This window comes from Lathamus discolor, chromosome 9 (assembly GCF_037157495.1).
Source record: "Lathamus discolor isolate bLatDis1 chromosome 9, bLatDis1.hap1, whole genome shotgun sequence".
In the NCBI taxonomy this organism is placed as follows: Eukaryota; Metazoa; Chordata; class Aves; order Psittaciformes; family Psittacidae; genus Lathamus; species Lathamus discolor.
In genome coordinates, this window is record NC_088892.1 from 2,280,257 (window position 1) to 2,523,271 (window position 243,015).

At 55.0% G+C, this 243,015-nt stretch overlaps 18 protein-coding genes and 4 long non-coding RNA genes across 45 annotated transcripts; 15 read left to right on the forward strand and 7 right to left on the reverse strand.

The window, feature by feature from the left end:
* Window positions 1-1,945: 1,945 nt before the first annotated feature.
* On the forward strand, window positions 1,946-8,045 carry XPNPEP2 (X-prolyl aminopeptidase 2). 5 transcript variants are annotated; one of them, XM_065689898.1, is made up of 21 exons: window positions 1,947-2,100; window positions 2,848-2,921; window positions 3,009-3,119; window positions 3,211-3,274; window positions 3,879-3,983; window positions 4,070-4,156; window positions 4,238-4,384; window positions 4,467-4,568; window positions 4,859-4,940; window positions 5,257-5,452; window positions 5,619-5,708; window positions 5,788-5,897; window positions 5,979-6,056; window positions 6,129-6,200; window positions 6,319-6,379; window positions 6,496-6,565; window positions 6,684-6,788; window positions 7,018-7,077; window positions 7,205-7,281; window positions 7,369-7,515; window positions 7,734-8,045. In XM_065689898.1, exons 1-21 carry the CDS (start codon window positions 2,055-2,057, stop codon window positions 7,938-7,940), a joined length of 2,091 nt encoding a protein of 696 aa, XP_065545970.1. In that variant the 5' UTR covers window positions 1,947-2,054; the 3' UTR covers window positions 7,941-8,045. The 5 variants fall into 5 exon arrangements, with proteins under 5 accessions (XP_065545975.1, XP_065545970.1, XP_065545973.1 ...); XM_065689901.1 differs by having other exon boundaries at window positions 7,463-7,515; window positions 7,734-7,843; XM_065689899.1 differs by having other exon boundaries at window positions 1,949-2,100; window positions 7,369-7,467.
* Window positions 8,046-8,440: 395 nt separating this feature from the next.
* SASH3 (SAM and SH3 domain containing 3) lies at window positions 8,441-13,353 on the forward strand. 3 transcript variants are annotated; one of them, XM_065689906.1, is made up of 7 exons: window positions 8,441-8,736; window positions 10,646-10,741; window positions 10,965-11,114; window positions 11,179-11,511; window positions 11,626-11,832; window positions 12,129-12,279; window positions 12,372-13,353. In XM_065689906.1, exons 1-7 carry the CDS (start codon window positions 8,683-8,685, stop codon window positions 12,557-12,559), a joined length of 1,179 nt encoding a protein of 392 aa, XP_065545978.1. In that variant the 5' UTR covers window positions 8,441-8,682; the 3' UTR covers window positions 12,560-13,353. The 3 variants fall into 3 exon arrangements, with proteins under 3 accessions (XP_065545978.1, XP_065545976.1, XP_065545977.1); XM_065689904.1 differs by having other exon boundaries at window positions 8,606-8,736; window positions 12,375-13,353; XM_065689905.1 differs by having other exon boundaries at window positions 8,606-8,736; window positions 11,182-11,511.
* A 1,500-nt stretch (window positions 13,354-14,853) lies between these two features.
* Window positions 14,854-27,705, reverse strand: ZDHHC9 (zinc finger DHHC-type palmitoyltransferase 9). Of its 3 annotated transcripts, none has more exons than XM_065689907.1 (10): window positions 27,616-27,705; window positions 26,981-27,260; window positions 19,441-19,601; window positions 18,799-18,957; window positions 17,746-17,883; window positions 17,557-17,605; window positions 17,159-17,261; window positions 16,886-16,989; window positions 16,195-16,372; window positions 14,854-15,449 (listed from the first exon to the last, which is right to left on the reverse strand). In XM_065689907.1, the coding sequence occupies exons 2-10, from the start codon at window positions 27,145-27,147 to the stop codon at window positions 15,345-15,347; spliced, it is 1,164 nt and encodes a 387-aa protein (XP_065545979.1). In that variant the 5' UTR covers window positions 27,148-27,260; window positions 27,616-27,705; the 3' UTR covers window positions 14,854-15,344. The 3 variants fall into 3 exon arrangements, with proteins under 3 accessions (XP_065545979.1, XP_065545980.1, XP_065545981.1); XM_065689908.1 differs by lacking the exon at window positions 27,616-27,705 and adding an exon at window positions 27,533-27,551; XM_065689909.1 differs by lacking the exon at window positions 26,981-27,260 and having other exon boundaries at window positions 27,616-27,677.
* Window positions 27,706-27,959: 254 nt separating this feature from the next.
* Window positions 27,960-33,775, forward strand: UTP14A (UTP14A small subunit processome component). Of its 2 annotated transcripts, none has more exons than XM_065689912.1 (14): window positions 27,960-28,388; window positions 28,605-28,669; window positions 28,860-28,924; window positions 29,042-29,184; window positions 29,292-29,447; window positions 30,306-30,425; window positions 30,504-30,598; window positions 30,711-30,834; window positions 30,926-31,003; window positions 31,446-31,809; window positions 31,965-32,524; window positions 32,595-32,782; window positions 32,885-32,984; window positions 33,309-33,775. In XM_065689912.1, the coding sequence occupies exons 1-14, from the start codon at window positions 28,329-28,331 to the stop codon at window positions 33,558-33,560; spliced, it is 2,370 nt and encodes a 789-aa protein (XP_065545984.1). In that variant the 5' UTR covers window positions 27,960-28,328; the 3' UTR covers window positions 33,561-33,775. The 2 variants fall into 2 exon arrangements, with proteins under 2 accessions (XP_065545984.1, XP_065545983.1); XM_065689911.1 differs by having other exon boundaries at window positions 27,961-28,388; window positions 28,599-28,669.
* Window positions 33,776-35,697: 1,922 nt separating this feature from the next.
* LOC136019566 (collagen alpha-1(I) chain-like) lies at window positions 35,698-42,319 on the reverse strand. The gene is made up of 4 exons (XM_065689885.1): window positions 41,780-42,319; window positions 40,512-41,702; window positions 36,606-36,798; window positions 35,698-35,864 (listed from the first exon to the last, which is right to left on the reverse strand). The coding sequence occupies exons 1-4, from the start codon at window positions 42,317-42,319 to the stop codon at window positions 35,698-35,700; spliced, it is 2,091 nt and encodes a 696-aa protein (XP_065545957.1).
* On the forward strand, window positions 41,950-65,577 carry BCORL1 (BCL6 corepressor like 1). 2 transcript variants are annotated; one of them, XM_065689529.1, is made up of 14 exons: window positions 41,950-42,148; window positions 49,111-49,248; window positions 51,708-51,798; window positions 52,045-54,633; window positions 54,889-55,102; window positions 55,293-55,373; window positions 55,533-55,979; window positions 57,861-58,087; window positions 58,184-58,390; window positions 58,474-58,640; window positions 58,814-58,959; window positions 59,831-59,908; window positions 62,796-62,949; window positions 64,063-65,577. In XM_065689529.1, the coding sequence occupies exons 2-14, from the start codon at window positions 49,163-49,165 to the stop codon at window positions 64,337-64,339; spliced, it is 4,764 nt and encodes a 1,587-aa protein (XP_065545601.1). In that variant the 5' UTR covers window positions 41,950-42,148; window positions 49,111-49,162; the 3' UTR covers window positions 64,340-65,577. The 2 variants fall into 2 exon arrangements, with proteins under 2 accessions (XP_065545601.1, XP_065545602.1); XM_065689530.1 differs by having other exon boundaries at window positions 41,951-42,148; window positions 54,937-55,102.
* Window positions 65,578-65,811: 234 nt separating this feature from the next.
* On the reverse strand, window positions 65,812-70,354 carry LOC136019567 (uncharacterized). Its single transcript, XM_065689887.1, has 6 exons — window positions 70,269-70,354; window positions 69,185-69,359; window positions 67,559-68,854; window positions 66,748-67,437; window positions 66,239-66,626; window positions 65,812-66,030 (listed from the first exon to the last, which is right to left on the reverse strand). Exons 1-6 carry the CDS (start codon window positions 70,352-70,354, stop codon window positions 65,909-65,911), a joined length of 2,757 nt encoding a protein of 918 aa, XP_065545959.1. The 3' UTR covers window positions 65,812-65,908.
* A 1,503-nt stretch (window positions 70,355-71,857) lies between these two features.
* Window positions 71,858-89,407, reverse strand: AIFM1 (apoptosis inducing factor mitochondria associated 1). Of its 2 annotated transcripts, none has more exons than XM_065689333.1 (17): window positions 89,304-89,407; window positions 87,624-87,766; window positions 84,568-84,661; window positions 83,591-83,620; window positions 82,413-82,525; window positions 82,157-82,287; window positions 81,386-81,476; window positions 80,597-80,681; window positions 79,960-80,036; window positions 78,654-78,762; window positions 77,883-77,990; window positions 76,768-76,856; window positions 76,547-76,687; window positions 75,865-76,007; window positions 73,983-74,107; window positions 73,244-73,440; window positions 71,858-72,097 (listed from the first exon to the last, which is right to left on the reverse strand). In XM_065689333.1, exons 1-17 carry the CDS (start codon window positions 89,380-89,382, stop codon window positions 72,026-72,028), a joined length of 1,827 nt encoding a protein of 608 aa, XP_065545405.1. In that variant the 5' UTR covers window positions 89,383-89,407; the 3' UTR covers window positions 71,858-72,025. The 2 variants fall into 2 exon arrangements, with proteins under 2 accessions (XP_065545405.1, XP_065545406.1); XM_065689334.1 differs by lacking the exons at window positions 87,624-87,766; window positions 89,304-89,407 and adding exons at window positions 84,817-84,956; window positions 86,629-86,682.
* Window positions 89,408-89,460: 53 nt separating this feature from the next.
* MARS2 (methionyl-tRNA synthetase 2, mitochondrial) lies at window positions 89,461-92,752 on the forward strand. The gene is made up of 3 exons (XM_065689313.1): window positions 89,461-89,711; window positions 89,844-90,178; window positions 91,507-92,752. Exons 1-3 carry the CDS (start codon window positions 89,507-89,509, stop codon window positions 92,683-92,685), a joined length of 1,719 nt encoding a protein of 572 aa, XP_065545385.1. The 5' UTR covers window positions 89,461-89,506; the 3' UTR covers window positions 92,686-92,752.
* Window positions 92,753-93,083: 331 nt separating this feature from the next.
* On the forward strand, window positions 93,084-95,794 carry RAB33A (RAB33A, member RAS oncogene family). The gene is made up of 2 exons (XM_065689648.1): window positions 93,084-93,474; window positions 95,271-95,794. The coding sequence occupies exons 1-2, from the start codon at window positions 93,253-93,255 to the stop codon at window positions 95,724-95,726; spliced, it is 678 nt and encodes a 225-aa protein (XP_065545720.1). The 5' UTR covers window positions 93,084-93,252; the 3' UTR covers window positions 95,727-95,794.
* Window positions 95,795-95,815: 21 nt separating this feature from the next.
* RBMX2 (RNA binding motif protein X-linked 2) lies at window positions 95,816-98,603 on the forward strand. The gene is made up of 6 exons (XM_065689647.1): window positions 95,816-95,918; window positions 96,063-96,178; window positions 96,264-96,315; window positions 96,385-96,514; window positions 96,665-96,845; window positions 97,740-98,603. Exons 1-6 carry the CDS (start codon window positions 95,914-95,916, stop codon window positions 98,162-98,164), a joined length of 909 nt encoding a protein of 302 aa, XP_065545719.1. The 5' UTR covers window positions 95,816-95,913; the 3' UTR covers window positions 98,165-98,603.
* Window positions 98,604-99,193: 590 nt separating this feature from the next.
* SLC25A14 (solute carrier family 25 member 14) lies at window positions 99,194-109,115 on the forward strand. Its single transcript, XM_065689467.1, has 9 exons — window positions 99,194-99,312; window positions 99,389-99,536; window positions 100,080-100,174; window positions 103,032-103,117; window positions 103,385-103,480; window positions 104,973-105,097; window positions 106,168-106,303; window positions 107,073-107,153; window positions 107,869-109,115. The coding sequence occupies exons 1-9, from the start codon at window positions 99,249-99,251 to the stop codon at window positions 107,908-107,910; spliced, it is 873 nt and encodes a 290-aa protein (XP_065545539.1). The 5' UTR covers window positions 99,194-99,248; the 3' UTR covers window positions 107,911-109,115.
* A 79-nt stretch (window positions 109,116-109,194) lies between these two features.
* Window positions 109,195-114,010, forward strand: GPR119 (G protein-coupled receptor 119). The gene is made up of 2 exons (XM_065689466.1): window positions 109,195-112,876; window positions 113,783-114,010. Exon 1 carries the CDS (start codon window positions 111,304-111,306, stop codon window positions 112,870-112,872), a length of 1,569 nt encoding a protein of 522 aa, XP_065545538.1. The 5' UTR covers window positions 109,195-111,303; the 3' UTR covers window positions 112,873-112,876; window positions 113,783-114,010.
* A 1,283-nt stretch (window positions 114,011-115,293) lies between these two features.
* On the forward strand, window positions 115,294-142,180 carry ENOX2 (ecto-NOX disulfide-thiol exchanger 2). Of its 2 annotated transcripts, none has more exons than XM_065689408.1 (15): window positions 115,294-115,387; window positions 122,435-122,578; window positions 123,146-123,277; window positions 124,206-124,361; window positions 125,786-125,992; window positions 127,408-127,641; window positions 128,446-128,658; window positions 130,217-130,323; window positions 132,580-132,694; window positions 133,708-133,889; window positions 134,714-134,821; window positions 135,672-135,728; window positions 136,936-137,044; window positions 137,787-137,872; window positions 139,842-142,180. In XM_065689408.1, the coding sequence occupies exons 1-15, from the start codon at window positions 115,294-115,296 to the stop codon at window positions 139,971-139,973; spliced, it is 2,076 nt and encodes a 691-aa protein (XP_065545480.1). In that variant the 3' UTR covers window positions 139,974-142,180. The 2 variants fall into 2 exon arrangements, with proteins under 2 accessions (XP_065545480.1, XP_065545481.1); XM_065689409.1 differs by having other exon boundaries at window positions 123,149-123,277.
* A 696-nt stretch (window positions 142,181-142,876) lies between these two features.
* On the forward strand, window positions 142,877-156,125 carry ARHGAP36 (Rho GTPase activating protein 36). Of its 4 annotated transcripts, none has more exons than XM_065689660.1 (12): window positions 142,896-143,180; window positions 143,796-144,085; window positions 145,342-145,496; window positions 147,796-147,858; window positions 148,925-149,169; window positions 149,768-149,963; window positions 150,437-150,492; window positions 150,945-151,095; window positions 152,215-152,363; window positions 152,959-153,129; window positions 153,990-154,087; window positions 155,381-156,125. In XM_065689660.1, exons 3-12 carry the CDS (start codon window positions 145,382-145,384, stop codon window positions 155,517-155,519), a joined length of 1,383 nt encoding a protein of 460 aa, XP_065545732.1. In that variant the 5' UTR covers window positions 142,896-143,180; window positions 143,796-144,085; window positions 145,342-145,381; the 3' UTR covers window positions 155,520-156,125. The 4 variants fall into 4 exon arrangements, with proteins under 4 accessions (XP_065545733.1, XP_065545732.1, XP_065545730.1 ...); XM_065689658.1 differs by having other exon boundaries at window positions 143,818-144,085; XM_065689659.1 differs by having other exon boundaries at window positions 143,818-143,931.
* A 2,116-nt stretch (window positions 156,126-158,241) lies between these two features.
* Window positions 158,242-161,985, forward strand: LOC136019456 (regulator of cell cycle RGCC-like). Of its 3 annotated transcripts, XM_065689656.1 has the most exons (5): window positions 158,242-158,343; window positions 158,622-158,777; window positions 159,257-159,337; window positions 159,812-159,874; window positions 160,938-161,985. In XM_065689656.1, exons 2-5 carry the CDS (start codon window positions 158,624-158,626, stop codon window positions 160,943-160,945), a joined length of 306 nt encoding a protein of 101 aa, XP_065545728.1. In that variant the 5' UTR covers window positions 158,242-158,343; window positions 158,622-158,623; the 3' UTR covers window positions 160,946-161,985. The 3 variants fall into 3 exon arrangements, with proteins under 3 accessions (XP_065545728.1, XP_065545726.1, XP_065545727.1); XM_065689654.1 differs by lacking the exon at window positions 158,242-158,343 and having other exon boundaries at window positions 158,350-158,777; XM_065689655.1 differs by lacking the exons at window positions 158,242-158,343; window positions 159,812-159,874 and having other exon boundaries at window positions 158,350-158,777.
* A 7,181-nt stretch (window positions 161,986-169,166) lies between these two features.
* On the forward strand, window positions 169,167-197,827 carry LOC136019238 (H(+)/Cl(-) exchange transporter 5). 7 transcript variants are annotated; one of them, XM_065689180.1, is made up of 14 exons: window positions 169,167-169,246; window positions 169,403-169,451; window positions 175,318-175,467; window positions 183,146-183,297; window positions 185,217-185,316; window positions 187,225-187,409; window positions 187,958-188,080; window positions 188,529-188,735; window positions 189,652-189,732; window positions 190,862-191,404; window positions 191,979-192,165; window positions 193,221-193,619; window positions 195,447-195,663; window positions 196,706-197,827. In XM_065689180.1, the coding sequence occupies exons 3-14, from the start codon at window positions 175,335-175,337 to the stop codon at window positions 196,794-196,796; spliced, it is 2,418 nt and encodes an 805-aa protein (XP_065545252.1). In that variant the 5' UTR covers window positions 169,167-169,246; window positions 169,403-169,451; window positions 175,318-175,334; the 3' UTR covers window positions 196,797-197,827. The 7 variants fall into 7 exon arrangements, with proteins under 7 accessions (XP_065545252.1, XP_065545255.1, XP_065545251.1 ...); XM_065689179.1 differs by having other exon boundaries at window positions 169,171-169,246; window positions 169,400-169,451; XM_065689183.1 differs by lacking the exon at window positions 175,318-175,467.
* Window positions 174,939-181,416, reverse strand: LOC136019239 (uncharacterized). The gene is made up of 3 exons (XR_010614786.1): window positions 181,263-181,416; window positions 176,124-176,285; window positions 174,939-175,723 (listed from the first exon to the last, which is right to left on the reverse strand). It is a non-coding gene; the product is annotated as an uncharacterized LOC136019239 (long non-coding RNA).
* A 6,748-nt stretch (window positions 197,828-204,575) lies between the features above and the next one.
* LOC136019471 (tumor necrosis factor ligand superfamily member 10-like) lies at window positions 204,576-210,374 on the reverse strand. Its single transcript, XM_065689690.1, has 5 exons — window positions 210,064-210,374; window positions 207,118-207,264; window positions 206,809-206,845; window positions 206,330-206,437; window positions 204,576-206,077 (listed from the first exon to the last, which is right to left on the reverse strand). Exons 1-5 carry the CDS (start codon window positions 210,301-210,303, stop codon window positions 205,635-205,637), a joined length of 975 nt encoding a protein of 324 aa, XP_065545762.1. The 5' UTR covers window positions 210,304-210,374; the 3' UTR covers window positions 204,576-205,634.
* An 80-nt stretch (window positions 210,375-210,454) lies between these two features.
* Window positions 210,455-214,331, forward strand: LOC136019301 (uncharacterized). The gene is made up of 3 exons (XR_010614808.1): window positions 210,455-210,611; window positions 212,890-212,947; window positions 214,129-214,331. It is a non-coding gene; the product is annotated as an uncharacterized LOC136019301 (long non-coding RNA).
* LOC136019300 (uncharacterized) lies at window positions 214,304-219,969 on the reverse strand. Its single transcript, XR_010614807.1, has 2 exons — window positions 219,134-219,969; window positions 214,304-217,403 (listed from the first exon to the last, which is right to left on the reverse strand). It is a non-coding gene; the product is annotated as an uncharacterized LOC136019300 (long non-coding RNA).
* A 1,658-nt stretch (window positions 219,970-221,627) lies between these two features.
* LOC136019299 (uncharacterized) lies at window positions 221,628-226,098 on the forward strand. Its single transcript, XR_010614806.1, has 3 exons — window positions 221,628-222,695; window positions 223,564-223,613; window positions 224,656-226,098. It is a non-coding gene; the product is annotated as an uncharacterized LOC136019299 (long non-coding RNA).
* The last annotated feature ends 16,917 nt before the right edge of the window (window positions 226,099-243,015 follow it).

The window sequence follows — 243,015 nt, forward strand, 5'->3', positions numbered from 1 at the left end:
AGGGGGGTTGTAAGAGGAGCTACAGTGGGAGGTGTGGGGACCATGCTGAGACCCTGCACGTCTCTGCAGGGAGGAGGATGTCCTCTCTGCCTGTCCCAGTCCTGCTTGGTGGCACCCCCACCACTGCAGCCCGGCCAAGGCACTGGTGCGTTGATGGTCCCCACCACCACCCCAGAGGGGGGTGCTCCCTCAGCAGGGGCCCAGCTCACGGGGTCAGGGACCCCCACCCTGCAGGTCAGCTGCCAGGCCCTGGGTGCAGCGGGGACCCTCTGGCCACACCCCATCCCCAGGGCGGGCAGGGGCAGGATCGTCACCGCATCCCGGTGCTGATGCCACCGCTGCTTCCGCATTCCTGCTCTGGCACCCTCCTCCTCCACCACGTCCTGTTTGCCAGGCACGTCACCCCGGCCTGAGTCACCCCGTGGCCGTGCAGGTGACGGAAGGCCAACAATAGCCCACAAAGGGAGGATGTCCCCCAAAGCCTTCCTCCCGCTCGTCTTCGAGGAAACCTCCCGCGGGAGGGAAGAGCCCCACCGGACGCGCGGCGCTGATGAGATGAGCCTCGTCCTGTTGACGCTGCCCCGCCTGGGGCGGCCCTGGAAGGCCAGGATGGCCCGTGACACCCCCGAGAGATGAGGGGAGAGGAGGAGGAGGAGGAAGAAAAGGAAGAAGAGGAGGAAGAAGAAGGATGTGCAGCTGCAGGTCTCACACTGACACTGTACCCATGGGGATGGACACACCAGCCCCAGCCCCATCCCTTGGATGTGGGAGGAGATGGTATCAAGCTCAGCAACTGGGAATAAAGGGGTGTGGGGACACCCCTGTCCCCATGCAGAGCCATGGCCCAGTGCAGCACGCATGGCAGCAGAGCCAGGAAGGACCATGCATGGACACGTCATTAACACATCACACTAATTAGCAGGATGCGGCAAAGCACTGCCTGACCATCACCACAGCAACCGCATCACAGAGGCAGTTTGGTGTCACCCTGCATGTCCCCAGGTGGGCCAATGGAACAGGGGATCCCCTTGACCCCTCCTGGGGTCCTCTAAGCAGGGACAGGAGAACGATGCCAGGCTCAGGTGGATTGAGAGCATCTGTGACATGAGCATGCCAGGCCCCAGCAGGAACAAGATGGCCGAGGGATCACCAGGATTTGCTGTCACTGGCGCCCGCACTGCACCGGAGCTGTGGTGGGACAGGGAGGGTGGGCACGGGAGAGGGACAGGGGACAGGACAGAGCGACAGAAGGACAGGACAGGGCACAGGGGTCTGTGAGCTCCGCAGCGCAGTCCTGGTGCCACCTCGTGGTGAGTGGGACAGCGGTGACACTCGCTGTGGTGACACACCGGTCACCACACGGTCACCGCACAGTCACCGCATGGAGCCGAGCCCCCCGCCATGGCACAGCATTCAGCAATTGCTGTGGGGTTCCCCCTGCACCCTCCCGTCTGTGGCAGCTCCAGCCTTGGGCTGCCACTCACTGGGCGCTGGGCTGGGGACCACCATAGCATGACCAGAGGATGCTCTGCACCCCTCAGTGACCTGGCAGAGAAGGAGGACAATGGAGGATGCTCTACACTGCTCCATGCTATAGAATCATAGGAGGGCAGACTGGTTTGGGTTGGAAGGGACCTTAAAGCTCATCCAGTTCCAACTCCCTGCTACAGGCAGGGACACCTTGCACTAGAGCAGGAGGAGATAAGGAGGAAGGCAAGCCTGGGGACCCATATGCCCCTATCCAGGGACCTCCGTCAGCTCTCAGTGGCTCCAGGGGACAGAGGTTTCTGAGGACACGGGAGAAGAGTTCCCCACAGGCAGCTGAGCTGGCACAGCCCCACCTCTGCTCCAGGAGGATCTTTGGACTTTGTGCTGATTTTGCTGTTTGCTTTTATTTAGCAGCAGAATTCACTGTCAATGCCCAGGACAACAACCTCCCATTTCCCAGGCCTTGTTCCTCCCATCCAGCATCCTTCACCCTGGGGGCAAAGGCACAGGAGGAAGGACCTGTCACCCAGAGCACTGCACTGGGGATTCGTTCCCTTCCCGCAGCCATGCACCCCCCGCAGTGGATCCCAGCCTTTCTGCTCCTGCTCCACGGTACCGCGGGGGGCTGGGAGCTGGGGGGGCTCACCCGGGGCTGACACATCCTAGAACCAGTCTGTGAAGGGTGTTGTGTGCTCTGCAGCAGTTGCAGCCACACCTGGGTGAGGGAAGAGAGGGTTTGTCCTTAGGGAGCCTTTGGGCAGGGGGCTTCGGAGAGGGGCTAAACCTGCCTGACCCCAGGGATGAGTTCTGGGGAGGTGACAGGTAAAAGAACAGCTCCCAGGGGATGGAGACCAGGTGCCCAAGGCCACACGGTGCTAAGGGCAACCCACTACCCCTTGACACTGGCCTGAGATGGAGAACAAGGTCCCTGCCCGCGGCTGCAGCGGTGACAGAGATGGAGAGCTCAGGGCAAGGCGATGCTGCTGATGGCACCGGCCGCCCAGCAGCACCGGGGAGAGGCCAGGTCCTGCTGGGGCATGTCCAGGGCTGCCGGGCAGCTCCTCCAGCAACCCCAGCACCGGGACCCTCAGGGCTGGTTCCTGCCAACCCCCTCCCCAGCTCCGGGGCACAATAGGCACTGTCCACTCCTCGTGACGATCCCATCACCCCCAGCCCACCCCCAGCCCATCCCCAGGCTCTGCGTGCCCCAGGAGTATCTACTTGCTCTTGAGCTGGATGACAGCTCTGGTTTCACCCACCGTCCCCGGGGCTGGAGCCGCTGGTTTCTGCGGATGCCAGCTGGGTCCTCGGGCTGGGGACGAGGGTGATGGCTGCAGCACGGGTGTTCCCGTGTCCCAGGCTGTGCCACAGCCCGGCTGCCAAAGGCTGCCAACGCCAGGACCGACATCCGTGACTGCTCCACGGACCCTCCGGTGAGCCCAGCCTGCCCTGTCCCTGGGACACGCAGCATGGGGCACCCCGGCCCCAACGCCGCAGCTCACGTCCCCTTGTGCCACCAGTACCTGCCCCCGACGGCCACTGACACCACGGCGAGGGTGGCGGCTCTGCGGGGCTCCATGCGAGCCCTCGGCGTGCAGGCTTACGTGGTGCCCGCCACGGACGCGCACATGGTAAGGCAGGAGCAGGCTGGGAAACGGGCACCGGGTCTGCCACTGCTGCTGGTGCCTGCGGCCGCCTCTCACGGCTCCGCTCCTGGCTCAGAGCGAGTACATCTCGGCGCGGGACGCCCGGCTGGGCTGGCTGACCGGCTTCACCGGCTCCGCAGGTGAGAGCAGCCCCACCACCGCGGCTGCTCCTCTTCCATGGGGATCCCCGGGGAGGCTACAGGAGTGCTGCGAGGGCTGGAGCAGCTCTGCTCTGGAGACAGGCTGAGAGAGCTGGGCTGGGGCAGCCTGGACAAGAGAAGGCTCCTGAAGGGGAGACCTGAGAGCAGCTCCAGTGCCTGAAGGGGCTGCAGGAAACCTGGAGAAGGGCTTTGGACAAGGGCCTGTAGGGACAGGACAAGGGGAATGGCTTGAACCTGCCCGAGGGGAGACTGAGATGAGCTCTTAGGCAGAAGCTCTTCCCTGTGAGGGTGCTGAGGCGCTGGCACAGGGTGCCCAGAGAAGCTGTGGCTGCCCCATCCCTGGCAGTGCTCAAGGCCAGGTTGGACACAGGGGCTTGGAGCAAGCTGCTCCAGTGGAAGGGGTCCCTGCCCATGGCAGGGGGTTGGAATTGAATAAGCTTTAAGTTCCCTTCCAACCCAACCCACTCTGTGGTTCTGTGACGATCCCGCTCCACACCAGAGGTTGGGCAGGGGATCCTTGGGGGTCCCAACATCTGCCTGTAGAGGGGGCGCAGGTGACGGCTCAGCCCCGCTGCTGTTGCAGGCACTGGCGTGGTGACACAGGACAAGGCTGCGCTGTGGACCGACAGCCGGTACTGGACGCAGGCAGAGAGGCAGCTGGACTGCAACTGGGAGCTGCAGAGGACAAGTCAGTGGGGGCAGGCTGGGGCTGCTGCTTCCCCGAGCCCCAGGAATCCTCAGCCTCGTCTGGTGTTACCCGCCTCTCTCCTGCAGCCTGGATTGAGTCTATCGGGATGTGGATCCTAGAAGCGGTTCCTGTTGGGGGGAACATCAGCTTGGACCCCTTCCTCTTCTCCATCGGTAGGGTTGGGGTGACCCTGCCCACATTCGGGCAGCTCTCGGGTGTGGATTTGAGCCCACCACGGGCTGCTCCCCCCTCAGACACCTGGAACAGCTACAGACAAGCCCTGCAAGGCTCTGGCAGGATCCTGCTCCCCATCGAGACCAACCTGGTGGACCAAGTGTGGGGTGACCAGAGACCCGCAGCAGCTTCCAGTGAGATCTACAGCCTCCCGGAGGAGTTCACAGGTAGGAGCACCGGTGCTGCTGGGCTGTGCTGGGCCACCGGGCTATGGGTATCCCTGCGCTGGGACACTCCCTCCCGTCCCAGGGAGCAGCTGGCAGGAGAAGGTGGCCCTGATCCGGCAGGAGATGGAGCAGCACGTCCGGCACCCCACAGCCGTGCTGCTGTCGGGGCTGGAGGAGACGGCCTGTGAGTAGCCTCAGTGCCATGGTGGGATGCTGTGGTGGGTTCTGTGGTGGGTGCCGTGGTGGGTGCCGTGGTAGGTGCTTGGTGAGTGCCATGGTGGGTGCTGTTGTGAGTGCTCTGTGGGTGCTGTGGTGGGTGCCGTGGTGGGTGCCGTGGTGGGTGCTGTGATGGGTGCCGTGATGGGTGCCGTGGTGGGTGCCATGATGGGTGCTGTGATGGGTGCTATGGGCTCTGAGCCCTGGGGGTGGGAGGGCAGCCAGCAGGTGGGGGCTTGTAGGTCTTGTTCCCATCAGGGCTCTTCAACCTCCGTGGTAATGACATCCCCTACAACCCTGTCTTCTACTCCTACACCCTGCTGACCAACACGAGCATAAGGTGGGCAGCATCTCCCTGCAGGCACAGGGCATGGACAGGGCTCAGCACCCACCCCTTCTCCCTTGCAGCACCCATGGGACCCTCCCCTCAGACCAGCTCTGCTTTCCCCAGAGCCCACCACATCCTGCAGCCCCCAGACCCACTGACTGTCCCCTCGAAGCCCCAGGTCAAGGCCCCCATCCCAGCCCCCTCTGGGGTGCAGCACCCCCCTTCCCGGCCCAGCGTCCCCTATGAGCCCCCCAGCGTGTCCCACACGGCCAGTTCCGGGGGGACCAGGGTGTCCCCTCGGTTGTTCCCCCTATCCACCCATCACCAGCCTGTTCGTGGGGGAGCAGCGGCTGGCAGCGGCTGCGCGGAGCTCCCTGCGGGCCGGCTGCCCGGGGCCGCTCTGCGTGGAGCTGCAGGAGTACGGGCAGGCTCCGGATCACCTCCGCCAGTACGTGCAGGGCAACGTCACCGTGTGGCTGGGCACCGAGTACACCACGTACGGCCTCTACAGCCTCATCCCTCAGGTGGGTCACGGCCGTGTGCCCGCGGTGACAGCGCCAGTGAGTCCGGCCGTGGGTGATGCAGGTGCTGCCGGGCTCAAGGGTGGTCCCGTGCCACCGAGCCATGGGGATGAACCGCTGCCGTCCCTGGGGTACGGGGAGCTGGTGCCACCCCAGCCTGCTCTTGCAGGAGAAGCTGCTGGAGGACAGCTACTCCCCCGTCATGTTGGCCAAGGCTGTGAAAAACACCAGGGAGCAGGAGCTGCTGCGAGCCGCTCATGTAAGGGCTGTCCCCGTCCCCACAGCCCCGAGAAAAGCTGGGGGCAAGCGGGAGCCAATGTCCCCTCACTGATGCCCAGGTCCGGGACGCGGTGGCTGTGATCCAGTACCTGCTGTGGCTGGAGAAGACGGTCCCACGGGGGGAGGTGGACGAGTTCTCGGGGGCTCAGCGCATAGACGCGCTCCGACAGTCAGTGGTGCTGCCCCGGCCCCCCCGCCCGGTGTGAGGCACCGGGGGACCTGCAGCACCACCCTCCCTGCCACCTTCCAGAGCACAGGAACACAGCTGTGGGCCCAGCTTCCAGTCCATCTCCGCCAGCGGGCTCAACGCTGCCCTGGCACACTACAGGTACCAGGGCTGGCAGCAGCAGCGTGGTGGGGGCAGCTGGAACAGAGCGCTCTAATCCCCTTCCCTTCACAGCCCCTCCAACGGGAGCAGCCGGCAGCTCTCTGTGGATGAGATGTACCTCGCGGACACGGGAGGGCAATACCTGTACGTGTTTCAGCTCTGCATCCCCATCCCTTCCCATGCCCCCAGCGCAGGGTGGTGCCAGGGAGCCCAAAGCCAGAGCAGGGACTGCATCACCCCCATCACATCCACGCCCTTGCAGGGACGGGACAACAGACATCACACGGACAGTGCACTGGGGGACGCCGACCCCACTCCAGAAGGTACCAGAAAGGACCCCTCCCTGGTGCCCAGCACCGATGGTCCCAGCCAGGGCTGGATGTGCCTGCAGGGAGGGTCTGGGCACTGTGATGCTCAGCCCTCACTGTGCACCCCGCAGGAAGCCTACACCCGGGTGCTGATGGGCAACATCGACCTGTCCCGCCTCGTCTTCCCACCCAACACAGCCGGTAGGTGCTGAGCCAGAAGCTGGGCAGCCCGGCCATGCCCAGGCCCTCTGGACATGAGGACAATGAGAATGGAGGAGTCCCCATCAGCACACGCCCCCATTCCACATTGTCATTCCAGGGAGAGTCATAGAGTCCTTCGCCCGCCGGCCGCTCTGGGACGTGGGGCTCAACTACGGCCATGGGACTGGCCATGGCATTGGCAACTTCCTCTCGGTCCACGAATGTAGGTACTGGAGCCTCAGCACCAGTGCTAGGGACATGGGGGGAGCAGGGATGAGGAGAGGGGCTTATCTGGGGCTGCTCACAGCCTCAGACATCCTTGCAGGCTGGCCCCATGGTCCTTGTGGTGGCAGCCACGTTGTCCTCACCAGTGTGACACCTTGGTCCTTGCCAGGGTGTCTCCACCGCACACCCTGTCCCCGGGAGCTGTAACCACCCCATGTCCCCTGCAGGGCCTGTGGGTTTCCAATCCAACAACGTGCCTCTGACGGCCGGGATGTTCACCTCCATCGGTACGTGCCCCATGCCCAAAGGTGCTTCAGGCTTTGCAGAGGAGGTGTCTGCACTCAGACCCGCTCAGGGTTGGACTGGGGGAGCTTCCAGGGCTCAGCTCTCACCAGGCCCCCTTCTGGCCCCCAGAGCCTGGGTACTACCAGGATGGCGAGTTCGGAATCCGGATTGAGGACATTGCCCTTGTGGTGGAGGCACAGACTGAGGTGTCGCAGTGGGGCGGCCTGGGGGTGGCACAGTGCTGGGGGCACCAAGGCAGGGCTGGGGGCACTGAACACCACCACTCTGCACAGCACCAGAGTGGGGATAAGCCCTTCCTGACCTTTGAGGTGGTGTCCCTGGTGCCCTACGACCGCAACCTAATCGACATCAGCCTCCTGTCTCCAGAGCAGGTACCGGGTGTTTGTGGCAGGAGGGCAGAACAGGAACATGGGGCTGAGGTATGGCATGGGTAAAGGGGACTGCAGGATGGATGTAGTGGGAAATGGGGAGATTGAGGTGGGTAAATGGGGCTGTGGCAGGGATGGATGCATGGATGGAGGGGGTAAAAGGGCCTGCAGGAGGGGCTGGTGCTGCAGATGGGATGTGGGGTATCCAGACGCAGTGTGGGGCAGTTGGCCTGGGCAGCCGTTGCAGCCCCCGCGGTGTCTGGCTGCAGGTCCGTTACCTGAACACCTACTATGAGAGCATCCGGGCACGGGTGGGGCAGGAGCTGCAGCGGCAGCAGCTGCAGGAGGAGTACGACTGGCTGCACCGGAGCACCGAGCCCTTCCCACTGGGCGGAGCCACTACCACCGCTGCCACCAGCACCATGGGCATGCTGACCCTCACCATGCTCCTGTCTGCTCTGCTCCCAGGGCTGTAGGCCTGAGGCCGCTTTGATGGCCCCGCACCAGCCCCCTCCTGCAGCAGCTCACTTCACTTTCTCCTGTTTTCTCTTGCGCGGTGGTGATTAAACACGAGCAATGTTGGTGGGTGCCTGTGCACTGCTGTGCTCTGGTCCATGCTGACAGCCTGTGTGACCACTGTCATGAGGCTGGGGCCAGCCCCACTCCTGTGACCCTGCCATGCTGGCTGCCCCTGCCATGGGAGGCAGGATCAGGGCAGGTTCTAACTCCTGGAACAGGAGATGGAGGGAGTGGAGCAAGAAGGTGCTGAGGGAGCCCACTGCCCTGCAGGTGCCAGCAGCACGCTGCTGATGTCACATTCCATCTGGGACTGGTTCCCGTCTGGGAGGACCTGTGGATGCAGGGAACAGCCCAGACCAAGTGCCACACGTCAGGCTTGGCCATGGTGTGGCCCAAGTAGGCATGGTGAAGAGGTTTGGGGACCTTCACCATTTGCATGTGGGATGCAGAGCCCACCAGCAGCACCGCCGGGGGTGGCAGGGAACAGGCCCTGCCCCACACTGGGGCCCCGGCCAGGGCAGCAGCTCCGTGCAGGGTTTCCTTCCTCCTGCACACCCTGCCCGCGCACCCACTGCGCAGCGAGCACCTCTCATGTGATCGGCAGTTTCCTGTGTGCCTCCAGGCTCCGGTGCCGGTGCTTCGGGCTGTCCTGTGCCAGGCGCTGCCCGAGAGCTGTGCCCTTGCCCCCGGGACAGAACCATGCTGCGCCGCAAGCCCTCCAGCGCTGGTGACAAGGAGCCAGGACACAGGAAGGTGAGTGCCAGCAGTGTGGCTGCCATTGGCACCCACAGGTGTTCCTGCATGCCCTGAGCCAGCAGAGCCTGGGCTGCCCATGGGATGCTGGGCAGGGAGTGCTGGTGCCGTGGGGCTGGGACAGCCGTGGGGCAGAGCCAGACCTCAGTGACAGCCACTGCAGCCTCACTGGTGCGTGGTCCTGGACTTGGCCAGTGCCCTGCTCCCACTTGCAGCATGGTGCGATGCGCAGCCAGGATGCACAGACCCTTCGTGTTGGCATGGGAGCAATGGGGGGTGCCGGTGGGACCCATGGGGTGCTGCTGGGGGGCAGAGCCCCCCATGCCTGCAGCATGGGCAGCATTTCCTGTGGGGATGGCTGCGGTGCCAGCCCCCGAGGTGTCTGCAGGGGAGGCAGCACGATGCTGCAGCTCGTCATGTGCATTGGCCACTGCCCCTGGCAGCACTGCACTGAGCACCAAGACCACTAGCAGCACCGGCACCAGCACCGCGGCCTCTCACATCCCCAGCACAGCAGGACCATGTGTCACCCTGCACCACTCCACTTGGAGCCATGGGTGGGAGTCATGGCCGGCCCCTCGGGTCTGGCACCAGCCGGTGCTTCAGCTCTCACCGGGCTGTGGTGGGCTGGTGTCGGCAACAGCAAGTTCCAGAGGAGAGTGGGGGAGAGCAGCTGGTGCTGTGGTCCTGCCCATGGGATGCTGCTGGTGGGCAGCATCCATCGCACTCGATGGTGGCTCCTCCATGCTGGGAAGCTCCCTGGGGATATCTGGGTGAAGGTCTCATCCGGGTGCTGGGGTGGCCCCGCGGGCATCCCCTGCCCTTGCCCAGTCGCAGCCACTGCTCTCACTCCTCCCTCGCTGCCATGCCGCAGCTTCACGGCCCAGCTGTCGGGCTCCCCACAGCTGCTCCTGCTCCCCCGGTCCAGGCCCAGGGCTGGGGGGGACACAGGGCAAGGAGCTGTGTTATCTGAAGGGCGCGGGGAGAGACCCAAGGGGTTCAGTTTGCCTCAGGGTGCTGGGGGGAGCGGGGCAAACCAGCACCATCTCCTGCGCATGATGCACAGGCTGGGCTGGTTCTGCAGCCACGGCGGGGCTGCAGCCGGGTCTCGCTCTTCCGACCCAGCCCCCTAAAAGAAAACGACAAAAAGAAGTAACAAAGGATGCTCGGCGGAGCTGACAAAAAGGGGGAGGAGGAGGAGGAGGGGCTGTGCCTGGGCAGGGACTGAGCGGGGCCTCCGGCGCAGGCAGAGCGAGCGACCCAGAAAGGAAATTGCTGCGCTTGCGGTCGAGCCGAGAGCAGCTCTGCGGTGCGCGCTCCGAGGGGAGCGCAGCCTGCTCCGCTGGCTGGCAGCCGGTGCTGGGCCCCCGGGGATGAGGGGACCCGGCCCCGGCACTGCTGTCGGCACAGGGAACCCCTTCCCACATGGGGCAGGCACCCGGAGACATGGAGGGGAGCAGAGCCAAGGCTGGGCGGAAGAGGCAGTGAGGGAGGGTTGCACCAGGGCTGAGATCTAAATCCCACTTTGGCACAAAGGCAGGACTGAGGGTGGTGGCAATGCTGGCAGGGAGTGGGATGATGCTCACAGGCAGAAAGCATAGGCAGCTTTTGGGGATAAAGCTGGAGATGAGGGCATGGGCACGGCAGCACCGATGCCCTCAGGAGCTGAGAACAGCCTTTAGCTGTGCCAAGCGGCCACACAGACACCGTGAGCAGTGCCGGGCACTGCATCCCGCATCTCAGGGGCTCAAAACCACCAGCAGCTCTTGGGGCACAGCAGGAAGTTGTGCCAGCCAAAACCCCTTCAAGCACCAGCAGTGCCCTGGGCACAGCCAGGGCCCGGCTGCAGAGGGGAGAGTGGGAGCTGGCCAGGGGGATCCCTCACTCCTCCCGTCCCTGTCCCCCCCAGCTCTCCCTCCAGCGCTCCAGCAGCTTCAAGGACTTTGCCAAGGCCAAAGTCAGCTCTCCTGTGCTGAGCGAAAACGAGTTCAACCTGGAGGAGAAGGTGAGTCCCTTGCCACGTTCCATTCCCGCTGGGCATAGCCCTGCTCACAGCATCCTACCCCAAAATCCTGGTCCTGCCAGTGACCCCCATGCTGTGCAGCAGCCCCAGGGCTTCCAGCACTGGCAGGATTTGGGGTGTTGCAACCCTGTGTGACCCATCTGAATTTCACCTGGGGCGGGGATGAGGGTCAAGGGCTCTACCATCACCCTCCATCCCTCTGCAGATCCCAAGGGATGAGTCCAGCAGTTCCAGCCCCGATGATGCTGCACGGAGCAGCGGGATGAAGCTGAGCAAGAAGTGGCGAGCCGTCATCTCCCGCACCATGAACCGCAAGATGGGCAGGATGGCCGTGAAGGCACTGGCTGAGGGGAAGGTGAGCGGGGCCCCGGGCAGGGGTGCAGCTCCCCCTGCCTTGGCCTGAGACTGGTCCTCCCCAGCAGGGAGATGTGGAGGAGGAGGAGGAGGGGCCCCTCTGTCCCCTGTCCCCAGCCGGAAGCACAGAGGAGCCAAGCCATGACAAGGTGCCGGTGCCATACCTGGAGATGGAGGAGGATGAGCAGCTGCCCCTCAGCAGTGAGCCTGGCTCTAGTGCAGCACTGGCTGGGCACAGCCTTGGCCCTGGCCACTCCACAGGCAGCGAGCGGTCCGGCCCCAGGAGCCAGCAGCAGGACAGCCCTGGCACAGCCTACACCGGCCCCTTCTGCGGCCGGGCCCGAGTCCACACTGACTTCACACCCAGCCCCTACGACAGGGACTCGCTCAAGCTGCAGGTGAGCGGCCCCAGGGTGGGAGCTGGAGGGCAGGGGTAGGGACCCCCTTAGGAAGGATGCTCTCCAGCCATCCCCGATCTGCGCCCACCCTCACCCCCACTTCCCCCTGCACAGAAAGGGGACATCATCGGCATCATCGAGAAGCCACCTGTGGGCACCTGGACCGGGCTGCTCAACAACAGGGTGGGCTCCTTCAAGTTCATCTATGTGGACATCATCCCCGAGGAGGCAGCTCCTGCCCGCAAGAGTCGGAGCCCCGGCCAGAGAAAGCGGCTCAAGCCCAAGACGCTACATGAGCTGCTGGAGCGCATCAACCTGCAGGTAAGGGGTGGGGGCCGCAGGGCTGCAGCAGGATCATGCTCCCCTCTGCTCCCGAAAAGCCCTTCACTGTCCCCACATCCCCACGGGTCCCTGCCCCTGTGCCCGAGCACCACTGGGGCACACACACAGGGATCCTCTGGCCAGTGCTCGGGCAAGTGCTGCAGTGGTCCTGTGCCAAGGCAGGAGTGGTGTGGGCAGCACCAAGGGCCAGGCAGAGAGAGCTGTGAACCAGAGTGAGCTGAGAGCTGTGCCACACTCAGCCCATGGCACACTCAGCCCATGCTGTGCTGCCGCAGGAGCACACCTCCACCCTGCTGCTGAACGGGTACCAGACCCTGGAGGACTTCAAGGAGCTGCGGGAGACCCACCTCAATGAGCTGAACATCACAGACCCCCAGCACCGCACCAAACTGCTCACGGCTGCGGACCTCCTCCTGGATTACGACAGTAAGAGCCGAGGGAAAGGGCAGAAGCCACCCCGGTGCCAGGCAGCCGCAGCAGCACCGGCCCTGCCCTAATACTGTGTCCCATCTCCCTAGCAGCCAGTGAGTCAGAGGAAGGCAACAGCTCCGAGGCCCAGTCATCACCCTCGGAGCCCAGAGGGGACATTCCCCGGGACTCAGGCTGCTTCGAGGGATCCGAGACCCTGGACGGGAGCCGGGACGAGGCTGAGCTGGGGGGTCCCAAGGGGCAGCTGCAGGCTCTGTCCCTGGCAAAGTCCCCCTGAGCCCAAGGCACAGCCACGGCTGCTCAAGGGGGGAGCAATGGGACCCCATGGCAGGGCTGCAGTCAGCTCAGCCCTTGGCCCCGAGGCTGCCCCATTCGCTGCCCCCAGGACATTCTGCCCTGCTCTGCTGCCCCCACATGTTGCCCCACCGCTCCTGGAGCTGAATGAGCCTGCAGGGGCCTGCGAGGGCAGGGGAGTCCCACGGCAGCAACCCCAGCACTGAGCAGCCACATGTGAGGGCACAGGGGTCCCACTGAGTCTGGCTCTATCCCGGCAGCTCCATGCCCCCCCCCAGCAGGCTCCTCGCACAGCCAGGGCAGGGTTTGCTGGGAAGTCTGGGCTGCAGGGAGAGTTTCAGCAGAGCTGAAAGCAGCCCAGCAAGGGCAGTGCACCCCCTCCATCAGCTCCAGTGGAGCCCTGATCACAGCTTGCAACCCCAGCCCTCCGACCAGGGCCAGGGGAGGTACAGGAGGGAGCTGGAGTGACCATGAGCACTCTGCTGTCATCAGCAGGATAGCCCCTTCCAGAGTGCCAGATCCCCCAGGCAGCCCCGGGCAGGGGCAGGGGAGCTGCAGCCCAGCCAGGGCCCCCATGCACAGGCAGGAGCGGGTAAGGGCAGCAGGAGCAGGCAGGGGCTGGCATCCATACAGGAGCATGGGGCAGCCTGCAGCAATCACCAGGCTGTGCCCAGCTCAGGGGCCAACGCCAGGCCTCTCAGCCCAGCTCTTGCTGCTGCACGCAAGAAACTCCAGCTCCAGAGCTTTATCCCAATAAAAGCGTGCAAGTCCCTTTTACTCCAGCCTTCAGCTTCCTAGCAGGCAGGAAGGCTGGGGCTGGGGAATGGGGCAGTGTCTGCAGGTAACACAGAGCTGGCCAGGATGCTCCCTGGGCTGTGTCACTGCTTGGCCTGGGCTGCGTCACCTGTGCCCTGAGACCCCTCACCTGCCATGGGGGACAGCAGGATGCAAACAAGGCAACATGGATAAAACACCCTGGAAGTGCAAGATGTAGAGGCTGGAAAGCCACAGGGAAGGGGGAAGCAGCAGGCTCAGGGAGGCACAAAGAGGCAGAGGCTGCAGCTTGGCCAGTTTTCAAACCAGTTAGTTTCTCTTAATTGTTTTAAAATTAAAAAAAGAAGAAACCAAACCAGAGCAAGCCCAGCCCTCACCCAGCCCCGTGCCCTTCCCAACTGGAGCGGGCACAACCCCGCGTGCAGGCAGTGCCAGCACCCCACCTTTCAAACCCAACCCTGCACCTCTCCACAGCGAGCTCGGGGCTGGGGCGGTAGCATGGGAGAGGAGGGGGCAGCTCCCATGGCTGGGGTGTGCAGGGGGCAGCAGCTGCGAGCGGGGACCCAGCAGCGGGGAGCTGCTGAATGAAGGAGCTGCCGAACCGACCACCAGAGCCCCTGGCAGCAGCTCTGCCCTCACCAGAGACAGGAGGCCCTGGTATGAAGGGAGAGCGGGCAGCACCAGTCACTCCATTCACACTTCATCTGCTGCCAGGCACGGCCAGGTCAGCACTGTGAGGGGTGGGAGTCACACAGAACGCTCCGGAGGGACCCAGCTCCCCACGTCACCTGCTGCCACTGCTGAAAGCAGGTCAGAATATAAGGGCAGTAAAGGAGGAGCAGCAGCTTCATGCTGCCAGGCAGGAGCATCCCAGAGGCTCAGCACATGCCCGCAGGAGGCACAGACGTACCCAGCACTCATGGTACAGGCTGCAGAGCTGCCAGAGCACCAACGGCACTCCCTCTGTCACCATGCACCCCACAGCCCTGAGGCGCTTCCCAGCCCGGCTGCCCAGCACAGAACAGGATTGTCGGGTGGAAGAGGAGCCCTGGCAGGGCACAGAGACCTCCTACTCCTGCCCAGCCTCGGCCTCTGCTCTCTCCTGTGCCAAACACCAGTCGAAGAAAGCTGAGGAACACAGGGCAGGGCGGTGAGGACACAGGGACACAATGACATGACACAGAATCAGGGCTGAGGTTCTGCAGAGCAGCAGCTACAGACTGGCCTGCAAGGGGAGGGCACTCTGCACCCGGCAGCAATGGCAGCCCCGGCACCAGGCAGGGAGCCAGTGACCAGGCAGAGCCTCCTGCAGCGGGAGTCACCAACCACTCTGTGGCCAGACACGCGCAGGAAGACGGGGCTGCCCCACTCATCCTGCAAGCCTCTGGTTGGGGGTGATCCACAGGGAAGGACAGGAAGGGGGCCCCAGCCTGCTACCACCACTCTCACACCAGCTTAAGTCACACGGAAAGGAGCACGGGAAGGAAGCTACTTCAAAATCACTGCCAGCAGAACACCTTCCCTGTTACCTTGGCCCTTTTGGCACCAAACTGTCTTCTGATACGTTAACCAACAAAACAATGCCACAGAATAGAGGAAGAAGGGAGGAGGGGAGAGAGGATGCTACTGCCATGTCTTGCTTTCCCCTTCCCACCAGGATTCCTCAGCAGTAGGGAGCAGGCCGACCCTAACGTCGCTTCCGAGCTGCTTGACCACGAGCCGTCTCATCAGGTGGAGGGACAGCTGGTATTTAGCCTCAGGACAACCTGCAGAGCAAGAGGTCCTGCCCCAGCCTGCGGCTGCCTGGCCCTGCGGGGACTGAGACTCCTGCTCTGGATCCTTTGCCACCGCGCGAGGCCAGAGCCATGAATAAAGACTACAGCAAAGCGGCCATGAGGAATTGTTTGCCTGGCATCCAGCCCATCTCCTCCTCTCCTCCATCACCTCCAGCTTCGATTAGACAAAACAAGAAAGTTCTCCCCTTCAAGCAGATGCTAGTGCTCTGCTTGCCCAGCGTCCTGGGGTGGGACTGGGAGCTCCCCAGAAGTTAGCTGCTTCTCCTCTGGCATCTCAGCATGGCTCAGGGGTGGCGCAGGGACCTGAAGAGAGAAGACAGCAGTGACTTGCATGAACACGCCCCCATGCAGAGCATCTGTCTGTGCACACAGACAGGGCCCCGCTGCCTCTGCTCCACCAGGCCGAGGTCTCAGCTGTGCTTAGGGAAAGGAGAAACCAGGGGTCACCAAACAGGCAAAACAGCAGCTTCATGGAGATCTGGGGCACTAGAATGCTCTACCAGAAGTGGTCCAGGCTGCTTCTACCAGAGAAACAGCAGCTCATGCCCAAGCAGGAGTAGGCCCAGTCATTTCCCATTGTGTTCATGGAATAATTAGAGTGGGAAGGGCGCTCTGGAGGTCTCCTGTCCAGCCCTACCCTTAAAGCAGGGCTAATGTCAAAGAGCAGGCTGCTCAGGGCCACAGCCTGTGGGGCAGCAGTTTTCTCCAAGGATGGAGATCCCAGACCTGTCAGGGCCCTTCCCAGGGACAGCCCTTCAGCTTCCACTCAGTGCCAAAACAAGATGCCTGCAGCCTCCCAGCCCTGCTCAACACTGGCCAGGCTCCATAGGTGCCAGCTCCCGGATGCTTTCACGGCAGGATTGACGTCTCCAAAACCACAGCCAGTGATTTCCTTTGAGTAAATCAAGAGCAGCTGCTTTCCCGCCCAGAGCACAGCAGCTTTTCGTGGGCAGCCTCCCCACAATGCCCCAAGTGTTGCTTTGCTCCTGCCGAGTCACACCATCAGCTTCTCCCTGCTGGCCCACAGCAGCAGCAGCAGCCCACTTACCCTGCGCACAGAGGCCTCGCTCCCAGCATTGGCGTGTGGAAGACTCCCATCCTCCTGCGGCACCCCGCTCCCCTCTGTCTGTTCCTCAGTGCCCAGAGCAGCACTGGGCACCCGTAGGCACAACTCCGCCTGTGCCGTGCTCTCCTCCTGCTGCAAGATGCCTCGTCTGTCCAGGACGCTGCAAGGACACAAACACCCCATCAGACCCGCGCCTGCCCTGAAGCAGACTTCTGCAGGAGAAGTGCTGGTGGAAGACAAACGTCAGGGGAAGGGACCCTCTCCAAAACAGGCTTTGCACAAACTAGGCTTGGGCTATGTTCCTCCCATGAAAACCAAGCCCCCTGGAGAGCAGCCCAGCTCTGAGTGTGGGACCACCAAAATGAGTGCCCTGGAAAGAGCCTCCGCTTCACATGCTGCCCCAGCGAAGGGCAGCCACTCCTCCACGGGCTTCCCAAGCACATGGTGATTTGAAGCACATCGCAAGCTTGAATCATGGAAGATATGCAAGGAAGGTAACACAAGACCTTCCTCCCCAGAGCATCCAGCCATGTCCTAGCAGACCTCTAGAAGCTCACAACACACAGAGTGCTGGCAGAAGAGCCAAGTCTTGTACCCCAGCAAAGAGAGCTCCTCACAGTCCCACACAGGGCTCTGGGGGTAAAAATGGCAGGGCTGACCTTTGAGAGCTTACCTGGGGGGCAGGGGCCCACAGAGCACCTCACAGCAGTTCTTCACTATGTTGCCATGGCTGTAGGGATTCTGCACACGGTTCTTCCCAGTCCAGGACCCCTTAATCTGCAACAGTCAGGGCACAAGCTCAGGTTCGCTCCACCAGCACCAGCCCCCAGCCATGGAGCCTGGCCTCAGGCTGTGGGGCACGTCAGCAAAGTGGGCACAGGCATGACACGCCAAGGAAGTGATGAGAGACAGAGATGGCTCAGAGGAACAGGCAGATTCTACTTACGTCTTCATTGGTTGTCTGATTCAGTGCCACCAGGAAGGTATGGAATCCAGTTAACCCCACCACCGACCACAGGGTGAAGAAACAGATGAGCACCTCCAGTACAGTAAGGATAGTTAAGGACTGGGAACAGCCTGGGAACAGTCCTGGCCCTAGCCCAGCTGTGTCACTACCCCCGATGAACACTACCCTAACTCTCCTTTTCTTCTCCTAGACGTGGTTTTCTGTTTTACCCTCCTCCCAAGAGCCATGAAATTGCTCCTCACCTTGTACTCATGGGGGAAAATGCCCTGAAAGACTCCTTAGAGAAACATGGGCATTGAGGCTCCAAGCCCTCCATAACACAGGTCCCACTAACCCCAGCTCTGGGGGAACCAACCCTCCATGCTCTGGAAGGATATGTCCCTGGGGTTTCCTTCAATGTGTTCAGAAACCCAATCTTCAGAGATTCTGGCAACACAAAGACAGAGATGTTTTCTCAGAACATCACATGGAGTCCAGTTCCCTTTCCCACTCCACCACTTCAGGATTCCCACCACCCCCCATATCCCCCCTCCCTGAGCCAGCCACCTCTCCGCAGCCAGACTCACTCAATGCTACGTAGACTATGTTGAAGGTGAAGATGTAGATGGTGAGGAGTGAGAGCGAGAGGATGAAGAGGTAGAAGTAGCGGTAGTTCCTCTTCCCCACGCAGTTGCCCACCCAGGGGCAGTGATGGTCGAAGCGCTCTGTGAAAGCCAAGACGGGATCAGCAGGGCCCTGCCTGACCCCAGCTACACTGCCCCAAGCCACACTGTCCCGAACTCAAATACATCCGAGCCTAACAGGACTCCCTGGGCATAGAGTGCAGCCCTCTGCTAACTCAGGGCCTGTATCATGGCCTCCTTCCAGCAGGGGAAGGTAAGAAAGGGCAAAATTGCTTACTAATGAGTGGTTTTGCATATTATGGTTGAGTTTAAGAGCCTGGCCCTATGTATGTCTTCTCTTGCAGAGACCTGAGGTGTAACAGCTTTTACTAAAGCAGCACACAGGTTAGGTGAAGGCCTGGGGGTTCAGAAGTTCTTGTCTAACCCGTAAGCCACTTTACTTCTTCAAGAATAATTAGAAACGGGTTGAAGGAACTGCATAAACTCTCACAGGGCTGGGAACCTGCAGAGCAGGAAAGGGATGTAACAAGGGATTTCTTCCTCAAGAAGGGATGCTGAACACCAGACAATCATGGTAGCAAAGGGCTGAGAGAGCATCTGCTCTGCAGCTAGGGGAACAAAGCCCAGGGGCACTCCACGTAATAGTGGAATCTCCATGCTGACGCGAGGAGCTGCTTTCACACAAGACACAGCTCTGCTAGAACCCTCCAGCCCAGCAAGGGCAGAGAAACTCAGCAATGGACTGCACCTGCAAACTTCTGCGCAAGTTTGGCTTATGTTAGACCAGGTATTGCCAAAGTAGTACTGGAAAAGATAAACCATCTGGCTTCAGGCTCTGAGCAAACCTTGAGCTCCTTGTGCCGCAGATGAGGCAGCCTGTCCCGCTTTGTTCACACTCCACCGCCCTGGACTTGCTGAGCAGGAGCAGAGGTGGGTGCAGACATTCACCTCCCTGCTCCACGGGCTGTCCCTGTCCCCTCTAAGGCCTCTACTCACCCACACAGTTGTCGCAGATGCTGCAGTGCGAGGCTCGGGGCGGACGGAAGATCTTACACGTGTAGCAGTACTTCAGCTTCACAATCTGGTTGTTGATCTGGAAGTTCTTAATGCGCGGGGGTGGGCGCTGGCCCTGCGGCACTGTCCCGTTGGTGGCCTCTGAGGGAAGATGGAGCAGAGATCAGACCTGCTGCCACGACACGACAGGCCAAGGACAACAGCTCACCTCCTGCTTCTCCTACCAGTGGGATCAGAGCCTGCTGGGTCTGGAGCCAGTGGCTGCAGCTCTGCTCACACAGTCCAGAGCCAAACTGCAGGAAAAGTGATGCCAAAGCTTTCATGGGCATATTTAGGGGGCCTGGGACGGTGTTGCCTGCATCCACCAAACCTCCTCTCTACCCGAAGGATCAAGGGGCCCACACTGAGCTCCTGCACCCCTTCCCAAGCAAACTGAGCTCATGTGTAGGAGAGAAAACAGCAGTGAAGATGTCCCCGGAGAGGGAAGCGGGTACATTGCACCATCCTTCTGAGCCTCAGCCAAGCAGACCCAGCCACAGGCGCACCCCTTACTTCCAGACTGCCAGCCAGGAAGAAGGGCTCTGCAGAGAGCAGGGTCCCGGAGGCTGCCCCAGCCACACTCACCAATCTCCATCTCGATGAAGGCTGCCTCGTCCGGCAGCGCCCTGGGGATCACGCCAGGGTCGCTGAAGCTGGTCCTCAGGAGCGTGGCCATGGCGAACAGGAAGAGAACTGCTGCAAACACGGGGATGGCCGGGGACAGCTGCACTGCCAGGTACCGGCACCTGCGGAGACATGTGGCGGCAGGAGCCACACTGTGACCAGCTCTGCCAGAGCTGGGCCTGGGGCTGGCACCGAGTCCGAGCCCAGGCTTTCCCACATGATGTTACCAAGGGGAAGCTGTCCAGCACTTCCTTCTGGTCCCACCACCACAGGAAATCGCCCCTGGAGTGGCTCCAACAGCCAGCCACAATCTAAGTGCCACCGTGCCCTTAGCCAGCCAGGCCCAAAACTCTTCCTAGCATTTTGGTTTGTTCCCAGCTCCCATTTTGCTCAATCATGGATGATGGCAGGAACACAACCAGCCGGCGAGAGGGATCTTGCCTGGAGGACACTAGCTGAGGGATGGACCTTTCCTTCCCCTAGGAGAAGCACCCAAGGCCTGGTTCGAGAGCACACCACTGGAGAAAGCAAAAGGCACGGAAGCACACTGGAATAGTAGGAATCTCTGGCTGTCCCCTACACAGGCAGCAGACTCCAGTACCACAGAGATTACTTGCTGGGGATTAACCGTGTCCTGTGCTTCCCAGGAACGGATTTCCCTGAAAGCACAACATTCCCCTGCAACATGAGGTCTGCCTTCCTCTGACTTCCCTGAGGCAAAGGACTTGAGAGCTCCACGTAAAGTAGGCAGGCTCCTGCCCCAGGGCAGCCCCAGCTCAGGAGAGGACACATAGCCTAAGGTTTACCAGCACAGAGAGGTCCTGTGAGGAGTTCCCAGTGCTAATCCCACTGATGGGCAGTGCAAAGGGAGCAGGAGACCTATCTCCCTGTGGCCCCTGTCCCTTCTGCACACTACAGGCACACATCCTGGGCACAGTAGCATAGGCTGTGCTGAAGCCATGGTTTACAGGGATGAAAGGAAACACGTTTTTGCCACTATTCCTTCAGAAAACCCCATTTATGTGTGAGTGAAGTTCCTACAGAGCTTTCCTATGGAAAGCCTGCCCAAATCTCAGCACAGAGCACAACCTCCCTTCTCCCTGCACTGTGCTTTCCCAGGCTTCTCATGGAGCTGGGCACCCAGGCTTTCTAGTAAGCCCTGGCACCACAGGAGTGGATCCAACCAAGGCTCCTGGTCTCCAAGAAAGCAGGAGTAAGACTCCTGTGATGAAAGGCCTGGGATTATCCCCCCCAGAGGGTCTGTCATCCTGAGCAAGGCAATCCACAACATCTACAGCGTTAACTGCTGAGTTCTGCTTAGCCTTCCCACCCACAGCTGCTCCAAACACAACACGTTTTCCAGCTCCCCTGGTTCCTTTGGAAGCCCACCACGCTCCGGGGAGCCAACCAGGCTCTCGTTTACCATTCCTTGGGTGCAGCAACCATCCCCCGGCATGAGGAGGGGCAGAGGGGGCTGTGTACTGGAGCCACAGGATGCTCTGGCCACAGCCACAGCACGGAACGGCCACAGCCATGTGCGGGGCCTGGCCCCTAAACCAGCAGGGTTAACTTCAGGCACCGCAACCTCTGCAGCTACTGGCAGCAACACAACCCTCAGAGGTGTCCCTGTGCACAGTCCTGCCTTCAGGTGCATGGGCAGCAGGAAGGCTGAGCACAGCGTCCAGAGGCAGCCTGAGATCACTTTGCTTTCCCTCTGCAAGGGCAAAGTCTAAGAAGAGCTGCAAGTCAGGCAGCGATTACACAGAAACCCTGGATCCCATCTCAGGAAGGAATACGGGATTATTCCCCAGAAGGCTGCAGCCTGACCATTGTCCAGCTGACATGAAAGCTTTTGTCGCTGTCGTCACAACATGAACAACGTGTTATGGTCTTAAAACCTGGATCTATGAGCTGTGAGAGCTGCACCAGAGCTCCCAGCCCTGGCTGCTCACTGACACCTTTTAAGTTTCTTCAGTGAACTGTCAGCAAGGAGATTTATTACCTGCAGCACGTGCTATGCAGAGGCACTCACGATAAACGGGATCAGCCCCTGCAGCAACCCTGCTCAGCCTGGGTGTGAGCAGCAGTGTGGGACGTGAGTCACTCCCACTGACTGGAAACCTGCCCTTCGGGAATGCAGCAGGTCCTGCTGTCCCTGAGGAGCAGCAAGAGCGGCCTCAGGATTGATGTTACCACATAGCAGAGCATGAGGTGGCAGTGGGAAGCATTCAGATGAGATGAGTGCTCCCCGCTGTGGCTCAGGAAGCGGCACCAGCCAGCCAGGAGAGCAGGAATGTGATAGGGAAAAGATACCCCGAAACTCACACAGGAGGTAATGATGCCAGCTCCTTCAGCTGCCATTCACTGAAGAGCATGAGATGTCTACTCAAGGAACCCACTCTTGTCCTATTGCCATCCTCCCTCCAGCATCAAGCAAAAATCCAGACGCTGTGCTGGATGCTCAGCCCATCACTCAGCAGTGCCATGGCATGGCAGAGCTGAGCAGGGCCCTCCTGCTTCCCTGGCTAGTAGGGCTGGCAGCACTGCTGCATCCTCTGCACAGGAACACAGCCTGGAGGTGAGGGCGAGACAAACACTCACCGCACCAACACTGCACCTCGAGCTCCAGCCCCAGCCTTCCATCCTTCCCTGTGCCAACAGAGCCTTGCTTTTAGGAAGATGTTGTTCAGGGGATGTGCCTGGTCTGTCTGCCAGGCAGAGAAAGCCAAGTGCTGTCCTGAACAGCTGAGCAACAGGTAAGGCCACCACGTGAGGTTGTCACTTGGCACTGACTGCTGCTGGGGGATCATCACCCTGTGTCTCGTCTACAGCATGATTACACTCAGCAATTCATTCCCAGTGCTGACAGCCATGTTAGAGATCCCTTGTTTGGGAAAGCTGAGGGCCAACACAGGCATACTGTTGCATGTAAGGCTCTTGCTGCTGCTCCGCTCCCAGTGTGGTGTCTGTGCTCCTGAGCATTCTGTCATCTCCAAGCAGACAATAACAGCACTATCACACTGCCCATCACGGGGGCCTGGGGGTGAGAAAGGCTTAAACAGAGAGAGCATTAGAATGAGAGGGGGGAGCAGCAGCAGTAGCTGGGGGGTGCCACGAGTTCAAGGACTGCGTGACTGAGCTCTTTGCCATTGCTCGGGAAGCTCTATTGTAACCAGCCTATCAACAAAGCTCTGGAGGAAGGGGAAACAAACACAGCAGCCCCGGTGGACATGGACATCAGCCGTGGCCACAGGACAGCACATTTCAGGCCAGGTCCCCCTGGGGCTCAGCACAAGCTCTCCTGTATAACTCATCCACATCTCACTTGCAATCACCTACTGAACCACCACACTGTGCACTCACCACGAACACTAGTGAAGTACAGGAGTATCTGTTGCAAACATTTGACCCTCACCAGAGCACTCGCAGTCATCTGTACCTCCCAGGCCTGGGATGATTTCCAGGAGCTGATGTATTTGCAGTAAGCCTGGAAACCATTGCTCCAAAAGACAGGGAAGTGCTGCACTGCAATGCTGAAGCCCAGGGACCTGCCCCAAGCAGCACCGGTGTTGGCTAGAGCAACACTCTTGGCTGGAACAGCAACACAGAAAACCCTCACCTCAGACCCTCTTCAAGGGCAGTTCCACCGGGAGCATGTGCCATCAACGCAGCAACTATCTTGAGGCAGGAGATGGAAAAGTTCTGCTAATGTCACTGCTCTTTTTCTGGCTGCAGGTGAGGGCACACCCGAAGATCACATCAGCAATGAGAGGTGGTGCTCCAGAGGACGTGCACACCACAGGGAGAGGTAAGTTGTTCTTCTGGAAAGGAGCCCTTGTATGAGAAACAGGGCATGCCATTCTAAACACACCTCAAGCAGAACCATGCCTTCAGGAGCAAAGCAAGCTGAACTCTGAGGTTCACCTCTACCAAGAGGCTACAACTGCTAAAAAGCACAGACTGAGTTGGGTGCAAGCTTTGACAGTGCTTGACATTGACCTAACCAGAGGTAAAAGCCATTTTGAAAGCATCTTTATCAGTGTAAAATGTGGGGTCTTTGCTGTTTGAAGGGAGAAACCCAAGAATTAAGTCACGTAACAGGTCAGCACAGGTTATTTCAACTTGTCAGAAACCAAAGAAATTCTAATCTCTAAGTAGCTAAGAAAGTAGAAAACAATAGCATGATACAGAGGCTGTTACCGGAGAGCGAAGAGCCCCTTCCCCTCCCTGCAGGAGCCTGGTGCTGCCAGCGCCGGAGCGTTTACCAGCAGCAGCGTCCTGCTGCCGAGCAGGAAACAAAAGAAACGCCGTTGTTCTGCAGCTGCTGCTGCGCTGAGCAAGAACTTCGGGAAGGCCCTTCCAGCCATGCTGGCAAACTGCAGAGAGGAGATCCCAGCAGCCAGAGAGAGGCTGCACATCCCATCATCCCAGTTCCCAAAGGGACTTCACGAGCACTTTACCTGGGCTTCTCCTCATGCTCCAATACCACAAGCAGAGTTAGACAACTACGCGCCCTGTTGCAAAGGCTGACGTGCCCATTAAGAGTCTGAAAGAGTGCCAAGAGGATATTAAACGAGTTTTATGTGACACGTTACGGATATGGAGCAGACCCAATTAAACACAGGGCTCGGACACTGCAGGGACCAGCCTCAGCCCTGGAGCAGGAGGAGCTGCTTTCTGCCAAGGTGCTAGTGAGAGGTGCCCTTGGGCAGAGGACTCCAGTCGCTGCAGAGCACTTCCCGGGAGCCAGCACAGCTCCACAGCCCTCTGCTTTATCCGGGAGGGCGGGAGGGAGGAGCCAAAGCTCCAGGTACAGCACTGATAGTGCAGGCAGCCCTCTGGGTCTTTTTGCTCCCAGCTGGAAACTTTCCCCATTCTAGCCCACAGCTCTGGAGTCTAGGGGATAAAAACACACAAACTCCTGCCCACGGGGCTGAGGTGGCTTCAGACCGCTTGATTGGAGACACGGCAGAGGAACGGATGCGCAGGGGACACAAAATACAAACACCGTGAGCCCAGCTCAAACAGTGGCTGCCGCGGGCTCAGCTTATCTCATCACGTGTGGTGCTGGTCACCGCCAGCTCTCCTGCACCAGGCACTGCACTCTGCACCTCTCACCACACACTGCACCACACACCAGGGTCAGCAGAGCAGCCTGGAGGGCTCCACTCTCAGCCAGAGGCACTTGCTGGCTTCAGGCATCCTCGGCCCTGCTCAGACAAGGTGCGACTGCGCAAGTGATTCAGCTGAATGAAACGGGTGACCACAGCACAGGCTCCCTGCAGCGAGCACACAGGACACCAGCAAGTCTGCTGCTCTCCACAGAGCCCAACAGTTCGATTGTTCCTCTGCAGCACAGACTTTAAGGGGAAAAGCATGAAATTCCATGCAAACACCAAAGAACCTGCCAAAAGCTGAAATGAATGGACAACACAGACAGAAGGTCGAGGCCAAGCAATCTGGTGCACACAGAAGGGCAGCTGCTCATCACCTCAGCTGGGTCTGTGAAACAGAACAGGGCTTCTGGCTGGCAACGTAATGTTTTGTTCCTATCCCAAATTCAGAAATCCCCAACAAACAGTTTCAAAACAAACCCAACTCTTTCAGACAGAAAACATTAAAGTGTTGAGCGATGAGAGAATCAAATGGATATTTTGGATTTTCCCAACCTTTTAGTAATTGAAAGACACTAAGCCAATTTAACCACAATTCAGAGGGAATTCTGCTCCCAGCAAAACTGCCTCCGGGCTGGTGACCCCGCAGAGACCATCCCCCTGGCTTGACACAGAGGCACATCCCGGAGGTCTCACTGTGAGTAAGGACATGAGTGACCCCTCCATGGGCCTCTGCCTCCAGAGCAGCATGGGAAGAGGCTTCCCAAGGAATTCCCAGTCATGTACCTGCAGTACCCACAGCACCGCTGGCTCTGCCAGCACAGCCTGGGACTGTAAAGGCAGCAGAGAGTGTGCTGTGGCTTCTCTCTTCTGCTCAGGACAGGCTCCACAGGGAGCAAGAGCAATTATCCCTCATGGTAAGCGTTTCTGGAGCAGAGACACGTATTTCTGGAGCAGAGACATTACCAGCCCTCCCTGAAGGCAGCAAGTCTGAGCCTCATTTTTGAGATGAGGAAAAAATAAACAACAAAACAAGCAGCAGTGTCATTTCATACCTTTGGCTTCAGACTGAGTCAAGGATAATTTGAGCTTCCTGTGCTCGAGAACCACAACACCTCGTGTTACAGTTGTGCAGCACCTGCCTCCATTCCTGCACGACCACCAAGCAGAGAAATAAGCCCTGTAGCTGACCTGGGCATGGTGTTTGCTGCTGCACTGCTGCCGTTGGGACACGGCAAACCTCAGCAGACTGTTCCAGAAAGCCCTTTCCAAGGATGGTGGCAATATCCACTAAGGAGAGGAGTGAGGGAGGGCAATGTCAGGCCAGAGGGAGCTGGGACAAAGTCCCTGCTCTGGGGAAGATGCCCAGGACGCCAGTGCCTGGGTCCAGAGCTTTATGTATGTGGAGCAATAGACAGGACTTAATCAGTGGGAGCAGTTTCTTCCGCTTGCTTGTCCTAGCTTAACTGGCTTTTGTTACCCAATACCAGTCAAGACCTTTACCTCTCTAAGAACAACATAAACATGCTGATGGAGACAGAGAAAGGAACATTTCACAGTTGTGTGGCTGATCCAAGCTCACCCTCAACCCAGGCAAACAGAGCAGTCCTGCTGCCCCCCCACCTCCAGAGCTCAGGCAAATGTGAGTGAGCTTTTCCTCCCTTCCTGCTTGTTGTTTTGGGAGAACTAGTCTGAGGCCAGGTCACTCCCAGCTGGGCTCACAGGGCTGAGCTGTGAGACCAGGCCAGTCCCTGCTCTTTGGCAGGACACACAACTTGCTGCAGGCCTTTAGGCTGCTGTGCTGATCTAAGAGGGTGGCCAGATCCCCTCCAGGGCTTCGGCTCACGGAGGGTCTGCTGTAGTGCAGCACCACACCACAACACAGACAGCTGAAGGGTGAGCTGGATCTGTGATAGGGACCAGTGTCACCAGGCTCATGCACTTCTGGTTAGCTCTCCAGCCAGGTCACCTCCCTTACCGGCTAAGCAGGGCTGTACACAGGCCCAGGGTGCACGAGCACAGGCTCTGCCACACCACCAGCTCACGCTGGCCTCTGGTGCTGCAGCAGCAATGCCCTTACACCCCAGGCGAGGAGCACGCACCAAAATCCCCATCCCCGTTGGCCGTGCTCTGGACATGGGATGACAAGTCCCAAAGCATAGGGAAGCACAGGCAGGGCGGTGAAGGGCCAGTGTCACGCTGCAGGGCAAGCTCTGCCAGGGCCCAGCGTCTCCAGACCTCGAGGTCACTGTGTGAGAGGCAGATCCCGCCGGGGATAGCCGCACCGCGCTGGGCTCTGCGCCTCCTCGCTCTACCCCACCCCTGCTCCCGGGGCCACCGAACCCATCCTGACCCGGGGAGCTACCGGGCGGCTGCGGGGAACTCACTCAAAGGCGAAGAAGAGGGCGCAGGTGCCAAGAATGAGGAAGAGCGTCAGGTAGAAGATGCCCTTCTGCCGGGCCATCATGATGCGGCCGTCGCAGCAGAAGGTGTTCCTGCCCGGCAGCTTCTCCCATTTCCGAACCACCTTCTTCCTCGCCACCATCACCGACATGGCGGGGCCGTCACTGGGGCGGCGGCGGCCGCCACAACTCCGAGTCCGGGCGCTGCTGCTCCGCCGCCCGCGCCCCCGGCATTATCGGGGGCCCTGCGGGGCTGCGCTGGGCGCTGCGGGGAAGGGAAAACGCCTCAGCACCGGGGCGGCGGCGGGGCTCCGGCGCGGGGGGCGGCGGCCGTCACTATGGAAACCCCCGCGCCCCGGGAGGGGCGTCGCCATGGAAACCCACCGGGAAGGGAGGGGGGAGCGGACAGGGCGCGGCCGCGGAAGGCCTCGGCCCCGAGGGAAGCGCCCGGTACGGGGGAGCGGCGGGGCAGCCCCGCACCAGCCGCACCGGCCCCACGGGGAGGGGACGGGGCTGGGCTGGGCAAGCAGCGCTTACCCCGCAGCGGCGCCGGAGGCCGGGCTTGTGGGGGAATAGGAAGGGAGGAGGGGAGGGGAAGAGAGGACCCCGTCGCCGCTCACCCTGTGCCGGTGCGGGCAGCGCCGCGCGGGCCGGGCCGGGCCGGGCCGGGCAGTTCGCTCCCTCAGCGCCGCGGGAGGGGCCGCCACGCCTCGCGCCGCTGCGGGGGCGGGGCCGCGCCGCCCATTGGCTTGTCCACCCAATCCGTCCCGCCCCTTCACTCCCATTGGCTCTGCCGCACGTCACTCTGCGGCAGCACCCCCCCCAGCCCCGCCCCGGTGCGGACAAGGGGAGGCGGGGCCGGGGGCGGGGCCCGGCACGTGGCCGGGGGCGGGGCCTGCGGCAGCGGGCGCGGCGGGGCGGCACCGGGGGGGGTGGGCGTGTCGTGTCGCGTAGCGCCCGGGCCCCCCCGCATGTCGTTGCCGCGGCTCGTTTTTCCGCCGTGCTGCCCGGGGGTTTGCCGGTGACGGCAGGGAACGGCGCCCCGAACCGGGAGGCATGGTCCTCCCGCGGCCGTTACCGTGAAGACAGGACCTGCCCGTCTCGGTGATGAGCCCGGGCCCGACCCGCACCCCGAGAACCGCGGAGCCGGCCCGTCACCCCCACCCTCGGCCCCGCTGCCACGGCAACCGTGACGTCAGAGCCGTCCGGCGGGCGGAAGCGCGGCGGGTTGCGGCAGGCCGGGCGGAAGTGGTGCGCTTTCCGGCAGGTCGTGCGGGGAGTAGTACTACGCGGCGCGGTGCTTTGCGGCTAGCGTGGCGGGGCGTGCGGTGCGATGTCGGAGGAGTGGCTGGGGACGGAGGCGGCCGTGAGCGAGAATGAAGATGAGGATGAGGTGAGGGCAGGGCAGGGCGAAGCCCGGGTGAGGCTGGGTCCCCCCGCTGCGGCAAAGGGCGGCCCGGCCTGGCCCTGCCGGGAGGGCGCAGGCCGGAGCTCGGGGCTCGGCCGGGCGGTGGCGGGGCACCAGGGAGTGGGCGCCGCTCCTGGAGCGGGGCCTCTGGGTCGAGCTGCGCCGCGGTCTGTAACTGTGTCTGCCTCGTGGCAGTGGCAGGAGGACGGCGAGCGGCGGCACCGGCAGCTCCTGGAGGCGGTCAGCTCCCTGTCCGGACGGAAGCGGTGAGTGGTGGGGTCCGGGGCGCTGCTGTGGCTTGGCCCTCGGGCTCTGGCAGCAGCCCCGTTCCCTCGCCGTGGGCCCTGCAGGGCTGTGTCGGGAAGCTCTGGAGAAGAGGCTCAACGCCTGTGGGAGGGACAAGCAGTCGGGGGGACTTGGGGAGCTCTTTGGTTGATTTGTTTTCCCGTGTCGCAGCCGGAGGCTGGCAGAGCGCACGGAGGCCAGTGTGCAGGTGTCCGAGTTCAACGTCAGCACCAAAGGTGAGACCCGTGGGGGCCGAGGTTGCCTGCAGCCACCCTGGCTTTCTGGCTGAATGCAGCTGCAGCCCCTCGAGTCAGCAGTGCTGTACCCGAGCTGACATGTGGGACCTCATGCAGGGGCTGGGGAGAAGCTGGTTCTGTCGGAGCTCCTGCAGCCCATCCGCCCCAAATCTGCCCTGAGCAGCGTGAAGAATGAGCTGACCCAAGTGAAGCAGAAGGCAGCGGTAGAGCTGCCGCTCAGCAAGGAGGAGGCCAAGCGGGTAAGTGGGCCCTTAGGTGCCCTCTGCTACTCTCTGATGCCAGCAGGCTCTTATTCTTTGCCTCAGCCCTCCTTTGCTCACCTGCTTCCCTTCCCACCCGTCTGCAGGTCGTGAGGGAAGCTGCCTACCTCACAACTTCCAAAGATGTGGGCAAGTGGCAGCAGATTGTGCTGCAGAACCGGCGTGCTGAGCAGCTGGTGTTCCCACTCAAGCAGGACATTGCCGCAGTCGTACCTCTGGAGCAGGTGACTTCAGCCTGGAAGGTGGGTGCTGCCATGTGTCATGCAGCTCCTGGGCTCGGTGAGGAGGAGTGAGGCAGGCATGGGGAAGGCCCAGCCTGTCGCTGAGGCTCTGGGCAGGCACGGGCTGAGCTGGGAAAGATTCACATGGAAGTATTCCACCTTCCTCATGCACAGCCAAGCCTCTGGGAGGGGCTGGCTAAGACACAAGCAGAAGGTTTCAAGCGTGCTCTGTCCCCTCTCTTCTTAGCCTTTCAGCTTGAGTCACGCTTGCTGAGTGTGCAGGTTTTTGGTCCCTGTGCCTGCTTGTAGCCCTTGGCCTTGTATGCTGTGGTAGATGGGGTCCAGTCTGGCAAACCCTGGACCTCATTGTTGTAAATCCTATAAAATTACAAAACAATGCTGGTTTTGATTTTGAACACAAATTCCCATGAGGGCTGTGCTGCTGGCAGGTCACTGCCCTCCCCGAGAGCTCTCCCAGCTGTACAGATGCTCTGGTGAGGGGCAGCTGCTGCCGAGCTCCCAGCCAACTCGCCTCAACCTGCCCAAAGGTCCCTTTCTGTTTTGGCAGGACATGATGTCGTGTGGCCAGGGAAACTGCTCTGTGCTTCGTGCCCAGAGCTACCTGGCCAGTGCTACCTGCCTATTGTGAGCCTCCTCCTCTCCCTGGGAGGAATTCTGCCCTCCTAGGAGCAAGCCAGGGGCTGCTGCCTGTGACCCTGGTCAGGGCCGTGACCTCAGCCCCAGGAGGAGGGGCCACACTTCTGTGAGCCTTCCTATGGACCTTCTTAGGGGCACCGGGACAGGAACATCTAGAGGAGCATTGCCTCTCATGATTCTTCTCATAGCCGTCATCTTGCTGGGTCTACTCTGTTTGAACAGGCCCGAACTCCCCTGGAGCAGGAGATCTTTGGGCTGCTCCACAAGACGAAGCAGCCTATCACTGATCCACTCCTGACACCAGAGGAGGCAGCCTCGCTGCAGGCAATGGGCTTGGAGGAGGTGGGTGCCCCCCCGGCCATACCCTGGCTCTTGAGGCCTCTTCCTTGGTGACTGCCCTCACTCTGTGCTCTCTGGCAGGCCCGGCAGCGGCGGGCAGAGCTGCAGAAGGCTCGGGTCGTGCAGTCCTACTATGAAGCCAAGGCTCGGCGAGAGAAGAAGATCAAGAGCAAGAAGTAAGATCCCTTGGAGAGGGCTGAGTCTGCCTGGTTTGGGGGTATGGTCAAAACACGGGGTCCCCAGGGCCTCCCTGGCACCCGAGGCTTCACTCGCTGCCTCTGTGCTCAGGTACCATCGCATACTGAAGAAAAGCAAGAGGCGCAAGGCCTTAAAGGACTTTGAGCTGCTGCAGAAGTCAGACCCTGAGGCCGCCTTGGCAAGGCTGGAGGAGCTGGAGCAGCTCAGGATGCAGGTGCTGCTTTTGTGCTTATCCCCCACTGCATGGGACCTCCCCTCTCATGAGGGTGCTTGTTCTGATGCTTCTCTCTTGTTTGTCCCCCCAGGAGCGAATGAGCCTTAAGCACCAGAACAAGGGAAAGTGGGCCCGCTCCAGGGCCATTATAGCCAAGTATGACCTAGAGGTGAGATTGCAGAACCACAGAAGGGTTTGGGTTGGAAGGGACCTTAAAGCTCATCCAGTTCCAAGCCCCTGCCAGACACCTTCCACTGGAGCAGCTTGCTCCAAGCCCTGTCCAACCTGGCCTTGAGCACTGCCGGGGATGAGGCAGCCACAGCTTCTCTGGGCACCCTGTGCCAGCACCTCACCACCCTCATCATACAACTTGTTTCTCCTTTCTTCTTTGTATCTAACCTAAATCTGGCCTCTTCTAGTTTAAAGCAGTTGCCCCTTGTCCTGTCACTATGGACTTTGATATAAAGTCTCTCTCTTCCTTAAAAACCACCATTATACGTTGAAAGGCCACAGCAACGTCTCCAGTGCTGGTTGGGGAAGGGGGAGGCAGCTGAGGTGGGGCAGGTGTGTTGTTTCTGGCCTGCTTCAGAAACCTCTCAATCCCCTCCCAGGCTCGCAAGGCCATACAGGAGCAGCTGGCCAAGAACAAGGAGTTGATGCAGAAGGTGCGTGTGGAGCTGCCTGAGGAGAAGCCAGACGATGTGCCTGAGGAGGACCTCCCGTCGGTGACCGTTCCCACCATCCCCACGGATGCCAGCAGAGCAAATCCCTGGCTGTTGGGCAAACCCAGCAGCCCAGCCAAGGAGCCAGAGGCACAGGAGAGTCAGGGAGATGTATTAGAGCCTGGTGCTGCGGAGAGCAAGGAGGAGATGGAGGAGGAGGAAGAGGAGATGTCAGAGGAAGAAGCTCTACTACAGGACTTCGTGCAGAAGCGGCACATGCGGCAGCAGCGGGCAGGGAGCCCTGCAGGACAAGGTGAGGAGCTTGCCACCCCAGGCAGGGAGGGACTGGTGTGCTGCTTCAGGGCTGGGCAAGGGAAAGAGGGGTGTGAGGGGTGTATTCTGCATGGCTTCACCCTTCTGTTTCCTCCTCGTGGGTGACTCTTTCTCACCTGTTGCCTCAATGTGCAGATGCTGATGTGACAGAGGCAGTTTCTGAACCTCCAGGGGACATCCCCATCCCCCTCATCTGTGCAGAGGCAGAGGTGAGTGCAGGGATCGAGCTACCCACTGGTGCCCAGGAGGAGGTTCTGCTCTCACAGCAGCTGGGCCGAGCACGAACAATGGAGGACGTTGAGGCTCTGGCCTCAGAGGAGCATGTGGAGGAGCCAGAGGAGCCAGTGGCTGGAGGAGAGATAGGAGTGCAGCAGCCGGTGGTCGCAGGAGCAAAGGCGAGAGTGCGGCAGCAAGCGGCTGCAGGAGCAAGGACAGGAGCACAGCAGCCGGTGGCTGCAGCAGCAGAGGCAAGAGAACGGCAGCCAGTGGCCACAGGAGCAAGGGCAGGAGCGCGGCAGCCAGCAGCCACAGGAGCAGAGATGGGAGCGCAGTGGCAGCCAGAGGAAGGCAGAGCTGGGGCCAGGCCTGCCAGGAAGCCAGCGTCCCAGAAGCAGCTGATCAGCCTGCAGGCAGTGCTGGAGGGGCGGTCGCAGGAGGTTCAGTGCCCCAGCCTGCCTGTGCTGCTGGAGGAGGAGGTGAGCTGAACACACCAGGCCCTCATCCCGCAGCTAGGCTAGCTGCAGGGGCTGACCCTGCTCTCTACAGGAGGGAGGCATCGACCAGCGCGGGGTGATCACGGAGGCCTTTGCTGGGGATGATGTGGTCGCTGACTTCCGCCGGGAGAAGCACAAGGCGGAGCAGGATGCAAAGCCACAGCCGGTGAACCTGGTGCTGCCGGGCTGGGGCGAGTGGGGGGGCTCAGGCCTGAAGCCCAGCACCAGGAAGATAAAGCGGTGAGTGTGAAGAGCTGCGGCAGCGTGCCCCGGGCCACCCTGGGGCTGACCCTGCGTGTTCCCCAGCCTGACCCCAGGGCTGAACACGTGTGTGCCCTGTAGGTTCCTGCTCAAGCCGCCGCCGGCGCCTCCCAGGAAGGACCAGCACTTGCCCCACGTCATCATGAGTGAAAAGCGCAACATCTACGCAGCAGCACATCAGGTGGGTGATGTGCAGCCTCTATGAGCACTCCGGAGCCTTCCTGTGACCCATTCCCAAAACATCCCCCATTCCTGCCTGTACTTCCTGCCCAGGCACTGAGCCTCCAGCTTTGGTGGCCCAGAAGCCAGCAGGATGATGGAGGGAAGAGAAATTCCCAGGACTGCTTTTGGCTGTGCCTGCCCTTGGAATCTGCTGGCATATAAGGGATGGAACCAGGGGTCAGCGGGGCAAGGGGTGGTGTGAGCGGGAGCCAGCAGCAGCGTGGGGTGGGAGCAGCCCCCGGGGTGCTGGCAGGGGGTGACCCCGCTGTGCCACTCCTCACAGGTCAGCGAGCTGCCCTTCCCCTTTGAGAGGCACCAGCAGTTTGAGCAGAGCATCCGAGCGCCCGTGGGAGCCACGTGGAACACGCAGCGTGCCTTCCAGAAGCTGACAGCGCCCCGTGTCATCACCCGCAGCGGCCACATCATCCAGCCCATCTCTGCTGAGGACGTTCCTGCCGCAGCCAGGCCCGCACTGGAGCTGGTGCCGGAGCTGAGGGTGCAGCCAGGCCGGCGCCGCGGCAGGACAGGGCTGTAGCTGCATGCAGGCTGTGGCAGGGCCAGGCCTGCGCCTGTTCTGTGCCCTCCTGCATGGCACGTGCTCTTGAATGGTGCCTGGAGCTGCTGCCCTGGGCTGGGAGCAGGAGCGGAGGTGAGCTCAGTGCTGGGGCTCACCTGCCCTGGAGCTTCTGTCTTTCATACGCCCATTTTTTTATATATATAAATATGACATTATATATATATATAACGATACTTTTTGATCTCAGCTAAAGGGGTTTTCTCCCCACCTGGCTGTGCTGAGCCCAGCTATGAGGCACTGCTCCTTGTGTCCACCAGCAGTCCTGAAGTAACTTCTGCCATACTCTGGTGAATCCTATGAGCTGGAATACAGGGTGCTGAGGTGGTTTTGCCTAGTCACCCTGCCCTCTTCTTCTGCTAAGCCAGGCTTCCTGGCCCACTGCACCCTGCAAAGGGTGACTGTGGGGTGCTTGGTTTGTCCAGTGCTGGAGCCTTATGATGGGACAGGGATCCCCTCAGTCCTCTCCTCCCTCTTATCATCTGCGCTGTGCTCATGCCAGTCAGGGGAGTGCCTCCCAGCCTGAGCAAAGAAGCTGAAGGGGCTGGTGTTCCCAGGAATTAGGAATTAGTGTTCCTCGTCCCAGGGGTGCTGCCATAGCCTTCCCTTGGGGTTCAGCCAGGTGGGGTCCCTCGGCTGCTCCCTGTCCCCTGGGGCTGGGGCAGAGCTGCTGCACTCAACCTTCTCCCTGCAGCCAGGGCACCTGGGTGCCATCCAGTGGGGCTGGGGCACAGGTGTCCACAGTATTGAGGGTGGGTGCCCCATAACTCCTGTATTCTAACCCCGAAAGAGTGCAGGCCTCCTGCTCTGGGTGCTGGCACCCTTCCTGGGGTGGTGGCTGCTGTGGTGTCAGCTCCGCTGGAGCTGTGCCCTTGCCAGGGACTCGGCCTAGGTGTCACCAGCCCCACAGCATCCTCGGGGCTCCCAGAGAGCGTAGGGTTGCGGTGAGGCTGCACAGTGTCAATGTAGGCTGGGCTGGAGAGAAAAAAGGAGAGGAAGCACAGAGCATTTCCATGTGACACTGGAGAATCCTTACATATGTCACACACGGGTAGGGTCGCAGCTTGGAGCCTGGATTCCCTCTGCCCTGCCTGCACCAACAGCCATGGGAACCCTTTGCCCCAGCCCCTTGGGCTCTCAGAGGTGCAAGGATGGGTCTGTTTGGTTTAGTAAAAGCTGAAGTGCACCAGAGCCAGGGCAAGAGTGGGTCTGGCCTGGGGTGAGCACAGCCCCTCTGCCTCCGCCTCCACCTCCTCACAGCTCCCTGTGGCCCTGGTTTGCCAGAACCCTGTAGCAGTGCTTTCACTGTCCCTCTCTGGATGTCTCCCTCGTCTGCCCAGCCCTTCTTGCTTCCCAGCCCTGAATTGTGCCTGCTGGGTATGATGGGCTACCCAACTCCCAGCCATGGATGCCCAGCACTGGGCTAGATTTGGCTTGAACTGGGGCTTCCAGTATCATAGAATCACAGAACCACAGAGCGGGAAGGAGCTTAAAGCTCAAGGCAGTTCCAACCCCTGCCACAGGCAGGGACACCTTCCCCTAGAGCAGCTTGCTCCAAGCCCTGTCCAGCCTTGCCTTGAACACTGCCAGGGGCAGTGCTTCTTCCCGAGATCTACCATCTACCCAGAGATGCTTCAAAAATAAGTGCAGTTACTGGGGGTGGGTTAAAGGCACATGGGTACAGCAGAGGCACCCTCTGGGCAGAGGAATATCGATGCTGTGGGTTTAATGAAGACGCAGTTCCAGCTCTGCGGATGGCTGGAGGAAGGAGGGTGCTGGGAATGCCGATGGAGAGCCCCAGGGCTGCGGGGAGGGGAGCCGGGGCTGTGGCGTCCCCCGCAGGCGTGGAACCGGCTGGGGGCTCCGCGGGGCGCTGTCACGGGGCAGCCGCAGGCCCGATCCTTGTCCCTCGTGGCGTGCTCCAGCCGGGCTTCCTCCGGCACGAGCCGGTGGGTACCGGGGGCCGCGGGCAGGCCCTCCCCGCGCCGCTGCCGGTGTCCCCGGGGCCCGTGGTGCGGGTGCGGCCCCTGGGAGCCGCGCGCGCCGCGGTCCGCTCTCCCTGCCCTACTTTCGGGGCTGCGTCAAAGCCGGAGCGGGGCTAATCCCGGCCCGGCCGCACGCGCAGCAGCGGGAGCGAGGCCCGGCCTCTCCCGGCGCGCGCTGCCCCGGGGGTCCCCCCCGCGCCGCCCCGTGCGGGGTCCCCGCCGGGCAGAGCCGGTGCCCGCTTCCGCGGGAGTTCCGAACCCCCGCCGGGGGTGGCGGGAGCTGAATGACAGCAAAAGGCACGTTTGAAATCAACAACTGAAGGGGTTTAGGTGGCCGGCTCCTCGCGCTGGCGCTGGGGTTTAGGTTTTTAGCGCAGGCTATAAATAACCTGTGAAATATTTCACCTGGGCCAGTTCTGAGCATGAAATCTCTTCCCGTGCCGCGGGACGGGGGTGCGAGCTCCAGGGCCATCACCGGGCGACCCCGGGATCAGGGGTTCCTCCCTCCTTCCTGTCCGGGAGCAGGGGGTTCCGTGTCCCTGATCACTCCCATCTCCTGTAGCGCAGGGAATGGTCCTCCCCAGAACGGGCCTGGCTGAGCTCCGGGGTGGGAGAGAAGAGAGGAGAGGAGGTGACACACGCCCCCCAGAAGAAACCCACAACAGTGGAGGGAGGCTCTGCTTGACACAGCACGAGAGTGGGGCAGGGCAGGCAGGACTGCGCTGGTGTTTTAGGCGTGGGACCGCCCCATTCCCAATTTCCCGGCGCCTCCTTCCCCCTGTGCCGGGACAAGGGTGGTCTGTGCTCCGGCCCTGCTCTGCCGGACCCCCTTCACCCTCTTCCGTGGGCCCGGCCAGGGGTGCCCGGACACCCCTGACTCTCCTTGCGGTGGCACCCGGTGCCCGGGCAGCGCATCCCGGCGTCCGCCGCAGCCGCGTTTCCGTGGAGATGGCATCTCCCGAGCCCGCACCGCCGGAGCGGGAGGGTTTCCATGGAGATGCCGTATCCAGCACGGCACAACCTGAGCGAGAGATTTCCGCCGAGATGCTGTAGCGGGACCTAGCACCCGCAGAGGTGCGGTGCCCGCGGTGGCACCGGCTGCCCACCCTTAGTGATGAGTGCTTGGAGCAGCCGCCAGCCCCATTTTCACCCGCCCGGAGCGTGTCGCGCTGCAGTGCCACATTCAGGGTCTTCTGGAGGTGGTGGGTCCCTGCCTGGGGAAGGGAAGTCCCTGTACCCCCCTGATGTCTTTGTCCCTGCTGCCACACTGCAGTTCCTATAGCGATGTGTCGGGCACATCGGGGCCAGGGAGGAATGTCAGGGCCACCAGAGATAGTGGAGGAGCAGGGGGGTGCCCAGAGCGAAGCTACCCAAAGCCTAAAGACACGAAACCCCCTCCTCAGTGCAGAGGTGGAGTCACTTTGGCCTCAGTGCGGGGTTCAAAACATCAACCTTCAAGTTCCTTCAGGGAGCTGGGAACTGCTCTGGGCCCCAAACCCCGGGGAAACCAGGGAACTGAGCCCCAAACCAGCAGCCCCAGAGCTGGGGGGTGCCTGGCGGGGCTCTGGCAGAGCCACAGCCCCAAAAACCTCCGGCGAGGTGGGGCGGGAATTAAGGGTCCTAAACTGGCAGGTTTGAGGCAGAGCGGGGGGTGAGCGGAGGCTTTTCACACAGATGTCCTCACGGCAGGCAATGGCACGGGGACGGGTGCCCTGGCCAGTGCTAGGGAAGCAGCTTTCATTTGAATGCAGCCACCGCAGAGGTCACAGTCGGTTGTTCTGCACACAGAAAATCCCCGAGCGCAGAGAGCCTGCAAGCACGAAGCAGGGCTGGGACACCCTGCCTGGGACACCCTCCTTGGAACACCCTCGTGCCTGTGCTGTGCCCACAGGAGATGTGCGGTTGACTCAGCTGCCCTGCCACCCCCCCACCCTCCGCCTGCATCCTGTCCTGGGTCCCTGTGAGGGCTTCTCTGCTCTGCTCATCCCTCCCTACATCCCCATGGAGCATGTCAGCCCTCACCCTCTGGAGCTGCAGCTGGGAGCTGGGGTGATGCCTGTGGCTGGGCGTTGGTAGCTGTTCCAGCCCCTGGCTCCCAGGGATCCCAGGACCCTGTAAGCACAGTCATCCCAGTGCAGCTCCTGCATCTGCAGTCACGGGCTGCCGGAGCAGCATGTTGTGCACAAACACTGGCTCTCTTTGTCTCTGGTTACAATTAGGATCCTCAGTGCCTCCCAAAGCTGAACCTGGGGGCTTGGGGCTGGAAGATGGACAATAAAGGAGCTGGGGGCTGAAGCAGGAGCTGGGAGCAGGGGAAGGCCCAGACCTGCCCACAGCAAACTGCCCTCCAGAGCCTCCAGCCATACAGTCCTTGGAGAGGGGCTGGAGCTGAGCCAGGGCTCCCCATGAGCACCCATCCAGCCCCACGGGGCTCCTCACCTGTTTTCTGGGGCTCCCCAGGCATTCCCAGCTCTGCTCACCCACTGCATCCATCCCCTCTCCATCACTTTGCCCTGCCTGTTCCTGCTGGAGCTGCCAGCTCTTCCCTCAGCCCCCAGGCACAGCGCTGTTCCTCCCAATCTCATCCCAAACTCTCACCCAGCCCAGCGCTTCTCCCAAGGATGCAGAGGAGGATGGCATCAGAGGCAGCAGTGCATGGCCTTCTGCCTGCCCCACTCACCACAGGTGATGCCTCAGTCCTCCACGCAACTTCATGCAGCACGGAGGCTGGTCCCGAAGAGCCCTCCGGAGCACGCGTGGAGGAAGAGGCCAGCCCCAGGCTCCCTGTGAAAGGTTCAAGGTGAAGATACCAAAGCATCAAGCCACCAGTGCAGAAGAGGCATCATTTTGGACCCAGGGCTGGGTTCAAATATCAGCCTCCTAGCTCTTGATGAAGAGATTCAGTTTGTCACATGGGAGGTGGGACTCGGTCACACATCCCCCCACAGGCCCCACTGCAAGCCCCTTTGGAGCAGGGGGGAGAGCAGCTGCAGAGCTCGTCCTGCTGCTCCTCCCCATCCACCAGGTGTGAGCAGGCAGGAGAAGGTGCTGCTCCAGTGAGGGGGGCACCTTCTAGATGCACCTTCTAATGTGCAGCAGAAGGGTTTGTCATTGGAGTGGGGATGGCAGGTAGGAAGCAGGAACACAAGGTCTGCAGGTGGAGCTGATGCTCCTCATGGGGTTACTGCAAGGTGTCTGCCCACCATAAATGGAGCAGTGCACAGGATCCTGCTTCAGTGCAGAAGGAAAACCCCAGGAAACCCAGAGACTGAGTACCAGATGCTGTGGCAATGGACACCCCATCCATCCTAATGGGAAGCCCCTGGCCTTAAAACTGGCACAACTCTATCCGCCTCATGATGTTGAAGCTCTGGAGCAGGGAGGTCCAGTGCAGGACCGGCCAGGGACAAGGGGTTTGTGGGGTGAACACATCACACGAGGTGTCACACTATCACTCCTATCCTGGCGCCAGGAGCTACACATCACTCCCGCCAGAGGGGGAGGAGGCTCCGAGGTGCCCCCTGAGCTCAGACACCCGTTTGGACCTCCTGGCCTCCCAGCCCAGCTGGCGAGTGGCCCTGGGACCAGCAGAGACCAAAAACGTCCTGAGCAGGGTGTGAGGTCCCCATGCATGGCCTGGCAGTGAGCAGAGTGTGCAGTCTGCCAGGGCTGTTCCTGCCGCCAGTGCTTAGCTGGGTTGTGCAAGTCAACGTGTTCCTATTCCTGGTGAGGGGAGGAGGCAGTGATACAGATCCTACCCAAATCCAGAGGGAAGGGGGGAAACAATTAAATAAACCCCAAACCAAAATGTATTTTTGCAGTGCATATTAACATATAATTCATGTTGGCCCTCCTGCACATCAGCCCATGACTGGTGTCCAATGAACAATGCTCCCAAGGAGGGATGCTCCTCATTCTCCGTACTTTCCCTGGAACACCAGCAGGAGAGACCACAGTTTTTCAGGACCGTGTTCTAAAGCTCGGGGGTGCAAATTATCCCAGCCTGAAGATGGTGAATTGCTGGTAGGTTCTGACTCAAGCAGGAAGGAGCAGTGTTGGAAGACGTGGTGATGGGATGCAGACCCCACTCAGCTGGCACCACACATCCCTGCATGCAATTCCTGCAGGGATGGGGCGAGGAGAGCTGCAGGGTGGGGCCATTGCTCAAACTGCCTGGTTCTAATTGCAGCAGGATGCAAACAAGGCAGGTCCTTGTCAACCCAGGGCTGGTTGAGGGCTGCACCAGCTTCCACTCATCCTCCCAGGCTCCAAAACACCTCTTGGAGCATCTTCCCTGCCCGCAGCACAGCTGGAGGCAGCAGGTAGGGGAAGGGAGGGACAAACCAGGGGCAAGATAGAGTGATTCCCCTCTGCAGGAAGTGCGTCCTTGCTCCTGGCCTTCCTCTGCTCAGCCAGGGCTCTCTGCCTTGCCCTGGTGCTGTCACTCCTCGCGTGTCACCCTGCCATCCCTCATGTCACCCTGCCACACCTCACCGGACACTCTGCTGCCCCCAAACCTCACCCCAACCCGGGTGCCTGCCCTGCCCACTCAGCATCGTCCCGCCCTCAGACCCCAAACCGCAACCCCAAAGGGACAATGGGCCGTGTCTTGCCCAAGGTGACCGAGGCCTTTCTGGCAAAGGAAAGGAGCTCAATGCCTTTGCAAGGGATTTTTCCCCTTGGACAGAGGGAAGGCTGGTGCCGAGGCTGCAGAGGTTGCTGCCTTCAGTGGCAGGCGACACCAGGGTGCAGGTGCCAGCCTATGTGTGCCAACCAGGGGTACCCACCACAGAGTGTGCCCTGTGGAGTGACCCCATGTCCCAGCAGATGTCACGCATGCTGGGATGGGGCGAGACATGACCACTGGACAGGCTAAATCCGGGACTGAAGACAGGCACCGCAGCAAAAAGGCAGGTCCTGGACACACCTTGGGGTGGCACCATACTGCGAGGGGCAGCAGCAGCACGGACCCCCCGGCAGCCCCTCCGGATTCGGGTGACCCCCAGCCCAAATCCACGACCATCCTGCATCCCCAGCGCAGCCTCCGGGCCCTCGCCCACTGCCGGTGCCAGTCCCCGCCCGAGCCCTGTGAGGCACCCGGCTGAACGCTGTTCCCCGGTGGGACGGGTGTTTCCTGCGCGTCCCCGGCAGACCCTCGAGGGCAGGACTGGGTCACTGCCCGCCGATTCTGTGCAGAAACGGGGAAATGGAGGATCCCCCCACCCTCCGCGGGGTGGGCGGCAGCGAGAGGCGGCGGAGGCAGCCGGTGCGCGGGGACCGGGGAGGGAGCTGCCAGGCCGGAGGCGTCGGATGGGGCGGGCGGGCTGCGGAACGGGGGCCGGCCCGGGGGTAGGCAGGGGCGAGAGGCCGGCCCGGGGGAGGCCGGTCTGCCCGGGGCAGGGGAGGGGGCGGCGGGGCGGTGCCTGCGCCGGGGCCGGGCAGCGTGGCAGGGCCGGGGCGGACGGTGCCCGCACAGCGCGGCCGCGCCAGGGCGCTGCGGGGCCGCCCGTCCCGAGGCCCGTACGAGGCTGTCAGCCGCCGGGTCGCTGCGGGGCGGGCCCGGTAAGGCGACCGGAACGGAGCAGGCCAGGGCGCGGCCGGGCACCGCGGGGGCCGACCCGTGCCGGGCATCGCAGGGGCTCTGTGTGTGTGTGTGTGCGGCGGTCGCCGGGCCTGCGGGCCCCGGTGCCGCCGGCGGGGGCCGGTGAAAAACTTCGATCCACCGCGCCGCGCAGCGCAGCCCCGTGCCCCGCATGGTGAGGCGGAGGCGACTCACCCCCCGCCCGGGGCCGCTCCTGCCCCGCAGCGCTGCCCGCCCGGCGAAGCACCGGGCCGGGGGCGGGGGGAACACCCAGCGCCATCGCCGGCCCCGCGCCCACCTCGGCCGGGCAGGCGGCTCCTCGCCCGCTCCACCGGCCCCGCTCGGGGGGGCTGCGCCCGGGGACATCCCCCGCTGCCGCACCCGGCGGCGGGGACCGGGGGCTGCGGGAGCCGCGCTCTCCGCCGGCGCTGCCCGTCCAGCTCTGCTCGGGCGTGGAGCGAGCGCCCGCCCCGCCGCCTCCTCCTTCTCCATCCTCCTCCCCCCGGTGCGGAGCGAGCGCCGCTCCCGGTGCGGGCGCTGGTGCCCCAGCGCGGGGTCGGGTGTGCGTGCGTGTGCGCGAGGCTCCCCCCGCACCGCGCCGTACCTCCCCGTACCGCCCCGTGCCGCCCGGTGGTACCGGCCCCTCCCGGTCGGTTCCCCCCCCCCCCCTTGCCCGTTCCCCCTCCGGACTCGGCCGGCTCCGCGCAGCCCCCCCGCGCGGGCAGGGCTGGCGCGCGGCACGCCGGGAGCCGCAGTCCCCGGGGCGCGGGGCGGGCGGGCGGCAGCGGCCACCGGACTACAGCTCCCGGCAGCCGCCGCGGCCGCAGCTCGCTCTCGCCCTCACACTCCGGCTGCCGCTGCCAGTGTCTCCGCCGCCGCCGAACCGCCGCTCGCAGCGCCCAGTGTCCGACCCACCGCCTCCGGGCAGGGGCCCGCCTCGGCCCGCCGCCGCCCCCCCGCAGCCCGCCCGGCTCGGGAAGCAGGTGCGTGCCCGACACCCCCCCCGCGCCGCGCCGCCCCGCACCGGACGCCCCGGGCCCCTCTGCCCGAGCACCCCGGGCCCCCGCACCCACCGCCGAGGGGGTGAGGGGGGGGTGGACGGGAGCGGGCGGCCCGAACCATCCTCTCCCCGCCCGGTTGGACGGGGTCTCCATGGAAACGGTCCCGGGACACCCCCGGGGGGGGCGGGGGGGGGGTGGGGGGTGGAGTTGACGATGGTGGCGGTGGGGACAACGTCCTGCGGCGGGACAGCGGCGGGGACGGCGGGTGCTGACAGCGCCGGGCCGGGGGCAGCGGGCGTTGTACTCCGCTCTCTGCCCCGCGACGGCGCGGCGCGCTGCTGCCCTGCTTCGCGCGGCGGCACCGGCACTGGCGACACCTGCCGCTCCCGGGGCGGCGCGGGGGTCCCGGGGCGGCAGGGCGGGGCGGCCGCCGGGGCGCAGCGCTCCCGGGGCGGCGGTCGACAGCGGCGGGACGGCGGCGCCGGGCGCTCGCGGAGTTTAGCGGCGTGGCCCGAGCCCGTCGCCGGCGGCCGCCCTGCCCGGGGCCGCGCCGCCCCGGCAGCAGCGCCGGGAGCCGGCCGGGCGGGCGCCGGGCAATGGCGGAAGAGCCCTCCCTGGGGGCAGCGCGGCCGCCGCCACCTCCATGTTCGGGGCTGCCCCGGTGCGGCAGCGCGGGGAGGTGGGGCCCGGCCGCGGGTACCGGGGCCGCGGGGCGAGACGCGGCCTCGCGCTCACGTGTGGAGCGGCCCCGGGGGCTGCCGTTGAGCCGGAGCGGACACCGGGGGCTGCGGGGGCCGTCACGGGGCAGTGCCGCGGGGCCTGGCCCCCGGCGCGGCCGTGGGGTCCGGCGTGTCGCGGGGCGGGGCGGGGGGGGGCCTCCGTTAGCGGCGCGGGCTGTGCCGCGGCCTCGCGGGGCTCGGGAGGGACCGCGGCCTCGCGCAGGGCTTGGGCCGGCCCGGCGCCGCCGCCCCCCGAGCCCGCGGCGGCCGTACGGGCCCCCGTAGTGCCCGTGGTGATGGCCGGGCAGCGGCGGGACCGGGCAGGAGGAGGCGCTTCCTGCCGCCCGTACCGGAGAGGAAACCAAAACTCCTTCGACGGAGTGTCGGTGCTCAGCAGGGTCGGTGCAGCTTCTCGGCGAGCAGCGTCGCTCCCTTCCCCCTGCGCGGGTTCTGCCAGCTCAGAACAGCTCCCTGAGAAGCTCTTCCAGGCTGACATAGCGATGGAGAAAGTCTCTCCTCCCGGCAGAGCATCTGCTCCCCAGCATCCTCATCGTCACCAGCCGAGTCAGGGGGGATCACTGCGAGGAAGGGCTGGTGCACCCTGCACCCTTTGCTGCTTGTCATGTCTTTTTTGACCATGTCCGCACCAGCCTTCCCTTCCCCGTTGCATTCCTCATTGCCATCACCAGCCTTTGGGTCCCACCGGTTGGGTGCCTGCTGCTGGCCGGTGCTGGTGTCTGCCAAGGCACCACTTCATCGCCATCGCCTGGGTCTGGAGCTGTGCCCTGGGGTGGGCTCTGAAGACTGGCTCTGGCACGGTTCGGCCTCCAGAACGGAGCTGCCTCTGGCAGTGCTGCGCTCTGGCATGCTGGCCCAGCACCGGGGACAGGCGGCTGCTCTCCCGTCGCGGTATTTCTGGTGACACGTGCCGTGTCAGACACATTTTTTACACTGTCCTCCCTCAGTGGCTCTTTTTTCCAGTCCTTAAATGCACAGCAGTGGCCTTCTGTGAGGACAGCCCCGGTGCTGTGAGTGAGGGAGTGCTCCTGGCCAGCAGCAGGGATGAGTGACCAAAGGACTAGCAAATGAGTGGCAAACTTTTCTTTGTTTCGTTTCAAATGGGGATGGATTTTCTCTTTTTTATTTCCAATTTGTCACGCCGAGTACCTATAATTACTTGCAGTGTTGCTGTGTCTTTAAATGAGCTTAAGCAAATGCGTGGAGGCAAAGACTGGCTCAGCTTGGCAGTGGTCGGGGCTGCTGGGGGGACCCACCTGAGCTGGGGTGACCCAAATTGAGATGGGGTGGTCGTGGGAGACTCGGTTGGACCCAGCACCTCCCTGCTGACACAGGCCATGGTGGTGGCCTGGCCAGGCCCTGCAGGGATTTGTGCCACCCTGGTTGTTCCTGGTCGGTACCGGTGCTGCCGTTGACCCCTGCATGAGCGGTAACGTGATGCAAGATAGGTAAAACTGTTCCCTTTTTATTTCAGTTTTCTTGCTCTGATTTTTCCCTGGCGGTGCATTGTGCCCACTGTGAGTCCTGTGAGGGGACAGTCACCATGTTTTAGTATATTTTTTTATTTAATTCAAATATTTTTGCCAGCACTTTGCTCTGAAGGGTTTCCCAAAGTGATGCTCAGAGCTGAAAAGGTGTCTGGGGCGACTCTGGGGGCTGGCGCTTGCTCTGGACCTCTGGACCTTAAACGGGCACCCGACAATCACACATAAAACCAACTATAATTTCTTGCCTGTGTTACTAATGGCAACGAAGGCTGCCAAAGAGAGCGGAGCGCTGTGGGTGACGGCCCGTCCCTGGCGGTGCAGCCGGTTCCTCCTGCAGCCCTGCGCTGCTGCACTGAACGATGCGCTCTGAGCTCCAAGTCCCGCTTGGAGTTCCCAGCAGTGAAACCCCGTTTGATATTCCATTGCTATCTGGGGGAAAATCAAACGCAAGCCAACAGCCTTCGAGGCTTCAGTGCTGTCTGGGCACGAATGTGGCAAAGGTGTCTGCCGCGGGTGTGTTTTCAGGGTCAAAATGCATCCGTTCCTCCCCAGCCTTCACTTGCACAGTGGGAGGGGACCCTCTGCAGCCTCCCCATCTGCTGCTGCGTAGGGTCCGTTGGGCTTTCTCCTTCTCCAAGCCCTAAGGTGGAAATCCTCCTCCTCCCTCTGTGCTGCTGTCACGCTTAACCGCCAGTGTCCATAAAGGCCTTGGAGCTCTGTTGAGCTGCACTGAGTTCCTACCAGTGCTCTTGGGGTGATATTCCTGCCTGGAGCCCAGGCGTGCGCAAGGCTTGTGCTGGGGGGTTATAGGAGACTGGCTGCTGGCATTTCAGCACCTGGTGTCTTGTGCCTGCCCAGGCAGGGTGCAGCTGAAATAGTGGCAACCACTCGGTGCGTTACTCATGTGCCAGTGCTGGGATGGGGAGAGGAAGGTAAGTAGCTTGAAATCTATGTCATTTTAGTACAGAGCAGGGAAATACATGAAAAGCTTCTTGGGGGTGGGGGTGTGTGTCAAGGCAGTGTGGTCCTAAACACAAGAAGAAGAGGGAAAAGGCCCCTTTCTGTACCATGGGTTCACCCCAGCTGCCCTGGAGGTGGACGGCTGCAGGAGATCATGGCTCTGTTTGACCTGATCAGAACAGTATGAGTGAGGGTTAGACCAGGTGGCAACAGAGATGTGACATCTGTGATGCAAACATGACAGCACCAAACCCTCTGGTGAAGACCAACTCTTTGCTGCCTATGGATGGAAGTTTGGAGGCAGCCCAGAGAAGCTGCTGGTGCAAGCACTTGAGAAGCTGAGTGTCGAGTTTGCTCAGGGAGCTGATCTGGCTGAGGGACTGCTGTTATTTGTGGGGGGGAGTAGTTTGCAAAATCCACTTTGCAGTTCCTGCTGCGTTAATGCTGGGGTGGGAGATGGAGAGCAAGGGGCAGCATGGCAATGGAAAACTTGCTTTGGAAGCCTCGCTTTGGGCAGCTCCAGTTCTGATCACTGAGAAGGGGTCAGCACAGAGATTGTGTGGGCTTGGTTCTCTTCAGCAGTGTGGGAGTGGGTGAGTGAAGGCAGCAGCAGCCTGCCCTGCCACTCTCAGCCTGGGCTGAAGCGATGGTTGTTCTTGATGCTGTTGGGATTTTGGTGAAAGGGGGATTTGTGTGGTGATAACTATTAGAAAATACCCATGCCTGAAGAGCTTTGTCTCAGGAAACTCACTTCTATTGGCTGCACAACGGTATTTCAGAAGGAATAGTAATTGCTTGACTCAATTCCACATGTAGCTAAGTCATGGCTAACCTGAGTACAAGCATGCTTTTACTACAAGGACAACATCTGCTTTTTCTGGAGCCTGGAAGAGGCCGGTTTGCAAAGGAGCAGCCTCTCCTTTTGCAAAATGATGAGAGGTTTTGATGAACATGGGATGTTCATTGAACAAATGAACAAATCCCCCTTGGTTTTAATTCCGGGGGGGGATTTGTTTCACTGAACACCCCTCTGAGGGCTTGCTGTTGGAGGTGGACGCATTCAGCACCTTTCTGTCTGCAGTTCTTGGAGCACCTTTTGTTTTGGGGGGTGAAGGTGCTTTACTATCCCACCATGAGCCCAAAATGCAGCGCTCATCTTCTGACTTCATTCTAAATCAGTTTTCTTCAGAGTTACTTAGAATTGGCTAGGCACCTATTTAGCTAAATCAAAATAAGACTGTGGTTTCATGTACACTTCCTTTGCCAGATGTGATGGGTTAAGCAGGTTCTGTGCCAGGCTGTGCCCTCTCTCCCTCTTGGTGAACCTGATCTAGGAGCTAGTAGGGGTTAGAGCCAGGCCAGGGGGAGCCCACAAAGGTTTTAAACCGAGATCAACACCCTGGTCAAGTTTACCAGGACACTGCACAGTTTCAGTGACATGATTGAAGGGGTGAAGGGAGAGAAGGGCTTCAACAGCTCCTTCTGCTCAAAGACAGGCATGTGAAGCCAAGCTCTAGCTGTGTTCTCCAAGGGGTTCCTACTCGTTTCATTACATCTGTTTAAAGTCGCTTCAAGCAGCACAAGTGTAGACAGGAGATGTGCTCTGTTTCCTCATGTCGACTTGACAGAAAGCGTGTTCTGACCCGGGGAGGCTGCAGTTGTTCTTTCTGGTTCGGCGTTGCATTGGGAGGCAGCTGCTCATCCCATGTTTCTCAATAAACCTTCTGGCCTACCTCCTTAAGGATGCTGTTCTTTCAGTCTTTGTTCAGGTTTGTGCTCGAGACCACATCTGTGGTTTTGCCCCCGTTTTATTCCTTCTTGTAGTTGAAATCTTGATTCTTTTTCTCTTCTGTTCTTCGTTCCCTGTGAAGTGCCTGTCTTTGGCACATGTCCCATATCGTCCGTAGCGGACAGAGGCCAAGAATTCATGAAACGGTGTCTATCTCTGTTGCTGTGTCCTCCCGGCTCCCTTCTCATGGCCATCATGCCTTCTCTGTTGACCAACTTTTACTCAAGTACTCTAAACATGCTGCTTCTCCCAGCTTCTCGTACCACCCTCTTATCACTTTTCCCTCACCAGACCTATTCTCGGGTCACGCCTGGTCTGTTCAAGGCTTCAGCTCGTCTCCAACTCCCGTTCCACATGGCGCAGCCGTATGTGTCCCCTTCCCCGTTGCACAGAAGGTCCGTTTTGGTTTCCCCCCAAACATCTGTCCTATCACTGTGCTCGGGGGCAGGACCTTTCTCCTCCCTTTCTTTCAGTTTAGCCTAAGATGGTGAAATCCCCGCAGATTGTTTGTTCCCCTATTTCCTTTATGTTGCATTTCTCTCCAAGCATCGCAAGACTCCTCCCCTTCCTGCTCCAAGCCACCTCGCATTCTCTTTGGGTATGACCCTGCTCTCTGTCTCACCGTCTGCCCGGCTCTCCCTTCACTGCAGAGCATTGCTTCCAAACCCGTGTCCTTTAGCAGGTTTCCCCCGCTTCTCCTCACCTCTGGTTGCCGTGCTCTGTTTGCTAACTTGTGCCCTCATAAGTGCAGATGGCTCTGTCACTGCTTTTTTGCGAACAGGCTGCCTCACCCCGGTTTTTCCTACGTGCCCGGCACTTCTTTCTGCCTGAGGATCCTCACAGGCACGTTTGGGCTGAGGTGAGGGCACCCGGCAGTGGCTGCATGCAGTTCCACGGCTGGACCCCTTGAGCTGCTGGCCGGTGGTTCCCTGCGTGGCTCGTTTCAGCATAAACGGAGGGTGCAAGCTGCTTCTTGTCCCGTTCAGAGCTCATGTTGCCAGGAGTTTGTCAGGGAACAGACAGCCGATGGAGATTTGGGATCACGTGTCACTTTCAGCTTCTTCCCATTCTCGCCTGCTGCACTGAGCAGTGCCGTGGCTCTGTGCCTGCTTTACCTTCAGGTGCTCCGTGCTTCCCTGAACCGAGAGCCTCTTTGGCAGCATCTCTCTGCCGTCTGCAGTCAGCGCCGCTCGGTTCAACTGGGTCCACTTGTTAGCGCAGAGGATCCTCTCTTCCTCCGCTGCCTTTTCCCTGACAGGAGTGGAGCAGCAAAGCTGCCTTACTGCTGGGAACACCCAGCGCGGCAGGATTGGCTGCAGCGCTCCCTCAAAAGCTCCACCCAGCCGACGGTGCGTCTTGGATGCTTGCAAATCCCTGGGTTTCCTCATGTTTTCCATCCGTAACTCTGCTGAATACCAGCACCTTCCTGGCCGAGGGAGGGGGTAATCCCCTGTCCGCACTGTCTGAGGGCACTGCTGGCAAACCTCTGCTCCCCTCCAGGGTCCCCTTATGTGAGTTGCCTCCTTATGTGAGGTTTTTCCTCCTTGAACCTGCCATGTGCTGACTTGTGAAAGTCGTATGGGGCCTTGGGGGCTGGCAGCGTTTTAACAGACCCTCTTCTTGGGTAAAAGTCTGACTTGTGGCTTGTTCCCCAGTGCTGGGTGTTCCTCTGGAGGGAGAAGAATGGCGGAGGAGTCTTGGTGAGGGATGCGCGTGTGTGTGAAGACATCGGTGTGAAACTCTCAGGGTAGCCAGAGGCTTTTTGGCAGTAATGCTGTTTAGCACAAGTGGGCTGCGGATGCTGCCCAGGGCACTGCTGTTTGCTTCTAGCCCTCTTCCTAGACAGAAGCGTAGCATCTCGGGCACTGCAGCTGTCTGCCCGGCAGTGGAGCTGGGGATGCTTCTCTCTGAAGTGCGGTTGAACAGGAGCATCCCTGGGAGAGTTACCAACCCTCTGGTTTTCTTTTGCAGGCAGAGTGGCTTCTCGAGCCCCAGCAGCCCTGGTCAGTGACGAGCAGCTGTCATGATCTCTACAGCACCTCTCTATAGTGGGGTGCACAACTGGACCAGCACAGAGCGGATTCGCATGTGTGGCCTCAACGAGGAGAGGTGAGGTGCGTCGGCAGCGTAGTGGGGAAGGAGGAAGGGAGCTGGTGCTGGCTCAGCATGTGCTTCTTGGGGTGTAACACAGACTGAGGTGTGCAAGAGCACAGGGAGGGGATGGGTCCATGATCAGATGGTATGTGATGGTCCCCAAACCCCATTGTGCTCCACTGAGGAAGGCCCACAAGCAGAGTGTGTAGCTGTATTGCCCCTGCTGTGTGGCTTGAGGATGAGCCTGCACGTGCTATTGGCTTCACCACATCTGTGCTCTGAACTGCCGGGGCAGGGGGGGAAAAGCTTGACCCACTGCAAACCAAGCCACTCAGAAGAGGTTTTGGTGACCCAGGAAGGTTAGTGCAGACCAAATGATCAGATGAGAGAGTTGTGACATGCCACTAAATATGAGACTGGGGAGGATTAGTGACTGGGAAGCAGAATCGACCAAGGCGGGTTCCTGGCCTGCCCTGTGGCTTTGCATCCCCTGATAACTCTGGGGTTGTCAGTTCTCAAAACTGATCAGTCTGGGGCTTCCTTGGGGCTATTTCATGTGTTCAGTGCGTTTGCCAGAGCCAGGAAAGCTTTACAGGCTCAGAGGCAGTGTGTGCCTGCCACTGCTGGCTGCAGGCGTTGTGGGCTCTGCGGATGAGCGCTGCGAGGGCCGGCCAGTGGAGCCATGGGACAGGCGAGCTCAGCCCCGCTGGAGGCAGGGACATGGCAGAGATCATCTGCAGCGCTCAGCAGCGCCTGGCCCACCGTGTGTCCCTCAGATAAGAGCTGGCAATGGTGCTGCCCTCCTCCGCCTCTCCTGAGCCGCTCGCAGCTACTGCTAGTTTGCAATAAACATGAAAGTTTGGGGCGTCTGCGCAAGAAGAGAGGGCAGCCGGGCTGGCTGCAGCCGGGCGCTCTCCCTCGGCTGGCACCGGGTGGCTGTGGAGGATCCCCTGCGGGGACCGGGCCAGACGCTGACAGGGCCTGGGGCCAGGTCCGGCAGGGCAGGTCCGGCCCCGGCGGCCTTGGAGGTAGCGGAGGGCGGGAGGAGGTGGGGCAGTGCCCGGCGCTGTGCCTGGGGCCGTGCCGTGCCCGTTCCGGTCCGTGCCGGGGCTGTGCCTGGGGCCGTTCCCGTGCCGTGCCCGTTCCGGTCCGTGCCGGGGCCGTGCCCGGGGCCGTTCCCGTGCCGTGCCCGTGCCGTGCCCGTTCCGGCCCGTGCCGGGCCGTGCCCCGCTGTCCAGCTCCTGCCGTTCGCCGCTAGAGCCGCGGCAGCCAGCTGCGCTTGGGCGCCCCCTGGCGTCCCGCCGCCGCGCTGCCCGCCTCCGTGGGCTCGGCCCCGGCCCCGCTCGGCCCGCGCCGCTGCTCCGGCCCCGGGCTCCGGCCCCGGGCGGGCTGCGGGACCCCGCTCCCCGCGCCCCCTCTTCCCCCCAGGCCCCTCTCGCTCCGGCGGGGTCGCCCCTGTCCCGGCTTAGGGCTGGGCCCTGGGGTCTGCCGCGGCCAAGAGCGCGGCTCCCCGCGCGCCGCCGGCTGCGCTGAGGCGGCCGGGCCCGGGCATGTCCATCCCCGCGGCGGCCGGACCTGGCCGGGCTGACGGCAGCCCCCCGGCTGGGGCCGCCTGACCGCGGCCGGCCTCGAGGGCTCGGCGGGAGCGGGGCTGCGAGGCCCGGTGCCGGGGTGCGGCAGCCCGGGGCCGCCCCTGTGCGTGGTACTTCGCTGTGAGAGCCGGGCAGGGCTGGGAATAGGTCGTGTCCTCGGCAGGAGCTGAACTCGAGCTGTTCTACCCCGGCCTCAGCAGCTTGCCCGGATGACCCTTAAAGCACAGCGAACCGCCGTTGGGTAAATAGTGCTGGGGCAGGCACGGAGCGCCCCATCCCCTGTCCACACGGATCCTGAGCTGTGTGCTCAGTGCGCCCTGCTTCAGTGGGGTTCACATCCCTGAACCCGAATCCAGTCTTTCCACTCGGGAACAGCTTTCCAAAGAGAAAGGGTCAAACGCGCAGGGCATGGAGCTGGGGGCGGGGATGAGGAGCTGCCTGTGGAAGAAGAGACAAGCAGGATGGGGCTCAGGAGCATGGGACTGGAAACGTGGTGGAGCAGAAGGGGAGGCGGAGGGTGGGGAGTAGGCTCAGGCTGTGAGGCAGCGTATTGAGGAGGGCCGGAGGGGAAAAATGCTGTGGCTGAGGAAGATGTGCAGAGCTGCTGGGCCATGGAGAAAGGCTTGTCCAGGCTGCAGGAGCCACAGGATGAGCCGTTATCTGTGAGGAGGTGTGCTCCAGCCGGCAGAGCTCCGGGAGCAGGAGGACACAGCAGTACTCCTCACCCCCTTGGTCTGCAGTGGCTGGTACCCGCTGTGTCTTGTGTGGTGAGGAGGAGCTACTTGGAAAAGCCACGCTCCCTTAGGCTGCCAGCTCTGCTGCTGTCCCGTGCTGGGGTGCTGGGAGGGTATTTTGTAATCCTCTGTCTTGTTCCTTGGCCAGGAGAGCCCCCCTTTCTGATGAGGAGTCTAAAACAAGCAGCTCCCAGCACTTGAGATCTCAGGAGTTTTGTGTCAGCAGCAGCCTTTCCGAGGTGAGCTCCTTGTGTGCATGTGTGGGGCTGAGAAGGCCTTTCCCTGATGGAACAGGCCAAGAAAGAGCATCTACCCTAACGGGTCCCATGGCCTCCCCCTCAAGAGGGGTGCAGCAAGGGGAAGCAAACAAACCTGTTTGCCACTTCTGCCTTCGTGTCTGGGTGGGGGTTAGGGAGAAGGTCCTGCCTGCTTCACTAGGATTCACTTGCACAGCCCTACAGACACCTTCTCCCTTCTCGTTGCAGGTGGAGCTCACGGCAGTCAGTGGTGGTGGCAGCAGTGCCCAGGGCCTGGACGCTGATGGCAAGGTGGAGGAAAAGCTTGGGCCCAAACTGGAAGAGCAGCCACCTGATCCCAACCCAAACCCAGAGGGAGTGGAAAAGACTCTAAAAGATGATGCCCTGGGCCCTCTGGCAAGCCAGGGGAATGGCAGAGGGCAGGAGCCTGCAATCCCCAGGGCTGCAGAGCAGGAGAGTAGTGGTGCTGATGCTGCCTGGACACCTGCCGATCCTCACAGCGACAAGCAGGCTGATGCTGCTCCAGCCTGCTCCGTGGCACCAGAGAGTGAGCCTTCTGGGAAGGAGAAAACCACCCCAAGCAATGGAGCACAAGAGCCAGGTGTGCTGGCAGAAGGGACATTTCCTGTGGTTGTCTCCAGCTGCAACACCTCTGCCTCCACTCCTACAACTTTTACTTTGAACAGAGTGTGCTTTCCCACATCTCAGGCCCCTGCTATGCAAAAGCTGCCCCTGTCCTTTCAGGCTGGGGCAGTTCTGAGCCCAAGCCAGTCACTGGTGTACATCCCACCTCCTAGCTGTGGGCAGCCGCTTAGCGTGGCCACGCTTCCAGCCACCTTGGGGGTCTCCTCCACACTCACCCTCCCTGTCCTGCCTTCCTACATACACGATCGCTGCCTGCCGGGCATTATCGCTTCCCCAGAGCTGCGCTCCTACCCCTACACGTTCTCCGTCACCAGACCCTTGGCTTCAGATGCAAAAGTGGTATCTGTGGAGGTGAATCAGCTGAGCTGCCCATTGCCCTCAGGCGGAAGTGGTGCCCAGGCTGCTTCTGAGGGCGCTCCCCCGTTCACCACTGGCCCTTCGCCCTCTTCCAGCCAGCCCCCACCAGCAGCCCCGTGCACGAGCGCTGCTCCGTCTTCCGGCACTGGTGCACACACCAGGGCCCCAGCAGCTCCCGAGCCGCCTGCACCGGGGGCTGCCACATCACTCTCTCCTCTGAAGTCCCCTCCGCAGCTGGAGCGTGAGATGGTCTCGTCTCCGGAGTGCAGTGAGATGCCTCTTGATCTCTCCTCCAAGTCCAATCGTCAGAAGCTGCCTCCACCCAGCCAACGCAAAACACCTCCTATGCCCATCCTCACACCTGTGCACACCAGCGGCAAAGCCCTTCTCACCACGGTCCTGTCCAAGTCCCAGCGTGCGGCCCAGAGCACGGGCAGCAGCGTCACCTCGTGTCTCGGCACCACCCCTCCCTTAGTCATCTTCCCCGAGTTCTTGCGCAACGGTGAGCAGGGCTCCTGGGTGAAGAACACTGCACTCATCAGCGCCATTCCAGGCACCTATGTTGGCGTTGCCAGCCCGGTGCCTGCCTCACTGCTGCTCAGCAAGGACCCCGCTGTGAGCTTCAGCAGGGACCCACGCCATCTCCCCAAGCAGGAGCCTATTTCCGTCATCGATCAGGGAGAGCCTCGCAGTGCTGGGATTCCCTGTGGAAAGAAAGCCAATCAGACCAGCACAGAAGGACAGCAGGATCCTGCCAGGAGAGTTCTTCATGGTAGAGTTACGCCAGGAGCTCCTTTGTGTCAGTCCAAGGACATCTCCAATTGGAATCCTGGCCAGGGAAGTGTGTACCCACGATGCCCCATGAATGGAAAACCTTCCAATCCTCAGCTTCTGCCCCTTGGCTTGTCTCCTTATCATCAAACCCCTCTGCTTTCCATTGGCATCTCCACAGCCGGGCAGCTGCCCCCAGGCCAGAATAGCTCTTGCAAGCCAGCAGGTGCAGGTGAGCTCCCAGCATTCCCGAGCGTGCAGCCCACAGAGTCCAGTGCAGCCTCCCAGAGCCTGCCAGAGGGACTGCCCAGGCTCCCACCTCAGGAACGGGAAGCTGCAGCCAAAAGCAAGAGCTGCCGGTCCTTGCCCAAGCTCTACGAGCAGCCAGTTAACCCAGCCTTGTTGGATGCAGGTCCATCTCCTCAGACCAGTGCTTTGGATGTGAAAGGGGAGAAGGGGAAGCTGGACAACCCTCAGAAGAGTCAGGAGAGTGATCCACCAAAGCCTGACTCCAGTAAGGAGGGCAATGTACAGAACGTAGAGACTGAGGCTCCTCCCCAGGGGAGCTGTAGCCTCAAGCAGGTGGATGGAAAACCTAAAGCCCAAGTGTTAGCAGCATATTTATCGCATGAGGTGCCGACAGCGGAGCAGCAGAGCCTGCGAGTGAGCTCAGAGGTGCCTTCTGTGCCCACAGAAAGTCAGTGCAAGGAGCTGGGCTGCAAAGGTTCCCAGGAGCCCCCCGCTGCAGAGCCCCCCCAGTGTGTGCGTCAGATGGATCTGTGCAAGATTAAGAAGGAGCGAGGGGAGTGTGACCTGTCATTCACTCCGGTGACTTGCCTGCGAGCTGGGACTGCTCCCCAGGCCTTTGCCGAGGTCAAACTCAAAGAAGCAGGCCAAATCAAGCAAGAGGGCAGCGTGCGCTGCAAGTCCAAGCGGCAGCATGATGGGGACACCAGGCAGGCCCACAAGAGGCTAAAGTGCCAAGGCCAGGAGAGCGAGGAGGCCCCTGGGAAGCTGGGGAGCTGGAGCGTGCATGGCCGGAAGGTGCGTGGATGGGCCGGGGCTGTTGGGTTATGGCAGAGGTTGGCAGGTGGGGCTGGGGACAAGGAGGGAGCTCTCGCGGGGAAGGGCTAGTTGAGTGCACAATGCTTTCCCCCCATGCTCTTTGGAGTTATGTGGCAGTGGATTAGTGCAGGTTATCTAGAGCAAAAATGGATCTGGGGTGTCAAAGATGCTGGAGGGCACCAGCATGATGAGTGGAGGGGACAGCATTTTGTCCCTTCTCCTTTGCTGCTCCAGCTCGGTCAGTCACCAGCTCAAGCTTCAGTCTGTGTCCTCCACACACAGTGGCGAAAACACCACGACAATCCACATGAACTTGGCAGGCAAGAAGCCCAGCCCTGCCTGGGGTCGGTGAAGGACCACAACAGCTTCAGGGTAAAGCGCAAGCGGCGGAGGCCAGCGAAGACGGAGCTGCCATCACCGGTGCAGTGTGGAGACAGCCGTGAGGAAGGTACTCGGGGCACAGCACCGTGTTCTTGCGGGGTCAGGCTGCAGCAGCTCCTCACGCAGTGGCTTCCTGCAGCGGGTTGGGATCCAAACCAGAGCTACAGTGCAGTGCTGGCCTGCCCTTGCCAGGTCAGCAGACGCGTGTGTGCACAGATCTGTGGCCTGTTTCCTCAAGGCTCATATTTTTCTCACAGGTTACCTTGAGAAGAAACCCAAGAACAGCTTTCGGGATTTCATTCCAGTGGTGCTGAGCAGCCGGACGCGCAGCCAGTCGGGTGAGTCAGTGCCAGGGGACCCAGGTGGGAGGCTTGTGTGGACTGTGAGTGTTTCCCTTTTCACGTGGTCTTGGCTCTGTCTTTTGTCCTGCCTTGCCAGGTTGTTCTTGTAGATACTCTTGGTTTCTTTGTCAGCTAGAAATCCCCCATTTTTTGCAGGAAGCAATGCTGGCTCTTATGCTGGTGTGACAGGAGAGTGTGATGTGACTGGTCAGGAGATTCTACCGTTGCTGGAGGAGGATCAGGAAGACGAAGAGGAGGAGGAGGAAGAGGAGGAGGAAGAGGAGGAGGAGACATCTTTGAAACGTCGCAAGCTGCGAAAATCCCACAGGACAGCTGGCTACCACAGCCGCAGAGACAGGGACAGGTCTGTGTCCCGGAGGAGCAGCTGTCACACAAGGAGGACCCGGGACCTGCCATGGAGAGTGGAATCCCCCAGGCAGCTGTGGGAGCCCAACGAGGAGGAGGAGGAGGACGATGACAGCCACCTCAAAAGGAAGAAAAGGAGACGACAGAAAAGTCGGAAGTACCAGACGGGGGAATATCTGACGGAGCGAGAGGAGGAGCGGGTGGGCTACCCCCACAGGAGGCGGAAATCCAAAGCAGGTACAGTCTGGGGAGGGGTTTCTTGTACCAGGCTGGGGACAAACAGGGATTTCTCATTCAGTTGGGATTTGGGGTTTTGGGGTGTTTTTTATTGTGTGTGAGATTTTTTTGATGGTTTTGGTGTTTTTTGGTGTTTTGGTTTATTCCTGTAATGATGAAACTCCGTTGTTATTAGTGGCTTGATGTCCACAGCATGGGCAGCAGGCTTCAACTGACCAGCTCTTCTTTCCAAAATATTTACAGTAAACTTTGGAGTAGGAAAGAGCAGCTTTATGTGACTAATTAGATACTGGTCTTACCCTTAGATAAAGACAGAGGGCGTGGGAAAATGAGAATCAGATGAGGGAGTGCAGAGAAGTATTTCTGGACAAGCACGGGCCCCTGGGAGCAGTGTTCAGCTGGCTATAGGAGAAGGACATGGAGCCACTACAATTCAACTGGGCATTTTTATGCTCTGTGTCCCTTTATTAAGGCAACTTGCAAGCTTGCACCAGGGAGCACAAGGGCGAGAGGATTAACAAAGCTGGAGTGTCTGCAGGTGACAGAGACACCCCTCCGCCCACCCCCACTGTGGTTCGTGTCTTCAGCTTTGCTGGGAGGAGGATGCGGTGCCCCTGCCAGCATCCTGCTCGCTACTCTACCAGCCCATGCAGTCACACCAAGCCTGTGACCTGCGTTTCCCTGAGGTTTAGCAGTCTCTGCAGTCCCTCCTCTCCATCCGGATGAGAATTTCAGGCAGGAGCAGGTTTGAGGCTGTAGGATGTAAGGCTGGGGCTCATCCAGCAGCGCACAGTGTCTCAGGGTGTGCTGATGGCTGCTAGCTTGTAGCTGTGTCCAGGGGTCCCACAGGTAACTTCTGCCAGGATTGCAGGAGAGTGTGCTTGAGCCACGGGCTTGAGGGAAGCAGTTCTGCCAGCTCTCCATAGGCTTGGGCCTTTCTCTTGGAGGTGCTGTATAGAACAGGTATGAACCTGTTGCCTTCTGCCACACCAGTGGTCAGATTGACAGTCCTCAGGAGATGCTGAGATGCTCTGAGGTGCTGTGAGAAGTCATACAGATGCACTCCTACCAGCTGATGGCTCAAGCTCTGCTTCTGCTCTGGCACAGTTTTACACTGTTGCTGCAGTATGTTGTGTCTGGGTGCCCCTGTGAGACCAGGAGTAAAGTTTCTGATGGGCTTCCTGGCATCTTTGCAATTCATGGGTGCTCTCAGACTGGCCTCTGCTGGCATCTGTTCCAAACAGAGCCTGAGAAGGAGGTTTGAGTGCAGCAGCACTGAGGAGGTTTTTCCTCAGTAGCTTTACCACACATCTTAAGAGTGTCTGTCTTCTGTCCAGAAGCCAGTTTTCCTCAGGGACTGCTTGCTTGCCCCTCAGATGGGTAAGTTTCTGTATTTTGGATTCAGAAGTTGTGGCCTAAAGCCATCGCTGGCTTTGGAGATGAGGACCTGGGCACTGTGAGTGGGCTGGCAGCCAGAGGAGGGACGGGTCCAGCCCATATGTTTGCAAAGTGCTGTGTCCTGTGCTAGCTGAAGAATCTGCATCATCTTTGGGTACAAGCTGCAGCGATCTGCTGGATAGTTTCATACTGGGTTCCCAGTCAGACCTAGCTGTGGTCTGTTGTGTGTGAGCCTCAGCTCTAGGTAGGCTTGACCTTTTTGAGACCAGGACACCATCTCCCATTGGGTGTATTGTGTCCATGCGAAGTCCATCATCCCTGGTGGAGAGAACCTGTGTGTTCACTCTGCTTCTACTTACTGCAGTGCCTCTGCTGTGGGTCTGGGCCTCTGGATGTGCAGCCATCCAAGATCAGCAGTTTGTTCTGCCTGGCAGCCTTTGGTGCTGCACCTCCAGAAGCTCCTCATTCCTATTTCTCCTCTAGAGTTTAGGTACCAGAAGCAGAAGGAGTCTGTAAAGGGTAAAGGCACAGAGCTACGGCTGAGGAGCAGGCTTTCCCCATCACCCCGAAGATCTCAAGGATGCCCAGACTTTCGGAATGGCTTCTTCCTGGAGCACTCCGACAGCTCTCCTGCCCAAGAACTGGAGAAACCATCAGGAAAACGCAAATGTAAAACTAAACACCTGGCAGGGATCTGTGATGAGGGGAAGGTATGGCTGGGACTGATGAGGGGAACACACATGGGGAGAAGAGAGATAAGGGACTCCTGTTAGTAAGCCAAGGAGTCGCATTCCTTTCTTTTCCAGGGGAAAGGCTCTTGGAATCAGCCCAAAGTGCACTCTCTGAAGAAGTCCCAGGACTTGTGGACACTTTGCAAGTCCCGTCGGGTCAGCCCAGGGAGTTCCCCCGAACTGCCCCCAGTCCAGAACATTCCTCCTGGAGCTCGGCGGCTGATTGTGAACAAAAATGCAGGGGAGACCCTTCTGCAGCGAGCAGCTCGCCTGGGCTACAAGGTGAATTTTGGTGCCCTCTGTCCCCTGTGCTGCCCTGTCTGGGTTCGTGTGTAACCAGGCCCCCAACACTCTTGCTCCTGTAGGACGTGGTGCTGTATTGCCTGCAGAAGAAGAGCAGCGACGTGAACCATCGTGACAATGCTGGCTACACAGCGCTGCACGAAGCCTGTGCGCGAGGCTGGATTGATATCCTCCACATCCTGCTCGAGCACGGCGCCAATGTGAACTGCAGTGCACAGGATGGCACCAGGCAAGGCACTGAGAGGGGAGCACCTGGGGAAGCCCTGGGGAAGTCAGGGCAGGGAGCAGGTCATGTTTTCAGGATGAGCTGTTGGTCATCACTAGATTCGTGTAAACCCAAAACAGCATTTGCTTTGCAAACTCCGCCTTTCTCTTTTCCTATCAATGCTTCTGTCCTTGCAGGCCTGTCCACGATGCAGTAGCAAATGACAACCTGGAAACCATGTGGCTTCTACTCTCCTATGGTGCTGATCCCACTCTGGCCACTTACTCTGGGCAGACAGCTGTGAAGCTTGCCACCAGCGAGGTGATGAAGCGCTTCCTCTGCGGTAGGTGGCAGGCCCGGTGGTGGTAATGCTTCCACCCTTCCTGTGTGGCAGTACATGGGACCAGTTGTGGGTGTCAGAGGGTTTAGAAGCGCTTGAGCAGCAAGTGACTGAATAATTTGAGCTCTGTCCTGTCATGTGTGCTTGTGTTTTTGCCACCCAAACTTTAATTACACGATTGTGTACTGTTTTCCAAGTGAGGTAAAAGTCACTTTTCGGTCTTCAGTGTGCAAGGAGATGGCAATTCTGTGGTCACACAACTAAAGACAGTGCTGTGCATGAGGCTTGGAGACACTGTTCCACAGTTCCTGATTCTATTGCATAACCTAAGTAACAGGGTTTTGCTGCCAAGTAACAGTGCCTTCTACTCAGACAGCTCTGCCCAAGTGCTGCCTACCTTCCCTTGTCAGAAGGGACCACTTGGAATCCCTGTGGCAGAGGGTGAGACCTACCTGTTTGCTGCGCTCTTTTGCGTAGAGGCAAGATGAGTGTTGGCTTCTACACAACAGCCAGGAAAAATCTTGTTTCCAGCTGTCTGTCTGAGCTCCTTCAAGCTTAACTACATGCGCAGGTGTTGGAGATGTCATTTTGAACTCAAGGCCACCCTAAGAACCTTTCTTTCCAACACATTGGGTGTTGTCAGTTGTTTTCCCTTTTCAGCTTCTATTTCATGTTCTCAGGCTGGGGTGACATTGTCCTCTCCTAAGTGAGGGTACTCTTCCTGCAAGTTGTGGTTCAGCTTTTGCCATAATCCCGAACTGCAGACTAGGGAAAAGCAGCAGAGGTGAAGGGTGTAACCCACGATCAATGGATGTGCATACCAGTCTCATGCTTTGTCCAGTAGATAAGCATTAACCCTCTCAATCTTCTCTAGATTACCTTTTGGATCTCCAGGGGCGCACGGATGGGGATCCTCGCACAGCGTGGGACTTCTACAGCAGCTCTGTACTAGGTGAGTTCAGTCTGTGTCATTTCATGTACAGCAGCAGAGCAGAGAGATGTAATGCCAGGTAGTGACCCCTCATTCCCTCGAGTATGCCTGTGTCCCTCTCAGCTCACAGCCTTGACAGAGATCTTGCCATAATGTTACATGTTGGGTGTTGCTCCTGAAAGGGACTTTTTCTTTGGGAAGCTGCATGCGTGGTTCCCTCCTGTGGGCTGAGCATGGTGTGCAACTTGTAGCACTTCTTGTTGCTCCCCTGCTAACCGGTCATAAAAGATAAATCCAATGCACACACAGGATATACTTATTCCTTTGAGGTGTTAGAAGTCTTGAACTTCTTCCAGGTTCCCTCTCCTCTGCTCTGGAGGGATGGCATTTGGCTGGTCTAGGTCCTCTGCTTACAGTGCCAGGCATTTCCCAGGGAAGACAAGACCTGTGCCTTCTGCTGTCACTTCCTGAAAGTTGTGGTTACCAGCTTAGAAGTTCTCTCAGAACAACACAGGCAGAAGGTCCGCAGATCTCTCATGGTGTTGCTCCAGTTCCCCCAGGGCCCATGAATGAAGGTGTTCTGGATGTAGCTGTGGGGCTGTGACAGACTGCAGAGTCCCTCCTAACCACTTCAGAGGCTGTAGGTCAGCACTCTCAGGCCCTTTGTAAAGACTTGGGTTATTTACCCTGGCAAGCTAGAAGGCGCTTGGTTTTAGCTGCTCACCTGTGTCATTTCCAACATCCTTCTAGAAATGCAGAAAAATCAGATACCTCTGGAAGGGTGTCCTTGCTTCTTCTTGGAGGACCCTGATGTCTCTTCCTTTCAGAACAGAAGGAAGTCTATACTACTTTTGTTCATAGGCTTTTGCACCTCAGGTGTGCCAGGGAAACAGTTCAAGCTGCAGCCTCCTTCCTCTGAATTTCTCACTCTCGAAGCTATCTCAGTTCTTTCAGAAGAAGCCTCTTCACCACAAGAAAAAACAGCTGTTCTGTGACTATAATATTTTAGGAGTAAAGATACTACCGTTTTTGATTGATCACTGATTCCCACTTGAATTTCTCTGATAAACAAGGAAGGATAATTGTGTGTGGTTTTGTGGGCAGGAGAGTTTGGCTCCCTTTGGTTACCACAACATGCTGAGTTCTTGGTCACCCAGAGAGTTTATGTGCTTGAGTTCTAGCATCTGCTTATCTCCCACTCATCAGTGCCTTTTCCTCTTGAAGATCCTAGTATGGGGTTGCAGAGACTGCATACCCTTTAGGAGACCCACTGCTGCATGCGAGTGATTTAGAAATGTGTCATCTTGGTTTTTGTATACCCTGATGCCTGAAGTGAAACGGGTGGATCTTGGAAGGGCAAGTTCAAATTAGCTGCTTCTTTCAGTTCTTTCATTTCCATATCCCTTGGCTTGTGTTGAAAAATCTTGTCTTCTGTCTTGTCTTTCCACATTTCTGTCCTCCACCCCTGGAAGCAAAAAGAAAGTTTACTCTTCAGTAAGCAAACTGTCACCTCTTGGTGTTTCTTGGGGGATGGATCCCTTTCCACCAGATGAAGCACAAAGCATTGCATGTCCCTTCATGTGGAGGAGAACTCCCAGGCTGCAGCTCCAATCCGTTGCTATCCTTTGAGGCAGGAATGTTGTCTACATGTTCCTTTAGATCTGCAAATCTCTGGGGCCAAGAGGGAAGTCAGGGTGTGGGATATCTGAGGTCTGTGTGTGCTAAAGTCATCAGTGTTTTGCACTTGGTGATGCTTTAGCTCCAGACACCAAGCCCTGCTCCAGGGTTTTGTTCTACACCTGGGGCTAGCATTGTTGTGCCTGATTGTCTCTCTGCTCCTGGCAGTGGTACAGGATGTCCCTGTTCTTTTCCCAGCCTTCTAAGAGAGAGGACTGAGTGGGGAGAGTGTTCAGGGTAGGCACTGAACGGCACTGTTACCACATCGTTGCATTTATATTCTTTCTTCCTGTGTTGCTCAAGAGATGTGAGGCTTTTCAAGTGATGGCCTCTGAGCTTTGCCAGCAGTGACATGGCACCAAGATTCCTGTCACTCAGTTTTGGCCTGGTCTACAGGAAGCTTTGACAATTCGAGCACCTTTTTTTTTCCTGTTTCGTAGGGATTTTTTTTTGTTTTCTCCTGGGCAGACTAAGAAATAAGTATTTTTTTTTTTCCTGAGACCCTGTTGGAGCCTGTCTCCTTTTTCTGAGTAAAATGACATTCTTTCTGGGGGCTGCATTTGTTCATAGAGTGTGAGGTGTGGAGCCTTCTCATGTGTGGTGTTGAACTATGGCATGATTGGGTTATTTGCTGGTTATTACCAGCACATTTGGTCTGCCTTCTCTGTGTAGAACCTAACCTCTATTTAGTGGGAAGTTTTTTGAGTTATCCTGTATTATCTCAGCAGGACAAAACCACTCTGCAAACCCATGACTATTCATACCTCATAATAAAATCCAGGCAGTAAGCTATTTTTCGACAGATGCTTTTCAGATTGATGAATAGTAAATTTAACTGTCTTCAAATGGTTTATGGATCAAGTGTGCAGTTCTCCATCTCCTATGAAGCAAATCCTGCTGGAGCTCACATGCCTACTGGGACAGCCAGCTTTAAGCCAGAAATCTGTGGGGCCGAGTCTCTGAAGTCATGCTTATTGATGTTGGGTTGTGTTGGTCTCTAGGTTTGTGCATGGTTTGGTGGCACAGCCTTGCTGTCTGTATTTAGGCACCGCTGCTGACACACTGCTCTAGAGGAGCCCCTGGGACTTTGCTCTTAGAGCTGCTGGGATGTTGTGGACATGGGACAGTGGTGGTAGCCAGTGCAGCTGTGCAGAGCTGTTCCCTAGGGAGTGATGAGCACTGGCTGGTGTGAAACTGTGAGAGATGCTGATGTCTATTTTGCTTGTTGCAGAGGGGAAGGATAGCATTGGATGTGATCTTCTGCTCAACCCTCCGGGAAGTTCAGACCAGGAGGAAGAAGACCAAGATGCAGACAACTTCCTCTTTGAGTTCTCAGACAAGCCACTGCTTCCCAGCTATAACCTCCAAGTGTCGGTCTCTCGGGGGTGAGTATCTTCCTGGAGCAGAGCAGTGGGTGACATTAATGCTGGGGTGGAGTCGGAGCTCACAGAACAGAGCCCTTGAGCTTGAGAAGATAGTGGCAATACAAGGAAGCCTTAGGCTGTCTTTCAGGTGGGGATGACTTGAGTTACTCATATATGGAAAATTCACACCTACCTGAGAAGCTTTGGGAGCCCAAGCTGACTGCATGCTAAGGAGACAGGCCTGATAGAGCACACTTGTGTCCTGTAGATCTCAAAGCACCCCTCCAAAGGAGGACATGATTTATCCCTGTTTTGCAGGTAGAAACACGGAGGGATGAAGCTATTGCAGCTTCCCCAGGAGGAGAAAATTGCTGCTGCTGCTGGGGCAGAAACCCAGTTGTGGCATGACAGCTCCTTGTCATGAGACATCTCAAAATGAAGTATTGCATTTGTTCAGAAAGTATTTCTTTGTTCAGAAAAATGTGAAGGTAGAATTCGCACTTTATAAGCTCCAAATCAGAGAAGCAAGTGCAAGATGTAGGGTAAGATGGAATTTGTTAAGCAAATTCTGAGAGGTCCACCTCTGAGGAGGTCACCTTGGCCTCCTTGCAGTCAGCAAAGACCTCATAGCAGGATTTATCCAGATGAGGGCAGGAGCGAGCGTCAGGCTGAGATGAACGGCTGGCTGTGACTGATGAGCTCCCCAGTGGCTGTGGAGGAGCCTGGCGGGAGGAGACTCACTTGGGTGGGCACTCCTGCAAGTGTGGATGTGCTGAGAGAAAAACGTCTTCCCCCAGAGGGTGCTCAGGCATTCGAACAGGCTGCCCAGGGCATTGCTGGAGTCACCGTCACTGCAAGTGTTCACACACTGTGGAGACGAGGCCCTCAGTGACATGGGATAGTGGTGGCTTTCGCAGTGCTGGGCAACGGTTGGACCTGATGATCTTAGAGGTCTTTTCCGACCCGGCTGACTCTGTGGTTATATGGTTCTGTGAGGTGTGACCTGCAAAGCAGCGCTCAAAGCCGGGCGTGTGGAGGGGAGGGCCAGCGTGCTGCAGGTGGGCGGGAGTGCAGTGGGCAGCGTGCCCGCAGACCCGGGTGGCCCTAACCTGCCATCCTCTCACCATCCTCCAGGCCCTGCAACTGGTTCCTCTTCTCCGACGTGCTCAAGCGGCTGAAGCTGTCCTCCCGCATATTCCAGGCCCGCTTCCCGCACTTTGAGATCGCCACGCTGCCCAAGGCTGAGTTCCAGCAGCAGGTCTCTCTCAGTCAGGTGCTGGTGCAGGAGGAGGTGCAGGAGAGCCCTGAGCTGGTGCAGGGCTCTGCAGAGACAGTGGAGCTGGTGCACTATGAGCCCGAGCTACTGCAGCTCCTGGGTTCAGTGGTGGAGTACCAGGCCTGGAGCAGCTGACGGAAACAGCTCACTCCCTGCATCATGAGGCAATAAGGACCAACGGGAAGCAGCCCTTTCAGTGCCAGCAGCAGGGACCTGGGTCTTGGGCCAGCCAGTCCTTCTCTCCTCGGGGGTCTCCTCCAACTGGGGAGACAGGACCCTTGCCTCCAAGGACTTGCCCAGATCCCTTCGTCAGAGCAGCAGTGGTTGCAGCTGTCAGCCCCGTCCTGCTGCGGTGGGCAATGAAGCCCTCTTCGCGGGGCCACGTGAGCCAGAGCTCTTAGGGCAGCAACAGCTCTGGCTCCCCCAACACAAGAGGCAGAGGGTGCCCTACCTGACCCCGTGGAACAGGGCCTCTCTGTTTGACCTCCCCCTCCCAGCGTCTTCCATAGTATTTATTTAATTAGTATTTAATTTGTAAATGTTTCCTTTGTTTTCTGCTGAGTCTGTATCACTGTGATAGTGAGCTCTGAGCTAGGGGTGAGGGCTTCCTCCAGCCTCTGTCTGGCACACTCTGAGGCCAGCGCTCCCCTGGACCAGCCATGTCCTGAGCTGCAGGCCCGGGGTGTCATGGCCCACCAGGGACGGGCTCCTTGATCCCTGGCCGAGAGCCTGGGAACAGTCACTGCCCTTAGCTTTGGAGCCAGCCCTTCTGCTCCATCCTCTCACCAGGCTCCTTCCTCCATCTCATTTGTTTTGTGCTGCTGCTCCCGCTCCCTGGCAGCCGTCACACCCACACTCCCCGGCAGCTTCTTGCCATGGGGGCTCTGGCCACTGCAGAAGCCCCCTCGGTGCCCGCTGCGGTGCCTGCTCAGCCTCAGCCCGCTCCATGCTCCCCTCCAGTGTCACCACGAGCAGTTCTCTGGGAGAGAGCGGGCAAGGTGCTGCGCCGCTCCCAGGAGATGGTACAGTTTTATTGTACAGGTGCTAACAGGACTGAGGATGAGACAATCGTGCTTTCTCTGGCTCTCCCCTGCTCTGCAGTGAGAGCATTGGGTGGGTTTTTTCTGCTGGTTCATTTTTCCTTTGTGTTGTGTTTGTTCCCGGCCAGGGCAGGTGTTACCCCTTCTTTCCCCTTGGAATCCAGCTGCCAGCCTCCCCTCCTGGTGGCCTGGCAGCACCTTGTGTAAGCCAAGGGTTCTTTTGCCTTTGGGTGTGTAATCTGGTTGCTCTTTCTGATTTCTGTTTTATTATAAACAGCAACAGGCTGTGTTGTCAAAAACACTGATGTACAGAAAAAAAAACCTGCATCAGGACACCGGCTCCTGTCTTTTCTTCCTTTTTCCCTGTTCCATGCCTACTGTAGGCAGCTTTCCCTGCAGAATGGCGTGGGTCAATGCGGCAGTGAGGGAGGATGGGAATGCTGCCAGCCCAGAGCAGCCACAGGCCGTGGCAGGGCAAAAGCAGCATGGAAATAGGGTGTACCCTGCCTACACCCAGCTTTCTCCTGAGAGGGACCATGCAGAGGCGAGCACGCTGGGGATGGGGATCTGGTTTATTGGCCCGAGAAAGTGTGCAGAGCGAGCGCAGGCTGCAGCACGATGTCCTCAGTGCAGCTCCCTCGGGCCTGGAGCTGGCAGTGGGGCTCTACTCCACTTTCGGGCTGATGCAGGAGAAGCAGAAAGCCCTGCGCAGAGCCTTCAGCGCCCTTCTGAAGCGGGATGGTCGTTGCTGTTGGGCTGCTCCTATGTCCGGGAGGGTGGCGATGCCTGTGGGGAAAGGAGAGCTGTAGGCGTGGGGCTGGGCGGGCACCAGGCAAGCTCCTGCTGCCACCCACCCACCACCGAGGGCTTCCCCCAGGGACTTTCCACTGGAGGCTTTCAGCCCTGGCTCAGGGAAGGGAGGCAGGGGCACGGCCGAACTTGGGCGCATGCTGCTGCCGGCCTAGCCTTGGTGCCACTTGACTCAGGGACGTACCTGGCTCCTCTTTGGTGTCCTGAACACTGGCAGGCGACCCTGCCAGTTCGTCCTGCTGCTCTTCCTCAGCAGCTCCAGCCGGGGTAGGAGCTCCCAGCCTGGTGTGCGTAGGACCGGGCAGGGCAGAAGACACACTCTGCAGGTGTCTGGCTGCCCTTCCTGCCACATCCGTGCCCACGCTGCCAGGGCAGATGGGGGCCTGGAAGAGCTCTGGCACCAGTGGGTTGGCCCTGATGTCCTGTATGGTGGAAACGTCCCCTTCCGGGACCAAGGCATTGATGCAGATATTACAGACAAAGATGTGCACCAACTGGGATAGCCCTTTTTTGCTGTCCCCTTCCAATTCTTGGTCCTTCTCCTCCTTCTCCTTCTCAGTCCCCACTTCCTCCTGTAATGACACAATTGGGATGCAGGGGATGAGTGTGCTGCAGCTCAGCAGCACAGTGGCTGGACCCAGGCAGACGGAGGCTCATCCCCCTGTGCTGTCCCATCCTGTCCTTAGCACTCACCTCCTCCTTCAGGGGCTCGGTCATGGGGAGCACCATGAATCTCCCTGCCACACTCAGCCCGAGGGAGGCACCTGCCTCCTGCACCTCAGGATCGCTGGTGCCAGCCACATGTGCCTTGATCACTGGCTGCTGAGAGACCTGAGCTGGGGGAGAAGCGGCGGCATTTCCTTCTTTGTCTGGTCCTGGGGCAAGTTCCGGTGTCGCAGCCTCTGCCCCAGGGATCTCCGTCAGTGAAGCTGCCACTTCACCCTTGTCTGCTGCTGGGAAGAGAACAGCATTGGTGGCCTCTTCTTGATGGTCTTTCAGCACAGGAGCAGAAGATGTGAGGTGCTGCTCTGCCTCAGCAGCCGTAGCCGGGATAAGAGCTGCCAGCTCGGTGTCTGTGGGACTGGCCGGGGCAGGAGACACGCTCTCCTGGTCTCTGGCTGCCTCTCCTGCCGCATCCGTGCCCATGCTGCCGGGGCAGTTGGATGCCTCCTGGGAACCCATGTTGGGAGCCTGGAAGAGCTCTGGCACCAATGTGTTGACCCTGATGTCCTGCATGGTGCAAAAGTCCTCTTCCCGGACCAAGGCTTTGACGCAGACGTTACAGTCGGAGACCTCCTCCGACTGGGATAGCTCTTTCTTTCTGTCCCCTTCCAATTCTTGGTCCTTCTCCTCCTTCTTCTCCTTCTCAGTCCCCACCTCCTCCTGTAATGACACAATTGGGATGCAGGGGATGAGTGTGCTGCAGCTCAGCAGTGCAGTGGCTGGACCCAGGCAGACGGAGGCTCATCCCCCTGTGCTGTCCCATCCTGTCCTTAGCACTCACCTCCTCCTTCAGGGGCTCGGTCATGGGGAGCACCACGAAGCTCCCTGCCACACTCAGCCCGAGGGAGGCACCTGCCTCCTGCACCTCAGGATCCCTGGTGCCAGCCACATGTGCCTTGGTTATTGGGTGCTGTGAGACCTGAGCTGGGGGAGAAGCGGCGGCATCTCCTTGTTTGTCTGGTCCTGGGGCAAGTTCTGGTGTCTCAGCCTCTGCCCCAGGGATCTCTGTGTGTGAAGCTCCATCTTCCCCTTCGTGCACTGCTGGGGAGGCAATGGTTCTGTTGTGCTCTCCCTGAGGATTTGCAGTCACAGGAGACTCAGCTGCTGCAGGTGGCATTGCCCCGATCGCCAGATGCAGGCTTTTGGTTGTGTCCTTCCGCTCCCCTGGCCTCTGCTTGGTTTCCTGGACTGCAGCCTCAGGTAGAGCCAGAGAATTCCTCTCTTTGCTCATGGCTGTGGCCTCCAAAGCTGCACCCATTGCTTTGGTGGTCTGTGGGGCAGGCGCCTGTCTCTGTCCCTGTGCTGCTGCCTCCTGCTTGCCAGAGTGGTGGGAACCTCGTGCCGGTGCAATAGGAGGGAGAGGTGCCCTGTGCATCTCAGGAGCTCCAGGCAGGCAGCTGCTCTTTGGCTCCTCTGAAGACTTGATGTGGGGTAGTGGGGGCAGATGCTGAGGAAACACCTTCTTGTGCAGCCCCTGCAATTTGCTTTTGAGGCTGCCCTTGCTGCCTGCTGCCAGCGCTGCTGGCAGGTGCTCTGGCGCTCGCCCAGCGCTCCTCAGTGTGGGCTGAGTGGCTGGGGCCTTGCTGCTGTTGGCTGCACGGACGGTGTCTGTTCTTGCTTGTGTCCTTGCAGCCCTGCTGTGTGCTGGGTCCTGCCGTGCCACTGGCTGCTGGCGGGATCCCTGGCTCCCAGTGCTGTACCTGTGCAGCGCTGTGCTCGTGCTGCCTGAGCTCTTAGCTGTGGGAGCAGAGGCTCTGGACCTGTGTAGAGCAGGCTGACTGGTCTCTGGCCGTGCATCTCTGCTGCCGTAACTGGGGGCACGGTGCAGCTGGGCAGCAGTTTTGGGAAGCTGCCGTTGGTTGCTGCTTGCGCTGCCAACAGACCAGTTGCTGCTACGGCGAGAAGCTGCAGATGCTGCTGGTGTTGCAGGTGGCAGCCTGCAGCTGCTGCTGACTGCTGTCCCTGAGCGAGGTGGCAGCCGGGGTGCCATTGTCTGCAATGGTGACGGATGGAGTGTCTGCTCCTGTCTCGACCTGCTGGTGCTGGGCAGCACCACGCGGTGCCCCAGGCTGCCCATCTGCAAAAGAAGCCGAGCAGAGAGGCTGTGTGACGGTGTCCCTTGTGCCCACGACCCAGCTGGCTGAGCTCAGGCCGTTGGGCTCCCCTGCCAGCCCCAGGGCAGGGCTCAGCCCCGCAGGCGGCTGCCGCCTGCTCCCAGAGCCAGCTGGGGACAGGGCTGGCCACCCGCAGCCCACGGCCACTGCCCAGAGCACCCCCGGCCTGCCCGGGCGGCCTGCGGGGCACGGCACGGGGGGCTCAGCTTGCTCCCTGCTGCACCTCCCGCCCGCCCGTCAGCGTCTCCCGGGGTCGGGAAGACGTTTGGCCCCGTCTCCCTCGGGCTCCCTACCTGTGCCTGCTGGCTGGCGACAGGCCGAAACCTCTCTGGGTAGGGCACCCGTGGCAGCGTGATCCCATGGTGGGACGACGCCTGGCTCGGGCTGCCCTGCGGCGCTTCCTCGGGCTGCCTGTGGGCCACCTGCGGGCAGGAGGAGGAGGAAAAGGTGTGTGATGGAGGCGGCTGCCTTGGCACAGCGGCCCGCACAGTGCGGGCAAGCCTGGCCCTGTCACCGAGGCAGCTCCGAGTGGCCCCGTCCCACCACCGGCCTCTCCCTCCTGCCCCGGCCCTCACCTGGCGCCTTCTCTGCTCGCTTGGCCTGCCCTCAGCGGGCTGGGAACGGGCGTTCGCCTCTTTACCCACGGGCATCTTCCACGTCCTGGGACGCTGAACTGCCGTGGGCTTCCAGGGGATGGCTGCCTCCTCAGGGAGGCTGCCTCTCTGGACTGAGGTACTCCAGGGCTCTGGCTCCTTATGTACCCCACAGTCAACACCGTGTCAATGGGTCACAATGGCCTCAGCCTATGAGGAGCCTCCCCTACATCACAAAGCCCTGGCGGTTCCAAGGAGATGCCCACGCCCCTGACTGTTTCCACCGAGTCCCAGCGGGTGACGCGAATCTCCACAGTGACCAGCGAGGCTTTGTGATGCTGGCGCCCTCGCGGCAATGACCACTGGGCACACCGGGGCTGCTCCAGGCACTCAGAGAGTCAACCAGGTTGGAAAAGACCTTTCAGATCATCAAGTCCAAATGCTCCCCAGCACTGCCAAGGCCACCACTGACCCATGGCGCTGAGGGCGTCGTCTGCACAGCATGTGAACACTTCCAGGAAGGGCGACTCCAGCACTGCCCTGGACAGCCTGTTCCAATGCCTGACTACACCTGAAGTCATCTCCTAATCTCCAGTCTAAACCTCCCCTCCTCACCTTGAGGCCATTTCTTCTTCTTCTATGCCTTGTTCCTTGGGAGAGGAGAGCAGGCACCTCCTGGCTCCAGCCTCCTCTCAGGTAGCTGTAGAGGGTGATAAGGTCCCCCTTGAGCCTTCTCTTCTCCAGACTAAACCTCCTCTGGTCCTTCGGCCTTTCCACGTCCCACTTGTGCTCCAGGCCCTTCACCAGCTCCGTTGCCCTTCTCTGGCCCCGCTCCAGCACCTCAACGACTCTCCTGTAGCAGGAGCCCATGTCTAAACACAGGGCTCGAGGGGCGGCCCAGTACAGGGGGGCAATCATTGCTCTGGTCCTGCCAGCCAAACCAGTGCTGATACAGGCCAGGATGCTCCCAACCAAATTCAGGACCCAACACTTTGCCTTGTTGAACATCATACCCCTGGCCACAGCCCATTGATCCAGCCTGTCCAGATCCCTCTGCAGAGATTCCTGCCCTACAGCAGATCAACACTCCCACTGGCCTCTGCTTGGTTTCCTGGACTGCAGCCTCAGGTAGAGCCAGAGACTTCCTCTCTTTGCTCATGGCTGTGGCCTCCAAAGCTGTGCCCATTGCTTTGGTGGTCTGTGGGGCAGGCACCTGTCTCTGTCCCTGTGCTGCTGCCTCCTGCTTGCCAGAGTGGTGGGAACCTCGTGCCGGTGCAATAGGAGGGAGAGGTGCCCTGTGCATCTCAGGAGCTCCAGGCAGGCAGCTGCTCTTTGGCTCCTCTGAAGACTTGATGTGGGGTAGTGGGGGCAGATGCTGAGGAAACACCTTCTTGTGCAGCCCCTGCAATTTGCTTTTGAGGCTGCCCTTGCTGCCTGCTGCCAGCACTGCTGGCAGGTGCTCTGGCGCTCGCTCAGCGCTCCTCAGTGTGTGCTGAGTGGCTGGGGCCTTGCTGCTGTTGGCTGCACGGACGGTGTCTGTTCTTGCTTGTGTCCCTGCAGCCCTGCTGTGTGCTGGGTCCTGCCGTGCTGCTCACTGCTGGTGGGGTCCCTGGCTCCCCATCACAGGTCTGCAGCACCTGCTGACAGCTGTCTCTGACTGAAGTGGTGGCTGGGATGCCATTGTCACCAGTGGTGGCAGACGGAGTGTCTGCTCCTGTGTTGTCACGCTGTTTTGGGACCCAAGCCCACATCTCCTACAGCCCAGTGCTGGCGGGAGCAGGGGCAGGGTAGGGGCTGGCAGGTGGAACATGACCTGCCACAGCACCTGCTGGATTGGCGTGCACAGCCAATCTGAGATAGCAGATCCCAAGTTCCTACATGGAGGCTGGAGTGCCGATAACATGCTCCTGACATCATTATACTTCTGGGTCCAGCACCTCCCATGACTGGCTCTCTCCACTCAGTTCAGCCTGTGCTTTCCAAACACACACAAGTGCACCTCCTCCATTGCTCCCATAGTTTAGTTCCTTATCTCTGGCCTTAGCAACTCCAAGCCTCACTCCTAATTCTCAAATCCCTTCTGCATCCCTCTCATTCCGGTCACCGGGCTGCCACATGCACTGGGCTTCAAAAGCCAGCTGACGTGGGAGCCACTGCATCACACGCTGTTTCATCCCATCGGGATGCACTTTTCCTTCTTGTCTGACATATGCTGCCAACAGCCAGCAGGACTGCAAGCTCAGCAGCTGGGAAATGCTGCAAGGAAAGAGGTTGCTCCACAGGCTTCTCCGCTACCGCCATGAGGGAAAACCTGGCAACGGCATGCAGCATACTCCCCTTTCACAGCCCGCAATGCACAGCTACAGGACAAAGTTATTTAACTTAGAACAGTCTGACTTTATTGGTGCAAAGATCAGAACTGTAGGTGACTGGAAATATTCTCATGTACTCAGAGGACGGTGTCTGAGGTGAAGGGATGCACGCAGACAGTGGCCCCCCCCTTCCCTACTGACACCTATTGTGGTGTTTCTTTTCCAGAGTTTAGTCTTCGTGGATGTTGAAAAGCTTTGCTACTTCGTTGAGATCATCATGCTCCTCCCCATCTTTGATGATCTGATGGAAGGAAGAACACATTAAAACCTGCACATACTTTAAAGTACCAGTGCTGCAAGGCTGTACCTGTCACCCATCAACACAATGAATTCCTTAGATCTCTGAAGCTCTGCTGATGACAACTTAGGCAGCCCACAACACAACAGTACTTACTACAGCCAAATTTATATGGGAGTCTTAAACACATTGTTTCAACTCCAGCCTGTAGGCAGATAATAATCTCACTACCCCTGTAGGATTTCTTTCTGATGCCTAGGTTTCCCTTTACAGATTTGAAGAACAAGTACCTTCAAACAAGTGATTCACAGCTCTGAGAGGATGAGCCAGCTGGGCTTTTTGCATAACTTAGAGGAGCCCATGTAAGTGGCTTAAACTTGCAAACCTACCTTTTAGATGATGAGATGAAGAGGGCAAGGTACACACTTGGCCCTCTGATTTAGAGGAATGGCTGCTACAAGAAGGAAGGAAATGATCTCTTTCATGGGGATGGAAGTAGTAATAGGTTTGAAGTGCATCCTGAAAGCTTCCGATTAGGTACCAATGGAAACTTCCACAACTAAGAATAGCTCATTTTGGGACAGATCACCTGGAGATGGTATGGAATATCTCTCAAACTACTGAAATTCTCCAGGTGTTAACAAGTGACCTAAGTATAGCTGATCTTACCTTGGAGGATGGAGACTGACTATGGGGGATGGAGACAGGCTAAGCAACTACTCAAGGCTGCTCCTAACCTGACTTTTTATGGCAGGGTATTTAGGATGAGAGTTTAAGATTGTTTTAGACACTTGTAAATCATAAAAAGTAACACAAATACAGGACATTTCATGCTGATGCTCAGCCCATTGTGATTCTTGCCTGTACTTACTGCAGGCCTGAAAATTCAGCCCTGCAGAGGCAAGGTTTGAAACATAAACCTGACTCAAGTTGTTTTTTGTAAGACTTTTGAACAAACATGCAGAAAAGCACAAGGACATCTCCCATAATTCACCTGAGGCAGGGCTACGATTGGATGTTGCACAGCGCCGTTCCAGACACAGCATCTGCATTTATTCATCCTAATTTTCAATTGTAGATTGATTTTTCCACATGAAAATCCCTGACCTAAGCAAGCCTTCCTGTTCAGCACACTCGTCCTGTACTGACCTTTCGAGCAATAGGCATCCTGTTGAAGATGTTCCACAATACGATTCCAACCACAACTTTATCCCTGAGGTAGAAAATGACACCTTTGCCATAGTCTTCTCCCTGCTTTGGAACTTGAGGCGCTGGTGAAGAGCTTGGAGAAACGTGAACTTCTGAGGCTTCTGCTTCTGTCTCACTTTCTGATCGAATACCCGTCCCTAACGCAAAGATACGAGACAGCGAACATCCAGTGCGGAAAAAAGCAGCAGCTTTTTGCTGTGATTGTGAAAGCAGACTAAAGAGTGAGGCTCTGTAACAGCCTGAGGCATTCTCCTTTGAGTTGCATACAGCAAAAGTTAGGTTTCTATAACAGGAGAATGAAGCAATCCTAACGCGAAGCACATCCCTGACAATTCCCAACTTCTTTCACTAAATGGAAAAGACAGTCTATCTCTTTGGGCAGCATATGCAAAATAAAGATGCTTAGAGCCACACAATCTCTTTTGTCCAAAACCTGATTATTTTATGGAGATAGAGGAAACCAAGCTTCCCTGAGAAAAAATGTTGGTAACTGAGATGGTAAGTGTCTTCTTGGAGACAATTTAATATCAAAACCAGCCTTTAAAGCTTGGTCTAGAAAAGAAACAGATTGATGTTTCTTAGTGCTCCACAGTATGATCAGCCTGACTCTGCAGCCACTACAGAGACCCAAAACCTTCCACCCCCTGCCAACAGCTCCCAAGCACAACTACAGCCCTACCTGACTGCTCTGTTGCACTTTTTGGTGTGTCTTTCGCTGTTGCTTTAGCAAAGACTCCTACTGTTGGCAAACTACTGTCAACAAGGCCAATGGCTTCGTACCCCACATTAGGGCCCAGATCACTCCTAGGAATGAAGGAGGGGAAAAAAATTAATAAATCATTTGAAGCATTAGTGAGACAAACACAAGGCAAATCCATCCAGCCCCAAAGCCTTAGTGACAGCACTGGGTGGGAGGGTGGGGGTGTGCAGGCTGACTGACACTGTCTCTTCTGTATACGCTAGGGTGAAACAAGCAGTGAAGATACAGCAAGTCTGAGGCCATCACTTTCTGATTCAACAAACAAGAACCTCAAATACTTAAGGGATGGCTTCCAGGAGCTGCATAGATCTTGGCCCTTTAGGAAGTCAGGCATCTGACCTCAGTACTCAAACGTGGGCACTGGGATGCAGCTCATAGGTACTTGCTAAAACTTCTGTGTTGCTTGCATAGTACCACTGTAACATGGAGCTGGGGCAGAAGCAAGTACTCCTCGAGGTCCTAGTAAGATCATTTGATCCAACTTCTGGCCATGCTGAGTTACAAGCCCCAGATTTTGCAGTACAGACAATTATTGAGTGTGTATTTCAGAGAAAGCATTTAGAGAAGATTAACAACAACATGCGGCTGTCACTCCTCCTTGAATGGGGCACCTGCTGAACATGCACTGGGATGCTTGCAGGAGTCAAAGCAGCTCTGGTTTGGGGCCCAGTAAGTACACTTACTGTGTAAGCGTCAGAAGTGTTCCCAACTATGCTGAGGAAATAGATGCATTACACAAAACAACACGGGTCTCTTATATGTGCATCACGAACTTTCTGGCCAGAGTCCTCCAGCACAGACTGGGCTTACAGAAAGGAATCTCAGTAATGTGCCAGCTAACCAGACCTGGCTCCCAGCAGTAGGTAAGTCAGAACTCAAAAAGGATCCTGAACAAATGTACAAGGATTTCCTGCCACATGCCATGTTTTGAGCCCAGGAGCAGGAAGTGTCACTTGGTGGGGGCTGGCAAGCCCCCAGGGTAACCCCTGCCAACAGAACACACTAGTGCAACTCACGATCCCCCATCACCTACATCTGTGTCATGGGCAAGAGTGTCCTGAAGAAAACCACCCAGCTGAAATGGATGCTTCTGCGGCTGCGCTGAAAAGAGAAGTGGGAAACTCCTCCAGAGTCCGTGCAGGACTCTGGAACCAAGTGGTCAGGTAAATGATGGCAAGTCATAAATAACTATTTTTGAGGGGATTTCTCCAAGTAAAACTTTCCCCCATATTTAAACTCCTGCTAAACTTACATTTCTGATCTTCAGCTCTGGGATTCTTTTTGTGTGTAGTTTTTTGTTTGTTTGTTTTAAAAGGAATGTGTGTTCCAAATCATACAGCAGAACAGCCTATTTTCTCCATACCTCTGGAAAATAATAACCACAAATGCTCCTGGATGCAGCTGCACATCGCTACTAAAGCATCAGTTCAGGTAATCAGCAGAGGTGCAAAACAGCCAACACCAACACACTGTGCTGAGGAACTTGAGATCATTTTAACAGAAAAGCTGCTACTAAGTTCAACCTGCAAATCAGCCTGCTCTGCAGGAAGAGGCTGCTCTTTATGGCTGCTGGCAGAAATGGGGATCTGCAGGAAGGAAAACCATTCTGGAGAGGTCAAGGCAGAGCAGCAAATGTTCAATCCCTTCCCATTCCCTGTGCTTCTGAGAACAATCAGCTGTACAAGCTATTTGCTGAAGCAGCTTTGCTGCACCCAAGAAGCAGAAACCTTTACAAGGTGTATCTTGTCACAGCTCCTCAATGTGGCCAAACACGAAATACCAAAAGAAGAAATCACATTACCAGAACATGGACTGATGCCAATAGGGCTTTGCAGCTCCTGTCATGTTTTCTCCAGCCAGTCTTCCACTCACAACAGCATGATCGTGGTGCTCTACACGTCTCCTACCTAGTTTGATATCATAGAAGCAGGCAGCATCCCCTGCCTTAAAAAGAATCATTCAGTGAGGGTTGAACATTGACACTGAAAGCTTAAACTAATCACAACCAAAAATGGCACTGGGAAGAGAACAAAGTGGAAATATGAACCAGGAGTCTCTAACAAATCCCAACCACCACTGCTGCTGCATCCCACTCCCCAGGCCACACAAGTCCTGGTTTGTCAGCATTTTTCGAAATGCTTTCGAAAAATAAAGACTTTATCAGGTACATTTTTCCAGAAGAACTGAAGTCTTAACTCCCACCCCTCTTACACAGTAGAATAACCCATGCTATCTTTAGGTTACCCCAACTCCTCTTACACAGCATAACTTAGAACACTCGCACCGCTGTTCCCACAGCACAAAGCATGCTGTGGTGCACAAACAGCCTCCATGGCTGCCAGCAGGGTTTATGGTATAAGTGGTCTCAATACTTGTGATTTTTTGCCCCATTCACCTAACCTGGATACACCAACCCCCATAACTCTGTGTGTTCCAACTGCATCAACAGGACCAGCAGACAAATCTCCTCTGCACATACTCACCACCCAGATATTGGAGCGTGCCTGCAGCTCTGCATTCACCCTGAACCCCCCGAAGTCAGAGTCCACCTCCAGCCCAGCTGACTTGGCCAGCTCCACATTAGGCTCCAGCCCTACTGCAGCCACAATGTGATCTGTCTCCACCTGTTTGGGGATTCGTAATTAGAATCTCAATTCTCTCAGTGCTCCTGCAAATTTGTCCCTCTCCCTGCTTTTAAATTTACCTTTCGTCCATCTTTCAGTTTAATCACCAGCCGCTTGCCAGAGACAGAGACAGACTTGACCACGGCGTTGGGCATGACATTAACACCCTCTGGAAGCAAACACAGGGAATGTGACTGCTCACTCAGGGGGAGAATGGTTTCAGCTGAAGGAAGGTCCTCAGTGAAAACACAGGCAGAACAGGGGCTGGGCTAGGCACCAAGAGAGGCCGCCTTCTCTCTGTGGCCTGTGCCACTCCAGTTTGGAGCAAAGCATGATGAGAAAGAAAGCCAGCTGAAAAGTTTGAAAGAGCTACTTAAATGGCAATCAAAAGTACATGTCTCATACGATGACAAGGTGACACCCAAAAGAACTCCCCAAGACAGCCTTTCAGGCACTAAGGACATTCAATTACCTATTGCTCTGCCACAAGCCAGACCAACGGGTCTATCAAGGCAGCTTCCACAAAGTAACCCAGACCTGTGGCTTACCGGGGCCTGCAACCCACAGCCCAGCTACATCCCTTCTCCCTTGATCTCCACTCCACCTACCAATGCACAGGAATATTTTCTGCATTTCATATAGCAAATGGGGAAAAGGTATCTCAGTGGCATTCTGAGCTAACACCAGAGCAGCTGGGCTTACAAAGCTACACATGCATGGGGCTACACAACCCTGCTCTCAAAGTGGCTCTAAGATGACTGCACTAGGCTGTACGAAGTGGAATGATTCGAGGCTAGAGCAACTCAGAAGAGAACAAGGCAGTTACTGTAAGACAACTTTGGTTCCAGATCACAGGAGCTGTTAAAGTAACTCGCAAGTATGTAGTAGGGATCATTCTGTGCAGGAGCAGCCAGAGGGAAAACCTCACCAGCATCAGCACACATATGTGCTTGGTGTTCCCAGAGGAACATCTAAGAGGCCAGAGATTCATGGCAGGTCTGCATTACCCAAGCTGCCTGAACTGCAGCTTGTTCTGTTCTGCACCTGAGCCACCTTAGGGACCTGGTCTTCCTGAGGCTGCACCAGCAGACAAACAGAGAGCTGTATCTCACAGGGAACAGCTAAACAACACCCACTGGCCTAAACACCACAGCTCTGCCACTCTCTGAGGAGGAACCCTGAAGTTCAGCTTCACCTCTTCTGACTTTCTCTGTGGTCCAGTTGCTCAGATATTCTGGCAAGACTTTGCCCATGTTGCCATTCTCTGGAAACAGCTGAATCACCTCCAGGCCTCTGCTTCGTGCTGAAAGGAATGCAAAGAGCTTTACAACCTATGGCTAAAGAGCAGCAGTACAGACTTCAGGACTTGACTTTATGCAAAGAGCTTAACAGAAGTTTCTGAAACGGGGAGTTCTGGCTCCCAGATTTCCCACGGTAGTCACAAAGTGACTGACCATTGTTTCCCATACACCTGCAAACTCCAGGGTAACAGACAGCAGACTTCTACGTCAAACGCATATTGTGCTGGAGAAAACTTCCTGTATCAGAAAACTCCCATAAAGACACTACTCAAAGCTGCACACGCTTGACAGTGAGAGTCCAGCTGCTCATGGCCTCTCTGAAATGCCAGGTTTAAGGTGGCTTTTAGCATTGAGAGAATAAATACAACTTTTTACAGGGTGGAACGACTTTGCAGCACGTGCAGAGCTTACAGGGAGCCCGACTGACAAACCCCTTTGTGGCCACGGGCTGCTTGACAGCTAATGGGAGAGAAAATGGAAAACTAGGTCAGGCCATACAGCCAACACCACACATGTGCAACACGGTTGTTTCAAGCAGACCATGAGTCTGTGCAAAAAATCAGCAGCTGGAGAATGAAGGAGTTTACAACGTTAGGCTGCTTACACGCTTGTCACTTCTGTCAAGGTGACAGCTGAAGCCACACTGCCCGCAGCAGCACACTTACCTCTTCTTCCGAGCGCACAGGCCAGCTCACTGCCAAGAAAGCCACCACCAATGATTGTGATGGACTTGACCTCTCTTGAAATCTTTTCCAGCTTTTTATAGTCCTCAATCTGAAACAAGACATTTCAAATATCCTCAAACAGGAATGGCAGCAGAAGATATTGTTCTCCAATTTCTCCTTCTGTAATAAGAGCAACTCTCTCCCCAGATTAGAAAGGGAGACGTGCTTCTTCTTCATCCTCTTTGTTTACTGCACATGAAGAAACCTCTCTGGCTTCCTAATGTTTGTGCTACCTTTTCCCTGTCCAGGTAATCTCAGATTCCTGCATTTTCCCCTAACTTCCAATAGCAATTACAATTAAATTTCTAGATGAAAATGTACTACAGCACAAACAGTACTACAAGGATGCCACAGCTCACGTCATACGCCTTTCCCTTCCCACGCTGAGCAGATCAGACCTTAGGGTAAGTCCAGCAAAGAGCAGAAAGTTCCCAGATGGCTTCTTATTCCCGATTCATTCCCTGAACTAGACCAAGGAGAATGCTGCATACCTGTCCCCAGTACCATGTTTTCAAGAAAAGCAGAGTTTGTCAGCAAAAACCAACTCTACAGCAAAAACCAGGAGAACACTGACTAAATTCCATGTCTTTTATTCACTTTGTCCCAGGGCATGGGATGAAGGTGAAGAAATACCACAAAGCAGACAGGGATATCGGTTTATCGGCTCATTGGAAAACCATGTAACTCAGTTCAAGAGCTAAGACAGATGCTCAACTTCACACTTAGCTTAACTACAGAGCATGAGAGCAGCCTCTGTCATGTCCCAGGCCAAAGGCCAACCTCTTGCCTCCATGCTGCAGAATCATGGCATGCACTTATTCCGGAGGGGTGGCAGGCTGAGCACTGAGCCAGCTTCCTATGTCTCCCCACAGTCCTGAAGGCACTGGCTGCTCACAGGCCAGACTGCCCTGCAGAGCGTACATTGCTCGTGGTTTTAAAGGGCCTGGAAGGTGCTAAGTCATACAGGAGGGAAACTAAAAAACCAAAAACCAAAACCCAGCCACCAGACAAAAAAAAACCAAACAATCATATCATTGCAGCTCTCAGGCCTGAGGCAAGCAGGGGAGTGCTCAGGTAGACTCTACCCATTTAGCGGCCTTGGGAAAAGAAATAAATAGCAAACAGACTCTTGGTTACCAGCCCAGGGAAGCAGCAGCCAAGGCACAGCTGTCCTGGACCCCGAGCAGGAGCATCCATGGCTCTGTTGTTTCAACCTCACCCCAGGACAGCAGCTGCTGGACATTACCTTTCGGAACAGCGTCAGCCTTTGCTGTACATCTTTTCCTGCTCTTTCAATGGCAGGAAGATTCCTTGGAGAACCACCTGAGGACAAGGAGAAAGAGACTAGTGACACCATGGCCATGTCACTGGCTATCCAGACAATGCAGAGCTATATTTAATCATGACAGTGCTTTCCACGCTGCTACAACATGCTCTGTTCCCTGTTGCCATCTGGGTTTTTAACACAAAAGACCTTCTGTGTGAGCAGTAGGTGACACAGCAGTCACCCACAGAAAAAGATGGGATGCTGTACACCTTGCTCTGCTAACTGGGGACAGCCAGTGCCACTTGAACCACACAAGACCATAGGCAGGACTTGAAGCTGGCCTGTACAGGAGTTCCTTTACTGAGCTGCTACGGAAGTCACCTTTTCCTCCTTTCCTGCTGCTTTTCACAGGGCAAAGCTTTTAACATCCCAGAGCAGCTGGTTTTTGTGAGAGAGGTGAAAAACCCAAAGCATGGGTGTCTATGACTGTCCTTCACATGACTGCTCTGCCAAATGTTCGACATACTGCAGAAATTTCCTTGTCAGATAAATGCCACTGAACTAAAAAGCCTGGCACAAGACAAAGAACAAAAAGTGAAAAACCCCAGCAACTTACCAGTAGCAATTAGACATTTGTCATAGGATATCTGGGTACCATCGCTGAGTTTCACTGTGTTGCCTCTAACATCCATATGTACAACCTGCAAAATTAAACACCCATGCACTGCAGGGAGTTAAACTGCACACACTATTGATTAGAAAAGCAAACTTGGAAGTTACATTCTCACACCTTTAGGTTTAGGGCAGGGGGGAGGAGGGAAGGAAGAAGACCAGAAGTAGGAATTCTTTGACAGCCATCATAGATCAAGCTGATCTTCCCAGGCTCTAAGAAATGGACTTGGACACCTGAGGTAACAGTAACAGGACTTGCTGAAGCCTTATTCTAGCAAGATATAAAAAACTGAGGGCACAAATTAGAAGCCTCACCATAAACTCTTCCACCTTCCTACTGCTTTTGTACAATGTCCTTGCCCACATTATAACCCACTGCTCTGATCACTCTGCTCTCCTTACCTCACCCCTGACTGATATGTAGCCTAGCTCACATTTTATTACACCCTGCTCTAGGCTCTACATATTGTCCTATGCTCAAACCTTAGACTTATCCTTCCCTCTTCCTCATCTTCCCGCAGCCCACTACTCCTCCTCATAGCTTATTCTGCTTTCAAACCATGTCCTTAAGATTAACACAGTCCTTGCTTTATTGTGTACACTTCCCCCAAACTTGTACAATTTCTCCTCAGCCAACCCTCCACACCACCACCTGCACTTGTTTAGCTTCAAGCAGAAGCTCTGCTTGGGAAGAGCTGCATGATGCTGGAACAGCAGTTTGTGTTGTACCCACCTTCTTGCCACAGAGAACTGCTACTCCACCATTTTCTACGTAAGGCAGGTCACGGACAGGCACATAGAATGACGGTGGCTGGAAATAGATACTGAAACAAGCTCCGTTATCAAATGGGTTCCACTTTGGGATACCAGCAATTACCAATAATACCAACACACCTCTGAGCATCTATAACAAGCACCAGAATTCTTTTTTATCTATTTTTAAGAATTAGGGTCTTCACATTGTTGGAGTTCAAGGGTTTACTCAGTAAGGCTTTATCACAAAAATCAAATGCAATCCAGGGTCCCTGGAGCTCTGCTCTGCACTGTGAGCCTATACCCTCACTTTATTAACTTATTTCACAGGATTTCTGCCAGGGGTGGTGTGTGTCTCAGGGAATCCCAGCAAGATTCAAGAAGTGCTAAGTTCTGAGCTAACTCTCATGTGCAGCAGCACTGGCTGCACCTTTCAGTCTGCTCCTGACTTGTCTGTAACATCTCAGCATCACTGGGAAGCCACATGGCATCTCAAGGGCTCTCCAAGCAGTCAGCCAGCTACTCCAGTGCAAAATAACACACATGCTGTGCACGCAGGATGCAGTGCCCTGTCTTGCCTTTGATCAGCCTAGTGACATTGTAGAGAGCAGACAAACAAGAAATCTACCCAGTGATTTGTCCACACAGCACTCTGGGGTCCAACGTGGCCCTCTCACAAAACCAGCTTGATCATTGTCAGCTTTTCCTTAAGCACTCTCGTTCATCCTTGCTACCCGCCAGGGACACGTACCTCCTCTCCTTGCCATTCCACTGTCTGAATCGCAGAGTCTCTGTCACATTTGGATCATCTGAAAACCACAGTTCTTTGGAGAGAGGAGGGCGCATATAGGGCAGGGCAGGATCTTCAGACACAATCAGCACCTTTAATTGGTCATTAAACACAGCAGTTGTACAGATGCCAGGCAAATGGCAAAACACACAACAGAAGCTCTGAAGCAAGCACAGTATTCAGTCATCCACACAAGTCTGCTCTGGGTATCTCTTACCCGGGCACCAGGGTCACGAGCCCGAATGGATCTGGCAGCAGCAAAAGCAGCAGTTCCTCCACCAATCAGCAGGAAAGGAACGTGAGATGGGACCTCAGGCTGAGCCCCAGGAGCTGTAGGTGACAGATTGGACAGCTTACTGCAAGTTCAGCAGGGAAAATGGCACAGCCCAGCCCTAAAGAACTGTATGCCACCAGATGCCTCTCCCATACAGCCTTCCTTTGGCAAACTGCCCCTCAAATACCCCCCACCCCAAATACTTCCCAAGAACCATGCTGCTGCTTCAAAGCTGGCTCCCTGCACAAACCAAAATGTCAGCTTTCAACAAACTACCTTTTCTAAGCCAGATCTGCACAGCCCAGCAGCAGTCGCAGAGTTTTGGAACAGTCTTGTAGCACAGCTTTCATCGCAGGGCTTTAGCTCCTCTCTTACAGATCTACTTTTCTCTGGTTTAGGATGCTAAGAAGAATGATCTATGCAACAGCTTGAAACATCACTATTTGGAGAGCCTGTTAACAGGTTTGAAGCCTCACGGTGAACCTGTGCTACTTGTTCAGCAGATTCTCAGAGAGCTTTCTGTTATGAATGCATCAATTTAAGAATGCTGCTTACATGTGCAGAGCTGGGAGAAGTGGTTGCAAAGTCAAAGACCCACAAAGTCTTCATGAATTTCCAGCATTCAATACACAATTTCAGAAGCTTCATGTAAGATCAGGACATTCTCTGCACAGTAGATCCACGACAGCAAAAACATGCTTGAGCTCTATTCTGGCCAAACAATGTGCCAGAGAGCCAACGGTGCCTTTTTGAGCAGGACAAAGCTCAAAAATAAGTCAAAACACTGGGAAAGGAGACATGGCCCAGGTGTTATTCAAACCAGAAAACGATTTTTGAAGTTCTTTGGAAAACAGGAGCTGAAAAGTGTCTGATCCAGCTGCACGTCTTCCTTAACCACAAACCAACTGCGAGCAAGAACAAAACTCTGCACTGGCCGTTCAGGGAACGGTTTGTAAGAAAGGAAAGTTCCCTAAAACACCATGAGAATTCTGAAAGGAGACCAGGTTTTGAGTTCCTACCAGGATGCGTTTCCTCCCACATGCAGGTCCTGTCTCTAAGCAACACACAGTTAAACCATACGCAGGTATAAAAGTTAGTTAAATATTACCATCGAGACTCACCTGCTCTGCCCTGAGCAGCAACATCTGTATCTGAAAGAGAAGACAGCAGCTGAATTCAGCAAAGAACAGGGACACTGCAGGGAAGAAGCTGCAGGTCAGGGCTGACCCAAGGACACCAAAGGATTCACCAGCTCTCCACTACAAAGGGACAGAGCCTCCACAAACATAGACTTACCAAGACCTCTGCTTCAGCATTTAGGCTGTGTCTGTCCCCCAGCCTCAACCCTAATAAAAACATTCCATCCTTCAAACCAAAGCAGTCAGTTTTCTGTCCTGCCTACAGGATATTCTTTATGTGGGTTTCCTAGTAAAGTGACATACCAGCTCTCTGCTCTATGGCCTAAAGCCACTGTTATTACTAAATATACAATCCTCTGGCTCAGTGGTTCAGACAGATCTCATAAATTAAGAGAGAACTTCCATGAGCAACCTGTGCTCCACATAAAGCCTGCAAAGCATCAAGAGCCTCACTAATTGCCCCAATTCCTCCCTCTACATGCAGCCCAAGCAGGCTGCTTCTCACATGCCCAGCCCACTCTACATGGGACAGGAATGTAGCACAGCACGAGGACTTTGTGCTGGCAGACCACATTATCCCTGTGGAATCACAGTGTCTTTGCCAGGCTGCGAAAGGGTAGAAGCTAAAAGCAAGGATAGCTCTTTCCTCCTTTTATCACAGAAGGCACAAACAGCTGGAAGGAGCCCTGAGAGACATCCTACTTTAACCTCATGATTAACTGTAAAGCAAAGCCTTGTTCTGGGCCATGGAAAGCTAGCACCATCTTCTGTGCTGGGAAAACATGGGAATCACAAACAGCAGTGTACACACTGAGAATGACAATGCTGTGAAGGCGTAAGCATGCAGCTTACATTAATCTGTGTTTTCAGAAGGGATCTGTTCCATTTGTTTTAGAGGTCTCAAGTTAGCAGCTTATGACAAACAGACCCAAACACAGAACCATCAGGCTCGTACCCACCAGGAGGAGACGATGCCTTTTCCTGAGACCGCGTAGTTATCGTTGTCACCCGGCTGGTGAATCGCTCTTTGTTTTCTCGCAATGTTTTATATACCTGGAGACAGACAAGGAGATATTTACCTTATGCACCTCACAGCAACAAAGCACCATGCTGCTTCTGCCCCTCCTCCCCCCTGACAGGCTTTTGTCCATCCTGCTTGCTCAGAAAAGGCATCTGCTGTCTATTAAAGCACATGGACCAAAATATACCTCACTGAAAGGAGTGCCCATAAAGGTACGTGTGTATAGCTGCGAGAGGAATGTGCTCAGCAGACAATTTGCTCTGCGTATGGTGTGATGAATCTCAATTGTATGGTTGTTTTCCTTAAGCAATCGACCTTGCTGCAGACCTGTTTTGAAAGGGACCAGATACCACAATGGCAATGCAGTCAAACCAACTCCAAGGCTATTTGCAAGCCAGGCCATGGCACAGCAGGAAGACAAATTCAAGGCAAAAAGCAGCCCCCAGCTTCAAAAGCAGCTGGGCAGAACAAGCAAACAACCTCACTGGCCTTCTTTAGGCCAGATGTTACAGCAGTAACATCACCGAGGTTGGCAGTGCCCTTCAGACACAGAGCGTGGCTGCTCTAGGCAACAGCCTCTGGCTGGAAATGCTTCCCAGGTCTGCTGACCTGCTGCCTGTGTGTCTGCTGAACCAGGACACAGTGTGAGCATCATCTGCATGCCTGGAGACACAATTTAGTGGCACAGACAAGTAAGGAATGCCCTTTTTTTGCTGACTTCCAAAAACTATTGCTAATCTAGAAAAGCAAAGAACAATGCGACCGCTGGAAGCAGGTCAAAGCATATTTGCCCCCACAGTTAACAAATTAGAAGGAAGCAAACAATTTTAAGGCAAAATCTAGCCTTGCTAATAATGCATAAGTGCGGGATGTTAACTTTCATTTTACAGTGTTCATAAAAGAGAAAAATACCTTATCCAGACAGTCTGAAACACAACCACCTATCCACTTACTGTATTCTGAACTGTGACAGAACATCAAAACTGGGACATTTCCAGCAGCAATAAAAGCCTCCTAAATGTGAAGGCACGACTGGTAATGCTGCAGCTGGTGCCATCGACTTAGTGCTTGCTAAACCAGGGTCCTGACATCCAAACTGCATTTGAGCAAAAGTTAATTCCTTCAGGGAACTGAAATCTTTGACTCCCCAGACATTTTGCATCTTGCCCATCTCCACAATTAGGTGTTCTATACCACACCAAGGAGTCTCAAACAGGATGAGGAATCTAATGCCAGGCACGAAAAAGATCACAGGCAGACAAAAGCATATCCAAGGAATGGAAACATGGTCAAAAACATCAGAAAACAAGAACGTGGTGTTGGTAGAATCAAGATATTTTAAAGCCTTTTGCTTAAGCAGATAAAATTCAACATTAACAAAACTACCTCTGCCTCTGCAAGCAGAACCATGAAGTTCTAAGCAAGGTGAAGAGCAGCACACAGCAAATGAAGTCTGATCCCTTTGAAAAACCTGACTATTGTACTCATGCAAAATGTCACATCAGGTCTTCAGGATACCTGTTTCCAAAGGGACAATGCCAAGCTCCTTCTAGCCAGAAACAGCTATGTGCTGTAATGGAACAATAGTTCTGTGCTCTGCTCTGAAGACATCACCCAGTTGGACAAGTTTTGTTTCCTCTCCTCCAGCATGCTCATATTTAGGTGACTGTTTCCTTTTTTGTAGGCCAACGTTACTGGTATCAGAATAGATGTGTTAATTTGTGCCTTTCTGTTGGTTACAAATCAAAGGCAGCAGGTTTGGGGTTTAGATTTATTCGATAGGGAGAAATTAATTCTAAGGCAATTTCTCCAACTAAGAACTACAATTTTGAGACTACCAAGTTTGTAAGCCTAAGCTACTTGACAATGCCCCTTGAAATTAAGTATCTGAAGCCCCAAAGCACACAGTAAAAGGCTAAGCTGGAATGCCACACAGAAAGGTGCCCTCCCTCCCTCCCCCCTCTCACCCCATTAAACCATATTTATTTCAGTGTCTTACATAAGCTCCTGTCCCAGTGACTGTTCCTCCTACAATTAAGTATAACAAAAGGTTGCTGCCAGCTTTGCCAGGAACACCTGAAGACGTCAGTGATCTAGAAGGGCATCTTAGATGATGACATTGCAAAACTGTAGGCGAAGACAGGCAATGAGAGAGAAGAGAGGGAAAGAGCTGAGTGTTAAGGACTCTTGATTAAACAGAACTTGGGAACAGCAGAATGTGGTTTGTAATTTCAGTTATCCCGTTTGTCAAACAGGGCAGCAAGGCACAGCAAGGAAGACTGAAAAGGAACAGGAAAAGACCTTTCCTGCATGCAGTACAGTGCTGTGAATTGTTTCATTTCCCAGAAGCCTTCTGCATGTGAAGAGTTTCATTAGAAGAAATGAAGACTCAGGACTTTTACCAAATATGATCCTTTACGAGAAGGAATTTTGAAACAAAGATTTGTATGACATGAACTTTGGACCATCCACCCCTTGGTAAGGCTGCTAGGCTTCGGCTTCCTGGGAATGTGTTTTACTCTCCAAGTAAAGTTTTACCCTTCTGAATCTTTTGATCAGGACACAAGTGTGTGGCCACCAACTTCGGGTTGATTTGGTGCACTTTCACAAACTAACCACTGATGTTCTGAATTGAGATTTCGCAAAGAATGGTTTACTTTGGTATTAAAAACATCTACCATCCAACTCTCCCTGAACTACATGCTAAGAGCACATACAACAAGGAGAGCTTTGGTTTGTCACAGTATGTTAAAAAAAAGAAAAAAAGAGTGCCTTCACAGCAAAGAAACCTAAAAGGTAACTGAAATTACAGTTAAAAACCAATTCTCATCAGAAGTTAATCTCCAGCCAGCTTAGTTGGCTCCCCTAGATGTTTTTCTGAAGGAAGATATAGCAGCAGAGATAAAAAGCTCAGTAAAGGTATCTGAAATAGAGCAAACGGTTGACAGGAGAGATGTATGTCAGCTTCTTTCCATGAACTACCTTTCTACTTACATAGGCACCCGCTCCTAATGTTGACAAGCCCAAAATAACGGCAAAACCCGAACTAGCGCCGCTGCCCCTGGGCGCGCTGGAGCCAGCCCCGTGCATGCTCTGCTGCCGCTCCACCGGAGCGCTCCAGCGCTGCAGCAACTTGCCTGAGGAACACAGTTCATTAGAGAAAAACACAGAGACCATCAATACAAGGGCATGGGTTGAAACTGAGAGACCAAGTCGTTTCTGAAACCAAAGCAAAGAAGGTGCTGCTTTAAAAAGCCTAGCACCACATGTGAGTGACTGCACTCAGTTATTCCCTGCCACAACAAACGGCTCCAGGCAGCTGTGGATGCCAAAACCACCTGCAAGATCAAAGGGTCACTGAGCAAATTAATAGCAGGAACATCTACTAGGAAGCTAGAAGGAGTATCTCCAGCTGAAGAAGCCTTCAGGCTACGCATTACTGGGAGAAGACATCAGAGATACCCAGGTACTGCACGTCTGCTGCTCTCACATGCTCCTCCAGGCCCCAGACTCAAGATGCACTTAACATCATACAGAACCATAGAACGGTTTGGGTTGGAAAGGGCCTTAAGACCACGAAGTTCCAACCACCTGCCATAGGCAGGGACGCCTCATACCAGATCATGTCGCCCGAGCCCTGTCCAACCTGGCCTTGAACACTGCCAGGGATGGGGCAGCCACAGCTTCTCCGGGCACCCTGTGGCAGCACCTCAGCACTCTCACAGGGAAGAGCTTCTGCTTTATATCTCACCTGAACTTCCCCTGTTTGAGTTTGCTCCACCACATGCAAGCAGAGACGAACATAACCTTGCCAGAATAAGCCGTAGCTACAGTTATCCCAGCAAAAAAATCCCTTTGCCAGCACAGCTCATTCCCCTGAGATGAGCCTCCAGCAGAGAGGGGCTTCTGCTGAGAAAAGGGCCTTCCAAATGAAAAGAAGGAGCAAGGCTTCTGCGTCCAGGCGAAGGCAGCCACCGGCACTCAAGACACAGAGTGTGCCTACACAGCTCTGACTTTGGATTTCACTGTAACTCAGTCACAGACCCACTTGTCCCAACGAGATCTTTAAGCAGAGCCATCACGGGGGTGGCTGGGAGCACTGTGCTGCAGAGCAGCTGAAGCTGGCCTAAGCGGCCGGGCTCTTCTGCAGAACGTGCTTCTGCCTCATGCAGAAAACACCTTCCTCCTGCTCCTGCTCTGCCGCCTGCTCCTCGCCCAAGCGCACAGCTCCGCGCTGTAACCCCGCAGCGAAACCGCAGGCGCTCGAACGGCTCCACCGGGCTCAGCGTTTCCCTTCCCGCACCTAGAGCGCCCGCACCGCACCAGCCGCTGCCGCGACCGAAGCGGACCGAGGCCCCGCCGCCAACGGCGCTGCTGACGAACCCGCTCCACACCGGCGGTGCCCGGGTGCCCTCTGCCCGGGTAACGGGCGCCCAGAGCTCCCCCGGCCGAGCTGCGGCCCTGGACGCCGCCGTTCTACAGCGCGCTGCCCGCGGGCGGAGCGGACCGGACAGCCCCGCCGCGAAAGGGAAGCCCCGGCCCGCGTGGAGGCGGCAGCCAGCGGCAGGGCCTCCCGCCTACGCCGCTCACAGCCCCCGCCCGCCCCCCCCCCCCGAAGGCCGCGCCCCGGGCACGGTCCCCCAGGTCCCCCAGGCCCCCCCGGCTCCGGCTCACCTGCGGCGGCGCGGCCCCGCGGTGCGGGGCTGAGGGGCCGCAGGGCCCGCGCCAGCCCGGCAGCGCCGCAGCGGAACATGTCTGCGGCGGCCTCGCGCCTGCCCCTGCGCGCGTGCGCCGCCGCCCACTCGCTATTGGCTGCCGCCGCCGCGCCCCCGCCGGCTCTGCCGAGAGACCCCCTCCGCGCCGCTGGTGGCGCCGCCATGCTGCGCGCGCCCTGCCGCCGCCTCCCGCGAGCCCCCCGCCGCGCTGCCTGCACCGGACCCGGCCGCCGCCTCCTGCTCTCCACACCCATCTTCTACGTTAACGGGCCGCCGCACATCGGGCACCTCTACTCCGCACTGCTCGCCGACGCACTGCATCGACACCGCGGCCTCCGCGGCGCCGGCCCGGGCCGCCTCTCCACAGGTGAGTGTGCGCCCGCCGGGCGCCGCTGCTGCCCCGCCTCCCGCGGGGCTGTTCCCGTGCCCCGAGGCCCGTGGGGGGTGGTTGGTCCCGCTCCCGCTCTGCAGCCCCCCCCCCCGCTCGCTGCCGTTGCAGGGACCGACGAGCACGGGCTGAAGATCCAGCAGGCTGCGGCCGCCGCAGGGACATCACCCCCGGAGTTCTGCGAGCGCGTCTCGGGCCTCTTCCGCCGGGCCTTGGCCCAGGCCGGCGTCTCCTTCACCGACTTCACCCGCACCAGCCAGCCCCGGCACCAGCGAGCTGTGCAGCGCTTCTGGGGAGCCCTCCGGGACGGCGGCGCCCTCTACAAAGGCTCCTACGAGGGCTGGTACTGCACCCCCGAGGAGTGCTTCCTGCCCGAGAGCCAGCTGGCCGACAGCAGGGACGCGCAGGGGCGGCCCTGCAAGGTGTCCCTGGAGAGCGGCCACCAGGTACGGGCGCCGTCCCTCTCCCACGGACGCAGCGCTCGGTGCGTTGCTGTGGCTAAATCTGGGGGTGTTTAATGCTTCCTGCGGCCTTTTGTGCTTCATGTCAGGCGAGGCTTGCCCGTGTCTCGCGGAATGCCTCCTCCGTGTCTGTAGTGGTGTGTGGTGAGCAGGGGAGCACTGCCAAAGCCCCACGTTGCAGCCGTGGGAAGGATTCAGCTGGGACTGGCTCTGCAGTCTGCTGGCCTGGAAATGGGGCTTGTAAGTGGTAATGGGGGAAGTTTGCTGTGCAGAAGGGTGAAGGTGTTCTGGGGAAGGGGGAGGTTCACATCTGTTTTGTGAGGCGATTCCATTTGGCTTCTGGACAGCTTCTGTCAGTCTTGTTATGTGGGTTTCAGCCCTCCATAAACCATTGTAACACTACAGGCCTGTGCTCTGGCCTGATGATTGCACAGTGATGGAGCCAGGAGTGTGGTGCCTAACCTAGAGTCTCTGCCACTGCATTTTCTGGGGTGTCAGGACTTACGTGGTTTAATCCAGCAGTTGTAGATAATTGTGCTTCAGAGGTAGGCAGAGGTTATGCTGCTGTGATATTTGTATGAGCCTGGGACACAGGAGTGTTGGTTCACGCAGAAAGGGGTGTGCAGCACCTAATGTAGTTATGAAAGGGATAATTTTTCAGCCCAAGAAATCATTCTTTATATCTGAAATAGTCAGCAGGATTCAGAGGCAAACTGAGGACGATTACCTGCCTTAGCTGCCTGGCAAACTGTCCAAGAGAAACAGTGTGGATGGAGGAGAGAAGGTCTTGCAAGGTGGTGTGAGAGGAGTGCTGCCAGTGCTGTAACATGGTGACAGGCTAAGGAGGTTAGCAGCTGAGATGCACAAATGCTTAAACTGGGGGAAAGGAGGAAAGTAGTGCCCAGGAGGAGGGCAAAGCATGTGCCAGGGGTGTTCCTGAGCAGTAATTAACTGGTTTTAGCAGTAATTGTGTTGCCTTCTTGTGATTTCTATTGCATAACTATGCTTGTAATTCTTGCCTGTTGGAGGCAGAATACCTTCCTGGCAGGCAGGAAGGTATTCAGGTATTCCTTCCCTGGGGGCACGAGCACCTTCAAAAGTTGCTGCTGAGCCATCCCAAGTGCCTGAGGCCTCAGGGGAGAGCAGGTTCTTGCTGGTCGTAGAAAGCTGCTGGGGGTTCACACGTGTATTGGGGAGCACACCCAAAAGCAGAGGAAACATGGGACAGCCGCTTGCTGAGAACACTGCCTGCAAATTGGGAAGCTGTTTGTGGCATGTTTCCACTGTCATTCCTTCTGCTCCTGCCTTCCCAGGTGCACTGGACCAAAGAGGAGAATTACATGTTCAGGCTGTCAGCGTTCCGGGATCCTCTATGGAAGTGGCTCCGGGAGAACCCACACGCCATCTCCCCTGACCCTTTCTACCAACGCGTGCTGCACTGGCTGGAAGAGGACTTGCCAGACTTGTCGGTCTCTCGGGAGAGCAGCCGGCTGCAGTGGGGTATCCCTGTCCCCGGTGACCCAACACAAACTATTTACGTGTGGGTAGATGCCCTGGTGAACTACCTGAGTGTGGTGGGCTACCCCACGGCACACGGGGAGTGGTGGCCAGCTGCACACCACGTTGTGGGCAAGGACATTCTCAAGTTCCATGCTGTTTACTGGCCAGCTCTGCTGATGGCAGTGGGGCTGCAGCCCCCTGAGCAAATCCTTGTGCACTCCCACTGGACTGTCCGCGGGCAGAAGATGTCCAAAAGCCTGGGCAATGTGGTTGACCCCTTCTCCTGTATGGAGCAGTACACTGTGGATGGGTTTCGGTACTTCCTGCTAAGGCAGGGCGTGCCTGAGCGGGACTGTGACTACTACCATGAGAAGGTACTTAAGGTGGTGAATTCAGAACTGGCAGATGCACTTGGGGGGCTTCTGAATCGGTCCACAGCCCTCAGCATTAACCCCAGCAACACCTACCCTTGTTTCTCAGAGTCTTGTTTTCCAAAGGTCTCAGATTCCAGGGAGGCAACAGGCATGGGCAGAGCTTCTGCTGAAGACTATGAGCTCCTGACATCTGTGGCTTCTCTGCCTCTGCAGGTGGCTGGTTACTTTGAGGGTTTCCAGATCTACAAGGCTTTAGAATGTATCACCCTGTGTGTAAGGCAGACCAACAGTTTCTTCCAGAGGCACAGGCCGTGGAAACTTGATCGGAAAGACCCTGCTGAGCAGCTCTGGCTTGACACCATCATCCATGTCACTCTGGAATGCCTGCGCATCTTTGGGACTCTGCTGCAGCCCGTGATCCCACACACTGCGGACAAGCTGCTGTCCAGGCTGGCTGTCGAGCCGCAAGAGAGAGCTCTCTCCAGTTTGACATTTCTACCTCGCTACAGTGGGAAGCCATGTCCCTTTGAGGGGAGGCAGCTTGGACCAGATACTGGTGTCTTATTTCACAGACTAGAGAAGTCAAGGGAGCATCAGAGAGAAACCAAGAGGCCGTAGTCCCTGGCACAGAGCTCCTGCAAATAAAAGCCTCCGGGAATTCCGGAGAATGTTGTCTTTCTTAAAAGCACGTTCCTCCCATCTCTTGGAGGGGTATTAAGTGGATGAGGGGAAACCAGGACGGTGCTGGGCTGTGCTGCGCTGCCCAGGCGACCGGCTCAGGCCTCTGCCCACCACGGGGGGGCGGGTGGTAGGTAGTGTGAGCAGCTCAGGGCTAGAGGAGGACCGCTCGGGAGCGAGCACCGGCCCGGCCCCGCCCCGCGCCGGGCCTGGTGCGGTTGTGGTGTGCCAGATATGGCATGGGGGTGGAGCCCTGCCATACACGGTGCGAGGGGGCGGGATAGCGGTGTGCCGTATATGGTGTGGGGGCGGGGCCGTGCTGTGCCGTGGCCGGTACGCGGGGCGGGGCCTTGCTGGTGCCGTAGCCGGTGCGTCGGGCCGTGCCGGGCCGTAGCCGGTGCGTGGGGCGGGGCAGCGCCGTGCCGTGCCGGTGCGTGGGGCCGAGCTGTGCCGCAGCCGGTGCGTGGGGCGGCACGGCCCCATGAGACGGTGAAGTGGAGGCGCGGAATGGCGGCGGGGGTCGGCGGGCGGCCGCCGGGCCCCGACTCCTCTCTGGAGCCGTACGTGCAGACCCGCATCTTCAAGATCATTGTGATCGGAGACTCGAACGTGGGCAAGACGTGCCTGACCTTCCGGTTCTGCGGGGGCACCTTCCCCGGGCAGACCGAGGCCACCATCGGTGTGGACTTCCGTGAGAAGACGGTGGAGATCGAGGGGGAGCGCATCAAGGTGGGCACGGCAGCGCCGGCCGGTCCCTACCCCATCCCCTGCCCCATCACTTGCCCCATCCCCTGTCCTGGTCCCTGCCCCAGGTTCTGAACGCCTCCTGGGGGCTTTTTCATCCCCAGCCCAGCTCGAGGGAGTGGAGCAGGGATGGTTTCTCCTCCCCGTGCTGCAGAGATGCTTTCCGAGCCCATCTCTGTTGCCTTGTCGCTGCCTGTGGGGTTTGCTTGAGCTGGCAGCCCAAGATGATGGCTCAGGGTGCAGCACGTCCATCTTGCCCCCTGGCCTCAGAGTGCCCTGAGAGCTCTGGTGCCATGGGAGAGGTGGGGCCGAGGATGAGCTCTGCAGAAACCAGTGTGGTTTCAGAAGCAGATGGCTGTGGGCTGCCAGGCCAGGAGCATGCAGGAGCTGGGTGCAGTGGGCTCCGCAGCTGCGGTGTTAATGCTGAAGGCGGCTCTTGGCGAGTACAGGGAGGGTGTCATCTCAGCAGCATTAGAATAGACTGAATTCATGGAATCCCAGCCTGGTTTGATTGGCAGGGACCTTAAAGCTCATCCAGCCCCAGCCGCGGGCAGCGATACCTTCCACTAGACCAGATTGCTCCAAGCCCCATCCAACCTGGAAGTGCATTGTTCACCTGCTGGTGATACTTTGTGTAGTTCAGCCAAGTGTACCACTCACTGCCTTCATTGCTAGGGCACGCTGCTGGCTCATGTCCAACCTGGTGTCCATCAGGACCCCCAGGTCCTGTCCTGCAAAGCCACTTCCAAGCTGGGTGCTCCCCAGCATGTCCTGGGGCCCGGAGTTGTTCTTCCCCAGGACAGGACTTGGCACTTCTCTGTTGAACTTCATGAGGGTGCTATTAGTGCATTTCTCCAGGCTGTTGAGGTCCCTCTAGACAGCAGCATGACCATCTCTCCTCTTAGCCATGCAGAGCTCCGTGCCCTGCTGCTGGTCTCACACAAAAGGTGGTTCCCATCTTCATCTTTGCCCTAACTCCTCTGTACAGACCTCTTTGTAATTGTTGGGGTTCTCTTTAATGACATAGGATTAGGTAGAAGAATGTCCTGATTTGGCACAAGAATGTGAGGTGAGAAGTACTTTGTGCAATTTTTCTGTGGTGGGGATGGTGGCCAAGTGTATCGGGAAAAGGCTGAGAAGCAGGGAGCAGTGCTTCCTGAATCATAGAATCCCAGCCTGGTTTGGTTGGCAGGGACCTTAAAGCTCATCCAGTTCCCACCCGCTGCCACAGGCAGGGACCCCTTCCACTGGAGCAGCTTGCTCCAAGCCCCTGTGTCCAACCTGGCCTTGAGCACTGCCAGGGATGGGGCAGCCACAGCTTCTCTGGGCACCCTGTGCCAGCGCCTCAGCACCCTCACAGGGAAGAGCTTCTGCCTAAGAGCTCAGCTCAGTCTCCCCTCTGGCAGGTTCAAGCCATTCCCCTTGGCCTGTCCCTACAGGCCCTTGTAAATGCAGGTGCTAAGGGATCTCTCTCTTACTAGATGAGCTGTGCTTTCTTGGTGGAATTACATAAGCATGTTCCCTGTCACATACAGCCTTGGGCACTGTCAGCGTAGGACAAAAGCTTGTGTAACTGATCCTCTGATCCTGGTTCATGTAGTAAGACACTGCCTCTCCCTGCAAGGCTCATTGCCTGTGCTTCCTCAGGCTGAGGTGCTGTGGTTGGAAGGGCCGGTGGGAAGCAGTCCCACATCTTCCTGCAGGGAGCTTGGTGAGCAGCCTGCCTCAGGGCGACACGCAGCGCTCCCGCAGCCTTCCTTCTCTTCTGCTTTGCTTCCCAGGTGCAAGTGTGGGACACAGCTGGCCAGGAGAGGTTTCGGAAGAGCATGGTGGAGCACTACTACCGCAACGTGCATGCTGTCGTTTTTGTTTATGATGTCACGAAGATGTCGTCCTTCACCAACCTCAAGACATGGATTGAGGAGTGCAATGGGCATGCGGTGTCCCCCACTGTCCCTAGAGTGCTCGTTGGCAACAAGTGTGACTTGAAAGACCTGATCCAAGTGCCATCCAGCATGGCCCTCAAGTTCGCCGATGCTCACAATATGCTTTTGTTTGAGACCTCGGCCAAGGACCCTAAGGAGAGCCAGAACGTGGATGCGATCTTCATGTGCCTGGCCTGCCGGCTGAAGGCGCAGCGCTCGCTGCCCTGCCGGGACCTGGGGGGCTGGTCGGGCCAGGCCCGGAGGCTGGAGGCAGCGCACACCACCAGCAGTAAAACCTCCTGCCCGTGCTGAGCGGGACCGGCGGCACGGCCCCGGTCCCGGCCCCGTTCGTCCCAATAAAGTCTCTGCGGCTCCAGACAGCTCTGGGTCTTGCTTTGCGCGGCTCGGCAGCGATCGGGCTCGGCTGAGCTCGGCTCCGCTCGGGCTCTGCTCGGCTCCGGCTCGGCTGCGCGCATGCGCAGTCTGCGGCGCCGCCGCCATGAAGTAGGTGTGCGGGGCGCGGAGGAGGGGAGGGAGGGAAAGGTGTGTGTCCCGTCCTCCGTCCTCCGTCCCCCGTCCCCGGTTCCCCGTCCCCCGTCCCCGGTCCCCGGTCCCCGTGCTGGAGCTGAATGTGCCCCCCGCCCTCAGCCCCCTCACGAAGGTGAAGCTGATCAACGAGCTGAACGCGCGGGAGGCGGAGCTGGGCGTGCAGGAGGCGGTCTCGTGGCACGCGGAGTACAAGGACAGCGCCTGGATCTTCATCGGTACGGCCGGGGAGGGCCGGGGGCGCCGGGCCGGGGCCTGCGCGGTGCCCGTGCCCCGTTCCTCCCTGCCGCTCTCTCCCCGCAGGCGGGCTGCACTACGAGCTGACCGAGGGCGATGTCATCTGCGTGTTCTCGCAGTAAGTGCCGCAGCCCCCGGGCCTGCCGCGGCCCTGCCGCTGCCTCGGGTGCTCAGGAGTGTGTTGCAGGTACGGGGAGGTCGTCAACATCAACCTGGTGAGGGACAAGAAGACCGGAAAGTCCAAAGGCTTCTGCTTTCTCTGCTATGAGGACCAGAGGAGCACCATCCTCGCTGTTGATAATTTCAATGGGATCAAGGTGAGGGAGCAGCCTGGGAGGCAGGTCTTTCTGTCTGTCACCCTCATGTGGCTCCTATAAAGCTGCCTCACATCAGCCGGGAGCCCTGGCCACCCACAGTGTGCGGGGAGCTGGGGTGTGCCCTCGCTAACAGCAGGCCTCCCCTCATAGATCAAAGGAAGGACAATTCGAGTGGACCATGTGGCCAACTATCGGCCTCCCCAGGACTCTGATGACTTGGATGATGTTACAAAAACCCTCCATGCAAAGGGTTGTGGAGTTAAAACGCCGCCTCATACGTCATCTGATTCCCTGTCAGAAGATGATGATGTGCCTGTAAAAAAGCCAAAAGGTGAGGGGTGCTTCTGCAGCCCTGACCCCCAGTGGGCGCCTCTGCACAGAGCCCTTGGCCTTGAGGGGGCCCTTTCCTCAGGGAAGCACCAAGGGTGTGTGGCTCTTGGAAAGAGCAGGGTGGGAGTTGTGCTTTGGGAAGCATGGAGAGGGAAGGCTTAGGAAGAGCACCACTTCACACCTGGATGTTGCTGCTGTATGACTGGAGTGCTGCAGGTGTATGGGATGGCCATTGTGGCCTGTGTGAGACAACGAAATTGAACAGAACATAAAGCAGCAGATCTGGAGCAGCTTCTGTGGCTGGAAGCTGAAGCCAAAGAAGGTGGGGGGAGTGTGGACTGGGTGGACTTTAAAGGTTCTTTCTAGCCCCGAGTACACCTAAAAATGCAGCACAAGGTAAACCCAACTGAGTGCCTGAATACCTCCTGTTCTCAGGGGCTGCAGCAGGATTTGTTGTGAGATGTAGAATGCATCCACAGTGACTTGAATGAATGTGAAGGACCAGCCCATGCAGCTGCAGTGATGGATTTTTAGCAGCTGTTGGGTTTATTTTTGATCCATGCAGCAGAGATCTTGGAAAAGTTACCCTAGGTAGAGCAAGTGGGGTGCCAGAAGCAGGGACTTGTAGTAGGAGCTGCTTAATGTGGCTTGCTAATGACTGTTGGGCAGCATGCACCTGCGATTACAGCAAGGACACAGCCTGGTGAGCACTAAAGAAGGAATTAGGATGGCTGAGGCTGGAGGAGAGAAGCATCAAGGTTGGAAGTGGAATGGGATCACTAAGGGGGATGCAGGCTGTGTAGCTTGGAGGAGGAGAACTTAAATGGGAGGGAGCTGGAGAGTCGGGGTGGTGCCTGTGGGACTGTCCATCCCAGACACAAACCGTGTATTGCAGAGAGGAGCAGAGAAGAGCGGCCACAGGCGAGCTCCCAGTCTGGGAAGAGAGCGGTGTCCGTGGAGGAGGCACATCCCAGGATCAAGATTAAGAAGGAGAAGGAGGACCCGGCCTACGAGCGTTACGCCAGTGGGAGCCAGCAGCCCGGGAGGGGCTCGGAGAGGAAGCCTACAGGCAGGACACAGCGGGAAGAGGAGGAGCGGAGGCACCAGAGGCCCCTGGAGAGGAGAGGGGAGAGGAGCTGCCAGGAGCAGCGGGGCCAGGGCGGGTTGCGGGAAGGCAGGTGGGAGGAGGCCGGCAGGAGGGGTGAGTGTCCTGGCAGCCGCCGGGGAGAGTGTCCCGAGGGTGGCTGGGCCCGGGAGCGCAGCCCCCAGGAGCTCTGCCACCGCGAGCGCGGTTCTTCCAGGGGCTCCAGCCGCTGCTGACACCCCAGAACCTGCGCGGAGCCTCCCTAGGGACCTCCAGCCACTTCCACTTGGGTCCTTGTTCCCTTCTGGGCCAGGGCTCTCCTCACCACTGTGGTGTGGACCAGGACATTCCTTAGCTGCTGTCTTTGGCCCTTCCTGCAGCCATGGACTCTCATCAGGATGCTGCACTGCATTGTGGAGGTGGTCACTGGGAGCAGCAGGATTCTCCCATTCCCAAAATACCTGGGTCCATAGGGGTGTCCCCCCTGTGCACTGTTGGGAGAGACTGGCTGGTACCTTGTTGGCCTCATATGCCGGGACTGGGTCCAGCATTGCCCAGCACCATGCCTGGATCCTGTGCTGCATCCCCAGGGCTGCACTGCTGCAGTGGGGCTGTTTACTGTTGGTTTTCATTTTGGTTTAAATTACTTTTATTAAAATGTTACCTGTTAACTCAGCGGTCACTTTGGAGCAGCATTTGTCCCCTGGTGTCATGGGTGGGAGATGCTGACATGGTGTGCAGTGACAGGGGGATGTTCATAAAATCACAGTGTGGTTTGGGTTAAACGGACCTTAAAGCTCCTCCAGCTCCAACCCCTGCCACGGGCAGGGACCCCTTCCACGGGAGCAGCTTGCTCCAAGCCCCTGTGTCCAACCTGGCCTTGAGCACTGCCAGGGATGGGGCAGCCACAGCTTCTCTGGGCACCCTGTGCCAGCGCCTCAGCACCCTCACAGGGAAGAGCTTCTGCCTAAGAGCTCAGCTCAGTCTCCCCTCTGGCAGGTTCAAGCCATTCCCCTTGGCCTGTCCCTACAGGCCCTTGTCCCAAGCCCCTCTCCAGGTTCCCTGCAGCCCCTTCAGGCACTGGAGCTGCTCTCAGGTCTCCCCTTCAGGAGCCTTCTCTTGTCCAGGCTGCCCCAGCGCAGCTCTCTCAGCCTGGCTTCGGAGCGGGGGGTTTGTACCCGTAATTGGTTGGTAGCAGAAAAAACCGCTCCGACCGCGTGGCTGCGCGCCGGGGAGCGGGGCGGATGGAGCTTCGGGTCGCCCAAGCTTCCGGATCCGGTGGCTCCGGGCTCCGCCCGCGCCGCCGCGCTGCGCCATGCCATGTCCGCGCTGAGCTGGAAACCCTTCGTGTACGGCGGGCTCGCCTCTATCGTGGCCGAGTTCGGTGAGGCGGGGGCCGGGCCGGGGAGGGCCGGGGCCGGCGGGGGGGCCGCGGCCGCTGACAGACGCTGTCCCCGCAGGCACGTTCCCTGTGGACCTCACCAAGACGCGCCTGCAGGTGCAGGGCCAGAGCGCCGATGCGCGGTTCCGCGAGGTCCGGTACCGCGGCATGTTCCACGCTCTCTTCCGCATCTGCCGGGAGGAGGGCGGCCGCGCTCTCTACTCAGGGTGAGCACCGGGGGGCAGGACCCACCATACCGGGAAGCCCTCACCCGTCCGGGTCCATCCCGGCCCAACCCTGTGCCTATTCTGCCTCTCCCGCTCTGGGACCCTCGCCTGCCCCGCCCCCCCATCCCACTTCGGGAATCCCCTTTCATCCCGGTTTGGGCCCCCCCTGCCCGTTCCGGGGCCAGGCAGCGGTGCTGCTGTGCATCCTGGAGATTCCCCGTCTTCCCGAGGTACAGAGCAGGGAACTGTATGCCAGAGCTCCTGTGGGTGCTGGGCTCCCGTGCTGTACGTATGGGCGGGGGGGGGGGAGCATCTGAGATGCTTCCAGGTCAGCCAGAGTTATCCTGTGCTCCCGGGGTTGTTATCCTGTGCTCCCTGTTCCGATGCACTGCTGGGGGAGGGGGTGGTGTGTGGTGTCAGACCCGTGTCAAGGCTGTGTTTGGCCTAGGCTGTGCCCCTCGGTGGTGATGGGGAGTGCTCCATGCTGGGCCTGCAGGGAGATCCAGCCCATGGCAGGGCTCAGTGTGTTGTCTGTCCCCCCAGGATCGCCCCTGCCCTGCTAAGACAGGCATCCTACGGCACCATTAAGATCGGCATCTACCAGAGCTTGAAGCGGCTCTTTGTGGATCGCATGGAAGGTTGGTGTGGGTGAGCGTGGCACCTCCGGCCTCCCCAAGGTGCCCTGCGAGGTCTTGTACTCTCTGTCCGGTCCAGTTTTCCTCATTCCTTTCCCAGCTACGATTCCCACAGGAACAGAGTTGTTGCTACTGTGTTGTTACTCTGTGCTGTGGTTCTGTTTGTGGGGTAATAGCCAGGATGTGCTTCCACACAGGCGGGAATCTGGGTGTGCTTGGTGCTGCCCACAGCCGCAGCCAGCTCTTTCCCTAGCCTTTATTTCTGCTTTGCAGTGCCAAACCCAAAGGTATTGTGGCCCCAGGCTCATCTCTTTTAGGATTAGTCTTGAGGAAGGCATCCAGCCATCTGTACATCAGGTTGTTACGTGGGTTGAAAGCTCCAGCAGCGAGTCCCTGCGATTTTCCTGCTGGAGCCTTTGAGCCCATGTGCCTGAATGCGGCACATCCAGATAGAAGTTGTACTGTCCAGCTCTGTAGCCATGGCTCCATCTGGGATACAGCCAATGCTCCTGACCTGTGCACCTCTGGGAATGGGGCCTTGGCTCCCACCAAGAGCAGAGCAGCAGGAGCCTGGTACATGTTCACTGAAGGAGCACCACGATGTGCATGTGCCGTTTTAATCCCTGGTGTGACACGGGTGAATCCTGCCATAGAATCATAGAATAGTTAGGGTTGGAAAGGACCTCAAGATCATCCAGTTCCAAACCGCGTCCTATGGGCAGGGACACCTCACACTAAACCATGTCACCCGAGGCTCTGTCCAACCTGGCCTTGAACACCGTGGGGATGGAGCACTCACAACCTCCCTGGGCAACCCATTCCAGTGTCCCACCACCCTAACAGGAAAGAATTTCCTCCTTATATCCAATCTAAACTTCCCCTGTTTAAGTTTTAACCCATTACCCCTTGTCCTGTCACTACAGTCCCTGATGAAGAGTCCCTCCCCAGCATCCCTATAGGCCCCCTTCAGATACTGGAAGGCTGCTATGAGGTCTCTACTCAGCCTTCTCTTCTCCAGGCTGAACAGCCCCAACTTCCTCAGCCTGTCTTCGTATGGGAGGTGCTCCAGTCCCTGATCATCCTCGTGGCCTCCTCTGGACTTGTTCCAGCAGTTCCATGTCCTTTTTATGTTGAGGACACCAGAACTGCACACAATGCTCCAGGTGAGGTCTCACAAGGGCAGAGTAGAGGGGCAGGATCACCTCCTTCGACCTGCTGGTCACACTCCTTTAGATGCAGCCCAGGATACGGTTGGCTTTCTGGGCTGCAAGCGCACACTGAAGCCGGATCCTGTTCATTTTCTCATCGACCAGCACACCCAAGTCCTTCTCTGCAGGGCCGCTCTGAATCTCTTCTTTGCCCAGTCTGTAGCTGTGCCTGGGATTGCTCCGACCCAGGTGTAGGACGTTGCACTTGTCATGTTTGAACTTCATAAGGCTGGCATCAGCCCACCTCACAAGCGTGTCAAGGTCCCTCTGGATGGCATCCCTTCCCTCCAGCATATCAACTGAACCACACAGCTTGGTGTCATCGGCAAACTTGCTGAGGGTGCACTCAATCCCACTGTCCATGCCAGCGACAAAGATGTTGACCAAGACCTGTCCCAGCACTGATCCCTGAGGGACACCACTCTCCCGCTGGACACTGAGCCATTGACCACAACTCTTTGTGTGCAGCCATCCAGCCAGTTCTTTATCCACCGAGTGCTCCACCTATCAAATTGATATCTCTCCAATTTAGAGACAAGGATGTCGTGTGGGACAGTGTCAAACTCTTTGCACAAGTCCAGGTAGATGACACCAACTGCTCTACCCCTGTCCATCAGTTCCGTAGCCCCATCATAGAAAGCCACCAAACTGGTCAGGCAGGATTTCCCCTTAGTGAAGCCATGCTGGCTGTCACCAAGCACCTTGTTGTTTTTCATGTGCCTTAGCATGCCATCCAGGAGAATCTGCTCCAAAATTTTGCTAGGCATGGAGGTGAGACTGACTGGGCTGTAGTTCCCCTGTCACACCATTCCAGCCCAGGAAGGGGTGGCCGGGCTGGTTGGCAGCACAGTGAGGACCAGGAGCACGTGGGAGCCTCTTTCCAAGGCTGCTCTGCTCTGCAGTGCCGCCTCCCCGGTGCGTGGTGCTGTGCCTGTGCAGCACCACGTGCCTCCTCACTGCCTGTGGCAGCAGTTTCGCCTGTGAGTACCCTTCTCTGAATGTTTGTCTCCCTGCAGGCCTGGGGCAGACAGTGGCCTGGTCTCCTTTGGGAAGTGCAGTGGTCAGTACCAGCCAAGGGTTGTTCCTTTTCTTGACATAACCAACACCCTAATACTGGGCCTGGAAGTCTTGGATTATTCCCCCTGGAACTAATCACATCTAACTCTCCGCCTGGGTGCCTGCTCTCGGTTCTCTTGAGGTGGCTGCATAGTCTGAGCGTGGCCAGCTAGGGCTCCAGATCAAACCAGTTGGCATCAGGTTGCCTTGAGAAGCATTGGGCTGCCCCTCTCTGTCTCCCTCTGCCTTGGCTTGAATCCATCATGATGCCATCACTGGACACTGAAATCTCAGATAATTGTCCAAAATGTCCATGTCCTTCAGACTGTTCTTTGTCTGATGAGCTGGATCCACCAGTAAGACCCGCTTCTCTCTGAGTGTGTTGCTGAGTGTTCCAGCTGCTCTTTCCAGCTCTGGCAGGTGTGGGGACAGATCTGCTGTGAGCTGGTGGCACTGGTCAGCCTCTGCTCGTGCACCTTCACCATGTGGTTTGTGAGCTGAGCTCCTCTGCTGTTCCCAGTTTCTTGCTTGCTCAATGCAATCCATGCACCTTCCCTTCAGCTCTTCAGGATCTGACTTTCTTTTCTTGGTTGCAGATGAAACGTTGCTGATCAATGTCATCTGTGGGGTGGTTTCAGGGGTGATCTCCTCTGCACTTGCCAACCCGACAGATGTGCTAAAGGTAGGAACGTGTCTGGAGAGAGCTCCTGCTGGGCTGTGGTTTGACATGTGGAAGGTGCTACTCTCTGGTGCAGGGAGGTGCTGTCTGCTGGCAGCAGCTCTGCTCATCTGGGGCCTTATTGATGGGGGCAGAAGCAATAAGAAGAATGGTGATGAGGTGGAGGCTGTTGCTATCCCCGTGCCCTGCAGGTGGGGACATGTGGGGAGTGGTGTCTGCTCTGAGCTGTTCTTCCCATCACTGACCTGGTGTATCTCATGTTTCTTTCAGATCCGAATGCAGGCTCAAGGCAGTTTATTCCAGGGGGGCATGATTGGCAGCTTCATTGACATCTACCAGCAGGAGGGTACCCGAGGCCTCTGGAGGGTGAGTGCTGGCTGTGGAACCCCCTCCACTAGTAGCAGAGCTAGCAGCTTCCTCAGCTCACTACTCTTGGCTGCAGCTGTCGAGGAGAACTGTGAACCAAGGGGAGTAGCAGAGTTACAAGCAGAAGCACAGCTGCAGTGGGGATGGGGCCTGTGCCACAGCAGCCCCAGTGCTGGGCCAGGCAGACCTGGTTTCCAGGGCTGAAATGTGTCTGTGAAGTTTCAGGTACAGGCAGCAGTCAAATTTCTCCCTCTTACGGTCCCTGATGTCCTTTACAGAAGGTACCTGTGTGGGAAGGGGAGGAGGAATCCGTCATCTGCCAGTGTTGACTCAGTATTTACTTCGAGATTATTTCTCCTCTCTAGACACAGACACTGGAGAGGGGAAGAGAGACTAGAAAAGATATGAGACCCTCAGTGTTGCTGATGTGTGCTGCAGAAAGGACACGGTGCAGAGACAGATCAGTCTTGAGGTGGATTCCAGTGATGAAGCTAGTCATGCTGCAGTCTGGTGTGGGACAGCCACTGTCTCCTCTCTCCAGTCTCCTCTCAGGCTGAGGCAGAAATGTTTGTGCTCACCAGCTCTGGCATCACCATGTGGGGAGTTTTGAGCTGGCTGTGCCAGGCCTGGGTTAGGCAGGAGCCTAGGAGGAGACTGTCAGGCGCTGCATTAGCACAGCAGGAGCCAGACACCTGGCAAGTACTTTTCCTTCTTGCAGCAGCTTTGGGTTTGTGTGGTGAGAAAGCTGCCTGTCCTGATAGCTCATACACAGCTCAGCCACATGGGAGGGTTCCTCCAGTCCCAGTGACCAGGAGCTTTCTCATGGGTCTCTGGATTACTTGGATGGCATTAGTGCCTGTGAAATGGCCCAACTCCACACTGGTGCCATGTTCTCCGTGTTCTGCAAGCTCATAGACATTTGCACATCTCGTTCCTGGTGAGGGGTTGCTGGGCTGGCTCTCTTATAGAAGGTGGCTGGTTCCTCTTGACTAAGCTCATAGTTGTTGCAGTAATTGTCTTGCCAGTTCCAGATCAATGTCCTGCTGGCAGCAATTCTTCGTACATGAAAACCTCCTAAGTCAGAAGCTTTCACAAAGCTGTTCTGTAGCAAGGAGGAGCTGGAGCTCCACCTGCCTCGTTAAAGAGCTGCTCCTCTTGGGGTGCAGGATGTTTCCTGGTGTTAAAATGGGTGGGTGCTGTTCGGTGGGGAAAGATGAGTGGATTTTAGCCCGATTCCTGCATGCTCGTGGCTGGGAGGAGGGCAGCAGTGAGTTCGTCTGCCCGGAGGAACGCTGCCAGGGGCAAGGAGTCCTCCTGAGCTCGGGAGTAAAGCTGGGAGGCGGCGTGCTTGACCTCAGAGCTCCAGCTGCAAGGCAGGGCAGGGAGGTATGGAGCGGATTGTCAGCAAAAGGTCCCTGAGAGGAAGGAGGGGGATTTGTTAGAGTAGCTGCAGCCCCCAGCTCTGTCTGTAACTGCTGCTTGTGCTCTGCAGGGTGTTGTCCCAACAGCTCAGAGAGCTGCCATTGTGGTCGGCGTGGAGCTGCCAGTCTACGACATCACCAAGAAGCACTTAATCCTGTCAGGCTTGATGGGTGACACCATCTTTGCCCACTTCATGTGAGTATTTTCTACTTCACTCTCCAGGCTTGGCAGGGGTGTGGGAAGCAGAGGAGCAAGGTGGGATTAGGGCTGAGACCTGTTCCCAAAGCCAGTGCTCTGAGCTGCAGAGAACAGGCTTGGTGCTTCAGAGGGATCGAGTGTGTTGACTGTAGCAGCTCAGCGAGTACCAGCAGGTATTCCCAGGGAGACCTCCCTGGAGAAGGAGCCAGGCAGAAATCATGGAATGTCAGGGTGATGTCAGCTCACTGATGTCAGCCACAAACGCCGTTGCTCCGTGTGCGTGCCCTGGTATGAGCAAGGCAGGAGTTGCAGATGTGTGACTGTGTGTAGCAGTCACCTGAAACAACTGCTCTAGCCTGAGGTCCTCGCCTGAACCAGGGCTGTCAGCTTGCAGGCGTTGCTCTAAAAGCAACGAGGTAAAGAGAGACTTGCAAAGTTGATGAGGCCCTGAGCTTGAGCCAGGTTTGAAGTCAGCCTGCTCTGAGCAGGGCGTGGGTTACAGACCTCCTGGAGGCTTTTTTCCAGCAACATTTTCCTGTTCTTCTGGCAGACACTTTAGTTGAGGTGCTGCAGTGCTCCTGTTGGGTTTGTGTTCCAGTGGGCTGAAGGTAATGAGCACTGCACCATATGTGGAGGGAGGGGACTTGCAGCTGCATGCTCCCTCTTGCTGCTGCCTTTGGCCTTCCTCCCTCCTTCCCCACCCCGAAGAAGTATTTGCTGTGGTGAGCAGGATGTGTGCTTCTGAGAGGCCGCCTTCAGGTCTATGTTGCCTTGATGGCACCCGGAGGCACTTGCTGGGCTGCAGTCTGCCCTCTGGAGACCAGCAATGGGCTCTGACAAGGGTCTACGTAAGACAAAGCTGAGCATTTCCCTTCCCCTGGAGTGTCTCTCTGGGCTCCTGAGGTTATCTGCGTGCTTCCTGGGTGGGAACAGGTAGTGCAGTTAATGTCTATTGCAAAGTGCCTGTCATAAAATGCAGTGAAAGGTGTTCTCTTGTGCTGCTGTCCTGGGGGAGCCAGAGCACTGTGCTCAGAGCTGTTCCTGTCTCTCTTCTGCTGTGTGTACAGTTCCAGTTTCACCTGTGGGCTGGCTGGTGCCATCGCCTCCAACCCTGTGGACGTGGTGCGGACACGGATGATGAACCAGCGGGCGATTGTGGGCAACACAGAGCTCTATAAGGGTACCCTGGATGGCCTGGTGAAGGTATGGAGGTGCATGACTGTGGGAATCGCCGGGAGACGAGCTCATCAGATGATGACCAACAAGTCTCGTTTATTGCTAAGCAGATGGATACTTATATACCTTGCTTGCATGTTTATAGTTTGGTTACAGAGAGATTATTGGCTTATAGCTTTTACATGTTACAAGATCATTGGTTTATAGCTTCTACATTTTTGCAGCTACACCGTGCATCCCCCCACCATCCTCCTTCTCATGCACTTATCACTTAGTGGCCTTGGCTGTGATTGGTCATAGTATGTTGCTGTTTGCCGGTGTCCTTCATTTCCTCATTATCTGGCCTGAGAGGTTTGCACCATGTTCTACACAGATGTCTTGTTTCAGCTCGTTGATGGGAATGTGACCATTTGACCTTTTTCGACAAGCCAATCCTCCACACATGACGTGGGCAGATCCTGTCCTCAGGAGCCTGGGCAGCTCCCAGTGCCACTCACACTGGTGGAAGCAGTTAGATTTGCCAGAGACAGGATGTGCTCAGTAGTGAGCGCTTTGGACAAACCAGGCCCAGAGTCACCTCCCTGAGGTCCCTTGAGCCTCTCCCAACCTCCTGGGACAGAACTCTGTCAGTGATGCAGTTTAATTAGGTTCATATGCTGACACAACAGCATCCCCACTGTTGTCTGCTTACTGCAGCATTTGTAAGGGTCCATTGTATGCCACGTGGCATTAGGGAGGTGGGCAGAGCATCGATCTGGTGTGTCTCATAACTCGTCTGTCTCTTTTCTCCTCCTAGACATGGAAGAGCGAGGGCTTCTTTGCACTCTACAAAGGTTTCTGGCCCAACTGGCTTCGGCTTGGTCCCTGGAACATCATTGTATCCTTGAGCGTGCTGCTGGGAGGTTGTGGTACAGACAGGGAGGGGAGAACTGAGCTGTCAAGGGGAATGTAGAGCGAACACCCCAATGGGGCAGTTTGTTGTCTTCCTTGTAGCAGCCCAGGGTGACCTCCCTGTCCCCTTTGACAGACATAAGCTGTGATGTGGCTGCTGCTGGTTCAAGTGCCAGAGTGCCCCTGGTGTGACTGCGGATGCTGTGGCCAGTGCAGGGACTTGAGGGCAGTAGCACAGGGGTTCCCTCTGGACTGGGTGCTCATGAGTGTGTGGCTCGAGACTCCCTTTGCCTGAGCTCCTGAAGATGCTGTAGCTGCTGGATCAGCTTCTGTTCATGAGGAAAGCTTGGGAATGTTCTGCTGCTCCTAGACGGGTGCTGCTGTGCTGCAGAACCAGCACGAGCTCAGGAGCTCCTCTTGCCCTTTGAAATTGTGTGTGTCATTTAAAGAAGCCTGGGGTTAGAGCCCCCTCCCTTTCTCCATGGTCTGGGCAAGCCTGGCCCAGTTTGCTTCTGGGTCAGTTTTCTCTCTCCCAGTAGCTCCTATTCCTCAGCTCTCTCCCACCTCTGCAGATGAGTTGATGGTGTCTGGAAGAGGCCTCCCCATGCTGTGCTGATGCTCTGCCATCAGCCTGGTCATGCCAGGAGACCCTGGGGCTGCTGCCTTGTGCATCTGCCTTAATTCCTTGACATTCCCTTCAGTTTTTTATCACATACGAGCAGCTGAAGCGGCTTCCGTTCTGACAGCTGGCTTCAGCCCCCGAGTCCTCTCCAGGACATGCAGCAGAGCTTCGCTGCAGCCTTCCTTCATCTCACCATCCTGTGTCTTGCTGTGTTGGTAACTGTGGGTCTGGGCCCTCCCCTCCCCAAGCGCACGGTCCCTGGAGCATGCTCTGGCTGAGGAGTACCTGGGGGGCTGGAGGCGGGTGCTGTGTGAGTCTTTGTGTCAGGGCAAGTGTTAAGGGTGTCTGAGCGGGCTTGAGCGGTATCTTCTGTGAAGATCTGGGTGTTCCCGTGGCCTTTGGCTGCTGCCATGGGGGTGGTTTGGCTCGTGTGTGCTGCTCGGCCGTGGTGGAGGCTGGGCTGGATGGGGGCTGGCGTGTGTCCTACCTGAACCTCATTAAATTATTTATTGACTGGTGGCTGAGCCTGTGTTTGGGTGGGTTTGCTGCAGGGACCCAGAGCGCCTGCTCCAGCTGCCCTGGGAGGGAGCAGCAGCTATTCCTAATGTTCAGCACACTCCATGGATCTTTCTCCAAACTGATGTATGTAAAAGCAGTCTTTAGGGTTCATTACAATAGAAATGTTTCTGAATGAAAGTAATTGTTAGTGATGAAACCAAGTTGCAAAGTCTCAGCCTCTTACTGCTTACATTGGGTTTGCTTTTATTGTTTTTAAATCAGGTTAAATGTGATTTCAAGCTGAATTCAGACATCCCACTACTTTAAGATGGTGGCTCTAACGTTGCTAGTGCTGAGTAGAACATCAAGCAAGATATTTTGGTCTCTTATTTAATGTGTATGTTTGTGAAAGCCAACAGCTCTTGTGGTCCTACTCCCTGTCCTCGTTGTGGGGTGGCTTCAGGTTGGATGAAGGTCTGTGGTGAATTTCCTCCATGCAAACTGCACGAGGGATGTTCAGACAAAGCCAGCCTGGACAATGAGAGCCGTGCTGTGAAGGTGTCGCTGCCGTGTGCGAGCACGTGCATGAGGAAGGGCATTCCAAGAAGCTCCTGGACTTAAGTCATGCCCTGAACAGAGGTGGTACCCCAGGGCTATGGCTTAGCAGGCTGTGAGGACTCTCCTCACAGTTAAACTGCACTTGCAAGCTGTCAAAAATGGGGAGCAGTGGATTCGGTGTGGACAAGGTCCGTACGCGTCACCTGGCCTCCCTCATGGAGAGGGTTTCTAAACCTGACAAAGTAAATCAATACTGATGTGGTGGATGAATATGAGTCTATTTCGAGATGGATTTTAACTGCAGTTCATGACATTCTTTGGGTGTTCTTTTGTGTTCCTGTACCTTCAGTCCTGGGGCCATTTTTTCTGTGCATCATTCCCATGGGATGTCGCTGTTGATTGTTGGACCGATCCCCCAACAGCTCTTTAGCATGTGCAGTTGCTGTCCTGGGCATGTTTCTCAGGCATTGCTCAGGGGCTCCTCGTAGCAGCCTCACGTGTGTCCCCACGGCCCCTTGGCTGTTTGCATTTCTCAACTGCAGGGTGCTGGTGAGAGGCTCTTCCTTCCCCTCTTCTTCCTCCCATCGGATCAGCTTGTCAGGATGGCTTTGTAGATTTCCTTCTGCCTTGCCCGCGTGGTCCCAGCCCCTGGAGATGGCCCTTATCAGAGCTGTGATTGAGCTGGCTGTCATAAATGCTGCCCCATGTCCCTCTGCCTCACTCTGTCAATAGTAACGGAGGTAAACGTGTGGTGGTGGTGGTGATCCCTGTGGGTGTGGGCGCACCTCAGCCCTTTGCCAGGCGCTGCCGGAAGGTGGTCAGAGAGCCCTTCATCCCCAGAGCATCCCACCTTGGCTGCCGGCAGGGAGGAAAAGCTGAGTCCTCTCAAGGATACTCCATTGGTAGCTCAGTGTGCTGCTGAGTGGTTTGAAAACCAACATCCCAGCCCTTACATGGATGGTAACTTCTGCTCCGAGGGGCAGAGCTGTTGATGTCTAGCATTTTCTAAGGAGGTTCTTTGCCTCAGGACATTGTAGTCACAGAATTCCAGACTCGGGGGTTTGGGTTGAAGGTCATCCAGTCCTGACCCCCTGCCACAGGCAGGGACCCCTTCCACTGGAGCAGCTTGCTCCAAGCCCCTGTGTCCAACCTGGCCTTGAGCACTGCCAGGGATGGGGCAGCCACAGCTTCTCTGGGCACCCTGTGCCAGCGCCTCAGCACCCTCACAGGGAAGAGCTTCTGCCTAAGAGCTCATCTCAGTCTCCCCTCTGGCAGGTTAAAGCCATTCCCCCTGTCCTGTCCCTACAGGCCCTTGTCCCAAGCCCCTCTCCAGGTTTCCTGCAGCCCCTTTAGGCACTGGAGCTGCTCTAAGGTCTCCCCTTCAGGAGCCTTCTCTTCTCCAGGCTGAGCCAGCCCAGCTGTCCCAGCCTGGCTTTGGAGCAGAGCTGCTCCAGGCCTTGCAGCATCTCTGTGGCTTCCTCTGGACTCATCCCTGACGTCTCCCTAGGCAAATACAAGAGGAGGTTTAGGGGTGTGAGGCCACCAAAGCCCTTCCCATGCCCACCTGCAGAGCAGACCCAGGGTGCTCCCTGCTCTGCAGCTCCAACCACAGTGGCCACAGTTCATGTTTCTGCAGCATCTCCCCATCGCAGTGCCAGGTCCTGCCCTGTGCCTTGATCCCAGCCTCTCCCCAGCCTCTGGTTACTGTTTGACAGAGAGAGGTTTAAACCTGCCTGTTTCCTGGCAGCTCCAATTTTTTCCAGCTCATGAGACAGGAGAAGTGACTTCTTGCGTTTGGTTTAAAGGGATGGAGCAATCGCAGTCCTGGCCTTTGTGGGTCACCCACTCTGTGGGAATGTGAGGGACGTGCACTGGGTTCATAGGACTCTAATACAGAAGGACACAGAAGCTTTATTTCCATGAATCTCTCTGTTACAAGTTACTATGAGTAAGGTAAATACACTTGTAATTAGTAAAATGAGTGTGCGAGGTGTCCCTGCCCGTGCGGGGGGTTAGAATTAGATGATCTTTAAAGTCCCTCCCAACCCAAACCGTGAAACAGAATATATAATTTTATTTTTGTACTGTTTGTAGCAAGTCTGTGTATTCCATTCCAAAGTGTTGCATTATTATGGTGCTCTCGGGGTGAGGTCCATCATGGGTGAAGTCTCTCTTTGGAGATTATTCGTGTCCCAGAGCCTGGAGTCACCCCGAGCATCCCCAGAGGGTGAAGGACTATATGGAGAAGTTCACATACCTGGGGAGAGGGATACTTGGTTTGGGTGGGAAGCCAGTTACATGGATCCGTAAGTGGGCAGAGGACACTAGCTGCTGACTTCTGCTTGTTAGGAGGCCCCTTTGAAGGTTATGGCAGGTTCCTGCTCTGCAGGTTAGGGCAGGTTCTTTGTTCTGGGCTTACCAAAGGCACTGTAGTGTCCCAGGTGTGCCTGCTGAGGACATGCCATGTTCCCAGGCTCATGGACAACTTTACCTGTGCTTTAGCTGGTATCTCTTGTCAGTTCTTTTCCCCTCTACAACCACATCACCTTTATGGCTGCTGTGCCAAGGGATCAGTGGTGTTCCCTTGGTCCCTGCAGGAAGAGGCTGCCCTGGCTCTGCCAGGGACCCCACTAGCTGTGTGACCCACATGGACAGGTGGGGCTGGGTGCTGGGACATCCCTCTGCTTGTTCCCTGATGCCAGCATCATCTCTGCTCAGGTCCTTGGTGCTTGGTGGCGGCACAGACACCACCCCCTGTGCCATCGTGGCAGCTTCCTGCCCAGGCACTCACAGCTCACCTCCTGCTCCAGGGTTGTCTGGAAACGTGGCTGGAGGGAGGGACCTCTGTGGGCACAGCAGGTGCTGGGAGTGCTCTGGTCCCTTCCGCAGGCAGGGGCTCAGCAGAGATCTGCTCCAGCCCAGAGACGCCACCGGCTGCTGCAGCACCACCGGAGCGAGGAGCTGCTCTTGTGAGTCCGCAGTGAGGGATGCCCTAGAACCGTGTTGGGGACGCACTGTCCTGGGGCTGTGCCCCTTGGGGACAGTCATGGCTGGCTCAGCCCTCGGAGCCATCCTCGCTGTGCTGGCCTCACTCATCATCACTGCCAATGCGCTGGTGGTCATCGCTCTCCTCTGCCTCATCCAGAAGAGCGGCTCCAAGGGGCTCTATTTTGTCCTCAATCTCGCTGTTGCGGATGCTATGGTTGGCTTCACGGTCACAGGGCTGGTCACGGATGAGTTTTCCCAGCCCTTTTATCCTCCCCAGATCTTCTGCGTCCTGAGAATGTCTTTTGTGACCTCCTCTTCTGCTGCCTCTATCCTATCCCTGACCCTGATCGCATGTGATAGGCACCTGGCCATCAGGAAGCCTTTCCACTACTTCCAGCTGATGACAGGTCTGCGGGTTGGGGTGCACCTGGCAGGGCTCTGGCTGGTGGCTGCCATCATCGGCTTCCTCCCAGTCCTCACCCCAGGCTTTCAGAAGGTCACCCATCATGAGAAGTGCTCCATCTTCGGGGTCTTCCACCCCACCTACATGCTCACTGTCTTCTGCGTCGGCTTCTTCCCAGCGCTCTTCCTCTTTATTTATCTCTACTGTGACATGCTGAAAATCGCCTCCGTACACGTGCAGCACATTCAGGAGGTGGAGCAGGCAGGGCTGGCGGGTGCTGCCTGTCCCCCGGCCCGCACCACCAGTGACATGAAGGCCATGCGCACTGTGGCTGTGCTCATCGGGTGCTTCACGCTGTCCTGGCTGCCATTCTTCGTTGCCAGCATCGTGCAGACTGTCTGTTCTGAGTGCTTCCCCACCAGGGTCATCGAGAACTACCTCTGGCTGCTGGGGCTGGGCAACTCCCTCCTCAACCCGCTGCTCTACTCTTTCTGTCAGAGGGACGTGCGGCTGCAGCTCTCCCAGCTGGCTGCAGGTGTGAAGAGGATCCTCCTTCACTCGAGTGACGGCCGCCGCTTCTCCAGCAGAGGCACCAAGTCTGTCCCCACTGTGTCCTGCCTGCAGCTCCAGCACTGACATGGTAAGGAGCAGCTGTCACCAGCTTTCCAGCTCATCTCCTGCATCGTGACCATGAACTTTTGGGGCCTGCTGGCTCTAGAGGAGGTCATGGACCAGGGTGGGACCAATCTGGATGCTAATTCCACATTGGCATGGCCAAATTCCAGCCTCCCGTAGCACAGCCTGGTCGGCACCAGCCCCAGGCACCCCACATGTTAGGTTTTGCCTGGAAAGCTCAGCAAGAGCAGCCTGGTGTCTCCCAGGTCCAAGCCCTAAGTGCTCATTCTGCAAGCCAACATCCTTTGCCCGTTGCTGCCCAGAACTGGCTCCTCCTGCCCTGCCCTCTGCCTGCAGCACCAGCTCTCTGGCAGCAGAGTCTGGGAGGTGTGTTCATGTCCTTAAGTCTGTCCTGGACCACAAGCGCTGCCAGTTGCTGCCCATCCTAACCCAAACTCGGGATCCTACAGCTGCAGCCTGGGCCATTGCCCAGGCCTGTCCCCTGCAGCGGTGAGGGGTGTGAGTCTGGGCTCTGCCGTGGCACTGGGACCCCGAGGAGGCTCCTGCTGTTCCCCAGCAGCAGCAGTATCCACATGGAAGCTGGCAGGGTGAGCAGGGCAGCACAGATGTGCGGCAGCACAGGCTATGCCATTGCTGCTTGGCCTGGGCTCTTAAGGGAGTTAATGAGTAACTGGCTGAAGGAGCAGGAGGACCAGCTGCCTCCAAGCCTGGGAAGTCCCAGGCAGGAGCGGTGTTCTATCCCACCAGGGCTGTGGGCTGGATTTGGGACTGCAGGGGTCCCTATGCACTGACTCATCCCATGGGAGTGTTTCCACGTGCCCTGCTGTGCTGGCCAGCCTGTTGGCCCTGCCAGAGACTATAACCAGATTTCATTGATTCTCATTAAATCATGTCTGTTTAATCCATACAGCATGAAAATTTCTGTCAGAAGACGTTTCTTAGCTCAGAACGTTCCCTGATCTGAAATGAGGGTGCTATGCTCACAGGAGCAGTTTTTTCCACCTCTGCCATCTGCCCCACTGGTGGACACGACTGTTCAAGGCTATATCCAGTCCTCATCCAGAAGCTGCCTTGGTCCTGAGGCCTCCCCACCCTAGAGTGAGCAGCAAAAATAAAAGTGCCATTAAAAAAACCCAAATTCAAGGTGATCTGTGGCATTCACCTTGCATGGGAAAGGCCTGAGACTGGCCATCACACGGCTGATGCTGTTCCTAAACTGTGCAACACGGAATAATCCCAAGGGAAGGTGTCTGTGGAGCAATCCTGGCGCTGCGGGTGGGTTGGTGTCTCGTAGGTGGATCCAGCCTGAATCAGTGCTGGGACCGCCCTATCATCTGCCTGCAGGGTGTTTGCTGCCTGTTCTCATGGAGCCCGAGTTCTGCCGGCTGTTGCTTTGCAAAGCCGTCCGCCCACCCTCACCGGTACCGCCGGAGCAGTCCCCGCAGCGGCCGGCCGTGGGTGTGCTGGGGGAAGTGAGACAGCTTACACGTGGTCTCTCGCTGCTTCCCCAGCTCGCCCGCTGCTGCCTCTCTGCGGCGCTGCGCTGCCCGCAGCGCGGAGCAGGGCCGGAGCAGCGCTTGTGCCCGGGCATGGAACCAGGCAGGACGGCAGAGCCGGAGCCGCGGCCGTGCAGCCTGCAGCGACCACAGCTGCTGCACCCCGCAGCGGCGATCCCGCTCCGCAGCGCCCTCAGTGCCAGAGACACGGGGCAGTGGCTGGGGGGAAGGTGCCGCTGCTGCTGGGCTCTGGAGCTGGGGCGGTCACGGCACGGCGGAGGCAGAGCATCCCCCGCAGCGGAGGGAGCTGAGCTGTGCCTCCTCCCTCCCAGCCCTGTGCTGGAGGGGGCGCTCCGTTCCTGGAGACACCTCCAGGTCACGCTGGGAGCAAAGGGACCATTGGACAAGGGCCTGTAGGGACAGGCCAAGGGGAATGGCTTTAACCTGCCCGAGGGGAGACTGAGCTGAGCTCTTAGGCAGAAGCTCTTCCCTGTGAGGGTGCTGAGGCGCTGGCACAGGGTGCCCAGAGAAGCTGTGGCTGCCCCATCCCTGGCAGTGCTCAAGGCCAGGTTGGACACAGGGGCTTGGAGCAAGCTGCTCCAGTGGAAGGGGTCCCTGCCCGTGGCAGGGGGCTGGGACTGGATGAGATTCAAGGCCCCTTCAACCCAACCAGACCCCAGAGTCTGGGATTCTGTGGGCGCGGGGGGTGCATCGGGATAAGGGGGCAGGAGGGGTGGGTCGGCCCTGCCCCAGGAGAGCAGCAGAGCTGCTGCCGCCGCTGTACTCCAGCCCGAGGAACCCCGCTGCCGCCAGCCCTGTTCCTGTTAATGGCAGGCTCCCCCGGCACCAGCCGCACAGGCGCAGTCCGCCACCGTCCCGGGGTGCCCTGCGCGCTGCGCCCCGGCTCTGAGAGGCGTGACAGCCAATGGGCGGCCGCGGCGGGGGCGCGCGGAGGGACCGGTGCGGATGTTCGCGGAGGGCGGATGGGGAGGCGCTGGGTGCGGGACCGGGAGCTGGCGGTGAGTGCGGGGCTAGGGCTGGGGGAGCCGGTGCTCGGGGGTCTCGGTGTCCGGGCGGCAGGGCTCAGCCCCCTCGGGAGACCTCCAGGGGGAGCGGCCGCCTGGGCCTGCTGCGTCCGCGGCCCGGTGCTGCTCGCCGGGGGAGGCGGTGGTGTGGGCCTGGAGCGCTCGGGCCTGCTGTGCGCTCCGCTTCCGTGGGTGCTGCAGCTCCTCAGGCCGAGCCCGGCTCGCTGGACCTAACCTGGGCCCCCATGTCCGAGGCGGCCGAGGGTTGGCTTCCGGCCGGTGCAGGCGGCTCGGTGCGGCTCCCGCCGGCCGTCGCCGTCACTGGGGTCCCGAGAGCTCCGGGGGCTGCTGCTGCTGGTGACACCTCGAGAGCTCCGGTGTCGCTCGGCTGACGGGGGGGCTGCTCCTAGGGGTTTAAGTTGGGGTGGCAGGCTGCCTTTTGCTGGTGATCAGACTGTCCCCGGGCGGTGGGTTTGAGGGGTCAGCGAAGTGAGGTGTGCTTAAAGAAGTGATTGCGGAGCTGACCGGCTGCCACACGGGGCACTTGTGGTGCTGCGGGAGGCTTGGGTTGCAAAGAAGGGGGGGAAAGTGGGAGCAGCTTCTCACCAGCTGGGTGTAGCTGTCACGGTGTTAATGGTTGGGTGTAGCTGGCTGGGTTCTCAGCCATGCCCAACTCAGCTTGTGCTGGATCCACTCATGACAGCCAGACTGCACGTAGGAAGCACTGTCAGGTTCCGGCATGCTTGTACCGGTAACCACAGATACCGATGGGCTGTAGCTCTCCCACAGCCCTGCTCCATAAATATCTTTTGCCTACCACCCATATGTATGCGCATGCATGCGTTTATTTCCTTCCTTAAGCGTTACCCTCAGGCTTCTTTATGTGTTTCTTACTGTCAGTTATTTTACCCTCATTTTGGCTGTGTGTGCAAAGTCCAGGTGTTAACACCAGTGTAGATTCACATCTTACTGCATAGAAGCGCTTTTGTTTTCAGTGCCAGGTGTGTTAGTTCTTGTATAGGTTACCTGTTAATCCACACACTTTCTAGCTCCCCGTACTTCACTTGCACAGCTACAATAATCATTAGACATTTTTTCCAGCCTGCAGAACGTGGCAGTGGAGCGGTGAGACAATAGTAAGTGTTGAGGCAGCCTGGGCAGGAGTTTGTCTCGCAGACTTGCATCCTTCTCACTCCAGCCTCTTGCGTCATTCCCACTCTGGAAGCTGACTGGTTGGCTTTTGTCTCTTGGTGTTTCATGGATGGATTTGATAACGTCTCATTAAGAAGCCCTCTGTCTCAAGCTGTTGAAAGCTCTGCCTGAGCTGCCGCAGGGTCAGGTTTCTTAGTTTAAGGTCATGTTTTTGGTACGGGTGACTTGAGCCCCTAGAAGGGGTGAAGTTCTATCTCCGGGTGATTTCAGAGATAAGGTGTTGCTGGAGAGGCATTCTGTGCACCTTCCGAAGATGGTGTGAGATTTCTGCCCTAATCCCCAACTTTTCTGCTGACATTCCTCCAGTGTCATGCTGCATCCCGCTGCTCTGATCCCGTCCAGGTCCTCGTGCTAGTGCTGCTCCTCTGAGGCTCTTGGCTGGGCAGCCCCACTCACCCCCTGGTCCAGGACTTTTCCAGTGATCCTGATTGCTGCCTCTGCTGGAGTTCTCTTTGGGACTTCCCTCTTTTTTCCTCTCCTTTTCATTTCTCCTATCCCCCTGCAGTAGGTGTGTGCAGTTAGTCCTGCCTGCTGCCTCACTTTGCCTGACAGCTTTTTGCTCCTCACCTTTCAAAATGTATTTCTGAAAAGGTGAGCTTTTGAGCATTTGTTAGGAAGTGGTGGGTGTTGCCCTGGAATGTGCTGGGAGTAGAGCTGGCAGGATGGGGAGGATTGAACTGCAGAGCTGTCCGGGGCTGGGCACGAACCCTCTGCACCCAGGGAATGGAGGATGAGCTGCTCGCTCCCCAGAAATCCCAGTGCTACTACAATGGAATTCCTGGATGCTGTGTTGGGAGGGAAGGTGGTTTGACAGAGCATTCCAAAAACACTCCATGGTGCCTTGGTGTGGGGGCTGTGCACACGCACCTATGTGTGTGCAGCACACATAGCATGCATATATGCATATGCATACTGACAAAGAATGTTTCCCTTTGTTTTGGGTTACAACAGGAAGTAAAGGGCACAGCTCAGCAATTTGGTAACTCTCCATGGTTTTGCTGCTATGGCTATGTATTTGGTTTTAGGGCCCAAGAAGAAAGGGGCTCTGTGTCTCAGTGCATTGCTGGAACAATTAACTTGTCTGACAGTAATATTTCTTGAGTTCAAGCTTCCCGATCCAAGGGGGTTGAGCAGTGTGCCTCTTGCCACTGAGGATTACCAGAACATTACCCTGCGCAGCGCAGCTAATCTCAGGCATGCAAACGGGGTTTATTTAACTGCATGCTGGCACTTGAAAGTGCTGCTGTGTGAAACCCCTTCCATGGTGAGACGGACGCACAGCGCTCCTCCACCTGCTTTCTACCTCCCCCCAGCCCAGAATACATTACTGGTGCCAGGCCCTGGAGACTGATGGTGACACATGGAGCTGCCATGTGCCAGCTCCAGTCCCAACCTGTGCTCTCAGTGCCCAGGGGAGTGCAGGGTCAGTTCATCTCTCATTAGGACCTGAGCTCCCCTCTGTGCTTGAGGCTTGTGTGGGAGCTCAACATTGGGCTCCATCCTTTCCACAGAAAAGCAAGGTGGGAGCAGCAGAACTGGCTGAAATCCTGGAATATGACCAGCATCTTGCCATGTTTCTCGTGCAGTTCGCAGGTGAAGTTGTGCTTTGTATGCTTGTCCTGACAGCGTGCTTCCCTCAGTGTCTGGTCAGTGTTGGTAGCACACAGAAATGTATGGAGTGGACAGAAGTAACTTTCGGAAGTCTGCTGGCTTCCCCAGTGTGCGTAGCCAGCTTTGCGATCAAACTTATGATTATAGAGCTCTAGCCATGGCACTTAAGCTGAGACTACAGTAGGAAAGACTGCACAAGTCCAACAGCGGGTTTTGAACCTGGGAATGAATCTGGGAAAGCAGATGTTTGGTGTCAAAACGTAACTTCAGAGCCTTGGCATCTCCTTTCCCTTCCTTGTTTTCTTTCCTCTGTGTTTTCTAACTGATTGCTGCAGATTGTGTGCTTTGATTTCTTCTAATGTGCATTTCTGTAGCACTTACAACAAGTGCTGTGTCATCAGGTGGCAGATTGTATTCTGGGATCTACTTTATTCTATGCAGAAAAGGACCTCTGTTCAGGCTGAGTAACACTTATGTCGTATATTTACCAGTGTTGGCAAAGGTAAATCCATATTTATAGTAAAGCCTGTGTCAGCCCATTTCTGAAGTTCCTTGTGATGGTGGGTAAGAGCAGTTTGATGGGTACAGTCTGCACTGGCTTTTTAAGTGTACCATTAAAATGTTTTTGGGTATGTGACAGTGTCAGAGTACCTGTTACTAAGCTTTTTCTTTGAGTTGCAGGGCAGAGGTTTGTATATCTGGTTCTTACTAGCTGAAGGTCAGGAAAGCCACTGGAGCATGAGTGGCAGCGGTGGGAGGTTGCTGTCAGCATGTGTTATCTTCAGGGTGAGGTGCTCTGCATCCTACATAGCAGCACGAAGCTTGTGCTCAGAGCTCCTGCTCTTGTTCGATTCAACATTAGTAAACCCAGCAGGGAGGACTTGCAAAGGTCCTGTGGGATTCACTCATCCCTGTGGGGAGCTGTTGTCCTGTACAGCCACGGGCGCCCTGCTCGGTGAGCTCAGTGTTGTCAGCTCCTGGTGAAGGGTTGACCTGTTAACCAGTTAACCAGTGCTTTCCATATTGGTCATATTGACCATTTCTGATGTTGCTTTCACTGGTCATGAAGACAAATGGCCAAGCTCTGTTAGCAGGAACTAGTAGTTGGAAAAGTCCTGCCCAGGATCTGGCATGGGACCCAGTGAGGGCAGATACTTCCTTTGATTTATGCCTGGAACATTTTGATCTTCCCTGTCTCTCTCAAGGCCCTTTCAAAACGTGTGCTGTGAAAGCTGGAGCTGTATATAGCAGCAGCACAGCCCAGGATCAATGTCTGCCAGGGCCAGGCAGGGCTAGGTGGTGGCAGTGCTCTTTGGGACAGTGGGAAGCTGCTGCCTGTCCTCCCATCAGAAACAACTCTGCTTCCAGAGGTGAAGACCACTTACAGCAACATGCTGCTGCCATGTGAGAGGACTCGCTGGCAGTCATCTTGTGCTCATCTTTAAGCGGCCTTGCTTGTTCCTCCTGATCTGTTTTGCTAGGGAGGAATCTTCCAGTAGAAACGGATTTTATATATTTTTAAATTGATTTTAAAATTTTTCAGGCCCTGCATTATGTCTGCGCCTGATCTTGGGCTCCTCAAAATTCACTCTTGGGAAAATCTCTAGAGATACACACTGGATGTGCTTGGAGGTAAAGGACATGCCAGTGCTCCTGCCATGTATTGCTCTAGAAATGCTGACACTGATCACACACTGAAACCCCTAATTTTTCTCCTCCCTGCTTACCTTCCACATAGCACTTCACTGCAAACAGAAATCTGCTGCTTTCTCCCTTTCCTGGCCAGCTCTGCAGAGCCTCAGTAAACCTTGGTAAAACCTTGAGGCTTGCTCCCGTGCCTGGTCCCTTTTCTCCTGTGCTAACCAGCCCAGCACAGCCAGGGATGCTTTGGTAAGGTCAGCATGAAGAGAAAGGGCTTGTGCTGGTGCCTCAGAGTCGCACTGGCTGATTCTGTTCGCTTTTATCCTGCTCTGTGCCCAGGAGAGATGCTTTTCTGCAGCTTCAGCTTTCTTCTGTGCGTGTTCTTTGTATCCAGCAGGATGTGGTTGGAGCTGCAGCTGAATGGCAGTTTGCTGAAATGGTAGAAGAGGCATTTGGGTCTGAAGGTGGCTGCTATCATGGCATGTACCAATTGTAGGGTAGAAAACCTGACTCAGTGACCAGCAGCAGCTCCTGGCTTTCTCTGCTCACACAGCCTGGAGCAAAACAAGGCAAAGTGCCTGTGGGAGTTGTCTTGGGCTCCTGGAAGTCCTCATTGGTCTCATGCTGGACTTCACCTGACTTTCCCCAAAACCCATTCCACAAAACTTGTACTTATGTTACTGTCACCTTTAGGCAGTTCCTATGACGTTAGTCCCCCACCTGGGGGAGGAATGACGGGCTGCACCAGTACATGCTGGGACAAGCTTCTGGAAAACAGCTTTGTGAAAAAGGTCTTAAGTGACTTGACCTGTTCTGGGTCTCCTCTCGTTGATCTGCATGCTGGAAGCAGGACACACATTGCTGGTCTGTAGCAAGCTGCACTGAAGTGTGTTGGTTAACACCAGGCAGCTCTGTGTGTGTCACCTACAACTGGAGCAGGGTGTCTGTCCATTTCAGCCTAGCAGCACAAATGTCCGGCTGTATCCCTGCTCAGCTGCATCCTTCCCCACACCCAAGCACAGGAAAACACACAAGTTTCATGTTGCCTGTCCCTTCAGGTAGATAACAACAGAGGTAAATCTTACAGCGGCTCCTTTTCAGTTGTCCTGTTCCTGTGCTGTGGCCTGTCTATTTTTAACCTGGACTGGAGATTTGTTCCCCTGGTCCTCATGACTTTGTTGACATTCTGCCTTTGGGGTGTTGCAGCAGCAGCATTGTGGGCATCTTCCAGAGCCAGGCATGACTATTGTTGTTGCCAGCAGAATGCAACTTCTTTTTTGGCGGCTTCTTGCATTCTCCCCTTTCAGTGGCTGAGAGAGGAGGCCCTTCAGGCTCCCTGTGTCCACTCCCTTGTCTATTTACAGCCGTACAAGTTCTTGGAAGTGGAATCCACTGGAATAGAAATCCCAATGCTACAGTGTCTGGAGGAAAGTTTGGGACAAACACCCTGGGCCATCAGTGCATTGAGATGTTGCCTTTTGTCCTCTGTAGTTCTGCTTTTCTGCCCAGAATACAGGCACACCTTAGCAGAGATGTAGTTGGGTTTATCACTTCATAGAGGATTTGGTTGGTGTTTTTTCCATTGGCTGTTCAGAGGGAATTTGCAGACAAAAAGATAAATCCAACTGGATATTTTCATGTCCCTTCAGTCTCACATCCCTGTGAGTGCCGAGCATGGCAGCAGGTGGAATAATGAACTCAGTGCTCAGTTAAGGGCAATAAGTTTAGCGCAGAATTGGTCTGCAGTGGATGGAATTCCTTGAATTAGGAAATACACAGGAAGCTACAGAACAATTTTTCTTCATTCCTCTTTGATTCAAGTCTGCATGATTGGCTTTTCTTACTCTATACAGTGGTTGGTTGGTTAAGGATGCGTTTGCCTTTGCTCTGTTTCATTATACCCGAGACCCTCAGTCTTGCTCAATTTTGTGAATTGTTCATCAAAGCCTCTTGAGCCCTATGTGATTGAGTGGGAGAAGACCTAAAGTTGTGATGGATGCAGTGGGCAGGTTTTGCTCAGGTTTTGTTGGGCCTTACAGTTGGGCTTCTATAATACCAGTTTTATTTCCCCTTAGAAATGCTCTCCTGTGGGAGAGAGCTGTCTGCCAGACTCTGAATAAAAACTGCAATAGCACATCATGTCTTTGAAGATCATCCAAGATGTGCCTTGGCTTTTGCTAGTAAATAATTCCAAGTGACTTCCCAACTGGTGACAGATGAGGTGGAAATGTTAAGTAACTATTAAAAATGTATTCCTGGAAGAACTAGAAAAATCATCTGTCCTCTGAGTTTCCAGACCTGACGTCCTGCATAGTGCAGGGAAGATGCACCCGGGTTTATGCTGGTGAACAGTTTGACTTGTGTAGGACTGTTGGGATTAATGGTAGTGAGCAATGTTTTAAAGTGGTGTCAGTGTGAGATTAGATGAGGTGTAGTTGGGGACAGTAAATGGGAGGTACAGCTCCCGCTGGGACCTGCAGGGCTGCTTGTGCCTGGGACTGGCACTTCTCTCCTTACTGTGATGCTGAAGCATCGCAAACCCATGTAAAAAAAAGTGTCTGTATTTTTCTCTTTCAGGCTTAAACCCTCTGTCCTTTGATGCTGCCAGCAGCAGCAAGGCTCTGCAGCTCAGCAGCGCTGTGCCACCACGGGAGTTGGAAAGCTCAGCTGAGAATGGAAGTGATTTGGGCAAGAAGAGGAAGAGAGCAAATGTTCCTGCGGGTGAGCAGGGGAGTGGGAGGGGGGAGGTGGCCATGGAAGCTGAGATTGAGCAGCCACGTCTGTGTAATGTCTGTGGCTCCACCTGGGTTGCCAGATCACTCTGCCAGATTCTGAGGAGGTAGCACTGGTGCTGCTGCTGTCTCTGCTTCATCTCCCCTTCCAGCATTGAGGAGAAACACCTTCAGATGGCAGTGGGAGTGCTCTGTGCTGGAACAAACTGCCCTCGCTGACAAATCCAGTGCAATTATGACAGTTTGTGAGGAATCAAAGCACACCCCTTGCCTTTAATCGGTGTTCCTTTAAAGCCCCTTAGAGCTATTGATTCTAATGGATAAACTGTAATTCAGATGCACTTGGTGGTGTTTTCATAGACACTGCCTCTGTACAATGTCCTCTGCTCGAGAGGGACAGCACTGGTTTTGGTTTATTCTTTCATTTAGCTCTTCCCTATGTGTCAGGTTCAAATCTGATTTTGCATGCTGCTAGTGCAGAGCCTGGCTGGGCAGCATGTGCCCTGCAGAGGAGTTAAGAATGCACTAAGCTCTTAATCACTTTCCTTGCTCTCAGCAGATGGTGGCAGAAATCTAAACCTCGACATTCCGATGGGATTGCCAATGTCAGACCCGACTGCCTGGGCCACTGCAATGAACAACCTGGGGATGGCTCCGCTAGGGATGACAGGACAGCCGCTGCTGCCAGGTACAAGGCTCACCCAGGCTGCGGCCACCTCTCCTTTCAGACATGGCTTTGGGAAGAGCCTATTTCAGTTATTAGGTAAATTCTTACCATGGACTAACCCCATGAATAGGCAGCAAGCGGCTCTTGCTGACATCTCCCCCTCACAGCGCCAGCGGACCCTGCTGGTAGCGGCTGTCCTTACAGCTCAGCTCCTGATGTTCTCAGACTCATGAGCCATCTCCACAAGACATCCAGGTGCACTGCGTCTCCTGTGGCTGCTCACAGGCATTGCTTCCCCAGGGTTCGCAGCTGCTGACCAAATAAAATACCCTTCTTCGACAGCTGTGTTTAGTTTTATATGGCATTGGAGACAAATGTAGGAGCAAAATCAAGGTAAAATACTATTTAGATGTAGTCAGAGGGCTGACTGAAGCCTTAGAAACAAGTCAAGCAGGTTAAGGAAATCAATGAGGTGTTTCCTTAAATGCCTCTGTGTATTTTACCCAGAATTACTGCATGTTCTTATCTGCTGGAGCTGGTACACTTCTCTGGCTTGCCAGGTGATGCCTTAACCCCATGTCACAAGCTGTCCATACTGCTGAACCACTTAATGAAACTGAGCTGGGTTAAGTTTTACACTCTTTCTGGATTTCTTTATGTGGATAAACCTTACTGGGGAAGGTTTTGGCAGTAGGAGATGATGTCTGTGGAGTGGAAAAGGAAGTAGTTTATTTGAACAGAGAAAATTTATTTGGCTGAGGCAATCAACAAGGAAATAGTGCTAAAAAATTAAGGGCACAAATCTAAAGTTCTTGTGTTTTGATGCTCCCTCTGGATTGTTTATTCAGTTCATTTTCACTGGGGAGACTTCTCTAATTGCTGTCTGAGGAATCAGTTGCTGCATGAGTCCAGACCATGACCTGACTCCCTTATTCTCTCCCTCATTTAGATTTTGATCCTGCTCTTGGGATGATGACTGGAATCCCTCCCATCAACCCAATGATGCCAGGCTTGGGAATAGTGCCACCTCCAATCCCTCCAGACATGCCTGCTGTGAAGGAGATCATTCACTGCAAAACCTGCACTCTCTTCCCACCTAACCCACGTAATTGTCTGTTTTGTCCTGTTTCTGTCTGTCTATATAGGAATATGTGTATATATGTTAAAAAGTGTGTGAGAGAACAGCTGTGACACTGCTTGGACATAGCTGCTCAGGGTGAGTGGCTGTGACTAGGTGCTGGCAGGCAGCGATGGAGCAATAGGAAAAGCCTGTTCTTGTCCCACCCCAGAAAGCAGTAACAATAAGTCCTCAAGTATAGAGGAGGCAGAGGTTCCAAACCATGGAAGGCAGGTGTAGGACAGGCTTCTCCCTGCAGGACTTGCACAGCCCAGCAGTGGCTCTGCAGGAGTCTGTGGGCTGTGCCAGCTCAGGACAGGCTTGACATTATCAATAGAAACCAAGGACTTGACAGGTTTTTTTTAGCAGCAGTGCTCTCTATGGGAACGAAGACATTTTCCTTACACAGAGAAGCTGTGAGAGGTGTTTGTAGCTGTGTCTGTCTAGTTCCTGACCAGGTGCCAGCAGATGGCACCCAAGCCTGATGGGCTCCCAGCACTGGGAGTCTGCGCTCCCAGGTCCAGTAATTTAAATAAAGCTCCATCAGTGCCCAGCCTGATGATTTACCTCTTTGTTCACCATCCCCAGAAGCAAACCTGTCTTGCTGTCCTGGAAACAGTTGACAAGCCAGTTCATGTGCTGAGCTGGGGTAGGGGATCTTCCTGCACTTGCCAGGTGGGCACCTGAGCATGGGAATGGGTTTGGTGCTGGAAAACCTCTGACCCAAGTCTCCGCAGTCTCGTGCAGTTTCTTATGTTTGCTGCAGCAATGCAGGTGGGTGAGTGTACTTGGCAGGCTGCTTCTGGCAGACTCAACTTAACTGTCAGCCTGCTTTTATGTTCTGTGGTTCATTTTAACCATAAAAGTAAAAAACGCCAACATTAATTCCTGCTGCACCTCTTGGCTGTACCCATTTCCTTCATCTCTTCCTTTCATAATATCTTTTTAGTTTCAGTTTGGTTCATGACCTTCCCTTAACGTTAATACTTTTGTCCTTTAGGATCCTCTGTCTACATTTTCTATGTATTCTTTCTGTTAGGACAGTCCTTTAAGCTGTGATTTCATAGCACCTCCCATGATGAAGTTTTGAGGTCCTGGTGCTGCTCGTGTTCTATGACTGGAGCTCAGGGAGCCTTTGCTTGTGCCAGGGAGAATGTTTGGAGAGCTGCAGTCTCTTGAGCTCTTTGTTTGGAAGCATGCTGGTAAAGGTACTTATCGTCATGCAGCACCTCAGCAGTACTGTAGATCTGCTTGCTAAGGTTGTGTGCAGTGGAACTGGGTCTGTGTTTGAAGGAAGTCAGGAAAGTGTGGTTGTGTCTCAGCCATACCTGGGGAGATGACCATGGGAAAGGAATATGTGCTGACAACCCCACAACTAACCTGCTCTGCTTTCTGTCTCTTGCTCTCCTCAGATCTTCCCCCTCCAGCAACAAGGGAGAGGCCCCCTGGGTGTAAGACGGTGTTTGTTGGAGGGCTGCCAGAGAACAGCACCGAGCAGATCATCATGGAAGTGTTTGAGCAGTGTGGGGAAGTCATCGCCATTCGAAAGAGCAAGAAGAACTTCTGCCACATCCGCTTTGCTGAGGAGTTCATGGTGGACAAGGCTCTTTATCTCTCTGGTAGGTGCATTTCTGTCCTGGATGGCAGGTTACAGTTCTGGGACAGCAATGTGATCTCTTTCTCATGACAGGCTGTGTTGCAGTTGCAAGGTTTCTCTAATGTGTCAGTTCACCTCTTTTCTGCTGCTCTTGCTTTTCTGCTTAAACACATGGAAAGAGCTGCTAATAGGAAAGCTGGCAATGTTTTATTACCTTGGGCACTGCAAACCCTTGTAAAATACTGGGTACAGTCTGAGGCCATCCCCATCTTTCCTGGATAAATGTCCAGCTAATGCTAAGACAGTATTATCTTCCCTGGAACACATGGGCTCATTTTGCCTGGGGTTTGTTTCATGGAGGCAGAGGCCTCATGGCTGGTGTTCACAGACTGTGGCAGCAGATTTTGCCTTTCCAGCCAAGCCTGCATCTGCTGTGCTGGTCACATCAGCCCTGAGCAGCCTATGCTCCCCACCTGACCCTTCACCATGCTAGAAAAATACAGTAGTACTTTGTTCGCATGCTGAAATCCCTTCCAAATGGATTCTTTCAGTGTATTAACAAACCCAGGTTCTGTCTCCAAAGCCACACTCTTTCCAGAGAGATGAGATTATCAGGATAAGGCAGGGGAATGCTCTTTACTGCTTAAAATAGTGGAAACTTCCCTGTAGCCTGTTTGAGCTGGCTGTAAGTGTTATGTCTCGTTCCAGAGACTGTTGAATCAAGTTAGACTTGCAGTGCCCTCTTAGTAAGAGCTGTGTGTCTGTGGTTATGGCTTCTATGTAGCTAATACAGCTTCTGTAGTCTCTGCTTATAGTTCCTCCTGCTGAAAGCCATGGTCATATGCACAGTCATCAGTGTCCTCCACACGCAAGTGTTGGTTTTGGATTTGTTCTTTGTCCAAAGTCTCTCTGGAGCTCAGATTTTCTTCCATAGATCCCATGTGTCCTTTTCTTAACTACAGAGCAGAGTCTTCTGGCATGTCTGATGTGAAACTCCAGAACAGGAGTCCTGCAAACCATGCTGGCCTTCTTTGCTGTGTCTCACTTCTCAGTCTTCCTTTCCCACCTCCAACTTCAGGAGTTTGTGAAAGTGTGGAATAATCCAAGGCAGTTCTGCCTTCTCCGTGTGAAGATCTGGGCTTAGTCCCGAGAGGTCTAGTTGTAGCCTAAAAGCTTACCTGCCATTAAGCAGTTGCTGTTCAAGCCCAAGTACCTGCTAGTGTGGAGTGTGCCCCTGTAAGGTGTTGCCTTGCACACGCAAAGCACAAGCAAATCCCAAAGTTTCCTTTTCCAGCATCGCTCCCTGTACACTAAACTCTTCAGGAAACTCCTGTGGTGAGGGGCTTTCTGGCTCTCTAGGAATGGGAGATGGGCACTGGTGGGTGGTTGGAGCCTAAGTCACTGATCCTGTGTGAACCCTGTTGTCATCACTGCCAGGCTATCGCATCAGGCTGGGCTCCAGCACAGACAAGAAGGACACTGGGCGCCTGCATGTGGACTTTGCTCAGGCCCGGGACGACCTGTATGAGTGGGAGTGCAAGCAGCGGATGCTGGCACGCGAGGAGCGGCATCGCAGGCGACTGGAAGAGGAGCGCTTCCGCCCGCCCTCCCCACCACCCGTTGTGCATTACTCTGATCATGAGTGCAGCATTGTCGCTGAGAAACTGAAAGGTGAGTGAGTGGTTCTGTGGCTGTGGCCACCCCTTTGTGCAGGTGCTGGGACAGGTTTGTGCTCTCTGGTGGCTGTCTTGCTGAACTGAAATGAGCATGGGCAGATGGAGCCTTCGGTGCTGCTCACCGTCTCTGTTTCAGAATTGTTCTTCTTTCAAAACAACCCTTACTTTACTGCAGTAGTTTTTCCAAACCACTTTTGTTCATGTTACAAGAGCTAATGTAAGTCCTAAGACCTTCTTTGAAGACTAAGAGCTGTGTGTGGCCTGGTTATTTTGGAACTGGAGGGTATTTTTTTCGTGAAAGTGTACGTCTGAATAGACACATGAAATTTTCCAGTAGGTTTCTAGCAGTTGGTCCTCCTCTTGTTTCACCTCAACGAATGGTTTGCTCCATCAGCTTGGTCTTAGCCTTGCCTTCCTTTGTATAGTCTTATATAATCATAAAATCAGGTTTGGGTGAGAAGGGACTTTAAAGTTCCTCCAGCTCCAACCCCTGGCCATGGTCAGAGACACCCTCCACTAGAGCAGGTTGCTCCAAGCCCCTGTGTCCAACCTGGCCTTGAACATTGCCAGGAATGGGGCAGCCACAGCTTCTCTGGGCACCCTGTGCCAGCGCCTCAACACCCTCACAGGGAAGAACTTCTGCCTAATGTCTAATCTAAATCTACTGCTGTGCTCTAAAGAATTGTGGTTATCCACGTGGAGGAAGCTGAAAAAGCAGTACAGCAGTGCTGGTGAAAGGATCTGAAAGCTACCCAGGTGCCCCTATCCCATGGTGTAAAAGTGTCCCTCCTTGCTGCAGATGACACGAAGTTCTTGGAAGCCATCCAGACCTTGCTGACCTGGATAGAGCGTGGCGAAGTGAACAGGAGGACTGCCAACAACTTCTACTCCATGATCCAGTCGGCCAACAGCCACGTTCGCAGGCTGGTGAATGAGAAAGCAGCTCATGAGAAAGAGATGGAAGAAGCTAAAGAGAAATTCAAACTTGCTCTCTCAGGGATTCTGGTGCAGTGTGAGTAGTGTTTCCACACTGACTCTTGGTTGTCTGTTGTAGAAAAGATGCTTAATTTCTAAAGTCTGGAGAGGCCACACTAAAAGGGCTCCAGAAGAGAAGCAGCATCACTCTGTGCAGCTACAATTAATTTGTCAGCATGTATCAGTAACTTGGCAAAACTCTCTTGTGATTCTTTTTGTTGGAGTAAAAGTCCATATGTGGGGGGAGGAGAGAATGAGTTCTTAATTTTTTTCCTCTTCTAATTATAGTCTGTTAGTAGTTCTGTCATCTTTTCAACTTCACTTCAGTGCACAGACAAGGTAAGTCCCTGGTAATCTGGTGCCTCAGCGAAGTGTGCAGGATTTGTTCACCAAAGGTAGGATGCAGCAGAGTGTTCCCAAAACACTGTTCTCAGGTGCAACTGAAAGCCTGTGGCAGAACAGCATTTCCAACCTGAGTCTTCCAAATCCCAGTACTTACTAAACCATGAAGAGGCATGGCTATATTTAGTTCCAGGGTGGGATTTATAACAGTTCCTCAAACTATTCATTGCCTCTCACACATCCTTTCCTTAGTAAGTCTGAATAGTTTTTTCACTTGTTACCTTCTAGAGCACCTTCTTCCCATTGTACCAAGTCTCCTTGAGCCCCTGGGCTAGATTGTGAGCAATCTTAACTTCTGGTTTTCTACTCAGCAATTCTGACTGTTACTTGTTTGACACTTGATTTATTTGAAAACTCTTGAATCCTGTTCATGGTTAGAAACATGGGCACATGGTCCAGAGGGAAGCACAGTAAGCACTGCAGAGTAAGTAGCAGTAGACAGCAGCATGTCACTGTGAGCTGTAAAGCTCACCCTGATAGCTCAGCCATTCTTCAGCTTTTTGCTGCTTAGCTAAAGCTATTTTGTGTTTTTAAGAATTACACCTGCTACAACATCACAAGCATAAAAATATATAAATTGGGTAGATTTGGATGTGCTCTCTGCTGTTGGGTGAGCTGTCATCCAAGGAGAGGTACTTTGGATTGCCAAAACCTGCTGCACATTTTCTAGAGAAATAGAAGGAATAAACCTTGGGAGCAAAGAAGGTCAGTGGCTGGTGCCAGAATCCCTTTTCCATAGTGGGCACAGGTGGGATGTGGTGCTCAGGCTGTGGTGCTGCTCTGTGGGGCTGCACCCGCTGGGCAGGAGACCGCTTAATGCCCCAGCTTTCACAGTTGTATTGAACCTCCTGTTGTAGAGAGCCAGTGCTACCCATGAGCACTGTTACACTCACAGGCAGTGCTGAGCAGTGTTTTCCAGTGCATTGACCTCCTGCCTGCTTTCCACTGACAGCAGCCTCTTTTCTCAGTAGATCCTTACTCTGGGAGTGTTTGACACTGGCCTGGTGAAGTCCACACTTTTCTTTCCAGGCCCCGAGTCCCTTCCCTGAGAATAGCTTCAGCACAGTACAGTGTTATAAGAGAAGGTTAGCCAAACCACCTGCCTGATTCCACTTTTTTACTCCTTTACTCCTCTTGTTCGCCCTCTCTGGATGATATTCTGGCCTGATTTGACTGCTGATTTGATACTACAGTCGAGCAGATAGTGGCCGTGTACCATTCTGCCTCCAAACAAAAGGCTTGGGACCATTTCACGAAAGCTCAGCGTAAGAACATCAGCGTGTGGTGCAAACAAGCAGAGGTTGGTAATCTTTTCTTGTGTTAGATCCTCCAGCACAGTCTCTTTCTTGTCAGGATATTGATGTTAAGTTTGCACAGTGTTCACGTGGATAACACCATGTTCATTCACACTGTAAGATGGGAATTGCTCAGTCGACTCTTGGGTTACAGGTAAAAAATTTTCTCTTGCTATTTATGTTACTGGTAGCAATACATTGACTTCTGTATGTGCAATCATTCATTAGTTATTATTGATCTGTTTGCTGCTGGTTTTAACATTAAAGCAAGATGGATTTCTAGAGAAACAAGAGAAACCTCACAAACCCTGAGCATCATCAGATCTATTTTATAACATTTTTATTGACAGACGTGGGAGGTGGAAATAATTGCACTGGACAGAGAGGAAAACTTAAGGGAGGGTGTTCCCGTGTTTATGCATTTATCCCATGCAGTGACACTGCTAGTGGAATAAAGGATTTAAAGGTGGTGACCCTTCATCCCCCAGCCTCTATAGATACCTGCACTTGGCCTTGTTAAAAAATCTCATGAGGTTCACATGGCCCCAGTCCTCTAGCCTGGCTGGGTCCCTCTGGCTGGCATTCCTTCCCTCCTGTGGTTCTGTGTTTTTTCCCCAGGTATCGAGGTCCCTATTCCAAACCAGGAAAACCAGTCCATCTCAGCAAAGCCAGAAGTTGTCTTTCACCTGTAAGATTATTTCACATCAGTGACTTTTCCTGGGAAGTTTCCAGCTGCAGTCTCCCTGTGAGACTGCCCTTCTGGGACTTCCTTTCCAAATCCCACTGGGTCAAGACTTTTTGTAGTAGCTAAAGGAGGAGCAAACATTGTGCTTTATACCTGATAAGTCAGGTATTATTCGGTCAGATTATGCCTCTGAGGCCTAGTGCTCTTTCCTGCTTGCTGAGATTTGTTACTATGACTGGGGTGGGAGCACGCTCTCCATTTGGAGCTGTCTTTTGTTCCAAGGTAAGTTCTCCCGATGGGACGAGGCTGTGAGACCACTGGTGAGGCCTCTTCCAGGAGTACTTGCTGCTGGGTTCAGCCTGCTGGCCTCCCCCAGCTTAGGGTCTCCTCTTAAAGGAAGGTGGATGCACAAGATGCCTCTCCTTGGTTCATCTTCTGGCATAATGCATTCCAGTGGGTCACCACATTGGAGGCAAGCCTGGCTCAGGGTGTGGGCATGTGCTGGGGAGGTGTTAGGCAAGGTCAGGGAATTATTTCTGTTGATGGTGACTGCACGTGCTTTTCTCAGGCAGTGCTGGCAAGTCCTGTAGCTGCAGGCAGTGCGGTAAGAAGCTGTGGAAGCTTGGACCTGGTGAACCACCAGCCAGTGTATTCCCTTGCTTAGGAAGGACCTTGTTCAAGTGAGGGTTGATTATTCATGATTGGTTGGTAACTGATGATTAACCATTGTGGGGTTAACTAAAAAGGTTTTATTGATAATTAAATGATAGTTAATTGATGATTGAAAGATAATTAAGTGGCAGTCGAATACGGATTAAGCAATAATTGAATGGTAATTAAAGAGTGGTTGGACAGTGGTCAAACACTAACTACACTTCAGTAACTAAGCTATAGCTCTATGTGCATATATATAATATATAAAAAGATATTGCTAACACATGATACACTTCTGGGTGTAATGTAAAATGTCACTTACCTTGTTACAGATATCAGATGCTTGGTTAAGGATCTCTCATCCTTGAGAGGTAACCCTGAGAGGTGTCTGGGCTCAAGGGAGATCAGTGTTGTGCAGGAGAGCTCATTGGGCTGGGGGGCTGCAGATAGTTGCAGTGCCAAGTGATGGTCCTGTGGTCAAACCCCCTGGTGTGTGTGTGCAGCTGTAGTGGTTTTAGTTTGGTGTATGCGCAGCTCAGACTGTGCTGTTAGCTCCTGAGAATCGTAGGATCAGGGAATGGTTTGTGTTGGAGGGTTGAGTGAGTGTAGAACAGGCATGTGGACATCGGGCACAGCAGGTGTTGGGAGAGGGGTCACTGAGAAACTGCCCTGTGGGCAAGGCTAGCTGCCTGCCTGGGCACAGAGGAAGGGAGATGGAAAGTCAGTGATACTGGTAGCACTGACTGGCTCTTGTGAGATGTTATCCTTGATCTAATAGTCTATGCCAATTTCTTTTAATCATTTCCTCATTTTTGCATTGTGGAGTTGCATTTTGCAGACTCAAGATTATCAGCAACTTTTTCTCCAACCAGCCTCTTCCCTGTAATCTGTACTTAAACCCCCTCTGCTCTCTGAATCCTAGGAAATCCGTAATATTCATAATGATGAGCTAATGGGTATTCGAAGAGAGGAGGAAATGGAAATGTCTGATGAAGAAATAGAAGATCCATCAGAGATGAAAGAAACAGAAGAGTCGGGTAAAATCACTTTTTAAAGCTCAAACTAAGTACTTGTCTCCTCAGTGGTTTCTTTCAGGAGCCCCTTTCTGAGTATTTTGTACCCCACAGTTGTCACAGGTGGAGCAAAATCAGCTGCGGTTGCCTGGAGTCATTTTCTCTCTGTGACTTGCTCTGTAGCCAGCACTTGTCATTCCCCCCTGTGTTCTGTCAGCTTTTCACATCCATAAAGAGCAGAAGCTCACCCTGGAAACTGCCTTCTTTTGTCCAGATCCATTTTAGGAAGTTAATTAATTTCCCGCTTGATTTTCTGATGAGGAAAACCAATTTTTATCTATTGAGTTTTGCCTGCTGTCCTTTTGAGATGTGCAGCTGGGCAGGGTGGTGTCCAACACACATTCCCTGCCAGGGAGAATGAGTGAGAGCAGTAAGATCAAACCCACTCTCTTCCGTGCAGCATCTTCCCTGTCTCCTGAGTACAGTGTGTGAGTCCCAGGCAAAGGTACCTCCATGTGCTCTGGTTCAGAGGTCAGTAGCAAGGCTATCGGATGTCAGGCTTTGCCCTTCATGAGTGTGTTTTGATACCTGCTGAAGATGTCTTTGTAGCCATAATGTTCTATAATCACATTCCTGAGTTTATCAGGCCCTCTGAGGACACCAGACTGATGCAGGTGTTTGATGCCGTGACTTGATGGAGACATTCTTTTAACTGAAGATGCCAGTGGAGCCTGTCTCAGAGTCTTTCAGCTTTAGTGGTTAGGAAACCCATGTCCAGCATGGTTATTTCACCCAAATATGTTCTTTGGCTGCTGTTTTTCTTCTAACTTCAATACTGCGTCAGTGCTGAGAGGTACTCTTTGTCCTGAGGAGGTCCTTTTGTAAAGAGATACCACAAACAGTGGCTGGGAGAAATTCATTTTGGTACTTTGGGCTTGTAGGTGGGTACTGGGAGCTATAGGGGTGCTGGGGCAGAGCACCCAACGACTTCCTACCCCCACTTCTTTGACCTCTGATCCCACCTGCCTGTTGTCCAGCGCTGGTGTCGCAGGTGGAAGCCCTGAAAGAAGAGAATGACAGCCTGCGCTGGCAGCTGGATGCCTACCGCAATGAGGTGGAGCTGCTGAAGCAGGAGCAGGGCAAAGCCAGCAGAGATGAGGACACCACCAAGGAGCAGCAGATGAAGCTTCTCCAGCAGGCTCTGCAGGGGATGCAGAAGGTGGGCCTGGACTCTTCTATAGCTGTGACCTTGCTCAAAAGACAGAGGGGCTGTGGTGTGGACTGGAAACACAAACAAAAGGCATTTTGGTTTCAAGTGAGATCAAAACTGTCAAATGGGGAGCAACTTTGTCATACCCAGTGTTGCTAAAAAACCCCAACAACCAAACGCTGAGAACAGTGATTATGTATGAACTCGTAAGTCACATGGAGACAGTCATGGATTGTGGATTCCTTGTGTTCTCTTTGCTTGACCACCATCTGAGTTCTGGGGTTCCGAGTCTGTGCTGACCCATTCTGTAACTGTATGAGGTCCTGGTTACCAGCAAAGTAACGTGGTTCCCATCTCCTTATCTAGTAGCTGTTTTAGAGTATTTCCTTAAACCGCCAGACACCTCTGTATTCACGTGGAGCCAGAGATCTAGGAAGGTTCTGAGGTGACTTTTCTGTGTCACTTGTTTCTGTGCTGCTCTTTCCTATGTGCTGACTGTTGGCCTGGCCCTAGAATGACCCAGGCTGGGGGAGCTTTTACATGAGTCATGGCACAGTCCGGTATACAACACATGCTGTAGTTCAGGGGCAGCGAGAGTTCGATGGAATTACTGCCTCATGTTCACAAAGTCGTGCTTTTTTGGATGCTAATAAGCAAAGATGTTTCTAAAGTATGTTGTAGAAAAGGTTTCTTCTAGGTGTATACTTAACCTGTTAGTTGTTCTGAGTATGATCTGCCTGGTCTTCATGGAAAAGCCTTATTCATTTTATATTCTTTAAATAGCAGGAGGTGAAAGGCAAATTAAGAACTGAGTTTATCTTTTTCTTTTCCAGCACCTTTTGAAAATACAAGATGAATACAAGAAGAGAGAAGCTGAGTTAGAAAAAGTGAGAGAAGACAAACTAAAAATAGAGACATTATTGGAAAACCTGAAGGAGCAGGTAGGAGCCATCCCTGTGCTCCTTTCTCCGTAGGAAATGCAGTCCTGGGATTCCGTGGTCCATCATGAGTGCAGTAAGGGGCTTCTGTCCTTCAACACTCTCATAGAGGATGCCTGGCCCAGGCTTAAGAGCTGAAAAAATGCCCTGCCACTTTGGAGGATGTATGTCTTTAGCGTTGCTTTACATTTACATCAGTAACATTCATGCTTTGGTGCATGAAGCTATCAGGAGTCAGATGGTCTCACCAGTGAGACCATCTACATGAGCAACTGTATGAATAAAAGATCAACTTCCATTTTATAACACACAGTGATATTGCAGCTGGAATGTGCTTTTCTGCAACCTGAGCTTTAAAAGATCAGAAGAAAAGGTCTCAGTTATCAAACATTGATTTTTAGATGTGTTTTAGGGACGTGATTTGATCTGAGCTCCATCAAACACTATTGAATTGAAAGTTTTTTATTTTTGCGAGCTTTACAATATTCTTATGCTTGCGTATTCTTAACATAAATACACACTGTTTCTTCTCAGGTATGATCCCCTCTGTCTTTTGGTTGTGGACCTATACACACATCTAAGCTGCCATGGTCCTCTACGACACAGGCACAATTATGCAAGATAGACAAGAAGCATTATGTAGCGCTTCTCACCAAGGACCACAGAACCAAATGCTAGATCTTACCTCAGATTTTCAGACTTTAGCCCCTCCTTTTTGTGCCACGAGTTAGGGAAGATAAATGTCTTTCTAGTAACTAAAACTGGCTTTGTATCCCAGAGATCTTCGGTGCAGGAGCTTCAGTGTCTGATACCAAAGACTGTCATCAGTAATCTTTTCTTTACCTCTGTGTAGCAAAGCATCGCAGATGAAGAGGACAAGGAGAGAGATGCAATTGATTGTCAAGGGAATGTAAGTCTGAGAGTTTCTTTTCTGGTACTTGGGTCAGAACACCTTACTGAGGAAGTCGTGACACCTCATTGTGAGATGAGCAATGTTCTGAAGTTTGGTTTGTTGTGAAGTGTGTGTTGTACATACAGACTGTGTTTATGTACAAGTTGAAATAGTTGAATTACTCAATGCTGGCAGCTTCTGACTGAAAGCACAGCGGGTACTTGCAGCACTGTGGTGTAGAAATGGGGTTTGGTGTGCAAGATAATTGCACTGTTACTTCAACTAGCCTGCAAGAACACCTTTTGGATCTCCAAGTGAGAGCAGGTATTTCCAGTGTGACACACTGCAGCCCCTGTGCCAGCCTGAAGCCAGCTCCATTTCCACATCACACACCTTCTCTTTCTCCTGTAGAAACAGATTACAGCCTGTTCAGGCCAGGGGTGCACAGCTTCAGTCCTGTGTAGTTGAGAATTGCACTGGCATAAGAAGCGAAGCAAACTCAAGGAACTGTTTGATTCTGCCTTTGTTACTGGCCCAAGCTCAGTGTTTTGCTAGTGACTGGAGACTGTTTCCAATTATAGCTGTCTGTAGCTCTCAGACCACTGGAATTCTGAATCAAGCTTAGGTATAAACGGGAGTCCTGCTTCTTTTATTCCGTTAGGAATAAAAGAGTGTCTGCCAGGGCTTTGCATTGCTTCCAGACTGTGTTTGTTTGGGGGATAATAAATTATGTGAAATTCCCTTTCAGCTCAGTACCACAAACTGGAGTCCAGGACAATCTGATCCTGAACCCGTGGCAGCCACTGGGCACTTGATATCAATCATATTGCCTCAGTTCAGGCATCTGAAAAATAAACATCTGCTCTGCCTTGGTCACTGCAGGGCTTGCTTTCTAGTCTGTTTTTCTTTTACTGTTTAAAATAGGGCCCTTCTAGAGGAGACACTACCAGTAAACAGGGCTCATAGCGTGTGTTGTGGCATCTTGCTTAACTTCATGGGCTTTTACTGTTACTTAGCTTGATTCAGGCAGTTCAGGCAGAGCAGCATGACCATAGCTGTGCTGTGCTGGAAGCATTTGGCAAAATAAGTATTCCATACAGCACTGTGGTGAATACAGTGACTCAAACAGGGGGACAAGAGCACAGGCTCTGTTGTGGCTGACTAGGCTGCTGGTTAATGTGTAAGTGCCTGCTGAGTGTGGAACGAGCCCTGGGGTTCCTTGCAGGAGAGCAGCGCATCCAGGGTTTGTGTGTGCAGCCAGGAGAAGGACTGTCCAGTGGAGAAGACATTGAGCAATAGCCCTGTGAAATCTGAACGAGAAGTCCTGTTGGTTGGTAAGTTCTGTTGGTGATGATGCTGGAGACCTGAATGGGATGGGACTTACTTCAAGGTGGCCTTACAGCTCCATCTGACCACCCCTTGTTCCTGTGGTTATGCCAGGGGAGGTGGGAGTCCTGGAAGCAAAGAAAGCCTCGAGCTTTGGTGGGTCAGGGTTTGACCCTGTGCGTTTCTCCCATGGCAGTCCTGTGCTGTGCGCCTTTCAGTCAAACCCACACAGGTGTAAAGTATGTAGACACTGCTTGTGTGGAGTGACAGCTCAGGTCAGCATGGACTGGAGTGCAGGTTGCTCTTCTGGGAGGTCTCACTGAAGGCAGTAACTTACAGAGGAGGGTCTGTCTCACCATCTCCGCAGGGAAGAGCTTCTGCCTAAGGTCTCATCTCAGTCTCCCGTCTGGCAGGTTAAAGCCTTGTCCTGTCCCTATAGGCCCTTGTCCAAAGCCCCTCTCCAGGTTTCCTGTAGCCCCTTTAGGCACTGGAGCTGCTCTAAGGTCTCCCCTTAAGGAGCCTTCTCTTCTTCAGCTTGGACCAGCCCAGCTCTCTCAGCCTGGCTCCAGAGCAGAGCTGCCTCAGCCCTCGCAGCATCTCCATGGCCTCCTCTGGACTCGCTTCAACAGCTCCACATCCCTGTGGTGGTGTTGCCCCAGGGCTGGGTCAGAACTGCAGGAGGGGTCTCCCTACAGCAGGCAGAGCGGGAGGATGCCATGAGAATGACATTTCTGGTGTTCCTTTCCCCAGGAATAATTTCAACGTTTCTTCATGTGCACCCTTTTGGAGCGAGCATTGAGTACATCTGCTCCTACCTGCAGCGCCTGGACAGCAAGGTGGGTGTGCTGACACTTCCAGCTCCCCGGGCAGCCTGGGCAGTGTGTCCAGTCCCTGTGGCTGAGAAAGAGCTTCACTCCCTGGGAACGCTGCAGGATTAGTGAGAACTGGTGTCTGCTAATGGCAGTGACTTGTTACCAGAGGAAAGGGGAGGGGATGAACTTAGAACCCCAGAAGGGTTTGGGTTGGGAAGGACTTCTGAAGATCTAGTCCACCCTTTGCTGTGGGCAGGGACACCTTCCACTGGAGCAGGTTGCTCAAAGCACCCCAGCTTCTGCTTTAGCCCTCACGCAGCTTAGTGTTAACCTCAGTGTGGAGCTGAAGATTATGTTCTCACTGCAGTTGTCCCTGCTCAGAGGAAAGCCTATTGATGGTAGCTGCATTTTGCAGCAGTGAATTCCATCTTTAAAATCTCTATCCAAAATGTCTTTCTGTTTATTCTGTGTAAGTTTGCTGCCTTTGTTCCCTTAGCCTGATGACCTCTAAGGAAAAGAGCAAATAACCTGGCTTTGCATAATGTTTATTATAACATCTGCCATGCCACTGTTTGTGTATATCCTCTCTAAACTGAGCAATTGGTTTTGTGTCTCTGAGCAATGTTTTTCCCTATTTCTGCTCCTGTAGCCCTTCCCTGGGCCTTGGCTGACTGTTCTGATGCTGTCAGTGTAGTTGTTTTTAGGAGGATGCTGTGCAAGGGCCTTACACTACAGAAGTGGAAACACTGAACTGAATCCCTGCTCATGGGGCTCTGTGCTAAGTGGAGAGATCAACTCCTGGGTGCAGGAGTTGAGAAGGGCCACAACAAGCTCATGGATTTTGCCTAGCACAGCACAAAGCTGCTGTTCCCTGCAGTATTTCTGTGCATCACTGGCTTCAGGCTCCTTTTCAAAGTAAACAGGGAGGAACAGGGCAAAGGGTTTTGAATGCTTGAGGAAATTGCACCTTGTTCCCCTAACATACTGTTCTTCAGTTGTCTTCCTTAAAGTTCCCAGCATGGGAATCGCCTCTTGTGCTTGGAATGTCTTCAGCTGCTTTGTTTCTAGCTTGCTGTCTCATTTCCCTGTCCTGGGGAAGCTGGCCTGTGCTTCCTGGCTTCCTCCAGCCCTTCAGAGACATAGTTCATAATTCATCTTCTCCTAGTTCAGAAGTCGTATGAGGCTAAGAGCTGCTCTTGGTTTAATTTGGGGCTGCTAAAGAAATGCCATCAAACCCTTCATCTGACTTGTGGCACTTCCTCTTGGGAACCTACCGCTTAGAAAAGGCCCACGGGAGGTTTCCACAATGAGCTTAGCAGAAGAGCCCTGTGAAAGGCACATCCTTGACCCTCTGCAGTGGCCTCGGCCTGGTGCACTGTCTGCTGACCCTTGGCCACACACGCTGGCCTGCTGCCTGCTCAGGTCTCTTTGTTCAGAATGTGCAATTCCCATGTCACTGGTTTCTGTACCCAGCCACTGAGAGCTCTGTTCTCGAAGCAGTGACAAAAGTGCTCACTCTTCAGTTACTTAAATACTTTGGAGGTTTTAGTCCTTTAGCTTGCATTTCACAGTGGAAAGAATTAGGATAGTCCTTTTATAGAATCATGGAATAGAATCATAGAATAGTTAAGGTTGGAAAGGACCTTAAGATCATCCAGTTCTAACCCCCCTGCCATGTGCAGGGATACCTCTCACTAAACCAAGCCACTCAAGGCTTTGTCCATCCTAGCCTTGAACACCGCCAGGGATGGAGCATATTTACCCTTATTTCCAGTGTGTGTTACATCTGCAGCCATCTCACCCTGAAGTGTGACCATAGCACAGCTGTCAGACTTATCCCCATTTGATTATCCGCATGAGGATTTGGACAGGATGTCTAGGAAAAGCCTGTAGCAATTAATGTTTGAGCTTGAATGTCACCACCAGTCATTGCAGGGCTTCCAAAACCAAAAGCATCTTCATTCTTAGTGCCATTTGCCTTCTGATTTCACAGATCTGCACTGCAGAAGTGGAAGTTCTCATGACTCGACTCCAGAACACATTCAGGCAGGAGCTGAGTGGGGTTGGAGCCAGCCTGGAGAAAAGGTGGAAGTTTTGTGGCTTTGATGGCTTGAAAATGACTTGAGCTTTGACTTAGTGCTGCAACCAACAGTGGGAGACATGTGCCAAGGGATGTCTCTGACCTTTGTTCACGTTGACTCCTGCACGCCTATGGGCTCAGGTGCTGGAAAGTGGAAGTGTCCAGAGCAGCACTGGAAGAACCTTCAAGTTCTGTAGCCTCTTTGATAAGTTACTTGTTCACAGGCAAGTGCTGTTCAATATATTTGGTGAAAGAAGCTCATGTCTGATGTCCCGAAGCACAACGTGGTGACTGTTCTGTTTTGCCAATGTTGTATGTGTTCTGTGTACCCAATTTTCTCATCCTGTACCTTCTTTTTACTGGTAGGAACAGCCATAGACTGTCCTGAAGCAACAGCAAAGAGGCATTTTCTGGTTTCTAGAACCACCAAAGGAGATAAAAAAGAAAAAGGCATTTTTTAGACATTTCTATGATTAAAACCTGAGGTATGTTTAAACAGATTTAGGTGGCTCCAAGTTCTCTAAGCCAAACAACTGCTTTTTCACACCATTTTCCCTGCTGATGCTTTAATGGATATGCTGAGGTGGAGGAAATGTCTGCAGGAGCTGGGTGTGATTCTGGCTGTGCCACTGGTGGTCTGTGCATTGCAGAGCTAGTCTGTAAATACGGACCCTGCTGGCACTCATCCCTCAAACACTGGCATGCTGCCCCAGGGACACCTCCAGCCAGCCTGGATTTATCCCTTTCCCCCTTCAGATCTCTGAACCCTGGTAACTCCTGCATGAAGAGCCTTTTGCCCCTTAGAGACAGCTGGTCTGCTGCTGGTTTGACTGACCCATAAGCAAAAGACCCCAGATTCTGCTGGTGACACGAGGCTTGGAGCTAGGTATTGATACACTGGCCCTTCCCGTTTCTCCCTCATCATTCCCTGATAGAAGAGAATATTGCTTGTGTTCCTGATCCCTTTAACCAGTTGTCCCAAGGCCCTGAAGTCTCTCTTGGTTGCCCTTGGACTTCTTGCTGGACTTCATCCCTGCCTACCTGACAAGTCAATAGTGGATAAGTGAGGGCTTTGCCAGGGTGGGAGGCTTCCTCTTCACATCTTTAGCCCAGATCCCAGGGAGGTGGCAGAGCTCCCTGAGAAATGGGTCAGCTGTGCATGGTGGGCCTTCTGCTCCCCTCAGAAGAGGCTTCCGTGACCGTGTCCCATCTGTTCTCCTTATGGAAGCAGTTTTGACAGGACATAGGCTGACTTAACCTTGGTGATTCCTCTAACCATGTCCTCATTATTGTTAGTTCCACATGCAGAGCCTCGTGCCTGTTCTAGGTGGGACCTGGTGGGGTGGTCATGGAGGATACATGCCTGCTGTGCTGTGCTGGAACCTGTCACCACTGCCCCCATCCCTTCAGGTGTCAGAGGACAGGGCAGTCTGTGTTCAGCATGGACCTTCCTGAGGAAAATCAGGGAAGGAACTTGAGAAAATAGGACTGTTAGAGCCAATGGGCAGAGCACACAGGAGCTGCGGCTTGTCCTTGATGCTGCATCCAGAGGGCATCAGCTGGATGAGCTGGGCACAGCGGCTGGATTTACCGTGCCGTGTGGAAGCAGTGCAGCAGAAGGGCTCGTTGGGTTCCAGTCCTCCAGCATGTTGGATGCAGGGAGGAGGTGGGATTTGGACAGGCCACCTTGGCCAGCAAGAGCTGTCCTGTGGGAGCTGGGTCTGCCATTTCATGTGGACCAGGCAGCTGTTCAGCGGGGAAGCAGGAGCTGGGACCTGTGGGGTGATGGCTCCACACTGTAAGAGCAAGTGAGGCTGAATGGGGCCTGGGTCCTGCTGCTTCCCATCTCCAGGCTTTCTTCACCCAGGCCCATGGGAGGGACTGGGGTTTCCCTGACATCTCATGTGCTGTTGGCCACCAGGAGAAGTCTGTGCTGCAAATGGGCGCCCTGGATGGTGAGGAGGCAAATGGGATGCTGCTGCAGGTAGCAGACCTCCTCTGTCTCCAGAGAGAGCTCTCTGGGATAGCAGCAGACACCTCCTGGACCTGGAGCTGCAGCTGAGGGCCCTGGGCAGTGCTCTGGGTACAGGCAGTGGGAATGGGTGAAGGGAACCCATCCCGCTGTCCCTGCTCTGGCACCCAAGGCTTGCTCTATGGGAAGCAGGTGAAAGCCCATCTAAAGCAGCATGCTCAATGGTTGTGTCACTGCGAGGAACTTGTATTTTTGAGAAATAAACGTTTTTATAGGCAAATCTTGGTCCTGCTGCTTTCTTTTTCTCACCCAGCTTGCATTGCTGGCCATGGGGAGGGCAGTGCTCCATCCTTATTTCTCTGTCCTTGTAGTAAATTCCAAAAGGATTCATAAATGTCAGGCCGGCAAACAACACTCCCTGCTTCCTCTCCGGCCTCTTCTACTCAACAGGCAGCGAACTGGAGATCCATGACCCCCCCTTCCTTCCGAGCAGATGGAGTTTGCTGCTGGTGGCAGTATTTGGGGTTGACACCTTGTGCAGCACAGCCACACCAGCTCATATTTGGTGACAAGGATGGGTACGCAGGGAAAATGAGAGCTCTGGAGCAGCCTGAGGAGGGCTTCCCATGCTTGTATTGAGGGAAGCAGGTTGCTGTACATGCAAGGCTCTCTGGGGTCTGTAGCCCACATGTGCAGCACATCTAGCTGTGAGCTTGTCAGTGCTGGAGCTTTGCAGGGCTCTGGGGTCCTTGGAGCCGTGGTGGATATGGAGGGTGGTTTCTGCCCGGCCCTGCCTGCCTGCCTACAGCAGGGGCTTGGTCACTGTGACAGCTGTGAAGGAGCAGCCAAGATGGAAACCATCCATTGGCCCTGTTTGGCCAATTTCCCTTCCAGGTCTCATCTGCCGGAGCAGCAGATGCTTCCTGGGTGCTCTGGTTACTGACAGGGAAGAGTGGGGAAGACATGGGATGGAGGAGATGGATTGAGCAACCACTGATCCCTGCCAAGGCGCAGACACTGTCAGGCGTGGGAAGTGCTGGTCCTTCCCTCTGCCCCTGCCCTCCCTCTCTCCAGAGTGCTTTGGGCTTGCTCTGTTTTGGCAGGAACCCACATTCTCATCACCCCTCTCCTCCCCTTGGCTCAGCTGTGGCCGCTCCTCCCGGCTCCTCTTCTCCTGCAGGCACCAGGAACATTCCCCTGCACGCTGTGGGACCGCTGCTTAGAAACCCATCGCTGGAAGCAGAGAAGGAGCCCAGGGTGCTGCTGCTCCTGCACAGAAGGTAAACCTCATCCCTCTGCTCCATCCTACTGCTGCTGAAAATGGGGAGCAACTGCTGCTCCTTGGGAATGGAAGGGGCTGCTGAGCTGAGTTTTTCCCATGAGATTTCCTTAAATAAGCCCTAGTCCTAAAAATAAGGAGGGAAAGTCATTGCAGAGAGGAAGTGCCGTGTTAGCACTGCTAATGCCATGTTAACACTCACAGTTAACTGAGAAGCAGTTTGTTCCTGTTCTTGAGTTAGTGAGATTCCTTTGGCAGCCCCCGCTGAAGGGGATTTGCTGTACTCTGGTTCTGCTCCTTGCTGTAGCTCCAGTGCCTGCCCAGGCTGGAGCGAATTCTGCCAACCCGGGCTCCGTGGAGCATCACCCACCTCGAGGCAGGGGCAGCCATGGAGCTGCCATCCAGGCTGGTGGTGGTCACACTTGTGGCAAGCAGTAAGGGCAGGGTTTCGGGGTAAACAGTTGGAAGTGTGAGTTCATCAGACAGCAGGAGATAGTGGCACCTTACAGGGCTATTCTCAGAGTGTTTATACTTGTGTAGTGGCAGATAAGCAGCAGCTTATCTGCCCTGTCTTCTCCTTCCTGCTTTCTCTCTGTTCTGCTCCCTCTCCTAATAGGGTTTTCTCCTCGTTGTCCCAGGGCAGCTGCATCCTCCCTGACCCCACATCCTCCCTGATCCCACTCTGACCATCCCATCTCAGGCTGGGCTGTGCCTGTGGATCTGTCCAAGCTGTGACAGTCACTTGCAGCAAGGTAATTCCCTTCCGTGTATCTGTCCTGGGGTTTGTCTCTCCAACTGCATCATCTGCTGGTGGCCAAGCTGCTCCCTTCCTGCCTTGAGGCTGCTGCTCGGCACTGCTGCTGCTCTCCCTCATTCCTGGTGTGGCAGGAACAGGAGCTATTACAGGTGAGTGGAGATGTTTTTCTCTGTCACAGCCAATGTTTTAGCTGTGCCCCCGGCTCTCCCAGGGCAGCTCATGTCCCAGGATCTTTGCTTGCAAAGCTTGGCTGGACCAGTTAAAGACTGACCTCTTCCGTGTAGCCCTGTTGAGACAATAAATAAAATCCATTCCTAAAGGGCTGCTTCTTTCACAGATTTCTGTCTGTCCACAGAGTTAAAATTAGGGAAAGCTGTGCCTGGCACCCACGGCTGCTGGCTGAGCTTGCCCTGGGAGGGAGAAGGCTGAGGGATGGCCAAAGCAACCTGGGGAGCCTAAAGAACAGCCCCTAGTGCTGTTTAATAATGAAAAAGCCCCTTTTTAAGCAGGACACAAATATCTTCATGGGCTGTGCCCCACCTGAAATGTAACTGGGTATCATGACTCCCAACCCTTTGGTAACGTAGCTCCTGATCTTCAGACTCTGGGTCAAGTCTGGTGCTAAGTCTGCTGCCTGTAGTAGCTGCCATGAAAGCAGGATCACACCAGTTCTAATGGGGTGAGTTACCTCTAGTCCAGTGTGTGAGGTAGTCGTGGGCACCCACAGACCCAGTTTTAATGGTGTTATGGTCATGGGCTTCCGGTGGGTGATTTCCAGGTATTTTTTTTTTGCCTTGAAGCTGTCCCTGGGAAGGCTTCTTCTGAAGCCTCTGCTCTGACCACACCTTCCTGTGCCCGCCCCGTAACCGCAGCCCCTGCTCCTCTTCACTGCTGCTCTTTGCCCTTTGGGCCGTGGTGGGTTCGCGGGTGCCCAGGCTGGGGCAGGGCTGGGGCAGCCCCCAGCTCTGTGCTGGGGGTGCAGGCGCTGGGGCGGTGCTGCTCTAAGGGTCTTGTTTACAGGAGATGAGGCTCAGTGCCAAGTGTTAAACTAAGAAACAAACCGACGTAAAGTGAGGGGAAAGGCAGAGAGGAACTTGTGGGGAAAGGGGAATGAGTGTGACTTGTGGGGGGGTGAGCTGGATTTTAGGCTTTAGTAGGTTTTTATGGCTTAAAACAAATCCTGAAGCTCCCTTCAGAGGAAACCCCTACACCCACCTCTGCAGAGTGGGAGCTCTGGGTATAGCATCCACACACCCAAAAGCCATCAGCAGCTGAGGGCTGTCTCTGTGTCCCCTGCATGTGCAGACACCTTGCAGCGCTCCCAGCAGCTCCTCCTGTCCTGCTCCAGCTCCTCCAGTTTCTGCCCTGTGCTCCTCACTCTTCTGTCTATATCTATGCCTTTCAGAGACCTTCATCCCTGCTCTGCTGCAGGGCAAAGCACGGACATGCAGCCTGTGTCCCTGCACAGCCTTTCGGAGCTGGAGAGAGCCAGTCTGCAAGAGATTGCCCTGTACCAGCTGCAGGAGAAGCTGCTTCTGGGAGATCTGAGCCTGACTAAAGGTAGGGAATGGGTGAGGATGGCTACTGCTGAGAGAGGGGAACTCTGAGCCATTCGTGCTGCTCGTCCCCATTCCCGCTCTTCCTAACAAGAGATGTTGTTTATGGAAAGGCTTTTGTGCCACATTTTGGTCCATTTAATGTTTTTTCCTCTGCTTTGGTTTGAGCGTTAAAGACCTCATCAGCCTTTTGAGGAGGGTTTGTGTGTCCACAGGAGTGTGAGAATGTGACCTTGCCTGTTGTCTGCCTGTGATCCCCTAATCCAAACCAGATGCAGAATGCCTTGGCAAGGTCTTCCACTGGGACTGTCTTAATGCCATTGAGATGGGATAAGCTTTGCTTCTTGGATTGATGTCCAGCACAAAGTCCTGATGCTGGAATGGGGTTTATGCAAGTCTAAAGACGTGCTACTGAAATTAATGGGCAGATAAATATAGAAGCTCCAGAGGGACTGAGCTCCTCTGAGCTGGCCTATATAGACACAGAGGCACGGTCTGGGTTCCTGTAGCTGCCATCTACACGTTAACCAGGCAAGGTCAGTGAGTGAGGGAATAACTGACTCCTTCCCAGATTCACTCCTTACTCAAGAGTGGACAGAACACCTTGAAACGCCTCCTCTGCCCCAGGCTGTGTTTTGCCATCCCAGTAGGGCAGGAGATGCTCCCCTCATTCCCAGAGCTCCCAGTTGCTCCAGGGCTGCAGCACCAGTGACCACTCTGCCTTTGAGTCTCTGGGGACTCAGACCACAAACATCCTGCTCATTTTGAGCTGTGAGATCCCATTCTCAGCAATAGCCTGCAGCAGCAGCTTCTCCAGTGCAAAACCCCCAGCTGTTCCTTGCTGTTAAGTGTGCTGCATTTTGTCCAATGGGCTCCTCTTCCCCTGGGATAAGTGCACGGATTGCAGGGTCCTCACCTCATCCTTGTGTGTGTTTTGCACATTGCTCTTGTGCTCACCCGGTTCCTGAAGGAAGCAGTTGCTGTCAGGAAATCCCTCCTTCCCTTCCTCCATCTTCACAGCCTTTAGGTTTCTACCTGCTCATTGTTCTCCTTGGCCGCGAGTCAGCGTGAGAGGCTGAGGCTTAGGTGTGGAACTATTGCACCTGCAGCATCAGTTTCCTATCCCAGCATTCTAAAGGGAAATTCATAATGTTTGGAAACACCTGAATTAGGGCTGGATGGTCTCCATTTGGCTCCGTCCATCTGTGTGTGCTTGCCCCCAACATCTGCCCACACAGAATTCCTGCTGCCTTCCACAAACAACCATTGCACAGTTGATGTTTTCCTTAACAAAAAGGCGTTAAGCACCTCTTGTAATGCTTGTGTCTCCAGGCAGCTCGAGGATGAGCATCACAGTGTGTGCCCCCCCACCATGAACCAGACTTTGGGCAACCTTCACTTAGCTCCAGGTTGTTCTTTGTCTTCCTGCTGTGTCTCTCCGTTTGAATGAAACACCACAAGTGGTGCTGCAGAAAGACTGATGTAGTGACATACACATGCTGCTCATACCAACTGCTATAGCTTGCCTCTAAATCTTACACCATAACCCAAACAACCACACAGGCTGTTTCTAGAAGAGAATTCCACAGGAATAAGGAGCACAAGCCAGAACAGGGCGATGTGCCCTGGAAGGATTTAAGGGAGGCTGTGAATGAGTTTTCAGTTCACTGCTGCTGGCTGCTGCCCCTGGATGCGAATGCTGAGGAGCAGCACTTGCCTCCCCAGGTCCAGATGGGTTTCTGGTGGGATGTTTTGTCTAACTGTCCTTGTGCTCTGTCAGACATTCCCAAAAGCTTTTCCAGGGCTGGATTCCTTTTTCCAGTCCAGAGACCAGGCCTTGGAGGATGAATTAGGGCATCCTCTAGGGTCATTAGGTAGTTGCTAGAACATCATCATCAATAGGGAGTCGTGTACAAGGTGCATACAGAACTGAAAGGTGGCCAGAACAGGTTTAAGCTGCAGCCTTTGGGCAGCTGAAGTTTTCCTGCTGCTCTTCCACATGTGAGAACCCATCTGGGCCCCTCGCCGTAGGCTCCTGGCATGTCCTTTCACTCAGGGAGGATGATGGCAATCTCGGGCTGGCTCCTGCAGGTGGCTGAAACAGCATCCTCTGGGCCATGGCAACAGAGTGCATCAGGCATCCTCTGAGCCATGGCCACAGCAGCCCCACACCATGCGTCCACCATGGGAGGTGCCTGTGGCCATGCTCTGGGGCGAGGGGGTGGAAGGCAAATGGCTATAAGGGGAGATGGTACTAAACCAGCCTAATGATGCAGAACCTTTGCTTTCTTTTCTCCTCATAGTCAGACCTAAGGGCAGCAAATCCATCCGCCAGAAGCTGGAGAACTTCTCAAAGGAGAAGAAGGGTGAGCAGCCCCCCTCTGCCCCATGCCTAGTCCCTGCTCGCAAGTGGAATTGGTGATTTTTGATGGGAGATGCCCACATTCAGCAAGGAGCTATGTCCTGTGTTGGCTGTTCTCCAGAGGGGGTGTAATGATACGTGTAGAAGCATGAGAGCATCTGGAAGGGATGTGTGTGCGTGAGCTGTAAAGCTGTACACACATCACCATTTCTGTCTGCTCATTTTACCGCTGGTCTCGCTGCTTCAGGGTCTGTTTTACTGTGGATGTTAGCCAGAAACCTGGGGAGAACTGAAGTGCACAGCCAGTTGGGAATCATGGACTGGGTTGGGTTGAAGGGGCCTTAAAGCTCCTCCAGTTCCACCCCTGCCATGGGCAGGGGCACCTTACACTAGAGCAGGTTGCTTGCAGTTCACTGCTTTTCCTCACACCAGCACAGAGTCCTCTGGAAAAGTCATTTGGGGACAATGCTATTAACAGCAAAACAGTTCTGGGACAGATGTAGCCGAGGTTCTTACACTGGAACTGGAGGTTATAACTTGTTGAGAATCTTTTGCATCAAATACTTGTGGTGATTTATGAAGCCTCCACCTCACAGACACTATGAGGCTGTAACCAGTTGAAGGAAGGAAAGCTCAGGAAAACTGGGCACAGGTTGCAGCAAGCCCATGGATGGAGGCCAGTTTTCCTGGGTCACCTTCCTCTTCCTCAGTGTCTCCCTTTCTGTGCCCTCCTGCTCAGCTCCTGCCTTGCCTGCACCCTGAGTCCCACCACACCGTGCCCTGGGGATATTCTTCCTGGGCACTCCTGGGGAGCTTGAGGAGGAGCAGGGAGCAGGAGGGGACAAGGGCACTGATTCAGGGCTCTCATCCTGGATTCATGCTACAGATCTCCTTGTCGTGTATGGAACTGGTTTTATTTGCTGTCCTCTCCACTCTCCCACCTTCACAGTATCCTGGTATTCGCTCTGTCGGTCCATTCTTCTACCCAGGCACACACAGCCCTGGCACTGGGCTCCCATTCCTCTTTCCTGCTGGTGACACTTCTCCATTGCTCCCATGTTCTGCCCTAGACTGCTCCCCTCAGACCTTCGGGATCCCGCTCTCCCAGGTCATTGCCAATGACCGAGCGCACCGGCAGCTGCAGGAGGCGGTGAGGAGCAGCCGCCGGCTCTGCCTGGAGGTGGAGGCGACTGTGAGGACATTCCAGGCCCAGAGGCACCAGAGGATGGGCAGGAGCCTGGTGCCCTGTGGGGCCCTCCCTGAGGAGCCGCTTCCCCCTGCTCTGCCCAGCAGCGAGTCCTGGCGCCAGCGGAGGGTACGCTGTGAACTGGGCGGTGATGGTGCTGGGGCAGGGGCACTGAGCTCCGCAGCCAGTGTGGGTTAGGGCCTGGTCTTAATGGATGTGGTGCTGCATGCTGGTCTTGGCTGCCCTCAGGGACATAGGGTGCCCCAGCTGCCCCCAGAGGTAGGCTGTGAGGGGTGGGACACTTCACTGGCTCTCATGGAGCCAACGTCACCAGAAGGACATGGCCAGCCAGCCAAAACCTTCTCCAGAGAGAGACAGGGATAGGAGGAGATCCAAAGCCCTTCTCCAGGTTTCCTGCAGCCCCTTTAGGCACTGGAGCTGCTCTAAGGTCTCCCCTTAAGGAGCCTTCTCTTCTCCCGGCTGAACCAGCCCAGCTCTCTCAGCCTGTCCCCATACAGGTTTCCCCTCTCCTCATGTCTGCGTATGGCGTAGGGCCTGCTGCAGTAGCAAGGCTGTGTTCAGAACCATCTTGCACTAGGAGCAGTGCACATGAAGCAATATTCTCTTGACACCCCGGAGAGGCTCTGCAGACCCCTGCATCCGTTTGGAGGTGATGCCTCCCTTTCCAAGGCTGCAGAGTGATGGAACCACCTCTGCTCCATCACAGGGTGCGATGTCCGTGGACTCCATCACTGACCTGAGTGACAACACCTCCAAGCTGCTGGAGGCTCTGCAGTTGTCACACCCGCATGAGCTGGGTCCACGGAGGAGCCTGGGCAAGAAGAAGATGTTCAGCCTCAACCCCATCACCTGGCAGGTCCCGCGGATCGTGGACAGGTGCTGCAAACACATTGAGATGCACGGTAAGTACCTGAGTCCCACAGTGGGTTTGTAAAACCCATCCTGCATCCTGGACTGGGGATTCCTGCCCTGGACATTCCCCAGGATGGGAGGAGGGAGTTGATTCCTGGGGCAGGGAATACTCCCAACACCTGGGAAGAGTCCTTTGGACTAGGTGTGGCATCTGGGCTGAGAAGGTGTATCAGTGACACATCTCCTGGTGTTAAGATCTGGTGTACTCTGGCCTTAACTCCCCCTGCAAATCTAGTAGCTCACAGTGAATAGAGATGAGGCCTCCTCCCTGACTCACAGACAACCCCAGAAAATCTTATTGCTCCAAACCCCTTCTTCTTACCCCCTCTGATGGGAGTGGGATGGATGCAACCCCTCATGGCCAGTGCAGAAGAACCATATTGTGATGCCGAGGTGCTCCCAGGACTGCTCAGGGTAGCGGAAGGCAGTGGGGTTGCAGAGTACTCACTTCTCTGTCTCCCAGGTCTCCACACTGTGGGCATCTTCCGAGTCGGGAGCTCCAAGAAGAGAGTTCAGCAGGTAAAGAGACATTTACTGCGTCCTCCATGGCTGTGCAGGATCCAAGGGATGGATGCTTGTGTGGGTGGGGACTGAATCCCAGAATCCCAGGATGAGAGAGGCAGCTTAAAGCTCATCCAGCTCCAACCGCTGCCATGGGCAGGGACCCCTTCCACTGGAGCAGCTTGCTCCAAGCCCCTGTGTCCAACCTGGCCTTGAGCACTGCCAGGGATGGGGCAGCCACAGCTTCTCTGGGCACCCTGTGCCAGCGCCTCAGCACCCTCACAGGGAAGAGCTTCTGCCTAAGAGCTCAGCTCAGTCTCCCCTCTGGCAGGTTAAAGCCATTCCCCTTGGCCTGTCCCTACAGGCCCTTGTCACTGCGGTAGCTCTGAACAGGAACAGAGCCTGACAGCATGGCGCATATAAAAAGGAAGAACTGACTTTGCTTTATTCTCATTTCTCCTATCTTTAAGCTGAGGGAGGAGTTTGACCGAGGACTGGACGTGTTCCTGGATGAGCATCAAAGTGTTCATGATGTGGCTGCTCTGCTCAAAGAGTTTCTTCGGGACATGCCAGATCCCCTGATTCCCAGAGAGCTTTACTCAGCCTTCCTCAGCACAGCCTGTGAGTACGCACAGTGCAGAGCCTCTGCCCAGCCCATCCTCCACTGCTGCTTTTGTAAGGGGGGGAAAAAGGGAATTTTCTTCCTGAGCAATTCCCTGGCCCACTACCAGCTCCCAGCACAACTCGGTTTGTATTGCTGAAAGGTGTCTTGATGAATCCTTGCCCTCCAGGTTCTGGGTGACTGGGTTTCTGGGCAGTCTCCACAGTTTCCAGAATTGCTCTTCCTTGGTCTCCTTCACCACCTCTTTGTTCTCCTTTTGCCATCCTTCTCTGCTCAGGTTTGATTCTCCAAATCCTTGAATCCCTGCTTCCACATCAGAAATGAGCAGCTACACACTGGTGGGCTTGTCAGCAGGCTGTGCCATGTCAGGGAGCAAGACAGGGCACATGGTGGTCAGTCAGAACAAGGGTGTGCAGGGATGTAGTGGAAGGTACAAAGCAATCTTCTGCCATCAGGCTCAGTTTTCTGAGCACAGAGTACACCTGCACTGTGAAACAGGAGTGTCAACCGACCTTATTCTTGCTGAAATCACCCCAGAGCAAAGCCGTGGGACTGCACATGTGTCTGCTGGTTGTGGGCACACAGCATGGAGCTTCTTCAGGATAAGTATGACATGAGACTGGGCATATCTCAGCATGGGGTATCCTTAGGGAGGTCAGGAAAATGGGGATGAAAAGCAGGACAGTCCTGCATCCTGGCTGGAAGTGGCTGCAGCAGCTTTTCTTTGGTGTCTTTTACTTGGAGTCCTAGACATGGAATTTACATTATGGATCCCGAGCCTGACCTTTTGTTAAGGTTTTCTGGCCTGTAGAGGGTTTCTGTTCCATCTCCTTGCCCAGCTTCTGTTTGGCTCCCACATCCTTCCTCACCCTCCTTTACCAAATCCACGTGAGAGCCGTTGGCTTAGTGGTGTGCGGCTGGCTCAGGCACGTGCGGACGCTGCACTCCGTGTTTGGGGTTGGTTGTTGGTAACCGCCTTACACGCATCCCTCCCTCTGCCCTGGGGCAGTCAGTGCCGGCGGGGCTGTGCGATGCGAACCGCAGCCCTTGCGGCCGGACCCGTGCCTGCCCGGCAGGGACGCAGCCCGCGGCACTGACGGGCTCCGCTCTCTGCGCAGCCATGGCGGGCATGGCCCAGCGGGGGGCGCTGCAGCTGCTGCTGTTCCTGCTGCCGCCGTGCCACAGCGACACGCTGCTGCGGCTCCTGCGCTTCCTGGCCGAGGTGGCGCGGCACGCGGAGGGCTCCCGCCGCCCCGACGGACGCGAGGTGAGGCTGCGGTACCGGCGGGGTGGCCCCGGGCGAGGACCGGGTCTTTCGGGGCAGGGCTGCGAACGCGGCTCCTCTGCGCGGCGTCCCCGCGGGCCGCGCAAGCGCCGTTCGTGTGCGCTGATCCGGGTTTCCCACTGCCCCCGCCCGGGGGTTTCAGGGTGTGCGTGGGGGTTGTTTCAGGGTGTGTGGGGGTTGTTTCAGGGTGTGTGGGGGGGTTGTTTCAGGGTGTGTGGGGGGGTTGTTTCTCTGCCCATCCGAGCTCTAAGTCTGTGACTCAGAGGTGCTGGCTTTGTCCCATAGATGATAAGAAGATGATACACGAATCTTGGGTATTGCCTCTTGGTGGGGGTTGTGGAAGTGAGGGAGGTGAGATTGGAGGCTCTGACGCAAGGAGGGGATGTGCATGTGCCCCAGCACACAAACCCTTCATGCTGGCTCTGCCACGAGCTTAGGGAGGACCAAAACTGGACCCGTTTTAACACCCTAGCCTCACCCAGCAACTCATGTTCCTGACCGGCGGGTGAGGCTATCCTGGGACATCTCCTGCTGGTGCATCTATGATGTGTGATTTCCTTTCATGGTTGCCTGCCAGGTTCCTGGGAATAAAATGACAGTTTCAAACTTGGCCACGATCTTTGGTCCCAACATCCTGCAGAAAGAGAGGCCTGGAGAGAAAGATGCTGCTGCTGTGAACTATGAGGACAGCGCTGCCATCATACTGGTACTCCAGCGGCTGATTGAGCATCACCAGACCCTGTTCATGGTACGTGTGGCTTCCTCAGGGCAGCTTCTCTAGACCTGGCCTTCCTTTCTGAACAATTCTAATAGCAGCAGGAGGAAGGATAGATTCACTGCCCCGCTCCAGTTGGCTTATGAAAACGGGATTCATTCGTCATGGCAGCTGTAAATATTAATTTGGGATGGCTTGTTACTGCATTGTAAAGGCAGAGCTGAGGGTCATGCCATGGACAGATTCCCTCCCCTCTGTCACTTTCCACCCCAGTGACATCTGACCAAGCTCATTTGGGGCAGAGAACAACTGGGAAACAGCGAGTGCAGGAGCAGCTCCTCTGAACTGATACCCTCCCCCCGCCAAAGTCCCAGTGAGGGGGGGGGAATAAGAGGAAGAAATAGGAGGCCTAGGAAGAGGGAAGCTGTCCCCATGGGATGCACTGCAGGTGGGCACCAGGTGGTCATGTAGCTGAAGTGGCTGCTCTCCTTGAGGACAGCCCCATGGGGGCTGTGCAGCTCTCTGGAACCCCCAGCAGAGCCGCCTGGGTTAGCAGGAGCATACATTGAGCATTCCTCCTGGCCCTGATTTTAGGAAAGGACCCGGGAAATTCCCAAGAAGTACCAGAAATGTCCACTCCCTGCAGGTCTATGGGAACATGACACTTCAGCTCCCAGAAAAGCCTTGTAGCAACCGTCAGGTCTGCAGTGAGCCAAAGGAGCAGGACTGGTGTGGGGAAAGCAGGGCCGAGACCTACTTAGGCCTGGGTGGTGTGTGGGAAGTCACCCCAGCACAGGGTGTCTGTGAGCAGGGATGGACCGGGTGTCCCCTCGCTGCCCTCACTGCCCTGCAGAGGAGGAGGTGCCATGAGCGTGTCTGTGTGTCCCGGCCAGGTGTCCCCCGAAATGCAGCAACACATCCTCAGGAGGCTCTTCCAGACAGACCCCGACATCATCGAGTACCTGCTGCGCCGGAGGCTCCGTGCTGCGCCGTGAGTCCCTGCCCAGCTGCAGGGGCACAAACCCTGCCCATGCTGGCACCCACCGCTGAGACAGAACCACACCCTGGCTTGGGCTGGAGGGGCCTTAGATCTCCTCCAGCTCCAACCCCTGCCATGGGCAGGGACCCCTTCCTCTGGAGCAGCTTGCTCCAAGCCCTGTGTCTAACCTGGCCTTGAGCACTGCCAGGGATGGGGCAGCCACAGCTTCTCTGGGCACCCTGTGCCAGTGTCCCACCACCCTCACAAGGAAGAGCTTCTGCCTAATGTCTAATCTGAATCTCCCCTCTGGCAGGTTAAAGCCATTCCCCTTGTCCTGTCCCTACAGGACCTTGTCCAAGGACCTTCTCCAGGTTCCCTGTAGCCCCTTTAGGCATTGGAGCTGCTCCAAGGTGTCCCCTTCAGGAGCCTTCTCTTCTCCAGGCTGCTCCAGCCCAGCTCTCTCAGCCTGGCTCCAGAGCAGAGCTGCTTCAGCCCAGGGCTGGGGCTGCCAGGGATGGGGCAGCCACAGCTTCTCTGGGCAGCCTGTGCCAGCACCTCAGCACCTTCACATCCCAGCTTTTCCATCCCTTGGTGCTTCTTATTCTCCTTTTTTCCTGCCCAGTCTGTCCTATGCTCCCTCCTTCACCCAAACGTACTCTGCACCAGCACTCCCCCACTGCACACATCTTCATGGGCCTCTGCTGTCCCAGCCTCTCAGGACCACGCACTGATGCTTGCTCCATTATCGGCTCCATCAACAGCCTTCTCCAGGTTTTCCTCACCCTTGGTGCTGTCTGCACTTCTCTACACTTTCTGCCTGTCTTGTGAGCATGGGTCTGTGTGTGACTGCCAGCTAGGTCTGTACCTCTGCTTTTTGGCTGTGAGATAGGAAAGTCCCAGAGAGGCTCAGAGTTTGAGCTCGTGCCCTTCCCTGTGAGTAAAGAAGGTGGAGTAAAAGAGTCTCCAGTTCCATGATCTGAGCCCGTGATCATGGCAGGTAACAGAGGAGGTGTTTTGCTCCTCTGTGGTGTGAAGCAGGGCAGCTTAGCAGTCTTGAGTCTCCTTGCAGAGCTGGTGACTCCTTCAGCTGACACAGGCTGTCCTGTACAAAGTGGTTTCCCAGAGCGCAGACCTTAAGGGTTGTAAGGTTACCTTATGCTCTTGCTGCTTGTCTCTCCTCACATCCCTTTTGGGACTGCCCAAAGAGATGGCAGGTCTTTGGGGTCACTGCTAGAGGCTGTGTGGGTGTGAAACTGGCAATGGAAGCAGTCTGCAAATAGTACATCTCTCTCTTTTCACTTTTAGGAGCACAGAGTGTGAGAATTCAAGAGAGGAGCATGCTCCATCCCTGCTGCCAGGGTGGACGCGCACCCTGGAGAACAGCTCGATCTCATCGGAGCTGTACAGCAACATCTCATTCCTAAACCTGGACATTGGCATCTAGCAGTGCTGGGCCAGCCCCTCTGCACTGCGGATAGGACTGGGCAGCTGGGCAACCCTTCCGCACGAGCCGCTTCCTCTGTGCCACGTCAGAGGAATGGAGCTGTGACAGGAGCATGAATGCCTGCGGGAGCCCCTTTGCCACCAGCGGACAATCCAATGGCATGCAGGCTGGAGAGCAGCAGGCTGGTGTCTGCCAGACTGGGGGATGCGACCTGGAGGTCCAGAACTGATCCCATCTGGTATAGTTCCAGGCACTGCTCAGGCTGGTGGCTTACAGAGATGGGGGAGCAATAGCCTGGGGCCGAGCCCCCCTGTACAGACAGGGAGGATACTGGCCTGACACTGAGTGGATGGGGAATGTTAGCAGGGCAGTGAGGATGGAAAATGAAGCTGGGGGGTTGGGATATCACTTACCATGTGCGGTTGTGTGGAGAGAAAGCTCTCCTGGAGCTGGAGGAATGCCCACAGAGCTACAGGAACAGCACCCCTGGTGCAGAGACACTCCGGCCTGCTCTGTTCAGAATGAATCATAGCTTTCTTCGTTGTTTTAACCCCTGTTTAAAATTGCTAACGTTACGGATAGTAAAACACTGTATCAACCCTGAAATGCATGGCTGGTGTAGCAGGAGAGCACAGTATACTCTGAGGACTATAAACTTCAATTTTGCTTGAATTCATATTCAGTAGGTTAGACCTTCTGATGTATTTTACACATTATGGTATGATTTCATGATCTTTGGCTGAGAAATGCCTGGGTTGGTTTGTTCCTGCTTCTCAGGCATTGGAATTCATGGCTCGTTACAAATGTATGTTTGTTGCTGATCTGGCAGGATCACAGAGTCATGGAATGGTTTGGGTTAGAAAGTGTCATGTTCACAGTTGAGATCTTGCCTCCAAAGAAATGCAGTTGAAGAGAGGGCAGGCAGGTAGGATGATGGTGAGGGCTGTGGTAGGAGGATCAGTGCCTGGAGAAGCCTCATGGCTTTGGTCACATTTGTAACATCAAGAAGTTCGGTGGTGGATGCGGGAGCATTCCTGTGCCACTCTCCTGAGAGGAGGAGGATGATCCCACCGCAGCCAAAGCAGCATCCGCCGATGGGAGGTGCCTCTCTCGGGATACAGCAGCAGCACTGCTCAGGGATGAATTGTTTGAAAAGGTCCCTTCCCTGTGGATGGGTACAGTTGGGGCGGGTGGAGAGGCAGTTCCTGGAGAACAGCAGAGGAGCGTGTGCTGAGAGACAACTGCTGAGAGCCTCGCAAGCAGTGATAAGCCCTGGGGCTGAGTGGTGCTGTTGGGTCTGCAGGGGCGGATAAACCCGGAGTACCATGAGCCTGCTGAAGGTTTTGAGGTCACCAGCACACTGGAGCACCATGTGTAACAGCACCATGTCCACACTGCTCTGTGCAGACATACTACAGGATTACAGCACCTGCAAGAGCTGCACCTCTGGGGACCATCCACATTCCTCCCAGGCAGCCTCTGGTGTGTCAGGGTGACTGCTTCTCGGTCCACCGCCAGCGGTGGTGGTGCTGTTCCGTGTGGTGCAGTGACACTTATCTCCTGGCAGTTCTGGCAGCCTGAGGCCGTTACCAGTCTGTGCTAAGGAGCATGAGGTGTCCCTCAGTGGTGGATCTCTCTGAGCTGTTACCAAGGTCCACCAAGAATTTGGAACCCAAGAAAAAAGCAGGTGATGTGGGCAGCCTTCCCTGTGTGGGATGGAGAAAAGCAGGCTCAGGGTGCACCTTATCCCCATGTCCTAGTATTTAGAGAGTGACAGAGACTCCCTTTTTCATGGAATCACATGGAGAAGAGGGGGGGTGACGGGCAAAAGAAGGCTTGTGGGGAAGCACACCGTCATTCTTACTATAGGGAATACAGCACTCCCTGTGGGGTCTTTGTACACATCACAAGGCTCAGAAACTGCTCTGGCTACCAGTGGGGATATTGCTACGAACTCCACGTGAGGGCAGCCTAGCACTGAGAAGTGACCACAGAACCCAGAAATGGCTTTCTGAGAAGGACACAGGCTTTTTTCTCCCTCAAAAGCACCCTGGGGTGTCACTGCTGGGTGTGCATCAGTATTTCATACAGTCCCAGCCTGGTTTGTGTTGAAGGGACCTTAAAGATCACTCAGTTCCAGCCCCATGCCACGGGCAGGGACACCTTCCACCAGAGCATCTTGCTCCAAGCGCCGTCCAACCTGGCATTGAACACATGGTGTGGTCTGTGGAGCTTGGTTAAAGGAGAGCAAAGACAAGTGGGAAACATCCTACAGGACTTCACATCATGGTGGCTGGTGGTGCAGGGAAGGAAAAGGGCACCTGCCAGGAATCGTAAAGGTCTCGAGAACATTTCCAGCTAAGAGAGAAGCCAGCCCGGCCCAGGATCCCACCATGCAGGGCACCAGCAGCACTGAGGAGGGAACTGCGGTGGGATGGAGGCAAGGAACGGGCGGAGGCAGGGCTGGGCTGGAGGGATGCTGCCGGTAGCTGCCTGCCTCGGGAGGACCCCCGTGGGTGGGTTTAGTCCGCCCAGCTCCTCAGGACCAAGGTCCTCAGGCCCTGTGTGACACCCGGGACCCTCGGAGGTGGGGAGGAGGTGAGCTGGGGGGAGGGGGGAGGATGTCATCCCTGCTCTTGCAGTGAGGGGACGGGGGAGACGCCGCACCCGGACCCACGGCGGAAGGGGGTAGGTGGGAGCTCTGCGAGCGGCGGGGAGGGGGCTCCGGGACGCTCCGCCCAGCGCCCGGGGCGGCCCCGGGGCTAAAACGGCCGCGAGCGGCGGAACTCGCGCTGCAGCCGCCCGGACCGGAGCGCGCCCGACAGTGAGTGCTGCGCCGCCGTCCCGTTCCACCCCCCCGGTCCCTCCGCTCCCGGAGGGCTCTGCCCGGGACCCTCCTGCCGGGACGTTCCCGGGAGCCGATGGAGCGCGGGGCTCCGGCTGCGGCTTCTGGCCGTGTCCTGCTCCCCGCCACGTGCGAGCGGGGCCCCCTCGGGTCTTTCCCGCAGACCCGCGGGATCCCGCCGGGGCCGGGGCAGCCGAGCTCCGCATCCCCGGGGCGCAGCGTGCTGGTGCTGTCTCAGGCTGACTTCTCGTCCCCAGCGATGGCCGACGAGCTCCGTGACCTGCTGCGAGAGTTTGATGAGGTGATGGAGGACTTTGACAGGGGCCCCACGCGTCAGTACGAGCAGCATCTGGAGGAGCTGAAGAGGAAAGCAGGGACTAGGGTGTACGACAGCGGCATCGATGAGCTGGAGAGTGAGTCAGGGCTGGGCAGTGAGGAGTCCTGGAGGGGATGGTGTCCCTCGGGATGGAGCAGCTTTGGGAGCTCTGGGGCAAACCTCTATGGCAAACTACTGAGCTTCCTGCTGGTCCTGCCTCTGAGTTGCTCACCCGGCCCATTGTGGGCATGGGTTGCTGACCCAGGGGCTGCCAATATCTGCTGCATTTGCTGCTGCAGAATGGCACAAGGGTTGAGATAACCCGGAGCTCAGAGGGAGCTGCTTCATTATAATAACCCTGAGGGGTCCCCGTGGCTGTGCTCTGGTGCTGTTGGACCTGGCAGAGCAGCTCAGTTCCCTTTTCCCAAGTATTCCTCACAGCAGGAGAAGAGCAGATGGGCCAAGAGTGAGGGTGGACCAGGGCCCTGTGCCATGCACATGATCAGTCCCTGCCCCTGCAGCTTTATTATAAGGTGCCTGTGGCTATGGCTGGCGACTGACGCTTCACAACTGCAGGTACCAGCACGTCCCCAGGAAGCAGTCTCAACTCCAGCGAGGAGGACCTTAACACCCCGGCCAGTGCTTACCCCTCCAAAGGTGAGGCTGAGCAAGCTGTCCGAAGGGCTGTTTGCTGGAGATTCCCCCTCACGTTTGTCTCAGCTCCACAGCCATGGGCTGGCCCCAGGAGGGGTGCTGGTGGAGCCCTGCTGGATATGCTTTGCAGCAGGAAACGCTGTGTCTCCAGGCAGTTAGTCCTGGGGCTCTCCTGCCCATGCTGCCTTCAGTAGCATTCTCAGCTCTGAGGTGTGTGTGCGCACAGGAGCATCCTGCTGCAGAATGGGTGATGCTGGAGCTGCTTGGGGGTGTGTGGCTGGGGTTAGTACTGAACTGTGCAGTTCAGGTCCCTGTTGTGGATGCAGCTCCCAAACCCCCTCCCACTGCCCTCAGGCAGCTCTTGGCTGGCACAGGCACAGCAGGCAGCCGCAGCGGTTGTGCTTGAAAGCAAGGGGTAGGGATCTTTCCTCTCTCATGCTGGGGAATGGGAGAGACCTGACTGTTTCTCTCCACCAGCAAAGCTTGGTGACACACAGGAGCTGGAGGAGTTCATTGCGGACCTGGATAAAGTGCTGGAAGGTACAAACACAGCTGTGATCCTGCTGTTCCCTGAGCCAGCGGGGCAGGACACTGGGATGGGGCTTCTTCATCACCTCCAGCTTGGCCAGCACTGCTGGCAGCGAGGCTCTGGCTGCAGGGTTAGAGCCTGGGTCTGGCTGCAGGTGGGATCCTTCTGTCCTTTCTTTTGTCCGGGGCTCACCTGAATGTCCCCCCTTCCCTCTCCAAGTGCTTTCAGCTGGGGCAGGAATTCCACTGCAGAAAGGTGCCAAACAGCACAGTCTGCAGAGCTGTTGGCACCTTCGGAAGGTGTGCAGACCCTGTGGCTCTGCTCTGCCCTGCCTGCAGCATCTCTGTGACTGCTGCATGGAGGGTTCTCTTTGCTATGGGGGACGGTGAGCAGATGGAAAAGCGTGTTTTCCACTTGTGGCATTCCCCAGCCTGCAAAAAGTCAGCTCTGTGGAAAAATCCCATCTGGAGGGAGGAAAAGGGAGGATTTGAACTCAGTAATTACCACCTGACAGGTGCCTGTTGAAGGGAAACTTGTGCACGTGCAGGGCAGGAGCTGCTCCCAAGGCTGTCTGTGGTGGCAGAGGGGGAATCCCAGCCCATGGCCAGGCCCTGGTCTTCTCCTGGGGCAGGCGGGGATGCTGCGCTGGCGTCTCCAGCAGCTCTACCCAGGCAGCTCTGCCCTGCCATGGGGGTCTGCTCCCCGGTAGCTTCCTGGCTGGGGAAGCTGAGGCAGAGGCTGTGCTCCCTCCCCACAGGGGTCCCCGCGTGACAGCCCGAGCAGGGAACTGCATTTAAGCCAAATGAAGCATTTCCTTCTAGGCAGGCCCCACAAGTCGCAGTTCCCAGAATCTGTTCCCTTCCCCAGTGCCCAAGATAAGGTGGTGGCGGGTGGGAGGTGTTGCTGCTGCTGGCGCTGAGCCCTCCTAGGAGAACAGGAGCCCCCCAGCAGGTCTCTGCTCTAATCCTGTTGCTGGTGCTGTGGCGGCGGGGGGGGCAGTGCAGAGCACCAGCAGCCTGCTGCCCCCAACGGCCATCTCACAAATGCTCTTCTTCCCCCTTCACTGTCCTGCAGAGATGTGAGATGTGGTTTTGGTGGTGACTTTGGAGACGAGAACCTGCAGCAGATGAGCCCCGTGTATGCCTGGTACATCCTCTGCTTCTGCGCCCCTCCTGCCCCGCCGCCTGCAGGGTGATCCTGTGCCAGCCGCCACAGACTGCCCCAGCTGAGGGGACCCCGCTCCACCCCCGCAGGACTCTGCCAGTGCTGAGACGAGGAGAGCTCTTGGTGGAGGATCACAGAGGATTCCAGACTCTGTGTTGGGAGGGACCTTACAGTTCATCCAGCTCCAACCCCTGCCACGGGCACGGACCCCTTCCACTGGAGCAGCTTGCTCCAAGCCCCTGTGTCCAACCTGGCCTTGAGCACTGCCAGGGATGGGGCAGCCACAGCTTCTCTGGGCACCCTGTGCCAGCGCCTCAGCACCCTCACAGGGAAGAGCTTCTGCCTAAGAGCTCATCTCAGTCTCCCCTCTGGCAGGTTAAAGCCATTCCCCTTGGCCTGTCCCTACAGGCCCTTGTCCCAAGCCCCTCTCCAGGTTTCCTGCAGCCCCTTTAGGCACTGGAGCTGCTCTCAGGTCTCCCCTTAAGGAGCCTTCTCTTCTCCAGGCTGCCCCAGCCCAGCTCTCTCAGCCTGGCTCCAGGGCAGAGCTGCTCCAGCCCTCGCAGCACCTCTGTGGCCTCCTCTGGATTCGCTCAGTGGCTCCACATCCCTCTGTTACTGTTCTCCCAAAGCTGGCTGCAGCACTGCAGGCTTTGCCCATCTTTTGTGTCTTGGGGGGTCAGTGGGGTCTGTGCCACTGGTGAAGCCAGAGGAGAACCCTGGCTGGTTTTGAGGAAGAGGAGTGTGCAATGCATCAGCAAGAATTCTGTGTCCCCTCCTGGGTCAGGGAAGCCTGTTCCCATGGCAGATGTGTCACAGGCAGTGACAACCACTGCTGGCCCTTTGCTCTGCACGAGTAGCCTCAAGCCCAGTTCCTGCCCGTGCCCTGTCTGCTGCTGTAAATAGTGTACAAATGCTGTGGCTATACAGGGGATGTTTGTATAAAGGGTTTGGAAGTGTCTGCTTGCCTCTGTGTGTGTTCAGTCTTCTCCTGTGGGTAAACCCAAGCCTGTGCTTCCCTGGAGCAGCCCCATGAGCTCTCAGGGAGCTTGGCTGCTCCAATGGGGATGGATCCAGACAGCCTGGACCCTGGTGGAGAGCAGGAGAGGAGGGCTGGAGCCTTGTACTAGAGGCTCATCAGGAGCTGTAAGGTGGACACGTAGCCTTAGCAGATCCTCAGATGTCCCATCACACGGCTTTGGCTCCTGGACTATGTGGAGGTGCAAGAGGAGGACAGAGTCCATCCCTTTTACCTCCATGTGCTAGGGCAGATGAGCCACTGCCTGCTCCTCTTGCTCTGCTGGCCCTGGGGACCTGTGCATGTGGTGCTGCGGGACCTGCTCTGTTGATGCTCAAAAGCCACCTACTTTACCCTAAAGATGCATTACAGGGAGTATTTCTTGGTTCACCTACAGAAACAAGAGGCAAACAGGGCTCCCTCATGCAGAGCCGGGTTGTGGGTTTGTTCCCAGAGTTCTGGGAAAGGCTGTGGTGGGTGATGCTGCCCCAAGGGTCCCAGTTCCTGATGGATGTGCCCTGGTGATGCTTCTTCTGGCTACCTCCCCTCGCAGCAGCCCCAGGAGCAAGACCCCAGGGGATGGGGGTTTGCAGCCCCCTTGCCCGGCTGGGTCCTTGGTGCCCCTGTGGGTGAGTGGCTCTGGGGCAGGCAGGAGATGCACCCAGGGGCAGCTGAGGGGTGGGTGGTTCTGAGGGATACTCTGTCCAGGTTCCCCCCTCTAAAAGCTTCCCCGTGAGCACCGAGATGACTGGGAGGAGCTCAGAGAGAGGAGGAACGTGTGGCTCTGCTCATCCCTTCCTTCCCTGTGATGTCTGTGTGGAGCAGGGCCACGTATCGCTCTGTTGCAACCATCTGAGCAGGAAATGAGATGGGTTTAGTGTCTTCCCTCACCCCTTGGCTCCTGGCATGCTGATCAGGAGGATATTGGTCACCTCGTCTGCCAGCCTGGGGCTTAGTGCTGCGTCAGGGATCTGCTGAGCCCGCACTGATCCTGCACAGTCAGGAGGTGGGAGTGAGGGCAGGAGCCAGGTGCAAGGCAGGTCACACTTGGGGACACTTTCCACTGTCTCTCTCCCCATGCTGCATAATGCGGCCTCTGATCTGCCTCCCAGACGGAAACCCAGGTCCCGTTGAGCAGCCAGAAGATGGGGGTGAGAGCAGGAGGATGGGACTAGGGGTGGCTGGGATGCTCCGAGATCTGCCCGTGATGCTCAGATGTGCCACGGGGGCTGGCACACCACACCCCGGGAGACTCAGCCCACACCATGGGGGTGAGGGCAGCAGGAGCCACGGGGACAGTCCCTGTCATGCACACGGGTGGTGGCAGCCACCCCGATGTCACTGGGACGTATTTCCCCTCTGAGTCACTGGTGCAGGCGTTTTGCCCTCATGCTCTGCTCTGACATGTGTTTATTCCGCCGTGGTCCCGTTTTGCCTCAGGGCATCACAGAAGCCTCACCAGCACTGTGGGAAGGGGGTTTTCAACAGGCCAGCCCCCGCCCACCCCTCGGTGCTGCTTCCACTGGATCATGGTGATGCTCAGTGCTGGGCTGGGGGACCACACGTCTCTTTCCATCGCCCCAGTGCAGGAATGTGGCTGAGAGCTGCAGTATCAACACGGCAGAGCCCCAGATCCGCTGTGGCTGATGCACCCCTGCAGCAGAACAGCAGCCGGTGCCGCTCAGAGGTGTTGTTTGTTGTGAGGGTTGCCAAGAGAAGGGTTTGGGCTTCACCCTGGTTTCCTCACCACGGGCAGGCCGGGTGGGTGCTGCTGAGCTGACTGTGTTGTTCAGGATCCTCTCCAGCACTCGTGGTACCTCCTGTACCCTGTGGTGGAGCTGCCAGCAGCTCCTTGGGTCAGTGCTGGGAGCACGGTTGGGCTGGCAACAGGCACCCCTTAGTGCAGGTGCTATGTGTGGGTGACATGGGACCTGACACCAGCACTGTCTGGCACTGACAGCAGCAGCAGTGGTGATGCTCAGCCTAGCCCCTCCAGGATGGACTTGTGCTCATGGCTGCACAGAGCACTTTGGGCACTCAGACGGGGGCTGCAGCATCCACCAGCCCGGGGGTACAGTTATCCAAGGGCTGTTGTGCAGCCCAGGAGGACCACTGCATCCCAACCACAGTAATGGGGTGGCTGGAACCCCACGAGCAGGGAGAGCTGAGGCTGCTGGAGGTGGTCAGTGGTGAGGGGCTGGGTGACCCCTGCAGGCACGTGCAGTGGAGGGACTGCAAAAGTAATCACGACAAGCAAGCACGTCTGCAGCACGTCAGTTCCTCCCCTGAGTGCCCCTTCCAGCAGCAGCTTGGAGGAGGCTGGGCCAGGGCCAAGGAGCAGCAGGGTCAGAACGGACTTTGTGTGGGGCTCTACAGAGAGTCTTGAGGGTGATTTGGACCTGCCGGGGGGGGACCCACCCTCTGGAGGTACTGGGAGCTGGAGGACCTGGGAACGGTCAGTCTCTGAGCTGTGTTCCCGGCGAATACTGGAGCATCAGGTGCGAGTGGCTGGTACTGGCTGGCTGGCTGAGGAGCAGGCTGGGATGCAGCCCCAATACTACCATGGTCAGTGGAGAAGGAACCCAGCCCTTGCTGGGCTGGAGCAGGGACACAGTGCCTGCACAGGACCACCAGCAGAGCTGCCACCACCCCAAGCCATGCATTCATCACGCTGAGGTCTGCAGCTTGCCGGGACCTCTCCTCCCGCGCAGCAGCACAGCGCTAGCTGGGCACGGAAGTGGCTTAACCAGAGCACAGCAACCTCTCGGGCCTCCTGCCTGCACCTTCCCTCCTAGCCCAGCTGCAAACCCAGCTGCCTCGGGTCGTGCTGGTACTTTGCTTTGCAGAGAACGTGCTGCTCCAGCAGTGGCTCCATCACCCCTCTCACAGGGTCTCCAGGAAGCCCCTTCCTCCAGGCTGGTGACATTCAACTCCAGCCAAAATGCCAGGGCGCCGAGGAGACCTCCTGCTCTCCTGGGACCCAAATGACCAGGCTGGGGCATGGAGGTGGCTTGTAACCACACAGGGGTGGCAACCAGGCACCTCCCTCCCTTACTGCGTGGAGTGCAGCCAGAAACCACTCTGATAGCCCCCACACAGGGATCATCTCTGGGCAGATGTTGCCTCTGCCTACCCGTGTTTGCAGGCCCTCCCACAAGCAGCTCCCAGTGCCTAAAGGTGCTACAAGAAACCTGAAGAGGGGCTTTGGACAAGAGCCTGTATGGACAGGACAAGGGGAATGGCTTTAACCTGCCCGAGGGGAGACTGAGATGAGCTCTTAGGCAGAAGCTCTTTCCTGTGAGGGAAAAGCTCCTCCAGGTCCTTGCTGAGGCTCCACTCAGGTGGAGACTGAGCTGGACACCTGTGATCAGGGGGCTTGTGTTTCCTTTCCCTGGCTGCTGCTCCCTGCTCCAGGCTCCTCCACAGCGAGCTGGGCTCTGACTTCATTCCCCAGGTATCCGAAAAGACAATGATGGTGGTGGCAGCCAGCACGGCATCCTGTCCCCTCACCCCAGTCACTTCCTGGGATTGTTCTGCTCTGCTCTGCTCAACAGGAGTTGGGACAGGAGCCGGGACAGGAGCCTGCTGCTTGGCTGTCCCCTGGGACCAGGAATACTCAAGCCTCATGCGCCTCCCATTCGGTGGTATTTCACTCAGCAGCAGAGCACGGCTGGGGCACGGGATGTTGTCGGGGAAAGGTTATCCTGTCTCTCCTGGCTTTCTCCTGCCATCTTGCCCTCTGTTTTTTCAGGAGCTGCCCTCCTGCGGTCTCCACCAGTGGTGGTACTGGGCAGCACTGGACTGTGCAGCAGGAGCCCCATCTCCATCCCAGCCAGAAGCCTTTGATGGCCCAGGCCAGAGGGAGCTTGGGGGAGAAGCGAGGAGCAGAGTGGAGCAGGGCTGTCTCCCAGCTGCCTGAGCTGGCATTAACCTCAATATGTAACTAATTCATCTAATACCAGGAGGGTCTAGGCCTGAGGCACCATTCCTCTGCAGGAATGCCGGGGGCTAAGCCCGCAAATAACCCTCCTCGATGTAATCAGCCCCGATTTGCGGCACCTAGAAACTCCCAGGGCATTCATGCAATGATCTTTGGACCTGAAATACCTTTCTGCTTTGGGCAGCATGACACCAGCTGCCTGCTCCCTTCCTCCCTGTGTCCCATGAGTGCCAGTCTCCTGCCTGTCCTATCACTGCAGGTCATGACTGGGTCTTAAAGCTCTGTTGGGATACTTGTTTGTATGGAGTGTGTCCCTTGCTCCTTGTGGCTCCCGCTGTGTGCTGGCTGTCAGTGCTTGGAAGGACAATGCTGGGGAGATACCACTGGTAGCCACTGGGTGCAAATATCAGGTGGATGAAGCATCAGCATCCTCCCTGCTGCCAATGTGGTCTGGAGCATCCCGTCCTTCCCGGTGACCCTCTGCATGATCAGCATGGACAAGGATCTGGGTACTTCTGCTCCCTCTGGGTCAGCACATTGGGTCAGCAGCTCCATCCTTACTTGGTCACAGTGTGGAGCTGGAAAAGGGCAGTGGGCTCATCTCAAAGCAATGCCAATGACAGACCAGGGACTGCAGAGGAGGAGGTGGGATGCTGGATGCTCTGCTCCGCCTGGCCACACGTGTCCAGCTTTGGCTATTTCAGGGCTTCCTGTTTCCCTGAAGCCAAGTGGCTTCCCAGCAGTTGGGGACACGCAGGCGGCCCTGGGGCTGTCCTGCCCTCACGTGATGGCCCTGGCGCTCACATGCAGCCTTCATAGGTTTTTTTTTCTTTGGATGAAGATCCTGGACAAGTGGTGTAGAAACAATGGGCAGGAAATCAGCGATGGGGGCTGCGCTCCTGCTTCTGGCAGCTGTGCCTGGGGAGTGCCTGCAAGAACCTCCAGGGACAGGTTTCTCCCATGGAGCAGCCCAGCCCTGACAGCAATGCCGCTTGCTGTTGGGATGAGCAGCACAGCGGTGGAGCAGAGCAGAGCCCTCTCCAGCCCTCTCTTCACAGCCCCGCAGCCCTGCTCCTCCCTCCCGCGTTGCATGGCTTTACAGAAAGTCAGGCTTCTGCCGAGGGTTCCAAGTCTGGACCTCCCCTTCCAGGTTGTTTCTGTTCTTCCAGGCCTTTTGCATGGGATGCCAATGAGAAAATAAATGTTGATTTTCCAGGAGGAAATAAATCAGTTTATTCAGTGGGAAAATGGTGGGGCTCTTGCAGGAGCTGGATGTGGGAAGTGCTAAGGGCAAGGCAGGACCTCCTGTGTCTGGAGAATAGAGGAGCTGGTGCTCTCTTCTTAGCACACCCTGTGGAACCCCAGTGAAGCTGCAATCACAGACAAGATCATGTGAAGCCGGGGCTCCCCTCATTAGGACTTGTGGCAGGGCCTTCCTATTCTAAAGGATCTTTTCCTGCATGGTGTAATGCTGGAGCTGTCTTCTGGGGTCGTTGTTACAGTTAAATGAAGGTGCCTGTTCCCACATCCTGAAAACGGGAGCCATCTGGTGGGAGCCAGAGGGGAAACTGAGGCATCACGGCTCTGCTTCCTCCCCAGCTCACACAGCCGGCCCTGTGGGGCCGTCTGGTGGGACAAGGGAGAGTGCCAGGGCACTGGGTGCAGCCTTTTGCTGGAGAGTTGTAAGGCCACATTCCTGGGAACCCCAGCACTGTTTGGGTTGGGAGGGACCTTAAAGCTCATCCAGCTCCAACCCCTGCCATGGGCACGGACCCCTTCCACTGGAGCAGCTTGCTCCAAGCCCCTGTGTCCAACCTGGCCTTGAGCACTGCCAGGGATGGGGCAGCCACAGCTTCTCTGGGCACCCTGTGCCAGCGCCTCAGCACCCTCACAGGGAAGAGCTTCTGCCTAAGAGCTTAGCTCAGTCTCCCCTCGGGCAAGTTCAAGCCATTCCCCTTGGCCTGTCCCTACAGGCCCTTGTCCCAAGCCCCTCTCCAGGTTCCCTGCAGCCCCTTTAGGCACTGGAGCTGCTCTCAGGTCTCCCCTTCAGGAGCCTTCTCTTCTCCAGGCTGCCCCAGCCCAGCTCTCTCAGCCTGGCTCCAGAGCAGAGCTGCCCCAGCCCTCGCAGCAGCTCCGTGGCCTCCTCTGGGCTCACTGCAGCAGCTCCACGTCCCTCTGGCGCTGTTCCCCAGAGCGGGGCACATCTGTCCACATCTGCACGCCCCAGAGCTCTCACCTCCCCGACCGGCGCGGCTCCAGCCCGCCCCGCTGCTGCCCTCTAGTGCTGCCATAGTGTCGTGGTTTGAGCAAAGTCAGCCATAAATCACGCAGTTGCTCTCTCACTGCCCCCCTTCTTGCCCTCCCTCTACCCCTGGAGGGACAGAGAGGAGAATCAAAAAGAATGCAACTCCCACGGGTTGAGATAAGAACAGTGCAGTAACTAAGGTATAACACAAATCACCACTGCTACCACCAGTAATAATAATGATGAAGGAAATAACCAGGAAAGAGAATACAACACCTCAGCACCAGCCGACCGATAACTTGCCCCACTCCCCCCAGCCGAGCACTGACCCATACCTCCTCCAACCTTCCCGTCCCCCAGCCCTTCTGGGTAACTCCCTGTTACACCCTGGCTATGCCGTGCTGTGGTATGGAATAACTCTTTGGGTAGCTGGGGTCAGGTGTCCTGTCTCTGCTGCCTCCCGGCCTCCCCTTGTCCCCAGCAGAGCATGAGGCTCACAAAGTCCTTGGCCAGAAGAAACATGACTTAACAACAGTTAAAACCAATCGGTGTTATCAGCTCTCTGCCCAGGCTGGAAGCCAAAACACAGCTTGCACCAGTTACTAAGAAGGAGCAAAACGGCTGCTGGTGAACCCAGGACACATAGGGCGGCTCAGTAATGGGCGGTCAGTGACGGGGAGCCCAGAGGTGGGGGAGTCAGTGGCTGGGGGCCCGCGGTGGGGAGCAGCGGTGCAGCGGTGAGGTGGGGCAGCGGCGAGGGGAGGGGAGGGGAGGGGAGGGGGGCTCCCAGCGCCCCGCTCCCTGCACAGCAGGGGCGTACCCCTTTAAGGCCCAGCGCCCACACTCAAGATGGCGCCGCCAGAGCGTGCCCGTCCTTCCCTTGCAGCTCAGGTCGCCTGCGCACAAGGCCCTCTCGGATTGGATGAACGGGGCTGGGCGGGGCGCGCAGGTGCGTGGGGGCGGTGCTGGGCCCGGGCCGGGGCTCGGCCGCGGCGGCGGAGCGGGCCCGGGGGTCTGAGGTGAGGCCGGCCCGGGGGGGGGCGGGCGCTGAGGGGGCTCGGGCCTTGGCCATGGATACGGGGCTCCGCGGAGGGCCGTGGGCCGGAGCCTGTCGTGCCGATCCCCCCCCCAACCTGGGTGTCCCCCTGATCCAACCGTTCTTCCCCTTCCAGCAGCTCCCGGCAGCAGCGCAGTGAAGCAGGAGCCGCCGAGCCTCGGAACAAGGTACTGGAGCCGCTTGCCCCGTGGTCGGGGGTCCTCTGGGCCCGGGGGAGCACTCCCTGCTGGGGCTGGGGTCCGGGAGCCGCGGGCCCGCGGGACATGGGGGGTACCAGGGGGCTCAAGGGGTTATGGGGGAGTACAAGGCGGTCCGGGGAGTACAGGGACACGGTACCTCCTTCTCCCTCCACCCACCTCCGCTGGAGCACAGTTGGGCAGTGCTGGGCCTCATTCAGTTCCTTTGGGTGCTTGAGGCACGTTCCCGTCTTAAGGAGCCGCTGGGAATAGATGAGGCAAGAAATAGGGCAGCCAGAGCTTGGGCATTCTTTCACACAGTGTTCCCAGTGTCCAGTGTGTTCCCAGTGTCCGGTGTGTTCCCAGTGTCCAGTGTATTACCAACATCCGCCTGTTGTGAGCAGAGTTTGTCTAGATTTTAAGGCCTTTGTTAATCTTAAGGGTAATAACCCATTTATTTTTTTTTTGCAGCTGGAGTGGAAGAAATGATTTAGGTTCTCACACTTGTGCAGGGCAGGTGTCTGTGACAGGCACCCTTCAGGATTGTCCATGTGGTGGTGGGCCTGTCCTTGGTTCCTGGTGGCCATAGAGGGGCTGGTTGTGGTGCTGGGGAGCTGGTCATGGGGCTTTGAGGGTGGCTGTGGGGCTGGGGCAGCCTTGGGGCAGGACTGGAAGCACTGGGACGCATGCCTGGCAGACACTGCTGCGCCTCCGACCGCCTTTGTTCCCAGAAGAGCTGGAGAACAGGGTTGTTTTTGTTTGTCAATGCTGCTGGAATGACGGTTGTGCTAAATAGGGAATTGTTTGTGATTCTTTGAGGCACAGCGGCTGAAGCGTCACTGAGCTGGAGCCTCAGAGGCTGGCTGAGCTGCTCCTCTCCGGGACATCCCGCACCCTCTACGTGGAGATGGGGAAGGCCTGTGGTGTATGGCCTTGGCTGCACCAAAATGCCTGTTGAGATTGGATTTGGTTTTGGTTTGCCCAAGGATTTGTGGTGTTATCACTATCAGGTGTTCTCCAGAAGAGCTGGAGAACCCTGGGAGCAGCACCCAACCCAAAGTGGTTTACGATGGAACTATATTGAACCTGCACCTACAAACGCCCCGTGCGCTGCTTGCGCTTGAAACCACAACAGCATATTCCCTTTACTCTCTCTGTGGACTCGTAGCTCCTGACTTCAGCTACTAGAGAGAAGTTAGAAAATCACTGTGGGCCCTAAAATTCCAAAGGTCTGCCCCCTGAAATTCCTCACCTTGAGCAGGTTTGCACGGGTAGAATTCCTCCCCATGATGCCACAAGTGGTTTGGGTGTTCTGGGGTAGCTGGAGTCGCACCAGCAGCTGGTGCCGCGGGCTGGGTGTGCAGCTGGGTTTGACATTCCTGTCGTCTGGTCTTGGACTCATCCGGCGGGTTTATCCACGAGTTTGGATTCAGGTCCGAGTGCCCAAGTGTGGAGCTGCTGATGTGGGTTGGGATAGTTATGTGCACCTTGCATCATGCTGTAATTACTCCCTCTGGAATAACAACAACCTCTTGGTTATGCAGCACAGTTTCATGTGCAGTTGTGTCTGGAGGACTGGGAGCACCAGGTTTGAAAGATCTTGTTCCACATGAGTCCCTTGAGTGTGGAAGCCCACCCATCTCCTTGATGCAGCAAATGAGGGCTCCTGGGGAGCCTGATGTGTGAGACCCACCAGGCACCCTGCTTCGGCCTAGGTAACCCTGGGCACCTGCTTGGCAGGAGAAGCTCCCGCACTGGGTGCTTTGGACTCCTGTGGTGCTGTGCACCCATCACTGTCTCACTGCCGGTGTTTGTGTAGTGCTTTTGGTTCAAGGCCAAGGCTTGGATGCTGTGAAGGGGTGTGAAAACACCGTAACTTGTATTTTGGGACTCATTGGGGTGACACTGGTGCTATTTCACAGAATCATGGAATGATTTGGGTTGAAGGGACTTTAAAGCTCATCCAGTTCCAATCCCTGACATGGGCAGGGACACCTTCCACTGGAGCAGCTTGCTCCAAGCCCCTGTGTCCAACCTGGCCTTGAACACTGCCAGGGATGGGGCAGCCACAGCTTCTCTGGGCACCCTGTGCCAGTGTCCCACCACCCTCAAACAACAGCAGAACCTAAACCAGTCCAAGTCTCCATGCTTGGCTCATTTTGGTGGATTTCCCTGCCTAATGCGAACAGCTTGCCCTGTCTTTGCCTTTATTGCAGTGGCCACCGAGGACAAGGTTCTGTGTGGAGCTGTGGGGTGAACATGAGGAAAGCTTCTCCAGGTCGCTGCTTCTGGGCTGGGGGAGTCCTAGAGACCCCCTCAGCCACCCCAGGGAGCTGTCATCTATGGGAGAGAAGGGGAATGAGAGAAGTGGAAGGATGCTCTGGGGTGAAATGTTGTCTGATCTTCAGAAGAGAGAGGTTGGTGAGCAGTGGAAGTGAACATATGTGAGACTCTAGGGAGACCTTAGATTAGCTCCAGTGCCTAAAGGGGCTACAAGAAACCTGGAGAGGGGCTTTGCACAAGGGCCTGAAGGGACAGGACAAGGGGGAATGGCTTTAACTTGCCAGAAGGGAGATTGGGATCATTTTGGCCATGTGATTGTGCACGAGGCTTCTCGTTCAGATCCTCCTGTGCAGCTGGTGATGCAGCTGGTGGTTGTGGTCATCTCTGTGGTCCCCCCTTTGCCTGCTGTTGGATCTGGGAACGGTGGGGAGGGAAGTGCCTGCCCCTGTGAAGGCATGCCGGGGGGCTGGAGAGGTACAGGAGCCCTGAACTGTCAAAGCTCAGCTTAAATGTGCTTATCTTGGGGGGGGGGGTGGGGGGGTGGGGGTGTGTGGAAGTCTTCTGATGTGGGTTTTAGGTGCCTTGTGCAATAGCCACTAGGTGGTAGCTTGTTCCTCCTGCATGGCTCCGGGAGGCGGCTGCTCCCAGCACCCTGCTAAGTCATGTTTTGGTGCTGGTGAGATGGAGCCAAGAATTCCATCCGACAGCAGGGAATCCCCTGCAGTTCTGCATCCATCTCTGGAGCAGCAACACCAGAGGGACATGGGGCTGCTGGAGCGAGCCGTAGGGTCCCTTCAGCTCAAACCAGTCTAATTCTGCAATGTTGAAGCATCAAATGAGGAGGAGCCCCTGCAGTTTCTGGTGCTGAGGTGCATTCCAGGCTGGAGGTAGCACCTGCCGGGACTGGATTTGCTCTGGAGGGTGGCACTGGGTGCTCCAGCTTCCTGGGTGCCAGCGCTGTCCTCTGAGTCACTTCCAGGCGCTGAGGGGCTGACCCTGTGCTGGCTTCAGCTTTGCTGCTTCCCATTGCTCGACTGCAATGGGAAGAGTCAGGACGGGCTGAAGGAGCCAGAGGAGGTGAAGGGGAGCTGCTGGAGGAGGAGGAGAAGGATGGCTTCTGGCTCACACCAGCGATGGGTGCACTGGGAGCCTCCTGGTACGTACGCGTGGTAGGAAGGGAGTAGGCACTGCCCAATGAAGTATTCCAGTAAATGAACAATGTAGATAAGCTTGAGAACCGTCTGGTTTTCTTGTTGGTGCACATGGCTCATCCTGGAAAAGTGTTTCTCACCCATAGAAGTAGCGTTCTTGTAAGAAAAAGGGATTTAAACCTGCATCTCCAGCTTTAGGACTCGGAGAGTAGTGAGCACTGAATGAGCACCTTGTGTCCTTCCTGTGCTGCACATGTGCTGGGTGGTGCTGGGTGTTACTGGGCTGGAAGGTGGTGGTTGCTTGTTGGCTTGGGTTTGGTTATTAAAACTGAATGAGAACAAACGTGGGGATGGGTTGGGGGCGCAGCAGGTAACCTTGCTTCAGTCTCTGCTCTGAGATGGGGATTCTGGCTGCTGGTGCAGGCAGCATTGTGCTTTCTGTTGGCTGTGGGGCTCAGCTGCAGGGCTACGGGTTCATGCCTTATGTGATTACAGACACATTTTAAACCTTCCCTTCCACAGATACACATAAACACACACAGAGTTTTATTGGAAAGTACCTACAAACCCATGCTGTGCTGCAGACAAGCCCTGTGACACACCAGTACTGAGGTTCGTTAGTTCTTTGCCTGCTGGGCTGGAAGCTCGTGTCCCTGCAAGTAGCTCAGCGCATTCCTCACTGGTGTATTCTGCACCAGTTTTATGAGTAAAGAGGGCTCGAAAGTGAAGTGCCAGCATGTTGCGCAGAGCAGGGCTCAGTGAGGAGACCACTGCATCCCTCTGGACAATGCCAGGGCTGGGTTTGTGTGGGGTGATGGCGTCTTTCGATGTAATAGGAAGTGCTTTCTGCAGAGTGTGTTGTTCATGCTGTGCATGGCTGGCTTCTTCCCTTCCTGAAATAAGGCTGAGCTGCACATTTGCTTCCTCTCTAATTCTCTTGAAATAATATGTGTGCTTGTGAGAGCAAACCATCTCATTGAGGTGAAAAGGTTCTCACCCCCAGGACGCAAGAGCTGGTCTGGAGGCCGAGACCTGATTTTTTTCTCCAGTTTAGTTCACTGCTGTGTTGTCAGAGCTTGTGCTGGTGTAGTTTCCCTCCCTCCTGGATAAGGGAAGGAGAGATTACAGGTCTTATGGAATGGGCAGCTCCTGGCAATGGCTGGATCCAGCAGCCGGTCCAGGGGCTTAAAGTTGTTTATGAAGCTAATGGCACATTTCCAGGTTCCTATTGCAGCTTTGTGTGCGAGTGGTTAAGGACCATCCTTCGCTTGGGTTGTTCTCATGGTTTGCCTCATCTCGGAGAAGAACACACAGGGGAGTGTGGCACCTCAGGAGCGTGGCACAGCTGCAACTCTGCTGTGAGGGTCCTCCCTCGGTGCTGGGCTCTGCACAGAGCTCCAGCAGCAGATACTGTTCTGTGCCATGGGAGTGGAAATGGTCAAAACCAGTGAACAAAGTGTCATTGAAACCTGTTGAGAGCAGTTGTGGAGATGGTTTAAAAATACCTCAGTGAATGTCACTGGCCTTGTCTAACATAGAATTGTAGAACCACAGAATCCCAGCCTGGTTTGCGTTGAAGGGACCTTAAAGCTCATCCAGTTCCAGCCCCCTGCTGTGGGCACAGACACCTCCCACTAGAGCAGGTTGCTCCAAGCCCCATCCAGCCTGGCCTTGAACACTGCCAGGGATGGGGCAGGCACAGCTTCTCTGGGCGCTCTCACAGGGATGAACTTATGCCTGAAAGCTCATCTCAGTCTCCCCTCTGGCAGGTTAAGGCCATTTCCCCTTGTCCTGTCCCTGTGGGTGCTTGTCCAAAGCCCCTCTACAGGCACTGGAGCTGCTCTAAGGTCTCCCCTTAAGGAGCTTTCTCTTCTCCAGACTGAACCAGCTGCGCTCTCTCAGCCTGGCTCCATAGGACCTGGGTCAGTTTTTACTTGCTGTTAGAGATTCTGAATTGCTGTCTCTGGCAGCAGTCAGCAGATAGAAATTGATTCACAGGCTTTGAAAATACAAAGGAGATAAAGGACAAAAAGGAAATAGCTCCTTTAGATCAGGAACTTAGAAATATAATTGGTTTTCTATAGGGAAAAACATCACATGAGGCATTTGGGCTGCTCTTGTGTCAGATCACAATTGGATCATAGATCGTATTTGGCTTACCAGAGCTCAGGCTGTGGTGGTGGGTGGCACAGAGCAGTGCACTGCAGGCATGGGCTTGCTGTGGAGTTTGGGATGGTTGCTCACAGTTTATGGGTCTCAGAGCATGAAGTAAGCCTGTCTCATGGCTGAGCAGTTGCTGGTTCCAGCCTAACTTCAGGCAGTGTCACCGCAGTTCTTGACAAAGCATCAAATGGGCATCAGCCCAGTTGGCTCAGAAAATGAGTCTTCATGCTTATGCTCTAACAGACTTCCCTTTGCCCCAGGGTTGGAAGCTCTGGCCATGGATCAGAAGGGTTATCGACGGGAGAGTTTCCAGAGCAGCACTAGTGATGAAGATATGCTGGAAATAGCAGGAGCATCTCTGGACTTCTCCATGGCAGAGGACGACCCACCTCTAGACAGGGAGATGGGAGGTAACATCTGCACATCCCTCTTCTTTCTGCTTTTCATAAGGGCTTTTGGTGGGGTTTGATGTTAGTATTTTCTGCATGGCCCCCCGGCTGTGCCTGGGCTGGGTCTTGGGTTTCACAGCACCAGTGTGAATGGTTCTTGGGATTCTGCTCTGTGTTGCATCCCCAAGCAGACTTGTGCAGAGCAGTTGAACGCATGCTCAGTGTCAGGTTTGGCTCACAGCATCACTTCATGATGGAGGCTGGTGGGAGGTGTCTGCTGTAAGCAAAGCAGAAAATCTCCTTAAGGTAAATGGCCATTGCAGGAAGCGTGTGAGTGACTTGTGGTGGAGAGGCACTGCTTGTCCATCTCCAGCAGCCAAGCTGTTGTCCTCAGAAAGGTTCTGAGAGATTTCCGCAATAACCTCTCAGAAAGGAAAACTGCTCCCTTAGCTATTTGTGGGGTGTATTTGCTACCCAGTACAGCATGTCCTGTCCAAATGCTTTGCTTTTAGGGCTTGTGACTAGCCCTTTCTGGACCTTCCAAAGTAACTGCTCTTGGGAAGAGCTGCCCCTGCCACAAGGGAGGTGTCATGAGTGTGGTGGGCAGGATGACAGCGCATGGTGGTACTTAGGGGTGTGTGGTACAAGCAGAGGGTTCCCCTCCCCTTCGGCTTTACCTGTAATCTTAAAGGTTGTCTGTTGTGGAGCGAATCTTGAGCTGTGTCAGCAGAAACGGTTTGGTACTGAGCTTGCGCACAGCCAGAAACACTCGCCTTCTCTGCCCACCACACATCAGTTCAGTGAGGGTGTGTTGCATCTCCTCCAGCTTGAGCCTGAGGCTGTGAAATGAGCAGGGGAGAGATGAGTCGGCTGGGTTTGCTGAGCTTTGGGACTAGATAAGCACAATCTGCCTGACTTTTGTCTTCTGTGAGTTATCGTAAGTTAGTTTAAAAGCAAAACAACAATTTGGGCAGCAGAGAGCAGTCCTCCATGACCTCCTGTACACCTTCTCATCCTCTCCTTCCCCAGCCTGTTTACTACAGGGCAAAAATGAAAAAGAAATCCTTCTGTTTGGCTTCTGAGCCATGTGGTCTACCCCTAGGTAGTGCAAGCAAAGGCAGACTGCCTTGAATGTCACCTCTCAGTAGCTGAAACAACCAGCAATTCTGCTGCAAGGGGTGCTGGAAGGAGGGTGGGATTCTCTCTGCTTGGCTCAGTCCCTCTTGCTGCTGTCAGGCTCACATGGGGGAAGGATCCCTGTGGCTTTCAGCAGCTGCAGTAACTGAATGGTAAGCATTGGTTTATGGTTAAAGAGCCTCTGTGTGTGCACAGAGGGGACAAGTGCAAGGTGGACACACTGAGTGCTGTGTTCCCTGGGCTCCATCTTATGTGACAGAGGGTGGCTGGTGTGTGGGGTCAGCTGCGGTGCAGGTACACCTGGTTTGTGTTGGGTGGGACCTCAAAGCTCATCCAGTTCCAACCCCCATGGGTTGAACACCTTCCACTAGAGCAGGTTGCTCCAAGCTGTGGTCTAGAACAGGTCATGTCTGGGGTCCACTTCAGAACCCCTCGCACAGAGCTTGGAATAATGACTTGTGACTGAATTTACTTCTGAGGATCTATGACTTATGAGTATGTTCAGAATTGGGTACATGAAATAATCATAATATGGTGTTGGTAATGGAATAGTAAATTCCTGTTGTCTGACCTGCTGGTGAGATCTGCTTTACTGTAGCCATTGGGGTCCCAGCTCTATGAAGCTGAACGTGTGCTCATGTTCAATCTTTAGAGAGAAGGAGCTGAATTCTTTAACTTCTTGTAAGGAAACGGAACTTAGAGGCAGCACTGGGTAACTGGAGCTGAGTTTACTTTGCTGCTGCCTTGAAGCAGCACTTGGTTGTTTCCCTCCTTGTTTAAATGTTTTTTTCTCATCTCCAGTGAGGGTGTTTGAAGGCCTGTGGCTACTTCTATGGAAGAAGCAAGGATTCCCCCCTGGCATATGTGGTTTGGAGTGCTGGAGGTGGCAGCACTTTGGGGGCTACCCTTAGCTTTGTGGCAGAGAGGAGCAGTTCCCCTGCAGGAGGCTCTGACTATTGGCAAGATGCTCAAGTCCACAGTAAGGTTGACATGAAATAAAAGAGGAAAATGAAAAGTGGAAAGAGCTACTCACCCAGATACCAGTTTCAGTTCACTCTGCAAACTTCCCCTGTGACTTCAGGAGCTGTTTGCTGGTAAGTGTTTTGGTACCAGGTGTGCAGTGTGAAGATGTGGTGGCACAGGCCCAACTGGAGCTGGAGAGGGGGGAACAGAAGTTCTCCCATGGTGGGGTTGACTGTAGACCCCTGTCTGGGATCTGCTGATGTGTCAGATGGGTGTGAGTGAGGGACACATTTTAGAATCAGAACTCAGAATCCCAGCCTGGTTTGGGTTGGAAGGGACCTTAAAACTCATCCAGTTCCAACCCCCTGCCACAGGCAGGGACACCTTCCACTAGAGCAGGTTGCTCCAAGCCCTGTCCAGCCTGGCCTTACCACCTTCTCCAAGACTCACGCCCTCCTGCAAGAGTGATGGCATCCCAGGTTTCAAAAACAGCCACAACTGGAGCTTATGGATCTTGTCAAGCAACCAGAGGAGGAAGCATCTCCTGCTGCTTGGTAGGTCTGTAAATCCAGAGTCCATTTGGCAGCCAGTGCTCCTCCATGTTTCCTTATGAGCCCTTGACTGATGAGTGACACCACTCTTGCACTGGGTCAGGTCTCCCATGGGAATCACCAGCCTTGCCTGCTGCCCACAGCACAGGATGCTTGTGCTGAAAAACATCTTCACGTAGGATCTTTGTGCCTAGCTGGTATATGCTTCCCAAAGGCCAGAGCTCTTCAAGAGCTTCAGCTGAAATGCAGGTACTCTGAGTAACTCAGGCTTGATTTAGACTGGGCTATGGTGGCTTTTAATACCTGCCACTGTGCTGTCTGTCTATGGAGAACCCCTGTGAGTAGCACATGATCCCACTCTTACCTGCGCTGATTTGGACTTCAGCATTTCATCAATAGAAGGTAATAAATAAGGCTTTCCTGGATTTTTTATTTTATTTCCACTCTGTTAAGTTGTGCCTGGGAATCAAACCTGGCTTTTTGAGGAGCAGCCCCTGCTGCTTTTCTGGTTTTCCTGTAGTCCAGATTGTGGCATTACACCAAGCAGTGAGTGCCATTACACGAGGCAGTAAGTGGTGTTTACACCAGGCCGTGGCATTACACCAGACCGCAGGTGGGTCTTGGCAGTGCTGTCTTAGAATTGCTGTCAAAGCACAGCTTTTAATCCTGGCCAAACGGGTGAGGAGGTGGCACACTTGGTGAGAATTCAGTCGTTCCTCCCAGGCATTGTTTCATCTTGCTGGCCTCACATGCCTGCTGTGCCATGGTGATGGGACCACCACCACACGTGATGTTCAGGGTGCATTTCTCCAGCAGTAAATCTTTTCTGCTGGTTGATTGAAGGGGTTTAAAAAGAAAAAGCTCTTTCCTTGTTGTATGTTCCAAGTATTGAGCAATGACTTGCAGAGCATGATCTGCTGACACTTCAGTTTCCGAGTCAGACATGCTGACTGAGCCCGACACTATGTACACTTGTCTCTACCCCTGCCCTGCAGGACTTGCTTCATGGACACTGAATTTCTTTGCTCCCTCATAGTCCCATTGCAGTCCTCCAAAGGCAGCCGAGGAGATGCTGGACACCAGCCCAAGCTCCCATCAGAGCAGGCACCACTTTTCCAGACCCCTTTGAACACACTGAATAGTCAGTACAAGCAGAAGTGACTGGAGTTCCACTGTTGCCTTCCTCCTGCTTCAAGCCCAGGACTAGATGATCTTTTTAGGTCCCTTCCAACCCTTGGGATTCTGTGTGACATACTTGCTATTGTGTTAAAACTTATGCCTTGAGCATCCTGTGTCTTTAGCCAGTTGCTTTTCTATGAGAAAACTTTCCCTATTGCTCCCCAAAAGCTTCATTTGCTTAAGAGCTGCTAAAGGAAATTGTGTCCACAGGTCCATGGGTACCCAGATACAGGGTCAGGTACAATCTGTCTGCAGCCGGTTTTTTCTGGGTTTTTTTTTTTGTTTGTTTATTGTATTTTTTAAGAAAGACAGGATTTACGACTCCTGGTTCCTTTAGCAAAGTCTGTTGGAGCTGAGGAGGTGTAGTACCTGGGCATTGTGGTAGCCTCTGCTGAGCTTTAGATCACAGAGAGCAGAGGGAGGATGTTGTTCCCCATTTTCAGAGGAAGGCTTAAATGTTTCATGGCTGGAAGGTCCACTTTTTGCTGTGGGATTTTTTTTCTCTTTAAGCTCTAAGGGCAAGAACTGAGAATTTTAATAGCAAGAAATAACACCCCAAAGTGCAGCGGGGCTCACGAAGCTTGGGTTTCCCATGGAGTTGTGAGTTTATCCACCAGTTCTCTGGACACACTTGCTCTGTGCAGTGAGAGGTGGAGGCAGGTGGTGGAGCTTGATGCAGTGTTCCAAGAATCGCAGAATCCCAGCCTGGCTTGCGTTGGAAAGGACCCTAAAGATCCTTCAGCTGCAACCCTCTTCCACTAGAGCAGGTTTCTCCAAGCCTTGTCCAGCCTGGCCTTGAGCACTGCTAGGGATGGGGCAGCCACAGCTTCTCTGGGCACCCTGTGCCTCAGCACCCTCACAGGGAAGAGCTTCTGCCTAAGAGCTCCTCTCAGTCTCCCCTCTGGCAGGTTAAAGCCATTCCCCTTGGCCTGTCCCTACAGGCCCTTGTCCAAAGCCCCTCTCCAGGTTTCTTGCAGCCCCATCAGGCACTGGAGCTGCTCTGAGATCTCCCCTTAAGGAGCCTTCTCCAGGCTAAACCAGCCCAGCACTCTCAGCCTGGCTCCAGAGCAGAGCTGCACCACCTCTCTCCTCAATGCCATCTGGCTGCTGCTCTCCAAAGGTCTCCAAAGGCCAGGGTTTGCTGGCCAGGGGATTTCACTGCTGTGCTGCCCCTTCGGCAGGTGAGACTGATTCACCCACACATCAGAAGTGCTAATGGACCACCTCTGATCCCCGTGCTGGGGATATTTCCCCTGGTTTTTTTTTTCTTCTCCTGCCTTCCTCCTTGACCTCTGGCCAGAGACCCAGGGCTGGCTGCAGCCTCTGGCTGGGCATCTGGGCAGACCAAAGTCAAGGTTTGCAGGGTGTAGTGCTTCAGGCTCGCCAGACAGTGGGTGAATGACAAGCTATCACTTAGTGAACTGCAGCCAGAAGAATTTAATCACCACCTCCTTTGAGCTCTTACCTCCATGGAATAGCAAGATAAGGAGTGCTCCTGGAGCCCTGGGGGGTTTGGGGAAAGCTATTGCCATGCCTATTGCCACGAGCAGGGACACCTTCCACTAGAGCAGCTTGCTCCAAGCCCTTGTGTCCAACCTGGCCTTGAGCACTGGAAAGGACCCTAAAGATCCTCCAGCTGTAACCCTCTTTCACTAGAGCAGGTTTCTCCAAGCCTTGTCCAGCCTGGCCTTGAGCACTGCTGGGGATGGGGCAGCCACAGCTTCTCTGGGCACCCTGTGCCAGCGCCTCAGCACCCTCACAGGGAAGAGCTTCTGCCTATGAGCTCATCTCAGTCTCCCCTCTGTCAGGTTAAAGCCATTCCCCTTGTCCCAATGCCCTGGTGCAGTCAGCTTTGGGCTGTCTGTACAGCACAGCAAACGGGCTGGGTTTTGTCCCAAGGATATATTACCCCAGGTAAAACATCCCTAGTGCTACGTGAGCAGCTCAGCTCACAGCTCCGGGGTGCAGCCTCCACGCTGGGCTTACCAGGAATCGCCATCTGGGTGTAGGAGCTGCCCGGTGCCTGCCGGAGAGGGGACGATCTGGCTGTGCTGCCTCAGTCCTGCCCTTCAGCAAGGTGCAGGGCTGGCCCATGTGACGGCCGGTGTGACGCCAGGCCCAGCGTGTGGGGAGGGCCCCGCACCACTGCCGGCTCTTCTGTGCAGCAGGGTGCTGCCGGTGCTGCTGTGGGACACAGGAGCTCCCGCGGCCCTTGCCCCATGGGACAGAGGCTGCGCTCCCAACGGCGCTCCCGCAGGAGCAGCGGCTGAGCCACGGTGAGGAGGCTGCAGGCATGGAGGAGGAGGGATGTGAGCCAAGGGGGAGCGTGTCCATGTGTGGGCAGCCGGAGCCCCTGGTGCCTCCAGAGCTGCTCCGCAGCTTGCTGGGTGAAGGGGTGGTGGTGGCAGGTGATGGAGGGTGAGCAGCTGCAGGGGGCTCTGGGGTTTCTGCTGTGTAATGGGTAATGGTGGGTGGTTTGCTGCCCATCTCCCTTTTGCCTGCAAACCCTTTCCTTTCCCAGGTCTACTTGAGCGGGTGTGCAGGCTCCTCACCGGGCTGTCCTCTTGCCATGCAGGACAGCTCCTAAAGCCCATGGGCTTGCTGGGTTGAAATGGCAGATGCTGTGACTTTAACAAGCACTGCCTGTTTTTTCCCTGAGCCACACAGACTCTCTGAAGTGGAGCATTAACCCATTTTAGGGAGAAGAGGTGATCAAAATACTGACAAATCTGTGCTGAAGGAAAGAACTGTACTCCTCTAGCAACGTTGTGCTTAACTTGCTGTCTCTAGGCACTAAATGACTCAGAGCTCTGTACCTTAGGAGCTGGGGAGAGCTGTACGTTTATCTTGATTGCGTTTTGGCAAGGCTTTCCGAGGCTCGTTTTCTTCCCTTTTTCCAAGGAGGTTATCATAGGATCCTTGATTTGCAACAGGATGAGGCAGGAAATATAATCTTGATAAATATTTATGGCTGTCAGCCATGTTGCAGTTGAGTGTTGCTCCTGGAAAAAGAAAAAGGATGTTTCCTCGTGATGTGCTGTCAAAGGGGCACCTTATCCTCTGCTGTGAATGTGCTGTGTGTGGCTGGAGACCTTAGGGCTCTGGGGACCACAGCCTGGGCTGAATAGAGTCGGTACCAAACACTGCCTGGTCCCCAGCCTGCAAGTCAGGCCCAAACATCCCTTCTGCATGAGACCTTGTCCCGAGAGCCCTCAACTGTGGTTGTGTTATGGAAGGGATTGTGCAGACGGTACCTGTGGGACTTCCAGTGCTGTGGATTGGGGTGGTGGGTGACCTGCAGTGCTGTGCACAGAGTCTGTGCCCTTGGGCTCTGATCCATGTTGCTCTGTGGCAGCTCTGAGCAGAGAGCGCATTCCCAGGACAGCTGAAAGTTGCTGGTCTGGGCAGTTACTCCAGAAGACTGAGCAAGGAATGACCCTGATCTTATCTCGCAGAAAATACTGCTCAGGGGAGTTAAGGAGGTTTAACAGTGCTTTATAGAGGCTGGTTTTTAGGACAGCTCTATCTTTTTATCTTTAGATAAACTCCTGGCTGGGCTGCTTGGCTTTGGGAGGTGAGGGCTGGGGAGGTGATCATTCATCTTGCCCTGCTCAAAGTAGACTCAGTGTTGTTTTCTGCATTGCTGGGCTTAGTAAAAGCTCATCACCTGCACCAAGCAAAGCCTCAAAGACCCCCCCACCAGAGGCACCTCATTATTTGTAAGTGTATCATAGAATCCCTGTCTGGTTTGGGTTGGAGGGGATCTTAAATCTGTGGGTTTTCCCCTAAGTCAGTGTTTTGGTGATGTTGTTTTCCTTAAAAAGGGGAAAACTAAGAAATGCTCAGTTTTCCTTCTTCTTTTCCACCAGGGTTTTCCTCATATAATGGAGGAGGGATGAATGGTACAAGCACAATGATGGATTTCCTGGAGGAACCTCTTCCCGGTGTGGGCACCTATGAAGATTTTAACACTATAGACTGGGTGCGAGAGAAGTCCAGGGATCGGGACAGACACAGAGAGGTAAAATCTCTTCTTACTCCTTGTGGCACTGATGGCAGGATAATAAACCTGCTGGAGCTGATCTGGGTTCTGACTATGGCCTAGGGAGGCACTTAGGAGGGAGATGTGGGATTGCCCTTTGGATGGGCATGGAGATCCTCTCCACAGGAGCTTTAATCTGGGGACCAGGGACATGGCATGTTGCAGTTTATCAGTTGCTACTTCTGGAGGCTTGGATTTATGGAAAAGCTGTGGTGGATTTCTAATACACATCTTAAATGCCTTAATGGCACGTTTCCTTAGGCCATCGTGGACTTGTTTGAGACTGGACCATAGCAAAGCCTGCAGAGCTTTGCTCTCAGGGAGTGTCACTCCCTGAGAGAGACACTCAGGGAAGCTGCGTGGTTATTTTCAGTATTCTGGAAGGATCACATTGCTCTTCCCTGGTTTACAGTGGAAGGATCTAAGCACCATGGTTCTGTTTACTGATGAAGAAACAGGTCACTCTTCTGCTCACACCATTGCACTGTGAATGATGCTCTTCCTGTTGGGTTTCTTTGTGCTGCATGTTTGAGAAGATGAAGTGCATTCTTTGAGACTTTCAGTCTTTCAGGCTAAGTGCAGTTCTTCCCAGGACTTCACCACTCTCTGCAATTCAAGGGATCCACTTAGAAAGCAGGGAATGCTTGACATAAAGCACCAGTGTCCCCACCGTGCTCCTGATCCCCCATGCCCTTGCTGGCAGACCTCATGGGGGGTGATGACTGAGCTCAACTGGTCTAGTTGCTTTCCAGAATATTCTTTCATGATTCTTCGTTTCCCCTGAGCCTCACAAACCAACCTGTGTCCTAGTGACAGTGCACAAACTGGGCACCGTCCCTGCTCACTGGGAGTACACACAATACAGTGTAATGCCCGAACTTGAGTGAGTGCAGATCCAATTTAGAGACTCCAATGCTCCCACTGCCTCCTGCCCAAAAACCTCTTCCCACCTATGAATGAAGAGTACAAAGCCGAAAGACCTCCCACACACATGTGCATGTGCACACATGCATGTGTGATGCCCGTGATAGAACAGGATGACCTGTTTCCTATCTGCAGAGGTGCCTGAACGACAAGACTGCTTCTGTCTTCCTCAAAAGAAGTTGAAATCAGGTCAAGGCAGAAGTTTCTGCTGGTCAAAGAGGTGTAGCGTTGGCTTAATGAAATATAAAGGAAATAGCTTTGGCACCCATCCCACCAAGCCTCCATTCAGTAGCAGTTCCACTCACCAGCAGCATGGCATTTTAAAGAGGAAAAATCCAGAGAATTCAGGCAGAAAGGATTCTTACTTTCTTTATAACTCACTTAGTGAGCGGTAGTTGGCTGCATCAATGTGCCTTTTTATCTGGGAATATAGTGGTGTCCTGGAATGCTTCCCCTGGCAGCGGTAGAGGACTCATGGGTGCACAGTAGCAGTTCCGTCACCCTTTTGTCCACCTGTCAAGAGCAGTGAGACTGATGGGCTTCTGCTGGCCCTGCTGGGTGCAGGCAGACTGGGGAGCTCCCCCTCCCGGGGCACCTTGGATGGGTCCGAGTCCCACTTCCCAGTGCCACCATTCCTCTGTGTTGGCATTAAACCTGCCACTCGCCTTGTGCCTGGTTGAGCAGCACTTTGCAGAACCTCCTTTGCTCAGGGCAACTCTTGTTTGTGTTACAGATCTCAAGGCTGTAGCTGGAGACTCTGAAGTGATGAGGGCAGCTTCTGTGTGCTCTCATGGTACCGGTATCTATCTCAGCGGGTATCAGTATCCATGAGGCACAAAGTTTCTTCAGTGTCCAGATTGGCCTGTGGCATAGAATGACACTGGTCTGTGAATCACCATGTAGCTTTAGAGCGTTTACACCAAAGTGTGTCCGTGTCTTAGTGGATCGTTGTTTCTTTTTGGAACCTTTCCTAGATCACCAGTAGAAGCAAAGAGTCCACATGGGCGCTGATACACAGTGTGAGTGATGCCTTCTCTGGCTGGCTGTTGATGCTCCTCATTGGGCTGCTGGCAGGTAAGAGCAAACCTCAGTTTAAAGTCCTGCTTCTGAACTGCAGCACTGATTCCTCCCACAAACCCCAGCAGGCCTCTGGAGCAGGAGACCTCATCCCTGGAGCATGGGCTGTGCAAGGGGCTCGCTGATACTGATGCCTCTGCCACAGCTTTGCTATTTACGGAGAATTACTTTTAAATGCTTTGATTTATGGAGAATTAGAATCATAGAGCCATGGAATGGTTTAGGTTGGAAGGGACCTTAAAGTCCATTCAGTTCCAGCCCCCTGCCACGGGCAGGGACACCTTCCACTAGAGCAGGTTGCTCCAAGCCTCGTCCAACCTGGCCTTGAACACTGCCAGGGATGGGGCAGCCACAGCTTCTCTGGGCACCCTGTGCCAGCGCCTCAGCACCCTCACAGGGAAGAGCTTCTGCCTAAGAGCTCATCTCAATCTCCCCTCTGGCAGGTTAAAGCCATTCCCCTTGTCCTGTCCCTATAGGCCCTTGTCCAAACCCCTCTCCAGGTTCCTTGTAGCCCCTTTCGGCAATGGGGGCTGCTCTAAGGTCTCCCCAGAGCCTTCTCTTCTCCAGGCTGATCAAGCCCAGCTGTCTCCATAGCAGAGGTGCTTCAGCTGTCTGATCATGCTCTGGACTCCCTTGAGAAGGTCCATATCCCTCTTGTGTAATCCATCAAAGCAGAGCTTATAAAAATGCTGGGTGTCACACTGTGGGGGGGGTCTTTGAAGGCTCTTCACTGGACCTGGAGAGGGTAATGCCAAAGATGCTAGGAAGATTTTCTTCTTTCCCCCTCCCACTCTACTTGGATATGAAGTGAGAGGGGTCTCTGCAGTCAGGCTTCTTTCAGAGCTTGACTGGCCGAGACCTTCTGAACAGCTTCAGTATAACCTTTGCCCCCTGTGCTGCAGGAGCACCTCAGCTGGAGGTGGGCCTTCCTGAGAGGGAGCAGCCCGGTTCCCGGCCCCAGGAGTAGATGAAAGCTGCTGTTAATGTTTAGAGCAGAAGCTGGTGTCCCATTAACTAGAATATCTGCTGAATGTTTATTGCCAGCTCTGGAGCTTGTGCCAGGACTTGTTCACGTGGAGCAGAGGTCTCTGCTTCTGGCCTCAGTGCTGAGCTGGTGTTACAGCTGAGAGCAGAGCCGATGGCAGCACTTACCTCTGGGGATTGTAGGAGTTGTTCTTAACATAAGAACAAGAAATTGCTTGAAGATTCCTCTTTTCAAATCTGAGTTACTGTCTCTCTTCTTCCTGGCTTTCACTTGGCACGCTTACAGCTTTCCCCTGGTTTTAATTTTATTTAAATTGGCTAGAAATGTTTTCTCCCAATTCAAAGCTATTTCTGTCACAGCTTTAGTATTGTTAAGTACTTTGGAGGCTGATGACACATACTCCAGAAGTGCCCCATGTCCCCCTCAGCCCACTCATTGTGCTGTATTTATCAAGTGCTTTTTCAGTGCCATTGGGCAGAAGTAATTTGTGGTGATCCAGAAAATCCCAGCCTGGTTTGGGTTGAAGGGGCCCAAACTCACCCACTTCCAACTCCCTGCCACAGGCAGGAACACCTTCCACTAGAACAGGTTGCTCCAAGCCCTGTCCAACCTGGCCTTGAACACTGCCAGGGGTGGGGCAGCCACAGCTTCTCTGGATGCAGTTTGTGGTGTTTCAGCCTTTGAAATACTATTGGCCATGTTTTGCTTTCTAACCTGCTTGTTTCAATGTCTATAGATACTTTAGCAGATCTCCCCATTTAGCTCTCTATAGATTAAAAGGTGATTGGAGGCAGAAATACCAGTGCTGCTCTATGTGCTGGGATGCAAGTCAAAATGTAGCAGGGCAGACTGAAACCTTCAGATGTGTGAGTCTCAGCAAGGGGATTATTACACTTTTTTCCTTTCTTCCTTCAAACCAGGTTCCTTGGCGGGGCTGATTGACATCTCTGCCCACTGGATGACAGATCTGAAGGAAGGAGTGTGTTTAGCAGGCTTCTGGTTTAACCATGAGCACTGCTGCTGGAAATCCAACACAACCTTTACGGACAGAGACAAGTGTCCTGAGTGGAAGAGCTGGTCCCAGCTCATCCTGGGCCGTGGAGAGGTGATGTGTGTCTACAGCTGGTTTTATAGAGGCCCAGACTGGGTTGGGTTGGAAGGGACCTTACAGCTCATCCAGTTCCAACCCCCTGCCACAGGTAGGGACACCTTCCACTAGAGCAGCTTGCTCCAAGCCTCATCCAGCCTGGCTTTGAACTTTAAATGTCCCTTCAACCTAAATTATTCATGATTCTATGACTGAGTTCATTTGTTTCACTCAGAGGAACGCAAGGTGAGCTCGTCTTGCATTTCTGGCAGCTCTGTCCAGGGAGCCACCTGCCTGACTGGGACAGACCTTACCCCAGTGCCAAGCTACTTGTGCACCTTGTTCGCTGTTTTAAATAATGGTCTTTGGGTATAGGATTGGTTCATATCCCGATAACCCAGGAACATAACTTGTCCTTGGAACCTCACACTTGCTGTAGTTCTTTTTGTTTTGAGCTGATAACTTTATGTGGCATTACCTGCTATTTCTGGACTTGCTTCAGTGAAGAGGCTTGATGTGATCTCAGCTGAAATGATCTCATTTGGGTTCCTTTCTCTGCATTCCAGGGGGCTTTTGCATATATTCTCAACTACTTCATGTACGTTGTCTGGGCCTTGCTGTTCTCCCTCCTTGCTGTGCTACTTGTGAAGGGCTTTGCTCCTTATGCCTGTGGCTCAGGGATCCCAGAGGTGAGTGAGAGTGAGGAGGGAGTTTTTAAGTGGGCTGGGGAACCACCATCAAAAGAGTCCACATCCCTGCTGTGGAATAATCATTTCTTGCCCTTTAGAAATGATAATAATATGGGTTTTTTTCCCAAACTGTCGTGAAACATACCTAGTACTAAGGTCTTCATGCAGTCCCTTTAAAAGCTCAAATGTGTCAGCATTTGCTGTGGGAGACACAAACAAAAGCACACTGTGTAAAGGCTACAAAAACCAGTTTTTTCTTCAGTAGCCCTGAAGGAAGGACTCAAGTGGCTGTTTCAGCCCTTGTGTGGTGGGGTATTTTTGCTATGTTATTTTTGATAGCTGCGGGGACTGGGAAAGCTGTGAGCAGGATTGGGAGCACCCAGTAAAACAGGAGCTCTGCCTAGGGCTTGACTGAAAGCCTGTAGAGCTTTGTGTGCTTGACTTCCAGATCAAAACTATCTTAAGTGGTTTCATCATTAGAGGCTACCTGGGCAAGTGGACGCTGATCATCAAAACCATCACCTTAGTGCTGGCTGTGTCCTCTGGGCTGAGCCTGGGCAAGGAAGGGCCCCTGGTGCACGTCGCCTGCTGCTGTGGGAACATCTTGTGTCATCTCTTCACCAAGTACAGGAAGAACGAAGCCAAGCGCAGAGAGGTACAGGGGGATGCCTCTGGTGTGGGGAGACTGCTGGGGCTGGAGATTTGCCTCAGGTGCAAGTTGTTCTCTTTTGGCATGTTCTTGGTGTGCCTCAGTGCGACACTTCTTGGAGCGAAAGCCATTGTGGTTAGGAAGGGACAGCACAGTAGTGCAGGTTATCATCTCGTTTGTGATGGGAGCATTCACTGCACTAACCTCCACCTCTGCAACACTTGTTGGTTGGGCATGCAGCTCCAGAAACTGTTTTGGGACTGTTTGACAGACCTGGACTTGGCTGTAGGAATAGAATGAAGGGCTTTGCTTTCAGGGACGCAGTGATGGGCATGGTGGAAGAACTATGCTAACATCTAATGTGAAGCTTAGGAATGTTTCCTCACAGTGCTCCACATGAGTCAGTGGAGAACAGTTCACATGGGATGTGCAGTATCACATTGGCCAGTTTACCTTCTGCTAAGCCAAACAATGGAATGCACCCTGGACTGGTTTTGGGTGGCCCCCAGCTCCTGTAGTTACACTGTAGTTACACTGCATGAGAAATGCTCTGAATGTGAGACAGCAAACATGCGAGAAGTCAGTGTTCTGAGGTGAAATTACTGCCATGCTGCTTTACTGGGGCTTTACTGGGGCTTTATGTAAGGTAAAAGTGTGAAACCAGCTGAAGCAGGAAAAGGTACTTGCCATGATGCCACTTCTACTGATTTGGGTGGGAGTGTTGAAATGCCAACACCAGTGGGTGTGTAGCTCTCTGCAGCTCTTCTCCCTGAGGATCTGGCTCACTCCACCATTGCCCTGCTGTTTGTAAAACAGGCCAGACCTGGCTGACTAAGCACTCGCTGGAGATGAAAACTGCAAAGTTAAAGACAGACACGAAGGTTGGGGGTGTTTGAAAATGCCTGTTTGGTTTCTCCCGTAGGTTTTATCGGCAGCTGCAGCTGCTGGAGTGTCGGTAGCATTTGGTGCCCCGATCGGAGGAGTGCTCTTCAGCCTGGAAGAGGTAACAGCAGCATTTTCTGGTGGCCCTTGGCGAGCTGTTTGACTGCAAGGACTGACCCTGCTGGTCATATCCCGCCCATAACTCGCCCATAACATAATCCCGCCCATAACTGCTGGGGTGTAGGAGAGCCTCCTGGGTACTGGTCAGTGGTGTGTTTTCAAGTTCAAACAATCTAAAAGCATATTGGGTTTTCAGGTAATTCTTGGGAATACTGGAGAACTTATGTTGGATAATGTCTATCTGAAGCTTTGCTCTAAACCTGTTGGTTTCCCGTGGTCTGTCTGTGCCCAGCACCACTGACTGCTCACAGCCACAGCCTCCCTCATGTTTGCCATGTGCCCACTCTCTCCTAGGAGCTCTGTCCCAGGGTACCTTGGGAACTTACCTGGCTCATTGAACCCTTTTTCTTCCCAAGGAGCTTCCAGTCCTTGTCCTTCAGATCCAAATGTGAAATGTATCACTGCTGCTTGCTTCAGGGCTTAGAGGAGGAGTGGGATGGTTTTGCTCAGCTGGGCACAGTTCTGATGGCAGCTATGGCAAGCACTGTTGTTTAGCACATCTGGACCTTGCAGAGCATGCAGAACAGAAAGTTCTCTGATGCAGCTCACAGCTGATTTGTAACAGCTTTCATTATCTGAGTAAGTTACCTCCACTTCAGGGATAGAAGGGTTGGAAGGGACCTTAAAGCTCCTTTCAGTTCCAAACCCCTGCCATGGGCAGGGACATCTTCCACTAGAGCAGGTTGCTTGGAGCAACCTGGCTTGAACACTGCCAGGGATGGGGCAGCCACAGCTTCTTTGGGCACCCTGTGCCAGCGCCTCAGCACCCTCACAGGGAAGAGCTTCTGCCTAAGAGCTCATCTCAGTCTCCCCTCTGTCAGGTTAAAGCCATTCCCCTTGTCCTGTCCCTACAGACCCTTGTCAGAAGTCACAGAGGGCAGTTGTTGCACTGGAACTGAGCAGGCCACAGTCAAGCCTGTGGTGCTTGGCTGGAGAGGAGGGGCTGTACCCAACACACATTGATCTTGGTCCTTGCTTCTACTTCATGCAGTGGTGATTTTGTTACTGGGCAGTGGTCGGTGGAGCGGCAAGTGTTGAAGTGACTGACTCTGCCTTGTTTCTCCTCTTAGGTCAGTTACTACTTTCCTCTCAAGACACTGTGGCGCTCTTTCTTTGCTGCTCTGGTCGCGGCATTCACCCTGCGCTCCATCAACCCCTTTGGGAACAGCCGCCTGGTTCTCTTCTATGTGGAGTTTCACATGCCATGGCATCTTCTGGAGCTTGTGCCCTTCATCCTTCTGGGCATATTTGGGGGGCTTTGGGGGGCTTTCTTCATTCGTAGCAACATTGCCTGGTGCAGGCGGCGCAAGACAACCAAGCTTGGCAAATACCCAGTGCTGGAGGTGTTTGTAGTGACGGCTGTTACGGCCGTGCTGGCCTTCCCCAATGAGTACACCAGGATGAGCACCAGTGAGCTGATCTCTGAGCTCTTTAATGACTGTGGGATTCTGGACTCATCCAAGCTCTGCGAGTATGTGAATGATTTCAACAGCACCAAAGGGGATGACCTGCCAGACCGAGCTGCTGGCCCAGGAGTTTATACTGCCATGTGGCAGCTGGCTTTGGCCCTTATAATGAAGGTCTTCATCACCATCTTCACCTTTGGCATGAAGGTAAGAATTGCCTGTAAATGAGCTTACATTCTGCTGCAGAAACCCCAGGTCTTAGTTTTATTTGCTCAATAAACACGTTTTCCTCCCCAGGCTCTGTTAAGAAGGGGGCAAAGTGATAGACTGTAATTATTTGTTCTGTTGCTTGTAACTGAGGGCAGTAGAAACCCTTTAGCTTGAGTGGGTGTGAGGGGCAGATGTTGTTGTCACTGAACTGGTGTCTCAAGGCTTCATGTCCCCTTTTCTAGACGCAGAATGCTGCTACACTGTCCAGCCTTAAGCCTTTCTAATATATATGCAATAGCTGATGGCAGTGCAATTGATGTCTTTATTTGTAAATGCTTTCTTATAGCTGTTCCTTGCTCAGGTGGTTTTGATCTTGCTTGGTGGCAGCCTCTTGAGCTATGGGTGTAGGGCCAAGGTCTGAGCTTTCCTGCAGTGGGGTTCAGCAGGTGGAGCAACTTCAGTGTTGCTCTAACTGAGCCCTGTTTTGAACTTCTGTCACTGGAGCAACTGTTTTTGAACATTCCTTTGCAATGTGTGGGGAGTGAGGCCTTCACCGATGGTGTTTTTGCAGGTGCCCTCGGGTCTCTTCATCCCCAGCATGGCAGTGGGTGCCATCGCAGGCAGACTGCTTGGTGTGGCCATGGAGCAGCTGGCCTTCTATCATCATGACTGGGCCATCTTCAGTGGATGGTGCAGCCAAGGAGCTGACTGTATCACTCCGGGCCTCTACGCAATGGTTGGGGCTGCAGCGTGTCTGGGTGAGCAAGGAGTCCATGAAGTCCAAGCTGTGCTTTGGGCTTGGTTGACCATGTGGAGACATGTAGGATTGAAATGCTGCTGTTCTCACAGTCCATAGAAGCTGGCTTCATCTCCAGAACAGGAACCCTTGTTGTAGAATGCATGATGTTGTAGAGGCACTGGAACAGGCTGCCCAAAGAAGTTGTGACTGCCCCATCCCTGGCAGTGTTCAAGGCCTTCTCTTGCCAGCACCAACATATCATTGGATGTGGCAGGTTTCAGTGGGGAGCTCCTGACCATGCAGCAGAACAAGGGAGGCTGCCTAGCAACCTCAGGTTTTCCTGTGGGCTTTTAATTCATTTTACTCTCTGTTCTGGCCTTAACTCTCATGGTGTAACTCTTCTTTCAAGCACTCTGGGTTTTGGTAACACTTCTTCCTCTTGGCTGGATGCGAGAAGTTGAGTGCATGTGGCTGAACTTCACTTTCACTGTATTTCCCAATCTTCTCCTCCACGGAATAATGTGCGTAACTCTTAAGGGATTTAAGGACTCTTTAAGAGTATCAGAAGAAACTCTCATGTCAGGAATAGTAAAAGCATGCCACCAAACCTCATCTTTGGCCTTTTTAAAGGGGAAACACCTTGTTTACATGTAATTGATGAAAAATAGTTCCTCTTTGTTAACTCTTCTTACCACTGCACAGCACTTAAGGGTGTGTGTCCCTTTAGGAGATGGTATTGGAGCAAAACTGCACGGCCAGGCTGTTTTTCAGCTAGCTAAGTCACCTGAGAGAAGGTTAGTCAGTCATCTTTTAAGGTTCCTTCTGAGTTGAAGGGAAACCCATCAAAACCAGGTAGCAAACCCTTGTGAGCCAGCCCATGGCACCATGTTCGATGGGATGGGTGGTTTCAGTACTGTGTTCTGCTCATGTTTTGTGTCGCCTGCAATGCTGAATGTGGTGCAGGAGTCCAGCAGTACAAGACCTTCTCTAGAAGTGTTGGCAGATGCAGCTCTGCTGCCTGGAACCCCCCAGAACTGCCTGCTCATGTCCTCTCATCTCCTGTTGTGTTTGCAGGTGGCGTGACCCGAATGACGGTGTCACTGGTGGTCATTATGTTTGAGCTCACTGGTGGACTGGAATACATCGTTCCACTGATGGCAGCAGCCATGACCAGCAAGTGGGTGGCTGATGCCATTGGGCGGGAAGGCATTTACGATGCCCACATCCGCCTCAATGGGTACCCTTTCCTGGAGGCCAAGGAGGAGTTCTCACACAAGACACTCGCGATGGATGTAATGAGGCCGCGGAGGAATGATCCTCCTCTGACTGTTATCACTCAGGACAGCATGACCGTGGAGGACGTGGAGAGCATCATCAATGAAACCACGTATAGTGGCTATCCAGTGGTGGTGTCCCGTGAGTCCCAGAGGCTTGTTGGGTTTGTCCTCAGAAGAGACCTCATCATTTCAATCGGTAAGAGGAAAGTTACTGTGCAGATGAATGATGCCATCAGAGGCCTTAAATGGCACCAGCTGTAATTTACTTGAGGATGTTTAGGCGCCTTTTAGCGGTGGTGTTTGTGTCCCCAAGCAGCATGGGGTCTGCATGCAGTGAGTGTGAGGGAGAGGATGACTTCTTGATGCAATCAGTGTGGCTCTGTTGAATTCATGAACCTTAGGGCATGAAGCAGGGGACTTCTTGCCAGCAGGAACTAAGCCTTACTGACTGTGGATGACTGGATTGTGGAAAGCTTTCTTAGCTGTTAATGTTTATTTCATTAAGAAAAAGTCTGGTTGGTCCAGGCACTGAATATTGGGTCACTTCTGAGGTGGTGCTGCCCAACCTGTAAATACCTGTCTTCACCACTAGCCAGCCTGGTCTTTCACTTGTTTCACTCGGTGGTGGAGGTGAGTAGCGTGTGGTGTTGGCAGGGCTTGGTAAACACTGTCCTGGCATCACTCAGATGTCTGTTGAGCTACTTTGGAAACAACTTTGCCATGGTACAGCTTTTGGGCACTTTTAGGCTCCTCTTGATCTCAAGTTTCTTAGAAACCTTCAAGTGCTGTTTCTCAGCATGAGACCTGAGTGGAAATTCTGGTCATTTTGTCTCTCATTGGCCTGGGTGAGGCCACGTGGCTTCTGGTGGTGCAGCAGGAGAAATCTGTGTTAGGGTTGAGTGCTATACAGGCATCTGGCACTCCTGCACTGGAGTGGAGGTTGGGCATCGGGGTGCCAAGCCCCTTGCTATAGTGCCAGTTGAATTCCTGTGGTGTGTGTGCAGCTCCGAGCAGCCATGCTGAGCCTGGGTGAGCTCCTCACCTCCTACACCGGCACCTAGCAGAGTTCATGTGAGCCCCGTGGTGAGCTGGAGGGATGGATCCAGCCAAAGCCACATATCCCTCTATGCTCAGGATGCCAGAGCAAGGAGCAGGATGGTGCTTACCTTAAAGCTCCTCCAGTTCCAACCCCTGCCACGGGCAGGGACACCTTCCACTGGAGCAGCTTGCTCCAAGCCCCTGTGTCCAACCTGGCCTTGAGCACTGCCAGGGATGGGGCAGCCACAGCTTCTCTGGGCACCCTGTGCCAGCGCCTCAGCACCCTCACAGGGAAGAGCTTCTGCCTAAGAGCTCATCTCAGTCTCTCCTCTTTTATCATGCACATTGCCTTCCTTCTGAGAGGCTGCTCTGTGGGATAGCCATGAATTCTTGCATTTGTGTTATTCTGAATCTCCAGGGACTTACTAAGAGTAATCCTCCCCTCCAAGAGATAAGCACTGTTGTGTGCCACAGGAGGGGATTTCACCCAGCTCTGGTGCTGGGGCTGCCAGGCCAGCCCCTTCCCAGGGAGCCTTGAATGTAAATACCAGATTGAAGCCTGGACCACCCGTGCAGCCCGAGAGTAATGCACTAGGTAAATACCTGAGTGAGGGCAGGTACTGAACCTGGTTTTATTCCTGACCCTATCATGGGCATGGAGCCTGTGCCAGTACGTTTTAAGTGCTTAAAAATACTTGTGAAGTTGCTCTGCATAGCATCCAAATCAGTGAGTGATAAAGTACAAAGCATTTTTATATACCCTCTCTTAAAATTGGGAAGTTAAAGATCTCCAGAACTTGCATTTACATGGCCAGAGCAAAACACAAGAAACATGTCGCACCCTCCTTGAGTCCCTGGTTGCCTGGAGAAGCAGCTCAGGTGAAGGGAAGGAATAGACTTTTAAGGCAGAGATGAAAGGGTATGTTCTCTTTGATTTGGAAAAGAAAGGGAGGGATAATACTTAATCAAATGTTCCTTCTTCCAGAAAATGCCCGCAAAAAGCAGGATGGGATTGTGAGCACTTCAGTTGTTTATTTCACTGACCACTCTCCCCCGCTGCCTCCAAGCTCCCCCTCCATGCTGAAACTTAGGAGCATCCTGGACCTCAGTCCCTTCACAGTGACAGATCAAACACCCATGGAAATCGTGGTGGATATATTCCGCAAGCTGGGATTGCGCCAGTGCCTGGTGACTCATAACGGGTAAGCACGCTGCAGGCAGGGCCGTGGCCTCAGGGATTGCCTCCTCTCCTTCAGTGAGCAGAGGGCTCTGAGCATCAGGGGCAGCAGCTCTGGAACAAAGCACTTGTTGAGAACACTGAACCTTCAGCTGAAGCAGTAACATAAAGTCTGTAAGGTGAGGACACAGCTCCATGCAGTGATGTGTCTGGCAAACTGATGGAGAGGGCTCACAGCTTCCTCTCAGATCTGCCCATAGGTATCATGCAACTACTAGAATTCACTTTGATGCTGCTCAGAAACAGTGTTTTCTGAGGGGGAAGGAGTGAAGGCAGAGATGGAAACGGAGGGATCTGCTGTTCTCTGAAGCATGGCACTGGCAGGGATCCTCTCCCTGCTCCCTGCTGGGGGGGGTACTTGGACCTGCAGATGTTCTGCCTCATTCCCTCCTTCCTGGCATGCACCTTTCTGAAAGCACAATTGCTGAGATCACTAGGACTTAAAATCATAGGATCAGACCAGTTTGTGCTGGAAGGGACCTTAAGGCTCATCCAGTTCCAACACCCTGCCATGGGCAGTGACACCTTCCACTAGACCAGGCTGCTCCAAGCCCTGTCCAGCCTGGCCTTGAACACTGCCAGGGATGGTGCAGCCACAGCTTCTCTGGGCACCCTGTGCCAGCGCCTCAGCACCATCACAGGGAAGAGCTTCTGCCTAAGAGCTCATCTCAGTCTCCTGGCTATGACAGGTTAAAGCCATTCCCCTTGTCCGGTCCCTGCAGGCCCTTCTCCAAAGCCTCTCCCCAGGCTTCTTGCAGCACTAAACATTCAGGTTGATCTTTTCAGCAGAGGTGGGTGTTAGTAATGATTAATATTTGTGTTTTGGTCATAACCTCCTAAGTGTAAATCACTGACAGTTTCTGCTGGGGCTTGTGAGCACCCTACGTTGTGCAGAGTGTCCCACAAAGGTACTTCAGCTCCTGCAAGGCATTAAAGTGTGAAGCCTGTGAGAGGCAGGATACTTTCTGTGCATGCTGGTGCCCTGAAACTGTGGTTCCCTTTTTCAGGAAGCTCCTTGGGATCATCACTAAGAAGGATGTTCTGAAGCACATTGCACAACTGGCCAACCAGGACCCAGATTCGATACTCTTCAACTAAAGGCAGACCAGGAGGTATTGTGTGTTCAACACAAAAGGACCTTTAGAGACCATCCTGGATACACTTCCCTATTTTTATTGAAAACATGGAACTGTTTTCCAAGTTTTCTTCAAAGGAGCTGAAGAAGATACTTTTTTTTCTACCAGATACTGATTGCACTACATAATCTGTGGAACAGAATCTTCTTTTTAGAAGAAAAAAGAGACTTTAATTACGTTGCTTTTGTGAAGTTGCATTGGAAAGATTCCATGAAGGAGTAAAAGCAAAATGCTATAGAATTGGATCTCTTACTTTATTTGGACTCTTAGCACTAACATGGGGAGGAAAAGACAAGCTCTGTTCCTTCAGAAGCTTTGTAGGAGGAGGATTTTGCACACAGCACTCAGGTGGTGGCAGAAGGATGTGGTTGTAACTCAGGGGTGGTGGATTCCCAATTAGCCACTTGGGAACAATAGGAACAGTCAAAACTGCCCGGGGGAGGGAACCATTGGCTGTCTGAGGGTGTTCTGCTGAGGAGGGTAAGAGCCCCAGAAGCCCAAACCCCTGAGAGCAGATCTCCTGGGCCTAGGTCTGGTTGGGATGAAGCTTCTTTTGATGAATCTGTGAATGTATTCAGTGCCTCTGCTGCTGCCTTGCCAGGAGAGTCCTGAGGAGGAGGCAGGAGGTAGCAGTTGTGTTCTCACCGTGATCCTGGGCTTAGATACATGCCTGAGGATTCCTTCTCCTTTACTTTTCTTTTACTTTTAAAATGGGAAAGGCCAAGTCCTACATTATTGCCCTTTGCACTTCCCAGTGTTCCAATCATGTTTGATACCACACAGTGACCTCTCCCATAGTCAGCAGGGGTTTGGGGCTGGAGACTTTCTCCTGGGACCCCTGTGCCCGGGATGTTTACATGGACACTTTTGCTGTTCCCTGCTCTTCCAGGTCCCAGCTCCAGGATTAGGAGTGCTGCCACTTCATATACGTGCACCGCTCGGGGTCTCTCCTTTTGCCAACAGCTATGCAATAAACCCTTCCTGAGCAATAAACCCCTCAGCCTCGTTCCACCTCTGTGTCCTTCAAGTCCCTGTCCCAAATCCTACCAAATTATTTTCCTGTTAATAAAATTGTGACCATTTACTGGAATTCTGAAGGTATGTGAATGGTTTTGGAGGTGGATGATGTTCATCATGGCTTCAGTCTCTAGCAGGTGGTGGTCTATGGCTGAGGCTCCGCAGAGCTTCCTCTCGCCCCGGTTCACCACTGTGGCTGCAGAGAGGAGGCAGCCAGTGGGTGATGGCCCAGAGTTGAGGAGTGGGGGCTCTGACTCTGCTTCCTGATGGACAAATCTCTGATGGGTGGTCCATGCGAGGCTGCTGCTGCCCATGGTAAACCCATTCCATGTGGGAGCGGGGCTCCGGGATAGAGTTGTTTGGAAGTTTGCTCTTAAACTCTCTGAAATATAAGCAAGTTCCTTATTTCTGTCTACGTGGAGCCGAAGCCAGATCATCTTCCAGCAGTGAGTACCTGCTGCCACTGCTTTACCTGGCTCTGAGGTCCTGAATTCTTGTCTACCTTAAAGCCGAATCAAAACAAGAAGTTACCAATGGATCAGGTCCCTTCTGCCTAGAAAATAAAACGCCTTGACTTTGTTTGTGGGGTTCTGTACAGTAAGAGCTGGTGCTGAGTTGAAACAAAGACTGGTGTGTTGGTAAGTCACTCACAACTTGAAATGCTGCTGTTCTGCCTCCAGCAGGAGAAACTTTGCCTTTAAATGCCTTTCTTTGTCCTGTTTGGAGAGGGTTGTTCCCCTTCTCCCAGTTCCTGGGGGTTCCCTCCAGGAAATTCCTGTCCTGTGCATGCAGGGATGTGTGCAGGGGTGCATGCAGGCTTCTCTTCCCTGTGGCACACTTGGAATACCAGACAAATAGAGCTTTGCTTTTCTGCCTGTTACAATACACAGGAGGCTCCCTCTTGAAAACGTTCTTTAGTTAGATCCACACCACATGTGAGCCCATCCCTCTCCTTGCAGGAAGGTTGCTGCAGCCTGGGGTGAGGGTAAGGACAAGAGGTGCAAAAAGGGAAAGCTGTGAGTGGGCTGGAGCCTCCTGGCTGGCTGGTGGGTTATCCCAGATGCTCCAGGGAAGCGGGAGGGCAGGGAGCAGGCTGTTGGAGGGGGATCACAACGGCTCTGCCATCTGGGAATGGGAGCTTGGGGCAGGAAGCAGCTGCCAGCGGGCAAGCTCCTAGCTCCACCATGCCAGAGACCTTTCTTTGCCTCTGGCTTGCACAGATCTCTTCACTCCTGCTTCTCTTTCACGTGGTAATTTCCCTGTGGATGGACAGATGGAGGTCTGGTGTGCTGTGGCAAGGTGGAAATAGGAGCTTGGAGCTGCTTGTCTGTATGTGAAAGGCTGCTGACCCCAGTGACATAAACTGTGTCTGTGTGAGGGAGATGCTCAGTTCAGCTCCAGACCTGGTTGGGTCTAAGCTGTAGTTCTCTGTGCAGGGACACCTGGAGCAAAATCATCCTCATCATGATCGTGTTACCCACAGCAGTGCTGCCAGTGCCTGGAGCTCCTGCAGGGCTCTGCACAGGGACTAGGGCTCCCCCAGGGAGCCGGGGGGTACAGATCCTCCTGGCTGGTTGAGCTCTGCTTTGCGGTATTCCTCTAATTCCTATGAAAACAAGTTCAGCTCTTTCCTGCAAAATTCTGTGCAGGGAGAGCCCGTACTCACGGCTCTAACCAATGGATAAATGGTTGGGAAGGGTTCTCCGCTTTCAGCTCTTACTTTCTTTCCCATTGCATTATCTTCGGAGCGACTCCAGGAGGAGCCCTGGGGTTTCCCTTCAGTAAAGGGCTGGTTATACAACCCAGCGCTGGAGCCCATCCCTCTGTTCGATAGATGCCACCAAGCATGTGGTGGTCCGAGCTAAGCAAGAACTGCTGCTTGCAGCGCTGTGCTGAGCACCAGAGAGAAGACTGAGGTTGAGGCTCTTCCAAATCTCTTTTCAGCTGCAGTAAAGCCTTCAGGGTCTTACACCCCACTCCAGAGGTGATGTTCCATGCGAGGAGGTGGCTGTGGGGCACCCTGCTCCTCACCCAGAAAGGGGAGGGACCTGCCAGAAAGGTCTTAAAACATGATAGTTGTATTGTTTATGCGATTATAGCCTATTCATATGTGACTGGGACCCTCCTGGGGAGGGCTCTGGTTGTTGCACTTCCAAAGGGCAGGATGTGAGCTGGGGTGATTGACTTGGAGCTTTCCCAGCCTGGTGCTGGGTTCTGAAGAGCAGGATGAATATGTACTAGGTGGGTCACTATGGAGCTACGGGGCCAGTGGGCTCTGGCCTCCTCTGCCTGCCCCTGGAGGGGCCAGCCACTGAGCCTTAATAAAACACAGTGATTAATGGAGCCTAATGCTGTCCCTTTCCATTCTGCTAGACTAAGGCAGCAGATGCACAGAGTCACAGAGTGGTTTGGGTTGAAGGGACCTTAAAGCTCCTCCAGCTCCACCCCCTGCCACGGGCAGGGACCCCTTCCACTGGAGCAGCTTGCTCCAAGCCCCTGTGTCCAACCTGGCCTTGAGCACTGCCAGGGATGGGGCAGCCACAGCTTCTCTGGGCACCCTGTGCCAGCGCCTCAGCACCCTCACAGGGAAGAGCTTCTGCCTAAGAGCTCATCTGAGCCTCCCCTCCGGCAGGTTAAAGCCATTCCCTTCACATATGGGGGTGTCCATGAGCGGTGGGTTCTTGTGTGGATCAGGACCAGGTTCCGCAGAGCTGTCGGGATGCCCCAGGCAGTAGGTAAGTGGAATTACTTTTTCCTGGTATCTCCAGTTTGTTGCACTGTGGGAAACCAAGGGGAAAACTGCATATGCTTCATAAGCCTGGATGGAGCTCGCTCAGTTCTTCCGTTGTGTCCAGCTTGCTGGTCCCAAGGGCAGAGCACAGGAGCTGTTGGTGCTGGCTGGGGATGCAGGGACCATGCCAGTGAGAGCTGGTGATATGTCGGGGGGGGGGGGGGGGGGGAAGGAGGAAGGGCCAAGCTGCTGGCATCAGCTTCCTGCTCCAGCAGCCCTGAGGGCTCTGAGCAGCAAAAGGTGATTCACTGGAGGGGAAAGAAACCACCTTGAAGGCAGTGTTTTTCCTGGGGGGCTTCAGTGGGACCTTGGCACCAGTCCCTGTGGGGCTGCAGCCTGTGGGAAGGCTCTGTGAGCAGTACGGGCCCAGGGAATGGCATGGCTGAGCTGGCCTCCTCCTGCCTGTGGATGCACTGAGGCTCCTGCTCACTCCTGCTGTGGGAGCACTGATGTTGTCCTCTTGGTTTAAGGAGCATCCCGCTTCCCACAGCTGCTTGAATCTCTCCTGCTGAAGGAAAGGGGCTTTCTGCTTTGTTTTCCTTCTTCTTGGGTTCAGTTCACTTGGGGGATGCCCCAGGGCAGGCAGAGGGGCAGAGCCCTGGGCCGGGTTTCTTTGTGCTCTGTATTTACAATGTGCCAATAAGTGATTTCCTGGGGTGTTGACGTGTTTTCCATGTGGACTTCCTCCTTCCCACCGTGAATGTGTTCTGGGCTTGGGACTTGAAAGTGAAAAGAGATGTTGTTTGGAGGGGACCGGAAGGCTTGGATGTAGTGATGAACTGGTTAACAGCAACAGGAGGGGGGAGAGGAGATCTGAGCCTCAGACTTTGCCGTGAGACAAAGGGCAGTGCAGTCACTGCTGGGAACGCCCTTGGCATCGGTCTGTGCCGAATTGAAAGCAGAACCTCGGGGCAGCGAAGATAAGACAGTTCTTTGGCAGCGACTACGTGGAAGCTGCATGTGTCTGGATCAAATTAACGTGATGAAGCCATAAGGAATAAGGTCAATGTGAAAATATTGCTGCAGCATTCCCCTCACCCCTTGGCAGGGAGGGTTCTGTGCTGTCACCAGGCAGAGAGATGAGCAGCTTTTGCTTCCAGGTGACTTCTCCTTTGCTTCCATGTCGTTTTAAGCTTGGCATGGGAAAAGCAAACTGCTTTTGTGCTACGGGAGTAGCTTTGTAAGCGGACACCCCCATATGTGGAGGGAATGGCTTCACACACAGGCTTTTTGGTGTAAATTCCACACCAGTGAGCAGTTCGAGGTCCTGGCCTGGGGGTGTCTGTGTGGTTTGGGAAGCCCTGCTTGCTCATGCCATGGTGGGCGGGTGTGTTCTGCGTTGAGTGCTGCTGCCACAGGCTCCTACAATGGGGCCTGGCCAGTGGGTCCTGGGCCATTGACAAGGACCAACATCTACAGGCATCTTGTACAAGTGGCGAAACTGAGGCATGGACTTTTCATGAGTAACCAGGTCTGCTGGTGAGTAGCTTGAGTAGAGCCTGCCCGTGCCCGAAAGAAAACCTCTGTGTGACACTGCGCCAGCAAGCTCTTGGCTTGGAGAAGGGCACAAGCCAGGTTGTTCTCCTGGTTACTGCTCACTTCTAAGGATGCTGCACATGTGGCCAGTGGCTTGGTGGTGCCCAGTCTTCAAGACTTTGCATTAAGGTCAGGCTTAGAGAAGCCAGGACCTTCCGTGGTACAAGTGAGGGCTGAGGCAGCCTCACCAGGCACCGGAGCAGTGGGAATGAAGCCAGAGGCGCGGGGTGGGATGTGCCTGTCTGCACGGGCTGTGGCTCCAACAGCTCTTGCTGCTGCTTGTTAAGCTTCAAACCAGTTTGTGAAACTGAAACTTGTCTTCCAGTTCAGCACACGTCAAATGTGCGCTGAATTCCTGGGCTTGTTCTGCTCTTCCCAGCTTCTTGTATGGTTTCCTCCTTGTTAAGCTTGGGAAGTGTGAGGGGGCTCTGCCAGCAGAGATGAGGAACGCAGGGCCCTGTGACTCTCCTGGAGCAGGCTGTGCCTCTAGAACCTCCCTTTGCCTGGGCTGTGCAGCTGGAGAGCCCCTGGCCAGGGTTTCCCCTGGTGAGCTTCTGCCTTTCCCTTCTGTTCATGCCCTCCTCAAGGTGCCACCAGGCCAAGCCCAGCCCACGGCCCTGGGGCTGGGGGGGCTGCAGCGCCCTCCCCACTGCTGGGAATAGCCTAGAACAGCAGAGCCAGAAAAGCTGCGGAGCTGGGACCCCGGGAGCACCCTCGAGGCTGGGTCCAGGCTGCACCCCACAAGCAGCGCTTCCCCCCCCCACCCCGTCCTCCCCATCTGCCCCTGCCGGTGCCACGCGGTGCTCACTGCGCTTGGCCCGGGTGCTGCTGGGCCTGGTGCCCCTGGAGCTCCGTCCTCCCCGGGAGCATCCGCCCACGGCGCCCTCTCCCTTTCCGGGAAAGCGGGGCTGGCACCGAGCCCGGCAGCCCCGGCTCCAGCAGCGCGGCTGCACCTGCCCCGCTGCCAGCTCCGCCGGGCCGGGGCTGCTGCAGCTCCAGGCCAAGGAGCGACTCGGAGCTTCCTGCTCTGCTCCCTGCAGCCCCAGGTGTGGCAGCTCAGGGCTGAGCTGATCCCAAAGGGATCGGGATGCGGGAGCCGGGCTGAGCTCAGTGCTCCCCACGGAGAGGTTTCGGGCTGGGAAGCCAGATTCCTGTTGTTGGTCACCAAGGTGGTTGAGAAAGCAGGAGGAGAAATAAGAGGTGGAAAAGGAAGGGAGCATTTCAGAGGTGGTTTTGGAAGGGTTTGCAGGCCTGCCCGGAGCGGGGAGCAGCCCTGCCTCCCCTTTTGCAAAGGGCAGACTGGTGCTCCTGGCGCTGACTGGGAGGCTTGGGATGAGCTGGGAAAGCTGCCCATGGGCTTGGGGCTGGTCCAGCAGCTTGTGTGCAGGGTCACAGGGCCAAGTCCCTCGGGGAGCTTTTTGTACTGGCCTCACTGGAGCAGGAGGCAGAGCCTGGTGAGCAGCAATGGGCAGGGTCTGCAGATGTGGGGGGGATGTGAGAGCTGGCACCGGTTCCCAGCCCCAGCCAGGGATGCAAAGAGCTGAGACTCAAGGCTGGAAAGCTGTGGGATGGATAGTGGGAGCGAGGAGCAGTCCCTGCCAGGCAAGGGTGAGATGGGGAACAGCCCACCTTGGAAACCTGGGGTTTGGCCATGCCTTGGGCTGGGCTTGGCAACCCCAAAGTGTTGAGAGGAGCAGCACCAGGATACCCCAGGATGAGGTGTAGTCCCAGAGAGTTGATGGGAGAAGGGGAGGAGGAGGAGCAGGGCCAGGCTCAGCTCCCGGCAGAAGGGCTGGTTGAGCTGCCCCTGATCCTAGGGGAGATAAAGGTACCAGGCTCGGAAGTGGGAGCAGTTGGAAGTGGGAGCATACCTCACTGGGAATGCCCCAGGCATCCATCAGGAGAGTCAAAAGTGGAGCCCTTGGAATTGCTCTATATGCAAGATGAGGCAGGACCCTGTTATTGCCTGGAGCCACCAACTGGGCTCCATCTGCAGCACCTGGGCCAGAGCTCCCGAGAACCATATGACGCCATTTTTTGGGGCTGCCACAAGTCCCAGCAGCTCTGGCTTCACCCAGGCTGCTCTGCTGCCACTGGCACAGGTGGGAAGCAGTGGGAGGCCGTGGGATGCTACAGGAGCCTGGGGAAGCTGCCCCTCTGCCTCTTGCAGCCCACAGGTGGGCTGGGGCATCAGTCAGGAAAGAGGGAGCAAATAAAGCTGGGCTGCAGCCAGGGATTGTCCAGGTCCCAGGGGGGCTGCTCAGGACCGGGGGGGGCTGCCCGGTGCTGGGTGAGTGTGGGAACCAGCCCAGGCCTCCCATCAGCTGTTTTGCATCACGGCAGCTCAGAGCCCAGGGCTGGTACCTGCGGTGCCCCTGAAGAGGCGAGGACCAGCACTGGAGTAGAGGCTTTATTGAAGCAGCACTGGGAGTCCCCGCAGCTGCGCTGCCATGGGGGGTGTTTGCACCCTGTGCGGAGCCCATGCTGCCGCCCTGTCCATCCGCTCCACCAGTCCTCACACCATACAGAGTATACAGGGAGTTACAGAAAGGGCTGCGTCCACGCCAGCATCTGTGGGAGCTTGACCGCGCTCTGCCCTGCTTGAGCCCACCTCCTGTATCTGACACAGACTTCAGCACCAAGGCCCTGCCCTCATTCCTCCCTGGTCCTGTGCTGCTATGGCCAGGCTCACCCATGAGTTCAAACCCTGTGGGTTAACCACTGCCAGAGAGGACCAGGAACCCCAAAGAAGAGGGAGCTGCTTGGTCAGGAGCGAAGGGGAGGTGTGACGGCAGGTTCTTGGGCTGGAGGGGGCCATGCAGCCACGTGTGGTTGTTTGGGCTGGTGACAGCTCCAGCTTCATGGTCCTACCCTTTGACCTCCCCTGACACTGGCTGCTGGCATCGCTCCATGTTTCTGATGATCCCAAACTAACTCCTTCACACCTCTCCAGAAGCTGATGCTGGACCTGCCCTGTCCCTGCTGCTGTGCCTGGGTTCCAGCCCTGCGCTCATGACGGGCTCCTGCCCCTGAGCACCTGCAGCCTGGCAGCACATCTGGGGCTGCCCCTGCCAGATGTGCACAGACTCACAGAGGCTCATCCTGCCACGGGGACACTTTGTCTTGTGGTTGCAGACGTGCCCCTGGTGCCTCTCCTGCAGCAGGTTTGGTGCTACCTGGCTGTTTGCTCAGATGGAATCCAGGGAGGAGATGTCCCACCTTGTCCACGTCTCCTGGCTCATGGTCTTCCTCCCAGCTGGATGGTACCAAGCACAGCAGGTCCCTGTGGGCAGCCTCCCCTGTGCCCTCTGCTAGCTCCCCCCTTGGGACAGCCACTCAGGGAAGGGTGCTGCACCAGGCCCCCTCCTCCCTGGATGTTCAGCTGCCGCTTCCTTGGGGCCCTGCAGGACCATGGCTGGGCAGGAGCAGCAGGAAGGAGCGAGGAGAATGCGGCTGTCACAGGTCAAGCCGGAAAGCCCCGAAGTAACTGGCTGCTGCGTCGTTGTAGTCGATGGCCAACGAGGAGACGGAGACAAAGAGCTCATCCCCGGCCTTCAGCTCAAAGAGCCCCCCCTGGTAGAGCGCGTGGAGCCCGTAGTCCGCCTCGGGTGCCCAGCACTTAGTGCCCACCCCTTTGAGCAGGAGGATGGGCTGGCTGTAGGATGTCTTCCAGTTGATGCACTGCACCAGCTGCGGGACGGAGCCCCGGCTGCCAGCCACGTCGCTGGGGTAGCGGAAGTAGATCTGGGAGTACACGTAGTACTTGCCAGCCTGGTTGACCCGCAGGCGGCCGTCCTGGTACGTGATGTTCTGCAGGTGGGAGTGGATGGTGCTGTCCTCCCAGCGTGCGATGGCGTGGCGGCATGACTGAGAGAGGTTCCCAAAGCGCCGGGAGTTCCCTGGGGAGAAGGAAGAGTCACCAAGGGCAGCGAGATGCTCTGGGGAGCACCCACTGGGGTCAGGAGGAAGGGAGGGGGTAGCTCTAACTCTCTCCCACCATCATCCAGCTTGGAAGGGTGGAGAAGGGGTCTTGGACCTGACAGGGGACACCTCCCACATCCTCCCGTCCTGGTCCCCTGCCCCTTGGGTGAGATCTTTCCCCCGTTCCCATCTCAGAACCCGCCGGTGCCCAGTGGGGTTCTTCAGCTCACCGTCCTGGGCCAGGCTCTGCGGGCGCAGGGTGAGATGTGCCGAGGGTTTGCCACTGGTTTTGGGAGGAACCTGCCCGTCCGAGGTGTTGAAGTAGCTCCTCTGGGCCTCTGCGAGTAAAGGGACACAGGCCTTAGGGGACAGGGAGCGTGGGGACACTGAGCCCCACGCCAGCAGAGCAGGTCCTTCCTGAACGAGCAGGGAAATGCCCCACTGATCCGTCAAGGAGGAAGGTTATTTTGGGGTGGAAATGTCTATTCAGTCATTACCCAACATGTCTGTACTCCCCAGGTTCCCTGGGCTCTGGACAGAGATATGTGGCTGTCCCTCCACCCCATTCCCCACGACGTGTGTCCTTCGTCCTCCCAGTGGGACCGTCCCTGCTCTCACAGCACCGTGGCCAGCAACCCAGTCCCAGCAAGGAGGTTGTCAATGCTTTGCCCCATCTGCTCCCCCTGGTGCTGGGCCAGGAGGGACTCACCCTTCACCACGCTCCTGCGGATCACGTTCTCCGTCACCTGGACCAACAGAGGAGAGACACAGACCCATGGTTAAAGCTGAGATGGGTGCTTCCCATGTTCCAGAACCCCTTCTCACTTCCAAGCCTCCACGACTTTGTCTTTCCTGCTGTCTCCTGGCTCCACCAGCTCCTCACTGGTGTCCATCTCAACTCCACCACCTCCCTCTGCAACCATCCTTGCCAGCACCTTCTGCCACCCCTCTGGTGAGGAAACTGAGGCATTGGCTCCCACCCTTCCCTGGTCCCCAAAGCTGGCAGGCCCAGACTCACAGTGGCCACATAGGCCTTGATGGTGTTGGCCAGCTTGAGGCAGGACTGGTTGCTGATGAGCTCCTCCAGGCTGGAGCCCTCCTGCTGCTGGTTGATGACCTGCAGGCACCGCAGCTCCTCCATGTTGCCTGGCGCCTGGGCTTTGAGCTGCAACAGAAACACCCTGACATCCCCACGTCAGCCTGAGCCACACCACGGGTGGGGAACAGCCCAGAGCTGCCCTGATCCTGGAGCTGGTGTTCTGCCAGGATGCAGCCACTGGCTGTGTCTCCTGTGCTGTAGGTGCAGGAGGCTGGGTAGTTCTGTCTGGAGTTTGTGACATGCATGGGTCAAACCTCATCTTGTCCTCCCAAGATCCCTGGCAGAAGCGGGTCTTTGCTCATCCCAGATCTTTGGGAAATGCAACAGCCCATTTCACTGAGTTCCAGGCCCATGTGCAGGGAGAAGGTAAGCACCAGGTAAAGAAAAGGAACCCAAATTCCCTGTTCTCTACCTCCTTCACCTCTTCCTCTCCTGGACTGAGTGAATGAGGCTTCTGAAGCAGTAAAGCCCAGCCTGAGGTGCTTGCAGCTCTGGGGAAAGTATCCAGCCTCGTCTGTGCTCCTCGTGCTTCCCGCTGTGGAGCTACACCAGGGTTGCAAAACAAGCTCCAGGCAGCTCCATCTGTCCATCTGCAGCTGGAGATGGGACCCCACGCACTCAGCGCTGAGTCAGCACATCTCAGACCCTTTCTAGCCTGTGCTGGCCTCTGGCTTGGGCTGGGAACCTTCCCTCCACGTGATGGGGGCAGCTGCAGCATTAGCAGCCCCTTCCAAGGCTATCCCAGGCCTGCCCCAGCTCTACTCCAGCCCTGGCATCACACTGGGGACAGGCACGGTGGCTGCTGTGGGTGCTGCTGTTCAGGGTGTGGGGAAACAGGCACAGATGAGAGAGGGCTGCCCTGAAATCAGGAACTGGGGACGAACACTGGCACCTTGACCGTCCTACCTCAGTTCCCTGGGTCATTCCCAGATCCTAGGACAGAACCCAGGAGTCCTCAGGATTGGCCACATCCTCACCTGGGCCTCAGCTACCTCCAGCACCCTGCGTTTCCCCATGTCTCTGAGTGCTCCGAGCCCCCACCAGACCTTTTGGGCACCCACTTTGCCTTGTACCAGGATGTGCTCCTCTGGGATCAACAGACTTTACTGCCAGCAGAAAGACTGTGTGAGGTCAGATAAAAAGGGCTGGGTTTTTAGAAGGAATTTTGGACCAGCCATCCCTCCTAGCACCGGCTGGACCCACCAGGAGCACAGGGGCTGTGGTGCTGGGCTCAGGGGACCAATGTAGCTCATGCTGGGGAAAGGGGAGTGTGGCCCTGCCTTTATCCCAGGCCTTATCCCTGGCAAAGCCCTGCCTGCCCGAGGGGCAGGACACACGGTGCCTGCCAAGGTGGTAAATCCCCAAGTGATGGAGCTGCTCCCATGGCACTCCACAGCAGGAGAGCATGCTTGGGCAGCGCCAGTGCCCACAGCGACTCCGCTACCAGGAGCACTGATTATGGTGTGTGCCTACAGAGCTGGGGAGAGCCCTTCTCCTTGTCCTCTTCCTCCTCCTCCTCCCAGGCCTGGTAAGGCAGGTCCCCAGTGTGGGGATGGCAGCCACATGCCTTATCCCTCCATGTCCTAACAAAGGCCTGGCACTGACTGATGACACTAAGTGCTTGACTAAAGCTTGCTGTGACAGGCTGCCCGTCTCACCAGCATCTCTGTCTTCACAGGGTCTTTACTGCCTGGGACCCTTGCACTGAATGGGGTGTTTAAATTACGGGAAAAGTGGGAATGGTTTGTAAAACTGGGAGCACAGGAGGTACCTGGTGAGGGGGAGAGGGCAAGGTGGTTGTGCTGAGATTCAGTGACCCTGGAGATGCTGAGCTCTGACCCCAGCACTGATCCTATGTGGGGATGCAGTGGCCAGCCTCTGAGATTAGCTCAAAGAGGTCAATTTAAGCGGCTTGGCTTTCTCTTCTGTCCACCACTTCCCATGGCTCCATCTGCCCACAATCCCCTACTCTCCTCAGCCCCTTTCATGCAAATCCCTCACAGCAGGATCCAGGGATGGAAACAAAGCCTCAAGAGGGGCTGAAGCTGCTCCAGAGGATGCTCCACTGGGCACCAGACAGCGCCAGGGGCTGGACTTTTCCCTTGTTTTCCCTGCTCCTGCTGTGGTTTTAAGCAAACCTGAGCACAGCAGGACACCTCTCTTGCCAGGCAGTCCACCTGAAGGGATGGAGTATCCCAGCATCCCTGGGATTCCCTCTCCCTGGAGCAAAGGTCTCTTCCTTTGGCATTTTCCTCTCCTGGGTGCTCCTGATGGCTAGGGGCCTGGTTCAGACTGTGAACAGATCAGGTCCCTCACATCCGATTTTGGCACAAGTGACGCTGGGAATGGCTGGGTCCCAGCACAGTTATTTGGGGTGACTGAGCTGGCGCAAGCACCCGAGAGCTGCTGGTATGGGGGGGTGGCAGCCAGGCCCCTTCCAGCACCTCCCAAAGAGGGTGAGGATTTGGAGCTCCAGAGTGGTGTGGGATGGGAATGGAGGGGATGTGTGAAGGAGGCTGGAGCCCAGAGCAGCCCCCCCACCCCATCCCGCCCAGGGCTGCGTGCTCTGATGGGACCCCAGTACAGGGCCCCCTGCCCGGGCGGACCCTCAGCTCCGGCCGCAGGCAGGACAAAGGCTCCTTCTCTCCACATCTGGCTCCAGGCGGAGCGCAGGGCAGAGCTGTCCACCCCCTCGGCTTCACATCTGGCGGGGCAGCGGCGCAGAGCGGGGAGCGGGCAGAGCCCTTCCCACAACCCCCGGGGCTCCCCGGGGTGCGGCTCCTCGCCGGTCCCAGGACCCTCCGCACCGGAACGGCTCGCAGAGGGGTGGGGGAGGCAGGAGAAAGTCCCCGACGACGGGCTCACCTTGGAGATGGCCATGGTGAAGTAGACGAAGAGGCCGGTGGTGCAGGCGATCTGCAGGGCGAGGATGGCCATGACGGCCACGCTGCCCCAGAACGGCCCGCACCGTCGCCGCGGCGCACCGGGACTGGGGCCCGGAGGGGGGTCAGAACCGGGGCCGGAACCGTCCGCCAGCATCGGGGCCTCCGAGCCGCCGCTGTCGGAGCGCAAGTACTGCCCGGCGCTGGGCTGGTGCGGGGTCATCGCCCAGCCCCGGCCTCTCCGCTCTGACGGGGCCGCGGGGACGGCGGGGACGGCGGGACGGACCGTCGAGGGGCGGGGCAGGGGGTGGTCATGGGGCGGGGCCACACCGCAGACACCTCCCGGAGCATCGGGATCTGTGGGGGCGGTTCTTGGTGTGCGGACAGACGGCTCCCGGCAGCGAGACCGGGGGTCTCGGGACGGGGACACGATACGACACGACCGGGCTCGACACGGTGATGGGCCGCGTGTCCCTGCGGGGCAGCAGGTCTGGCCGAGGCTCGGTTGGGCACCCCTGGGAGCGCCGATAGGTAAAAGTTTGCAGGAAGGGGGCAACTGCTGCTGAGCATCATCGCAGGCCTTGCCCAGGGGGGATATAGAATCAGAGAATCATGGACTGGTTTGAGTTGGAAAGAACTTTAAAACTCCTCCAGCTCCAACCCCCTGCCATGGGCACGGACCCCTTCCACTGGAGCAGCTTGCTCCAAGCTTCATCCAACCCGGCCTTGAACACTGCCAGGGATGGGGCAGCCACAGCTTCTCTGGGTGCCCTGTGCCAGTGTCCCACCACTCTCACAGGGAAGAGCTTCTGCCTAAGAGCTCAGCTCAGTCTCCCCTCGGGCAGGTTCAAGCCATTCCCCTTGTCCTGTCCCTACAGGCCCTTGTCCAAAGCTCCTCTCCAGGTTTCCTGCAGCCCCTTTAGGCACTGGAGCTGCTCTCAGGTCTCCCCTTCAGGAGCCTTCTCTTCTCCAGGCTGACCCAGCCCAGCTCTCTCAGCCTGTCTCCAGGGCAGAGCTGCTCCAGCCCTCGCAGCATCTCCATGGACTCTTCTGGACTCACTCCAGCAGCTCCACGTCCCTCTTGTGTTGCTGCCTCCAGAGCTGGATCAGGACAGCAGTAGTGGGGCTCCCTAGAGCACAGCACAAGGGCAGAATCCCTTCCCTCAACCTGCTGCTCACACTCTGGGGATGCAGCCCAGCACACGGAGGGCTTCTGGGCTCAAGAACCCACCCCTGCTGGGAGCAGGGCAACTGTCCCGTCTGCCTGCTGACCCCACAGCGCTCTGTCCTGCAGAGCACCCAGGCACTCCGGAACAGAAACACTGAGTTGTTTGGAAAGCAAACAGAAAGGCTGGAGAAATACCTGCTCTGCAGTCAGGTGAGTCTGTGGCTTTTAGTGCTTTTGCCTCTGCAAGGAAATGAGCTGTTGATAAAACCCACAAGACTCCGTCCCTTCCAGAACTGTTCCCTCCTCTCCTGGGACAGGGTGTGGGAAATGCGGCTGCCCCAGCCCGGAGCAGGGAGCTGCTTTCTCTCGGCCAGGCTGTGAACCAAACCCCTGCCAGGCCCAGCTTTGGTCCTTAAAACCTTCTGGGGTATTTCAGTCATAACACTGGGGCAGGATTAAGACTGCTCTTTCTGAGCTGGGTCTTGCAGAGTGTCTGTTGTCCAGGGACTCCTGACCTGGGGAACAGGGAGAGCTAGTTGGAATATGCAGCTACATCAGTGCCTTACTTTATCAGTGCTCTTACTGAATGCAGGGCTTTTAAATTCTTTTCCAAGAGGAACTCATCCTACTCCATATCCTGCATGCCAGGGCCGGCACTGCCTCTTTCATGGAATCCTGGTGCCTCCCCTGGCTTCGTGCAGACCTGTTTCCCGTATGGAGCCCCAGGATGCAGGAGGAGGCAACTATTCCAGGCAAAAATTAAAAGGGAAGAGCAGGTCCAGGTCCAGATTATCTTTTTACTGATATCTTTGTGAGGCTGGGAGGAAGCAGCAAGTCCCCCTCAGGTCCCTAATTGCCTTGGGCATGGGTAGGGGGACAGAATTGTCCTTTTCCTCAGTTGCCAGGTCAGGAGCACTAAAGCAAACCTCTCCAGCATCTTTCCACTCCTGCTTTTCTGCTTACACATTCCTGCTCTTCCTTGCAGGTGGTGCCCTTGTCCCTGCAGCACTGCCAAGCTCCTCACCACAATTGGGGCACAAGGCAGATGAGGAGGAGAAGGATGAAGCTGTTTGGGGGTCCTTCCCCAGGAGGTGGCACTTGGAGAACTATGGGGGCTGAGAGCTGGTCCCCTACCCATCTGTACATGTGAGGGCCCCATTCTCCAAGCTGCCTGTGTGCAGAGAACAGCATACCAGAGGCTCAAGCAGGTCCTGCCTCCTCTTCTGTCTGATCTGGAGCAACACAAGGGCACTTCTGTCTGATCTGGAGCAACACAAGGGCAGGTAGTGACAGGCCAAGGGGAATGGCTTTAACCTGCCCAAGGGGAGACTGAGATGAGCTCTTAGGCAGAAGCTCTTCCCTGTGAGGGTGTTGAGGCGCTGGCACAGGGTGCCCAGAGGAGCTGTGGCTGCCCCATCCCTGGCAGTGCTCAAGGCCAGGTTGGACACAGGGGCTTGTAGCAAGCTGCTCCAGTGGAAGGTGTCCCTGCCCGTGGCAGGGGGTTTGAAGTGGATGAGCTTTAAGGTCCTTCCCAACACAAACCAGCCTGTGGTTCTGTGATACTACTGTGGATGTGCTGCTGCATGGGATGGGGCAGGGACACATTCTGCACTAACACGCAACTGCTCTTACTCATTACAGAGGGCCTCGGTGGGAAGCAAAAGGCACTGGAGTAACGAACCCGAGTATGACCGTGGCTGTGAGGATATTATTCATTATATATTATGTTTCAGTATTCTAGAAAAGAATATATCAAAGCAGTCTGAGCTCCAATAATAATTCAGGTGATGTGGCACTTTAAGCATCAAATTTTAAATGCATCTTTGAACACAACAAAGGTTGCCCAGGGAGGTTGTGAGTGCTCCATCCCTGGCAGTGTTCAAGGCCAGGTTGGATGAAGCCTTGTGTGGGATGGTTTAGTGTGAGGTGTCCCTGCCCATGGCAGGGGGGTTGGAACTGGATGATCTTGAGGTCCTTTCCAACCCTAACTATTCTATGATTCTATGGGCTGTGCTGGGGAGCAGAGCAGAGCTGGAGCTGCTGCTGGTGCCTGCTGGGAGGTTTGCCCAGCAGCCGGGCTGTGAGTCAGGGCAGCGCTGGAGCCAAGCTGTGAACAGAAACCTGGGAGGGAGCCAGCTGGGAAAACCAAGCCCTCCTGCTCCGGCCCAGGAGCTGGTTTCACTTCCAGTGTTTCCAGGTCCGTGCCCTGGCAGCGCTGGCTCACCCAGCCTGGGCCCGGGTGTCCTGAACACTGCGGTGTGGAGCAAGTTTAGGGGAAGGAGTTTGCGGGGTTCTGCCAGTGCTGCCAGCAAGGGGCTGGGCTGGGGGGGGGGGTGAATTGTGTGTCTGGGAGTTTCCAGCCCGTCCCTTGGATCCGCTTCAGCTTTGCCTCAGGAAGGGAGGCTGTGATTTGACCGTGTTTGTTGTCCCGTGGTTCACAGCAGTGACAGGACGTGCCGGGTTTGGTCCAGGCTGGACCCTCCGGAGCCAGGCCCTTCTCCACCTCCGGGACAGAGCTCTAGTGCCGGATCTCGGCTTCCCGGAGCTGTTCCTTTAAGGCAGCCCGCAGCCCGGCCTGGTTTACGGAGCGGCTCTTGGTTTCCAGCACGCGGTGGCTGCGTGATCAGCCCCCTGGGATGTGGAGTCATTGCGGCTCAGGAAGCCCTCGCTGCCTCTCCCCGCCCTCTCCATACCCCCCCCCCCCCACCCCCCCCCCCCCCCCCCCGTGCTCTCAGGCTCTGGCCTTGCTATTTCAGCTGTGCCGAGGGGGTTTTTCCCCATCACACCACACTTCCGAGACTCTGTGTGGGTTCCAACTGCTTCGGGTCGCTGGCAGGAAGACGTTCAGCTCAGAGAGTGTCCTGGTGTTTGTTCATTCAGGAGAATCAGAGAATCCCAGCCTGGTTTGTACTGGAAAGGACCTTAAAGCTCATCCAGTCCCAAATCCCTGCTTCTCCTCACACAGCATGGATCAGCCACAGGACCCACCACTGCATCCCAAAGAAGATGTGTTTGTCCCAGTGTTAGCGTAAGAATAAACACATAACCACCGGAATGGTTATATGAGGTGCTTTATTGCAGCGCTGGGAAACCAGGGGCACTTGCCCAAATCTGGCTTCAACCTCGTCACATCGCGTCCACAATTTATATCCTAAAAGTTTCACAGTTAATACATATTCATCATAGGTTACAACATTTAACTAATACATATGCATTAGGGATTGCCACATCCATCTATTACGACATCAGCCTCTTCTGCTCTTGCGCAGCCCCCTCTGGTGGTCGTTCCGATGAAGTAAGAGTCTTCCTCAGATGAAGTAAGAAGTCTTCTTCAGGTTGTCCTTTTCACCTTTCCCCCACTTGAGTATATTCCAGTCCTTGTGTAAACGTTAGCACCCTCTTATCTTCTTTCTGGTATGCTCTTCCAGCTATCTTATACACAGGTTCCACTTGGGTATAGTCTCCAGTACATACTTTTCTAAATCCTTTTATACTCCTTTTACCATATTTGGTTATGCTATGTTTTTGTAGCATTGGGTACAAGACAGCTGTGATATATTGCAACATTAGAACTGCCGTGATACAAAACCATGAAGTCACAGCATTTTCTAATATACAAAACCTCACTATTAATTTATAAATTTCTCAAACATAATAATTTCTACTATTTTATACAATTGTTTTATCATACAAAATTCTGCTCTTTCCAACATTTCCCCCCTTTGAAAATACTTCACTTATTTAAGTAAGTATTTTCATTCCTTTAGATAGCTGTTTCCTAATAAGTAGGAGGGGGTGTCAGATATTTTGAGTGGTCTCTGGTCACTGCTCCTATAATTTGATGAGTCCATGTGTTGTTCCTGGCTATTTCCTTTCGGATACACAGATACATTAGGTAGATTATCAGAAATACAATTAGTACCATGATTATGGTCTGCACGAGGGAACGAACCCATCCCGTGAGGTGAAGGCCCAAACCATCAAACAGTGCTCCAACCCAATTTTGTTCAATATATTCCTTTTCTTTTTCTATTTCTTGTTCAATGCTGTTTAGTTGGGAGATGTCATGTTCTATATCTGCAGTCACATTAGGAATGTGAATACAGCAGTGATCTACTCTATCTTTTAAATATCCACAAACACCATGTTCCTTAAGTAACAACATGTCTAATGCCATTCTGTTCTGCAAGGTCATTTTGGTTGTTGCCTGCAATTCTAAATTCAAATCTCTGAATCCTTTCTTTGTTGGCATTGGTCCTGTCAGAATGGTATCTGTGAACTTGCAAATCAGAATGGCATCCTGCTTTAAGTTGTGTCAAAACATCTTTTCTACCTGTCCACTAGATTGGGGCCTCTAAGGAGTGTGTAAGTTCCATAATATTCCTAATAGCTTACTAACTTCTTGTACTACGGTTGCAATAAAATGTGGACCCCTATCTGATGATATACCTAAAGGGACTCCAAATCGCGGGATGATTTCTCTAAGCAACCATTTCACTACTTCTTTTGCCTGATTGGTGCGACAGGGAAAGGCCTCTGGCCATCCAGAAAAAGTGTCAACCCCTACTAATAGATATTTGTACCCTTGTACCTTTGGTAGTTCTGCAAAATCAACCTGCCAATAATCTCCTGGTTCCATTCCTATCCTAATTCTTCCCATCTCAATTTGTCTTTTTACTACTGGATTGTTTTTCAAACACATTTCACATTTTGATCCCACTGATTTTGCCATAGTTAACATCTGTGTGGAAATTATTCCTCGTTTTAGATAAGTTACCAATGCTTCTGCACCCCAATGACATTTTTGATGTTCAGTTTGTAGAATCTTTCGCATTATTGCAGGTGGCACTATTACTTGTCCTGTTGTTGTTACATACCACCCTTCAGAATTCTTTTGGGCCTTTAAGAGTCCTGCTAATTTTATCTTCTGTTGAATAGTTTGGGCTTTGTGAAAGATAGGTGTGGAGTGGGCTTACCTTCAGAGGTATTAAAGCCATCATATTCCACACCTCCCGGGCTACTTGGCGGGCTGTCCGATCTGCTAGTATATTTCCTTCAGATACCTTTGAAGTTCCTCCTTGATGTGCCTTGCAATGCATGATGGCTACTTGTTTAGGTCTTTGCACAGCAATTATTAATTCTAAAATTTCTTTCTGATATTTTATGTTAGTCCCTTGTGAAGACAAAAGTCCTCGTTCTTTCCATAATGCTCCCTGAATATGTACTACACCAAATGCATATTTTGAGTCTGTCCATATATTTACCTTTTTGTCGTTGCTCAGCTCTAATGCTCTTGTAAGAGCTATCAATTCTGCTTTTTGGGCTGACGTTCCTTCGATTACCTTTTGCTGAGTTGTCACAGCATATCCTGCGTATCGTGTCCCGTTCTCCACAAAGCTGCTGCCATCTGTAAAGAGTTCCCAGTCCGGTTGTTCTAGAGGTGCATCCTTCAAGTCTGCTCTGGTTGCATATGTATGTTCAATGATTTCTACACAATCATGTTTGAGGGTTCCTTCTTCTAGGTCTGTTCCTAGAAAAGCTGCTGGGTTTAACAGGTTAGTAGTTTTCAAGCTTATATCATCCTGTTCCATTAGGATTGCCTGATATTTCATCATCCGGCTAGGGGACAACCAATGCCCCCCTTTTTGTTCCAGAACAGTGGTTACCATATGTGGCACAAATACATCAATGTGTTTTCCCAGGGTTAATTTCCACCCAAAAATATTCTTAGCTCATGCAAGTTTCGTGGTTCTGGGATAGCACAGATTGCCTCTATGCGATTTATTCCCAGCTTTCGTTGTCCTTGTGAAATTTCACATCCCAGATACAACACAGTCATGCATGCAATTTGTCCCTTTTCTTTTGAGACTTTATAACCATTCAAGCCTAGCTGATTCAAAATTTCAATTGTCACTTTTATGCACAGAGATTTTTGTTCTGTTGCAATAAAAATGTCATCTACATATTGTAGCAAAAGGTATTGTGATCTCGGTACCTGTATCTTTCCTTGGGTAGTCCATGTTTCCAACTCTTTGGCTAGTTGGTTTCCAAATAGGGTCGGACTGTTTTTGAATCCTTGTGGAAGTCTGGTCCATGTCAGTTGTGTTTTCTGTCCATTCTGTGGATTTTCCCATTCAAACGCAAATAGTTTCCTGCTACTTTTGTCAAGGGGAATGCAGAAGAAGGCATCTTTTAAATCAATCACCGTAAACCATTTATATTTTTCCTTCACAGATGTTAGCAATGTATATGGGTTTTCCACCACCGGGTGGATATCTTTTGTTATTTCATTTATTGCCCTCAAATCTTGCACCAATCTATACTCACTGTTTGGTTTCTTTATTGGGAAGATTGGTGTGTTATATTCTGATTCGCATTCTTCTAAAATGTTATATTTTAAGAATTTCTCAATTGTTTTTATGATCCCATATCTTGCTTCTAGCTTCAATGGATATTGTTTAACCCTTACTGGTCTAGCCCCGTCTTTTAACTCCACTATTATTGGTTGAGCTGCTTTTGATTTTCCTGGGATTTCTGTTTCCCAAACTGTTGGTATTACAGCCTGTTCCACTTCTTTTGGGATTTGTGGAATAGGTTTGTCTTTAAGGACTAAAATCTGTCCTGTTTTGGATTCAGGGATTTGCATTATCAATTCACCATTTTCAAAAAACAATCGTAGCATCCAGCTTACTCAATAAGTCCTGTCCTAATAGAGGCTTGTATATTATCCCAGTCTGGGTTTTGGGTTTTCATAATCATCTTTATCACTCGAGCTACTTTATCAGGATTTTCTCTATATGTTCCTGCCGATTGTTTCCATATAACCAAATCCCCAGGGGAGAAAGGTATTTTAACATACACTGGTCCTTCAACTCCAACCCCCTGTCTTAAAGGGGCAAGGACCGCACTAGCTGCTTGAAGCTGTGTGTTTCCTTCTCGCCCTCCCCTCCGGCGAGTTCTGTGTGAGACTGGGGTGACGGGGGAATTTCTCTCTCGACCTCCTCCATTTTCACACTCTTCTTCACTCTCGAGATCGCTGTCACTTTCCTCCTGCTCCCCCCTTTCCTCATCTGTCGCTAGCGGAGCCATTAACAAGTCAAGATCCTCCTCATCCTTTTGATGTCTCCAACTATTCCCTAAGGCAAGGCATTTCACACATTCCTTTCCTCCAGCACACCCCTTGCATTTTCAGCATTGCTTGTTTTAACAACCATTATTCCGCAAGATTTCTGCCATTTATCATTGTTTCTTGAGATAAAGAAAAGATCCACATACGGTACTTCATCCCATTTTCCTTCCCTTTTACAATATAACATCAACTGCAAAATAGTATTATATTGTAAGGTTCCATTTTCAGGCCATTTTTCCTGATCTTCTAATTCATACTGCGTCCACCATACATTGCAATAATCAATTAGTTTGCTTTTCCGCATACTCTGCCCAAATCCACCCTCCTTCCAATGGCTTAAAATACAACCTAAAGGAGATGATTTAGGAATTGGCGACATTTTATAATTACAAGATGATTTCTAAACAGGCTCCTCTCTCACACACACACACACACACACCACTATATTACAAAACTTATACAGACAGATGCTGATTCCGCAGCACAAATACCAATACCATAACCACGTTTGCCGAACCTGCAGAGCTTTCGCTACTGTCTAACGGACGGCGCCTAGGCTTTTACCCCGAGAGCTCTCTAGCCCCAACCAAGCGCAGCTTTCACCGCGTCTAACAGGCAGGCTTTACTACTAGCCCAGCCAAACGCAGCTTTTCGCTGCGTATAACAGGCAGGCTTTTACCAGACCTTACCAAAGGTCAATACACCATACTTTTACTAGAAACTGGTTCTGTAACTTAAATAAAGCACCTTTCTTACCGTGTCAGAGGTCCGTCGTGAGCAGCAGAGGTCGGTCGCGGTCGATAGCTCCCCGAGAATCTCTCGGTGCCGGCTGGAGCGGGGTCGAAACTCGATCCGCCTCAGCAATGCCCGCGAGGTCCCATCTGGGTCGCCAAAACTGTTAGCGTAGGAACAAACACATAACCACCGGAATGGTTATATGAGGTGCTTTATTGCAGCGCTGGGAAACCAGGGGCACTCGCCCAAATCTGGCTTCAACCTCGTCACATCGCGTCCACAATTTATATCCTAAAAGTTTCACAGCTAATACATATTCATCATAGGTTACAACATTTAACTAATACATATGCATTAGGGATTGCCACATCCATCTATTACGACATCAGCCTCTTCTGCGCTTGCGCAGCCCCCTCTGGTGGTCGTCTGGTGGTCGTTCCGATGAAGTAAGAGTCTTCCTCAGATGAAGTAAGAAGTCTTCCTCAGGTTGTCCTTTTCACCTTTCCCCCACTTGAGTATATTCCAATCCTTGTGTAAACGTTAGCACCCTCTTATCTTCTTTCTGGTATGCTCTTCCAGCTATCTTATACACAGGTTCCACTTGGGTATAGTCTCCAGTACATACTTTTCTAAATCCTTTTATACTCCTTTTACCATATTTGGTTATGCTATGTTTTTGTAGCATTGGGTACAAGACAGCTGTGATATATTGCAACATTAGAACTGCCGTGATACAAAACCATGAAGTCACAGCATTTTCTAATATACAAAACCTCACTATTAATTTATAAATTTCTCAAACATAATAATTTCTACTATTTTATACAATTGTTTTATCATACAAAATTCTGCTCTTTCCAACACCAGGGCTGCTCCCTGAGCTGGTCAGTGGGACACGATGCCAGGTTGCATCGTGTCCCCAGGATTCGGTGGGGAGGAATGGCCAGATTCTTCCTGTGAGCCCCTTCTTTGGGCTGGGCTCTCTCATTTAGATGAAGATGTCCCTGCTCATTGCAGGTGGTTGGACTAGATGAGCTCTGAAGGTACATTCCAACCCAAACTGTTTCATGATTCTATATCCCAACCCTTCTGCTCTCTGGCGACAACTGATCTTCTCACTCCCTGTAGTGGGACCGTTCCCTGGTCTCCCTGCCTGTGCACACACACTGACCAAGTTCCTCCACTTGAGACTTGATGCCTTCTTGGAGACCGTGATCTCTTCCTGTAGATGATGTCTTCTTGAAGATTGTTATGTCTTCTTGGAAATCATGATGGTTTTGGGGGGGATCTTGATGTCTTCCTGGAGATCGTGATGTCTTCTTGGGGATCTTCCTCTGCCCACGCTGGGTCAGGCCACCCCTCTCCTCCCTGCATCACTCCAGGCCAGCACTTAGGCTTGACCCAGGAGGATGAGTTGGGACATGACAGTGATGAAGAGCTGTTGGAAGAGGAAGACACAGCCACGTACAGCATTGGGAGTATCCCAGGATCCTGGGCCTCTCTCAGGACCCCCGTGTTCTGCTGCAGGTTTTTTCAGTGCTGTGTTCCTGCCAAGCCTGTGCTTTACCTGGTGCTTGTTCTGTGTGGTCAGTTTGTGCATGTCGGGTGTGTGCAGCAGCTTTGTGCATCTCCAGTGAGAGCAACATACCCAGTTCCAGGAGTACCTGGGGGGACACTGGAAGGTCCCCCCAACACCAGCACCACCCAAAGGCCTCAGGCAGGGCCCGAGGGGACCCGGTCATGGCGGAGTTGAGCTTGTTGCATTCCTGAAGTTGTTTGGGGCTAGGAATAGAAGCTGAAGTGATGTCTGAACCTGCCTTCATCAGGAGGCTCCTCTGCATGGGGATGCTCAAACCAGTGTTGCTTGGCTTAGGTTTTACTTATATCTGTCTTATCCATCTATTTAATCTATCTCTGTATCTCTCTCTCTCTGTATCTATCTCTGTATCTATCTGTCTTCTCTGTATCTATCTTATCTATCTATCTATCTATCTGTTCTCCAGGGTTGGTTTCCCCAGACACGAGACCATACAAAGCACCATGCAGGGTTTTGCTGTGGCAGAACAGCTTGTGTTGGTGCAGAAACCTTTTGGTGCCCTCCAAAGCTGCTACAGGGATGGAAATAATGTGGGAAGGGCAAGAAAATCCCTGCTCCCCTGCGCTTTATGGGACAACTCTAGTGCAGGAACAGCAGGTTTCTCCTACACTGCCTGCCTTCAGCTGCTCCAGCAAATTATTAACCCCCCATTCATTGCCATTGTCTTCTTTCACCTGCCTTCTTCTCCTCCTCCTCCCAGTGATGCTGAGGGCCCATGGGGAAGGGGAATGTGGTGATGCTGCTCCTCCAGTCCCTATTGGACCTCGCATGGCGGGGGGTCTGCACTGTGGCAAATAGAGCTGGGACAGATGGAGGGGTTGCCTTTGGGTTTTGTTGTTCTAAGGAGGGAGAGGAGAGGGGAGGGGAGTAGAGGGGGAGAAAGAGGAGAGGACAGGGAGGAGGAAGAGGACAAGAGGACAAAAAGAGGTAGAGGAGAAGAGAGAATGTGATAAACAACATAAATAGTTTGCTTCAGCAAAAGCTTGCTTTGTCTTTGTTTTTGCATTGTATCCTGCTTAAGCACAATCGCATAGGTGGATGAGAAGAATATAAGTTCCTGAAACTGTGAAACAAACCGGAACAAGGGAATTTTACAGCCAGACATAGGATATATGGCAGTCATGCTTGATTGAACCAACATCTAATCTAGAAGTAACAGAGCAAGTTATATGATAAGGGCTTTAGGCACATGCACAGGGTTAAATAGATCAAAACTTCATATCAAAGAAGACTACAGGCCCTTATCAACTAGCTCTTAAAGGACCCTCCTGGATACGTGCAGAAGAAAGAATGAAGATTGCATCAGCCATCGGGAGGTGGGATTTGTCTTCCTGAAATTCCTATGAATATGCAGAAGGCTTGACTATAAGAAACTTTGACTCTGTGCTCGCAAGTGTGCATGCAGTATATGAAGGCATGCACCCAGCGTTGTGAATAAGCCTTTGCTCCACTGACTTTGTCCCCAGTTAAATTTTTCTAAAGGTGATCTCCTTTCTCACAGAGGAGGAAAGGAAGAAGAGGGGAGGAGGAGAGAGGGAGGAGGAGAGTAAAGAGAGAAGAGAAAAGAGCAGAAGAGAAGAGCAGCGACTGGAAGGAGGAGAGGAGGAGGGCCCGGGAGGCAGAAGCCAGACCCGCGGCTTCCCCTCCTCTCGCTGCCGTTGGGAGGAGCCGGCGCTCCCGGGCCAGGCGGGACCCGGTACCACGGAGCGGGGCGGCCACGGGACCGGCAGGGGGAGCTCCGGGACTCCGGTGCCCCGCTCCGACCACCCTGATGCTGCCCCTGCCCGGCCCCGTCCTCCTCCTCCTCCTCCTTCTCCTCCTCGGCTCCAAACCACCAAGTTTTGGTGGCAGATTTTTGCTTGGAGGGAGTGTTGGAGGGCTTAAATTCAGTCTGGGTGCAGACACTGTGGATTCTCTTCTCTGCAGGTGCAGCAAATGTGGTACTGCCCATGATGCTGGTGTGCGTTGTTGTGGGCTCGCTGGCAGGTGAGTGCTGGGCCTGGCTCTTGCCCTGGCTTTTTGGCAGCTGCAGTGGGTGCTGCATGCGAGGAGGGATGTGGGATGAGGCTCTGTGCTGGCTGAGGTGGCATGGTCATACTGGGACCAGGAAGCCTGTCACTGCTGTCATTGCAAGCAGGGCATCCCCTGTCCAAGGAGGTTGTGGTGTTGTCTGCTCCCTTCCCTTGCATCCCTGCTGTCAGGGAAGCTTGTCAGGAAAACGCGTGATTATACTTCCCTTTCCTTACCTGGCTCAGTCCCCCAGGGACCAACCTTCCCCTGGGTGCTGGGTGACGTCACATAACCCTGTAGGGTGGGAGCACCAAGCCCCTCTGTGGTCGGTGTTGGTTTCCTGCCCACAGAAGGGCAGTGTGCTTCCTCTTTGCTTGTTTTGCTTTTCCTCCTTTTCGGAGCTGGAGAGCCAAGTTTTCCAGCCCATCCCCAGGCCCTGGCAAAGTGAGGGTTTTAATTCTCAGCTTGCCGACTTGGAGAGGAAAACAGAAAGAGGAATAAAAGCCCAAGTTTGGGATGTGTCAGTTCTAAACAGCAGTAGGAGTTCTCCCAGGTGACAAGCATGTGTTTTACTACTGCACAAAGTTGCCAGGTTCTTCCTGGGAAAATCCTCCAGGCATTGGATAGGTGCTGGGATCTCCCTTCTGTGCTCCTGCTCCTGTCATCCTCTGCTGCTCCAGCCCTACCTGCTCACCCAGAGTGCGGATGGGCAGGGTGGTTTCCTCCAGAACCCAGTGCTTGCCCTGCACTGGGGCACCTGGCTCCAGGTTTCCCAGCTGAACTTTGCCACACTTTGTCCCGGCAGCATCTCTGTGGAGTTTGATGGTGACTGGTTTGTCCGCAGGTCTCTGTGTGGTGCAGGTCAAGGAACCGCTACTGTCACAGCGGCTGTAGGTAAGATGCCTTCAGCCCTCTTTGGGGCTGGTCCTGCTCCTCCAGCCATAGCTACAAGCCTGAATTTATCATGAGCTGGAGCTGAGTGAGTTGGACACATGGGATTGCTCGGGGTCCTTTGCCAGCTGCTCTTCACAGGAGCAAGAGGCAACTGAGGGCTTGCTCTACACTCTCCAGAGGCTCTAAGGATTTGCTGTCTTCCCTGTTTAGTCCCCACTGGGATTTGCTCTGGAAATATCCTTGATTGCCCCACCCAAAGCCTCATACCACAGGTTACTTCTGGCAAAGCAGGTGCTGAGCACCCCTGGCATGGGGGAACCTCTAAGCTGCTCCCAGCCCATCACCCCTTTGCTCCATCACCTGCTCTCCATCAGTGCTGGCTTTTTCATTCTTGTTGTGCATTTTCTGCAGCGGGATGTGCTGGGGGAAGTGATGGTCCTGTCCCAGTTCCTCCGATTGCAAAAGTAGTCATCAGCTCGTGCTGTGGTTTTTGGGAGAGTGGAACCTTGCCCGGAGGGGAAGCATTCCGCTTCCCAAAGAGGCCACACTCTGGTTTCCACTAACACTTTCCAGAGTGGCAAGAAGAAAGCTGCCTCCAGGGTGCAGCAGATGCAGAGCATGAGCAGACCCACTCTGAAAAATGCTCCTTATTGGGTGGGTTGGTTTGAACTCTCCAAAGGGCTCTGGAGGTTTCTGGGAAGTGAGTCTCGAAACCTTCCCGGGTTCTCCTCGCTCTCTGTGACCACAACACACTCGGGCTGAGAGTAAGGGCAAGGGTGTGATCCCCTAAGGATGGAAAACCACACTGTGGCTAGTGGAAAATCAGAGGTCTCAGTTGTCTTGTGCAGCCAGGTTGTAGGTAACTTCTCCTGGAGACAAGCTGGCCAAGGTAGCTCCTGGAATTTGGAGTAGAGCACAAGCCCGGACCTTCCCAGCACTGCCAGTGCCAGCACTGCAGTGCTGGGAAGTCACCAATGGGGTCTGAGTGAATGGATCCGCACCCAGGAGATGCCTTGGATGGAGATGTCTCTTCTCCTTGCAGGTAGAGAGCTTGAAGAGCTGTGCGCTTGCTGCCTTCCGCTGATGGTGGGTGCTGCCTGCAGGGCGCTGGACGACCGATGCTGTCCAACCTCTTCTGGGCTCACCTCTGAATTGCTCAAGGGCTGAACCCCACGAATATTTTTGTGTAAAACCCCAGATCGGGCTGCTCCGGTGCTGTCCCGCTCCTCCCCTGGCACTGAGCACATCCCTGGCAGGGCTGGATGTGGCTGTTGTACTCCAGAGCTCCTGACCACGCCTGGCTTCCTCCAGAAGCCATTGGGCTGAGTGCTTGTGGGTGGCTGATGGTTCTGGAAGGAGGCACCATCCCCACTGGACAGACACCTGGTCCCTGGAGTGCTGGTGTGTGCTGCAGTGCCAGCCCTGCCTCCCCAGGGCTCGGGCCCCTCACCTTGGCCTCCCAGAGTGCAGCTGTGTGCTGTGCCTGGGACTTGCCAGGGTGGATCAGGGGCTGGGACCACGGGCATTCTACTCAGCTTGGTCCTTGGAAGGAGGGAGAAGGGCAGGATTTTGATGTCATGTGACTGGGGAGTCCAGGAGATGTGTGAAGGTGGCAGGGGATGGAGCAACAAAGCTGTTTCAGAAAGCAAAACTCCCCATGTGGGTGTGTTAGAACAGCGGTGTGCCTGGAGGGGAGATGCAGGGATGCTCCCCAGCCCAGCTCCCCTGTTTTCCAGCCTTGGGTTATGGCCATATCTGGGACATCCTCTCCTCTTCCAAGCAACTGCCACCCGTGTTGTACCTGTGCTGATGTGAGCTTGTCCTTCCCTCCTGCGCTCCTGTGGGTGACGGGAGGTGATGGGAGGCTTGTTCTGGTTTGGTTTGGCCAGGGCAGCACTGGTCCAGCCCTCTCCTGTTGCTTCCCTTCGCCATGCTGCTTCTGCAAAGCCCTTCTGGGCTTTGCTTGTGAGGGGGTACTATTTGTTCTTATAGTGGAAATTACTGGAGAAAATTGGATGTTCCCCCAGGAGTGCTGAACCTTGCAAAGTGCCTGGACTGATTGTGGGGCTCGAGTGTTCACACCCATTGTTCATTCCAATGGGTCAGCTCCAGGTCCAGCACCTCACTGAGCCAGCCCCCAGCCCCACTTTGGGGTGCAGGCATTTTGGGTGCCTTGGTCTAGCTACTGGGTGGTCACATCTCTCCCAGGACAGCTGGTGGCCTGGCGACATCTTGCTCCAAGGCACTGTCAGCAAATGGAGAGTGGCACAGGGCGATGTTTCTGTTGCTTGTGTCTGCTTCTTCTGCAGCAAAAGGCTTTCCTGGCCCGAGGAGCAGCGGGTTTCCCTCTCTCTGGAGCAAGCAGGTGCGCAGGCACGTGGTGACAGAAAATATTTAATTGAACCTTTCAGAGTTGCCTGTGAATCATTTTAGAGATGTTTTGGTGTTCTAAGGTTTGCTGCTACTAATAAAAGTGTGTGTGTTATCCCCGTTGATACTGTTGTGATCTTAAGGGTGGGAAATGACCCCTCAGGGGTACCCAAAGACTGCGGCATTGCAGGGGTGCGCTCCCCGCCGCTGGGCTTTGGTGGGCAGACCTCGGGAATGCTGTATTTCCACTGATATCCAGCTCTCCTGCATCCCCATCCCCTCCCTCGCCAAGCAGCCCAGCTTCTCCTGTGGCAGTTGCAGCTCAGGGGCTGAGCTGGCTTTAAAACCAACCCACAACCTTGCTCCGAAGTCAGGTGAGGGTATTTTTAACTGGTATCAGTGCCCCGTGTCACTGGGACCTGGCACACAGCTGCCCTGGCACGGCCAGTGCCAGCTGCCCGGGGCAGCTGGACGGGGCAGAAGATGCCACCCGGGTGAGACAAGGTCAGAACTGCCTCTAGGCTTACCCTGTGGGGGCTTTTCAGGGGAGGTCTTAGCTTCAGGTTTCACGTGGTGGCCCCTGGGTTTATGCAGGTTTATGCAGAGTGGCTGTGTCTGGAGTCAGAAAAGCCTCCTCTAGGCTGCAGGAAATACCTTTGTGCATCCAACAGCTACATCTGGTGGGGAAAAATAGCCTTTGGGAAAGGTAGGAAGTATACGAGAGTTCCAATGTGTCCTGAGCAAATAGGTTCCTGCTTCTGCATGTTGGAGCATGTCAGACGCGTCAGGATGTGCCTGTGGAAGAGATATTGCAGCATCCAGCTCCTCCATGTCCTCCTGCTCGTGCCCTCGTGTTCTTCCTCATCGTGTGCCTCTTCCCCTTCCCTGGGAAGGCTTGGCAGCTTAAGGAGCCCTGCGCCAGAATAGCAGAGCTGTCAGCATCAGGCTGGGCACTTCAGTCATTTTGCTGTAGAGGGTAGACACGACCTGACCAAGCACCCGTCCTGAGCAGCACAAGTGCTTTGGCCTGCTCGAGTATGCCAAGAAAACGAATTGCTACTGGTAAAGCAAGTATTTCTTTCAAGTTACTACAAAATTCCAGAAAAGCAAGTGTCTGTATATAGTTCAAGCTACTACTGAAATTACCACTTCCTAAGCAGCAAGTATCTACATATCTATATACCAATATCAGAAGTATGTGCATCTGTGATTTATTGATACTAGAAGTATGTGTATCTATTATTAATTTCTTACATGAATTCCTATATATATGTATTGTTTGAAATGTAACTGGTATAGTGCTCATCAAACCGCGCCCAGGAGTGAGGCCACTCGATGCTGGACAAAGTCTCCCTGCATGAATGATGCATGGCTGGGAATCTGGAATCAGACAGGCGTCCCTCGATGGGGATGTAGAGTAATTCCTGCAGGGAGAGGCTCCATTTGGGGTAGAACGTGAGTAATTCTTTTATACCGTAACGACGAGAGAGGGCGTTGGACACCACTGTTTGGAGCAGATGTTTCTGTTTTGCCCATAGATCATGTTCTTTCCTGGTTTTGTCAGACCAATTTTGCTTTCCCAGGCTGTTTCACTCTCCCTCCAGCTGAAGCAGCCAGTACCCTTTGTTGCTTCCTGCTTTCCCAGCCCGTTTTCCACCTTTTTTGACTCGTTTTCCCTCCAGCTGAAGCAGCCAGTACCCTTTGTTGCTTCCTGCTTTCCCAGCCTGTTTTCCACCTTTTTTGACTAGTTTTCCCCTCTCCAGATGATAGGTCTGTGATTGCCGTTTCTTGATTCTGTGGTTATTGAGGGTACCTTGGGCTGTTCCAGGTTCCTGGTACCCAGCTGCCGTCCTCAGGGATGCTCCTGCTCCCAGGGCTGCAGACATCTGCTGCTGGGTTTAGCAGACATTTTCTGGGTATTTTCTGCACCTTCAGGGCTGCTCCCCTCATGTGCTCACACTGGTGCTCACCCGTCACTGGTACTGTGAGCACATCCCACATGGGATAGAGAGGAGGTGACACATGTCGTTAAGAAAGGATTTAATAAGAAACTGGGGCAGACTGCAGTGGTCACGGCTCAATCAGACATGTGCTGCTTACACCCAACCGGCCCCGTGTAACCTCCTCCTCCTCCTTGCTACCCCTTCCCCCAACCATTCCTTAAGTTTCACACAGTGCCCCCCTCAAATATCCCGACTCCTCATCTTCCTCCTCCTTTTCCCCTGTCTTATCCCTTGCGTCTGCAAGGTTTGTCCTCTCCAAAGCTCCACTTGTTAGTTCCTGGCAGCCCATCACTTGGTGACTGGAGATTCTGGCGCTTTGGCAACATCTCCCTTTGTCTCTGCCTACACGGGCTGTCTCCCTGCGCTAACGTTTATCCCTTCCCCTTTGCAATCGGATAACCCAAAATGGGATGGATGCAGCTCTGGCCTGTTGCCCTGGGGACCTGGAGCTCTCTGAGAGTCATGTCATGGGGTTTGTAGCTCACTGAAGGAAACTCAGTGTATTCTGGCTGAGGGCGGGAGATCCCTGGGTTTGCCAAGTCCCTGATCCTGGTCCTGCCATAGGGGTGCAGCAACACGGCAACTCCCAGCCCAGCACTGTGTGGCTGGAAGGACGTTGTTCTCCTTCCTAGGTTATATCTTAGGAAGAAGTTCTTCCCTGAGAGGGTGGTGAGGCGCTGGCACAGGTCCAGCAAGTGGGGGGAGAGGCAGGAACCAGCTTGTGAGCGGGGTTGGGAAGAGGATGGAGTCATCTTCAAGATGGGGACATACAGAGAAGTATCCGTGTGAAACGAGGAGAAAGTGATACAACCTTGAATGATTTCATCTTTGAGATATGGGACTCTTCCTTAGTTCTCCCCTCACCCTTCCTCAACACCATCCTGGGCAACACAGTGCTCCTGGCCAAGAGCAGCTTCAACAAATGCATTCTGAATGTCACTAGGAGTAAGCCCAGGAGACCTGAGTGATGTTGACCTCCTCCAGAACCTTCTAAGCTTCTAACATGGTCTTCATTGAAGGCGGAGCATGAGACTGAAAAGTCCTTGGTCAGGGTAAGTACTACTAAGCAACAGCTGAACCATCGGTGTGTTATCAGCACTGTTCTCAGACTAAAGCTGAAACACGGCACTGCACCAGATACTAGGAAGGAGAAAAATAACTATTACAGCTGAACCTAGGACAGCATCCATCCCTTATTCTATGCCATTCACGACATGCTCAGTTCCCACCTTTTTTCAATATACCATTGCTTTTTGTCTCAATATATATGCACATACACACACACAAAGAGACAAATATCATTCCTTAGTCCATGGACCATCCCTTTAAAGCTCACTGAGTTAATTTGGTCCATGATGTCAGGCTCCATCTGTCATCACAGTCTTTCAGGGCAGGAGAGACGGTGTGTAGTGTTGGACTTTGCAGTCTCATGCTCTGTCAGCGAGGAGGGGCACAAGAAGCCGGAAGGAAGCAGAGACAGAACACCTTACCCAAACTAGCCAAAGGGGTATTCCATCCTAAAGCAAGTCATGCCCAGTATGGAAACTGTGGGGAGTCAGCTCAAAGGGTCAGGTTGCAGCTAGGGCAGGGGCTGCTGAGCAACTCTATTGTGCGTCACTGCTGGCTATTGTTCTTTTCCTTTGCCCTTTTAGTTTCATATTCTCTCTCCTCTTGTGTTGTGGTTTAAACCCAACCACAAAGCTCGTTCACTCACTCCCACCCCTTCTTGCCCTCCCCGTGCTCCTGGAGGGATGGAGAGAAGAATCGAAAAGAATGCAACTCCCACAGGTTGAGATAAGAACAGTTTAGTAACTAAGGTATAACACAAATCACTACTGCTACCACCAATAATAATAATGATGAAGGAAATAACAAGGGAAGAGAATACACCACCTCAACACCAGCCGACCGGTAACTCGCCCCACTCCCCCCAGCCGAGTACCGACCCATACCTCCTGAACCCTTGCATCCACTAGCCCTTCCGGGTAACTCTCCGTTACGTCCTGGGCATGACGTGCTGTGGTATGGAATACATCTTTGGTCAGTTTGGGTCAGGTGTCCTGTCTCTGCTTCCTCCCTGCTTCCCCTCCTCCATGGCAGAACATGAGGCTCAGGAAGTCCTTGGTCAGACCAAACATTTGAGCAGCAACTGAAAACATTGGCATTATCAGCACTGTTCCCAGGCCAAAAGTCAAAAACACAGCGTTGCACCAGCCACTAAGGAGAAGAATTACTGCTACTGCTAAACCCAGGACATCTTGTAATCATAATTATTACTATTATTAGTACTAGTAGAAGTAGTTTTATATTATACTTTAGCTATGGGACTGTTCTTATCTCAGTCCATGGGGTAGGAGCAGTAGAACTGGTTCTATATTATACTTCAGTTATGGGACTGTCCTTATGTCAAGGCATGGAGAATTCTCTCAATTCTCCTCCCCCCACATCTTGCCTGGAGGGAGGCTGGGGAAGGGGAGCAAGCGAGTGGCTGTGTGGTGCTGAGTTACCAGCTGGGCTTAAACCACAACGCAGCTAATGCCAGTGAGTTACCAAGGTGTCTGTGACTCATGCTCTGGCAGACACACTGCATCTTCATCTTCTTCCACTTGGGATAGGAATCTGGAAATAAAGAAAAGGCCAAGTAAGCCAAGTAACTCCTGGGTTTCCAACAAGGCCCTGGAAACTTGGGATGCACCCTGCAATTCACGGGATGGGTGAAGACAAGCTGGCTGCAGAGAGCGACGGAGATGAGAGCCTTCCACTGGGCAGAGCTCATCCATCTCCAAAACCAGTTTGGGAGGGAAGCAAGACAGCAGCACAGAGAGTGGATGTCTGCCCAGACAAGCCTTACCTGCAGCCCATCAGTGCTGCTCTGCCTCCCTCTGGCTGTATGGTCTCGGTCCAATCTTACCTATATTTCAGACTGGGAGATGCTCTGTGTGCTCTGTAAAAGCCTGGGAGTTCCCTTTCAATCCTCCCTTCGAGGGCATCCTCTCCACAACAAGATATTGATTCATGAATCATTGAATCTCAGCCTGGTTTGGGATGGGAGGAACCTTAAAGCTCCCCCAGTTCCAAGCCCTGTCATGGGCACGGACCCCTTCCACTGGAGCAGCTTGCTCCAAGCCCCTGTGTCCAATGTGGCCTTGAACACTGCCAGGGATGGGGCAGCCACAGCTTCTCTGGGCACCCTGTGCCAGCGCCTCAGCACCCTCACAGGGAAGAGCTTCTGCCTCATGTCTTAATGTGAATCTCCCTCAAAAGCCCCTCTGTGTGGATTCAGCTGAGATAACACCCGAGCTCCCTCCATAAACACCAACTTCAATGGAACAAATATTCTGTAAGTGTTCACCCTCTCACAGTCAGACTCCACCTGAGCTCTGCAGCTTCATGAGAAGTCGAGGTGGGCCTCGTGCTACTGAGCAACTTTCAAAACCAAAAGAGAGAGAGAGAGAAAGGGGGGTGTTGGGGAGGCAGAGAAATGGAGAGATCACCAGTCTGCCAACGGGGGGGTTTGGTGTGCACAGAGCGCAGCAGGGGCTCACACATGCCCCTGTTCACTGGCCCCGGTTCCTGCGCTTCTGGAAGCTTCTCTCGCCCAGTTCCAGGAGTGAGTGACACAGCAGTCAATCAAGAGAAGCTGCTCCAGGCCCCTCCCCATGACTTCCCTTTCCGGCTTCTGGGACCTTCTGTCGATGCGTTTTGTCTCTGCCTTCACAGCCACAGACCCCGAGCGAAGAAATAGGCAGGCACATGAGGTTGATATGCGGATAGACTCCACAACTTTAACAAGTTGTAAAGCAGGTATGCTTTATTCAGCGCTGAGGCGCATGGGGGATTGCTCCTCCAAAAGTATGCGCACCTTTCCTTTGCCACTCTGTTTATATTACATATCATGATTACATAAACATGAGATTGCTTCACGCCTAATACATAGGCAAAACCTATTCCCATCTAGTATTATAATTAGTTTTCTGGCATTCGTCCCATTGACACATTTGCTCAATGCCTCCTGGTGGTGGTTGTTAGGGGGTCATGAGGATGAAGGCCTGTAGTTCCTCTTCATCACCGCGAGTAACCTCTTGTTTTCACACAGACTCAATAGGGGTTCGGCTCCGATCCATGATACCAGGAAATAAAGGGTTAACATTATGCCTGCTTGCTTAAGCAGTTGCTGTGCTTGGTGAAGCAGAACCGTAGGAGTCAAAGTTGTTAGAATGGTAAAGCAGAATTGTAGGAGTTACAGCTGCCAGGCAGAACTGTAGTAGATAAGATTCATAACATTTAAGACATTCTTGTTTAAATAGTATCCACAGAAAGAAAAGGAATAAAAGATAACCAGAGTAACAAAATTTGCAAACTTGACAAGTTTCTGCTTTAAGATACATAAAACCGGCTTGTACCGAACCTGAGGTTTGGCTAGGAGCCGAAACCCTGCTGAGTCTGTGTGAAAGCAAGAGGTTACTCGCAGTGATGAAGAGGAACTACAGGCCTTCATCCTCACGACTCCCTAACGCTCACCACCAGGAGGCACTGCGCAGGCACATCAATGGGACGAATGCCAGAAAACTAATTATAATACTAGATGGGAATAGGTTTTGCATATGTATTAGGCGTGAAGCAATCTCATGTTTAGGTAATCATTATATGTAATATAAACAAACTGAGTGGCAAAGGAAGGGTGTGCATGCTTTTGGAAGAGAAATCCCCATGTGCCTCAGTGCTGAATAAAAGCATACCTGCTTTACAACTCTAACGAGTTGTGGAGTCTATCTGCGTATCATCCAAACCTCAAGTTCGGTACAAGCCAGTTTTATGTATCTTAAAGCAGAAACTTGTCAAGTTCGCAAATTTTGTTACTCCGGTTATCTTTTGTTCCTTTTCTTTCTAGGGATACCATTTAAACAAGAATGTCTTAAATGTTAAGTTATGAATCTTATCTATTACAGTTCTGCCTGGCAGCTGTAACTCCTACAATTCTGCTTCACCATTCTAGCAACTTTGACTCCTACGGTTCTGCTTCACCAAGAACAATGACTGCAGGCACAATATTAACCCTTTATTCCCAGGTATTAAGGGCAGGGAGGGAAGAGGCAGCCATGCATGAACTCATGTTACAGCTTCTCAGACAGTCTTTAGAGCTGGTTTCCAGCAAGATCAAGTTGTTCTCCTCTTGCTCCAGTTGCACTGCGGAGCTTCATGTGCCAGCTGCACACAGGGTGGCCAGGAGTGCAAGGTGATTTCCCAACCCCAAACACAAACCAAGAGCTGTGTGCGCATTCCTGCACAAGGACCTCTGCAGCCTCAGGCTCACCTCCCTGTCCTTCCTCTGCTGCAGCCCTGGGGATACAAGCCCATGGCTCGGGGCAGCTGCAAGACCCCCCGTGCTTGGTTGGTCGGAAGCTGTAGGATGGGGACGGGGAGGATTGAGCGGAGTCACCCATCTGCTGCCCATTTACAGTTCTGCTTCTGGAAACACTGCCCGCTTCTCACTGCATTGCTCCAGTGCTTGCGCTTGCAGGAAGAGCAGGAGAATCACAATCTCTTGTCCCTTATCTCTGGCCTTAGCAACGCTAAGCCTTGCTTCTTATTCCTCCCATCAGTTCTACACCCCTGTCATTTCAGTCACTGGGCTGCAGCATGCACCAAGCTTCAAAAGGCAGCTGACGTGGGAGCCACTGCATCAGACACTGTTTCATCCCATCGGGATGCACTTTTCCTACTTGGCCAACATGTGCTGCCAAGAGCCAGCAGGACTGCAAGCTCAGCAGCTGGGAAGTGCTGCAAGGAAAGAGGTTGCTCTGCAGGCTTCTCTGTTACTGACACAAGGAAAAAGCATGAGCAGGCAGTGGCAAGCACTGGGGGAAAGGGATCTGGTTTATTTGCCGAGAAAGTGTGCACAGCGAGCGCAGGCTGCAGCACAATGTCCTCAGCACAGCTCCCTCGGGCCTGGAGCTGGCAGTGGGGCACTATCCCTCCACTTGTGGGCTGATTCAGGATCTGCGGAAAGCCCTGCGCAGAGCCCTCAGTGCCCTTCTGAAGCAGGATAGTTGTTGCTCTTGGACGCGTTTATCACTGGTGACACGCAATCCTTCATCTGGGTTGGCGGTTCCCCAAGTATAGCTGGCGGATTGGGGATAGTAGGGTAGCAGGTAAAGTCGTGTTTGAGGCTGCCAGTTTTGCATGTTTATGTGGGCTTTCCACCGTTGGCCTTCAATCCTCTTCCTGGTACTGGAGGCCCTGGCACTGTCAGAATGGCGCAAACGGTACCACCGGCGTCGCCTGTGTGCCCCTCGAATCGAGGATTTAGTTGGCTTCTCCTTGGTGTTCTGAGCTGCTGCAGGCACTGCCCGTTCATCCCTGTAGAATAGCGGGGAGGCAAGGGTTCTGCTGGCCTCTCCTTGATGCTCTTCAGGTGCTTTCCTCTCTTTGTGCCTGAATACAACCTGCATTGCTCTGTCGACAGCTGAGACCCTTCGTGGGGCCTGTCTCTGGGCCTGTGGTGGTAGCTGGCTCCAGCTCGGTACTGGTCCTTGTAGCCAGGCCTGTCCTGGTCCCTGTCTGTCTGTGCCCAGGTGCCTGGCCTGTGTTGGTGTCTCTCTCTGGGCCCGTGCTGGTGTTGGCACAGGAGACTCGGTGTGCTGAACATCTGCAGGTCTCTCTGCTGCCATTGACACATCCACTGCCTCGGCCATGTCCTGCTCTTCCAGATGTTGCTGGATAGTTTCCTCCATCGTAGCAAAAATCCTGTGAATGACTTCCTTTGCAAAGTTGCTGGCTTCTTCCTGTGAAACCAAAACAGAGGCTATTGGGCTGAGCAGAGAAAGTATTAGACTATGGGCCTCCTCTTCTTCCTCCTGCTCGCTAAAGGCACTGGAAGCTCTTGCCGGTGCCGCCTTCTCTTTTGCCACGGTAGCGAGAGGTGCGCGATGCTTCCCTTCTGAAGCAGCTGGGCAGACATCTACTTTTACAGGCTCTTCTTGATGTTCTCTAGACACAGTGGACACCATGTCTTCTCCAGCCTCACCTGCTGTTGGGGCAAGAGGGGCTGTGCTGGGCTCTGCCTGAAGCTCTGCATCCGCAGGAGACTCCGTGCCCTCAACTGCTGCAGGCCTTGTTGCTGCCATGGGTACACCCACATGGTTTTCGTCAATGTCCTGCTGTTCCAGAGGCTGCTCGTCCGTTTTGTGGATGACAGCCAAAGGCTTGCACAAGACGCCTCTCACGAAGCTCCTGGCTCGTTTTGGTCGTGTCAGCTCAGAGGCAGTGGGGCTGAGCAGGGCAAATGGCTTTCTTCGTGCCTCTGCTTCTGCCTCCTGCTTGTAAAAGCCAGGGGAGGCTGATGCCAGTACCTCCTTCTGGTCTTCCGCCACAGATGTTGTCTGTTCATCTGTTACTGCAGCAAGGTGGGGTTCCTCACCCTCTGCCCCAGGGATCTCTGTCAATGCAGCTGCTTCTTCATGCTTGTCTCCTGCCAGAGATATAATGGCTCTTCTGGCTTCTTTTTTGTCTGCAGACATGGGAGACACCATGTCTTCTCCAGCCTCATCTGCTGCTGGCGTGAAAGGGGCTGAGCTGGGCTCTGCCTGAGGCTCTACAGCCACAGTGGTCTCAATGTCCTCGAGTGTTACTGGCTTCACTGGTGCCATTGACACATCCATAGCGCTTTGGGCCACATCCTGCTGCTCCTGAGGCTGCTCATCTTTTTCCTGGATGGCAGCCATAGCCTCACGCATAACGCTCATCGCAAACTGCCTGGCTGTTTCCTGCAGAAGCAACTTGTAGGCAGTGGGGCTGAGCAGGGCAAATGACTTTCTCTGGGCATCTGCTTCTACCTCCTGCTCGTCAAAGCCATGAGAAGGTGGTGCCGGTGCCTCCTCCTGCTCTTGTTCCACGGAAGCGAGAGGTGCGCGGTGCTGCTCTTCCTTGGCTGCTCCAGCCAGGGGAGGAGCTGCCAGCTCAGTGTCCGTGGGACCGGGCAGGACAGGAGGCACACTCTGCACGTCTCCAGCTGCCTCTGATGTCCCATCTGTGCCCACAGTGCTGCACATGCTGGATCCCACCTGGATGTCTGCTTGGGCGTCCTGGCAGAGCTCTGGCACCAAAGGGCTGACGCAGACATTGTGCATGGTGACAGCTTCCCCTTGGGATAGCTCTTTGTCACTAACACATTCCAACTCCTTTTTGGCCTCCTCATCCTTCTCCTCAGGGAAGGCCGCTGGCTCCTCCTGTAAACACACAGCAGAACATCAGGAGCTGACAGCTCTTCCCAGCCCTGTCTCTCTCAAGGCTGCAGGTAGCTGTGTGGGTGCTGTGCTGTGGGCTGCCTTCTCCCCTGCTGCCCTGTGACCAGCACCAGGGCTGGGTGGTGAATTGGCCCATCACCTGGGCCCTGGGGCTGCTGCTGCTGGCTGCTCAGTGGGGAGGTCCCTCACGGCCTGCTCTCCTTCAGTGCCTTTGCTCCAGAGGAGGCTGCTGGATGGGAGAGCAAGAGCACAGGCAGGGGAGGGAGAGATTATCAGCGGGATGGCACAGGGAGCACCAGCAATGTCCCTGCCACACACACTTTGGGATCTGTGGCTGCTTCCAGCACATCGGGATCTCTGGTGCCAGCCACATGCGTGGTGCTCACCTGGTGCTGAGAGTCCTGTACCAGGAGAGAAGCTGCTGCTTCTCCTTCATTGTCTGCTCCAGAAGCAAGATGGGGTGTTCCAGTGTCTTCCACGGGGATGTCGGGCAACGAAGCTGCCACTTCCACTTTGTGTGCTTCTGAGGAGACAACGGCTCTCCTGTCCTGTTCTTGATGGTCTCCAGACATGGGAGACACCATATCTTTTCCAGCCTTGCTTGCTGATGGGACAAAGGGGGGTTTGCTGGGCTGTCCCTGAGGGCCTCCTGCCACAGGGGTCTCAATGTGCTTAGAATGTGCCTGGGACGATGCTGCCATTGCCGCATCCACACTTTGGGCCACGTCCTGGTGTTCGACTTGCTGCTGGTTGGTTCTCTTGATGACAGGCACAGACTGGACAAGTGGCTTCCTCTCTTTGTTCCTGGCTGTGGCCTCCAAACCTGCCTTGAACCCTTTCATGGTCTGCAGGGCAGGCGCCTGTCTCTGTCCCTGTGCTGCTGCCTCCTGCTTGCCAGAGTGGTGGGAACCTCGTGCCGGTGCAATAGGAGGGAGAGGTGCCCTGTGCATCTCAGGAGCTCCAGGCAGGCAGCTGCTCTTTGGCTCCTCTGAAGTCTTGATGTGGGGTAGTGGGGGCAGATGCTGAGGAAACACCTTCTTGTGCAGCCCCTGGAATTTGCTTTTGAGGCTGCCCTTGCTGCCTGCTGCCAGCGCTGCTGGCAGGTGCTCTGGCGCTCGCCCAGTGCTCCTCAGTGTGGGCTGAGTGGCTGGGGCCTTGCTGCTGTTGGCTGCACGGACGGTGTCTGTTCTTGCTTGTGTCCCTGCAGCCCTGATGTGTGCTGGGTCCTGCCGTGCCACTGGCTGCTGGCGGGATCCCTGGCTCCCAGTGCTGTACCTGTGCAGTGCTGTGCTCGTGCTGCCTGAGCTCTTAGCTGTGGGAGCAGAGGCTCTGGACCTGTGTAGAGCAGGCTGACTGGTCTCTGGCCGTGCATCTCTGCTGCCGTAACTGGGGGCACGGTGCAGCTGGGCAGCAGTTTTGGGAAGCTGCCGTTGGTTGCTGCTTGCGCTGCCAACAGACCAGTTGCTGCTACGGCGAGAAGCTGCAGATGCTGCTGGTGTTGCAGGTGGCAGCCTGCAGCTGCTGCTGACTGCTGTCCCTGAGCGAGGTGGCAGCCGGGGTGCCATTGTCACCAATGGTGACAGATGGAGTGTCTGCTCCTGTCTCGACCTGCTGGTGCTGGGCAGCACCACGCGGTGCCCCAGGCTGCCCATCTGCAAAAGAAGCCGAGCAGAGAGGCTGTGTGACGGTGTCCCTTGTGCCCACGACCCAGCTGGCTGAGCTCAGGCCGTTGGGCTCCCCTGCCAGCCCCAGGGCAGGGCTCAGCCCCGCAGGCGGCTGCCGCCTGCTCCCAGAGCCAGCTGGGGACAGGGCTGGCCACCCGCAGCCCACGGCCACTGCCCAGAGCACCCCCGGCCTGCCCGGGCGGCCTGCGGGGCACGGCACGGGGGGCTCAGCTTGCTCCCTGCTGCACCTCTCGGCCGCCCGTCAGCGTCTCCCGGGGTCGGGAAGACGTTTGGCCCCGTCTCCCTCGGGCTCCCTACCTGTGCCTGCTGGCTGGCGACAGGCCGAAACCTCTCTGGGTAGGGCACCCGTGGCAGCGTGATCCCATGGTGGGACGACGCCTGGCTCGGGCTGCCCTGCGGCGCTTCCTCGGGCTGCCTGTGGGCCACCTGCGGGCAGGAGGAGGAGGAAAAGGTGTGTGATGGAGGCGGCTGCCTTGGCACAGCGGCCCGCACAGTGCGGGCAAGCCTGGCCCTGTCACCGAGGCAGCTCCGAGCGGCCCCGTCCCACCACCGGCCTCTCCCTCCTGCCCCGGCCCTCACCTGGTGCCTTCTCTGCTCGCTTGGCCTGCCCTCAGCGGGCTGGGAACGGGCGTTCACCTCTTTACCCACAGGCATCTTCCACGTCCTGGGACGCTGAACTGCCGTGGGCTTCCAGGGGATGGCTGCCTCCTCAGGGAGGCTGCCTCTCTGGACTGAGGTACTCCAGGGCTCTGGCTCCTTATGTACCCCACAGTCAACACCGTGTCAATGGGTCACAATGGCCTCAGCCCATGAGGAGCCTCCCCTACATCACAAAGCCCTGGCGGTTCCAAGGAGATGCCCACGCCCCTGACTGTTTCCACCGAGTCCCAGCGGGTGACGCGAATCTCCACAGTGACCAGCGAGGCTTTGTGATGCTGGCGCCCTCGTGGCAATGACCACTGGGCACACCGGGGCTGCTCCAGGCACTCAGAGAGTCAACCAGGTTGGAAAAGACCTTTCAGATCATCAAGTCCAAATGCTCCCCAGCACTGCCAAGGCCACCACTGACCCATGGCGCTGAGGGCGTCGTCTGCACAGCATGTGAACACTTCCAGGAAGGGCGACTCCAGCACAGCCCTGGACAGCCTGTTCCAATGCCTGACTACACCTGAAGTCATCTCCTAATCTCCAGTCTAAACCTCCCCTCCTCACCTTGAGGCCATTTCTTCTTCTTCTATGCCTTGTTCCTTGGGAGAGGAGAGCAGGCACCTCCTGGCTCCAGCCTCCTCTCAGGTAGCTGTAGAGGGTGATAAGGTCCCCCTTGAGCCTTCTCTTCTCCAGACTAAACCTCCTCTGGTCCTTCGGCCTTTCCATATCCCACTTGTGCTCCAGGCACAGCTCACCAGCTCCGTTGCCCTTCTCTGGCCCCGCTCCCGTGATTCGCAGATTGACTCCACTACTTATTAAAGTTGGAAAGTAGGTATGCTTTTTATTCAGTGCTGAGGTGCATGAGGATAGCTCCTCCAAAGTATGCACACCCAGGGTCATTTTTCCCTCTACATTTATTCCCTTAAGGTATACATATGCATTGTACATATATATATATAAAATAATATATATATTTTATATATATATATAATACTTCGTATTATAATGAGCTAAAATGTCTTTTGTGCCTGTGCAGTGCCCCCTCTGGCAGGGGTCTCAAGATGAAGTAAATGAGTCTTCCTCCTGTGGGTAGGGATCTTCAAGATGAAGTAAATGAGTCTTCCTCTTCTTAAACTTTTCACCTTTAGTCTTCACACATGGCCATAGGATTTGGTTGGTGTCCCAGCCATAAACCATCTGCTTCTCCCCCTTATCAGTAGAATCCAGTGTCTGCTTTTCCTTATCAATAGCTGCTTATCAATAGAACCAGGTGTCTGCTTTTCCTTATCAATAGAACCAGTAGTTAGTGCCTTTGTTCTGCTTAGTAGGCATGATAGGTATTTACAACAGGCAATACTTTTGTTTTAGCAAGCAAATTCCTCTAACCCCCTTGTACAATGGTCAACTCTGCATCACCATTACCTCAATGACTCTCCTGTAGCGGGAACCCAGGTCTGAACACAGGGCTCAAGGGGCGGCCCAGTACAGGGGGGCAATCATTGCTCTGGTCCTGCCGGCCACACCGGTGCTGATACAGGTCAGGATGCTCCCAACCAAGTTCAGGACCCAACACTTTGCCTTGTTGAACCTCATACCACTGGCCACAGCCCATTGATCCAGCCTGTCCAGATCCCTCTGCAGAGCTTCCTGCCCTACAGCAGATCAACACTCCCACTCAACTTGGTGTTGTCTACAAACTTACTGAGAAGGCACTTGACCCTCTCATCTAGATCATCAATGATCTGGTTCTGTGATTCTATGATTCTAATGAAGAAATTATGCAACACTTGCCACAGTACTAAGCCCTCGGGGACACCGGTCTTGCTGACAGACAAGAGATTAAGAGATGTTAGGAAAGCTGAGAGAGAGCTGAGCTGCTGGCTCCAAGCCCAAGCTGTGCAGGGACCACAAGCGTGTCCCCTAGCACAAACAGAAAGGAAAGAGGACATTAATCCAGGGGGTTGGTGACTTGGTGCCAGAAAAAAACACAGGAAGAGCAGGAAGCAAACAAATATGAGCCTAGGGATTCCTCCAGACCAAAATTTCCCCACCCAGAACCACTTCACAGCTCTGCAGGGGGCTAACGAGGCAAAAGGCACCACAACTGAGGAACAACCCCTTGCAGCACCAATCAAGAGCATAGCTGCTGGTATAGCCAAGAAAGAGTGACAGGGCATAGCAGGAGATTCTGCTTTGAAAGGTAGAGGCACTGCCACAGGTTACCCAAAGAAGTGGTAAATTGAGACAAGCAAGTAGAAAATGGAATATAATCTTTCATAAATAAGTAAATTCACTTCTAAGTAACGTTAAGCTTTGTGGCTTTGTAAGAACATGTCCTGGGTTCAGCAGTAGCAGTCATTTTTCTCCTTCTTAGTAGCTGGTGCAGCGCTGTGTTTTGACTTTCAGCCTGGGAACAGGGCTGATAGCACAAATGTTTTAGTCTGACCAAGGACTTACTGAGCCTCATGCTCTGCCAGGGAGGAGGGGAAGCCAGGAGGAAGCAGAAACAGGACACCTGACCCAAACTGACCAAAGAGTTATTCCATACCACAGCACGTCATGCCCAGGATGTAACGGGGAGTTACGTGGAAGGGCTAGGGCACTGCAGGGTTGGACTAGGTATCGGTCAGTGCTCGGTCGGGTGGGGTTGGGTGAGTTATTGGTTGGCTGGTGCTGAGGTGTTGTATTCTCTTCCCTTGTTATTTCCCTTATCATTATTATTATTGGTGGTAGCAGTAGTGGTTTGTGTTATACCTTAGTTACTAAACTGTTCTTATCTCAACCTGTGGGAGTTGCATTCTTTTTGATTCTCCTCTCTGTCCCTCCAAGAGTAGGGGGAGAGCAAGAAGAGGGGGGGAGTGAGAAAAGACTGTGTGATTTATGGCTGACTGTGTTTAAACCACGACACAACAGCAGTGGAAAGTATCTTAGGTAAATATTTCACAAGAATCAGCCAGAACCAGACTAGTGGTTGCTGACGTAACAGCAGAACTTTCCAAACCTAAAAAGCCCAAACAAAGAACATAATAAGGATCCTTGTATAAGACAAATTGTTGTAGCTGACACAGTTTTAGAACCTTATGATCTTCATACAATATTAATTGTAAGCAAAAAAGGACACGTAGATAAAAAGTATCTAAAACTAGCGGATGCTCAGGATGTGCTGTAGCTCAGTTAACTGATAAGCAGAAGGAGGGGAAGAAATCATTCACTTATGTGTTACCAAACTAGTTAAGCTGGCGTAAGCGTTTATCTACTGCATATGTGAAAATGGGTGTGCAATTATGCGAAATGTTTCTTGGAAAATGAATGAATATGTAGGACCTTTATCGGAAATGTAATGAATATGTGTGTTAAGCAACAATATAATCACGGTCTGTTTGATGCTCGGATAGGACACATTAGGAGGAGATGTCCCCTGTGTCTGCCAGCACTGCAATAAAGAATACCTGCTTGTCAAGTTAGACTTTGTTGGTGAGTTCTTAACGAGTTCTATGAACCAATTTGGCAACCCAGATTGGACTCCCTCTGCTCAGCTGCAGGAGGACCCTCTGAGGACAGGGCTTCCTAGGGCCCTTGGGAATTTTTCCTGGTGGGACCCCGCGGCTCACTCAGATCACTGCGGGTGCAGGCAAGGACCGTCACTGAAAAGGTATTCTTTTGTGAATACTGTTTTCTGGTTATTATTCCGTAAATCGCAGGAGACGTCCTGTGCGGGAATCTGTCTGTGTGGATTGGGTTAACCTTCTGTCTGAAGCTTCCTTTAAATGGAAACATAAAATTTTCTTAGGAAGACGTATACCTGGCTGCTAGTGCCCGATTGGTACACATCTGGATCTGTTTGTGTCTCATCGGTGTTTGACCACGTTTTGCAAATTATCACGGTAACGATTTTGGTATTAGCATTTGTCTGGAACTCTGTCTGTGACTTGCTGGTATTTGACCTACTTTTGTGGATTATCACGGTAATGGTTTTGGTATTGACAATATGATATGATTAATGCTGTTCTGTATGTTCAAGGGCGTTATTAGTTATTGTTTGTCAGGATTTTGTTTGTGGTTTAAGTATTGTAGTTTTGTGGAGTGTGCTTGTGGGATCCCTTGTACGTGTGTGTGTGTTGAGGACAGGGCTTGGTCAGTGGGGCACGTAGCTGCATCAAGAGATGCTGTTCTGTGTATTTTTGTTGTCACGGTCACATTGAATTTTTTGTGTAATATACGATTGCTATGTTTCATAAGAAAGAGCCTCGGGCTGTGGCTCCTCCTGTGGAGCGACCAGAGTGGATGCAGGAACTGTGGAGCGCACTGTGGGATAAGATAGAAACTGAAAATAGCAGATTTACATTCTCAGTTAGAAAGGGTTAAAGCAGAAGTGCTGTTGCAGAGTCAGGCATTTGTAGCTGCTGCAGAGTAAGGCGTGCGACTTGGAAAAAAACCCAAAACAAACAAA

Bases quoted from the DNA above. Each gene is read 5' to 3' on its own strand.
- XPNPEP2 (XM_065689898.1), top strand. From the start codon at position 2,055: ATGCACCCCCCGCAGTGGATCCCAGCCTTTCTGCTCCTGCTCCACG. The intron at 2,101-2,847 runs GTACCGCGGGGG...CCCGTGTCCCAG, and splicing joins CTTTCTGCTCCTGCTCCACG to GCTGTGCCACAGCCCGGCTG. The intron at 5,709-5,787 runs GTAAGGGCTGTC...ACTGATGCCCAG, and splicing joins AGCTGCTGCGAGCCGCTCAT to GTCCGGGACGCGGTGGCTGT.
- SASH3 (XM_065689906.1), top strand. From the start codon at position 8,683: ATGCTGCGCCGCAAGCCCTCCAGCGCTGGTGACAAGGAGCCAGGACAC. The intron at 11,512-11,625 runs GTGAGCGGCCCC...CCCCCTGCACAG, and splicing joins GGGACTCGCTCAAGCTGCAG to AAAGGGGACATCATCGGCAT. The intron at 11,833-12,128 runs GTAAGGGGTGGG...GTGCTGCCGCAG, and splicing joins TGGAGCGCATCAACCTGCAG to GAGCACACCTCCACCCTGCT.
- ZDHHC9 (XM_065689907.1), bottom strand. From the start codon at position 27,147: ATGTCGGTGATGGTGGCGAGGAAGAAGGTGGTTCGGAAATGGGAGAAG. The intron at 18,958-19,440 runs GTGAGTGTGGCT...ATCTTCCCTCAG, and splicing joins CTTCATCGAGATGGAGATTG to AGGCCACCAACGGGACAGTG. The intron at 16,373-16,885 runs GTAAGCTCTCAA...GTGTCCTTGCAG, and splicing joins TGTGGGCCCCTGCCCCCCAG to CGTCCTGGACAGACGAGGCA.
- UTP14A (XM_065689911.1), top strand. From the start codon at position 28,329: ATGTCGGAGGAGTGGCTGGGGACGGAGGCGGCCGTGAGCGAGAATGAA. The intron at 28,389-28,598 runs GTGAGGGCAGGG...GCCTCGTGGCAG, and splicing joins AGAATGAAGATGAGGATGAG to TGGCAGGAGGACGGCGAGCG. The intron at 31,004-31,445 runs GTGAGATTGCAG...ATCCCCTCCCAG, and splicing joins TAGCCAAGTATGACCTAGAG to GCTCGCAAGGCCATACAGGA.
- LOC136019566 (XM_065689885.1), bottom strand. From the start codon at position 42,319: ATGGAGACCCCGTCCAACCGGGCGGGGAGAGGATGGTTCGGGCCGCCC. The intron at 36,799-40,511 runs GTGTGTCCAGGA...TCCCTTCCCCAG, and splicing joins CAGTATGGTGCCACCCCAAG to GCAGGGACCCACCACCTCCA. The intron at 35,865-36,605 runs GTTGTGCCGTGC...GCTGTCATTCAG, and splicing joins GGCGGAAATCTCTCGCTCAG to CTCCCGCCACCCCCGGCGGG.
- BCORL1 (XM_065689529.1), top strand. From the start codon at position 49,163: ATGATCTCTACAGCACCTCTCTATAGTGGGGTGCACAACTGGACCAGC. The intron at 51,799-52,044 runs GTGAGCTCCTTG...TTCTCGTTGCAG, and splicing joins TCAGCAGCAGCCTTTCCGAG to GTGGAGCTCACGGCAGTCAG. The intron at 58,391-58,473 runs GTGAATTTTGGT...TTGCTCCTGTAG, and splicing joins CAGCTCGCCTGGGCTACAAG to GACGTGGTGCTGTATTGCCT.
- LOC136019567 (XM_065689887.1), bottom strand. From the start codon at position 70,354: ATGGGCTCCTGCTACAGGAGAGTCGTTGAGGTGCTGGAGCGGGGCCAG. The intron at 68,855-69,184 runs GTAGGGAGCCCG...CTTCTTTTGCAG, and splicing joins TCGCCAGCCAGCAGGCACAG to ATGGGCAGCCTGGGGCACCG. The intron at 67,438-67,558 runs GTGAGTGCTAAG...GTGTCATTACAG, and splicing joins CCGAGCCCCTGAAGGAGGAG to GAGGAGGTGGGGACTGAGAA.
- AIFM1 (XM_065689333.1), bottom strand. From the start codon at position 89,382: ATGTTCCGCTGCGGCGCTGCCGGGCTGGCGCGGGCCCTGCGGCCCCTC. The intron at 84,662-87,623 runs GTAAGTAGAAAG...GTCTGTCTCCAG, and splicing joins CATTAGGAGCGGGTGCCTAT to GTATATAAAACATTGCGAGA. The intron at 77,991-78,653 runs GTAAGTGTGCTG...CATTCCTTTCAG, and splicing joins CTGTGCGCTCGGAAGAAGAG to CACGAAGCAGAGGCCTGGAG.
- MARS2 (XM_065689313.1), top strand. From the start codon at position 89,507: ATGCTGCGCGCGCCCTGCCGCCGCCTCCCGCGAGCCCCCCGCCGCGCT. The intron at 89,712-89,843 runs GTGAGTGTGCGC...CTGCCGTTGCAG, and splicing joins CCCGGGCCGCCTCTCCACAG to GGACCGACGAGCACGGGCTG. The intron at 90,179-91,506 runs GTACGGGCGCCG...CTGCCTTCCCAG, and splicing joins CCCTGGAGAGCGGCCACCAG to GTGCACTGGACCAAAGAGGA.
- RAB33A (XM_065689648.1), top strand. From the start codon at position 93,253: ATGGCGGCGGGGGTCGGCGGGCGGCCGCCGGGCCCCGACTCCTCTCTG. The intron at 93,475-95,270 runs GTGGGCACGGCA...TTTGCTTCCCAG, and splicing joins TCGAGGGGGAGCGCATCAAG to GTGCAAGTGTGGGACACAGC.
- RBMX2 (XM_065689647.1), top strand. The intron at 96,179-96,263 runs GTACGGCCGGGG...CTCTCCCCGCAG, and splicing joins CAGCGCCTGGATCTTCATCG to GCGGGCTGCACTACGAGCTG. The intron at 96,846-97,739 runs GTGAGGGGTGCT...CGTGTATTGCAG, and splicing joins GCCTGTAAAAAAGCCAAAAG to AGAGGAGCAGAGAAGAGCGG.
- SLC25A14 (XM_065689467.1), top strand. From the start codon at position 99,249: ATGTCCGCGCTGAGCTGGAAACCCTTCGTGTACGGCGGGCTCGCCTCT. The intron at 100,175-103,031 runs GTTGGTGTGGGT...TCTTGGTTGCAG, and splicing joins CTTTGTGGATCGCATGGAAG to ATGAAACGTTGCTGATCAAT. The intron at 106,304-107,072 runs GTATGGAGGTGC...TTCTCCTCCTAG, and splicing joins CCCTGGATGGCCTGGTGAAG to ACATGGAAGAGCGAGGGCTT.
- GPR119 (XM_065689466.1), top strand. From the start codon at position 111,304: ATGCCATGTTCCCAGGCTCATGGACAACTTTACCTGTGCTTTAGCTGG.
- ENOX2 (XM_065689408.1), top strand. From the start codon at position 115,294: ATGGGCGGCCGCGGCGGGGGCGCGCGGAGGGACCGGTGCGGATGTTCG. The intron at 134,822-135,671 runs GTAGGAGCCATC...ACCTCTGTGTAG, and splicing joins TGGAAAACCTGAAGGAGCAG to CAAAGCATCGCAGATGAAGA. The intron at 135,729-136,935 runs GTAAGTCTGAGA...GGTTCCTTGCAG, and splicing joins CAATTGATTGTCAAGGGAAT to GAGAGCAGCGCATCCAGGGT.
- ARHGAP36 (XM_065689660.1), top strand. From the start codon at position 145,382: ATGCAGCCTGTGTCCCTGCACAGCCTTTCGGAGCTGGAGAGAGCCAGT. The intron at 153,130-153,989 runs GTACGTGTGGCT...TGTCCCGGCCAG, and splicing joins ATCACCAGACCCTGTTCATG to GTGTCCCCCGAAATGCAGCA. The intron at 154,088-155,380 runs GTGAGTCCCTGC...TTTCACTTTTAG, and splicing joins CGGAGGCTCCGTGCTGCGCC to GAGCACAGAGTGTGAGAATT.
- LOC136019456 (XM_065689654.1), top strand. From the start codon at position 158,441: ATGGAGCGCGGGGCTCCGGCTGCGGCTTCTGGCCGTGTCCTGCTCCCC. The intron at 158,778-159,256 runs GTGAGTCAGGGC...TCACAACTGCAG, and splicing joins CGGCATCGATGAGCTGGAGA to GTACCAGCACGTCCCCAGGA. The intron at 159,338-159,811 runs GTGAGGCTGAGC...TCTCTCCACCAG, and splicing joins CAGTGCTTACCCCTCCAAAG to CAAAGCTTGGTGACACACAG.
- LOC136019238 (XM_065689178.1), top strand. From the start codon at position 172,854: ATGGCTTCTGGCTCACACCAGCGATGGGTGCACTGGGAGCCTCCTG. The intron at 172,900-175,317 runs GTACGTACGCGT...CCTTTGCCCCAG, and splicing joins GGTGCACTGGGAGCCTCCTG to GGTTGGAAGCTCTGGCCATG. The intron at 188,736-189,651 runs GTACAGGGGGAT...TTTCTCCCGTAG, and splicing joins ACGAAGCCAAGCGCAGAGAG to GTTTTATCGGCAGCTGCAGC.
- LOC136019471 (XM_065689690.1), bottom strand. From the start codon at position 210,303: ATGACCCCGCACCAGCCCAGCGCCGGGCAGTACTTGCGCTCCGACAGC. The intron at 206,846-207,117 runs GTGAGTCTGGGC...CTGTTGGTCCAG, and splicing joins TCAAGGCCTATGTGGCCACT to GTGACGGAGAACGTGATCCG. The intron at 206,438-206,808 runs GTGAGTCCCTCC...CTTTACTCGCAG, and splicing joins CCGCAGGAGCGTGGTGAAGG to AGGCCCAGAGGAGCTACTTC.